Below are 288,358 nucleotides of genomic sequence, written 5' to 3'. Positions count from 1 at the left end.
ATGAGATAGAATATTCAGCTGTTACCGAGACCCGGTGCTACGGCACCGACAGGTGCCCTAACGACCGTTATCTACCGGACCGAATAGCCTGCGCTGCTCTCTGATGCTCCTAAACGGACGTTAGAGTCAACCGAAACATCGCTGCATGGGGCGCTAGTTAACACTACACTTGGCAGCAGGTAACGTTAGCCCACCGTTAGCTAGCAGTTGGATTTAACACAGTTAAAATGCTGACAGCTAAACGGTGTAAAGGTTTGTCTCTATTTCACTGTGGAGGATTCCAACACGAGACGTACGACAGTCTGCAGCTGCCGTTGTCTGAAAAACAACACATGTTGCGTTCACTTGAAATACGCCTCGCCAGTTTCGTGCTGCATTTATTTTATTGTAAAATATCCTTTCCCCATGCAGTGGTTGTTTTTGTCGTTTACTAGTGAAAAAAGGAAGAGGCTCAATATTTATATAACTTTATAGCATATATTTATTTTTATAACTATTTGACTTAAATGGTTATCAGAAATAATTTATTTAAAAAAAGACTAAAATGTTTTGACTAAAACTTGACTAAAATGGCGAGACTTTTAGTCGACTAAAACTTGACTAAGATACCTTGAGTTCTCTTTTGACTAAAACTAGACTAAAATGACGAGACTTTTAGTCCACTAAAACTTGACTAACAAAAAATTTTGGCACAAGACTAAGACTAAGACTAAATTAAAAACTTATGCATTCCACATGATACATTGCCTGGATTCTATTTACCTGCACAGCAACCAGTGAAACACAGACCGGGGACACAGAGCCTGCAGCAGGTAAGTCTATTTAATATTAATAATAATAATCATCTTTATTTTACTTTACACTTAAAAGCTTACAAAACAATTATTTCTTTACACCTAATGCTAATTTCAAATGTTTTAATAATTGTTCACTCCATCAAACACCACTGATCTTTTAAAAAAATAATATGATTTAGATGTATTTACTGCCTGTCGTATTATGACTCACAAGATCAGTGATAAGTCTCAAAATATGATATCATCATGAAAATATATATCATGTATCTGTATTAAAAGATTAACATCAATTGTATGTATTTTCCTTCAGGTGAAGGAGCAACAGACACAACCGGCCCTGCTTCAGCCTGCAGACCCCCTTTCCTCCACAACAAGTTGTGATTTCCATGAGTCCGTTAAGGGGAGAACCTATTGATCCTGCTGACTGGCCAACCCTGTCTGACACGGTCAGGACTGAATTAGTCAGTAGAGGACCATAACATACCAATCCAGATTTCACCTTTCCCAAACGACAGCATGGACGAAGGATAAATCTTATTTTCATTTATTTGGCAGGGACAGCGCAGAATGTATAAATGAGGGGCACATTAAAGCCACATGGCTAATTCAGTTGTTGTTGTTGTTGTTGTTGGAGTTTGTAAAGTTCCAAAGTTACTAAAAATACAAATGTTCTGAGACCATTATACAGTACAGGCCAAAAGTTTGGACACAACTTCTCATTCAATGTGTTTCTTTATTTTCATGACTATTTACATTGTAGATTCTCACTGAAGGCATCAAAACTATGAATGAACACATATGGAATTATGTACTTAACAAAAAAGTGTGAAATAACTGAAAACATGTCTTCAAAGTAGCCACCCCTTGCTTTTTTTGATAAAATGCAAACCCTTGGTGTTCTCTCAATGAGCTTCATGAGGTAGTCACCTGAAATGGTTTTACCTTCACAGGTGTGCTTTGTCAGTGTTAATTAGTGGAATTTGTTCCCTTATTAATAAAAAAGCAAAGGGTGGCTACTTTGAAGAATCTAAAATATAAAGACATGTTTTCAGTTATTTCACACTTTTTTGTTAAGTACATAATTCCATATGTGTTCATTCATAGTTTTGATGCCTTCAGTGAGAATCTACAATGTAAATAGTCATGAAAATAAAAAGGAAACCCATTGAATGAGAAGGTGTGTCCAAACTTTTGGCCTGTACTGTATTTCCTATAGTTCATGTATCAAATATAAATGTACAGTAAAATACATACAACATAGTGTACCTATAATGTATATCAGAATGATTACATGGAATGGATGTGGTTTAAAGTGGCCCTAGGTGGTAGGATGGGGGGGGGACAAATCTCAGTATCAGCCACATATTCAGTCAGGGCAGCCAATGGGCTAGAGCCGGCCCTGAATGCGAGACTAGCTGAACAGCAGTGTGTATTCAATAAATCAGAGGTTTCAAATGTGTAGAACAAATTGCAGTTGAGATCCCATAACTGGAACACAACTGAGTACTTGATATCTTTCTATTTCTTCATCTTTTCGATGTCTGTTTATCTCTCTCTTTCATTCATTCTGCTTCCATTCTGCTAGTGCAGCCAAAGACACGCCTTTTGCTGCCTGCAGTGATGCCCTCCAGATGTTCTTTATTTCATATCTTTGGCCACAGAAAATGGGGAGGGGCCATCATGTGACCATCATGTGTCTGACCATGCTGGTCTTTCTGGGTCGGTCAGCCTCTCTCTCCCTCTCTGCTGCTGCGGTGTACGTTCCCTGAGGGCAACAATGCTGGTCAGTGAGGTCACATGACCTGAGGCTATGGGTAAACTCAGGCAGGTCTTGGGCCCAGAGGTGCCGCCTCAGATTTGCAGTTAGTTGGTCTGAAGGGCATCTCTGACGGGCCTGGATGTGATCGGATCCGAGTAGCACTAATCCACTGGGCTGGTTGGGGCGGGTTGGGACTCTGGTGTCCCATTAAGTTTGGCCTGGAGGATCATAAGGTTACAATTTCAATTGTCTGGACTAGCCTTGGGTAATATGATTCGAAGGTTCACAGCACAGTGATACTCCTAAGACTAGCAAGGAAGAGAAGAGCTACTAGAGTCAGAGTGACAGACATAGAGAGAGATAGTTTGGGAGGGGGGTTAAGAGATGAGAGGACTCTTCAGACCTGCAAATACAGTTAAAAAGCATTCATACAAACCTCACACTTCTGGACTAATCATTGGCTAAAACATTGTGGGTTTAACAGAAATATGTCAGAGTGTATGGTAATGCGTGTGCAAGTTTTTAGGTAGTGCATTATGTTAACATGCAAAATTACAAGCTCCTGGGTCAATCTTAGCCTTTGGTCCAGTGTGTGTGGTGTTTGTATGTTTTCCCTTGTGTTTGTCTGTGGTGGAAGAAAGATTGCAATATTTCACCTTAGTAAAAGTAGCAATACCATAGTGTAAAACTACTTTGTTAAAGGTCCAATATGTAATATATCTACTGTAATAAATCAAATAATGACCCCCATCATCATCATCATTAGATATTAAGGAAACATGCTAAGTTGAAACACTATCTTTTCTAACAATGCTAATGTCAGTATTTTCTCCTTTTGAAATTTCCGTTCTGTGATGGAATTTGTGTTTATGTTTTAGCCTGTGTGTGGTTATCAACGGCCCAGTTTGACAGCCAGGCCGGGTTGCCAGATATATCTGTAAAAACATAAACCCAGCGCGCTACAGCTGTAACGTTAGAACAGCCATGGAAGCAGCAAACAAACGAACGGAATAAATGGAAAAAGATTCTACCCGACCTAAAAAACAAATGACATGTTTCTAACAGTTGGGTGACCAGAGATGTAACAAACCCCTGGTAAATTTACATATTTGAAAGATGGAGACATTTACAACGTGTAGCCTGTTCAGCGGCCGTAGCCGACAACGGTGAGTTATTTTAAGCCAAGAGAGGGGGGCTGTAAATCAGGAAGAGAGGACCTTGAGTTTACAGTGTGTTTAGCGATTGTTGCCATAATTCTAAGCCAATAAAGTGTGTTCAGTTGGGTGGAGAGAATGGCAAGGTAGTGGTATTTTTAGCGGTTCTCACTGCAATTCTAAGCTGAGGAAGTGTGTCTGTCCGTCGGGTGGAGAGGACGGCGAGGTTGTTGTGTTTTAGCGGTTCCTACTGTAATTCTGAGCTGAAAAAGTGTGTCTGTCAGTTGGGTTCAGAGCACCGCGTGAGCACGGGCTTTTATGACTTATTGATGAATCAATATAGCCAGCATCTAACGTTAGCTACTCTGCTGTGCTGTGCAGTAATGTCTGGCTATGTGAGACAAGCGTCTAGCAACATCGTTGGATGCGGCGGTCTCAGCCTGGCAACCTCCGTGAACTTCACGTCTGGGGAGGAGGGGGCGGGGGAGACAACTCTCTCCAGTATTTTGAATATGTACTGCAGTAATTATTTTAAACACTAGCTGTCAGTATTACATATTGCACCTTTAAAAGTAAAAGTCCTGCGTTGAAAATGTTACTTAAGTAGTATTATGAAGTTTTATTAGCCTAATGTACCAACATATCAAAAATAAATGTACTCAATGTAGCAAAATGGAGGTTAACTATTTTACATAATGTTGAGAAGCTTTAGAACAATGTATCATGTTTTATAAGCTTGTCATATGTTTTCTTTTTGTAGAATCATAATGTGTAAAGTAAGTTGAAACAACAGCTGTTGAATACATAAGAGCCAGCACATATGGAAAATGAATAAATAAAGGAATTACTCTATATTATTAGGACTTAAAGTAACAACCATCCTTTTATTGTTTTTGAGTTATTTTTAATTAATTTAGAAAATCACATTATGTCCAGAGTATTTTAGAAGCTCAATTTTTTGCAAACATTTTCAGCTAAGTGACAGTACTCACAATGTTTTCTCAGTTATTCTTTGGGGTATCCAGCCATATAGCTATTTATTTTGCCCTAAGTTTTACAATGTACATAGTGAGATTTGCTTCTACACCAATTCAATAAAGGGGAAAGGGGATTAACACTGTACAATAAGGTACACAAACATGTAGGTAGGTAGTCATTCCTCATTCGTTCCTCAGTAACTTACTTAATTACTTAATGATTCATTAATACAGTAACTCCCAGTCTGTTTATTAGTAACTAATTGTCAGTGCTTAAGTCCCAGTCATTCAGAAACTTCTCATTAACAACCAGTCGTTCCTCATCTGTTCCTCATCCGTTCCTTATTCGTTCCTCATCTGTTCCTGATTTGTTCCTCAGTAACTATCTACCTTTTTGTGTACCTTATTGTGAAGTGTTACCGGAATGGGTTGCTGTGTCAAATATATATTTTTTTTTACACAGCGGTATTACTCAGGATAGTCCACAGACAGCAGATGACTCTTGATGCAAAAGTCAGAGCTGGATATTCCAAAACACTGGCAAACAAAACCAGATATTAAAGATGTGAAGTGGCTCTTTTTTATATGAACTGCTCCAGTATTTCAGTGTATTACCTTTCTAAGAATGTTTTATTGGTCCAAACAACATCTGGTCATAATGGGGTCAAATTAATGATGTCTCAGAATGCATCTTTCCTGCTCGAGGACATGGGGACATTTACAGGTGAGTAATTTAGGATCAGAGGATGTTTAAGACTTTTCTTAGTTTAACAAGCATACCTTCAAGACAAATGTATACCCTGCAGGCAGCATTGCTCAAATGAAAGCTGACGTATTCAGATTAAAATATGTCCTGAGGAAATGTCCCCATTAAGTTCCAATTTTTCTCCTCTGTATGAGGGTTAAGCTCAGCATATTAATTGGGACCCACCCCAGCCCACATTATTGAATATGACACGCCAAACAAAGCCTGTCTTTATTTCTAGCAATATATAGGAAAGTAAAGGAGTGGGAGGATTAAAAAAAAACTGAATAATTAAAAGGAAATCACTGACCAGATAATTGGGCAATTAGGGTCAATTAGCCAGCACGTGGGGAAGTGTGAAAATTATAGCAGGCCCTGATCTTCAAATGAGCATTTTGACACTGTGACCTGTTTTAGCCTTCATGGGGCATCCATCCTCTCACAATACACACACACACACACACACACACACAGAGGGATAATCCGAAATACCTTTAACTCTCAGTTGTTTTTACAGATGTGTTAATTACAAAACACAGAACATTTTAAAAGTGTTTTTACTTCATTATTTTTATACTTTAGGTCTTGAATCATTTTCAAACCAACGATGCAAAGGTTACATGATCAATTCATTTGAGTAGTGACTCAATTGAGGAGGTAGAATGGGCTAGCAATAAAAGAAACACTTTGACTGTGTCTGTTCGCTGGAGAGACAAGGTCTGTAAGTGAAATATTGAACACCTTATTTTTTATGGCTGCAACATCCTATCAAATCAAAATATTATGGGTTAAAGTTGAAAAAAAGCACCAGTGCCTGACAGTTTCACACACAATCTTATTTTCTTATGGCTGCAACATCCCCAATGAAAAATATGATTTCATACACATTTCCACAAAATTAGACACATTTGGTATCTTTGGAAGCTAACATGGTAATTGACACAAATTCTATTAGGGTTATTACAAGGTGCGTTAAGTGGTGCAGTTGTCTCTTTACAAGTCAGTAAAAGCTAATTGTTCATATCAAAATAAAAGCTGTAACCATTCTAAACTAGCAATCTTGTTGAGCATCAAAATACAGGTCTAATAAAGTCTCCGTGTTATCAGGAGAGGCCGAGTAAAACAACCTGCCGTGAGAGAGCAAAGTGGCACTCGTGCTGTGCTCTGTTCCAAACATAACAGCTTTCGTATGGCTCAGAGGTTATTGAAGAGATGAACGTTTAATGCTTCAGTTCCCCACATTAACAAGCTACTTTAAATAGTCACAGACAAGCCGGTGATCCAAATGAAAGTCTGTGTCAAAGAAGACAGCGTATTAATTCCTGCTGGTGATTTTGGTCTTTTGTACATCTGATTTTTCTTTGCTTGCATGTTTATTTCTCACATGTCGACTGAACAAGCAAGCAAAGTGCTGCGTTTCCTTATCCCATTTAAAGTGAATTAATTCGGTATTCTTCTTCCGCCTTGATTAGAAGACCTGAGAAGAATGAAGTCAACCATAACTGTACATCTTGTTAGGGCACAGCCAGCATTATCTCTTCAGCAGAGATCTGAGGCAGCAGGGACATTCAGCATGACACCAGCAACGCAGAGAAGAAGATAAATGCTTCTTTCTGTGCTGAAGCCTTTTGTTCTTCTATTTACACCAGTTTATCAGGTTCCTCCTTCCTCCAAATTCAAAGGTTCGGGGATGCACAGTACATCAATTAAAGAGCTTGTTCTGTCCCCTGAGGGATGTTCAGGTCTAAATATTTGTAGAGAAGGGCGATTTGGTAAGGCAGAGAGGCCATTAGCTGGGCTAAATGGCCAAGAACAATCCCAGTGGCCATAACAGCAACCCCCAAATCACTCACAACCCCCACATACCAGGGATGGGGACTCGAGTTTGAGACTTGGACTCGAGTCGCACTTAAGTCGCACACACAGTGCCCTCAGACTTGACTTGAGATTCATCCTGAAAAGACTTCAGACTCTATTTGGACTCAAGATGCGGGACTCGTGAACAATCTTTATTTTTAGGAATCGTCTGATGAGCTGAATGTTATTCCTCTCTCTGCGTAACCTCGAACCTACCTACGAAACACGAAAATATATTACATGCTTTAGTGTTCTGAGCAGCCTGGATGGAACACAGCAAGTGATACAACACTCATTATACCCACAAGAGACTTGAGACTTGACTTGGACTAGAGCTCAGAGACTTGTGAGCATCTCTGCCACATACACACAGTCCCACAGTCCATTTCTGGCACCTCTCACCTTTATGACACCTACAAACTCAACCCTGTCTTCTGAAAAATGAAATTTCCCGTACAGCGAAACTGCATTCTCAGTTACACTTTGGGGGAAACGTTTTTTTTTTTTCCAGGGACCAGCGCACGTCATGAAAGAGTCGCTGCATCAAACAAAATTCAAAATCAAAATGAACTGAAACAAAACTACTTGGTTAGGTTTAGAAAAAGATGAAGGTTTAGGTTAAATTAAGTATGTTTGTGATGTAGTTGAAGTTACGCAGGTTACAAAGTGTTACTGTAGTATCTGGACTTCTAACGGACTTATGATTTGATCGATTTGTTTGATTTACTCTGTTGAAGGTGTGATTGATACATTAGGATAAGAGTTATTTTTAAATGACATAACTTTTGTTGCTGACTATCAATGGTCAGCAAAGAGGGAATTGGACATTTCATTTAAAATAAGGGTTTGGTTTAATTTTTAGTAATTTTAGTTAGTACGGTTTATGTTTTTACTGTGTGCTTTTTGCATTTAGGGATTTAGGAAGCACATGGGTTAGCTCGTGTTGCAAAAAGAGGGAAGCACTTGCTACAGCTCAATCTGATTCTAATTCTGGAAGTAGAGTGAAGAGAGACAATGCACACTTTTGTAATCTTGAAACCTATCATTTGAGGATAAATCTAGGAGTACTGATATCCATTTTGAATATCTACTTTTGCCGTCATTTTCACATTTCTTTGAATATTGTTTAGTGTTTTTTATTTTTCAAAGGGGGGAAATGGAATGTGATTCATGTGTGATTCATATTCATATTATTTTTGATTTTTGATTCATTCATATTATTTTTTATTCATATTCATGTGTTGTTTTGCAAAGATACTGGTTGGTGTTGTGTTTTCTTTTCTTCCAGAGCATATGGGGGATGTGCAAAGGGAGATTCAGATACTTGAATATGGACGATAAAAATGGACTGGAGAATTCTGAACAAGATGAAAGTTCAGATTCCATCGACACTACACTGAAAGCTTGACACTGCAAAGGAGCTGCAGTGGATACATTCTTGGTGTCATATTCGCTGTTTGAAGAATGATGTTTTGTTGTGGGATACATGTGGAGACCTCGGATGTTTTTATGTTATTCTTGATGCTTAGGATATTGGGGTCTAATTAGGGTTTTAGGTCCTTTCTCTGGTCCAATAGGTCGACTAGCCTGAAATTGGACATTGTTTTGATTTTATTTTGATTTCTGAGGCTGTCATGTGTATTCGATTACACCAAGACTGAATTGATGAAAAGATTTCTAATTGATCTGGAGTGCCGAGGTGGTCGCCTGGGGCAGAGGGGCCGTGAGAGAATTTTCCTGTCTAGATTGATTGATGGATATTTGGAAAGAAAGCTGCCAGACAGGTTTTTCGCTCTTACACTCCATAAAATGTTTATTTACACTTTCTAAACATTGTTTACACTCTATGGAAATTTGTGTTATTGCTAAGGTTATACTTCAAGAAACCTGATGTAATGGAAAGTGTTCTTTTGTAATAATGTTACTCTTTTTGTTTTCAAGACTTAATTAGTCTCGAAGGGGGGAAATGTAGTATCTGGACTTCTAACAGACTTTTTATAAACTTTGTCTTAAGTTTTTGGTAACAAAGAAACTCATATGAACTTTAGCCTACATACCACCAACACTTATCAAAAAAAAAAAAAAAATAACAAAAGAAAGCCAAAAAAAAAAAAGCCCCCTGGCGCCAAAAAAAAAAAAAACAAAAGAAAAAAAACCCCCCCCCCCCTCTTTTATACTAAAAAATTTCTCCCTTTTTAACCTAAAAAAAACGCACATTTTTCCAAAAAAAAGAAAAATTTGGGGGGGGGCCATTAAAAAGGGGGGTTTTTTTTTTTTTTTTTAAAAAAAAAAAATTTTTTTTTTATTTTTTTTTTTTTTTTTTTTTTTTTTTTTATATTAAAAATATATTTTTTTTTTTTTTTAACAAAAGAAAGACAGAGTGACCATTAGAGAATTGGGAAAACTGTCGCTCTCCGGGCTCTTCAGAGCTTGTAAATTGATGCTGAATTCTTTGATGTAAATAAACCTTTATAATCAAGAAACAGCGTCTCAACACAACATCACAGCATCGCTACCAAATACACCACATTACCACAAGTCTTAGTGTAAGAATGTTACATAAACAAGTCAACCTTGACTTCTGGTTTCACATGGGACACAATCTGGAAACAAAATACGTTAAAGTGATGGTTCGGAGTAATTTCACCCTAGGGGTCCTTTGCACCATGACCTCGAGCCAAACACCCCCCAGAAGCTTTTTTCAGCTGGGTCGAACATTGGGAGAGTTAGCGTAGAGTAGCGTTATCAGCTGAATAGATTAGTGCAGGCGCTAATGGATCCAAGAGTGTATCTTGTACATTACCCCACTAATAATGCCCGAAATGATACCAAACTTCTACACTAGTACAAATAGGTTATGTACTCATAAAACAATGGATTGGAAAGTTTGTAAGTACACCAGGAGTTTATTTTAAATAACACTTGCCTGCTGGCTTCTGCTCTCTGCTGATGCTGCTACCGGCAGTAAGACGAGAAAAACGTCTACAAATTACAACACCAAAAAGAGATAATCCAAAAATAGTTATTAATTTAACTTATTTTTTAAAAGTAAGTGCTGTAGTACAACTAGCAGGAGACAAGTTATAATTGAGGTAAGTTTGGAGACATTACCTTATTTAATCATTAAATTAGTAAGTATTTTTGTTGTATCTCTTTTCAGTGTTGTAATTTGTAGACGGCCCTAAGAACTCGTCTAACTGTCGGTAGCAGTAGCAGCAGAGAGCAGAAGCCAGGAGGCAAGTGTTATTTAAATAAACTTCTGGTGTACTTACAAACTTTTTTACATCATTTTATGAGTACATAACCTATTTGTACTAGTGTAGAAGTTTGGTATCATTTCGGGCATTATTAGTGGGGTCATTTACAAGATACAAACATGGATCCATTAGCGCCTGTGCTAAGCTATTCAGCTGATAACGCTAACTCGTCCAATGTTCGACACAGCTGAAAAAAGCTTCTGGGGGGGTGTTTGGCTCGAGGTCATGGTGCAAAGGACCCTAGGGTGAAATTACTCTGAACCATCACTTTAACCTCAAAACATAATTGAGAATGCAGTTTCACTGTATGGGTTCACAAACTAAACGTGTAAGTACTGCCAGGTTAACTGCTAGAATCTTTGCCTCTTGTCAAAAATATCTGAATGTGCCATTGTTGTAGTTTTCTCCTCTGGATTCTTCTTTGTACAAAGCTTTATTTGCAGTTAGATACAGATAGACCCCAGAATGACCTCCGTCATTTATTTTGTGGAGAATTTGAAGGCCAGTAATTTTCTAAATTGTTGAAACATAAAAAAAATATTTAAAACATTATTTAAAAAAAAGGGTATTTGTCGTGGCCACTGTATGGCACGCTTCAATAGGGATGAATGTGTTGACATGATTCTGAGGTCATTCGCATAACTTGGAGCCAATCCTTTCTATTTCCAGTTCAATAAGATTCTCTATTTCTTTTGACAAGTCATTTGATATATCTGCAGTCGAGTGATTTCTAACAGAGAGCCATCAGGTTCTTCCTTATACAAGGTGTGAATGAGAGAAGGGACGCGGTGATGGACACTTCTTACTTCTCATTAGCGAGCAACTCTCTGCAGCCTTAGTGTCCTGACCTGTGTTGCCTCCAGCTGCCCGGCGGCGTTCATCTAAGCCCCAGGGGCAATAAACGCACTACACTAACACACATAGCACCGTTCATTAATGGATGGATTACAATATTCAAGTATTGTTTGTCTATTTGATGCTACTCATGAAAACAGAGTATGAATAATAATAAGATAAGGTTAATAATCTAATTGAAATAATGACATAAAAAGAAAATTTCAAATTATTCTTTTATTTTGAAGGTATTTGTGCAAAAGGGTCATTTGCAAAATAGTTGCCATGGGGTGCATATATGGAGAAAAAAATACAGCAAATATAAATAAAATAAATATTCCTCAATTACGGAACATTGTGGCAGAAAATTGATTATAATTTGTCAATTTTGCCAATTATTATTTTTTGACATTTGCATAATGGCTCTTGGTTGAAAGGAGAAGAAAGAATGTTCTTGCAGTGATGTGAGTATAATTTGTTTCACTAAAATGCACTTAAACATATGTTTGATATGTTTTTTAATTATATTATATTTTCAATCACCAAAGACTGCATTTTCTTTCTGTGAAACTGCGTCAGAAAGTAAATTCTGTAAGAAGTAGGACTTGATTCAATTAATTTAAAGTCTGTGTCAATAGTATGAACCGTCTGCCATTGGTTATCATAGGTCATCAATGTCATCCAGTCAGATCAACTAAAGAGCCTTTTAGAGTGACAGGACACAGGTTGCAAAGCTGGTTAAAGTTAGTTTGAATTGTGAAGCATTGCTATGTTTTAAAATCCCTGCAGGGGAAAAGACTGGGGAACCAATTATGATAATGAGAATATTTCCTGAGGAAGGCAATGGAAATAACGAAAGAGAGGCCTTCCATAGATTTATTCTGCTTGATTTGGCTGGTTTGCTGAGGCCAATATATTCAAAAACAGCACTTAAAGCCTCAAACAGCTTTATTAATTCACAATAAGAGAGAGAGAGAGAAAGAGAGAGAGAGAAGAACACAGGATGTATAGCAATAGGAAGATGTTTCCTTGAACATGCACTTGAATCCAGTCTAATGCGCTTTTGCACAGCACAGTATGCTTGTCTGAGTTCACAAACCAATCCTCCCTCCAGGTTGGAAAACTGCACTGGCCTCCCTCAGACCCCAGGGCAAGGCATTCATATGGCAGGCGAGCTGCATATTAGACACATATGGTGCCGAAACAGATTTAAGAAATAAGCTGTCATCAAATAATCAAATCATTCATGTTTCAGAGAGCAATAATGGAGGTATATGAGCAGATATTTCCAGGACCTTTCCTAGTGGGATGCCTTTGTATGTGCTTGGTGTGCCTGTGGACAAAGGCTTGTTAGTGTCTCTTCTTCTCTTTTTTTTTAATGGTCACACACAAAAATGCAAACCAGAGATCATCAAAACATTACAGCAAACAAGCTGGATTCTGAAAATCCTGATCAATTGGCCAGTTGATAGAAATCAGATACATTTTAAAGCCAGATTAAATTCATTTCATAGATCCATTAAGCACAGCTGAGCAGAGGACTCTTTATATCCAGCAGTACAGGAGAATTTCAAAAAGTCAAAAAATTGAGAAAGATGTCAATAGCATTTTGACTCAGAAAAGGGGTTTCAGTTCCCGTTATTTTTTATTTATTTTTTAACTTGTATCTCTATCTTATTCATTCATTTAATATTTTGTCTCTATTTCAAGTCTTGTCGTTTATTGTGAAGGACTTGATGTCTGATGTAAAAAGCTGCTACATAAATAATTTTACTTTACTACAGTTGACATAAAATATCAGCAAGTCCTAAAAGTCTGGCCAATGTTTGCAAATTAGGCTATCAAGAAAATGATACTGCTTTCAAATTAAATCTATTTTTCCTTAAATACATTTACAATTGCTACAGCTACTCATAAATACTAGTTTTGTTCTGTTTTCAAACCAAAAAGAAGGCATGGACTGGATAGTACACAGTAATGAAATAGCTGAAATTGTTGGATGAATGGATGTTTTTCTTCCAGTCAAAAGTAGTAGCCAACACTTCACAAGATGACTGCTGATCAATTCCCACTGGTCCAGATAAGCACTTAAATTAATTAATTAGAGCCTTAGCTCAGTGGCTAGATGTGATGCACACTATGCAAGCACTAGAAAAGACAAGCCAGTGCTTCCTGTACCCTGTCTGCACTCATCCCATCAACGTCAACAGATCGCAGTGTCCTCACTGAGAAAACAAGCCAGCACAGAGGAAAAGGGGGAAAGAACATGCACCACGCCGTCCACCAAACCCCAGGCTCTGCTTTTTTAAACCCGAGCCTCCGCCTCTGCCCGTGCTCCGCCCGCTCGCCTGTCGCCCCCCCCTCCCCCCAACACACCCTCCACTTGCAACCCTAGGCCATGCGTCCAGGCTGTGCATGACAGCTCGCAACATCCCCTGCCACAAATGTTTTCCCAAAGCATCTATACTTCCGTGACCCTATCAGCAGATAAAACCTCCCCACAACCCCTGATGGAGTGTGCCTCTCACTTTTTTGAATGTGTCAACAATTTCTGGCTGGCTGGCCAGACACGGCGTCCTGGCTATGTCTGCCGTGTGTGTGTGTGTGTGTGTGTGTGTGTGTGTGTGTGTGTGTGTGTGTGTGTGTGTTGTGTGTGTGTGTGTGTGTTTGTGTGTGTGTGTGTGTGTGTGTGTGTGTGTGCGTGTGTGTGTGTGCCACTGTGTGGGCCACTGTGTGTATATGTGGAGCCATGTGAGTGTTTGAACTTGCTTATGTATGTTTGAATACATTTACGTCTCTGTGTTTTTCTTTCTCTACATAAAGCAGGCAAAAAAAGGGCCATGTCATTCTTCCACAACTTAATCAGGAGCTACACACAGGAGAGGGCTGCTGCAGCCTGGCCCTCCCTGATCATGTTAATGAGGTCCCCTGGCTATGCAGTCATTGAAGTATAATTGACTTGTTCGTCTCTTATCTTCCTAATAGACACTCTGACCCAGAGCACGTTTATTTCGCTATGAGAAATGTCAAGAAGGATTGGAAGTTTCCTCAGTGTGCCCATTAAAACTGAAGGCATGCCACCCTGTCTCCAGCCAGCCAGGGCTGCCATTGGCTCCCTAGCTCATTATGCAGATGCCAAACGTAAATAAATGATTTGCAGATCACTGCTGCCCCCACCATTCTCCCCCCTTCCTCTTGTCTTCTTCCCAAACTGTGGTATCCCTCCTCTCCTAGGACCAGAAAGGAGGACAGGAAAGAGGGAGGATGGGAGGGAGGGAGGGAGGAAAGGAAGACACAAAACCGTCCAGGGAGCACCATGACGATTTGTCTCTCTGGAGCAAAATAAATAATACATAGGTAGTAATTATAATAAGACATGTCCCTGACTTGAAAACCTGGCGAAGCGCATTGATGTTGTTACAGCCACGTATGTCTCCTGGCTTTCAGGAGCCATCAGAATCAAACAGGGCAGCGTGTAATGTGGAAGGACCAAGAGGCAAGCTGCGTAAGCGGGCGCCAGGCGAGGGCGAACCAGTGACTGTGGTCACACGCTTGTGGATATGAGGGGGAACATCTGTGCGTATCAGCATGTCCACCATGTCTTCTCGGGCCAGTCGCAGAGTCACAAAGAAATTGCTTTTGGTCACAAAGCACTGTTTTCTGAACGCTGTCTTCCTTAGGGAAGCCTAGTTTCTGCATGTTACATCTTCCGTATCTCCGCTCTCCCAAAATCCCTTCACCCACACTCTTAGAACTATACTTTTAAGAATAGGTTTTAAGAAGGTGCATTTTAAATGCTTACGAACTCTGCAGCTCATTTGAAGATTCTTTCTTAATTTCACAGACAAAGTTTAATTGGATGTAATAATTATAATAATAATAATCAATGATAAGGATGAGAATACTTTGTTTTACACGAAAAGTAAAAAGTAATCCAAATATTGAATACATTAACAACACCCAATTAAGTAAATTAGATCAGATTAGATTAGATAGACTTTTATTGATCCCAAATTGGGAAATTTCAGTGCTACAGCAGCAAAATATCAGACACACAGCACACATACAGAAAATTAAAGAAATAATAAATAGGATAGAATACAAGAACAAATATTCAAAAAATAAAGATAAAAAATACAAAGGAAAGAAGTATACAAGAAACGTTATAGGCCTATACAAGTTGGGAATACAAATGTGCAACTACTTAAATAACAGTTATGAAGATGTTAGTAAAACCTACGTTTGTGCAAGTTGCACTTAGTGCAGTATTGTGATTTATATGAGTCTCATCTAACACTTAGTGACACCAAAATACGCAAATAAATAAATCTTAAATCAGTCAATAAGTCATTGATTGCTGTATTTGATTGGCCTGATGTGAGAAATGATGGGCTCCTGTATGTGGGAGTAAAAGATACAGCATGTTGGTCATTTGAATGTTTTACTGAGAACTGTTTCTGAGTTAAAGGTCAGATTGTTTCTGAGTTAAAGGTCTACCAATCTAAGAAACCAGAACACAAACACTGATTTATTTATTAGTAACACATTTATTACAGCCTCTTACTAACAGCCATGTAGCCAGGTCCTTGTTTACCCATCATTTGATCATATAACCGATGTAACGTTACACATGTACCCTTGGCAAAAATGAGGGATAACCAATGTAGCATCCTAGCTAATGTTAGCTACTGTAGCATTTACATTAGCCAAGCTACATTCTTGAAATACCTGACTTTTTATAAAAACAGAGAAGGCATACTCAAGCTGTTTCTACATTACTGTACATACCGTGCTGTTTTGTTTCAATCAAAATCTTCACTTGCTAGTCAACATTAGTTTGAAGCTAGCTAACAGTTTTCCTTAACTGACATCTAACCGACACATTAGAGCATAATCCATTCATGCAGGTATTTTATATTGAAATGCTCATGCTAAAAAAACAAAACAGATATCATGATACCATCTAAATTTTGTTTTAAACCCTTCTCTACACTGCCAGAAATTAAATTATGGTGGGAAAAAAATTGCCGTTATTTATTCATTTTGTTGGCTTAAAATGTTGTCAAATTGGATCTAATAATGTTAGAATCAGCTAAATAAATACCCACTATGTGTCTTTAGTGTACAACATCTCCAGATTGCTAAAACTCTGAAGACCATACACCATGGGAAATTTCTATACCCATAAAAAAGCTTCCTTTTTTATGTTTTATTTATTCATTTATTTAGTATTTAGTATTAAGTATATTTTCCTTTTCTTTTCTTCTCCCAATATGAAGATCTCAAATGCTGTGTCAAAACATTTTCCACATGCTTTGTAATATTGATAGTATAGATGAGTATACTAAAACCAACAGTCACATTTGAAGCAATCAAGTGTAACAAATGTCAAAATCCACTTGAAAAAAAGCCTGACATGGAATGTGTCTCCTTGTGAACACTCCTCCAAATAAAAACTCCTTAAGTAATTAAACCCACACACATTCCAATTAAAGAAAATACAGAAAACCGGACCTCTGTGTCATCTGATGTAGTGTAAAAATATAGGCTACAGTAATTATCTTATCTTATATTTAGGCATACGAACCTCATAACATTTATAAGAATACAATGGGAATATTTGTGAAAGGACAAGAAGGGTCCTTCTGTCATTTCTCCTTATTTCTCCTTATTTAGCATGTATTAATGAGATGACGTTAGCTGCCTTGTGTGCCCCCTGAAAATTTTATTTTCTGATCAGCGGCACTGGCTGTGCCTTGACTTGGAGACATCATTATAGTAATTACCACAAGCTCTAATCGTTGCGGGCGAATTATTCTGCCGGGTTCATTTTTTCTCCCCCTCCGCTGCAGCTCCACAGAGGGGAAATTACATTTTTCACCGAGCATTTCTGTTGTCTGTATTGTGACAGCGGTCATGCTCCATCACATAGCCCCTCTCTCAGCTATGAGTATCCTACAATCGGAGTAATGGTGAAAAAAAACAAAATCGGAGCAGAGGAAACAGTCTATTTACTACGCAGGCCCATACCACCTTTAACTTGTGAATAGAAGAATATGTTTAGTTCAATGACTACCTATCATTTGCATTCATCACACACACATTTGTAATTACACAAATCTGGATCCAGGAATTCTAATTAATCTTTTGCAGCTTTGGTGCTGCCAAAACGTAATAATCTATTGCTCGATTCATCCTACCAAGACACATTTTTGAATCTTTTATTTGTATTTAACAATGCAAGGAATGCTTCAAGCAGTCAGACATGGTCCTTGGATGACCAGTATCAATCTGTTCTGTGACCTGTGATCCTTTTAACTCAGAGAAGGCAAATTGTATGAGGAAAAAGCCTTCAGTAACACAATCTGTAAAGTTATCACAAATCATTTTAAGTTACGTGTGTGGAAACTAAAGTCCCTTTTCTGTCATGTACTCTGACCTGCACAGAAAACGTGGGCGAAGCATCTGTGCAGCTGCAGACCTCCTGATCCTCAAAGATGTTGTGCTGAAGAGATGCACAGAAGGTTTAAAGGGGTGATAGAATGCAAAACCGATTTTACCCTGTCATAGTTGAATAACGACAGTTCGGTGGGTAAATAGGACATACATAGAAGCTCAAAATCCCATTGACACCCCTTTACTATGAAAATCTCATATTTTGAAACTGCCGCTGAAAACGGGCGAATCTCAACAAAGCTGGAAGTTGACGTCAACCTCCCAAGACCGGAACCTTTGTCACGCCCATGGGTGTATTAAGAGAACGGTCACGCCCCAACATTTACATAGGCTACACAACTGACCTGAGATTAGGTAGTCTTCTGAATCTAGGTCACGCAGATCTCTGCTATTCCATTACAAAATTCACTTCTGAAACTTTTTTATGCGAGAAATCAACCATGTAAAGCTCAAATATGGGCCGTTTTATGAAAATGGATGGCTAATTGCAAATTTTGTCCGACAGCGGCCGGTGCTGCCTGGGTTGCTACATCGCCGCCCTGCCTGTCCTCCGTCACAGACCCCGGCCTGCTGTAAGCTCGACTGACTGGCGGCCCGGTGCTCAATACAGTGTGCAAACTCAGCCTTTTCTGGGTGACTGGACTACCAAACGCCGCTGCCCTGACAGAGCTCCAGGGCCTGCAGCTCGCTGTTCTCCCTCCCCTCTTCCTGCTACCGGCCGGCCGGTGAGTGACTGAGAGCGCGGTCAGCGAGCTTGTTACGCCCGAAATCTCTTACCGCAGCCCGCAGGTTCCAGTTAATCTTATAATGGGTATGTGTGTCGAGTTATTTAAACAAACAATCGGGGAAATAAACGCCTCTTGTCCGCAAGTCTCATTGATAGAGCCGCGGTGAGCTGGAGTCCACCAATGAGAGCTAGCTAGCCTCCTCCTAACGAGACCTCTGACATTCACAAATATGCATTCAATTGAAATCCGAAATCGGACAAGTGTTAGCTAAGCTTTGTAAGACCTTGGGGAACCTGTAATATTCATGCCGTGACGAAATTCAAACTCTAAATATACTATAGTTATGCCAAAAGTGTAGCTAGCTAGCTGCGATATTTCCCCATTGTATTGAATGGGACATATAGCTAGCAGCTGCTCGTCCTACAAAGACGCCTCACGTTCATAAAAATGCCTTAAAATCAAATCGGACACAACGGTTAGCTTTATAAGACATTGGGGAATGATGTTATATAAGTGGCGTGACAAAATTCAAACCGTAAATATATTAGAGTTATGCCGGCAGCCGGCCACGGAGCCCCGGTAGTGCAGTATCCACAAAGGGTGACTTTGCCCTGGGTATGGAGCCCAGCAGGCTGCCACTTTCTCGTCAGACTGTGGGGAGCTCCTAAAGTCCGACACGTCTTACCAAATTTGCTATTAGCCATACATTTTCGTAAAACGGCCCATATTTGAGCTTTATATAGTTGATTTCTTGCATAAAAAAGTCTCAGAAGTGAATTTGGTAATGAAACATTGCAGTGTCTGAAATATGAGATTCTGTCGCGTCTCTAATGTGTGTGTATGGTGATTCACTCAACCAATCAGCGTGCGTCTCTAATGTGTGCGTATGGCAATTCGCTCAACCAATCATCTAAATATTCATACCATATTTGGAAGAAAAGCTCTTGTTATAAATAGGGCCAAAACACAGGGATGCATAAGGGCCAATAAAATATCAACCAGGCCATTTTCAGCCCAACCAATGTTACATACCCCATCACAGTAGCCATCTTCGCAGAATTTAAATGCTTTTCTTATTCTGTTCCATGTTTGCACTCGCTCGCTTACCCCATCTTCCCTTTTTCCCTTCTTCCCATCTTTCCCTGACCAGCATGTCCGAACCAATTGTTAAGCGCTTAAAGGAGAACTCCGGGCAATTTTTACGTTAATTTTGAATCGGTGGTAGCAACACGGAGCTGCTGTAGCTAATGCCCAGAGCTCCCACTTAGCTAAAACGGCAGTTTGGGGGGTATAAGATAAAGAGTGCCTTTGTGCCTCTAAACAGACACAAAATGTAATTAAAATGTCCTTACATGACAACAAGATGTGTTTAGCAACTTAGCTATTGTTTAAATTCATCTACCAGGCTGTTAGCTGCTAGCTGCTGTCTGGGATGAGTGAGTGTGTTCAGCCAGGCTTCGGTAATAATCATCACGCAGCAGTTCTGTGTGTATTTGTAGCATATATATTCATTTTGTGTGTGATCCATCTGGCGTTGGTGAGTCGGATTCTTGTCAGTGTCGATGTGGCTAGCCGGCGTGGCCGGCGTCCTTGCTTCTGCTGCAGGGTAGATGAATTTAAACAATAGCTAAGTTGCTAAATGCATCTTGTTGTCACGTAAGGGCCCTGTTCATGTTACACAGACATTTTAATTACATTTTGTGTCTGTTAAAGCCTGGTTCACACGGCAGGATAATTAGGCCGATTTTAGCTCCGATTCACCCCTTGCGACAATCTTAAGGATGCTCCGATTATCGTAAAATAATCTGATCAGATATTCCTGCCGTGTGTGGTGTGTTAAGACTGCTCTCTTCTGCTCGGAAGGACGCCGGGACCGATCCGATCTCAAATCGGGGATATCCAACATGTTGGATTTATTTGGCCCGATTTCTCCTCGTGTGTGGTGTCCCCCCCCCGGGGACAAACGAGCACGCAGCCTGTGGACTGTGGCGTGCAGTCCACCAGAGTACATGGAAACGAATATATGACCGTTTATTTAAACGGTAATTAATCTGTGTAGTACGTAACAACATTTCTATGAGAAAAAACAACAACTCACCTCCATATCTTGATGTAGCAAGTATAGTCCATGCTCGCGTTGTCTTCTTTGACCATCGCCTTTTCTTTTGATAACAAACTATCGCCACTGCATCCTCTTTGTCCGCAATGATTGTTTACTCTGAAGTCACGTTTGATCTCGAGGGATTTTGCGAGATTTCCCGTCTGACCTGGGAATGCTTGGGAGTCAAATCGGTTCGTGTGTGATGTGTTGATTTTGCCGTGTGTTACGCACCACACACTGTACGACCAAAACTGTTAGACCCCTGATTTTTTATCGCCGGAAGGATTGGAAAATCGGCTGACAATTGGAAAATCGGCTGACAATTTTAAAATCGGCCCGTGTGAACCAGGCTTAAGAAGCACAAAGGCACTCTTTATCTTATGCCCCCAAAACTGCAGTTTTAGCTAAGTGGGAGCTCTGGGCATTAGCTGCAGCAGCTCCGTTTTGCTACCACCGATTCGGCTTGTTTTTTTTGTTATCGTCAGTACTCACATTCAGCAACAAGGCAATTCAAAGTGCTTTACATGAAACATTAAAGAGCAATTAAAAACGGTCATGATGAAAATAAAACTAAAAATATAATATACAAATACAAGAATAAAAGTTGAATAAGTATTCAATTTAATAGGGAGGGGTTTTATTTTTGTTTTTGTTTAATTTCTGTCAGTGTAAAATATTCTAAATAAATAACATAATGTTCTAAGTAAGTAGGTTTGGAATTATTTTTACAACTGAAATATTTTTTTTCGTAATTACCAACCCGTTCTCATTCCGAACTCGTAAAATAAGTACGTTTGGTCAGTGTCCTTCAGCGTCTGATGCGACGAAAAAGGCACCCTTCAGCGTATTTGTGTAACGTACTGGGGAGAGCCGCAGTTGGATGAGACTTAGCGAGTGGTATGTAATGGGGAAATTGCTGGGTAAGGACAGTGGTTGGGGTGGCGGATGGGTAAAACATCGGGCTTTCACTCAGGAGACTTGGGTTTGCGCCTCGCGTGTGGTGTTTTGTTTCCCGGCTTTTGAGGCGTCCTTTCCCCGTTGTTTTTCTTTTGTTTCCCCGGTCTATGGCGTTTTGTTTCCCCGTCTCCGGCGTGTGTTTCCCGGCTTTTGATGCGTCCTTTCCCCGTTGTTTTTCTTTTGTTTCCCCCGTCTACGGCGTGTGTTTCCCGGCTTTTGAGGCGTCCTTTCCCCGTTGTTTTTCTCCTAAACCCAACCTCCGCGATTCTGCTATTGTCGCGCTTCACCCGCGGTGTGTTTCCCGGCTTTTGAGGCGTCCTTTCCCCGTTGTTTTTCTCCGAAAAAGGGACGGCAATAGTGGCGACCAAGCACGTTTACATGAGACGCTAAAGGAGACTTTTAACGTCAAATAAGAACGAGAAAGGCTCCTGACCGAACGTCCTTATATTACGAGTTGGGTGTGAGAATGTGTTGTAATTACAGAGGGAAAGTACCGGGAAAAGTACCGTTGGGTACCGGAACCGAATTTCAGGTACCGGTATCGGTAGTGGTATTGGTTCAGATGCGAAAGGTACCCAACCCTACTATGCACGAAGCTGGTTTTTGAGGCTTATGAACTTGGAGGTTGGTTTTGGGTGCAGTGCATCAAGTCCCAGAAAACGTCTTTGAAATACCTCAATAGTTCTCAAACTTTGCATGGATACTGGAGAGTCAGCACGCATGTCACCCCGAGTACAAAGCAGCATGCTCTGGCCAGATTGCAGACATTTGTAAGCACTGGGTTTCTCTCTCTCGATGATGCCCACTGCATCTGGTTCATGCCAAGCATAGATCCTCAGTACATTTTCAGGTCCTCGTGACGCCGCCTTCTCACTGGCACTTGAAATCATCTCCATGATATGCAATGCGCCCCCAGTGGACGTCGTACTACACCATTGGAAGCGAGTAGAAAAAAAATGGCGGAGAGACTAGAACAACTTATTCTGTCAGTGTCTGAATGTCCAATTCTCTATGATCTCTCATCTGAGGGCTATAGAAATATAAACAGAAAGGCTGCTGCGTGGAGAAAAGTTGCCCAGGATGTTGATATGTCAGGTCGGTTAAATGTGATAGAGCGGTATAATGTCAATAGTAGCCATAGCAGGTTTTTTCCGCACCGCACCCGTTCGCATCGGTTCGGACCCATTCGCAAGCGGTCTGCGAATCCCCAGAGGAAATTAATGACTTTCAGTCGTTTCGCAGCCGTATCTACTGTGCCAATGTGAAGGCGGCGTGAGACTTGCCCAGACACGTTCTCCTGTTGCTGTGGGCGTGTCCTGACAATTACTTTTGCCATAAGTCCTTAAACTGAGTTTTGTGAAGTCAGTATTGTAAAATACAACAAAATCAATTTTATTGTAGAAAATTGCTTACTAAAACATTCACACTTTTCATTTATCTGTAACTTAAACTGAAAGCAAAATAAAAGGAAATTAATTTATTGAAAGAAATTTTGAACATTTTAAAATAAAGTCGTATGGACAGTACCATTGAAGGACTTTTTGCAGTGCACTAAAAGCTGCACTTGTTCCCGCCCTGAAGTGTTCTCGAGTGTTAGCTTGTGTGCAACGCTTCTAAAGTGCCATTGTCGTTCCTCACTTGTTGTGCGCCATACTAACTCTCTATTTAACAGATGAACAATTAAGGGAGATGCAATTAATGCAAAATAGATTAAAGGAGAACTGGTGAAAAGAAAGGCATAAAGAAAACTCTAACAATAGTGGGATAATATTGGCTGAAAAACACATTACATGGACCTGAATATCAGCAACCACTTCACAAACACACGTACATGCACACGCACACAACACACACACAACACACACACACACACACACACACACACACACATTTATACATGTACATGTGCTCAGAAAGGGGATGAAGTGCATGCTTTTTTATCAGCAGCATAAAATATAAATTGAGAGCATGTCCCTCAGATGGTCAGGGTTAGAGTGTGTTTGTTAAACCTGACTGTAATTTTGGAGAGCGAGCTGGATAATTTGTCCACTCTGTAATTAGGTATTCAAGCCAAGGCTGAGCTGGTCAGTGTCTACATTTTCAGTTCTAATTAGCCCAAATTGAAAAATGTGTTTCTTCTTTTATACCCCATATCATCCCCTAATCTAATAGTCATTAACATTCAGAGGAGTGACAGCAAGTGACACTGATAGACCTCCTACTGTAGCTCTTCATAACACGAGCACATCAGAATTGTGCCACTGACAATCACCACTGCCAGTGAAGAGTTAAAGTGTGCTTTTTATGGACAACTTCATTCCTGAATAAAAAACGGTCCAATCTGGATCCTCTCTTACATTCTGGCTTCACATACATCTTCAGTGTATTGTACTAACAAGAACGACAGTGTGATGCCAAACTCTTAAATGATGCTTCCAAGTTTAGATTTGGAAACCTTCTGAAAAAGCTTTTTCAGGGATTTCGTTATTATACTTTTTTTATTTCTTTATTTATTGTATTGATAATACTGGAGCATTGTCAACATTGTCTGCAGTTTGTTATAAGATTGTCTATTGTGCCATGCATTGCTGTCCATTAACACCACATTCAAAAGAGAAAATACATTTAGTAGTATACTTACTGACATCCTGTCATTTTCCAGTCGAAATATGCCTCATTTGGATGTTTTAGTGAATTGGCACAGATCTTACTTTTCTTTTCTTTTTCAAAAGGTATTTTAAGATGAACACCTTTAGCTTGGAAATAAAATAAAATACAAAAAAAAAATTATTTACTTTTACCACAACAGCCGGTTTCGGAAGTACAATACAATTTCTCCATTGACAATTGGAGTATAAGCCATAAAATCGTAACCATCGATGGTAGACTTAAAACCATACGACATGACTAAGTGATTGTATATGCTCATATAGACGGCAAAAGTTCATGGGGCACCAGCCTTGTTTTGAGATAAATGTCTTTTATTCGCAATGTCTTGGATAAGTACTTCATTACCCACAATCCTGAACAATCCCACAATCCCACAGTGATGCCTCTGATTGGTGGAACTCATGTAACTGTTTGGTTAAACCAAGAGGGTAAGCGTCTGTCAACAACCCGTAGCTCATATGGCGCCATTTTGATGCTAACAAGCCATCAACTCCCGTTAGCATTCCATTGACTGCCATTCATTTTGACCTTTACATCTGAAGCGTTTAAAGACTCTATTTGTCCATTGTTTATTTCGAAAGAAACATGACACTGTATAAAAGGTTCCATTACCTTGTACCTCTCGTTATTTAAAAAGATTACCATATAGTACAGGAGAAGCTAGCAGGCAGTTTCGACTTACATTAGCTGTTTAAGTTTAATTACTAATGTTAACGAGCATGTTAGCAATAATTACCCTGTGTCTATGTTATCTCCTTACATATACCTACGCTCTCCGTCTCTGTAAGATTGGGAATGATTGAGATTTCTCTCGGCACAGCTACCAGAAGACTTCACACTTTCAGACAGGTTGCTCACGTCACATTTACGTCTTCAAGCTCAGTTGGAGGCTGCTCAGTAACGCTCAGCGCTCACCAGAAAAGTGCTTCTAATATCCTTCACTGGTCTCCGTCCAGAGACACGGGAGCTGGTGGGCCATTTTATATACTGTCTATGGGTTAAACCCTAAACCTCGCGAAAGTCCGTGAACGTCTTTGCTGCTGTACTGTGTAGGCTACTGTAACATTACTGTCTACTGTGCAATCTTTAATAAAAAGAAGAAAGAAAGCGTTTCTGCACGGTAGACTTATCAGTGCAATCATGATCTCCTTGGCTGCCATGATGGCTTTTTTCAAGGACGAGAACAAGAGTGTCCAAAGGGGTGAAAACCACTTTAAATCGGGTCACGTTATTGAATGTAGGGTGTCCGAGGGTCAGCTTGTGGGTTTTGTAAGGGCCAGCATGAGGGACAAGACCTACAAAGTTGTGCATGGTGAGTTTTGCAGGGAGGTTGGTAACATTAGTTAACATTATCCGTTCACTTTAGCTAGGCTACTGTAGCCTTCATACTGTATGAGTCATATCAATCATTACACAAGTACTACTGAAAGAACTGAAAGTGAACTGTACATTCACTATATAAAAATCACTATGTTTGGAGGAAAAAGTGTGCGAGACTGTCGTTGGATTGGAAGTTGTTCAAGAGGCTCTTTTGCGGTTGTCGTCGACTATATTATTAAGTGGTGCGTGGTGGTTTATGGGATGAGTAGTTCCTTCGCTCGGAAATGAAAATATGTACACAGTCTTGTACCTTTGACTTTTTTTTGATTTTCTGTTCGTTTTTTTTCACTCGAAATTATATGTTGTATGCTTATGAGTCACGTTGTAGCTGGTTGGCCTAAGGCATGGTCTAAAACTCTTTATGTATGGATTTTTCCAGACGTCAATGGGAGAAATGAATGGGAAACTTACTTCCAGAACCCAGGACTGTTGAGGTCTATTATGAAGAACTTTTTTTTTTTCAAGCCAACAGAAAATTAAAATGGGAGTTGTAAAAAAGCATTTGTAGCATTAAAATGTGTAACACTATGAATGTGTCATGTGTTTTACTTGTAGACTACACTATAGCCATAGTCTGCACTCTGCAGCTAGCCTTCTTGGTATAGAACAAGTGCCCCTACTGAAATGTCTAGCATCTGTGGCTTTTCTAAGTTGTAAGCCACACACAAGCTAGTAGAGGTTTTGCAATTTTGCAACTAAGCATGAGATAATAATTTTGGTCCCTTGGAAAACATTGTGCACAAATAATGACACACTAGAAGAAAAAGAGAAATATCTGTTTTGTGACTGGAAAACTTTTTTCTTCTTTTTTTTTCATTGAAGATACTGTGAAGTGGAATCATGTCATTGGAATTGTACAACTTTTGCCTTCCAGACCTTCCTCCACCGAAGCGCTGCGGAGGAGGGTCTGGCTAGTCCTGTTCGGTGTGTTCCGTGCCGTCGTCCGCCGGAGGGGCCATCGGCCTTAATTTTGGACGACCTGACTTGCTGGGTCAGAGGGCGGGCAGTCGGACTCACTCCACCAATCTGATTGGTGGAGTGCTAACCCGGAAATAACGAGCGGGATGAGTGATGAACGCCTCTCTAAATCTGATGAAAATCTTTTAAACCGACCTTTGTCGATCTGAAATGAAGATAGATTCAGCAACTGCATGGCCTATTTCTCGCTTAAATTGTTTTCAGAAACAAGTTTCAGTGAACTATTTTCGTAAAATAAGAGATCGTATTTCGAACAAGCCACCATTACTATTGGCTGGAGAAGCCAGACCCACGTGACGCGTTCGTCATTTCCTGTTTTAATTTTTTGTATTACGTCTCGTGCACGCGCAGAACCTACGCTCAAGACGGCGTCGCTTCGGTGTGTTCTGAGGCACTTTTGGACCTTGGGGAGCAGACTGATCAGTCCGACTGCCTTTTCTGCCGATGGTCAGCCGTCGGGTTGGTGTGTCAGGGGCTTTAGAGTGCATGTCGGAGAATAGTGCGGACACATGCTTCACACCGCGAGCGGGAACGCGCACCACTCGGCGGAAAAGGGAGAGAAAGAAAAAAGAGACAAGACTTCCGCTGTCCGGAGGACTAAAACCGACATTATTCAAATGTGCACATGCACACAGCTCTTTTGCCTTTTGTCAAGAATGAGTCATTTACACATATTTTTTAACATCATTTATTAATGACTAACGTAGGCTATCGGCCACTGGGAAGTTGGAACAAAGATATAAAATAAGTCCTCCAGAGGCCAGTCTCCGTTTCACCTCCTCAGCATCCATTTTCACGCTAATCGAAACGCATCACCTGACCGCTTATTTACTGGGCAACCCAGAGCGCAGAGTGCAAGCCCCGCCCGGTCCGAGCCCATGTAAAATGATAGAAATTAAGATCGAACCGTCAGGTTCGGGCAAAGATCTTCAGCTCTAAGTCCACACAGCATTCCAGGATGGGAGAAAGACGTGCTCTGGTTTATTGGCATTTATTTAAACCAATCCCAATCGTCTTGGGCGGAGCTAAGCGTAGTACAGAGCAATGCCTCAGGAAGGAACTTGTTTTGGTGGAACATGTGTACGTTCAAAAGTAGTTTTAGTCGTGCAACAGAAAACTTAGATTGGACAGATAGTCTAGCTAGCTGTCTGGATTTACCCTGCAGAGATCTGAGGAGCAGTTAACCAGAGTCCTCACAAATCCACCGGAGGTTAGAACGCCAACACAAAGGAAGCCCAAGGCAACGGATATCCGGTCTGAATGAGTGAAATCCGGCGGAATTTCCATCAGCAACGGAGCAATCCCGGAAGTGGAATGTCGTGGATATAGACTACCTGCAAACTGATCCAGTGTCAAGAAATGAAGGCTTTCACTCTTTATGGTAATAGTCTGATTTGATACTACAGAAATACTTATACTGCATGTTATCTACTGTATATAAGGTATATTTAATATCTATTTTGAATATTATTCAGCTAGAGGTGATTAATAAGCTTCTATAAGAAGCACACTATATTCTTTGTTCTGATGTTCTTTCAAGGGTTTTAACTTGCGCAAATCCACTTTAAAATTATTTTATTTGCTTTTAAATCCCTCAATGGTCTAGCCCCACTCTACATCTCTGAGCAGCTACACCCTTATACTATCAGCTGATCAACTGCGCCTGAGTGGGCCCAAAACTAAGCATAAGCTCAAAGGGGGCCGAGCCTTCGCTGTTACAGCTCCTAAACTGTGGAATGATCTGTGTCTGCCTCATTAGACCCACCTCTTCTCCTTGGCCTTTGACACCTGACACTGACATTTTGATTTTATTACAGCAGGGTACGGCTGTGACTTCTATGTGTGTGATGCCTTTCCACTCATCAGTTGTATGATTTCTATATCGGGTTCTGTGTGTAGCTGCTTTTGTCTATGTGTGTCAGGGGGAATCCAGAGGTCTAAGAACACATGCCACCCTGACCACTAACAACCCCGTGTTTTAATATCTACTTTTGTTTGCCATAGCTGCTTGAAATAAATGTCAAGATGTAACACAATATTCCCTCACTGCTGCAGAGGGCAACAGTGTGCAGAAGGTGACTCCATGCTCCAGCTATCTTTTTTTATCACACTTAAATCCAAGTCTCTGTACTCTGAATTGAAAATGTAATCCTGTCTGCCCTTTGGATGAGTCAAGGTGTTCCCAGTGAGAAGTGAAGTTGAGGTGGTTGTAGTCTATGTGCTTGACGTTCCACTTCCGGGATTGCTCCAGTGTCCGTCACCTTCTGTTTTCTTTGTGTTGGGGTTCTAACCTCCGGTGGATTTCTGAGGACTATTGTTAACTGCTCCTCAGATCTCTGCAGGGTAAATCCAGACAGCTAGCTAGACTATCTGTCCAATCGGAGTTTTCTGTTGCACGACTAAAACAACCTTTGAACGTACACATGTTCCACCAAAACAAGTTCCTTCTCGAGGCCATTTTGCAACGGCACCGGGGCTCCGTACTGCGCTTATCGCTGTCAAAGACAATTGTGATTGGTTTAAAGAAATGCCAATAAACCAGAGCACGTTTTTCTCCTATCCTGGAATGCTGTGTGGGCTAGCCATACCTTCCTCCGCAGCGCTGTGGAGGAAGGTCTGGCAATGCGAGACTAAGGTGGCTGAAATGAAACGTTTGCCTAATTGGTCAGGCCGGAAAGTACAAGGCACAGAAATGTTTGTCTGTGATGAACACAGACGAAGGGTATATCTCTTGTCCATAATCCAGTTCTTTGTCAAGCAAGTCTGTTCACATTGTGCTCGATGGTGTTTTTTGCCCCCAACTGCTCCTTCCAGGCACCTAACCCTAACCTTAACCTTAACCCTAACCCTAACCCTAACCCTAACCCTAACCATAACCAGTGCCTCCCAACGGCGCCTTCCAGGCAGCGCTGCCTGGAAGGCGCCGTTAGGGGCAAAAAACACAGATAAACTCACATTGCACACAGTAGTTGATTTCATTTTTACAGTAACATAAAAAAATTTGATTAGTTCTTAAAGTAATCTGAAGAACATTTCAGTTACTGTTGTTTTTGAAATTGCTGGATATAAGATTTCAATATTGCAAATTAAATATTAATTGAATGTATATGAAAATACAAAGACAGTTTTTGTTACAATGAGCCCTGAAGTGCACACACAAACCCACACCAACACATACTGTATTTTCTCAAGGGCTCATTTCCTCTCGTGTGCACAAAACCTATTTTCAAGACCTTCAGTTACTAATATAGACCATGAACACCGTTATTAAATCAATTAAGCTCAAATTTCTATTACAGTTTTTTCCGATTGCTAAACGACAGTGGGCACAACTGGAGTCACGTGCAAAACTCTAACTACAGTCTGCACAGCAGCAGTTCATGTGGACCAAACTCTAGTTCGTTTTTCATTGCTTGAACACAGTTTTCAAAACTCTACACACTTATCCCATGACTTTAACCACAACCTGCACAACACTGTAGATTTACAGCACTTTGTTCAGATGCTAACACACTGCTGTCAAAACTGTTAACCACACATTCAAAACAGAATAGATTCCAGTCTGGTGCCTAACAAACACTGCTGATTGCAATTTTAGCTGAAAGCCTAAGCAGGTGTCTTATTTTAGACTAGTTAGTGAACATATATGGTATTTATACAGAGAAAGCTCAGAAAGTCTTTTTTGTATACAAACACCAAATAAGAATGAAACAATTATACATGTGTATACATCTATTGAGAGAAACAGGTAAAAGAGCAAAGATACCAATATGTCCAGGGAAGATGTCTGAGGTTATATACACAGCTATAAAAAGTGAAAAACACTTTATCTTTACAATGGTAAAACTGCGTTCATACTGTTTTCAGAAAGTAATGGAGGTGAAAGCATCCAATGTGATGAAGAAAACTTGCCACATGATGCTGGAGAGAAGCAGAATTAGTCACACTATTCTTCATTACTGTTATGTACCGTTTGTGTACTGTTTTTTTTCCCAGCAATTCCATAAATTACTAGAGATACAGTTTTTCTGAATTGCTAAGACACATTTCTTGAAACCTGCTCTCCTTTTCTCTAAACTGTGAACACAAAACCCAATTTTCAAGCTACATTCACAAAACCTCTGACTCCTCTTGCAAAACCAAACATTTGACCCAAAACCATTTTAAGTTTAATTAAAATCACTCACTACCGTCAAAAACCACACAAAACCAGCAACTTAGCAACCATTACACACTACATAAATAAATGCAAAACACTGTGGGATAGCAGGAATAATTTGATTCTTGTACTCAGATTTAAACAAAAAGAAATAAAATAAAGCTTTTAAAAAAACTGCAGCAGAAAAGAGAAACAAAAGTTATGTAAAGAAAAAAATAAATAAGACATGTTTACAGCATTTATTCTGCCTCAGGATCACACCTCTCTGCTGGGTGAGGCCACAGGACTTCATACACGTCACATGCTATGTTCTCCCTTGCAAGGCAACGGGGAAAGAATCCTTTAGCATGCCGAATCCAGCCCTGGCAAGATTCCACGCTGATGTCGCCACATGCTCCAGTCATTGCTTGGATTAGGTTCTCCTGTGTGTAAGGGTTATGGTCATACACTTTCCATCTCCATGCCGAGAAAAACTCCTCGATAGGGTTTAAGAAGGGAGAGTATGGTGGAAGAAAGACATTAATAAAATGCTGCTCATTTTGAAACCAGTCGCGTATTCTCGGACCACGGTGAAAGCTCACATTGTCCCAAATGACAACATACATGGGACGCTCCGCCTGCTCGCGCTCCCTCTGCTCGAGCAGAGCACCCCGTAGACCATCCAGGAATGTTAGTAGCAGTTCGGTGTTGTATGACCCAAAAGTAACATGACTGTTGAGAACCCCATAGCTGCTGATGGCAGCACAGATGGTTACATTTCCACCACGCTGGCCAGGCAGTTCAATAATGGCACGTTGACCTATCACGTTGCGACCTCTTCTTCTCCTTTTGGCTAGATTGAATCCAGCTTCATCCATGAAAATGTATTCATGAGGCATAGCCATTGAGTCAAGCTCAAAGATTCTCTGTACACAGTGAAAACTACATTTAGTTCCATAAATGACACAGTAAGATGTATACATGTGCTGCTTCCCAAACTACACAGTACTTTCTAGTACTGAGTTTACTTACTTGGGACAGGTCTACTTGTTGTCCCCAGAGTCAGAACTAAACAGGGGGAAGCAGCGTTCAGTTTTTATGCTCCACATATTTGGAACAAACTCCCAGAAAACTGCAGGTCCGCTGCAACTCTCAGTTCTTTTAAATCTAAGCTAAAGACCTATCTTTTTGATGTTGCTTTTCTTTAATTAACTTTAATTTCTTATACGGCACTGTAATTTTTATTCTTATACTGCACTATCAATTTTATTCTTGTCTTTTAATGTTTTTAATTTGTTTATTAATGTTTTTCAATTGTTTTCAATTGTTTTTAACTGCTCTTTAATGTTTTATGTAAAGCACTTTGAATTGCCCTGTTGCTGAAATGTGCTCTACAAATAAAGCTGCCTTGCCTTGCCTTGCCTTACTTGCACATATTGACATCGTAGCTCTTTCACTCTCTCACTGTATCGCTCAAATGGTACCCGATAAACTTGTTTCATCCTTATCTTGTTGCGTTGCAGGAGACGATCAATTGTTGACAGACTCACACTATTTATTCCCTCGAAATCTACGTTGTCTTCTACAATCCGCTGCTGTATTTCATGCAGTCGAATTGCATTGTTCTGACGGACCATATCCACAATAAGTGTCTCCTGGTGTTATGAGAACATGCGTGTCTTTCCACCCTCATGAGGCCGTCTTTCAATTCTGTAAAAAGAACCCCATTTAGTTTGAAGTATACACATACACACACATTTTATTCAGTAAATGTTTTAAAAACACAGTACCATGGAAAAGTTATGTCTTATTGTCCCCTTTCTGAGACAAGTATACTTTACCTGTTTTCTTCTCTGAAGGTCCGGATTATAGAAGCCACTGAGAACCTGCTTAGGTTTGGTTGCACACGTTGCCCTGCCTCCCTCATAGTCATGCCATGCACCATGATCTATGTAAGATGTCTGAGGTTATATACACAGCTATAAAAAAAAGTGAAAAACACTAAATCTTTACCATAGTAAAACTGCGTTCTTACTGTTTTTCAGAAAGTAATGGAGGTGAAAGCAATGGAAACACCACATTCATTTGTATTTAGAGATGATGCAGACATCCAATGTGATGAAGAGAACTTGCCTCATGATGCTGGAGAGAGGCAGGATAAGTCACACTATTCGTTGGTACTGTTATGTACCTTTAGTTTTTTTTCCCCAGTAATTCCATAAATTACTAGAGACAAAATACTTTATTGAAGAAAACTGCTGATTTTCATTCCTTCTTGTTTACCATATGTAAAAATTGGTATGCTATACAATCTATATTTTTTCCTTAAATAAACTGTTGAGTAGTGTCAAGTCACTCAAATTGTTCAAACTGTAAAGATGAAAAAGTTAGTAATTTCTGTATTGGTGTTTGATGCTAGTGTTTTTACCCTCAGTGTGTTCTGAGTGACAGTGTGTGTTATCTCACTGAGGACTGTTCATAGTGTCTGGCTGCACTGAGCCTGTTTTGAGACGTGTGTTAAGAGTTGTGTTGCTGTGAATGAGTTTTGCAGGTGATGTGAACTGTTTAGCTCAGGTGACTGTTGGTAGTGCAGACTGTAGTTTGAGTTTTGCACATGTGACTCCAGTTGTGCCCACTGTTGTTTAGCAATCGGAAAAAACTGTAAATACTGTTTTCTAATTGTGTGCACTGATTGGACACGTGTTTTCAATTTTGAGTGGTAGTGTGTAAAGGATGAGAACAGTGTGTTAGTTGTGTTTAACTTCTGTAGCCTGTGTGCACCATTCTGGGTACAAGTGTATGACACTGCAAAGTTGTGTTCTGTGTTTGAGAATGTGTTTAAAGTTTTGGTAAATGGGCGATTCAGATTCGCAAATTGTGTCCTAAACAGATGAATAGTGTTTAAGATTTTGACAACAGTGTGATTGATTTGATAAAAGAGTTTTGGCAGTTGCCAGTTTAGTTTTTACAATGGGATTTAGTGTTTTAGCAATTCAGAAAAACTGTAAAATACTATACTGAAGCAAACTGCTGATTTTCATTCCTTCTTGTTTACCTTACGTAAAATTGGTATATTATACAATCTATATCTTTTCCTTAAAGAAAGTAGTGTAAAGTCACTGAAATTGTTCAAACAGTTTGTAATTTCTGTATTGGTGTTTGATGCTAGTGTTTTTACCCTCAGTGTGTTCTGAGTGACAGTATGTGTTATCTCACTGAGGACTGTTCATAGTGTCTGGCTGCACTGAGCCTGTTTTGAGACGTGTGTTAAGAGTTGTGTTGCTGTGAATGAGTTTTGCAGGTGACGTGAACTGTTTAGCTCAGGTGACTGTTGGTAGTGCAGACTGTAGTTTGAGTTTTGCACATGTGACTCCAGTTGTGCCCACTGTCGTTTAGCAATCGGAAAAAATATAGATTGTATAGCCTACCAATTTTTACATAAGGTAAACAAGAAGGAATGAAAATCAGCAGTTTTCTTCAATAAAGTATTTTGTCTCTAGTAATTCATGGAATTACTGGGGAAAAAAAACTAAAGGTACATACGTAACAATACCAAAGAATAGTGTGACTAATCCTGCCTCACTCCAGCATCATGAGGCAAGTTTTCTTCATCACATTGGATATCTGCATCATCTCTAAATAGAAATGAATGTGGTGTTTCTATTGCTTTCACCTCCATTACTTTCTGAAAAACAGTAAGAACGCAGTTTTACTATAGTAAAGATATAGTGTTTATAGCTGTGTATATAACCTCAGACATCTTACCTGGACATGTTGGTATATTTGCTCTTTTACCTGTTTCTCTCAGACGGTACAGTGTATAATTGTTTCATTCTTATTTGGTGTTTGTATACAAAAAAGACTTTCTGAGCTTTCTCTGTATAAATACCATATATGTTCACTAACTAGTCTAAAACTAGACACCTGCTTAGGCTTTCAGCTAAAATTGCAATCAGCAGTGTTTGATAGGCACCAGACTGGAATCTATTCTGTTTTGAATGTGTGGTTAACAGTTTTGACAGCAGTGTGTTAGCATTTGAACAAAGTGCTGTAAATCTACAGTGTTGTGCACATTGTGGTTAAAGTCATGGGATAAGTGTGTAGAGTTTTGAAAACTGTGTTCAAGCAATGAAAAACGAACTAGAGTTTGGTCCACATGAACTGCTGCTGTGCAGACTGTAGTTAGAGTTTTGCACATGTGACTCCAGTTGTGCCCACTGTCGTTTAGCAATCGAAAAAAACTGTAAGATGAATTGGAACAGTGTGAATGCCATATGAAGAGTGGCATAATTTGACCTGCTTGGAAAGTCACACACTTGATATTTATATGAACTTAAAAATCGAGCTGAAGGGTTTTATTTATTGTTGGAATCACTAAAAGATATTTATCTGCCATCTGCTTCAGTGAAAAAGCAGAGCACTCCAAACTTAGCTCTCAGGTGGGGTTTTAAAGTGTTCTTGAGACTTCTAACAGACATTTTGTGGTGATAGCAGAAAATTAACCCTTGGTGACCGGCGTGCTTAGACTCTCACACACTCTTTCTCTCTCTCTCTCTCTCTCACACACACACACACACACACACACACACACACACACACACCACAAACAAACAGCTGTGCGGGTGGGCCTTGTCATTAGTCCTGCTTGTTTTCCTTTTGATTGAGGTAAGTTGCATTGCGGTGCAACTCTCAGTGCACATTTGAGAGTGAAAGTGTGTGCCATGTGGATCCGTTCTCAGTGTCTACTCAGCACTGGGACTAATTTGCATTCCTTTGTGTGTGAATAAAAGACACCTATTCTGAGGACAGAGTTTACCAGCTGCCATCCAGGACTAGTCCTTATTAGAGCCCTGCTGTTCCTCTGAGAACGCCAGCACATGTTCAACACACGCTGCCGCTCACACACGGGCACACACACAATACACACACACTCAAGGACACGTGCACCCCCACAGTCATAATCTATTCATACACAAATGAAAACACGCTAACACAGATGCGCGACAAGAAACAAACACACACTTTACATAGAGACTCTCGCAGAGGGTTCCAGCAGTTATCACCAACACCAGTGGTAATATTTTGTAGTTATCAATTAAAAGGGCAAAGGCCACTGTCTCACACACGTCTGTTTTTTTAAAAACTAAATCCCATGTAATACAATGGCTTTTTGTGATTTTGTGTGTACAATCTGGTCACATAAGTAACACAGGTTTAGATCAGAATAACATGTACATCTTGCACACTGATTTTAGTTTTCACTGCCTGCACAAACCTAAACTTAAGCCCCATTCAGACTGGATTCATGTCTCTGAAAGAGGTAGGGTGACTTCAACCTACCGGTAATCTGCGCTAGTCAATGATTTTAATTCCGTTCGGAGCATGTATGTGGGTCATTTTTCACTCCCAGCCCATTCACAATTACAGCTGGAATTCCCTACTGTTTTTTAGCGAACTTGCTGCTCCTGCTGTTATTTAACTTCCGTACATAGTGACAGACCTACAATTTATCAGCTCAGTCTGAAATTTGACTTTTGTGTGAAAATTGAGAAAGTCAAACATAATTTTGCTAATCTGATACATGGAAACACGCTGACATCAACATATGGGCCTATTTGGGAACCAACATGAGGAGAGAAAAAATACAGCCATCAGGAGAGCAGGACCCCATCATAGCATATCAAATGTGCTGTAGTAATATCAGCTTGGTAGGTACTGGTATTCTGTTTTCAGCCCTGTGTTTTAGCTACATTTATTTACATTTTGACAAACTGGAACCATTAAAAGTATGTAAAATTAGCTATTAGCTGTTCCTGTTTGCAATATGCCAGTGGATGTACACCAAACACACTGGCTTAATTTGATACTGAAGAAAACTTAAAAATGTGATGACTCTCAGGCAAACTCTGATGCGTCTTTTTTCTGTGATTTATGGACATTTATTTGCAAAAATTGAAGATCGATGATATCCACAGAAAGTGCCAATCACACTGAATTATATCAATCTACATTTCATGTCTGTGTGTTCAGATTTGACTTTTTTTATGTGTGACTTAATTTAATTCATGCAGTATCTTTGCTTTACCTTAATCTCTCCCATGCTTCCCTGGGGAACAGAATGTCCATGTCTATTACAGACCATATCCTGTCATTTTAGCATAGTTAAAATGTTGTCTGGAACGATGAGTTAAATTACCATTGAACACAGTGAATATTTCATTCCTGTCCTCCCCCATAATGGTAATTCTGTCCTTTTTTTGCACCTATGACCGTCAGGTCGCAATTTCAGAAACATTCTTGTGCAACATAAAGTCTCAGGAACGTAGGAACAAAACACACCTTTGACCTTTAAACTACTGATAATATTTTGCAGACTTGAAAAGGAATATCACAATCAATATAATGGTGGTTGGAAACAACTTGTTTAGTCAACCTACTTTAGCGCCTGTTTCTCGCCACGTCGAGTATCAAAAGTGATGTCAATGATGACCACAGCTAAAAAAAACAACTCATGTTGTAATTAACGGGAATTATCCTACAGCAAATTGAGAACAAATAGAGATTTCACCCGGTGAAAGTTAAGATTATTTTGGTGTTTTTTTTTAATCCCTAAAATTGATCTGTGGATCCTTTTGGCAGAAATAGAAAAAAAGGGTTCAGTGGACCAAACAGTCAAAGCATTTCTGTAATTGTGGTCTCTAGGTGAGAGCTGTACATTTTTATGTGTCAGGAAGCAGCGCAGGAAGCCTATGATAGATATTTGCAGCATGGTGCCATATAGAAAATGATTTCAACGTCCTGAGAATAGCATGAATAGATACCCTGTCAGATGCAGCAGTGAGAGGCCAGTCAGACATCAAAGGGTGCCAGCTGTTTTCTCAAACTGGAGGGGGAGCGGGGGAGGGGGGGGTGGGGACGAATAAGGCTGAAGAGGAAGATTGAGATGACACGTCGGATTTCCAGGAGTGTCACTTTGTGTAATAGGTGAGTGGCGGGTATTCATCTGCAGAGACAGAGAGTGAGAGAGAGTGAGAGAGAGAGAGAGAGAGAATACTCCACATGGACTTCAATGAGACTTCAGTAATTACTTATTACTGCACATATGGATGAGATGGGCGATGAGAGGACTTGAGGCGTGCACGGCTCTCCCTCCATCTGAAAACCACCCCCGGGGTGACTTCAAGAACATCCTATAATACTCCAAGACAAAAGTCTCATTACAGGTAATTATGGACTGCATATATCCCAGGTAATAGCCCCATCCCCATCCCTACCCCCGCCACACCCCCATGCAATAGCCCTCAACCTCACTACTTTTATCCTCTCATTCAACAGGAGAAGCAGACTGGGAGAGGGATACAGGGATGGAGTAGGGGGAGGGGATGGGGCTATTACCTGGGAGCAGACACTGATCATGGCCGCTGACGCTTTACAGCACTTCCATTCATGTGGAGTGGCTCACTTGTGGGCAGCAATTACAGACCAAATGATCCAAACTGGGTCTTGTGATGAAGTAGCTGTACTGACTAAGTGACTAGCTGCACTATTCTTTTTTGCTTGTGTGCAGGGTAGACTACTATCCTATATGCTTTTAAACAGAATAGAGCTGCTGGGTGAGGGTATGCGCTGCGTGGACTAGGAAAAGTCTAATAAGCGATTGAGGTTTTTCTGTGACAGAAAGTTTTTTCACAGTATATGTAACACAGACTTTTTGGGAAAATTCCCTGAAAAGCATATTTAGATAAAGAAACAAGAAACCAGACAAATAGGCAGGAAAAAAAACCTGGAAAGTTAGGATTCTTAGTTAGTAAAGAGCAACATTAGTTGAAGTTGTAAGTCAAAAACCATAAGTAGTGGCATGGAAAATGGTGGTCTTGTCCAATATGGATAATACATGCGGTTGGGACTATATGTACCAAAGTAATTTGTTGAAAATGAGATAGAATGGATTTGAACTCTTGACAACATTGCACTAATATTTAAACTCCTGAACTTAATCATACCACATGATATTCATCAACAGATAGAGTTTGCCAGTTGTCATGGAATTCTTAGTCCCTTATTGCTAGACCCATACCCATAAGCTATTTATTTTTTTATTATTATTAATAAAAAAGATATAACTGTTTTATATCTATGGCCAGACCATACTCCAGCCCTAGAGTAAGAACTATCTATTCTGGGATATCGAAAAAAACTTTTTAAAACCAATATAACCGTCCTAGCGGTAAATCTGATAGCTAGAGGTAGACATCCTGTAGGCTTTACCAGCAGTATATACTGTTGACCAACTATTTAGATCTCAAATTTCTGAGCACTTTAAGGACATCTTAGTTCTCGCATTGCCAGACCTCCAGATCTCCACATTGCTGTGGAGTACGGTCTGGTACACCACAGATACATTCTAGAACATACATTCAGCCAGATGTCAGGCTTTATCCTGGAAATGTACTTCCGTTGACCTAGTCTAAGGACATCATCAACATGTTGGTGCTGATTAATAAGTTGATGTATCCTTTGATGGGGGATGATATTGTTAATATTTTTCTTAATCTATTATTAAATATTTTATTTGGTAAGCTTTGGTATGCTTGTTTTGGATTCCTCATATGTTGGTGGTTATTAAGTTACGTGAATAATTGATGGGCTTAATAGAAAAGAAGTGAAGAGTTGTAGTATACCTTGATGCTGTTTCAGAAATGTCTCCATACTAATAGTAATCAAATGCAGCAGGTAATCACTTTAGTGTTAATAACTGAAACTGGCAAACAAGCGCTGGTAATCAGCAGACTGATACAAAATGTCCTGGTATTGATATATCCCTTCAAAAGCCCATATTGGTCTGGCATGTACTGTACGTGTCCCTGCACACACGCCCTGCTCCCCTCTCACCATGAGCTCGCCAGTGTGGAGCTGGTGCAACAGGCAGGGCTGTCATTCACAGATCAGAGGCAACAATGGTGCCTTCCTCTGCCTCCTTTGAATATGTCACTGTGGGAACAGCATAATCAACCCCATGTCACCACCAGCTGCTCCATCGGGACCACATTAGAATAAACAACAGGAGAGGAGGAAGCAGAGGTATAAAGAGAGGAGACAAGTGGGTAGGAAAGAAAGCAATACACTTGTCTTGTCTGCCACCAATGGAAAGATTATATTGTTCTGGGTTTTTGGCCCAGAATCAACCCTGTGCTCCATCTGCGGCTGCTCGTGAATGAGGAGGAATAAAGCACAACCTGAGCCAGTAACTTAAGGGTGGAAATGCATGCAGAATCTCCTCTGTTCATCTGTGTTATGCATCACAGCTTTTAATAAAAGAGACCCAGCTGACCTGAACCACTGCAGGCATTCTCTTCATCTCTAAAATTCAAACAACATCCATGAACCCTTACAATCTAGTTTCAACCTCTAGTTACGACCCACCCCTGCAGCTCACTCTGGATTGCTGAAACATCCTTATCTTTGTTGACCTCATTGCTGCATTCAACATCATCTTCCACCTGACAGCTGGATCACTGGTGTTGCAATGTCATGGTTCTTGTCATATCTTACCGACAGACAACAATATGTCCAACTCAGGACCCACAGATTACGGTGTTCTGCTGTTCCACTGGTTGTACCCCATGGGTCAGTACTGGGTCCACGCCTTCCGTCCATCTATCATTTACCTCCTTTCCCTGGGCACAATCCTCTGCCACCATTTTGTCCACTTTCACTTCTACGCTGATGATACACTGGTCTACATCTCCCTCCAAACCCACCACTGCCCTTTCTCCCACCTCCCTTCACCTGCTTCCAGGACATTAGGGGCTGAATGAACATTGGCTCAAAAAAAAACACCCTCTCCAAAGTCTAAAACAAACACCACAGCCCCAAACATCACTTCGATGGATAACACCCTTTTCTCTGCTACTCACATAAAAAACATCACCTGGATTACTTTATTCCACCTCCCAACATTTCCAGGCTCTGCCCATTTCTGACTTTATCCTGCACTAGTGTTTTGGTCCATGCATTCATCACATCCCAGATTGACTACTGTAATGCTTTTCTCTCCGACCTTTCCACCAAAATACTCAACAGGCACCAAATCATCCAACGGCACTGGCTCCCTGTCTAAAACCTGATCGACTACAAGAACCTTCTCCTCACCTTAAAAGCTTTCCACAACCTAGCGCCCACCTATCTCTCTGACCTCCTCCAGTGGTACTCCGGCTCCCTGCTAAGGAGCTGGTCTTCTGACCATCCCCACCTCACGCCTCAGCACATGGGACGCTAGGGCTTTCAGCTGCACTGCTCCCAGGCTCTGGAACTCCCTGCCCCCACACATTTAGCAGGCTGACACCATAACAACATTAAAATCCCACCTCAAAACTCACCTGTTCAAAGTGGCCTACTCGCTCTTATACCCACCCTCTCTGTCCGATTCCCTTTAGCCTCACAATGTTAATGTTTTTTATCTCCTCTCTCCTACACGTCTGCTCACCCTACGTCCCTTGTTTTGTGATTGTCTGTAGTGGTGCCTTTTCATGTTTTACTGTTTTTACCTGTACGACTACTGTTTTTTTACAAATTGTAAGGCAACCTTGAGTGTCCTGAAAGTCGCCCTGAAATAAATTGCATTATAATTATTTATTTAATTATTAGGGGTCCAAGCCCAAGGCTGGAAAAAAGGGCTGTCGAACCCTGTTGTTTTCCTAAGGATTATTATTTTTTGTATTTTTATCTTCTCCGCCTAAAACTCCCTCTACAGCCTAAACCGTACATGTTGTGGGGGGGGGGGGGCATTTTCAGGACTGGTCCACAATTCCGCAAGGACCTCAGGCGCAACAATTGACCCACTTCCACCACTAGGTGGCGCTACAGAAAACTTGGCAGGTAGCATCTCCAGACCGACCTGACAAAAAGTTATCAAAAGAATTTTTATAGGATAAAAATTGTGCATATTACACACAAACAAATAGGGATGCACCGAATATTCGGCCACCGAAAATTTTCGGCCGAAAATGGCCCAAAAGGGCATTTTCGGTTTTCGGCCGAAATACTTTTATCACCGAAACAATACGGCCGAAAATGTTGTGATGACGTAAACAGAAAACGCGACCTGCACGTGTGTCAGTATCCGATCCACCTGCAAAGCGTCTCCTAAGCAAAGAGGTTGAGACGGACCACGGAGTGAAAACAATGAAAAGTACGCTCTTAGAGTCTGTCAGCACACGTTTCACTGAGATCTGTTCGGATCCTCTGCACTTCATCGCGACTGTACTTGATCCGCGTTATAAAGACCATTACTTGGATGCGGAAAGAACGGCGCACGAGAAATGATCCAGGCAGCGATGGATGCGGGGAGAACCCGCGTGGAGACGGAGGCGCCGTACGGAGCAGCGACCGAGCAGCCGGCAGGAGATCAGAGCGCAGAAGAAGACTTGTCTCTCTGCACCAGATGAGGGGCATGCACCCTCGTTGTCTGATATGTTCAGTGAAATCCTGTAAGAAAGTGCCTCAATTAATAATATTAATAATAATAATAATAATAATAATAATAATAGGTAAGCTATTCTGTTCTTAGGCTACTGTATACTGTATGTGACTATCAGATTGTAGCCATATTTCTGCTAGATATTTTTTAAATTAAACTTTAATATTAATTTATACAATTGCAATGCCTTGATTTTAGTAAAGTTAGTACACAGTCATAGCCATAAATGCAATGGTACTAATAATTGGCTTAATTTCTTTCGGTGTTTCGGTTTCGGTTTTCGGTCTTGGTTTCCTCTTTTTTCGGTTTTCGGTTTCGGCCAAGAATTTTCATTTCGGTGCATCACTACAAACAAATTTGTGTAGCTAACTATGAAAACACTAACTTTGCCATATCTCGCCCAAAATAAATGCTATCAACACGAAACTTTAGATTCTTGTTTGCCGTGACCCTCTGGAGGTACTCCACACATTCTACGAAAATTGGCCTCTAGGGGGCCCTACAAGTACAAAAAGTTTATATCTCATGAATGGCTCATCCGATTTTTACGAAATTTGGAGGGTACCATCTAGGGCCACTCCTGAGGCCACCCATACAGTGGGGTACTGATTGGTCAAAGTGGGCCCACATTTGGATTCACCACTTACATTGATGTGAGCAACTTTAAATTTGCATGAAACTTGTGATGCTTGTTTAGCATGCCGCTCTGATGCTCTCTACCCAATTTTGGCAAAGATCGGCTATTAGGGGGTGCTATAGGCTATGTTCAGACTGCATGCAAAAGTGGCCCAAATCTGATTTTTTGGGGATCAAGTGGGTCTCATTTATAAACGTGGCGTATGCACAAAACGGGGCTGAAAATGTGCGTACGCCACTTCTCACGTAAAGGTTGTGATTTATAAAAAAAAAACTTGACGGAGCATGTGCGGTCTTCCACGCAAACTCTGACCCATGTGTACGCACATTTTGGAGACAATGGGAATTGGCGATGCAGATGGTGAGGTGGTCAACTGAAGTCAGACTGCAGAAAGAAAATATAATATGTATATGTTCAAGTATTGATGTCTCACGCACATTTTTTCACTCCATATCATCCACGTTACCATGAAGATTAAATCCAGCAGTGCTATTTGCGCTTGTACTGTGTGATTCTTGTTCCATAAACACTTTGTAAAATCCAACTCAAATCTTTAATACAAATTTGTTATTAATGTTTAATCATTAAAGCATTTTGGCGAGAGTTACGCTTTAATGTCCTTATTATCAGTCCTAACTTTAATACTCTTCATAACAAAACCTGCATGAAGAAAAGTATGTTTGCCTATTAGACTTTTGTCTTCAGATTGCTATTCATCTGCTATTCGTCTGCTATTCTCTTGTGTTTGTGTTCGCTGTACCCCCTACCTCTGCACAGCCTCTGTACCTCTGGACAGTCTCTCTGCTGGTTCCCGAAGCCGCCTGGGGCTCCTTGACCGGACTCTTGCCTCGTCGGTTAGCCGCTAGCTGGCGCCCCGTTCACCAAACGCGGCGGGCGGCAAACTTAGCCGCTTCGGCGCTAACCCGATTGCTGACCTCCTCCTCATAGGCAACCTCCACCAGATGCGAAGCCGCGACCAAGACTAGACATTCCTCTCCTTCCGTCATGCTGTGGATCATTTTGGCAATCACCTCATTCATCCATCTCCACCTCCACCTCTGTGCTCCTAGCCCACGGCTAACCACTATCACGGAGCTCTCCGTCCCTCCCGCTTCGGCATCATGATCAAATATTCAACTCTGCAACTGGTCCAATTCGTCAACTACTCCATTCCATCCTGCATCCCAGTCATCAAACAGCTCGGACTTCTACGCCGTACCGTTCCATCCACAGAAGCTCTCGCCGCCAAGTTTGTTTTCTTCCACCACGGACAATCCATTCCATCCATCTGGTCACCTGCACGCTCTGTTGCACCTGTCCCACGTCATCTGAATGCTTCACCCACTGGTTCACATAGGGCTGAACGCATCATCAGGCTACACAGAAAACCGGGACCGGACTACAGTGCTTTCCCCACTTCACATACACTCAATCATACTCTCCAATCATTTGCTAATCGGCTCACTGTCCCCCTCAACTGCAATACCCCCACACCCCAACGACACACGCACCGCTAACCGGGACAACCTCAGATCTCTCCAGCGCCCCCATCCCACAACCCTCTCACCATGCCAACTTTGCCCTCCTCAACACCCGACGGTTCAACAATAAAGCCCCTGCCCTCCATGAACTAATCCTCGACAACACTCTTGACTTCCTTCTGCTCAACCGAAACCTGGCAACAACCCAACGACTTCTTCTCCCTCAACCAAGCATCCCCCCTGGGCTACAACTACATCTGCAAACCCCCGCCCCTCCCACCGGTGGGGTGGCGTCTCCGGCCATTTTCAATCAGAACTTCCGGATCACAGAACTCACCCTCCCCTCAGTATCATCGTTTGAATATCTCGCCTTCAAAACTCTTTCCTCCATGACAGTCATCCTCATTTACCGGCCACCTAAACCAAATCCCTCCTTCCTCTCTGATTTTACTGAACTCCTCACACTAGCCTCATCTCTCTCCACGTCTGCCGCTACTCGGTGACTTAAACATCCACATGGACTCCCCCACATGCAAGCTCTCATCAGAATTCAAAATTTTACTGGATAACTTCTCTCTCACCCAACATGTCACATTCCCCACCCATGAAAAAGGTCACATCCTCGACCTGGTCTGCTCCACCAACCAACCAGTGCTCGACCTCCATCCATGCCTCTTTCCCCTCTCTGATCACAAACTGATACGGTTCACCATCCCTTCTCCAACCCCACGCCCCCCCTCAGAGAAATCACCTTCCGCAACCTCAAATCTATCAATCCCCACCATCTCTCTGACCTGCTCTCCACCACTCTCCACCTGGACTCAACCCTCACCTCACCCGATGACCTCACAGACCACCTCAACTCCACCTTGTCTACCTCCCTCAACACCCTGGCCCCCCTCAAAACAAAACTCGTCACTTTTAACACCTCTTCACCCTGGTACACACCTGCACTCCGGAAAATGAAACAAACTGGCCGCCAACTTGAACGTCTGACAAAGAAATCATCCCTCACAGTCCATCATGAAGCCTATAAATCCCATCTCATCGCCTACAAAGATGCCCCTCATTGCTGCCAATCTGCCTACCTCTCCACCATCCTCAACCACCCCTGCCAAAACCCCAGAACCCTCTTCTCCACATTGAACAACCTCATCAAGCCTCCGGACCAACAGCCTCCTTACCTCTACTCGGGATCTCTGCAACTCATTCCTCCACTTTTTCACTGACAAAATCAATCTCATTTACAAATCCCTATCCCCTGTATCTGACCTTCCAGGATCTACTCCAGCACCTACCTTGGACCCTCTCCTCTCCATCCCTCCAGACCTCCCGACCCCTCCTCCACACTTCCTCCTCTCCCAGTTTAACCCAGTCACTCCTCCTGAAATCTCCAAACTCATCAGCTCTTCCAAACCCACTACCTGCTCCCTTGACCCCCTCCCTACTCCACTTCTGAAGTCCTGCCTCCCGGTCCTATGCCCCTACCTCACTAACCTCTTCAACTCCTCACTGTCCCTTGGAACTGTCCCCTCTGCTTTCAAAACTGCCGCTGTCACCCCAATCCTTAAAAAACCTGGTCTGGATCCCTCCTCTCTCAACAACTACCGCCCAATATCCAACCTCCCCTTTCTGTCTAAAACCCTGGAACGCATAGTCGCCTCACAACTACAAACCCATCTTCTTGCCAATAACCTATTCGAACCTCTCCAATCTGGTTTTCGCCCCCTACACAGCACAGAAACCGCTCTCCTCAAAGTCCTCAACGACCTCCTCACCTTTGCTGACACCGGTTCCCTCAACATCCTCATCCTCCTCGACCTGAGTGCAGCCTTCGATACTGTGAGCCATAACATCCTGCTCACCAGACTCAAAGACCTCGGTATCGACGGTACTGCACTCAGCTGGCTCCACTCCTACCTTTCCAACAGATCCCATTTCATCTCTCTCCACAACCACACTCAAGGTGTTCCCCAAGGCTCCGTACTTGGCCCCCTCCTCTTCATCATCTACATCCTCCCTCTTGGTCAGATACTCCGCCACTTCAACCTGGACTTCCACTGCTATGCTGACGACACCCAGATCTACCTCAGCACCAAATCCCCCCACAATCCTCCCCTCTCCCACATCAACTCCTGTCTGTCAGCTATTAAAACCTGGATGCAACACAACTTCCTCAAACTCAACAGCGACAAAACAGAATTCCTTCTGATCGGCTCCAAATCCACACTCAGCAAAACCAATAACCCCACTCTCACCATCGACGGCACCATTGTCCCCCCATCTCCCCAGGCCCGCAACCTTGGCGTTATCTTTGATTCCACCCTCTCCCTTGAGCCTCACATCCGTCAAGTCATTAAAACCTCCTTCTTTCACCTCCGCAACATCGCCAAAATCAGACCCTCTCTCACACCCCCGCTGCTGAAAGACTCATTCACGCCTTCATCTCCTCCCGACTGGACTACTGCAACTCACTTCCCTCCCGGCATCAGCTCTACCAACATCAACCGACTCCAACTGGTCCAGAACTCAGCCCGCCTCATTACCTGCTCCAAATCCTGGCACCACATCACTCCAGTCCTAAAACAACTCCACTGGCTTCCCATTTCCCACCGGATCACCTACAAAATCCTGGTCCTCACCTATAAAGCCCTCCACCATCTGGCCCCCTCATACCTCACTGACCTCCTCTCCCCTTACCAACCCTCACGGTCCCTCAGATCCACCTCAGCCGGTCTCCTCTCCATCCAAAAGTCCAACCTGCGCTGTTTTGGGGACAGAGCCTTCTCCAGAGCAGCTCCCAGGCTCTGGAACTCCCTCCCCCAAGAGATCCGCACCTCTGAGTCCCTCACCATCTTCCAGTCCCGCCTCAAGACCCATCTCTTCACCTCAGCCTATCCATAGTCTGCCCCCCTCCCTTTTTCATCTGTATCTTGTTTTGTTCTACTTGTTTTGTTTGCTCGTTTTGTTTTGTTATGTTTTTATAATCTACCCTGCCCTGTAAAGCGACTTTGAGTCCATGAAAAGCGCTATATAAATTCAATTTATTATTATTATTATTATTAGATTGTATCTCAGGGTGGGGGGTACCACATAAGTTGATGCTGTGATTTTGGCAAAGTGTTAACAATCACAAACATATAAATGTAAATATAAATGTAAACATATAAATACTGCAGTGAACCTGTGCATAATGCTGCATCATGGCACTGCTGGCCCTGCAGGAGGACTACGCTAATGGAAGAATCAGGAGAAAAAGAGGCTTCAGGGACCGTGAGGATGACTGGCTAATATGCCGATTTAAATTCCCTAAAACTGCGCTCTTGGATCTCTGTACTGAATTGGGTCCAGTAGAGAGGGAAATGTGCCAGAACCGTGCCATCCCGGTCCATCCCGGTCCAAATACTGGTCCTCGCCACTCTGGGTGCAACCTGCTGTTTACAGAGGGAAAAGTGTTTTATATAAATATTAGATATAATCTTCAACTTTATCACTAAGGCTTGTTTAAATATAATATATAGTTCTGTTAAATCTTATCATATATGTCTGGTATATCAAAGTTGTCCCCGAGTGCCGTAATGCCTGCTGTTTTGGAAGGTATTATTAATAAAGGTAGTCTATAGATCAGGTTTCCTTACACTGTGCGAGAACAGGATGGATTTATTATTCAATTTGCAGCAATTCCTGAACGTCTGAGAAGTTTTTTGTATTTTCCCCTCCAGTTGTCATGATTCGGCATGATTCAGCGCAAGAACAACTGCCAGGGTCACTAACATACTGATCCGCATTCATGAGGTGCTTTGCATTGACTATTTATGGTTAAAAATGGGCGTGTACAGGGCGGGATAAGAGGCTGATTCACGTACTGTATGCACACTTGTGTGTAGTCTGTGATTTATAAAGGGAACATTGCTTACGTACGCACGGTTTTATAAATCTGAATAGTTTTTGCCGTACGCCATTTTTGGCTTTTGGGTGTACGTACACTTTTAGTAAGGATCCTTTGCACAGTTTTATAAATGAGACCCCTGGTCAGACTTAGTAGTGTGAACACTCAAATCTTGCCCAGATCTGATTTTTCCAAATCAGATACAGACCACTTCCATATGTGGTCCTGATGCTACGTTTACACGTGGCTGGCTATTTTCATAAACGGACATTTCAACCTCTCCGTTTTCAAAAATAACATCGCGCACAGCTGTCAGTTTTCAGAAAAGTGTTCGTTTACACGTACCCGTAGTATATATGCCGTCAATGCGGCCAATCTGCAGCCAATTTTTTTTCAATGCAGCCGCAGTGTGAACAACCAAGGAGGATTTGATACGACTTTTACATCAATCTACATCGACATCTGTCACAATTATGCGCCGGCGGGAGTTAGCCCTAAACACAGACAGTAACATTAAAAACTGACAGAAAGTTTTGAATAAACTGCGTCACTGTGAAGCTATTCACAACACAGTCCCACCACTCCTGGCTTCGTCTCTGCATCCACACACACCTCTGGAGTGAATTTGCAGCCATAACCCTGAAAAAGGCCAAAAAAGCCAATGTTGGCTGTCTTTCTCTTCATTCTTCTCCTCCTCAGCACCTGCTCATTAATGTTACGGCTGCCATTAAACAAACATTTTGAAATAAAAGTGAAAATGCTGACTTCCTCCATAACCTCCCTAACTTTAGTGCTACAGCGTCATTGTTATTGTTCTTTTGCGCATGCGGGTCAGTTCAAAACCGCAAACAGTTCCCCCTGGAATCTGATATAGGCCACATTTTAAAAGGTCATGTAAACAGCCAAACAAAAGGTCAGATCTGAGCAAAAAAATCCGAATTAAGCATTAAGACTTGTGGTGTGAACGTAGCCATAGTCAACTAAACCAGTTTTGGCCCTTTTACTCAATCAATGTTAATGGGATATTTGCAATGGCAATGTACCTTGCAGCTCACACCTCTCGATATTTAGTGACGTTTGCCTCCCAACCGTCCCGCTTTGGGTCCCGCTTTGGGTCCCGCTTTGGGTCCCGCTTTGGGTCCCGCTTTGGGTCCCGCTTTCGCACGATCCCCGGGTCGTTGGGTGCGACTGGCACCGGGAGGCTTGGACCCGTCATAACTGCTTGCAGTTCTAGTTATTATTATTATTATCTATGGCACCTTATTTCACAGCAGGATTTTCCCTTACACAACTTCTCTCATATGTTTTTTTCATGCACATAATTGTGTGCAAACAGTTTGGTTAATACAGTGGCAAAAATGTACCAGCATCTCCTTGGATTGAATATAATGGGGAAGGCAAGAGAAAGATGGATGGAAACAAAAGTAGTCGAAGCACCATGTCCACAAGAGCTGCCATTGTTCTTTATTATGAATGATTTCAGGCAGGGGAAATGTTTTACAACAACGGAGTGTCCTTGGAAAACTCAGACAGAATATGAATGGAGGTTTTGTCATCATCTTTGACAAAGGACCAGTACTACCTGTACAGAGGAGGCTATGCTTCCAATTTATCCGAGGTCAAACACAGACCGGCCAAAATGTAACATTTTGAGGCAATCATGACTCCAAAAAGCCCCCCCACCCCCAGCTCCAAAAGTAAAAATGTGCTGAAATCACCTTGAATAAATATTGAGGGAGTGAAATTTCCTGCCACCATTTGCCATATGCAGTAAATTACATTAAATATAGGTTGTGTAATGCATATACCTCTCCTTATTCATCCTGTTTTAAGTTTCCTTTCACTAGCCAGGATCTCTTCTCATCTCCAGTACCTGTGAATTATACAAGATGATGCGTTCGCCATTGATTTTATGAGTCCAATGTAGTCGCTAGTAATCCCATTATAACATGTCTGTTAGTACAATAGCCAGATATGGCTTGAATAAGAGAAACCTTTCTTTGCCTCAAAGGTAGGCTGTCTTCCAAATTACTTCTTCAGAAGTTAAAAGGCCCGCTGCCTAATCAGTCTATTATACCAGGCTAATAGATGACCAGTAATTGCAACTAATAACGTATTACTCATCTACACAAATATTCTAATGGCTTGTATTTAGAAGCCATTTTTTTTCAATGGACATAGTAAGATGGAGGGGGGTCCTATTCACAAGCCAGACAGTCAGCAACACAAAGAAATACTCCCACAAAGGAAGCTGAGAAAGCAACCTGTAGCATGTTTTTTTCTTCTCTTGGCTGGATTAATATCTAACCTCATTCATGGGGATGTGGAACCTCTGCTTCGTCTTCATCTCCAGAGCTAGTCTAGCAGCAGGGCTTTGTTTGGTACCGCGGGCCCCTTTTAAGAGAGAGATGGTGCAGGGAATTATAGATAATGTCCTCTATCCTCTCCCCCTGCTAGCCTGCTAGGCCTCAGACACAGAGCTCAGTGGGGACCAGAGAGGTGGACACACTGTACATGATTCGGGCTACAGCAGCCATTGTAGTCCCGACAGGGCTCACAGGTGGAAATGCATTCAGTCACAGCCAGGCGGTAACAAATTACCCACGAGACAAAATAATGAAGCCTAGCATGCAGAACATGGTGCTCATATTTGTTTTGTTACAGTACCTGTTGTGATGGGAAAATGTAAAATACAAAATTGAGATAACAATAAATTTGTATACACATGCTGAGCATCAGCAGTGTTGGGAAAGTGAATTTTTTAAATTAAATGTCATTACATATTACAAACGTACTTATGGAAAAATGATTTACATTAATAATTACTTTGCTTTCGTTACTCAGGCCAGGTGATTTGGTTTCTCAAGCTGTCAGTCTACGTTTTGGAGTTATTTACAGATCGTCGACAGCTAGCTCAACGTTATAGCCCCATGAAGTGACTGCACGTAGTTCTCCAGAAATTCATGGTGAAGTCACAGGGCTCATACAGCCTCAAACTCTAAACCTGTGGGCTGGTCTGAGTCAGAAAGTCCAGGGCCATTTTTCATTTGCAGTCCCACCATGGTCTCCTCATTGTAGCCACCCCTAACATCCTGTCTGTGTGCCAAGCTGACACATGCCAGACCACCCTGTCAACTGAAGAGGCTGACACCCAAACTGTCGGAGTAACAAGACATTAGTGGGATTAGTAATGTAAACTACTGGATTTTAATTTTAATCCTTTACACTCGTAACTAAATAAAACAATCACATTACTGCACAGAGATGGCAAAAGTACTCACTTCCCGTACTTAAGTAGAAGTACAGATACTTGTGTTAAAAAATACTCTGGTAAAAGTAGAAGTACTGATTTAACTTCTTTACTTAAGTAAAAGTAACAAAGTACAGGCTTTGAACATAACTTAAAGTATAAAAGTAAAAGTAGCCTTGCGAATGACAACCACTTTTATGCAAAGCTACCTGGACACACACGTTACTAGAGTGCAAGATGAGAAACTTCAGTGGACATAAAAAACAGGCTCTTTATATGCCATTGTCTACATTTTAAATGGATGTCTGCCAAACATCACATATATGATTATTGTGACAGAGACTGGGACTCCAGCTTAATAAGATTCTGACTGAGTAGCAAGATATGGATTCAATTGTGATTCTGTGAGAATTCACAGATCCAGTTTCTCTTTTTTAATCGTCCCCTTAACATTTAAAGGAATCTACATGTATGTGTGCTCAAATATAGAAAGAAAATAAAGGATACAATATGAATTACTAAACAGATTAATTAAGAAGTTCCCCATACTTTTAGAGTTACACAGCACATTGGCCAGGAGTCATACTTGACGCCTCCTAGCCTATCTTAAACATCTCTCTCAGATAAGGCCAGGGATGATTGGGAATGTCTTGCTGCTTGTCTGCCTAATCTCTGGGATCTCTGTTTTCTTCATTTTCAATCATGTCGCCGTCCATACTACTAGTGCTAACGTTACCACCATCAAGCTGCAATTATTTGCCGCAAATGAATGCAGAATGCGTCAATCTGTCGAGTCGTCTTATAGTGGTGCGTTACATGCAACGTAGCCTACAGTATATTCCCATCCAATTAGATTGAATTCGGTATTGATCACGTGAAAAATAATAACGGTAACTCCAGTGAAATTATTTGAAACTTGTTAGTGAGGACTAGATTAGGACCGTATTTAAAGCTGATGCTGGTTTCCAACTTCCGGCCCCAGGTGTGTCTGTAAACACGGACAGAGACAACTTCTCTTTTTGATGCTTTACAAGCAACGTGAAACCTAGCTAACAGGTGAAGAACACAAACAACTAAATCACTAGCTAACCTACTGTAACTGTGAAGAACTACAGACTAATAATACAACAACAGGCTTAAATGAACTGACAACATAAGTTATACGACTTACAGTTCTCAAGGACGCACACACACCATCTCAACTGATTGTCCTCCGGACAGCAGTCTCTCTCTCTTTTTTTCTCACTTTCTTCTGTGTGGCGCACGCGCCCGCTCGCGGTGTGAGGCGCGTGTCCGCGCTATTCTCCGACATTACGACCTCTTGTACAAAACTAAAGTAACGAGCCCATTTTTAAAATGTAAGGAGTAGAAAGTACAGATATTCGTGTTAAAATGTAAGGAGTAAAAGTAAAAAGTCGCCACAAAAAAAATAGTAAAGTAAAGTAGAAATATCCGAAAAATCTACTTAAGTACAGTAACGAAGTATTTGTACTTCGTTACTTCCCATCTCTGTTACTGCAACGCCTAGTTCACACTACACGACTGGTCAGATCGCCGTGCTATTCACACAACACAACTTGCTGTCTTGCATGTGGAGTCTCAAAGTCGTGGTAGTCATGCTACATGACTGACTGCTGACAGGGGGTCGCACACTTCAACTTCCTCTTATAACCAGGAGGTTGAGTATTTTTCGTCTTCAAACTACTTTTTGTTACGAAAACACATGCGAGAAGTGACACGGGAAATGGCGTAATACCACCACACACACAGCCACAGGATTTTTGTTCAAGCATTTTGCGAAACCTTTCTTGTTTCCACGTGTCTTAACTATTTATAGCCTTTTTTCTCTAGGTGCAACGACAACTTTGGTCAGTATTGCAAATGTAACACGTACAGTAAAGTGCCTATTGTTTTAGGCGACCCCTCCCAAGGTTTTCTCTCAATCTGTGTCTTGCACTCTCATTGGCTGTAGCTTGCTGACAGACTCCCTGACAGGTCAAAATATTTGGCTTGCTAGATATCTGGGATGCGTTTGCGATGCATCGGCGAGCCTCTTGGCCTCACAAATAGCGCTCTAGTGGCAATTTGCGACCACCGAGCCAAAGCCGATTTGCCTTTTGTCGGAGATCTCCAAAAACTGTTGGTGAGTGGAAAATCCGGTTTTAAGTTGTGGAGTGTGAACTAGGCACAAATATTACTAAGCAGTGCGTTAAACTGCTATATTGAGCATCAGTTCCTTTTTTATTAAAAGTTGCATGTTTAACAAATATGTCATGGTCTTGGACTGAATCTACATTTGGGAGGAAGCATCACTAACAAATATGTTTATTGACTGCAGTGCATTGAGGATTGAATGGGCAAAGTACAATAGCGGTAGTTAAAGGGGCAGGACACACAAAAACCCACTGGGAGTATACAGCCCCTGCTGATCAATGACCTCATCCAGAGTCAGTTTCTTTTTCAAAGGCGGCGAGACCAAAGAGCAGTGAAGCCTTTTCAGCCCTGCAGATAACAAACCAACACCAGACACCCAATAAAGAGACTTCCACTTCATTTAAAAGCAATTAATATTCTTGGCCGGCTGGCGTGATCCCTTTGGTGTGGCAGGTCTGTACACGCCCCCTGCACTGTAATGGAGTTGACTGGTTAACTTTGAGTCTGTGGCCACAGTGTTGGCTGCCTGGGTGAGAGCACTGATGCACAGTGGGACACAGTGTTTAGATCAGAGTGAATGGACTTGTCTCACAGCCCACTGCACCCCAAAAGAGCCTCCTCTTCACCATCTCTTTCTCTATACGTGTCTCGCTCTTACCATCTCTCTCTGTGCCTTACCCGTCCTCTTTCTCTCTTCCACGTTCTCTCAGAGTCTCTCTTGGCTTTTGTTTCTTTTTTTCCTCCTATTCTTTCTTGTTTTAGGTCTCTTCAGTCTGTATGAATTGGCTTTCAAAAGGAGCAAGGGTTTAAATAGTTAGCCTTTGTAATGTTTGGTAATGATTGTCCCCTGAGGATGTGAAAGAGAAAAGGGAAAATATATTTTGTTCCTTTAGGCACACACACCCTTGCCCACAACACAAGGTTATTATAGTCAAATAGTTAGGTGATGGAGTTCACATATTTTAAATTTAATTGAAGTACTGTGTGCTATACATTTACTTTCATTGTATTTGAATATAGGGCAGAAATACAACAATACAATTCATGACAGCCTTGTGGACCATTGGATGTTTCATATCAATAATTCTGACTTATTGTCTGACAAGTGTCTTCAATTTGACCTTTCCCTCCAAGCTGTTGCTTGAAAGAAAACCTGGACCTCTCCCAGTTGAGTAGCCGAGAATACACAGTCTAGATTGACATGGCAATGACACCATGAGTGAAAGACACAACACAGTATAGACAGACACTGAAAAGAAAATGAGAATAAACTAAAATCAATTCACTGTATTTGAAAAGACAGAAGCAGTGTGTTAATCCATGCTGGACTTGGGCACAGTGGTGCTTTGAGCTAAATGCTAATGGCTGCATGCTAACATGCTCACAATGACAAGGCTTACATTCTGATGTTAAGCAGGTATAATGTTTACCATGTTCACCATCTTGTTGTTTAGCCTGTTGGACAAATTGACATTGTGATTTAATGATGAGGGGGACGTGGAAGTCTGTAGTTGTCAAGACATTTTACTAAAAGTCTAAAACGTCAACCTCATGGTGGTGCCAGAGAAACGGTCAGGGGATCATCAAAGTCAAATTCATCCTCTGGGGTTCATGAATGTCTAAAATCCCATGGCAATAAAGCAAACCGTCAATATATTTCAGTCTGGACCAAAGTGCTGGACCAACCAACTGACCTGCCTTCCTATGAGCCTAATCTCTAGCATGGCTAAATAGGAGATTCAAGGTGGAAACCTATGGAGTCTCAGGGATAACTAGTAAATGTAAGATAGCAGTAGTGACCTATACCGCTTGCTGTAATGGAGAACTTCATAAAATGTAAAACAATAGCTGAGGGTTTTGTTGCTGTTGCTCGCCTGCTGTGTGTATATTTAGAAGAATGTTAAGTTAACCCATCACTACATTTATGCATAAAGTGATCAGGTTGCACCATTGAAACAATTTAAAGAATTGAATGAATGTCTTAGCTAGAAATATATCTTAGTCAAATATAAAAAATTGGTCCTGAGTGATCACAAGTAAACAGCTCTAGGAACGTGGGTTCACACAGTAGTAGTAGTAAAATGTGTTTCCAAATGCATCTTGACTTCCCTGCTCTATATGCAAATAAACAAGTACATCATTTCTGTTTACATATAGGCTGGTTGTGTGTGTGTGTGTGTGTGTGTTTTTTTTGTGTGTTGTTGTGTGTGTGTGTGTGTGTGTGTGTGTGTGTGTGTGTGTGTGTGTGTGTGTGTGTGTGTGTGTGTAAAATCCACTTCTTACTCTCACATAAATCATACATTAGAAACGTGCGATGACTAATGAAAAAGCACTGCCTACAGTCATTTAAAAACTATCTTTCTAGTAATCTATTGGCTATCCTGGCTGTTAATGACCTACATGTAAAAAGCGTAAATTGCTGTGTGTTACAGGTACACTAATGGCCAATGGGCCTCAATCATCTTGCAACAATGCCACAAAGAATTTGCAAGCAAGCAGGAATGCAGAGACACTAATCACTGCCTCCGCAGCACCACGATTCTACTGACGTTGGACAGTTTTTCAGTGGCTGCACAATCAGTGGCAAAATGCAAATTAATGTAAATAAATAGCCAAATATGTAATCAATATAACACTAGCCTGTGATGCAAAAAGAAATGTGCTAGCTGCTAGGCTATGTTCCATAGCAACCGCCTCAGCAGCCAACCCAGAAGAGATCATTTTTTTGTTAATATTGTTTTTTTATTAATAAAAATATATTTAAATTGTAACGTGACTTTTTTTTTTATTGCCATACTTGATGTTTTATAAAAGCAATAGCTCTCTTCAGTCCATGGTATGTTGTGATTACATCACAGTTAAGTGATACGGAACAACGCAGCAGCAAATCTTCTTGGGGATTCTGGAGAAAGCTTTGGCTACAGAGAGTCCAGCAAGTTGGATGGTAATGACCAGTGCATTAGCAGTCGCCCGGTTGTTTAGTAGGCTGAGGGTAATGAGGAAATCAATGAACCACATTCAACACATCTTTAGCCACAGACACAACTAAAAGAGCTTTTTTTAGCAGTACAGCTCATTCATTCTCAGTACTGGTAACATCTTCCTAACAGTCCCGTACCAAACACATGACATGGAATAACTCAAGTCCAAATGCATTGGCTGAGTCACACCTTAACAATGTCAACAAGGATGGTAAGTTCATCAGTTAACTGTTACTCCCTTTTGACTGGCGTAAGCAGCCTGTCAATAGTAGCTTGTAGCAGCCTGCAGGCTTCAATTAAATCCAACTTTTAACCCGCCAGTCAGTCGATGAGACCTAGACCTGCTACTTTTACTGCCTCACACTTTCCCTCACTCTGCTCCACATCCATACAGTATACTAAAGAATTTCTATGTAATGTTACAGCTCGTCCTGACAAATTTACACATTGCCGTAGTGACTGAGAAGCTCTGCAGACTTTGAATTAAATAATTTTTAATACAAGGATGTAATTCTATGTGTAATTATGTTTCCATTCATAAGAGGTAAATAATGTGCTTAATATCTGTCCGCCAAAAGACAGTTAGCTTAGCCAGAGACGTTTTAGAACTGAGACGCCCCAACTCAGAGTAATTTCCTGTATCTGTTTCCCGTGGCTTTCACTACTGCCACAGCGGCCTGGGTGTATTGATTCCAATAGGAGAATTGAATGTAAACACAGATTACGACTGATTCTTTCGCCCCATAGTCACCAAAGTAAATATTGGACCCATTTTCACAAACCAAATAGCTCCCGAACATTCTGACACTAAAATGGCATTTTTCAGACACATCAGGAGAAATTTTACTTAGTTTGAGACCTGTTTCTGACTCAGCAACAAACTCTCACGAGATCTGGCAACACAGATTAGCTATCAGCAACTAACGTTCACAAACGGCGTAATAAAACTAATTTTCGTAGTGCTAAATATGGCTTTTTCAGATGTGTAAATATCTAATATCTTATGTAATGCAAATAGAAGTTTTCATCCATCCACATGATGTTCACTACACATTCAAACGAGCCCACGCCCATTTAGGAGACAGGAAGTGTGTACTGTTTCTATTTTTAGTTATAAAACAGCTTTGGCTAAGCTTATTTTAATTTAGCTAACCGTCTCTTAGTTTACCTTAACTTAGCTTAGCTTAGTTTAGCTTAGCTTAGCTTAGTTTAGTTTAGTGTGAAGATTAGAAGCAGGGGAAACAGCTAGCCTGGAGAGTGGTATCAATCTTATCATGGCCATGAAATGATGTGTTGTGTGTTGTTTGTGGTTTCCATCATCTTAATGTGGGTTTGTGCTTGTTGTTTGCTCATGTTTGTTGATGTATTTATTTGTTTTTTTTAATTTTTTGCCGTCATTTCACATGGTCAACAATAGAATGAGACAGACGCATTGGTGGACTGAGAGTGGAATGACATGAGATAAAGGTCTTAATTTGGTCATACTCAGGCCATCATTCAAGTTAAGCACATGCTTCTTCTGAATGTGAATTTGGTTTATTGTTTTTGTGCTTTTGTGAGCGCTGTGTTTTTTTGGTGTGTCTGCCAGCAGGCAAGGCACCACTTCATATCCACTTTGTCAGATGTCCATCATTGCCAAGAGGTCCACATGTGTACCTCAGATGGATTCTTCACTGAGATACTGAATGTACCAATCCTGTCTGATATAGCCATAATACTAGTGTATTTATTTTCTACAATCTGTCTGTTAATGTGTGGGCTTAAATGTAACTTAGACATGAATAGACTCCAGAGCTCATAGAACTGACTGCTTGATGTGAGGGACCAAAACAATAGGGGTTATAGTTTTCAGAAACCTGCACAAATGAAAATTCATCCTCATTATTCATGACATCAAACAGGGCTGGGGCCCGAAGCGAGCTCATTTGCAGCTGAATGTGGGAGGCAGTGGAGACAGTGGCCTGTTTAGCATGTGTTTGTGTTGCAGAGATGGTGGAGGGATGGAGGAGGAGAGGGTACCAGTGAGCCACAACTGGTGTGCCACAGTCTCAACCTTCTACCTGCTCCCATCACAACTGACAGGCTGGGCCACAACCAGGGACTAATAGTCTTGCTGTTACTGCAGTCGAGGCCATGGACTCGGCCTCACTACCTTACTGTCTGCTTGTCAATCTGAGCCTGAGTTGTCAGCTGGTTTTCTTGCTGTCATTCATTGTGTGAACTCTACTCCAGCATAGTATAAGAAAAATAGGATTCAAGATTAGTAATGCTGTCGCCAAACTCCTGTCCTACCTATGTTATGTAGCCTAACTTAAAAATAATAAAACCAGACATGTTTTGTCCCTTTTTAGGTGGCAGGAGTGAAAATCAGTCAACATTTGTTCTGTCCTGGTTTTAAAGTGATAACAGTTGGAGAACACTTAGATACCAAAAATGATGTAATATGTACATTCAATTATTTCAAATGGCTTGAAAAATAGTGCATATAGCTGCAGTAAATGGGAGGAAAAATCTCCACCCAGACCCTTGGTTGGCTGAATTCCTGTACATGGTGTTCCATTGGTATAATGCTGGGTTGTGTCCTCCTTAATTTGTCCCTAAAATAAAGCCAGCTCCTTTCACCTTTACGCTACAGGCAGTGAAGTGCAGATGTCCAGCTGTCCATCTTTCCGATTACAACTTGTGTCATTCCCTACCTCCCTGTAAAACTCCCTACAGTTGTGTGTATTCATGTCAACATGCATTAGGGTGTCTTTTTATGGTCCTCCATGCTTTTTGTACTTGTTTGTGTGTGTCTCTGCAGCGCTGTGAAACCAGCTGTGCGTGTTCACTCTACCTGGTTTACCTGCTCCAGGAGAGCAGGCTGCCAGCAGCAGCCCCGTCACTTCAAATCCACTCTGTCAATCCCCCATCACTGCCAGGAGGTCTGCATGTTGGACACTGGGTGTACAGCTGGGTCATTTTAAGTTGAAGGTGGTGCACATGGGTTTGTGTGCATGTGTACTCGTGGAGCCATTTGTTCCATCTCTTTCAAGTTCTCTCTGACCAGATGTGCGTGTTGACTCTACCTGTGTTCATCTCCTGGTCTACCTGCTCCAGGAGAGCAGGCTGCCAGCAGCGGAGCAGTCACTCCACATCAGCTCTTTCAAACCGAAAACAGGCTGAGAAACTGAGACAAGCATTCGCTGCCTCCCTGTCAAAGACACGTTCTTATTTTATCAACTGCGCTTCAACTGAAATTTTCAGCTGTGTAGCAAATCTTGTGCTGCATGCTGAGAAAAGAATGTTTTCTCCTGTACAGGTTAGTCAACACATGACTTGGACTGTGGCCTTGAAATAACACTATGTTTTCTAGTTCTTTCTTCTCTCCTCTTTGTCTGTGCTCCATTGTGAGAAAAACAGGTGCTCAGTAGACTGAAAAAGCATTATAGTACTGAACAAGGACTAATCAATCTATTTCCTTGCTGATGGCAGATATTGTATACTCTAACCAGTGGCTCAGTCCTGGTCCTTAATGGAGCTTTTAGATTTCTGTCCTGCCATGTATTTACAAGCATTCATCTAGTGTCTCGGCTCAAATAACAGACTTGACGGCTCTTGCTGCTTAAAACCACAACTCTAAAAGTTACACAATCTTTATCATATCAAATCCAATTTCTGATTCTACTTATGTTTGGCATGTATTCTACTTTAGCCATAAACTAAGATTTACACTCTCTCTAAAGACCCAATCACAATGTTTGTTTACAATCACAATTTAAAGCTATAGTGCATAGTTTCTGTCGCCCTCATGAGGAATTCTAAGTAATGACAACACCTGTTGCATCCACATGACGCAAGCCTTCCATAAAAACGCACCACCCCCACCCCTCCTCCACGCAGTTGCCTGTAGCCACAGAGGACACGGAGGATTAAAAAAACATGATGGACTTTTCAGAAGAGTAAAGAGAAAGTTGCCGGACGCCACAATCTTCTGAACATATCATACTGAGAAATCCAGAGAGAGTTGTGTGGAGCTGATAGTCTTCATTAGCTTTGTAGCAACTCATTTGGCAATGGATGAATGTAACAGACGTTTATTAATATAAAAACGTTACGCATTAAAGCTTTAAAGGCGCTGAGCAAACGGGGTGAAGAACAACTAGATATACTCTCATTTCATTCATCTGAAATGCATGTTTGATGTTTTCATATGTCAAAACTTTCACTAACATTAGTTTGGAGACCTAATTTGGACCACAGACTGAAGAAAATGACACCACGCAAAACTAGCAGTCAGTCCAACCGGCGGTGAGATGTTGCTGTTCATAATGCTAGATTTGGTTTATCGAAGACGCCATCAAAGCAACACAGTACAGAAAGAAAGTACAGCAGAAACAGTAAGATATGTCAGACCACTGTATAGCTTTAAACGTTACAGTCACGGTTAAAAAATAAAGAAGTTTGTCCATTTCACATAGGCTATTTCCGCAATTCAAATCAATGCCACTTGTCAACCCAAAAGTGGTTGTTGTGTTAGCTCAACGTCACGGTTTTCATTGTCATTGGCAGCTACTTCCCACACGGAGTGGAATGCACATGCACAAGGGATTCACAGTGTGCACTGTTTGGAAGAGAAGAGCCAGTGTATGTGCACATGCATGTAATCACACAATCTGCAATAGTAGAACAGCTGGTTCCCGGACATTTTGAAAAGGATTTTTGTGAGAGGAATTTTCATCACAGCCGAACAGAATATCTGCTCTAAGCACGTTTCCTGTCCTGATTGATCGAAAAATGTGTTATTTCTAATGAAACAGTGGAACTTGTATTAATAATAATAATAATGATAATAATGATACCCTCAGCAACCACAGTTATCGCTATTATTATTTCATGTATATTGTATCCTATTATTTCAGGTATATTCTGTATGTGTGCTGTGTGTCTGATATTTTGCACTGGAATTTCCCATTTTTTGGGATCAATAAAAATCTATCTATCTATATATCTATCTATCTATCAAGCACAACTGTAATCTTATGATAACTTTAAATACATGTTTTTTAAACTAAAACACAAATTATTATTCCAAGCAGAGTATTGTTATTATAATATGATCAATTGCCCTTGTTAAAAAAATCTTAAAATTACATCTACTCCTTCTCTCTCACTGAAAAATCTAGAATCCTATAAATATGCAAATAATTCTCATTTCAAAAGTTTAACTCCTAGACGCAAGGTGTCTCCTACTTCACTAAAAGGGATTTCTCGGTGAATGTGCATTGGAGGTCACACTTGAGTAAGTTGCATATAGGACGATGATTGGCTCCAAACTACTTGTGATGTCACAAAAATAATTTCTTATTCAACTGAGATTTAAGGTGAGCTCCGAGAATTTTCCCTTTATGAAAACAGTCCTCTACAGTCAAACTCTTCACATACATCATACTGCACAGTGAAGCTCAAACGTCCAAGTCAAGTAACAATAAGCAAACACATGTATGACTAGAGGAGCACTTTAAGTTCAGTGTTAATCCATTTTTTTAACTGCCTCAAATTTGCTGCAGGAGAATTTGTTTGCGTCACAGCACACACTTATGTACTGAATAGTCCTGTAATGATGATTTTGGCATACATTCATTCATCGTAACATTTGATACCCTTATATTTAAAGTGTTGGTTCATCCAAATTACTAATATTAAAAACGTACTATTATTAAAAACATATTCTTTCACTCAGCTCTTGTTTCGGCTGTATTTGCCCAGGGTTTAAGATACCTGTTTGTCAATGATGCTTGCAACATTAAAATGACAAATAAAAGTCAGATCAGTAGCCATCAATCAATTGAAATCAGTAGCAGTGTGTGTTTTCAGTAACTCTGTGATCCCTCTGTTATTTCTCTGTGAACAGCTTTTATCAGTTTAGAGTTCAGTAGTTCAAAATTGGTTACAAGGCAACAAGGACAGTGATTCTGTAATGACATGCTGCTGCTGCTGCTGCTGCTGAATTTATTTTTAGGCATGTTGTCATTTCTATGAGGGCCAAAGACAAAATGATATTTACTTTCATTGTATTGGAGTGAGAGCAGACATCTCAGCAACCAGTATTTCAAAACCTGGACGGATAAAAGCTCCACATGACTAGATGCTATTAGTTGTATGGGGAAAATGTGTTTTTCTGTACTTTGGGTGACCTGATCCTTTAATGTGGCTACAATTAAACTGGTTTTGGTTTAATTGAGAGACTGACCATCTGACAGTCTTCCTGAAGCTCTGCACATTCGGCATAAAGACCTTAAACAAACTTAAGATCACATGAAATTGTGTGTGTGAGAGTGTGTGCACTGGTCAATCGGTCTGTGTGTGTTGAGTGGGAAGAGAGAAGGAAAGTTATTGTATCTGTCAAATGATGAGTTGCCTGTGATTTGAAGAAGAAATTTGAGCTGCCTTGACTATTCTACTAGAAGTAAGTCAGCCTTAAGATTTCTCAGCTCCATGTCTTTGCTGCTGGTAGTGACAGAGAACTAAAGGACTCTTTTCAGTGGAAACAACAACACAATGACTCCAAATGTTCTCTATTTTTAATCATTTCTGCCAGAATCTTAATTTAGCATTTTAGCATTCGTGTAAGCATGGCATATTAACATTTTGTCACAGTCGGGTGAAAACCTGTGTTAAAAAAGTTGTTATTCAGGAAATGAAAAAAAGGTAATAAATTTGACAAAAGAATATTTAGCTATTTAACTTAGACAAAGTCAGACAAAATCGCCTCATCACTGTTAAAATATGTGTAAAACCCACAGAAAGACGCAGAGGTGACTAATAGCATTGATTTATGAAAAATAAATAAAAAGAGGAACTATGGAGATACGAGGATCAGCCTATTAGAAGTAAGGGTGTTCATGTGAAGTGCCAGTATAGTACCGCTGAGTACTGGCCCATTTCAGGCACTGGTCAAATCCATGTCTTAAATGGATTTAGTCTCAGGAACCATACAGATGTTTATCACACCGTGTACGGGAGATGTGTCTGGCTCCATTGGGTGTAATGTGTCAGTCATCAGTGCTCCCAGTGTCAAGGAGAAGATCCCAGTGTCAATGGCCACGCACAGTATGAAGGTTTTCTGCCTCATGAGCCATTCTCAACCAGGCTCCGGGTCTGGCCATGGCTCTCATTGTGAAAAGGCCATGGTTCAATTCAAGTGTGTATTGCTGTGTAGCACTGTGACACGCTGACTCTTCAGCAGCTTGACCCAAAAGAACGGCAATCCTGTTGGCTGCCATTGCAGAGAGTCACTCTAAGACTTTATGGAATGGAGACATTTCTAATACACTGGTATCCACACACACACACACACACACACACACACACAGATGCCTGGGGGTTTATAGCTGCAATACTAACTTTGTTTAACCTCATTTTGATCACATCAGAAGCTGCTGAATAGAGGCTAAATGATTTCACACCACAACAGTCAGTGGGAGAGAAAAAGAAAAGATAAAGGTACTTCCTCTGATTTCTGCATCTCATTTGAATTCACAAATGAGAATTTCCATATTCATTTCTTTTTCTTTTTTTCTTTTGTCTCCAGTCTCATTCAACCATTTAAACCAGCTAAATGTGGTATTAATACTGAGATTACAAACAGTATCTAAGATACCAGCTGTCAGTTGTTGTTTTTTTTTTACCATCAACTATATTTGTTGAATAATTCGACAAGAGATTTTCTTCAGAACCTCACTTCCGCAAGACTCCTCTGAACACTTTCAGTTGAACTGATTCTGAAACATTTCCTTTTCAGCTCTACAGTGTTCAGCCTTTACAGTGAATGCAGTGAATAGCATATTTAGTAGCAAAAAATCTCAAGTGAAATATCCGCTGTCTTTATCATGTCTTATATTTTGTTTGGTCAGTCAAGGCAAGCGGCTGAAAAGGATTCCTGTGATCAAGGATACCCACATCAGGCTTTAGAAGAGACTAAATCGTAGCCTGGAAACAAGTCGGCCTCGGTGTGGTGGTTGAAGTCTGGTTTTGGATCAAATTCTAGGCTGGGAGTCAAACTCTCTCAATCAAACTCTTTTTTCCCCAATGTTCCCACTAATGAACGGCACTAATTGATTGAAAACGCTGGTGGGAGGGGATGAGTGAGCAGGGTGTTATAGTGTGAGAGAGTGAAAGGGGGTTTGAACACAAACAGAGCCTGGACTCAGTCCAGACTGATGTGGGGGCCCACGGCACAGAGCCCTGAGTATGGGATATAATACAGGGTACAGTGAACACAGGGGAGCAGACACATAAAGGGACAGACAGCTCCGAGCCTCTGTAGCCGGCCGCTGCCCTGCTGAGAGTCAAAACACTTTGGAGTTAATTACAATCATTCCTGTGGGTTGAATCGTGGTGTGCATTTGTGGTCCATCATAATGAGAATACATGTTTAGTACACATCCTGGGGAAAGATTGGATGTGCATCACACTGGCCCTTTCTTCTTCTTTTTTTTCCTAAACTGACAATATGCAAAGGAATAAATCTGAGCCACCAAGAAAATAAATGCATCACTTTACATTCAACTGCAAAGAACTTTGTCTTTTTTTAGAGAATTTCTTCCCACCAAGCAAACACCGAAATGGGAAGATTGAGTTCCCTGTGGTAAAATCTTATTTGATCGCATTTATCTGCAACCTCATTCCTTCAAACACTATCCATGCAAAAAGGAGGCAGCAGCTTTTATTTTACCACCTTAAAACTTGGTGCCTTAATAATTCAGAAATCATCCAGATCAGGGACTTTATGGTCAACATGGGACAGGGTGACTGTTACTCAAGTTCTGGATTTAACTACAACATTTTGCTAATCATTAGCTAACTCATTCTTTTAACAGTAGCTACCATTCTGTTTACCAGTAACTAATCATTAGTGCTTGAATCAGTCAATCAGTAACTACTCATTAACTAACCATTCATTCCTCATTAGTTCCTCATTAGTTCCTCAGTAACTACCTACATGTTTGTTTACCTTATTGTAAAGTGTTACCCAATTTGCTAATATTTAAGCTTTTTTTAACATTTTATTGCATGATGTTTAAACTTTTAACATTTTTTACATTGCAGTATTGTTACTTTTGTTTAGCCTATAAAAGCATCTGAATACTTTCTTCTCTGGGTAAAAATATTACTATTATTATTATTATTAGTAGTAGTAGTAGTAGTAGTAGTAGTAGTAGTAGTAGTAGTAGTAGTATTGGAAGAAGAAAAATAACAATATTTAAATATGTGTAAAACCCACAGAAAGACGCAGAGGTGACTAATAGCATTGATTTATGAAAAATAAATAAAAAGAGGAACTATGGAGATACGAGGATCAGCCTATTAGAAGTAAGGGTGTTCATGTGAAGTGCCAGTATAGTACCGCTGAGTACTGGCCCATTTCAGGCACTGGTTTAATGACAGACTTGAAACAATGTGAACTCATTCTTTAAAGCTGTTTTATTTAAATCCATGTCTTAAATGGATTTAGTCTCAGGAACCATACAGATGTTTATCACACCGTGTACGGGAGATGTGTCTGGCTCCATTGGGTGTAATGTGTCAGTCATCAGTGCTCCCAGTGTCAAGGAGAAGATCCCAGTGTCAATGGCCACGCACAGTATGAAGGTTTTCTGCCTCATGAGCCATTCTCAACCAGGCTCCGGGTCTGGCCATGGCTCTCATTGTGAAAAGGCCATGGTTCAATTCAAGTGTGTATTGCTGTGTAGCACTGTGACACGCTGACTCTTCAGCAGCTTGACCCAAAAGAACGGCAATCCTGTTAACAGAGTACTTTTACATTGCGGTATTGTTAGTTTTGTTTATCCTATACAAGCATCTGAATACTTTCTTCTCTGGGTAAAAATATTATTATTGCTATTAGTAGTAGTAGTAGTAGTAGTAGTAGTAGTTAGTAGTAGTAGTAGTAGTAGTATTGGAAGAAGAAAAAGAACAACAACAACAACAACAAATAGAAAAAAAGACGAACAAGAAACAGGAGATGAAGAAGAAGAAAAAGAAAAAGAATAGTAAGTGCATTAAGAAACGTTTTCCTTGATTGCAACAGACGGAATTGAAAAAGAACAAGAAAATGAAGATGAAGAAGAAAAAGAAAAAGAAAAACAACAACAACAACCAGAAGAAGAGACAGTGTTTCTAGCGTTGCTGTGCATTAATGAGAGCAGCAGGCCCGACGGAGTGCAGCTACTAGTCCGCTCCATCTGCACAATGAGCGTCTCGCGTTGTGTTCGAGTGCAGTCTGTGTCACACCAAACTTCATGAATATTAGAGCAGGACATCGTGGAGTAGTCCACGGGCAGCGCTGATCACCCGGGGATTTTGAACATGTCACGGAGACAAAAAGAGAAATCCTTAAACAACTTTTTCTTGATATTTAAATTAAATTTATTCAAAAACCAACGACGTAATGGACACAGGAGTAAACATTGTGCTCATAGACAATATCACTTATAAACAAACGTATACAACACTTCTCCACTGAAATGTGAAACATCATACTTTACACTTCTTTACATAGGCTATAACTGCAATCAATACAATTTTCTTTCTCTAGAAATAGTTCCTTAAATAAACTGGGCTCTGCTGCTACTGGCTGCTTTTCTAACAACAGCGGGCCTCGGCAAGAAAGTGCAAATGTAAGTACAGCGTGTTACTCAGTGAGGCGCAGGGAATCCGAGCTCTTTAATGGAGTAATGACAATAAGTTGGATTGTAATAAATCATTATGCATCTGTTTTGTTGAAATTAAATGCCCATTGTTGTTTTTAAAGTGCAACTGATAGTTAAGAAGGGAACGTGAGAATGAGGCATTTTTTTTCACAATAAAAATTAAACAAAATAGAAAAGAATCATATTATTTTGCAGGTCATAATTTCCCAGAATGCGTCCATATCCAGTGTGATGGAATGTAGTGCATGCTCTTTTTTTATTTTTATATTTTTTTATTATGCCTTTAGGTAAATAAACCCATAGATCCTTTCTCAGCGGGAGACATTACAAAAGACAGCCGTTACCTTTTTTTACACTGCAAAAAAATATATCTAACTTAAGTCATTTAGTCTCATATTCAGCCCTAACTGTTTATTTTCTTAAAGCGACTGAAACTGTCTGGAAGTGATGTTGGATCATTGCTATTGTTTTGTGTGCAGATGCTGTGGTGGTTCTGTAGAATTGTCAGTGTTTTGAGACGCAGTAGATAAAGGAAGATTTGCCATTTCCAAAAAAAAAAAAGAAATGCCATGTAAATGCCAAAAGGTGCCATGTAGTTCAGACGCCATTGGGTCAATGTCTAAAATGTAAAGATTCAAGCTTCAGTAGAAGACTAAATGAAAATGATGTTTTCTTGTGTACATAAATTAAAGTCAACGAGCAGTCTCTCTCTTGGGCATGAAAACTTCTCAGTCATTATTTTTGCTCGACTCTTGGTCGCTCTGGTCGTCGGTGAAGCACACGTCCACATCACTGTCATTGTCGCTCTTTTGCTCTGCGTCCTCGAACACGCCGCCCGGTTTGTCCTCCAATTTCTTGACGGTCTGCCCTGGGTGTCTGGACTTGACGTGCCTCTCAAGGTCCCGCCTCCGCACCAGCACCTTGCCACAAAAGTCGCACCTGTAGGGCGTGTTTCCCTCCGCGTGGAGCCGGATGTGTTTGTTCAGGTTGCTGGGGTCTCCAAACGGCCTGAAGCACACTTTGCACTTGAGCGGCTTGTAACCTGTGTGAGTCCTCATGTGGATTTTCAGGCCGTATTTCCTTGAGTACAGCTTGCCGCAATATAGACACAGGTGTCCCTTTTTCGGTTTGCCAGACCCGGTATTGCTGGCGCTCCCGGTGGGCATCGAGTCTAGCCTCGTCCGGTTCTTCTCCGCGGCGATTTCAGACAGCTGTTGCGTGTGCATGGCGATCTCCCGGTCGATGTTGGTGATGGCGCCCAGGTCATGGTTCAGTGAGGGCGCGCCAAAGTAGGACATGGACTCCGGGTATTTGAGGAGGTTGCTGAAGTGGAATTTTAGCGGATAGTAAGGCGAGCTGTACAGGAGCTCCCCGTTGTAGAGAGTGAGGGGCATGAGTGGGATGTTACAGTCTCCACCATATGTTTTGACGCCGTCGAAGTGAGGGAGAGAGAACCTCTCAAATTGGAGTCCAGGAGGCATCTGGGGGTAACGGGACGGGGACAGGCTGGAGTGCATCCGACTCTCTACGTGCTTAAAAGCTGAGTTCTCCTCTATGTGAGGCAGCAGCGGGAAGCCTCGGATAGCGTTTGTGCATGGCACCATTGGAGATGCGGAGTCCATAATTGCAGGTGTGCACTTGGGAGGGGGGTTCCCTGCTCCATTTAGAGTCTCGCCTACATTACGCATAGGTTTCATGTTTCCGATGAGTTTGCTGAATCCCAGGCCGCTCAGCTTCCCATTTGCGTCCTCTCTGGAGGCGTCCGCGCCCGGGACTTTGGAGACGCCGGTCGGTTTGAAGGCAGAGCGCACACCCGGGTGGAAGCCCATGCTGCTCAGCACTGAGGATGTGGCGCCGAGGCCGAGGATGTGTCCTTGGTTTCTGGCAGAGGTAACGCTCATGTCGAGGGCCCTGTCCTGCTCCTCTGAGCTGCTTTTCTTTGACAGTCCCACTTTGTGTAAAAACGGCGAGGAGGACAGTCCCCGCCTGCCAGAGTCTGACATGGAGGATATACTGTGGCCGCTCCTCGGAGAGGTGGAAGTGTTGGGGATGTCTCCAGACTTTGGTGACCTGCTGAAGGTCTCCGTGCCTCTGGCTTGCTCACTGTTCACAAACCCCCGCCCATTGCTCAGGGCGCAGTGGAAGTGGACGTGGGCCTTGAGTGTATTCGGGTATTTGAATATTCTCCAGCAGTACCAGCAGATGTAACGCTCCTCACCTGTAGAGACAACAGCAAACATGGCATTAATTATCAGATGGATGCGGATCATTAAGTCCCCTAACACAGCGTGAAGCCAGATGTAATACTAATGACATGGCAATTTACAATATATTCCCGTGCGTAATATGCCAGGTCTGTGCATAAAATGAAAATAACAGGTTTGGCAACCTGTAGAAAAAATACCTGTGAGCGCCTACACAGACAAGTGATCCCCCCTCTTCCCCCAATACCACCACAACCATACACAACACGCGCACACAAATTGATGGGTGTGATGCAATAAAAAACGCATACATTTGACATCAAAATCAAGAGATTGCCATATTTAAACATTGTAATATTGTATCAATGTTACTTTGAAACTCACTGCACATCACCTTCAATTTAAATGTAAGGATAATGGGTGTGATCCGGTTTCTACGATCTGGTGCCAAATGGTAATAGACACAGAAGGCCATTTTAATGACCCCCAGTCGAGCACTCAGAGGTTAATATAGATGTAATGATTTTGTAATCCTCATACGGGTCATTGTTTATGATCGCCATCAAAAGAGCAAACGCCCTGCCCAATCTGGCGCTCAGAAACCGATGCATTGAATGCGGGACTTTCCCTCTATGTGCGCTTTCCCGTGGAAGTGACAGCAGCTGTTGCTTGAAATCGCAAGTCTCCAGAAACAATGGCGGCGGCCCATCTGTTGACGCCTAATAATGGGAGAGAGCGTATGTCCAGGAGCGCACACGGTGTTGGGCCGGAGAATCAGGGCAATATACACCCCATATAAAAGTTAGCATTCATTAAGCCACAATACCTTGACGCACCCACCTAATTTACCGTGAAGCACTTGTTTTTGAATTTATTTGCTTTTGAATACATGAATATTAATGACGCTCTGACATTTGTTAACCTCTGTCTCGCAACTGAATCACCAGCCTCTTCTTTTTCCATGGTCGCCGAGACACGTTAATTTATGCTTTTAATTGCTTTTTATTATTAATTCGCTTCAAGCACCGTAATTACTTTATCACAATTATCTTTTGACTTGACGCAAATTTGATATAATTCGAAGCTTCGTCGTTTTGCTTTCACATTTATTCAATCAGTTAAGAGGCCCTTACAGGTCCAAATAAAATGTATTAAGCATGTGAATTGAATTCCCTGCAAAGTGTCTGCTGTAAATAATCTTTTTTCCCCAACGGATTAGTTCCTGCTGAGATGGTGTTTTGCCCAGATTAGGAATTAATCCACAAGCCCACTACTAGCCCAAACAAGCCGATTAAAAGTCCAAACAGGCTGATGACAAAACTGATCCAAACAAGAAACATCAGATATTCTGAAAGGAAATATTATCTGTGGTAATTAAAGCTAAGATTGGGATCTAGTGCCTCATTAATTGTGCTGTGTATTTCATGTCCTGTGATGCCTAATATTCTTGAAATCGGATTTATTTCTGCTAGTCAATATTGAATTGTTAGTGGCCCACATCAAATTAATAAAGGCTACACTTTCATTCGGGGAAATATCGATTCAATCATTGCTGCTGTAGGCCTGAAGTAAAACTTCCATCCTATTATTTAACCGAATTTCACTTCTTCTTTTTTTTTAAAGAAGTGATAGTTGAATTTGTTTTCATTTATTGAAACGTGTGGTATTTTTCGGGATAAATAAGTTAATAAATGACAAAAATAAATAAATATCCAGGCTGCCTGAGGAAAAAAAACAACATCCAATTGATTTCCATCTCTGAGCGATAAAGGAGGGACATGATGGGTATTGGAAGCCATTTAAGTGTGCCGAGATGGAGCCCTCAGCATGTCGATGTTGTGCCAGTGTCAAGATGAGCGCAGGCCCACACTTTATTGCATGTCACCAGAATTAAAAGTAAACATATTATGTATATGCAATAAAAACATCTAAAAAACAAGGTGGTATTTGGAATTATTATTATTATTATTATTATTATTATTATTAGCATGAATAGGCTACATCTCATAGATCTCATAAAATCCTCAGTGCTCCATATCTGTTCACAGCCAGACATAACCTTATAATTCAGAGCTCGTGTAGTCATATTTTTTTTTCTATAATTCCCATCTTTTTATTTCCAGACAATGGGCCCACTGGATCAACACTAGCGGTCGGATTTACCTTTCTCGTCGTGTGTGGGAGTGGCCGTGGTGGGGATGTCGTACCACTGAGCCAGAGCGTTGGAGTACCAGACACTGAGCTCCTCTCCTGAAGGGATTTCTCTCAGCACGCGGTAGAAAATCTTCAAACAGAAGAAGGGAAGAGGAAGCAGAGAGACTGAAGTCAAGTGTCCAACTGGGAGAAGAAATCTGACACTGCGGCTAAAAGTGAGATGTGATGAAAATTCACCTGTCCGCCAGGTAAGTCCGACACAGCCTCCAGGTTTTGTTCCTGACTGTTTCTGGCTGATCGGATGAATCCGATCCAGTCTGGCACGGGACAGGCCGACTCATCCACGAACTCTCCCCGTACCAAGCGGATCTAAGACAGCAAACAAACAAAGCAAATAGTGAGCATGAGTTTGACTATACAGTATGATAATGATGGGGAATATGAACACCAAGGCCCCCTCGCAGACAAACAAAGAGATTGAAATTAAAAGGAATACAGCAGACTGCAGCTGTTAAAAACTCATTTGGCCTCTTTTTTTTTCAAAAGCGCCACTTTTGCCGTTTTCTTTCCAAACCTTTTTTATTAACCCCCCTGGTTGTTTCTTTTTTTATTATTCATTTCATTCGTTTATTCGTATTTAATTAAACTATTTTTCTCACCAATAGAGTGAGAAAAATGTGTGCTATTCTACCTGGAGGTGCAGCGGCCACGCATGACCAAAGCGCGCTTAATGCGTCTTTATCCGCTCTGCTGAGAATTCACTAAAGAAAATGGCACTCGGGCCTAATTGAGTTGATATGGGAAACGAATTTGAGGAGTGTCAAAGCGTTTCTAAACTGTTCAAGGACATTAAAGATCGAAGCGTGACATTTGACACAGAGATTGCACCTGATGATCGCCGGCAGCCCGGGGCCAAGCATTTAGACGCATCAATCACAACCGCTGACAGCGGCAACAATAACGGGCTGCGGAGGTAGATAACTGTTTCAGTCTTTACTCCTCTGGATTTCATCACTGCTGTTTATCACACCAATCCCCTTCCAATAACATGGATGCAGTTCGTTTCATTTGATCTTGTATCAGTGTTATTATTCAAATGATTTCCCGTAGCCCCGGGCTGCGGCCCCGGCCTCTGTGGCATCTTTCTGTGGCCGGATTACATTAAAATTAAACGGCTCATCGGGAGAACAGGCCAGCCATGCGGGGAAATGTGAGGCGGCTCAGGGCATGAAATCCCACACAGCAGAGCCGGGTCGCCCATTAGGCCGGTTAAGTAGAAGCACAGACTGACAAGTCGGCCGACTAATGGAGCTCAATTATTTCCAACTTGACAGGCCAAACCAATTAATAACCGATGGCCCGATGGAGTTTGACAGTGCAGCTTTAAAATCCAAATCAGTCCGTTCGTTTTTAATATGTAGCTACAAGCCTATATTGAGTGTTTAGATTTATTATGGGGTTATTTCTCGAAGTCGGTTGCGTAAATTATGCTCACAAAACAAAACAAAAACAAAGTAAAGTATAATTGTTTGAAAAAAGTTTTTGATGCCATTTTGGAATGACTACATTGGTAAAAAAAAAAAAAAAATATATATATATATATATATATATATATATATATATATATATATATATATATATATATATATATATATATATAGCAATGCAACTTTTAATTAAATATTTCAAAATTAGACGCATTTCTTGGGCTGCTGGCCTGGTCAAAAACATGAAATGAAAACTTAAAGATAAACATATTTTGAAAAATGTTTTCTTACCTTCTTCTTGGGTCCAACTTCCTTACGGTCCGACGCGTATTTCCCAAGTTTGAAAATGCCCGGTACCGGTCCTATCCGGAGCCCGGCCGGGATGCTGCAGTCCGCAAACACACTGACGGTGGTCGACGCCCGGGTGGCTTGCATGGCGTGGGCTGAGATCAGAACCATGAAGGCTGATGGAGACCGAGTGGGAGAGTGCAGGGAAGGAGGAAGAGTAGGAGGAAGAGAGGATGAGGACCGGCTGATATCCGCCCTCAAAGTGACGCGGTGGCGTTATGCTCTCCGGCTTTTCTAGTGACGGTGCACACCCTCCACCCCTCCCCGACCTCTCCAGCTCAGGATGCAAGTGAGTGCGGGGGCGGGCAAAGAGGTGATGCTGCTATAATGTAGTTTAAAGTATAAGGTATTTAAGGGAGGGGAGCGGTCCTGAGTTTGCAGCAGAAACGAGTGCCGACATGATTAGAGACTTTCCCTCACCCCGCCGCATAATGAATTGCTCCAAACTGGTCAAGAGACACAAAGGGCCAGGCGACCTTCCCATCCCCAAAATCCAATTTGTCAAGGCCAGAGAAAAGAGGGAGCAGAATCAAAGGTCCAGAGCGACCATTAATCCTCAGCATGTGGCTTTGTCCTCCAGACAGTTCCGATATTTTAACTGACAAATCCACTGTATAATTTGTCCATAAATCCTCACCCTTTTCCATTCTTTCCTTTCAAGCCAGTTTTTGGAAATCAGCGGCTACTTTAAATCTACTTGGCTGGCATTCTTTGGGTTTTATATACTTCAAAGCGCTTTATTCTCCCTCCTCCTTTGTGTCCTTAGTTTAACAAAAGAGCAGGAAAGTTTAGAGGACTTGTTAACTTCTATTGACTCTCGGCGTGTGCCGGGTTGAGATCAGGCAGGTACTGAAAGGAACCAGCAGCAGGAAGAGAGAGAAAAAACAGAGAATAACCATCAGCATCTTCCCAACACACCACACACACACACACACACACACACACACACACACACACACACACACACACACACACACACACACACACACATACACACACACACTTGTGGTTTTCCTGTCTTGTCTTATTCAACACGTACATTGTGCTGTATCGATGTGCAAGTGCGAGCAATTTTTTCACAAATTATTGAACGACATTATTTTGAAAAAATATTATATATATTATACTTTTTTTTTTAAAGCTGCTCCTCTATAAATCAATGACAAAAATGGAACAATACAAAAGCTTTACAGGAATAATATGCGAATATAGAATTACTACAGTATTTCAATATTGTTTGACATTTTAAAACCATGATCCATGCCAAAGTTACCATATGAATAAGATATACATTATTGTGATTAAATGATTGATTTTGTTTGACTAATTGACTTGAGGTTCTTGATTGATTGATTGATTGATTGATTGGTTGATTAGTTGATTAGTTGATTGATTGATTTTACAATATAAAAAATCTTAATCTAAAAATCATGGGCAAAGAAAAGCAGTCAGAAAAAGCAAAAAAGACTACCTGAAAAATGTAATTTATTTTTGTATAGTTTATGTAATTGACAGTAGATGGATTTTCTCAGAAGGATGACTGAATCACTGTACAGCGCAGATAAGACAACAGTCAAGTGCAACTTTCGACTCAGAACTTTGATGGATTTATGGCACTATATATCAGCCCAACTGTAACTCCATTCACATTACCATGGACATATTATCATACTGTAAATACATCAGACAACATGACTAATGGCAAAAGACTCCAAACGCCTTGAACGTGTGATTGACCTGCTGATTTGACCATTCAGTGGTATGAATGGTATACAGAGGGACTGTGATGGGAGACGTGCAGGGAGTAGCATGTGTCTCTGTGCAGCAGGTTGTTGAAGTAGTCGGAGCCTTCTGATGGCTGTGGCGATGAGTCTGAGCAGAAGAAGAGGTACCTGCGGGGGGATGCATTCAGACCGTGAACATGTTGACCTATGACCTGTGGACATAGCTTATCCTTTGCCTAAAATCCCCATGATAAAATCCCTCAAATAATATAAAATGATCAAATGTCCAGAAGTGGTAGGTGTTACGCCTCCCAGCAGTATTTAATATATTGTCTAAAGAAAGAATCAAATAAAGAATAAACAATAAAACACATTGCACAATTCAATTTAAATCAGTGCATTGCATTCATTCATTAAAAAAATGCTCTAAATAAATAATAGACATTAATCTCTCTCTCTCTCTCTCTCTCTCTCTCTCTCTCTCTCTCTCTCTCTCTCTCTCTCTTCCACAGGCAGTCAAAGAGCCTGAACGACACGCGAACAATCTCCTCAATGGGCGAAATGTTTGCGCCTGGCTGTGCGGAGGGCTTATTTATTAACGCCTTGCCATTTGCGGCTGGTTCCCATCCACCCCGGCGCAGCTTTAAAATCCCCAGCACTTCTCCACAGTGAAATGAATTATTCTCCGGGGGCGTAGAGAAGACGTTTCCTTTCTGTTTTGCGGAGAAGTCGCTGGGGTGAATCCCCGCGCCACTGAGCGGTCCAATGGCTCGGTGTCAGAGTGAAAACAGGGTTGGAAGCAAATGGCTTGACCGGCGCTATTGTTCCTCCTCTTTTAAAAAAGAAAAAAAAGAAAAAAGGGAAAAGACCCATTAATGACATGCTCGGATCTTTATTCTGGGACAATATTGCGGAGTCAATCAACAACATTCCGCTAGTGCGCTTCTTCTCTTCAATGCACTCCGCGTCTTTTTCAATAAACGTAAATAACAAGCTGAGAAGAATCGGAGTCGGGAGAGGGGGGAGACGTTTTTATGGGCGGCTCTGCCCGGCTCTTGCCAGCCTTTTTCGGATTTTAACTGTCTAAACGGTGGGGCTCTGATTTAACTGGTTGGCCATTAATGAGCCATGAATATAGAGGAACAACCTGTCTGCAAAGCTACGCGGTAAATACAGAGAGCAATGCCCCACCAGGGATCTCCATTCATGCTCCCTGACTATACTTGAGGGGAGCCAAGGGTTCACCACCACCTCTCCCGGACTGGTTTCAATGGCCCACCATTTAAGACCCCTCTGAGCTAGGAAGAAAACACATTTTTTACGTCGACCCATAAACTTTGTTTGGGTCTATTCAGAAGAGCCCAATCATTGTCCCACTTAGCAATGTGGCCTATTTCTCACCGATTCCCACGTCTTGGAAACGACTGTTTGTCTAAATCCATTTATTTCTCCACATGTAAGCCCACACCTTCGACACCTCACACATTCATTTGGTCACACTTGTTTTAATTGAAAGAAAGAAAGAAAGAAGAAAAGGAAGAAAGAAAGAAAACTTAAATCCTCATGCTTTTGGTTTTCTGGACAGGTCTGTCCATGCAGCAAAAGAATCAGAACTTCTTATTATTCCTTTCAGATCTTTGGACAGGCCTGTTTATCTTACTCCTCGCCTTTTTCTTGTCTTTATTTAGAAGCACAACAGGTCATATTAAATGTGTTTAACTCTCTGAGAAACCTGGGGAAAGAAGCAAGCTGCACCCAGGGCAGACCAGCTGCCTTGCTGCGGGTGGGACATTAGCGACGCGTTTGAATAGTAATTATGCTTGTATGGGACTCCCACCAGATGACATGATTGGGATTTTAACCCAGACTAATATTCAAAATCGCATTAGAGAGGAGCCGAATAAACGGCACCTGATTCAACGCTGTTCATGCGTGATTTCTTTCAGAATGACTTCTCTCTTTCTCCCCCAGAAGTGGGCTGCACCATTTCGGTATTCAAAGTCTCTACAAAGTTTTTTTGCGCCGGGCTTTTTCAGGCCACATTTCCCTGACTTAAACTCACTTTGTCTCGCATGAGGAGACGCGGATAAAAGCGTGTGAAGTCGCGTGAATTGATATGTTTCGGTGTACCTTATAAATTCATACCTTTTCTCACTCGGTTGATTCAGAAAGAAAGTGTCAGTCAGGCCGATTCTCTCTGCTGTCCAACGCATTTAGCAGGAGATCTATTTGAGCAGATCATTCCTAGGCAAATGTATGCAGGCAGGGCTGGCCATGAATAGAGCAGCGTGTCAGCCGACCCTAATTGGGATTTAGCCACCCAAAGCATATGCACAAAGTGACAGAAAACCGCAGCTTTCAAAGAAAGTCACAACTTTTGCCCTTCTTGGTGAATATAAGGAGCTGTTTCCCTCGGCCCAGAGTTAAACAGCGTTTTTCTCATATGGAGGTTAGTGACCCAATTGGCTATGCGGTGTGTTTCTGCAAACTAAAAGAGTGAGCAAAACAACTCTAATGGCAAAGAGCATGTTTAAAGACACGTAACCTTGACTGGCCTATATGTTTGAATGAAGCCAGATATTTTATCCGAAGTCATGGTTATTATGTGAACAAATAGCCTACCGGAATCATTTTGCATTTTTCCCTTTTCGCGGGGAAAATGTATAATTTCCAAACAGTTTTGTAGATAGTTGTTTGTGGTTTTGCAATAATAATAATAATAATAATAATAATAATAATAATAATAATATAAAAATAACAAGAATTCAAATTATTTTTAAATAAAATTGTGTTATGTTTGCTAATTTGAAAATGTTTAGCGAAGGCTTTTTGACAAACTGTGTTTCAGAAAGAAGGGTTAGACTGTATGAAATGTGGCAAATTTACCTTTTATTAATTTATTCAGGCCTATTTAAATGGTAAAACTACACTCGTCTGGTCCAATGCGTCAATTTTTCTGTGAAGACGAAGCACCATGGAGAGCTCCGCATTCCACACACACACACACACACACACACACACACACACACACACACACACACACACACACACACACACACACACACACACACACACTCATCTCTTAATAAATTCCATCCCGTCATATTGATGAAATGTGCATATATATACAGTATAGGCCTACACTGATCCTACATCGTTCGGGTTGGATGCACATTAATAATTCGCTGTAACAAAATGTAATCTATAATGATATGATATGATATGATATGGCTCCTCATTATATCTCCGATTGACAGTTCTAGGTTCGAACTAATTGTGTCCTGCGTGTTCGGGTGGGATCAGCTTGTGGAAATGATGTCCGAGAGAAATATTGATTATTTCAACATGAAGTCTCTGCATGATCATCGTAAAAATGATTTATTAAGCAATGATATACAGTTTGATGCTGATAAGAGCAGCGCATTGGCTTTATCAATGCTTAAAGTAGGCTCATTTCGTGTTTTGTCTTCATTTAATCTTGCTTGTTTTATTATTATTATTATTATTATTACTATTATTATTATTATTATATTGCTACTTAAATCACAAGTCTGATTGTACAACATTTTTATTTGCGCAATTTATTTGGAAATACTAAAACTAATTTGCTGTATTGTATTCCAAGTTCGGAGAACATTAGAGTTTTAATCCAACATTTGAAGCAATACACATTTGGCAATTAATATTTAAATGTGTGCATTTTGATCATTTATCTTCATAAGCAAAAGCAAAAATATTTAAGGGTTCCAATAATGTAGAATTTATTGTAAAATTTCCACTGTAAAATCAAATTAGGTTTTTGATCTTCAGTTGACTTTAATCAGATGTGTTTCATAATAATACTAATAATAATAATGGCACAGTAATGTTATTGCTGCTATAATAACAGCAGCCCTGTTCCTATCTTTTGTTTGAGCTTCTCTCAGAGGATCAGTGTGTTGCATGTCTCTGCTCTAAGCCCCTGAGCAGGACACTGAGTGTGTTTGGCATCTGCTGGCCACATCCAATCGCTCCCAATCAGCAGCAGGAGGAAAAGGTGTGGATGTGGATGGAATGAGGACAGGAAACGGCTGTGTGCCATCACTCTGCTGCAGGATAGAATCTGACTGACGGATTCCTTAGCCCTCCAGAAAGTGTCAGGGCGACCGCCTTGACCCTCAGGTGAGTTTGCCTTTCTCTCTGTTTTACTGTTCCCTCACTACTTCATTTCCCTTTTTCTCCCTCTTTATCCTCACAAGCCAAAGCTATCAAAATAAGCTACATCGCTCTCTCTCCCAGTTGTGCAAGAGATGAGCTTTTACCAGCATTTCATGAAAGTAGTATTAATAACATTGTGTAAACACTGAAAAAGACATCAAATTATAAAGAAAGACAAGGTAATTGAATGCTTATAGCTTTATTTGCAGCAAGTAGAAAAAAAGGGAGGGAGTGTAAGGCAAACAAACGTTTAGAGACCATGTTGAGTGTTATATTTAAACCCTGTGTGGCAAAGGGTCATTCATGGTCTTCTTGTCCAGGGCAAAGGGCAAAGGTCAGTGCCCAGACATGGGCTTTGGTCAGTGCAAAGCTCAGGGGGGTGTGGAGCTTTAAGGCCAAGGGGAGGTCACTTGGGAATTCATGCTGCTCATTCCTCGTCAGAGTCGTCGGCTGCACCGGTGATGGTGTAGGTTTGTTCTTGGTGGTCCATCTCCAGCACGTCATCCTCATTTTTAACAGTTCTGCAGGGGAGGAAAGAAAATGCAGAGGGCTGAAGTAACCACATGAAGCTTGTTGGACCTCCAAATAGCTGTAGGCTGGCCTTATATGTAACCCTAAGCAGGTTAAGACACTTTAAGTCTGATTTTATTTATGCAAATGTTGAAAAGAAAAAGAAAGATGATACCTGATGGTACCTTTACCTAATGAGCACCGTCCTCCTCTCCGTCAGCTCCACAGCCTGCTCTGCGTAGGGGTCATTGTTGCCGTCATATCCATCGGATCCATATCGCATCCCGGCAACACTGCTGTCACCCATTCCACCAATGCCTGACAGTGCAACACCTACATCACCTCCACCCACACCCTCAGTTCCTCTACCCCCTCCGATTCCACCACCCATTCCAGCAGGACCCATACCACGATCTTTACGTCCATCCCCATTTATGCCTCCACCAATTCCTTCCCCTGTGCCTCCACCAACACCGCTATTTCCTCTACTGAAACCATTGCCAGCGGTGCCCATGCCACCTGAACCTGCAGTACCACCACCTGGACCCAATCCAACACCACCCATGCTGCTGTCAACTTTGCCTCCGGTGCCGAACCCCAAATTCCCCCCAACACCCACACCTCCAGCCCCAGTGCCCACACCTCCAGCTCCAGAGCCCAATCCCCCAAGACCATTACCAGCACTAGCACCAATGCTTCCAGCTCCCAATCCGCCAGCACCAGTGCCAACACCACTCATTCCTCCGGCACCCACTCCTCCACTGCCTCCACCAGTACCCACACCCACTGCGCCAGCTCCTACACCCCCAGCTCCCAATCCATGACCACCGCCCATGTCTGCCCCACCTGCCCTACCAGCAGGACCTCCACCCATTCTTCCACCCATTCCCCCAGCACCACTGCCTGGACCTGTGCCTATGCCTCCTGCACCCATGCCCCCACCCATTCCCACTCCACTCCCCGTGCCTCCAACACCTCCACCACTACCTCCCATCATCCCGCCACCCATGCCACCACCACCCATGCTGCCTCCACTGAAGCTCATCCCAGCACCAATGGCGCTCACACTACAGCTGGTGAGAGACAGGGTTTGCATCATGCCAGAGAGCCGCAGGTCCTCTCCTTCGATGAGTTTTCTGTAACAAAAAAAACAACAAATATTTTAAGAGGGCACAATTTACATGCATTTAAATATATATTTCATATATGGCACAAAATCAATTTAAGTTAATTTTTCTTCACCTGTATGTTGTAATTTCAATCTCCAGAGCCATCTTGACATTCAGGAGGTCCTGGTACTCACGCAGGTGCAGTGCAATTTTCTCCTTGTAGGATTTCAGCTCAAACTGCAGGGCCTCAATCCGAGCCTATTAGGTCAACAGAGCCGTACAATTACTTTATGAATGAATTATTGTGGTGGCTTTTAGTTTGCATGCATGAGAGTAGGCGTATATGTGTGCACAGGTCTGCACCCCGGGACTACATGAGCCTTTCTTTACCTGAAGGTCTTCCAGTTCCTTCTTGTGATTTTCTTGTGTCTCTCGGATCCGGGCCTCAAGAGCTTCATTCTTGCTCCTCATGGCATCCAATTCACGGTCTTTGCCTTGGATCTGGTATAGATCGATAGAGATATTTTCATATGATTATTAGTCATTATAGACATTCAATATCAATTGTCAATCCAGCCTCATTTATTCATTCTTTTGATACTCACATCCTTTTTGGCACCGGCTATTTCATTTCTAATGCTTCGAACCTTATCCACATGCCTTGACGTCTTACTGGTCAACCCTTCAAACTTGTTTTTATACCACGAATCCATCTCCTAAAAATAAGGGGTGAAAAAAATCAAATGATGATACATGTAATGTAAAACAAAGAATTTGAATTCAAAGCGGATGTGTGATTATTTGACCTGGAGATTTTTGGCTGCGATGTCGTCATACTGGGTTTGGATTTGTTTCAAAGCAGCTGCCAGGTCAGGGAGGGTGAACGCACTCTGAGCTGACGCATGAGCCGAGTAGATCTGTTTCATGAGCTCGTCAATTTCCTGGAAAAAATAAAAAATAAATCTTTAGTCATCTTAAAAATGGAAAGACCAAACTAAATATGTGATTCTTATGTGAAGAGGTTATCCACCTGCTGATGGACCCGTTTTAGGAATTCAATTTCAACTTCCAGCTGCTCCAGCTTCTTCTCCAAGGCAATGCGCGAGGAGGTGGCTTTGTCAACATCCTGAGGAACGAACACACACACACACACACACACACACACACACACACACACACACACACACACACACACACACACAATGATTATCACATGGGTTTGGGACTGTAAATTAATCTGATGAGGACAGAGATATTGGATAATTAAATGCTACCTACTGGACGGAAGGTTTCAATGTCTAACTCAGCTTTCCTCCTCAGCTCCACTGCCTCCTCATATTTGATTTTGATTGCCTCCAGTTGGGCAGCTGTGGACTCCTTAGCCGCCAAGGAAATGTCCTACAACCAAGAAAACATGTCATTTAGCTGACGCTTTTACTCAAAGCGACTGCCAATTGCTATATATGTCAGAGGTAACACGCCTCTGGAGCAACTACGGGTTAAGTGTCTTGCTCAGGGACAATTTTGCATTTTATATCTTAACTTAATTCATTTGTGTGTGTGTGTGTGTGTGTGTGTGTGTGTGTGTGTGTGTGTCAGCAAATGTACAATCAAGCCATCTCATCTGTGCATAAAACATAGCTGAAGACAGCTGTACTCCCTGACACCCTTAACACGCTGAGGCACCTCTCCATTTGCCTGGCAGAAATAAGCCTGTTACCAGGTAAGGAACCTTGAAAACACCAAGTTGACGTCTTGTATCGTTGCCTGGATAGATCCTCTACAACCCAGTGAGGTGTAAACCTCGCCGGAAGCAAAGAATTCAGGCTTTCTGCTTTATTGAGCTTCTGAAATGTAAAAGAAAGAAACAGAGGAAGTGTGCGGCTTTGTAGAATTCTTTCTCACCCGCTGAACTCTCATCTGGTCAGCGATCTTTTTCAGCTCCCTCAGCTGTTCCTCATACAGGAGACGCAGACCGGATGGATTCTCAAAGCGGTTCTGGTAGGCCTCGATCTCTGTTTCCAATAGCTTGTTCTGCTGCTCAAGTGATCGAACCTGTAAGCATAAGAAAACCTCCTTTGTGACTTCAAGTACGTTTGAACCAGAAAGCACAATATGTTTCCTGTCTCTGTGCTTGCAGAGTGACAGTAATATGCTCCCATTTTGCACCGAAAGGCATTTTTCCTTAAAAATAATGTAGATTTTTCAGCACTGAGGGAAGAAGTATGGGGTTAGTTTGAAGGTTGTTTTACCTTGTCAATGTATACAGCCAGTCTGTCATTGAGGACGATCATCTCCTGTCTCTCTGTTGTGCGGGTGTTGAGAAATTCATGGTTTTCAGCTGCAGCCACATCCAGATCTATAGGAGGTTCTCCACTTGGCCCAACACAGACCAAGGCTCCTGCACTCACGCTGAAAAGTTACACAAAGATATCAAATTTGAAGAAGGAGTCGGTATCATGAGGAGATGTGAATGTTTCCTGTACTAAAAAGTACTCTAAATGGCTTGTATAACAGCTTGAGAAAGAAGAACGTACTTTTACATAAAGAACATTGTTTTTAAGATTATCTTTTGGGCATTTTAGGCCTTTAATTATATAGGACAGCTGAAGACATGAAAGGGGGAATGACCTGCAGCAAAATGACCACTGCGTCGAGGAGTAAACCTCTATATATGGGCGCACGCTCTACCAGGTGAGCTACCCAGGCGCCCAAGTACATCTTTTTTAACAATGACCAGTGGGGGAAGAAGAATTCAGATTATTTAAGTAAAAGTGAAAGTACTCATACCACTGTAAAAATACTCTGTTACAGTAAAAGTCCTGCATTGAAAATGGTAGAAGTAAAAGTATGGAAGTATCATCAGGAAAATGTACTTAGTATTAGTATTAAGAGTAAAAGAACTCAATGCAGAAAAATCCTCACATTTTAGAAACGATCCAAACAGTTCTGTCAATCAACTAAGTGTTTAATCTTCTAATCAGTCCAGCTACTTGTAGGCCGTTATATTGTTGAGTAGTTTATTGTATAACAAAACATTGTACATACAACAAAAATCTTAATTTGTAACGTAGCCTAAGTAGTAACTAAAGCTATCAGATGAATGTAGTGGAGTAAAAGTTAAATATTTCCCTTAAATGTAGTGGAGAAGTAGAAAGTGACATGAAAAGAAAAGACTCAAGTAGTTAAAATGTGTACTTAAGTACAGTACTTGAGTGAATGTACTTACATTCCACCACTAACAATGATGTATAAGAGGCTAATCTAACTGTATAGTCATAAACATCTGTCCATGTGTAGGCCCTGTACTGTAACTGACACAGCTTACCCTGCTCCAACCATGCGAGTCCTGCGTGCAGCTGAGACGTTCCTTCGTCCCACTGACTCCACACGCATGCCGCTGGCCCCGGCTCTGCAGGAGTAGCCGGCGGAGGCATGACGGGCGTCTCTCCTGGTGGGGGATGGACTGGACACCCTGACCTGGTAGGACGAGCTGCTGCTGTCCTCAAAGTGACGGCGGTAGGACGAGATCCTCTCTGGGCTGCGACTCATGGTGGCGGCAGCGACGGTGTTTCCTCTGGTCCTCTGAAGGGAGATGACAGAAATACTCAAGCAGGGCTTGTCTGTGGTTAACTGCACTTCAGGGCTGTTCCACCTTGTTTGCACTCCCCGATTGTCTCAGGTTTTATACGGCCCATTGCCGGCCATACCCCAGCTCTGTCAAAGACAGCCCAGTTCATGAGCCAACACCTGTGGAATCTCGAACCTCTGCACCAACTCAGGCCTGACCTGCTGCTCAGATATCTGTCAGCAGATCGTAAGGAGCAGAGCTTGGCTGGGATGGTGGCTGAGGGCGTCAACCAATTAGTCTTTCTGAAAATCACAGAATGGGATCATGTCAGACTCCCGTTTATCAGAACCACAGTGGGGTTTGCCAGTATTACCCACCTCAATGTCCAAGTGTCCAATACGGCACTTGGCAGCAGACAGGCAAGCAGGCCTAGTCCGGTAGCATCTAGAAGGTGCAGCACTGATGCGATCTGCTCTGATGGGATGAGGGACTTTAATTGAATGCTGAGCAGAAGCTGGAGGGTGACCTGATGAGGCCGCGGCTGCAGGGGAACAAAGAGCCCCCGCGAGATTTGACATACATTAGTGGGCTACTTATTTGTCTGATGTTTTCAACATATTAAAACCATGGCAATCACAAAAAAAGAGAATTAAATTAACTGCTTCTGAGGGAAATAAGGAGGCAGAAGAAGAAAAAAAGGGGGGTGGGGGAGTAGTCTGGAGTTCACGGTTGACATGGCACAGTGATATGAGGGGAGAAAACAGTGCTCATATCTGTTCAGGGCAAACACCTACAGGGTCACTTGGTCCTTAAAATTTACTGTAAACATTAACTAACTAGCAACATTAACCCTTGTAGAAAACCTATCAATCAGGTTTCTCACACACACACACACACACACACACACACACACACACACACACACACACACACACACACAAAATTGTAACCTGTCCAAAAGCCAGATGCTATTGGTTTTCAGCACAATGAAAACGTACAAACCAAGTTATAACATTTTTTAAATTTATTGTACTAAACATGTCTTGATGGATTAAGCAAGCATCTATTCCTTTCCACTGACCTCAGATCTAGCAGCAGCTTGGGACTTTTGGGAAGAGGTGGAATCTGTCATGTCATGTGAACAATCAATCTCCACTAACCAGCTCTTTTCATGTTGCAACTAAATAACATCACTCATCATTGTGGTATTTTCCATCACAGTATTTACGAAGCCTGGCTTCAAATGCTAACACAACCCCAACTCCCACATTCAATTATTCATTCAGCTAGCCACCTAAGCTAATGCTTTCTTTCAGAGTAATGTATTACATTTTGTGTTTTCCTAATTGAACAGGCCAAATGATAGGGTGTAGTGAGCCTCACAGGCCTGCTTGGACAGTTAAATATAAACATGAACAAACATTTAGTTTTTCCTGTCATGCTTGTAGAAGACTGTTTAACATAAAGAGAAATAGCATTAACACTTCTGAGCCAGATTATTTAGTCATGCATCTGGAAAGTCACTCAGAGGTCAGTTTCCTATTCAGTGTCAATGATTTGGTATCAACAAGCTGCTTCTAAGTTCCGTGAGGCACTTGGATAATTTAGAAAACTTATCTTATTACCTATCAGGATAATAGAATTTCTGTGTCCTGCTTGGAGTTTCATCCTAAACTGTAAAAGGGCAAGTTAAAAGGGAACAAGGTCCATGGTCGTGGTCGAAATTCTGTAGCAGAGGCATTTTTCTCAGTTAAAAACAAACACATTCATTATCGTGGATGACGAAGGAATCTGTTAATGTTCCCTGGAGGGTGGGTGGCAAATTCATACTGAGACACAGTGGATATTAGACATGGCCCTTCAATACCATATATCATCTTAGTCCTAGTGGCTGTCACCTCAGCAAGCCACTCTATGCCTATTTATATCACAAATTATTCAAATAAATGTCTTCTCATGTCGTTTGTAATAAACCTGACCGACATTGTTGATCAATTGTACAAAAGAAATAAAAATAAAAAATGACAAAACACAAAACAACTAAATATCACTGTTAATCAAAACTATAATTTAATTTATTGAATGATGGTAGCAACAACTGCAGATGCATCTGTGGCTTCATTTTAACTCACAATCATACAAAGTTAAGTAGTCATTTGTGTAGTCTGGAACAAAAAAAAGCCTATTTCTTTTCTGTTTTGTTATCACTGGATCATTTCATTCATTTTTCACCCAGTCTTGCCATCCACCTGGGTAATGCTTAACACTGAAATGGAGAAAAAAAGGAAGTAAGTGATTGAAATGTTGCATAAACAGGTACGTAAAAAACTAAAGAGCATTTGTTTTTTGTGGTTTTTAAATTGCCTTTATGCTAGCTTGAGAATAACAGGGAAAGGGGGATAGAGAGAGCGGATGACACGGAGCAAAGGGCTGCGGGTCAGATGTGAACCTGTACCTGAACCACCCAAGGACTCAGCCCACATGGGGTACACACTCTACCAGGTGAGATACAGGTCACCCCAACACTGTCTTTGACTGGGTTTGACTTTACTGTATAGTAATATGCTGGATTTAATGATTTCATTGACTATGTTTACATGCACATAATATTCCGGTTTTTGCCCTTATTCCTATAAAGACGATATTCGACTAAGCTGTTTACATGGCTAATGAAAGTGAATCCACTAATATTTCTGTTTACATGTAGCCGGGCAAAATAGGATTTTTTCAAAGTCTACCAGCGTTGGAGGACTTGTTGGACCGTGTGAACACAGCGTCTCTCTTTCATTCCTTCAACCAGCTTCTCGAAAAGGTCGGCGTAGCGATGTGTGCGCATATCCAAAAACCTGTTGATATCCAAGTCTTTGATAATGTTTAAAAGTAGCTGTGTTTCTCCTTCTTATTGGTTCTGCAGCCTTGCAAACTGTTGGCTGGTTGGTTTGTTTACAGCAACCATAGCAACGCACAGAGCTGACCATAAGCCTGCGGTGAAAACCCCAATTGAGACGCATATTCCAATCCATTGTCCAAAGAATGCCTCTAAAACCTGAATAATACCAGAATATCCCACGTCTTAATCAGAAAATGCTATATTCGGATTAATGCCTTATCTGGAATATCCAACCGGAGTATGCTGTTTACATGACCTGTATCAAATTCGGAATATTGTTATATTCAGAATAATAGTGGACTATTGGAGTGCATGTAAACGTACTGAATGTTAGCCTTTTGAGCCAAGTAGCTGCAAAAGCCAATTAGCGCTCAGGGGATAAATAGTAACCAATCTTTGGTTAGTCAGGTGTTCTACCTGGAAGCACAGACAGTTTTTGACCCCCACACAACTAAAGGCCACATACAGCCAGCCAGACACAAACACAGTCACCATTTGTGTGAGAAACCATTAAGCTGTACTGGAAATAAATGGAACTACTGGTTTTGGCTGACAACTTGGACTGTAATTGATCAAATAAAGTAAAAAGTGTGTCAACTATTCAACCCATGGTACAGGGGCTTAACGCTTAGGCCGGTTACACATTGCACGCGTCTCGCGAGCGTGGCGTTTCTGTTGCGTCTCAGCTGCGTGGATTTTTCTGTGTCCTACACACCAGAAGCGTGTCTGACGCGGCGCTGCTCCTGCTGCTAGGTACAGGGAGGGCTGATCTCGGGACATAGCGCCGACAGATTCAAACTGATAAATGGGTAAGTGGGCTGTCTGAACAACTTAGTGTAGCTGTAAAGAGCCTATATAGCCTATCTGATGTTGGACCGTCACTCAGAACACACCCTACGTTGTTATCGTAGCCTATCCTACCCTTTATATATAGACTACTGATTTGATTAAAGCAAGACAACGTCGGCAGTATTGACTGCAAAATATGTTACAGAATATTTCGTTCTGTATGACAGGTGCAATATTTGAAAATCTTTTCTCTGAAATTTTGTATTACATTTATATCTACATTGATGTCAAAACCTAGACTTTCAAACATCAATATGTCATCATTTAATATGTATTTGTGTCTAAATGACATATTTCCCTATTCTATTTTGCCTGGAAACGCTTCCAACACGCTCGCGTCTTGCGTGAAAAATAGGCGCCGGTTCTATTTCTAGCAGGGACGCGTCTCACGCCGGCAGTGTGTAAGCTCTAACCTGTTACCATGGGAGCCGAAATATAAACGGACACGCCACGCAGCTGACACGCTCGCGCAACGCTTCCAGTGTGTAACTGGCCTTAGACTTAGCCTCTACGGTAGCTTTTTTCTACTTTTCAGCCAGATACTGGAGATGTGGTATATGCAGCAGCTCTCAAAAGAGCACTGCATGATGGGTTAGCATTATGCAACAACAGGTCAAAAATCTCAAGTTGGTTAAACTTAATACTGTCTTGTGATGAATTATAACAGTCGCATATAAAACTCAGCCATAAAAATGTACTGGTACTCTAGCCTTTGCCAAGACTTGAAAAAAATGTTTTAACAAGAAACGATAGCAAGACATTTTGTTCAACATTTGATATATATTACTACAATAGTTCAATAATTGAACAATGCAATGATTTTGAAAGAGGAAACATGTCTCACTCTTTGTATCCCAGCGAGGCAGCAGTGTTGAGTGCGTCCTTGCTCCTGATCCCTTTCAGACAGGTGAACACAATGTTATCTGTCTGCTGGGGCATTTTACCACCATACTGTTCATTGAACTCTTCCGGACCCAGCTGGAGGGCAGTGTTCACCTGTCCCACTGCAAAGTCAAAGAAGCACAGATAGGTCAAGTGTGTAGCACTTTAAATCTAGATCAAACTAGACTTTGGTGGTTTCTGGGTTGTAACTGTTGTAAGCCGTGTACCTATTCACTTATCAGGATTATTATTACATATATTATATTATTTATTTTAAAGAAATGTTAACCATGAAAAAAGGTGGGACGCTTGTCCTCATACAATTTACCAAGTTGTTTGCAGGTGTCATCCATGTTGAAATATTTTTAATTTGACTGGGAATGTACTATTAAAGCAGTTTGTTCCATATCAAAAAAGCCTGCAATTATTTAATTGAGGCAGAGCAGCAACAGACCCTGGGTTATTTAATGTATAGTGCCTAAATATTATGTGTGACAGACTTGATATGATTCAGAACATTCTCAAATGTATTAATGACGCGCTGAAAACTTAAACTGTTGGGACACACACATTTATTGTATATAGGTCTAACAAGTGCGTCTGACGTTACATTCGTGCCTAACACTGACTTGTGTATTTTGACTTGTGTATATTGAAGAACACTCACGAGGAACGTTAATTGAGCCGGGGATGACGCCGTACTCCCGGAGTTCCCAGGGCTCTCGGACATCTAGAAGTACGACCTTCCGGCCAGCCAGGAGCTGCTTCAGCTGCTCATAATTCACATCCGTGCTCGGTGGCGCGGAGCTGAAGCCGCGGTGCAGCAACTCTGTAGCTGGAAGCAACACAGACAGCACGCCACATATCAACTATTTCACAACACGATAGTATGTCGCGAGCTTACCAGCTGACATTCCCATGGGCAGTAGAAGTACACATTAATGCGACGCTAAATGTAAGTGAAGCTCACTTTTGCGACCGTGGTGAGTGTTGACAAGGCTGGACACAGAGCTTCGTGCTCCCGGAACGGAAGACCCAGACAGGACGGTAGTGTTCCAGAACAGCCGCGGAACAACCCCTGCAAATCCCCAACACCCCCTTCTGAGAGCCATATTATATTAGTGACCCGGTTACCGACACTCTCTTAGCGCTTTGTCAACATAAACCCGTAATGGCGCAATTATACTGCGTACGACAACTATTCTCAGCCCAAGGAAAGATCCCTTCCTTGGCTGGAACCATAGACTGTTAATAGTAGGCTATACACAGCCTATGGGTTAGGGTTAGAACTGGAACGCACGACGACCCCGCCGAGTACGGATGTATTAAAAGTGACCTGCGCGTGCGCAAAAGTACGGATCCCCTAAAGGACCAAAAACCTTTCAGTTCTTATCAAACGCAAATACATCATTAACATAGTACTAAAACATCTTCTGCCTTTCCCCCCTTTGGAGGTAAAAATGTTTACTCCCCCCAACTAAATAATAATAATGATTATTATTATTAATTTTGTTGTTGTTATTATTATCATCATAACTATTATAATAAACTTTACTAAGAACACAAAAAGGTCCATAGCGCACTAAAATAAAATAAAAAAGACAAGTATACGCAATAAAGGGCTGGGCCTTTGGAAAGTTAGTTTGGGTCGGCAGATATGGAGCTAGGCTAACAGGCTACCAGTCAAGACAGGAGAGAGGATGCGGAGTTGAAGGTATTTGTTGTAGACTGAGCAGAAGACATGCTACGCCGTGCTAGGACCATGGCTAGGACGCTTTGAGTTGAGTGTGTGTTGATGTGTTCTGGTCAGTTAGGCACAACAGAGGGAAACTCCGATGCATCGGCGCTCTGAACCATCAGCTGCGCATGCGGGTGCCGTCTGTGATGATCATGATCGTCAGCGCTCGTTAGGTCCGCTCATAGACTGTTAATATACAGGTTCATTTCTTAATCTGGTAATGTGCTCTCTACTGTTAGATGCCAGAGTTTTCAGTCAATACAAAACACACTGGCCTCTCAAAGAATTTACCATATGAACCGAAGAGCAAGAGACGCTTCCTCATATTTTTTTTTCTTGACTCGTTTTGGGTTAAATTTACCGAGAGCACGTTGTCAAATTATCTCGGAGCGGTAGACTAATCAACCATCCGGACGTGACCCGTCATCAGACCTGGGTAACGTTACCGAGACAGCTAATGGCCCGTGTGTGTTTAGATGAGAGTGACACAGAGGGGAAGGGAAGGAGGAATAGCCACGCAAATGTTCTTACTTGAAACGCCGCTTTGCTTAGTCGACAAGTGCATCATTAAAACTATACTGCTCCGCTGTGAAAAAGATACTGGCAGCCGACACTCGGATCTCCGTGCTCAAATCAGCCGACACTACAAATCTAGTGCACTAGACTACTACCGGTTTTCAAAATAAGGTGTTAATACATATAAAAACAAGATTAATAGATTATATTCACCAGAAGTAAATATATGTAACCTGTGTCCCTTACAATACAAATAAAATTTCACTGAATTGTGAAAGGAATTTATTGTTGGATTTTACAAGAATATAACATTAATAATAATAATAATAATAATAATTTTACTGTATAAATATGGAGATTTTTCAAAGTAAAATCCCATACCTCTACCGTTAATGACTAAAAATATGAAACTGGAAGTGCTATAAAAAGACGTTGCTCCATAATTCCAAACATAATTCAAACATTTTTACTGTAGGCCTATAATTTAGGAGATGTTACCAAGTAAAATCCCATACCTAAATGACTAAAAATATGAAACTGGAGGTGCTATAAAAAGACACAGGCATATACACCAGAATACTTGCATGTTGGGATGACAGTTATCCTTTGTTCATCACAGTCTCTAAGAAAAGTTGCTTTTTGCAATTATCTGCAGCACGCTACTCTCATATGTCCTTGTATCTCTACTTTCCCTTGCTCATTTCCTGGCATCTGCCCTCTGGCAGCTGACAGGTTCATATTAAGTAAAACATATCATTTTGAGATAAGATAAGACAAGCAACCAATCCAAATAAAAAATGTAAAACTATGACAACTGCAATGAAACATTTGGTTAAATTACGTTAAAGCTTGTTAAAGGCCTGCATTTAAAAATTATATTAAACAATATTGGACAGCATGAAGCTCTGTCTTTTCAATTAAAAGTGGTTATATATTGACCTTTTACAGATTCAGTGTGACAGCTGTTGCCGGCGGTTTCATGCTCAGTGCCTACAGATGGATACAGCACAGCTTGATGCTGCGAATACAGGTGATTGGGATTGCTGTTTGTGTAGAAAATAATGCCACATATACAGTATGTGCTGTGTCTTTGTTTTACACTAGTGGTCCTCTATGTCAGCTAACAGTGCTGTAAATACAGTGTACGTGAAAAAGGGAATGTGTTCCTTTGGTGTAAAGTATCCAAGGTAGGCCTACATGGAGTAAGCAGTTTAAAATAAAGTGCTGTTGACTTTGTAAGTGTAAATATCAAAGTTATCAAAAACTTAACTGGCCCTGACTCATTTAATCAGCCGCCTTAAAGAACTTGGTTACCTAAAATAATTGGTCTTCCAGGTGAAGTGCTTCACATTGAGAAGCCTCCAAAAATGTTTTCCCGTTGAGTCACAATTTATGTAACACCTTCCTGCTTCGGTGGCTCTGTCTGTTCCTTAAAGGTCCCATGGCATGAAAATTTCACTTTATGAGGTTTTTTAACATTAATATGAGTTCCCCCAGCCTGCCCATGGTCCCCCAGTGGCTAGAAATGGTGATAGGTGTAAACCGAGCCCTGGGTATCCTGCTCTGCCTTTGAGAAAATGAAAGCTCAGATGGGCCAATCAGGAATCTTCTCCTTATGAGGTCATAAGGAGCAAGGTTACCTCCCCTTTCTCTGCTTTGCCCGCCCAGAGAATTTGGCCCACCCATCAGAGAGAGACATCATGGCTTTCAAAGGAGCAAAGTGGCAGTTGGTCAAGGCCCCCCCCACCCTCCACCTTGCCCACCCCCTCTCTCCTCCTCAATAACTACAGACACAGAAATGGCACATCCTAAGGAAAGCTCATTGTGGGACTGGCTCTAGTGGCTGTAATTCTGCACCAAGGCTGAATTTGGGAAAAAAGACTTCAGATACAGTATTAGGGGACCACTAAGGTCTATATAAAAGAGACTTCAGATACAGTATTAGGGGACCACTAAGGTCTATATAAAAGAGACTTCAGATACAGTATTAGGGGACCACTAAGGTCTATATAAAAGAGACTTCAGATACAATATTAGGAGACCACTAAGGTCTATATAAAAGAGACTTCAGATACAGTATTAGGGGACCACTAAGGTCTATATAAAAGAGATTTCAGATACAGTATTAGGGGACCACTAAGGCCTATATAAAAGAGACTTCAGATACAGTATTAGGGGACCACTAAGGTCTATATAAAAGAGACTTCAGATACAGTATTAGGGGACCACTAAGGCCTGTATAAAAGAGACTTCAGATACAGTATTAGGGGACCACTAAGGTCTATATAAAAGAGACTTCAGATACAGTATTAGGGGACCACTAAGGCCTGTATAAAAGAGACTTCAGATACAGTATTAGGGGACCACTAAGGTCTATATAAAAGAGACTTCAGATACAGTATTAGGGGACCACTAAGGTCTATATAAAAGAGACTTCAGATACAGTATTAGGGGACCACTAAGGTCTATATAAAAGCATTCAAAGAGCACCATGTCATGGGACCTTTAAACATGTCACAGTGCTGTTGCTCTGTTGTTTAAGTTCTGAATATCATGACTTTTGTATAGCTGTCATTAGCCTACTATTAAAATGATTCAGATTCATTGTTCTTATGAAGTTCTAACAGTAGTATTTTAATGTAATTTTTCTAATGTATATTTGTATTGTACCATAACTACTAACCCAGGGTAAATAACCATTACACTGGAATACAGCATAAATCAAGTGGTTTTCCTGTGGTGCTGGCAATGTTAAAGGAAGCTATAGAAGGAAAGAAATGTGTAAGAGTGGGGATATGTATACTACAAAGAAAGTATGTACTATTACAAGATCAGTTTATGAGTGAAAAGTGCTACCTCCAATCTACCATGTTGGTGGCAGTGGTGAATAAACACTGTCATTTAAACATTACACGTAATAAAGATTCTCAATATAGGCCTGGTATAACAACAACAGTGCCAATGCCAAGCTCCACAACTTTGTACACTCAGCTAATGGCCCTGGTAACTAGAAGAACTCTAACCCTAGACCAGAGGGAGAGGCGGCCATTCCTTATTTCCCACACCCCTGCTTCTGGCGCACTTGCTCGGACCACACAAGCAATGTCTTTTTACAAAAACTCAAGTTTCAGAAATACTATCAAATGTATGGTATAAATGTGGGACTTTTACTTTAAGAAATCTCCACATTCACACAGTAAAAATGATTGATTTTTAGTAAGGGTGTAGTCAAAGCTGTCCTGTACTCAAATATATCAGTCATTGTCTGGATTTACGGAGCAAAGTCTTTTTATAGCACCTCTAGTTTCAGGAATGTAGCTACAGTATTTCACTGTTGAAATGTGTGAATGTACTTTCAAAAATCTCCAAATTTGTACAGTAAAAATGTTTGATTTTCATTAAGGGTGTAGTCAAAGCTGTCGTGTACTCAAATATATCAGTAATTGTCTGGAAATATGGAGCAAAGTCTTTTTATAGCACCTCCAGTTTCATATTTTTAGTCATTTAACGGTAGAGGTATGGGATTTTACTTTGAAAAATCTCCATATTTATACAGTAAAATTGTTTGATTTTCATTATGGGTGTAGTCAGAGATTACTGTACTCAAATATATCAATCATTGTCTGGAATTATGGAGCAACGTTGTTTCATTGCACCTACAATTTCAGATTTGAAGTCATTTTACAGTAAAAATGTTGGACTTTACTTGGAAAAATTCATACAGTTAAATTGTTAGATTTTAATTATTGGTGTTTTTAGTGATGTCAACTGAAATATTTTAGTCATTGCCTGGATTTATGGAGCAAAATAGTTTTTTAGCCCAGATTTGAAGTAATTTTACGGTATAAATGTGGGACAATTACTTTGTAAAATAGCGTAAATAAACGTAGCTAAAACTAGATATTCATGATGCATTCATTGTCGTGGGAAAGACGGACAATTGACAATCACACGTCCCACATCTGACCCTTGATTTATCAAGAGTTCTCATAACATAATCATAGACTGTTTAAAATAATAGCTCATATAAAACAATACATTAATGCTACTAGCTTTACTGACCACTAAACAAATGACCCTGCTATTAGGCCTATATCTGTTTGTAGTCAAAGGTATTATAAACTACAGCATCTAAATTATTGCTGACAATAAAGGATTGGATTTGATGATGTGTGTTTATGATACCACTAATTTCACATTAAATTAACAGAAAAACTTGAGGCAACACCACATACAATAATTAAGTAGTCAATCATACTGGGACATGGTAGGACTATGTGATATTTTCACCAACATTCCAGATGTTTGGACTCTGTCATGGCTGTGACCAACCCGATATTTGTAGTTCAACGTTGGAAAAGCTATTGAATGCCTTAGAACCTATGACGCTCTGCCATATGAGATTTACCATTGTACATGAATGCAGCATTAGGCCAACTGAGCTGCCGTAGTGCGTCACATATTGACTAGGTTTGCTAGTTGATGCTACCGAAAACCTAAACACATTTAGAAAGTCAAAGTAAAAAACGAACACTTATTGAGAGAAGCGTGCTGTTGTTGTCGGTACTGTTTACTTTTCTTTGACATGCCTTAATATCTCAATGCATTGTTGGATAAAACACAACTGTTAATGTTTTATTTATTCTGACAAGCTAATGTAGCTAGCCTGTTTGCTAGCTTGGAAGAGTTGACATCTCACTGTTGGCTTCGGGTTAGCTAGCTAACACAGTCAACATAGGAGCAAAAATAAAGAGGTGAGTTCATACGGCTTTTCGCCAGATCTAACTGGAATAGTTAATTCATTCTTTTAAATTTCGTTGACACGAAACGCTCACCTACATTGGACGGTTGGGGCTAATTGAGGCTTCTTAACCGTGTTATTTTCACATTACTGGGTAGTTATCCTTAATATAGCTAGTATCCTAATAACGTTTGTTCTTGGTGACATACCGTTACTATGCAATCCTTAACTATTTCTACAGTTACACACGTTCTGTTGTTTTGGCTCAGTACTCAGTACGATACAATGTTTTAAAAATAGTAATGTGACTGGGGATAGGTTACTTTAAGCTTTTAGAATGGATGAGGGTGCCCCCATGTATCAGAATCAACTTTATTGGCCAGGTGTGCTTATGCATACAAGGAATTTGACTCCGGGTTACAGTAGCTTATATAGGGTAAACGGTAGGAACGGTTTCACACATGAAAATCTTAAACCTACGAGCTACCATGGACATATAAGGTCAAAACAGTGGAATATTCTTGACAGGCAGAGTCACCTGACCTCAATCCACTTGAGCAATTCACATGCTAAAGACAAGACTTAGGTTGTAAAGCTCCCCAGGAGAGCAAGAAATGAACATGGCTGCAGTACAGACTAGGAATATACTAAGTATTGGCAGAGGTCTGTAGGATGTAGACCTAAGATAGTCATTAGTTGCATAGGATTTGCACCTAGATTTAAAAAAAATACCACTTTATTTTTTACCTTTACTTATCCAGGTAATTTTTGTATGAGTTCATCTGTTGCAAATGTAAATACCCTCAGAATAGCACTTTAGGATGGCTCACAGTCATTGATTAACTGTGTTAGAGTACAAAGTTAATAACAAGTTACTGTACAGATACTTATGGCTGTATATACACACACACTACAGACTGAATGTAGCGTATAATGATCGCATGAGACTGCTTCTACAACAACCAAGACGGTGTAGTGCTAGTCAAAGGTTTGTTAGCGTTGGTGTGCCTACCTGCTCTGCCTTAAGAAGAAAGCTTATTTATCGATAAATGTGTAGAAGGTCTGTCTCAGAAAACAGAATTATACAAGCTTTAGCCCACAATGATTTTAGCTCTGTCAGGTACGGAAAGTATTCAGACCCCTTTTAAAATTTTTCACTCTTTGTTTCATTGCAGCCATTTGCTAAAATCAAAAAAGTTAATTTTATTTCTCATTAATGTACACTCAGCACCCCATCTTGGCAAAAAGTAAAAAGAAATTTCTGCAAAATTTATTAAAAAAAAAGAAAAACTGAAAAATCACATGGTCATAAGTATTCAGACCCTTTGCTCAGTATTGAGTAGAAGCACCCTTTTGAGCTAGTACAGCCATGAGTCTTCTTGGGAATGATGCAATAAGTTTTTCCACACCTGGATTTGGGGATCCTCTGCCATTCTTCCTTGCAGATCCTCTCCAGTTCAGTCAGGTTGGATGGTGAACATTGGTGGACAGCCAGTTTCAGGTCTCTCCAGAGATGCTCAATTGGGTTTAGGTCAGGGCTCTGGCTGGGCCAGTCAAGAATGGTCAGAGTTGTTCCGAAGCCACTCCTTTGTTATTTTAGCTGTGTGCTTAGGGTCATTGTCTTGTTTGAAGGTGAACCTTCGGCCCAGTCTGAGGTCCTGAGCACTCTGGATGAGGTTTTCTTCCAGGATATCTCTGTACTTGGCCGCATTCATCCTTCCTTCAATTGCAACCAGTCGTCCTGTCCCTGCAGTTGAAAAACACCCCCATAGCATGATGCTGCCACCACCATGTTTCACTGTTGGGATTGTATTGGGCAGGTGATGAGTAGTGCCTGGCTTTCTCCACACATACCACTTAGAATTAACACCAAAAAGTTTAATCTTGGTCTCGTCAGACCAGAGAATCTTATTTCTCATAGTCTGGCAGTCCTTCGTGCATTTTTTGGCAAACTCTATGCGGGCTTTCATAGGTCTTGCACTGAGGAGAGGCTTCCGTCGGGCCATAAAGCCCCGACTGGTGGAGGGCTGCAGTGATAGTTGACTTTGTGGAACTTTCTCCCATCTCCCTACTGCATCGCTGGAGCTCAGCCACAGTGATCTTTGGGTTCTTCTTTACCTCTCTCACCAAGGCTCTTCTCCCACGATTGCTCAGTTTGACTGGACGGCCAGGTCTAGGAAGAGTTCTGGTCGTCCCAAACTTCCTCCATTTAAGGATTATGGAGGCCACTGTGCTCTTAGGAACATTGAGTGCTGCAGAAATTCTTTTGTAACCTCAGCCAGATCTGTGCCTTGCCACAATTCTGTCTCTGAGCTCCTTGGGCAGTTCCTTCGACCTCATGATTCTCATTTGCTCTGACATGCACTGTGAGCTGTAAGGTCTTATATAGACAGGTGTGTGCCTTTCCTAATCAAGTCCAATCAGTTTAATTAAACACAGCAGGACTCCAATGAAGGAGTAGAACCATCTCAAGGAGGATCCAAAGAAATGGACAGCATGTGAGTTAAATATGAGTGTCACAGCAAAGGGTCTGAATACTTATGACCATGTGATATTTCAGTTTTTCTTTTTTAATAACTATGCAAAAAATTCTACATTTCTGTTTTTTTCTGTCAAGATGGGGTGCTGAGTGTACATTAAGGAGAAATAAAATGAACTTTTTTGATTTTAGCAAATGGCTGCAATGAAACAAAGAGTGAAAAATTTAAAGGGATCTGAATACTTTCCGTACCCACTGTATGCATCTAGACTGTGGAGACATTGGTGCTCCTGTTTGTATATTACAGGTGAAGGTTGTTGACCTTTTATTAATTTATATAAATTGTACTGTATATTTCTTCCATTTGTGTCCTGAATACATTTATTATTATTATTATTGTTATTATGGACTGCACTGTAGCTGGTTTTCAAAGTATTGTGTGCTCTAATAAATAAAATGGTCATGGCAGTTATTGACTAGTGCAAGCTTTTGATACATTCAAGTACCTTTGTTGAAAGACAGTTATGTTGAGGTGGTTTAATTCTGTATAGTAACACCTATGTGTGTCCTCAATCTTTCCATCCAGAGCTCCAGATGCGGCTAAAGGACCCCTTCTCTTTAAAAGCCGCCGAAATGACTAAGCGGACTAATAAACCCAGGAAACCTCGAGATGAGGAGTCATCAGATGAAGTCAGTGGTAAGTCTCTGAAGCACTACAGGGCACCACACTGTTAAAGTCCGGGCTGTGAGTTTTGAGTCTAGCACAGTGGATAGTGAACGGGATTAACTCTTTAAGATATGAAAAGCAGGGTACGTATTTATGAAAAACCATAGTTCTTTCTGTAAAAATGTTCACGTACAGTACATTCATCCACTGCCCTTGACTGTTGACTCGATTCAAACGCCACATTGGTTTCAACTAAACAGTGATCTTTTTAAAATTGTTGTCTTTTTTTGTTGATAATATTTTAAATTATAAATTTGTCCAACTAGACCAGGACAACACAGCTATATGTTAATGAAAATCTGTGAGTGTGACCCAAGTGGAATATCTATAATGGAGAATTTATTTTTCAGTGGATAGTTATTTTTCAGTGGGGTTGTCCCACGTTATGTAATAAACATCAGGTGTGTGCACATTGTCTTCCTTTTGAAACATATTCACTCAGAGTCCTAAATTGGTCCCTAGAAGCGATTGGCAGGTCAGTTTGTCATTACAGCATATTTTGTATTTAACCAGGGTTGACTTGTCAGCATGTGAGTAAGGCAGTGGACCTGAGCTCAGTGAAGAAATCAGTGCTCTCCAGCGTGTGGTTGGTGTGCTCTGAGTGCCTAAAGGAGAGGACCATGATCAATGGAGAGCCGGCAGCATCCCATGACATCCTGGTGTGCTTAAAGTGTGGCTTTCAGGTAAGAATTGTTTTAATTGTCTCTTTCTTTAAGGGCCGCAGGTCAGAGTTGAACCTGCGGCCGCTACATCGAGGAGTAAACCTCTATATATGGGCGCCCTCTCTACCAGGTGAGCTAACCAGGGGCCCATTTGTTTTAATTGTCTTTTAAATGTGCAGCACAATACATAGCACACATTGGGACTCAGCTATATACTGGATATTACCAATATACTTTTTGAATATACACAATGTCAGTACACAGAAGGACATTATCATTATTAACCTAGAGTGCCAATATCATCATGGGCATTTTGATTCTTGTATGTGTGTTTACTAGTACTGCTCTGTCAGCCACCAAAATATTTAGTATGAATATTTAGTGGCTCTCACATGACAAGTGAATTATTGCACCAGAAATTACTAAGAGGCAAGCACACATGTAGATTTAAACCTACAATTTCTACATTGAAATAATGACAGATAAATCTTGATGTCCATTGTTTTTGCCAACAGCACATAAATACTGATAACTCTGAAATTTAAAACAATAATTGACACATAAAACTATTTTTCTAATTAGACAGATACCTTTTTAAAAATTCAAGCGATGCATGCATACATATGCACATACTGTGTGCATTGTATATTGCCAAAAGGCTTACAAAATTATATTATTTTTTATCTTTATAGCTCTAGCTCTACCACATGGCTTTACTGAAGTGGAAAGCCATGGTCTTTAAATATAGGCATGTGCACTGTGAATGTATGTTGTGCTTGTTAGCAAAGATTTCTAACTAAAATATTTAAAATTACCTATATTACAGGGCTGTAACCGGTCAGGGATCCAGCATGCTGTCAAGCACCACCAAGCTTTCCATCCAGAGTCTCACTGCATCACCATCAGCTTGAGCACCTGGAAGGCCTGGTAGGAAACCTCAAACTGCAATCATTGTAAACTGTAATGAATAGCCAAGATTGCACACATTGCCAATTTGTGTCAACTTGCACTGACACATGACAAGATGCCGTCAGTGTGTGGGCTTACATAGATTTACAGTGCAGTTTCTGTTTTCAGACCTATATTTAATTTTACATTATTTCACTCCATTATTTTTGTTTTGATTGTGTGTATGAATGGTTTTCTACTTCAGCCAAGTAATTCCGTTCTTAAATAATGGTTCATTTCAGCAAGAGTTTCTTAAGGGTTTTTAAATTCCACAGTAACGTAAGGTTTCTTGTGTCTGTCTATGACCCTGTCTCATTATAACAGGTGTTTTGAATGTAATGAGGAGCTTTCCACTCACTGCAACAAGAAGGCTTTGGCTCAGACCCTGGACTTTTTACAAAAGCACTCTGTCAAGGCAACATCAGGTAAGGTGTTCATCCTGGAGACTTGGCACCGTACTAAAGCTTTTATTAGACATGTGCGTCCTAACTGCAATTTCAGCAAGGCTGAAGTCAATTCATTTGGAGTTTTGTACAAACATTCTTATAATTTAGCAACCTTTTCAGTTGAAGAAGAAAATGATTGGCCTTGAACACAGACAACCTATAGTGGTTCTCAGCAAAAAGAGTTCAAGAAAACAATCCTATATTAATGGTTTATTAATTATTAATGGCTTATGTGTAAAAATCTGCACTGGTGAAATAAGGTTTCACATGCTTAACATCTTAGTGTCCGACTCCGCAGTACACCAATGCACCAGAAGCTAACCGCATAATAACACCATGACTGTTTACCAGACGATGAATTTGCTTACCTGAGGCCTGTACTATGAAGCAAGATTTGGCATTAACGAGGTAACTTTAGGTTCAACCCAGGGTTATGTGTATCACGACGGTGGATCACTTGTTACCTGGTTCAATCGCCGTGGTAATTTATGCTGAACACCTAACCTGGTCGGGAGGAGGTTATGTTGGAGATTAGAGATCAACCGGTGTAAAAGCACCGCCTACTGACCAATCATTACTTGATTGATAACGGCGTCACCGTTCTTAGAAGAACCGGGAGAGAGAGAGAGAGAGAGAGAGAGAGAGAGGTGCGCTCAGAAAAGTTAAAACATTTAGAGACGCCAACCTCGTTAACATTCCCTGATGGGTATTTTTATGAAAGATATAGATTTTCAGAGGAGGGAATTACGTATAGGTTATTTGTCGGCTTCTTGAGTTGTGTGTTGCCAATGTACATCTATTTGGGGGAATGCTGTTCTACAGCATTCCAACTATTGTTATTCGGTTCTTTATTTTTAGTGGGAATGCTGTTCAACAGCATTCCAACTATTGTTATTCGGTTCTTTATTTTTAGTGGGAATGCTGTTCAACAGCATTCCAACTATTGTTATTCGGTTCTTTATATACTTCTTCTTCTTCTATTTCTTATTATTATTCCGTACGTTTTTTGGCTCTCCGTAACTTCTGCATACTTTCAGCTATTTAAACCGTTCAACTTTTCAAATGTTTAACCTCTTTCAGCTAATGATGGGACTTCTTCAACTTTTTTTCTACTATTTATACTTTTTAAAATTTTAAGCTTTTTAACACTTTTTTTTAACATTGAAGTTAATGAGAGCAGCCTTCAACTCCTTAAAATCTTCTTCCGCTGCCAAAATTTACAGCTCCTTCATACTTTCACCTACAGACGCCAAACAAACTTTAAAATGTTCACAAAATATTCAGCTATCCGGCTTGTGCTTTTCAGTTTGATATCTTTTACAGTTTTTGTGAAAAAGCTGTTTAAGTTTAGTGATCATTTCAGGAAATTTTATCGATTAAACAGAGTGTGAATGTGGCTGCTTAGAGTGGATGACATCATAGCTAGAGCACAGATACGCCTTTTACTTTTGGCTGGTTGAGCTTCCAAATGACAAGATGTTCATATCTTTCTTCATTGGCTCCAATGTTACAACTCCTGGATATTTCCCAGCGAAACACTGAACGAACCACTTTTTGAAATCGCTGATATGACCACATTTTTACGTTTATCCATATAAATTTTATACCGATACGTTCACAAAGGCCTTGTGGTGCTCAGGATGACGTCACTTGACTGATAGCAGTTATCGTTTTGCCACTGTGAGGCTTTGTTTGAGAGCTCGCTCTCAGGGACTCTGAATAGCTGCAGCACAGCACAGCTGACAGATTCAGCAGGTGTTGCTCATCAACTTGATTACAGACATCAAAGCAGGTTTATAAACATATCCACTGGCCATTCGTTACCATGACAACACTTTCACAGACACACCCAGATACTACAGGCAGTAATATGAACAGTAGTCTATACAGATACTACAGGCAGTAATATGAACAGTAGTCTATACAGATACTACAGGCAGTAATATGAACAGTAGTCTATACAGATACTACAGGCAGTAATATGAACAGTAGTCTAGATCTGTTGCCTTCCACTTCTGTCTGTCTGTCTTCTCTGTTCTATTCTCTTGTTCTGGTCTGTGTGTCTGTCTGTCTGTCTGTCTGTCTGTCCTGGTCTCTGTTCTCTGTCCTGGTCTCTGTCTGTCTGTCTGTCCTCTGCTCTCTTTCTGTCCTCTTTTGTCTTTCCTCTTTCTGTCCTCTTTCTTCTTTCTGTCCTCTTTCCTCTTTCTGTCCTCTCACTCTCTTTCCTCTTTCTGTCCTCTTTCCTCTTTCTGTCCTCTCACTCTCTTTCCTCTTTCTGTCCTCTTTCCTCTTTCTTCTTTCCTCTTTCTGTCCTCTCGCTCTCTGTTCTCTTTCCTCTTTCTGTCCTCTTTCTGTTCTCTTTCTTCTTTCCACTTTCTATCGTCTCGCTCTCTGTTCTCTTTCATCTCTGTCCTCTGTCCTCTTTCCTCTTTCTGTCCTCTTTCCTCTTTCTGTCCTCTTTCTGTTCTCTTTCTTCTTTCCTCTTTCCACTTTCTTCTTTCCTCTTTCTGTCCTCTTGCTCTCTGTTCTCTTTCCTCTTTCTGTCCTCTCGCTCTCTTTCCTCTGTCGTCTTTCTGTCCTCTTCTTTCCTCTTTCTGTCCTCTTTCTTCTTTCTTTCCTCTTTCTTCTTTCCTCTTTCTGTCCTCTCGCTCTCTGTTCTCTTTCCTCTTTCTTTCCTCTTTCTGTCCTCTTTCCTCTTTCTGTCCTCTTTCTTCTTTCTGTCCTCTCGCTCTCTTTCCTCTTTCTGTCCTCTTTCTTTCCTCTTTCTGTCCTCTTGCTCTCTGTTCTCTTTCCTCTTTCTGTCTTCTCGCTCTCTTTCTGTCCTGTCCTCTTTCTGTCCTCTTTCCTCTTTCTGTCCTCTGTTCTCTTTCCTCTTTCTTCTTTCCTCTTTCTGTCCTCTTTCTTCTTTCCTCTTTCTGTCAGTAAGAGCTGTGTTTCAACTATTCTTCAGCTTCAGCTAAAGACCTCACAATGTTCTACATATTTTGTCATTTTTCAACTTTTATAGCCAACAATTCAGTTTAGCGTCAACTTTGAACTTTTTAACGATTTCCACTTTTTCAACTATTCTCACTATTTCAACTTCTTCTTACGGATTTGAGCTATTCATCCAGTTAGCTTTAGCAATTCAGCTATTCAGCATTCCCACGCATTTTCTGCAGGAAATGCATTTTCTAGTTAGTGGGAATGCTGTTCAACAGCATTCCAACTATTGTTATTCGGTTCTTTATATACTTCTTCGTCTTCTACTTATTCTTATTCCGTACGTTTTTTGGCTCTCCGTAACTTCTGCATACTTTCACCTATTTAAACCATTCAACTTTTCAAATGTTCAGCTCTTTCAGCTAATGATGGGACTTCTTCAAATATTTTTCTACTTTTTCTACTTTTTAAAATATTCAGCTTTTTAACACTTTTTTAACATTAAAGTCAATGAGAGCAAGCTTCAAATCCTTCAAATCCTCTTCTGCTTCAAACTGTATCTCCTCCTACATTCTTTCACCTACAGACGCCAAACAAACTTTAAAATGTTCACAAAATATTCAGCTATCCGGGGTCTACTTTTCAGTTTGATATCTTTTACAGTTTTTGTAAAAAAGCTGTTTAAGTTTAGTGATCATTTCAGGAAATTTTATCGATTAAACAGAGTGTGTATTGCGCTGCTTAGAGTGACTGATAGCAGCTATCGTTTTGGCTGTCTGAGCCTTCATTTGAGAGCTTGCTCTCAGTGTCTGAATTGTTGCGCTACAGGAGACATATTAAGACCAGGTGCGAGAGATCTCATCACAGACATCAAAGGGATGTTTATAAACATAGGCCCAGGCACTTAGTAACCATGACAACCCTTTCACAGACAGTCCACTTTAATACTGTAGTATTCAACTAACTATGAACATAAGTCTATAGCCTTTGCGTTCCACTTCTGTCTGTCTGTCTGTCTCCTTATCTGTCTGTCTCCCTCCCTCCCTCTGTCTGTATCCCTCCTTCCTGTCTCCCTCCCTCTCTTTCTCTATGCCTCACTCCCTCCTTCTTTCTCTTTTCTGTCTTCCTTCCTCCTCTGTTCCCCTCCTTCCTTCCTTCTGTCTTCCTCCTTAGTCTCTCCCTCCCTCCCCCTTTCTCTGTCTCTCCCTCCCTCCCTCTCTCTCTCTCTCTCTCTCTCTCTCACACCTCCCTCTCTCCCTTCCTCCTTCTGTCTCTTCCTTCAGGGTCATTTGTGATTTCATCCATGTATATAGCCCGTTTATTTTCAGACAATATATCCACCTCTCAGCTCTTTAGGCTCATGCTTGTTTGTTCTACGCAATGGATATGGCTGATAATAATACAAAGTATTTAAACTTTCAGCCTTCTTAGTCAATTTTAGTCAAAGTTGCTCTCGTTCTATCTATGTTTCTATCTTTCCTCTCTTTTTCCTCTCCTCTCTTTCTTCTCTCTCTCCTCTCTTTATTCTCTTTCTCTCCTCTCTCTTCTCTCATCTCCTATCTTCTCTCATGGTCTTCTTTCTTCTCTATTTCTCTCCTTGCCTCTTTCCTCTCTTTCTTCTATTTCACATCTCATCTCAGCTAGATTGATGCTTTTTCGTTCTATGCAATGTTTCTTCTTTCAGCCTTTTCAGGCAATCCATTTCAATTTTCATCTTTGACAGTATTACAGCTTTTCTAACAAGTTCTTCACGTATGTAGGTAATGCAGTTTAGCTTCCAACTCTGAAAATTTGCCAGTTGTTTCAGCAGTTCAGTGCAATGCATTTGAGCTTTAAGATTTTTCATACAATTTGTTTCATATTTCTGCATATGTGAGTCATTATCAGTTAGAAAATCTAATCAGACCTCACAATGTTCTACATATTTTGTCATATTCAACCTTTAAAGCCAACAGTTCACTTTAGCATAAGCTTTTAACTTTTTAATGAAATTCATACTTATTAAAACGATTTCCGCTTTTTCAACTATTCTCACTACTTCAACTTCTTCTTACGTATTTAAGCTATTCAACCAATTTAGCTTTAGCAATTCAGCTGTTCTGACAAGGTACAATGGCGGACTTAAATGCAAGACTCTGAGAGGTATCACAAGTAACAGTCTTTATTGGTCCCAAAACAAAGAGCAGGCAGAGGTACAAAAAACGGCAGGCAAAAATCGTAGTCGAGGATACAGGCAAGAGGTCTAGAAACACAGGAAAACTAACACTAGGGAATAACGCTGGAGAGAGTGACATGAAGACAACTACAATCTGGCACTGGGAAGTGGGACTGGTGAGTATTTATGAATGGTGACTGGGGAAGCTGAAAACAAAAACAGGTGAAACTCATTAGGGGCGGGGACGGTAATCAAACAGGCGGGAAAAGCAAACAGGAGAAAGACAAGTGACCTAGGATAAGAGCGACTGTTAATGTCACAATAAAACAGGAAGTGCAATGGAACAAACACACAACAAAAGCAGAAACATGACATGTTCAGCATTCCCACGCATTTTCTGCAGGAAATGCATTTTCTAGTTCCCTCTTCCGTACGTTTTTTGGCTCTCTGTAACTTCTGCATACTTTCACCTATTTAAACCATTCAACTTTTCAAATGTTCAGCTCTTTCAGCTAATGATGGGACTTCTTCAACTTTTTTTCTACTATTTATACTTTTTAAAATGTTAAGCTTTTTAACACTTTTTTTTTTTTACATTGAAGTCAATGAGAGCATGCTTCAAATCCTCTTCTGCTTCAAAATGTATCTCCTCCTACATTCTTCTACCTACAGACGTGATTCAAACTTTAAACTGTTCACAAAATATTCAGCTATCCGGGGTCTACTTTTCAGTTTGATATCTTTTACAGTTTTTGTGAAAAAGCTGTTTAAGTTTAGTGATCTTTTCAGGATTTTTCTGCGTTTCTAATGAGTGTGTATGGGGCAGCTTAGAGTGGATGATGTCACAGCTACAGCACAGAGCCTTAAAAAAAATATCTTTGTCCCTTCAGCTTAAATTGCTCTCACGCCCACAATTTTTACTTGTCATACACAATTTATACATCAAAACGTAGGTATTTTTGTCTAGTTTCAGACATTGTGCTCAGTTTTGTGATATGCCTTTTATTTTTGGCTGGTTGAGCTTCCAAACGACAAGAGTAACACAACTCCCTCCATTCACTCTCCTGTATAACTTTCTTTGCATTTCCCAGCGAAACGCACAGCGAACCACTTTTTTAAATCGCTGATATGCCCACATTTTTATGTTTATCCATATCAATTTTATACCGATACATTCACAAAGGCCTTGTGGTGCTCAGGATCACGTCATTTGACTGATAGCAGTTATAGTTTTGCCAGTCCGAGGCTTTGTTTGAGAGCTTGCTCTCAGTGTCTGAATTGCTGCGGTGTGCTACAGGAGACATATTAAGATCAGGTGCGATCGTTAACAGATCAAAGAGATGTTTATAAACATTGCCCAGGCCCTTAGTAACCATGACAACCCTTTCACAGACAGTCTACTTGATTACTCCAGGCTTGCTGTAGGAGTCAACTAACTAGACTAACTATGATCATCAGTCTATATCATTTGCGTTCCACTTCTGTCTGTCTGTCTGTCTGTCTGTCTCCTTATCTGTCTGTGTCTCCCTCCCTCCCTCTGTCTGTATCCCTCCCTCCTGTCTCACTCTCTTTCTCTATGCCTCCTCCCTCCTTTCTCTTTTCCCTGTCTTCCTCATTCCTCTGTTCCCCTCCTTCCTTCCTTCAGTCTTCCTCGTTCCTTCTCTCCCTCCCTCTGTCTCTCCCTCCCGCCATCCTTCTCAATCTCTCTCTCCTTCCATCACTCCTTCTCTGTCTGTCTCTCTCTCTCCCTCCCTTCCTCTCTCTCACTCCCTCTCTCCCTTCAGGGTCATTTGTGATTTGTGATTCCATCCATGTATATAGCCCGTTTCATTTCAGCCAATATATCCACCTCTCAGCTCTTTAGGGTCATGATTGTTTGTTCTATTAATGGATTTTTTTTTTTTTTTTTAGTCACAGTTGCTCACTTTCTCAATTTTTTTTTTTTTTCTTTTTTTTTCTCTCTTTCCTTCTTTTTTTTTTTTTTTTTTTTTTCTCTTTTCTTTTTTTTCTCCTCTCTCTTCTTTTCTCTTTTTCTTTTTTTTTTTTTCTTTTTTTTTTCTCCTCTTTCTTTTTTTTTTTTTTTTTCCCCCCCTTCTTTTCACCTAATATATTTCACATCTCATCTCAGCTAGATTGATGCTTTTTCGTTCTATGCAGTGTATATGTCTCATAATAATACAAAGTATTTCTTCTTTCAGCCTTTTTCAGACAATTCATTTCAACTTTCATCTTTAACAGTATTACAGTTCAGCTTCCAGCTTTTCTAACAAGCTCTTCACTTATTTAGGTAATGCAGTTTAGCTTCCAACTCTGAAAATGTTTCAGCAGTTCAGTGCAATGCATTTGAGCTTTAAGATGTTTCATACAATTTGTTTCATATTTCTGCATTTGTGAGTCATAATCAGTTAGAAAATCTACTCAGACCTCACAATGTTCTACATCTTTAGTCATTTTCAACTTTTAAAGCCAACGGGATGACTTCCGGTTATGACGTGCAGCTGATAAGTCGCACGAGTTGGGCTCGCAGCTAAATACTTACAAAAATCCTCAGAAAGACCACCAGAACTCGTATACAAGTATTAAAAAATCACTTAAAAGTTTTGCGAGACGAGATGCCACCAAAAACCATCAAATCTGGACACCATTCGAAGCCGTCTGTGCAGATGGAGGAGGAAAACACGGCGCTAGCAAGCAAAAAGCTAACCGAGGCACAGGTCGAATTTAATGCGGCTACAAACGATGACATCCTCAGCGCAATCCGGTCTCTGAAAGCTGACTTTACAAAACATTCTGCTGACACGCTCGATGCAATAAATGGCATTAAAACAGACTTACTGTCACAGTCGCAAAGAATAGGAGAGGCAGAAGAGAGAATCGCACAAACGGAAGATGTCTCAGCCCTTCAACACAAAGTTAAAAAACTTGAAGAAACAACTGACTTTCTACGGAACAAAGTGCAAGATCTGGAGGACCGCGGAAGGCGTTCTAACCTGAGATTAGTAGGCCTGCCCGAGAAATCAGAAGGATCTAACATGTGCGCTTTCATTGAAGGCCTGCTCTCCAAGGTTCTGAACGACACGTTCAGTTCAACACCAGTCATCGAAAGAGCGCATCGGGTTGGACAAGTTAACCCAAATTGCCCGACAACTTCAAGAGCGATCGTGATGAAGTTCTTGAACTACCAGGATAAGGAGAAAGCTTTGAGAGCAGCTAGGAAAATGAAGGAATTACGATATGAAGGACAACGGATCAGCTTGTTCCCGGATCTATCAGCTGAAACGCGTCAGCGCCAGCGGCAGTTTGATGGAGTGAAGGCTCAACTTAGAGGCATGGAAATCCGCTACGGTATGCTCTACCCAGCGCACCTGATAGTTACGCACTCTGACCAACGCCACATTTTTTAATCGGTCTCGGAGGCAGAGGACTTCATTCGGTCATTGCGTAGGCCTACCACAGCTTAAACGCTGTAGAAAAGAGGGGACTTGTTAACAGGACTCAATTCCTGTGTTTATTAAACAAAGGTAAAGTTTTGAGTTTTCCTAATTTATTTGACAACATGATCCATAGTAGCACATTGTCCACTTCATTAGGCCTATATGTTTGTGAGTAGCCTACTTAAGTTTAAAAATAACTGGACATGTGTCAAACTTAGGTTTTGCCTATGTTCTATTAGGGTTGAAATTATATTTGAATAATGTTAGTGGTCCATTTTTGTTCAGTATCTGGTTGTGAGCCCTGAGTGGTGAATAATGATAGAGAGCTTGCAAAATGTTGCTCCATGTTATATGGATCAAACGTGTTTCATAACTGCAGTTGGTGATTGGGGGGTATTCTCATGCTTTCCGTTTGGGGGAATGCATGGTGGGTGGGGGTGGAAATGGGAGGTTGTTAAGGAATCACTTCCCCCTTTTTTTTCTCCTTTTTTATTTTTATTTTTTTACGGTTTTCTTGGACACAGCAATGTCTACATGGTAGCACAAGATAGTAAATGATCAATAAGTCAGAGATAAATATCTGTAGCTGGAATATAAGGGGACTAAATAGTTTGGTAAAACTTAAACAAGTATTGGGTCGACTGAAACAAATGGGATCAAGTATAATTTTTCTACAGGAAACCCATTTAATAAAAGAAGATACTAGCAGGGTCACGAAGAGATGGCCGGGTCAGGTTTTTGATGCCTCCTTCACCTCTCGAGCTAGAGGAGTCATGATCCTCATACACAAATCTGTTCCATTTCAGTTAAAAAAGCAACATACAGATCCGTTAGGAAGGTACATAGTTCTTAATGGTACGATCTTGACAACACAAATTAATCTAATAAGTATATACGCTCCTAATATAGACAACCCTTCCTTTTACCAGAACTTCTTTCTTACAATATCATCATATTCCGGACATTATGTGATTTGGAGGAGATTTTAATTGTGTATTAAACCCAGTGCACGATCGCTCTTCAGGAATAGATAATACCCATCAAAAGTCTAAAAAAATTATCATTAAGTATATAACTGATCTGAATTTAATAGAGATTTGGAGGTATCTTAACCCAAGCAAAAAAGAATATTCATGCTTTTCAAGCACACACAAAACATATTCTAGAATAGATTATTTTTTAATCTCTAATAGCCTAGTTTCAAAAGTAGGTAAATGCTGGTATGATGGTATACTACTATCTGATCATGCCCCTATTACGTTTACACTCCAAATGGACAATCTTGTATTTTCCCCTCCCAGATTTCGATTTCAAGCAAGATGGCTTATGGACCCTGACTTTGTTAAATTTCTGGATAACAAAATAGACCTATATTTTCTGTTTAATACAAATCAGACAAGCGCTTCAGTTAAATGGGAGGCCTTCAAAGCCTATATTAGGGGGGAGATATTAAGTTATACAAGATATAGATCCAAAACATATCAGACACAATTAAAAAATCTGGAAAAACAAATCAAGATATTAGAGCAACATCTCTTTAGCAACAATGACCCTGTAAAGCAAAAATAAGTTATTGTACTAAAAGCCCAATATAATGAATTAATCAGTAGTAAGATAGCTAAGAACTTAATGTGGCTAAAACAATCCTATTACGATCAGGGAGAAAAACCAGGGAAGTTGCTTGCATGGAGAATTAAAAAAATAGAAACGGATAGAGCCATCAATTCATTAGCTCTAGAAAATGGGGTCAATATTGTAGACCCATTGGAAATAAATAATACTTTTAAATTATATTTTGAAAATCTGTACGAATCTGAATTCACCAACGATCTAGAAAAGCAAGACAACTTTCTTGATAAACTTAAGTTTCCTGAAGTATCGGAGGGGACAAGAAGTGAACTTGAGAGGAATTTAAGCTTAAAAGAGCTTTCAGAGGCATTATTACAGAGCATACATAGGGAAAAGCCCCTGGGCCTGATGGCCTCCCAACGGAAATTTAGAAAACGTTTGCAGGGAAACTTTTACCACACTTGCTTGAAATGTTCAATGAAGCATTTGAAAAAGGAATATTACCTTCATCATTGAGATCGGCACTAATTACCCTCATATTAAAACCAGGCAAACCCGCCAATGAAAAATCATCTTATAGGCCCATATCTTTAATGTCATGCGATACAAAAATTCTCTGTAAGGTCCTAGCTAAGAGAATTGAAGGATTTATACCGAACCTTATTATGAATGATCAAAATGGGTTTGTGCTAGGAAGACAAGCCCTCCATAACATACGTAGAGTCCTAAATATATTATATAAAAAACAAAATGCCAAGGACCATGCAGTCCTATCCTTGGACGCAGAAAAAGCCTTTGACAGGATTGAATGGGGATACCTTTTTGAGGTTCTTAAGAGATTTGGCCTGGGCGATGGGTATATTAAATGGATTAGGCTACTTTATAATGATCCACTGGCAGAATTAATAACAAATAACCAAATATCAAAACCCTTTCATTTAAGTAGAGGTACACGACAAGGATGTCCATTGTCCCCTCTGCTATTTCTATTCGCAGTAGAACCTCTTGCAATGGCAATCCGGAGTAGTCCTGAAATCAAGGGCATAACAATAGGTGAGAGGGAACATCGCTTATCTTTGTTTGCAGATGATATTGTGGCGTTTATTACAAATCTAGACCCTTCTATTCAAGCACTCAATAATATATTAACTGTATTTGGAGAGTTTTCAGGTTACAAAGTTAATTAAAGCTGCAAGCAGCGATGACGGGCCCTCGCTTCTTGCCCCGGGGGGTACTGGCAAATGCAACATCACATGTAGACCACACATTCTAAGTTTCATGTAAATCGCAAAACTTTTGCCAAGATAGAACCGTTCATGTTTCCACACCCACCTACAGGAAGTTGTTCCTCCATAATTGTGTTAGCTATCAAAATTCTTTTGATAACTTTTAGTCACGAGGGTCAACCGAGTTATATCCAAGTTTTCGTGCAGATTGGACTCATGGCCCAGGAGGAGTTAGACAAAGTATGTTTCCCATATATCGCGATGTGAATAATTAATAAAAAAAATTCTAACAGCGCCATCTAATGGCCGATGCACTATAAATTTGGCTTGGATGCTCAAACCCCTATACGGAACAACTTTGTCATATTTGGTGTCAATCGGGAATAAATCTTGTTAAGATACGCAACTTCCTGTTTCGACAGCCCCCTACAGGAAGTTGGTCCTCTGTAACTTGCGCATTGTGTTAGCTATCAAAATTCTTTTGATAACTTTTTGTCAGGAGGGTCCACCGAGTCTACATGCACATTTTTGTGCAGATGGGACTCATGCTCTAGGAGGAGTTAAAAACAGTAGGTTTCGCTCAAAGCAAATTAGCTAATTAATTAAAAAAAATTAAAACAGCGCCATCTAAAGGCCAATTGACGACATATTTGGCAAACAGCCTCATTGGCACATGAGGAACAACTTTCTTAAGTTTTGTGTCCATTGGAATAGCTGTTGGCAAGATATAACCATTCCTTTTTCCACTCCCACCTACAGGAAGTTGGTCCTCCATAACTTGCGCATTGTTTTAGCTATCAATATTCTTTTGATAACTCTTTGTCACGAGGGTCCTCCGAGTGTATATGCAAGTTTTCGTGCCGATCGGACTCACGTCCCAGGAGTAGTTAGACAAAGTAGGCTTCCCATATGTCAATATTTTGATGATTAAATAAAAAATATTAAAACAGCGCCATCTAATGGCCGATTGCAGCCAACTTTGGCACAGTTGCTAAACAGGCCAGGAGGAACATCCTTGTCAAGTTTCGGGGCAATCGGAATAATTGTTGTCAAGATAACACAACTTCCTGTTTAGACAGTAAGTTGCTATAACTTCCGCATTTTTTCAACTATCAAAATTCTCTGGATAACTTTTCATTATGAGGGTCAACAGATACTTCCTGCAAAGATTCAAGAAGATTGAAGTCACGACCTAGGACGAGTTGAAAAACGAGAATGAAAAACACCTGAAAAATGCATAATTAAAAATGGCCGCCTCCCGGATGGGTGGAGCTAATGAATGTAAATGGGAAATATGTCTGCAATGATTAGGGCAATATGGGTATTAAATCTGGTGAAGATCAGAGCAACTTTGTCCAAGTTAAGGCCTTCTACGCATTAGGGGGCGCTATGGAGCCCGCTTACAGGTATGGGCCAAATCGCTGTACAGTCTCGCAAAGCCCCCAGGTGTTTATGTGGGCGCCAATTTTTGTGAGTTTTCGTATTGAGGCTGTCAAAAATGTGCCCAAGGGCTAAAACCAATCAGGGTCACATAGGCCATGCCCACTTTGACCAGTCCGTACCTTACTATAGGGGTGGCCTCATGAGTGGCCCTAGATGGTACCCATCAAATTTTGTAAAAATCGGATGAGCAGTTCATGAGATATAAACTTTATGTACTTGTAGTGCCCCCTAGTGGCCAATGTTCGTAAAATGTGTGGGGCACCTCCAGAGGGTCATGGCAAACAAGAATCTTAAGTTTTGCGTTAATAGCAATTATTTTGGTTGAGATATGGCAAAGTTGGTGTTTTCATACTTAGCTACACACATTTGTTTGTACGTAATATGTGCAATTTTTATCCTATAAAAATTCTTTGGATACCTTTTTGTCAGGTCCGTTTAGAGATGCTACCTGCCAAGTTTCATGCAGATCGGTCGCACGGTCTAGGAGGAGTTCGGCAAAGTAGGTTTTCAATAAATCGGCATTTTTCACGCATAAAAGTGTAGGCGGAAATGGGCGTGGCCTATATCAGGAGATTCAGCTGGATCCAGGGAATGCGAAGATATATGGTTTTTGAATGTGCGATGTACGGCTTGGGAGTTATAGGGCCAAACGCGTGTTTTTCTGCAATAGCGCCTAGTGGTGCATATGAGTAATTATTTTGAATCTTTGCAATTTTCACCAGTTGTGACATGTTTGCAAATTGTTGTGAGTTTTCGTGCATGCTAACCCCCTCAAAAATGCGACGATGGACTCGGAAAAATAATCTGACGAAAAACAATAGGTTCCTTCGCACTTTCAGTGCAAGGCACCGTTGGGGCCTTGCACTTTCGTGCTCGGGCCCTAATAATAATAAAAGTGCCTTGCTATTATTGAATGGGGATGAAAGGAGAAACTGCCTGACTTCCAGGCAATTCGCCAGCTCCCCTGAAGGTTTTACATATTTAGGAATTAAGATAACCCCAAATATAAAAGAAATTATTCCAATTAATTACGACCCATTAATAAAGAAAGTTATAGACTCACTTGAGAGATGGAATGCATTGCCAATTTCTACTATAGGACGTATAAATATTTTAAAAATGTCAATTCTACCAAAATTTGTATACCTTTTCCAATCAATTCCACTTCCTCTTCCAGCTACCTTCTTTGCTATACTCAAGAAAACATTCACAAGATTTATATGGAACAACAAACGTCCTCGATTACGTCTGTCCTTACTCTATCTACCATACGAACGGGGAGGGCTTAAAGTACCAAATATAAAACTTTACTATTGGGCAGCTCAACTTTGTTCTGCTATGTACTACTTCATAGATACAGACACTCCAGCGTGGATAAATATAGAAAAAAACGGAATAACAATTCCATTACAGATGTATCTTTACTCATCTTCAATTAAAATGCTCAAAAAAGCGACGCATAATCCTTTCCTTAGGAATACAATTTCTGTATGGTATGAAGCCCGTACGTTTTTAGATGAAGAAATTACATTGTCAGGTTTGTCACCTATTTGGGGTAATACAAATTTTGTGCCGGGGAGAAGTGATCAGGGGTTTAAAAACTGGATGTATAAGGGAATAAGACAAGTAAAAGATTTATACGAGGAAGGTATAATGTTGTCTTTCCAGAAACTGATGAGAAAATATGATATCCCTCAGAAACATTTTTTTAAATATTTACAAATAACAAGTTTTATACACTCTAAAATACAAAATTATTTAGAACCCCCTTTGTCAATTATAGAAAATCACACTTTAAATCATTTAAAGGATAAAGGCAATCTGTCGTTCTTTTATAATATACTTTTAGAGGGATCAAAAGAGAGTTCGTTGTCCTATTTAACAGCATGGAAGAATGATCTTCAGGAAGACATTTCTAAAGAAGAATGGATGGAATCTTGTTTATTTGCCCAAAATCACAGCATCAATACTAGGTGTAAATTGCTGCATTATAAATGGCTTATGCGGACCTACATTACCCCAGTCAAACTACATAAATTTAATCCAAATATTCCAGATAACTGTTTAAAATGCAAACAAGAAATTGGTACCCTTTATCATTGTATATGGGAGTGTAATGAGATTCAAGGATTTTGGAAGGAGATTATTTTTATGATTGGTAAATTGGTTGAAGAAAATGTCCCTCTTGCACCTAAATTGTGTTTGTTTCATTTATACCCAGTAAATCTTGAGGTGAATGCAAGAAAGCGCAAACTAATTGATTTTAGTTTGCTTCAGGCCAAGCGTGCTATTGCTTTAAAATGGAAAGAGACCCAAGGACCCACCCCTAGTCAGTGGTTTAAAGAAATGACCAGCAACCTTGCCTTGGAAAAACTGACTTATGTTGTTAAAGGGAAACTAAAAGACTTTTACAAAATTTGGACTCCCTTTTTGCACTACTGTAACCAAATTGATCAGACAACATCGGATGACTGAAATAGCAAATTAAACTACACAATGTATGGCTGTGAATTGTGATATCAAAATGTATAATTTACTTATTTTATGGTTTAGTTTTGTTCTGGATGTTCTCTAATGTTTTTATTTATTTTTTATTATTTTATTTTTTGTCTATTTGTTTATATTATTATTATATATTTCTTTTTTGATGTTCAAACAAAAGCCAATAAACATTTTATTGAAAAAAAAAAACTTTTAAAGCCAACTGTTCAGTTTTGTGTCAGCTTTTAACTTTTTAATGACATTCATACTTATTAAAACGATTTCCACTTTTTCTACTATTCTCACTTCAACTTTTTTTAAGCTATTTACCAAGTTTAGCTTTAGCAATTCAGCTATTCAGCATTCCCACGCATTTTCTGCAGGAAATGCATTTTCTAGTTATATTTTGTATTTGCTCTCACGATCGCTTCCCACTGCCAGGGTTGCAACTGAAATAAAAGGCTAAAGCAACAACAGTTTATGGAAAGCACAAGTGTAATTATGGTCAGATCTTGTGCCTGACTGATGGAGAAGTTTGCTCTTCTTATGTAAAATATGCGGCTGTTGTGCAAACACCGCCTCATTTATGTGAACGCGCCCGTCGCTGGATTGGGAAACCCTGATGGTTGACTGAAGTAGTTGTTAACCACCGTCGTGACACAGCTTATGCAGGACTGTGGTTGTTAGGTTAGGTGAAGGTAACTGAAATAAATCCAGGGCATGTTGATCCTGCTTCGTAGTACAGGCCTCTGGTCACCTACTGTAGGTTCAAATGTGTTCTTGTCAGTGATTTAGTTAGTTATTTATGTTTTATTTCTGTGTCATGCCAAACATTTTGGCCCATCCCACATGGGATTACAAGACACCACAAATTTACTTATTTAACAAACATCTTCTACAACTACCTAACAGGAATTGACTGCAGTACACCTACTACCCCTGGTGGCAGTGGTCACCTGAATCCCTGGCTTTAACCTGTACCCTACATGTGCGTTATTAGGCAATACTGCAGTGTGACGGGTGAGACCACTCTGTGTTACAGGCATTATTTATTATGGGTGCTGCTTCTCTTTTGATTTACTAAGCCACTTAGGGCTTGAAGAGCCATTTTTCATGCTTTATGATTTTTATCAGTGTTTTAAGCCCCCAACGTCTCCATAACCATTGCCTAATCCTAGTGCCTTCCAGGCAGCGCTGCCGGCAATGGTTATGGTTAGGGTTAAGGTTAGGGTTAGGTGCCTTGAAGTCAACGGTCGCAGCGCTGCCTGGAAGGAGACGTTGGGGGCTTAAAACACCATTGAGCCTTTATGATGGTCATCAAATTTATCTTTCACACTGAAGAGCAGTCTGTTACTAAAAAGTCAAAAGAAACACATTACATATATATTGCATATTACTTGATTTTGACGATTTTCCCAGTAAAATCGTGAAGAATTTGAGTTTGATGAGAGTTGTGTCGCAGCAGGTTGCTTTCACACTGATATTTGACAGCCTGACTGCCTAATTTCAGTCTAATGTCCTCTCACCTCACTCAAGCCACCTGAGCCCTCCTTGCCCAGTCAGTCAACCAAATAGATATTATCCCCCACTCCCTTTCCTTACTTACACATTCATACACCTTCTGTTCCTGCCTCCCCCTACCTCTCCTACTTTGTGCTGGCACGCTGAGAGGCCTCTTAACAGGCTGTAGCTGATCAGGGTGGTGGACATCACCACTTTCGGTCTCACTGACCGCCTCAGCTTAGCCCGGTGGCCAGAGGCCAGCCATCCAGGCCTAGTCAGGCTGGTTCCCCATCAGTCTCTCAGCCACAGCTTCAGAGTTGCAGGATTGATGCTGCAGCAATCCCCCCCCCCACCCCCTCCACCCTCACCCTTCACATCGCATGACTGCACACATTAACGGAATTAGGCGCTTGAGCGATGCTTCCCGGCTGGGTTCCCTGAAGAACAAGAGCAGCTGCGTGGGGTTCAGCCACTGCTCTGTTGTTCTTTGTCTTTCCATCCCTATCTGTTTCTGTCCCTTGCTTCCTCTGTCAAGCCGCTGGATGTCTCACCACCTCTGGGCCTGTGTGCTGCACTAGTGGGAGCCAGGGTCCTCAACAAGTCAGAGCGACTGGATCCTTACAGCTGGAGCACGCTAACTCTCAGTAGACACACACAGATACACATTCGCAGAATGTTGAAAATAATTTTTAACTCAAGCAAATACATTATTTTCTTTCGATCTGTATTGTATATATTATATGGTAGTTGGCCACAAATGGTGTTATGTTTTAGTAAAAAGAAGAATTATTGGAATTCTCATGGCACAATGTATTCTTTGCAACAGAGCACAAGCTCTCCCTGTAAAGGAATCTGAATAACTTTTATTTGCCGAGGACATTACAGACCTGATGAATTTGTGGTTTGTTGGTGATATTGAATTTCGGTATGAAGGCCATGTTTTCAGAAGAAGCTGCTATTGTACTGTTTTTCCTATATAGTCCCCAAGCACAAAAGAGCCCCAGCAAGGATTTTTTTTTTTTTCAGAATCTATAATAATTTTGTACAACAGCAACTAAGGGTAGAAAGAAAGTTGATTAACTGTGCTCTCTCACCATCAAGGCTTTCAGCTCTAGTACAAGAGTCCTAGTAAAAAGCGAATTGACCTCAGGGACCTAGACTCATGCTTGTCACACGGCTGGGGAGTCTTTGTGGAGCTAATTAAAATGTTGAATCTGAAAAGGCATTAGAGGTGCTTCTCATTGGAATCTGTAGATTCTGTCTTATTTTATGGTAGTGATTGTTATCAATTGCTATATTACTACATCATTTATTATATTGCAATACTGTGTATTTTCATTTTTTTTTTGCAACTTAAAATATCTGTAAAAAAAATATTTAGCTTGATGCTATACTGTAGGTCTATTTTAAAAGTTGATTATCTTTGTTGTCACAATATTCAGAATTTATAGAAACACTATAATTGATTTCAAAGGGCCTGGTCCATCTTTCAAATACATTTGTGTGATATAGATAATAAAGCAAAATTTGTGTGTGGTAGAGCTGGGCCCTTCTACAATGTGTAAGCTTTAAATATCTTTAGATAAATATTTATGCGTTTTCCCCAAAATGGCTTTGCAAAAGGATTTGCTTTTTTCAAATCCCAACAAGACTACGTCAAAACCTAGTATATGGCTGGACCGTGTATAGTCAAAATGCTTAATTGTGGCCAAATTGTTACAGGGATAGTCAGCGGTGTTGTCTGTAACGTGAATATAGATATTAAATGTAATCTGTGGTAATACTGACCGAAAAATCGTATTTTCACCGCCATTGCGGTATGAACATGTGCAAAGAACACATCACAAAAGACTGAAATGCCTGAAACGTGATGAATAAGGAAAACCATTGTATTAAGGGATGGGTTTCGAAACCCAGTATTAAATGGGCCCCGGGGCTAAAAACTGTAGTATTTATCATCCTGCTGCAGCCTTTCCCCTGCTCGGGGCTGAGCTCCTCTAAACATACACACATACAAACATACACACACACGGAACAAAGTCAGCGGACAGCAGATCAGAGAGGCTGCGGTGGAGACAACTCCTCATTACTTACCTTGGCTGAAGTAGATGATAGTGATAGTGTTGTATGATTACTGCACCTTTATTCACCTGGCTTCCTGCCTCTGGTTGTTGTATTTTCAAAAGCGTAGTCCCCAGTTTTCTGTCAATTTAGCTCAACCGAGTCAGTAGCCAGGAAGATGCTTGTCCCCTGGTGGTGCTTTCATGGAGGTAATCAAGGGTGATCCTGTCTTTATTCCCACCACCGCACATGAAAGTAGGCCAGATAGTGAGTAGCAAAAGGTGTGTGTGTGTGTGTATGTGTGTGTGTGTGTGTGTGTGTGTGTGTGTGTGTGTGTGTGTGTGTGTGTGTGTGTGTGTGTGTGTGTGTGTGTGTGTGGGTGTGTGTGTGTGGGGGGGGGGAACATGGTACTATGGGGCACTGGGTTCTCTTGGCCTCAGATGGCAATGAAACAGGCTTTTTGTGCCCTGCAGTCACAACAAATTAGTGAATTAATAAGACATTTGGTGTTGCCTGGCCTTCCTCTTGACTGCCTGCTCTGCATGAGGGGAGCTGGCCTTGAAAATCCACACTGCTGCACTGTGAGTGAACATGGAGTCATGAAGCCCACTGGCCATACAATTTGACGGCCTCTCAGCACAACTTTGGACCAGATTAGGAAGGCTATGAAAAAGCCACTCAAATAAGCCTTTTTGTGAAAAAATATACTGTTACAGGTTTTTGTTTTTTTGTTTTATTATATGAACAAAGTGGCTGTGAGACAAAAAACTGGCATTGAGTTAGATCCTGTTCACTTGTAAATTTAAGAAAACAGCAAATTTTGGTGTAAAACAATTGAAAAGAATGCTTTTTGTTTATGGCATTGTTTTATGAGCTTGAATTTTCTTCTTAGGCCTGGTGTTGGCCTTGCTTCAGCGCCACAAAATGTCAAAACAATGCAGACACATGCATGACAGAACATAATGCTTTTTGAAAGATTTCAGTTAAGCTTGTGTGTTTTTTTTCTTCTTTTGCAAGTACCCTAGCACTGTTCTCTGTAAAAGTACAAGGCCCATGTTTCTTTGTGTATCTCTTGTGTGAAAAAGAGCAGGGAGTGCAGGAGGTGTTAGTGAATATGCATGCATGTGGACAATCCTGAGCACCGTGATGCTTTCCTCCACCCTGGGGAAAGGCTCCACAGTGTCACTGCTGCCCATACTCGGTGGCTGAGCAAGGAGGGCCAGGTGGTGGTGCCGAGTGCAGCACAGTCAAGCGTGGACGCAGCGCATGCTGACATTTGCCTTCTCTGACTGCTGCGGGGAGAGGAAAAATCTGCTTTTCCATATGCTTGTGCTCGTTGCAACCCTTCCCTCCACCTACTGCCCCCCCCCATCCCACTGCCTCATTCTGCTCCCCTCTCCCCAGTCTCAACCAGATGGCTCCCTGAACATTGTTTACCTTGGATGACGGTCCCAGATGCAGAGTGTGTCCATCGGCATCCCCATTCCGCCCAGTTAGTTTTCTCATTCCTCTGCTCCCTCTTAGCCAAAGTGCCAGTCGCAGCTCTTACACTCAAGTTGCATTCAGTCTGTTGATTTTGTGGATCCTCTTACAAACACAACAAGTAGGCACATACATCTGCAAACTCTTTCTCTCAATTGCTTTCTCTTTTGCTCAGTTCACATTTTGTAAACACATCTCTTCACACCTTCTTTGTCTCACACCAAATCCAGAAATACACTGTTTGTTTTCCTGATCAGGTCTGCAGTCTTACCCCATCTCCACTTGTTTTCCATGCATTGTGTGTGTTGACATATGGGAGCTCCCTTATGGCTGCATATTGAAGTTGGAAATAGGCCTCCAGATGTTGCCAGCACGGAAGGCCAGATGCATTTCGCACTGCTGGGTGGAGCACCACAAAAGCCGTCCCAACAAGCTGAACCTTCTCAGTCCCCAAACTACAAGACAAGCCTAAAAATGCTCTCTTCACTGTTGACCATTTTTCAGTTAGGCCTAAAGCACGGAAATTTAACGCAGTTGGTGCAGTCAAGAAAAATATATTAATGCAGCAGACCTGAAAGAGACTGTACTGTATGTGTGTGTATTCAAGTATCTGTTTTTTTCTTCGCAAATCTGTTTAACTTGTGTTAACAACTCTGTTTAAGTTGTCCTTTCACCCACATGAGTGGAATTTAATTGAGTCTAAAATGCAAGTTGCCAGGCCACGAGTGAAAAGCCTACGGTTCACATTCCAGCAACTGTGTCTAGGGCACTGCCGCTTATGTCCTGGCCTTGAAGAGGAAAAGCTTGCAAGGTAGCAGCCAGCAGTGGAGTTACCACCACTGTAGGGTGAATGGCTTTTTCAATAAATGTGTTGTGCACAAGGAGTGGTTCTGTGAATTGAATGTTCAAGGGCAAGGCCGCTGTATGTTGAAGAGAAGAGTGGTGAGAGTAAAGGTGCAGGTTATTTTGATGATTATGATGGTTTATGGTTCAATTGAATTTCCTTTGTTTGAACATAAACAGGTTCAAGCCATTGACCTCGCTGCTAGCCTGCTCTCTTGACTGGCTTATATGGAAGAAGTGCTCAATGTGCACATTATTTTTAAAGGGAAAACTCACATTTCCAACCTTATCTCTATCGATCTGGGTTAGGAATATGGTGTAAAAAAGTATGCATTTTTTCTGTGTTTCTGGGGCTCATCCAGCCGCACCTGCAAAATCTACTGAACTACAGAGTGCTACTTTAGCTTTGGTACATGTAGCTGCGCAGCGCAGTGCCATTCACAAACTTCCTTGTTCTATTCTCTTGTATAGACCCTTTGCACATGACGTCACACTCTACTCCCGCGAATTATGAACGCCATGACGGACGGCGGAAGAGCTATTCTGTAGACGGACGGCAAGTCAAACGAGAACGTGTTTGCTGCTTATATACTGTGTATGGTTCGCTGTTCTTGTTCTCACGAGTCACATACACAATCTGCAGAGTAATCCTCACCAACACAAGCATGTGTATGTATTGCCTTTCTGTTTTAAATGACTGATAAATAATAATAATAATAATACTTCCTCACCCAGCTAGCTGCCGTGCTAACCAGCTGTTCCTGCTAACAGGTCCCACATAACTATCATCGGTTATTCACTGACCTACATATCCCAAAAAGTAAGCCGTTCCCTTGATCATTTAACTTAACACGCATACAAAAATATTGGTTAAATTAAAGATGACATGGCACGGAAACTAGCTCCAAAAAGGCCAAACAACTGAATTAAATGCGGGTCTGCGGAGCTCCTACCCCGGTTAGCCGACCAGCTAGCTGTCGAAATATCCACCGATCAACAGCGAATAGAATCACAGATAAGACGATGGCTAGATGTTACATTATGTGTGGTTAATACTGATCATAGACACTCCGTGATTTACTGCATGGATTAGCGTGTGATGAATTATTTCCCAGAGCTGGGATGCGTTCAGGCATCCATTAGAGAGTTGCATCGGCTCAGCCAGTGAACAACGGTACGTGCCTGTAGCTAGCTTGCCCTGCTAGCTGATAGCCGTTAGCTGCTAGCTGCCGTCCTGTGAGTGTATTCAGACAGGCTTCTGTGATAATCATCCCAATAACAATCCACGGTGGTGTGGCTATGTCCTCCAGAGTACAGGTCGTGTCACGTATTGAAGTGTATTCCCCCTAAAAAAAAAAAACAGTAGTGCGGTAGTAGCTGCTAGTTGTAGCAAGAAAAGGTAAACAGTAGTGTGCCGATCGGAGCCTAGTGTGTGAAGAGTGAAGAGCAGATTTGTTTACAAGGGAAGAAGCTTGGAGTAACGTAACTATGGAGAATATAGCAGATATACAACACACAGAAGAGCCTTTTGAGTTATATGGTCGTCCTTATTTATTCGAATCCGAGTATACAGACGAAGAACTAGCCTCAAGAGTTGGAAAGAACGAGACAGACAGAGGGGCAACAGGCAGATGAACTTGCTGCTCCAAGCGCAAGCTAAAGCTAGCCTTCAGTAACTGGAAGGCATAGCCACACCACCACCGCTCCATGGATTGTTATTGGGATGATTATCACAGAAGCCTGGCTGACTACACTCACTGGACGGCAGCTAACGGCTAACGGCTAGCGGGGCAAGCTAGATACCGGCAGGATCGAGACAGGGACCAGGGTAGGTGAATTTAAACAATGTCTGAAGAAGCCATGAAGAAGAAGATAGTATAATTATTATTATTACATTTTATTTAGTGTTATTTATTTGAAACTAATGAAACTTTCCGCTCGTCTACTACACTATTTAGCTTGTGCTTCCGGTGATTCTGCCGTCCGTCATGGCGTCGTCACGTGGTCGTGGTCACGTGTTTGCAAGGGGTCTATTGCAAACTAGCTACTTTTCCATTAGTGAAAATATGAGTGCAGAGAATGTTATGAACAAGGTTATTACAGTGTACGTTTTTACAGTGTTTTGGCTGATTCAAAGAGAAGAGAAGGGTACGCAGTTATTAGGGTTCCTCATTCAATACACTCATGGCTTGGCCCGACCGTAGCGCTCTTTTTTAACATTCAAACCGTATGGGAAATTAAACCGGTTTACCAGATCAACTGGTACACCGCCCAGCACTGCGTGTCAATACACTGTCTCTGATCATCATGCTGTCCTCTTTACTATCCCCACCTCTCTCCCTAGGCAACGTACTACACGTACAATTACATTTCGAAACATCAAATCAGTGTGCACCCCAGTCCTAACAATTGTGTTAGCCACCCACTTGACCACCAAAACAGCACTGACCACAGTGGACGCCATGGCAGCCCACTACAACACTGCTCTGTCTCTGAGCCCAGACTTTCTCGCCCCCCTTAAAACCTGTATTTTCTCCTTCACCCATTACCTGTTCGCTCCATGAAAGCCTCTGGTCGCCGACTGGAAAGACTTTATCAAAGAACTGACCTCACTGTCCACCTGGAGGCCTACAAAGAACATGTGAACTCCTACAAAAAAGCTCTTTCTAAAGCCAAGACAAATGATTGCATCACCCTCATTTGCACCAGCAAAACTACCCCAGAATGCTGTTTTCCACTATTAACCGCCTGCTATGCCCCATTGACACCCACCATCATCTGGTTGAACCTGATTGTTGCACCAAGTTCCTGGATTTCTTTCAGGCCGAAGTGGATCTTATCTATCAGCAACTCCTGGTGTGTGCCCCATCCACTTCTAATTCCAATCAACCACAGGACATTGCTCCCTCCCCTGCTCATCTGCCTCAGCGCTGCCTCTACTCCTTCACGCCTTTGGACAACCATCTAGTGACCAAGCTGATCACAAAAGCAAAGGCTTCCACCTGCTCCCTGGATCCAATGCCTACAGCCCTGGTCAAAGCATGTCTGCCTGTCCTGTGTCCCATCATGGTGGATGTCATCAACTGCTCCTTGGAATCTGACCTACTACCCACCTACTTTAAAACTGCCTCAGTTACCCCTATACTCAAGAAGCTAGCATCGGATCCAGAGGATGCAAACAACTATCGGCCAATCTCCAACCTTCCATTCCTTGAAAGGCGCTATATAAATGAAAGTTATTATTATTAGGGGTCCAAGCCCGAGGGGGCAAGGGAACCGCGTGTCGTGGAACCAGCGGAGCGTGGAACCCTATTGTTTTTCTAAGGATTTTTTTTCTTCTTCTTCTTCTTCTTCTTCTTCTTCTTCTTCTCCGTGTAAAACTCCGACTGCAACCTAAACCGTACATGGTGGGGGGTTGCCCTTTTCAGGACTGGTCCAAAACCCCGCAAGGACCTCAGGCGCAAACATTCACCCATTTCCACCACCAGGTGGCGCTATAGCAGACAAAAACGCGTTTGGTCCTATAACTCCCACATCGTACACCCGATATTCAAAAACCATACATCCACGCGTTCCCTGGATCCAACTGAATCACGTGATATAGGCCACGCCCATTTCCGCCCAGACTTTTATGTGTGAAAAATCGTGATTTATCAAAAACCTACTTTTTCGAACTCCTCCTAGACCGTGCGACTGATCTGCACAAAACTTGGACCGTAACATCTCCAGACTGACCTGACTAAAAGTTATGGAAAGAATTTTTATACGATAAAAATTGCGCATATAACGCACAAACAAATTTGTGTAGCTAACTATGAAAACACCAACTTTGGCATATCTCAGCCAAAATAAATGCTACCAACCCCAAACTTTAGATTATTCTTTGGCATGCCCCTCTGGAGAGGTCCCCATGCGTTTTACCAAAATTGGTCACTCAGGGGTGCTCACAATTTCAAAAAGTTTAAATCATACGAGGCGCGCATCCGATTTATACGAAATTTGATGGGTACCATCTGTGGCCAATTCTGAGGCCAACCCTAGAATGGAGTACCGAGGGGTCAAAGTGGGCGTGGCCTATGGGACCCAATGTGACCAAACTCTAGATTCACCACTTACACTAATGTGAACAACTTTAAATTTACAGGGTAGATGGACAATGGGCCGTGGATCAAACCTACCAAAAATTAAACATGTGGACCACTAGGTGGCGCTATAATGGTTTTTTGTCATTAACACCCACAATACACATCACACATTAGAAATTCTTACATCCACGTGTTCCTTGAATGATGCTGAATTGCCTGATATAGGCCAAGCCCATTTCCGCGCAAACGTTTTTTCGCAGTGTCGCGCAACGTGCAAAACCAACTTTTTCGAACTCGTCCTAGGCTGTGCGACCGATCTGCACGAAACCTGGTAGTTAGCATCTCCAGATGGACCTGACAAAAATTTATGGAAATCATTTTGCTATGTTAAAGTATGCCAATTTGACAACCAAACAAATTGTCCCAGCTAGCTACCACACACGTATCATATCATATCTCTGTTAAAGTTAAAGTTATCACCAAATGACTTGAGATCCTTGTTCAATATTCCACTACGATGCTCCGTACCAAATTTGGCGAAGATCGGCCTTTAGGGGGCGCTATAAGCAACGTTTATTTGTTTTCCCGCCAATTTTCTCAATGCATTTCAATGGGAAATTTGCAATTGCAATATCTCTGCCACAGTAAAAGCAATCAACACGAAATTTGTGGTGCTCATTCGGCATGGCGTTCCGAGACTCCGTACCAAATTTGGCGTAGATCGGCCATTAGGGGGCGCTATAATAAAATAAAAGTGTTTTGCCCTGTTAATCAACGTTAATGGAATATTTGCAATGGGAATGTATCAAAGACCTTGCAGGTCACACTTCTCAATATTTACTGATGTTTACCTCCTACCGTTATGTTTTGGTTTTCGCTTTCGCGTGCTCCCCTGGTTTTATATATATTAAAACAAACTTCTTAACAAACCTGACAAAGTTTCTACAACCTTCACAGTGGACAAATATTACTCTTTTCTCCCACTTTTTCAATCCAAAATCGAAACCATTCATACACCCTAATACCGTGCAATAAAACATTGCAGTTGGTGCTAAGTGGAGAGTCTGTCAAAGTGTGATTGGTTACGTCGGTGGCATTGATTCTTAATTTCCCACGAAGTTGATCGTGGTCCCGGGTCAGTTAAACTTCTCATCTCCAATCCTATCTGTATTTGTGAGGAAGCTGGCTGTCCTGAGTTGAAAGCCTACTTTAGGGCTTCATTATCGAGTTAATAGCCGCGTGTGCTCATATCGGCTGCTGTCGATTTCCTAAGGTTCTGAAATGCAAACAACTTTTGACTACTTTATTTTTTTTAAACGTTGTGCGCCTGTTAGCACCCTCGGAGGAAAACATCAATTGGCGCCTATGACACCATTTACAACAACCTGACCACCTCCCCTGCTCTTTCAACAACCACACCTGCCGGTACCTCCACCCTCTAAGTCACTCTCTCATTTCTCTCTGCTGTCCCCTGTGGTCAGGGGGGTTAAGAAGTTTGTTTATTGTAGAGAATTGTTAAAGCTACTCTGTATATGCATGGAGAGGCACTGTTAACCACTACATTTGCAACGGCAGAGTACCCCAGACCTCGGGCATCAAAGCTCTCGATATTCACCAACGTTTCCCCCCCCTATGTAATGCTTCGGGTCCCGCATTGGCACAGCTTTGCGGGTCATCGGGGGCGATTTGCGCGGCTTCCCTGGTGCGTCACGTACGACTGGAATCGGAGGCGAATGGCATCGGAGGCGAATGGCATCGGAGGCGAATGGCACCGGAGGCGAATGGCATCGGAGGCTTGGGCCCCGTCATAACTGCTTGCAGTTCTAGTTATTATTATTATTATTATTATTACTACAGTAATAACTTTCATTTAGCAAAAAAAAAACTTAATGGTTTTTTATTAAATTCCTTCAAAGTCTTCAATACATATAAGTCTGGACAGACATGAATGTAAACTGCAACTTGACTGGTTGGTGGAGGCATACAACCACAAGGCAGTATTTCTAGTTTGTCATGTGATGTGGCCAGTAGAGCAGTTACTGTTCCACTGTTGGTGTATTCAAAGATGCTCCAACATCTGAGATTTTAGAGACAGTTCCTGAAAGAAATTTTATTTGCAATATAAAGAATCTTTCGTGAAATGTCAAAAAAACTTTTAAAGTTAATTTCCATCTTCTCTGGAAGGTAGAAACTCAATCTAAAACTTTATGACACACATCGAAAACATTTTTTTTTTATTCAATGGGCTTAAACATCATGAGCATTTACCAGAACCATAAGATAAAAAAGAAAAATGGTACTGCTCACAATATTGCTTAAAATAATCATAAGAGTACTTACACAATTTTGAATTCTTATTAAAAGATAGTTAATTCTTACCAATTCCTACCAAGGTAATATCAATCAAATATTAAAGGGGTGATAGAAGGCAAAACCGATTTTACCTTGTCATAGTTGAATAACGACAGTTCGGTGGGTAAATAGGACATACATAGAAGCTCAAAATCCCATTGACACCCCTTTACTATGAAAATCTCATATTTTGAAACTGCCGCTGAAAACGGGCGAATCTCAACAAAGCTAGAAGCTTACGTAACCATCCCAAGACCTGTACCTTTGTCACGCCCATGGGTGTATTAAGAGAACGGTCACGCCCCAACATTTACATAGGCTACACAACTGACCTGAGATCAGGTAGTCTTCTGAATCTAGGTCGCGCAGATCTTTGCTATTCCATTACAAAATTCACTTCTGAGTTTTTTTTATGCGAGAAATCAACTATGTAGAGGTCAAATGTGGGCCGTTTCACGAAAATTGATGTCTAATTGCAAATTTTGTCTGACTGTGTGTCGGAGTTCAGCGGCCGGTGCTGCCTGGGTTGCTGCCTCGCCGCCCGGCCTGCCTTCCTTCACACACCCCGGCCTGCTGTGAGCTCGATTGAGCTCCGTCACGGCTGGCAGCCCGCGGCACTCCATACCCGCGCAAAGTCACCGTTTTGTGGGTTAATGGACTACCAAACGCTGCTGCCTGGACAGAGCTCCAGGGCCTGCAGCTCCCCTCTTCCTGCTAAATGGCCGGTGTGTGTGAGTGAGAGCGCGGTCAACGAGCTTGTTACGCCAGCAATCTCTTACCACAGGTTCTAGTTAATCTTATAATGTGTGTAATTATAATATGTTGAGTTATTTAAACAAACGATCGGTGAAATAAATGCCTCTTGTCTGTGAGTCTCATTGATAGAGCCTGGATGGAGCTCTATCAATTAGAGCTAGCTGGTCTCCTCTTAGAATTCCTCTGAAATTCACAAAAATTTATAAAATTGAAATCGGACACCATTGTTAGCTTTGTAAGACCTTGGGATAGCTGTGATATAAGTGCCGTGACGAAATTCAGCGCTTATTTCTACGTCCCATGTTTTCTGATATAAAACAAAAATTGAAAACAGGTCAATTTGACCAGAAGTCAACACAAGGGTTAAGGGTTCCGGACGTCACACTTGTTTTCTCATTAATGCCTGTATAGATGTATGAATATTATTGAACCCCCGTTGTTTTTCTACTCACTCACCAGATTAACGCCAGTTAAATTAGAAGTGATAATATTTAATATCTTTTGGAAATTGAACTTAATGCCTTAATTGAAAAACAAAAAAAAAAAAATTCAGTCTTTGAGAACACCAATTTTCTTTGTGAATGAATAATGTATCGTAAATAAATAAATGTTCTTCCTTAAAATAGAGGGGGCATTAGTCAGTACACTCCTATGTTAAATTCCCATAGAGGCAGGCAGATGTTTATTTTTAAAGGCCAGTTATTTCATGGATCCAGGATACTATGCATCCTGATAAAGTTCCCTTGGCCTTTGGAATTCAAATAGCCCCACATCATCACATACCCTTCACCATACCTACAGATTGGCATGGGGTACTTTCCATAAAATTATCTCTCAATGCAAATCAAACCGGCTATTAGGCTAACTGAAATAAAACCAACGTGTGTATGTGACAATGTGTAGTCAACGTGGATTTGTTTAAATGAAAAATAAATTTTCTCCTTAACATCCGCTGACGCTCCCGTAGCTCCGAACGGGCTCATCCCTTATATATATGTCAATGGCTCATCCCTCCCCCCGCGCGTTTGCCATAGAGATACACAAACAACATGGCAGCGACTGGGACTAACATTAATTATTTTATTTTTAATTATTAACCAGTCGTTTCATTACTTACTTATCCGTAATCTCCGCCGAAATGACCGGCCGCTCGCGGTGCACTGTCCCCGGCTGAGAGTCACCTATTCTCGGTAACTGAACCACCAGCTACAGCTGACCTGAAGGAGCTCCATGCGGGGCACCAGAGGCCGTGTTGAGGAATTCTTTTGCGGCTCAACACATCTACTAAATGCTGCTGATACAACCGAGCTGTGACGGAGGTCAGTAGCGGCTTAAACAACTTGCAATCGCCGCTGTGTAGCACGGAGCTCCGCTTCGACGTTTGTTTTTATCGCTACGAAGGAGCTTGCTACAGGTATGCTACATTCAAGAGACCATGGGAGGTTAACGTACGTTACTCAGCAACAGGTGAAAATAGGGGCAAGGCTGCGCAATAACGTTAAAATGATTTGAACTTTTAGCGAGGAACGAGAAGTGAATTACCACCTGTATGTGTGAAAACAGCTTTATCTCACTCATCCGTTTTGTTGTTGAATATATAGCCCCCAAAAAAAAAACCAATTTATATTTCCACAAAATTGGCATGAATAATCATAATGGTACATGCCCCATGTGTGTGTATGAGTCAAAACAAAATAAAACTTGTTTTGAACAATTTCTTTGTCATCTGCAGATTGATTTTAAGTAGAGGGAGAAAAAAATCGATTTAAATCTTAAATCGGATTTTTTTTGAAAAAATCGGGGATTTTATTTTTAGGCCATATCGCCCAGCCCTACTAGTTACCCACTAAACTGTCATTATTCAACTATGACAAGGTAAAATCAGTTTTGCATTCTATCACCCCTTTAAGGTCAATATCCAAAAGATGATTTTTTTATTCCTCTTTTTAGTCAACTTTAGCATGGGTTCCTATACTCATGAGCAGCACTGTGAGTTAATGTATGTTGTGCCAAAGAGATCAGAAGCACCATGTATTACTATGTATTACTATACTGAGCTTGTCATTCATCATAGAGCCCAAGATATCCTGCATGAAGCCAACTGGCTGGGATTTTCTAGATATGACAAACTTTTCTAATATCATATTGAGTGAACAGCTCTATGCCTCAATAAGCACCTTCTAACTTCTATTCATTGCCTTACTCATCTCCCTCCCTTAACTAACAAATCCATTAGCACCACCTCCATTTCTTCATTCGCTCTGAATGTAATGTTACAGCCATTCTTTCCCCAACTGCAACTACCAATTCAACATAGAAAGCAGTGAAAAATCTAATTTTCATTTATTGAAGACTATAATATTACAATAGTCTTTAAATTAGTGTTACCTTTAAATTATCCATATTTTGTCCAGCTTGCATGATAGACATGCTTCAACTCATGACATTTGTAGTAGTGTTTTAGCGGATGCCATTACACTGAATTGCATATTTTGTTCTACATTGTATATTAATCACTGGTTGTTTTTTCTGACTTAATTATACTTTAAGTCAGTGGTTCCCAACCTTTTTTCCTTGGTGCCCCCCCTACTCATGTCTAAGAAAAGCTGAGCCCCCTCCCCCCCCGAAACCGAAGTTGAGGTAACTCTCAAGATAGAGCCTTACTTTCTTTTTTGATACAGTGGAGTTATCAGCACTCTTACGTTTCTCCGCCATGTTTTATTCATAAAATAGTGATGCCGTGGCGGCAGGAAAAACGAGGATACAACAAAAGATATAGTTTTCATACAGACTTTTGTATACATTATATATTATAGTGTATTATCATAATTTGTTTAACATGTCAAATATATTTTTTTTACCTCAACCTCAAACCAGATAAAGACTTGCGCCCCCCCTGTGATCTTTGCCATCCCCCCTGGGGTTGCCCGGTAAGGCATGGATACCCGACCCGAGGCTGACGGGTCCCGACGGGCTGGACCGGGTTCGGACAGATATTTAGAAATTATGGCTCGGTCACATCAGCGCGATAAGGCATTTGTTGTAAATGGTGCTGCGGCTCCTTTTAAGAGAGCTCAGTGTGTGTGTGTGTGTGTGTGTGTGTGTGTGTGTGTGTGTGTGTGTGTGTGTGTGTGAGGTAAGTGGGCAGAAGAGAGATAGCCTAGAGAAAGAGGAAGCATGCGTGTTGTAGATAATGCAACCGGAGCAGAGTTAGTGGTTATTCATGTTATAACGTGGGCCCTGGAGGTAATGAGTCTCTCCTGGTTTTCTGATCACGGTCGGAAACGAAGCGATCAGGAGAGGTTAACACATTGAACATTTTAACAGCTGATTAACGTGCGCTTGTTGCCCCGTGTGCGCTGATGCGCTCATCTGTTGACATTTCCGAATGCCTTCCTACAGTTGCTTAATAAAAGCTTTCCACAAACGTAGCCTACATGTGTCATTAGTATGAGGCAAAACAAATGAGATTTTAACTGTGTCGGGCTCGAGCCGGGTTCGGACACGGCTCTGTTGGACACGGGCCGGCCTCGGACAGAAAAATTCGGCCCAATCCGGACTCTAGTGCCCGGACCCCAGGTTGGGAACCACTGCTTTAAGTGTTCTGTGTGAATGTGTAAGTTGTTAGAGGAGAACAGGAGTCTCTATCAACAGATCAGTGGCAAAAAACCTAATGCCTTGCTTAGAGCTAATGTAAATTTTTGTCTCTCCTGACCATTATGGCACTTGGGTAACAATGCAAAGTTTAGAAAAACGTAGAAATATCCATTATGTGATCACTAGTTACAAAGAGTATGGCAGCAAAGGGTCGCTTTGCTCCTTTGAAACTTGCTGACAGGTAATGGTTTTGACAGAATACACATTCCATTTAACTCAACACATTTTGTGCATGAGGGCTTGAACCCTCTTCTACTTTAATCTCCATTTTCAGGATTCCTTACGAGTAAGCAAATCAGTAACTACTAACGTGTCAGTAACACTGTTATTGGTATTGTGTCATCATGGTGTTGGCTTTTTTGCTAGCTGCTGGCACACCATTAGTTCGCACAGCTACACTACCTACTCTAGGCTGTCCCCCAGCAGACTATCTGTATGTCACCGTTAGATTCTGACCATCTGTGTCTGATTTACTGTTAAATGTTAGTTTTCATTGGTGATCAGGAGTAACAGCTGGCTCTGGAGAGCCATCTCTCTAACCCCAGCCCCCACCCCTTCCTCACTAACCAGTGGAAACTTCTACAGCTGTCATCTGCTTTCCCAAATGACCCAGCTTTCCTTCCAGCTGCCATCCCAGCACCCTGCTCCCAGCCCTAGTCTCGCTTCAAGGCTAAGCCCAATTTTTTTTCTGTATCCTGCCACAATCTCAATCTAAGGGAGGCCGACTTCTACCCTCAATTCCAACCAAATTACCAACTCAGCCACCATCTCAGCTCTATCTTGAAGCTTGGCTGCCAATTCTTAATACAAAAAAGACAACAACCTTAAAGTAAAAGCAAAATCAGGGTTTAGAAACTGAATCTTTTGTCAATTTCAAAGACCACCCACACACAATATCCCCCGTTATGTATCTGTAATTTCCAGGCTTGTATTTCTATTGAATAATTTTACAAATATACATTATTGCATCACTGACCTGTTTTGTTTTTTTCTGTGTTCCAGGAGCATCACCCAAGATCATCAAGCTGCAAGAGGAACCATCAGATTACACTGACTCGCCTAAGGGCAAGAGCCCAGCCATCAACAGCACCTTGGTCCCTGTCAAAGGCATAAATAACCTTGGTAACACCTGCTTCTTCAATGCTGTTATGCAGGTTGGTATAACTATGAGTTGGTTCAAACATGAACATTTTCTGTGCGTGTGTGTGTCTATACTGTTAGGGCATTTTATTGTGCATTATGAAATATGGTGCAGTTATATTACAATATTTAGTCAAAATAAATACTGAAGGAAATCGCACAAGTAGGTGTGATGCACACTGTTATAATACATCTGAAGCATGAATACATTTCTTAAAGGTGGATTCCCAGGTTTTCTCTGGTCGTGTCATGGTGACTTCAAACCAACATGCCTCTTCAACAATGAAGCAGGGTTTTTTCCGCCATTTTGTTCATCACCCTCAGGGCCTTCCTCGTTGATTGAAATTTGAGTGAGCGCGCTTTACATGGTTTTCCCTCCCTCTGCCTCCCCTCTCCCTGTCTATTTGTATTGTCTTCTTGAAAATTGCAATCTTTTTGGTGAAAACACATAGTTGTCAAAGGGTGAGCTGTGTCTGCATTCACAATGCCAGCTCCATTGTGTGTTTTCCATAGCAACTGTCTTCATTGCCAGGATGTGACAAGGAAAAGGGAAGGAAAAGATGTTTCTCTAACATGAAGGGGCAGTGACTGCTTCAGACTATCTCCTCACCAAGGACCTTCTCGTCATTTCAAACTCACAGATCATAGATAGATTTGAAAGCCTCTAACATTTCACAAGGGTATTTTACTGTAATGGACGACATTGGATTGCTACAAGCTTAGTATCAATACAGTTTAATATCTTCGAAGGATTATAACTTTTTGTTCACTTTTCTTGTCGACAAAATTGTTGTTTGGTCTTTTAATTTGATGAATCGTAAAACCACTGTATATGATCGATTTGATGATCCAATGATTTTATGAATAATGCTAATACATAATACATGCAACATTTGTTGATCTTATGAACAATACCTTTACCCATTGCCATTCAATGCATAGATGGATTGAAAATTGTTAATGAAATGTTAGTAAAACAGTCTTAAAATGATTCTTTTCTCTCCACAGAACCTGTCTCAGACACACATGCTCATCGACCTCATCCAGGAAGTGAAGGACAAAGGCTACAAACTGAGGATCAGCCCCACTATCGATACCAGTGTGGTACAGTCTGCTGTCCATCTCTTCTACTTCTTAAGCTATAGCGGGGTTTACCTGGGATTTAGGTGCAAATTAACTCATACGCTCAATTTCACATTTTGGTGACGTCAGGCAATTATTTGCACGAAGCTTAGTGGTTATCTGTTGCAGCAAGGGAGCGATCACTAAATCTCCATAACTTGGAGGAGTGACTTGTCGCTAAAATGACAATTGCTGGACCACCTTAAAGGTCATCCCACCTTAAGTTAGTTAGCCTCTGCTAAAGTTGTTGCTAGCTTCGTGGCTGCTAAGCCCCTTCACTTTAACCAGCAGGTAGCAAGTAAGACCGGGAACATGGCTTGGGTCTTGAGGAGTTGTAGCATTTATTCACCGGCAGATAAACTGTACACAGACTGCACTGCTACGTTCACAGCTATAACGTTACCTACATGGACACTCATTCCTCTCTTTTTGCCTCTCTCTCTCCATGTGTGGGCTGCAGCTGCTGCCCTGTGCACAACATGCAGTGTGTGTGTGTGGGGGGTGGGATTTGACACTGTTTGTGCCACTGTGTACGCGAACCATCATGCGGCACTCGTGCAGAAGACGATTGTCTTTACATTCATAAGCTTAGGCGGTGCGCCTACACTGTGTAATGGCAGGAAAAACCCTGTGTTGTCTCCTCCAAACTAAACAATAGATTGAACAAATCAAAAATGACTTTGCTTTTGAAATGATCATCCTAATGCTGCAGACTAGTTCAACGTTGTTCCCCGTTTGCATTCATTAGATCAGTCACAGCTGACTCTGATAATACATAGTTTTAATTAATTAATTGAAAATGGATCCTATGTAAAGTAAATGTTTTGGTATTTTGGCAACTTTCGGTCTAATTTTAAAACGTGTTTTATGAAGTAAATTTGAAACTTCTTTATGAGCATTTGTGAAAATTTTTATTTTGTTGTTATTGTAGTTTTGACTTTTTTAAATATCATCCTAATTAATAGAAGTAAATAATTAAAACTAAAGTAATTCTGAGTTTTCCAAAACTGTTATTATATAACTTGTATTGGCACATTAAGTTAAAGCTGTATTTGGTCTCTTCATATTCCAGAGTCCATTGACAGTAACGCTGCCCAGTCCAGAGCCCCTGACTGCGGCCATGTTTCTCTTCCTCCAGAGCATGAAAGAACCAGGGAAAGGACCGGTCAATCCCAAGATCCTCTTTAACCAGCTCTGCCAGAAGTAAGACGCTACTCCTCATATCAATTACCATAAAATCCCCCATGATGATACACTAGCTTCAGACTCAATTGATATATTTTATCTCAGGGTCAGTGAAGTTGTTAAACTGTACCATAATTGTTAGTTTTGCAGTTCTCCATCATCACAATAGCAGTTTACAACACAGGAGCCACAGATTTCACCTGCTGTCATCCCCTCACTGCTGTTGTGACCACTTTAACCAGCCAGACCCAGGTAGCACCTGGTTCCAGCTGAATGCCTTTCACGCACTCAAAGCTCAACCTACACAAAACATAATACAGGCACTGTACCTTATTAAGTGTGTAGCAGCAGCTACGGATGTGTCACTCTTTCTGCCACTTGCCACACTGCTGTGCCACCTGTGTCACATTTGATCCAGAGCGAGGTCTAACAGGCTGTGTCACAGGCAGAAACAGCCCTACATTTATGAACCAAACAGTTTTATTCTCTTTTATAAACAGTGTGAATTTTCAGTTGGCTGGGTTCTTGTTTGAGCATGGTATACTGCTGGTTGGGTCCACCCCGTGTGTGTGTGTGTGTGTGTGTGTGTATTTGAGTAAGGGGGGGGCACTGTTTAGTGGTGCAGGTGGGTGACCAGGGCATTTGACATGGGATGACTGCTTACGTCTCTGGTGCGGCTTTGACAGTTATTCTGGTACCTAGCTTTCATCAAAAAGTGTGTGTGTGTGTGTGTGTGTGTGTGTGTGTTGCCCCCCTCACCTGGTTTCACCTCAGGCAATTGTGCATTCAGACAGCAAGCGTTGCACACACCTTTATGCATTCATATGCGTCTAATTTTAAGTAGGGCTTATCTATTCCAGTGACATGCATTTAAATAGATATATATATATAAATTTTTGCCTCAGCACCCATTACCCATACAGTATAGTACACTTATACCACTGGTAAACTTTTATCAAGGCCAGTATGTTGTTTTATATATCCATAAAGTGAATGCAAATATGCAGCCCAAATATCCACACACACTGTTGTCAAATACAAAAGGGTAGCAAACAACAAGAATTGTGGGGAAGTTAGATATTTTAAAAGAAAAACAATGGTACAGCCCTCTTTAAAACTTTTAAGCATTTTCGGATTAAATCCATTGTTGCATAGGTATAGAGCTGAATCCATTAGTCGATTAAGAAAAAAAATCAATCTGCAACAATTTTGATTTAAAAAGAAAAAAACGTGAAAGAACCAAGATTTGCTCAAGTTGAGCACTTAAACTCATTTTCTTTATTTTAATCTCTACATCTTCACAGGAGCTGCAAGGTATCCAGGTATACTGTATATGGGGGGGGTGATCTAATTCTTTTAGCAACTTTTACCAAAAATTCAAAAGTGGTCAGAAGTCTTTGTTCTGAGTGACCTTGTTCATTTCTTGAAAAGAGCCCCTGATTCCAAGCAATGGCACCGAGTGAGCAGATGGGTTAGGGTTACGGTTAACCAGCAGGTAACAAACAGTTGCGCACATAAAAAGTCTGAGTCAGATAAAAAAACTTTGAATGTGAAAATAGCAAGAAGTTACAGAACACAGTGTGTGGAATTTCTTGGTTCTCCTGCATACTTTCTGGTTTGCATAGAATATTTTCGAATGGGCTATATGTAAAAATACCAGTTATTTTATTATATTTTTGATGGAGCCGCGGGGTGTTGCACAGGCCGGACAGGAAGTGTAAGGGCTAAAGCATCTAGTCAGCTTTCAAAATAAAAACCCTGTGGAGACTCCTGATCGTATATCACATTGCATCACTATTTTAACAACTAAAACAGCCACAAATCTTTATTCCATGATGTTCATAACTGGACAAAATGCAATAAACCATTTAACTATGTAGAATACTTACTTTTATGGTAGAAGCACAAAAATCCACAACAAAATCTCTGAGTTGGGCAAGCAAGACACTCCTGGGGTCCGTTTCAGGAAGGAGGTTTAACAAACTCTGAGTCTAACCCTGGTGTCTGAGTTGATTTACCCTGAGATGGGAAACTCTGAGTTTTCAGTTCCAGAACAGCTGATGTGAGTTGGTTCAATCAACTCAGAGTATGTTCGCACGCGTGCACCACCACAAGAAAAAGGCAGTATGAATGGAGCCATGATTCTACGATTCACCGTGGTAACAACCACAAACGGGTCGGCGGAAATACTCATGTGCACAAACAGCGAGTTTGAACCTAATATACAGTCTATGGTTTGAACATGCATTTCGTTAAAAAAGCAAGACAGCGGTTGCTGCTGCAAGAGAGATAGAATTGGTGTGGGAGAAAATTGCTGCTCGAGTCAATGCGTAAGCATTAACAGTGTATTAATTTCATATTTAATCACAGTTAACTTATAATATTACTGGTGAAAACTGGAATTGTATTACACCTATAATTTCATTTGGGTGCAATCCCGCGCCGAAAAAGTAAGCTACTACTCTATCCCATTCTGAGGCTGCAGCACCTTGATCATTAACAGAACTATAATTTGTAATAATTTATTTCTTTTTAATGGCTCTTACTGGTTTGTGTCCAGGGAACACTACAAAAACGTTTAAAAAGAGCGAGTCACACTTTTCTGATGGCTCTGCATACAGTGGCTTTACTATTACAGTATGATCCGTATACACACCAATAAAGAAAACTGCGTTTGCAAAAAACGAAATGCGACACAAAGAATCTGCTTGGATGTTAAAGCCTGTCCACGATGGCTGATGTTAGTGATATAAGTACGGATAAGGTATCTACATATCTGATGGACCTGTCCACGATGGCTGATGTTAGTGATATGAGGACGGATAAGGTATCTTAATGGACTGTGAAAAAAATACCTCTCAAATCGGTTATGTGGAAATGAAAATACATCTACAGTCGGGACTCAGTCATCTCCTGACGTAAACTCTCTGTGAAGTAATACAGCTTTTTCAACGACGGGATCGTCGGCAAAATTTATAATCTGACTAACAATACGTTTTTTTATTCATGCAGATAACAAACTGCATTAAAATGTGCCTGATACAAACTGAATGAATGAATGAGGAAATGAGTGAGAAGAAACTTGAGTTTCTCTCAGTCTGAATGAGAGAAACTCAAGGTTTTTTTCTCAGTTTCTTGAAGAAAACCTGCTCCCAACCAGGTTAGGTTCACAGACTCAGTTACCATAGTAACTGATTCTGAGGTTAAGTTACCTCTCTTTCTGAAACGGAAAACCCAGTTTCCCTCATCTCAGGGTTAACAAACTCAGAGTTTTCACTAAACCTCCTTTCTGAAACGGACCCCTGGTGTGGTATTGTGCATGGCGGATGACAGAACAAATCCACAACACAACCGGAGTGCGCCACATATGCGCCTAGTGGAATCCCCTGGTAATACACTCCTCCACATAGCAACTCATTTCCATTCAGTCAGGTCTAAAGCTTTGAGCTGAAAGGACAGAGTCAATAACTGCTCCTGTTTACAGAGCTATTTTTCTCCATTTTAGTGACCTTTGTGATGGCTACACTCTGTGAACGCTGCAAGCTTTTGTCACTCCAAGAGGTTTGTGTGTGCACTTGGCCTGTGGGGGCAGAGAGTGCTTTTCCATTTCTCTTTCACTGTCTTTCTCAGTATGTTGATGTTGACAGGTGGGTTAATAAGGATTTCTGGCTCCAATGGGGGCCAGTTTGAGTGTTTATGTGCAACACTGGAGCTCTATTCAGCCTATTTATTCCGCTATTTCCAATAGTTTGTATTAGGGCTGAACGATTTAGGGAAAAATTCTAATTGCAATTTTTCTGCCAGATATTCGATTACGATTCAATTTCAAATCAAGATTTCCATTTGAAAACAATGAATTGTTCAGCCCTAGTTTGTATGTGTGTTTCTGCACGTGTGTGCACATACATTTGACCTCAACCAACTGAGTACTCCACAGCCTGCCTCTTCCTCCTGCCAGCGAAAGGGGTCTGGTCTGGGCATGGACCAGTTCCAAGCTATGTGGTTTGGATGGTCAGCACCACACACTCTATCTGTTGCCAGAGAGGGTCCCAGCTTGTACACAGGCTTTTTTCTTTTACTACCAAGCATCATTGTTGTCAAGACTAACATTGGATTAAAGAATCAAATATGTATTTACATCCTCAGGGGCACCTGGAGTCTGAGGTCAGGGACAGAGGTTTTTATACAGCCTTTGTTATTGTGAATATAATCCAATCTCTATGTATATCTAATGCATAAGCTGGACAAAAAGGCCGTACAGAGGCATTCATCTACACCTGTTTATTTCAGGGACTGATTCAATTTTCACAGCCACTGGACACTTGAAAACATGAAAATGGTGCTGGCTCTCTGCTCTATCCATGTGCTGTGTACATACCCACATCTTTCAAATGTTGTTTATCAGCTTTTATGGGAAGCCTTACATCCCTGATAGAAATAGCAGAGGACAACAATATATTTCATCTAGTGCTCTGGCTGGAATCCAGGACACACACACATATCTACGTGGCCATAAATGCAGTAAACACTCAGAGGCAGGGCTGGCATGCTGATGTACTCAAAAGGAAGACCGCTTTCATATTGAACAAAAGAGGCAGATATTCATAGTTGCTTCAAAAACTAATATAAATATTGGTTTGTGCATATACACTCACCTTAAAGATTATTAGGAACACCTGTAAGATTTCTCGTTAATGCAATTATCTAATCAACCAATCGCATTGCAGCTGCTTCAATGCAATTAGGGTGTGGTCCAGGTCTAGACAATCTCCTGAAGTCCAAACTGAATGTCAGAATGGGAACAAAAGGTGATCTAAGCAACTTTGAGTGTGGCATGGTTGTTGGTGCCGGACGGGCTGGTTTGAGTATTTCCCAATCTGCTCAGTTACTGGGATTTTCACGCACAACCATTTCTAGGGTTTACAATGAATGGTCTGAAAAAGTAAAAACATCAAGGATGCTGCAGTTCTGGGGGGCCAAAATGCCTTGTTGATGCTAGAGGTCAGAGGAGAATGGGCCGACTGATTCCAGCTGATAGAAGATCAACTTTGACTCAAATAACCACTCATTACAACCGAGGTATGCAGCAAAGCATTTGTGAAGCCACAACATGCACAACCTTGAGGCGGATGGGCTACACCAGCAGAAGACCTCCACTAAAAATAGGAAAATGAGGCTACAATTTGCACGAGCTCACCAAAATTGGACAGTTGAAGACTGGAAAAATGTTGTCTGGTCTGATGAGTCTCGATTTCTGTTGAGACGTTCAGATGGTAGAGTCAGAATTTGGCGTAAACAGAATGAGAACATGGATCCGTCATGCCTTGTTACCACTGGGCAGCCTGCTGGTGGTGGTCTTATGGTGTGGGGAATGTTTTCTTGGCACACTTTAGGCCCCTTAGTACCAATTGGGCATCTTTTAAATGCCACAGCCTACCTGAGCATTGTTTCTGACCATGTCCATCCCTTTATGACCACCATGGACCCATCCTCTGATGGCTACTTCCAGCAGGATGATGTACCATGTCACAAAGCTCGAATCATTTCAAATTGGTTTCTTGAACATGACAATGAGTTCACTGTACTAAAATGGCCCCCACAGTCACCAGATCTCAACCCAATAGAACATCTTTGGGGTGTGGTGGAACGGGAGCTTCGTGCCCTGGATGTGCATCCCACAAATCTCCATCAACTGCAAGATGCTATCCTCTCAATATGGGCCAACATTTCTAAAGAATGCTTCCAGCACCTTGTTGAATCAATGCCACCAAGAATTAAGGCAGTTCTGAAGGAGAAAGGGGGTCAAACACGGTATTAGTAGGGTGTTCCTAATAATGCTTTAGCCGAGAAGCGCAGTCAAGGGATTCTAACTTTACAATCTGATGATTAGAATCCATTCACTTTGGTCTACCTTGTATATTTTTAGGAAACCTGAAAATAAGGATATGGACAGTCTTTATATCCAATATAGGCAAAAAATAGTACCTGTGCAAATGAGCACAAGTTGATAAATACATTGTTTGTTACAGGGAGCCACAAGGGCAAAGGTGGCAAATACTTATCCTTAAAATCGTGTAAGTTGCAGCAAATGACACAAATATTGCACTACAGTAGAACCAAAAATGCTTATTACATGGCTCCCCTAAAAAATAGAATAAAAATAACATGATAATCTGTTGTTTAGCTAATATGTTATGGTGATATGATAAGATGTTGTATGGTCTACATACTACGCCATATCATTATGCTTTATTTAGCTTTAGTGAGGCAAGTAGAAAATAACAAATGTTTGAAATACCTTTCTAAGGGACCAGAGGTCAATAGATACCAAACATGTTGATTAAAAAAAAAATTATTTGAAGGTATCTATATTCCAGAGTGGGCTTTAATTTGATATTGTGATTGGCTTACAGGCATTCAAATATACCAATATCTCATGATATCGTATGCATAAATATGCCTTTGCATTTTTAATCATTTTATATCTGTCACCTAGCAGCATATTCAGCCATGTAATGTAAACCTTTTTTCTCAATCTTAAAACCTGTATTTAAACAATGTGGTTGCCTGTTTTGTTGTTGGTAAATATACAATCACGAAATTAAATAACGAAATGTACAATGCATGGCACCAAACAAAGTCAGATATGTGTATGGCTTTTTTGTTCTCTATATTTGTACAATACACATTTTTTTATTAACATATTGTAAATCATTTTTGTATGCCTATGTGTGAGGATATGATGGATGAATTTATTATATGAACTGTGTGTGGGTGCATTGTGTTGCTCATTCAGTGCGTGTGTGTTTGTGGGTGGAGCTTGTGTGGCCTTGTGTCTGGTACTAACTCATCCGGCTATTAATTGTGTTAGCACCGCAGCTGTTTGCATTGGCCAGATTGAGAGCAGTGCTACAGGGCCCTTCTGCTTTTCTCCACTGGGATGAGCTTCCAGACCTCCTCATTCCCACTGATCCCCACCAACCTTTTCATTTTTTTTCTCTATACTTCTCTGCGTCCGTCTCTCACTCTTTTTCTGTCTCTCACTCTTTTTCTGTCTCAGTCCTTCTCAATTTTGCTTTATATTCCTCTCTGTGTCTCTCTCTTGGGAGATTGACAGACTAGTTAGCCGAACAAGAGGGAAACATTCCTTTGCATGCTGTTCATTTTTTGGGCTGGCGAATAAATTGCATATGTGCAATCTACCATCCTCACCCCTACAGCCCCCATATGTCTGCACAAAAGGGCAGAAGAGACAGAGATTGTGTCTGTATATGTTGGAGGGGAGACGACTTTAGGCTTCTCCAGACCTCATGGTTATGACCTGTGTTGAGGGCAGGTGGTTGGCTATCTCTCCCCCAACTACAGACATCCATTCTTGGGCCACATGTCAGTGTGTCTCAGAGGGATGATTCATTTAAAGTGAATTCTTTCAATAATGGACAGCATTAATGAAAACAATGGCTACAAAACACTGCAGCCAGAAAGCACAAATGGCTGTGAATATTATTACTGTGTATATTAATAAATATTTATCAAAATGGTGCTGGCTATCTGTCAAAGAATTGGTGGCCAAGATTCCCATTTTAAAAAAACGTCGTCAAACCACAATACACAAAAGAGATCTCTTTGACAGGAGATTTGTTAATACTACACCATAAAGAACTGACGGCTACTGGTGTAATCCATAAAGTACCAGTGAAGGACCACCAGTACTATTAATGGAGTTAACCCGCCACCCCAACTCCACATTGTCTGAACATTCTCAACATTTGACTGATGGCTTCTGAACCAGTGATGTGGCGTCTTAGAGTGTGTTGTGCCCGTCGGACCAACCTGTCCTGTGGTTATGTGGCTGGTTCGACCCAACAGGTGGCAGTGGCTCTAGCCTTGGCTGCCCATCTGTCCCTGGCATCTGTCCCCACATCTGCTTCACTGCGGACGGCAAGGGGACGGACCCAAGGAGAGCCTCCCCTCTAACCGCTCTGGCATTAATGTCCAGGACGGATATCCACCAACTAAATGGCAATTACATGTTCAGCTGTGGTTTGACTACTGATTATCATTATTTGCTCTCTGCAGAGCACTTTTTCCTTGAAATGGACCTCTGTATTCTACCGAGATAACCCGATGGAAGAAAGACTGTGTAAATTGGCTATTCATTTTAGAACCTTGTCTTTGAACCTTTTGTGACTTCCTGCCAGCATAAATTATGATTGAAAGTCTGTGGAATTATTTTTAATTATGGAATTACAGAAAAAAAAAATGCATGAGGATCTAATATATCATTCCTGGTTAAACACAGGTTAAAAACAAATCTATGAAATAATTGATTGAAATAATTTGAACTTTTTGCTGGGAGGGGGAGTCATGGTGTGCTTAATTATGACACCTTCATGCTTATCAAGATGTGCATTGTTAAAAAGTTTTTTGTTGAGAAAGGCATTGTGGGGGTTTTCTCCTATTGGCGTGTCTGAAGACAGACAACAAAGATAATGACTAAGTAGGAAAAGGGGCATTAAACAAGAGGTGTCTTATTTTATTTGAGATGTACCTAATTTCTCACATTTATTAACTGTTTAGCAGGAAACAAATGGTCCTCCTGGAAAGTAAATTAAAGCTAGTGTCATCTTTACAGTTACAAGGCTTTTTTAGGTGCAACTTAAAGCAGAGGCTAGTTTAATTTGCCAGCTGGGGTGCAGCATGTAGATTGCATATTATACATTGACTCAGCTTTTACCAGAATATAACAAACTGTTAAGCCTTTCCTTGTAAGGTATTGAACATGTTTGTTTAAATGTAACTACCTGGGTCTGTCAGAAGTGATACAAATGTCTCTATGGTAAATACTGTATGTAACACAAAGCTGTAATGGGATCAGGTTAGATTACTGTCACATATCAAAACACTGAAACTAAAATGTAATAGGTTGAAAGTAACTTTTGAAAGTGTAAATTTAGATTTTTAAAACTGAAAAATAGGATTCAAATATGTTATGTTAAGATTTGAATGTCTAAAACAATTCACTCTTACAATGTTAGCAGTGTACTGCTTTCAGTGTTACAAATCTGTGTCTTCAAAGGTTTAAAAATCTAAGATGATTGGCTTAAATTCATTATTGGAAGCCATATGACTTTTTTTCAGTTTCAGATCATTTCACCTGTTAAAATGCCATCAGAAATGCAAAAATGCAAAGCTGAAAGAGCAGGTTTGAATCTCTGAAAAGAGAAAAAAGTGAGTTAAATCTCTGATAGGACTGTTGAATGTCTGCAAAGCAAGTTTTTAAACTTTTGAAGACACAGATTTGTAACACTGAAAACATTATACTGCCACAGTGAGTATACCCAAATTGTCAAAATTAGAAGGTGATCTGCAAAACATGATTAGACAGAAACAAAGTATTGTTTCCCAGATTTACAAATTGTTGAACAGCTTCCAGGCAGATAAATGGAGTGCCCTTCAAAGCAATTTGGAGAGAGACCTGGGGGTGACATTAGATACAGATGTTTGGGGTTCTACACAATCTGAGTGGTCTAAGATTAATCTTTCACTCTTTTCAATGGACACTTAATCAACCATGACTTTGTTATACCGCTGCTCAGCTCTGTAACACCTCTGTTGTACTAGTGATTGCTTTATTACCTCCACCACGCAGGTTATGTTTTCGGTTCGGTTTGTTGGTTTATTTGTCTCTCAGCAGGATTACAGAAAAACTGCTGGCCCGATTTTCAGGAAACTTGGTAGAGGCATGGGCCAAGGAAAAACCCATTACATTTTGCAGCGGATCCAAATCACAGGGCGGGCACACAAATAATTCTAAACTTTTGTTTGCGTCTGGGAAAATTCACACTGTATTAACATTGTGAGATAGAGCATGCCTTGGCGGAGGTCCGCACTATTTTTCTTGACTTTCATCAATGTTTTTATTTTGTTTTTTTCCCAGGGCTCCACGCTTCAAGGGCTACCAACAGCAAGACAGCCAGGAGCTTCTGCACTACCTGCTGGACTCCATACGAGTAGAGGAAACTAAAGTGAGCTTACTTATTTATACATACACCTGTAATGGCTGTAAAAAGCTTAAACCCACATGGTTTTTCAAAGTCTAGAATATATTTGGTGGGGATCTTTTGTCATGTTTTTTAAAGTTTTAATTTTCGTTTGGTATAGGAAAATTTACTAAAAGTGAAGACACCACATAGTTAGTCGGTTTATAACAAAACTCGAGGCAATCCGGTGTTTTAAAACACTTTCATTTTTTAGCCACTCTAATGCTAAGTGAACATGCAAAACTAAAATGGTTTACATAGTAAACATTATACCTGCTAAACATCACCATGTTAGCACTGTAACTGAAAAGCATGTTGACATTAGCATTTAGCTCAAAGCACTGCTGTCCTTAAGTGCAGCCTCACAGAGCCGTTAGCATGGCTGTAGAATTTGTTTTCTTCTTGATTCGGCAAATTGTATTTTTGTTTAAAATTTTGCTATTTTCCAATTTAAAAAAAAAATTGGATTGCTGTAATTGTGTTCATGCTAATATCCAAAATGAGTTGATAGTAGCACCATAAACAGATATGTCAAACAGAGGTGCCCGGATAGCTCAGTTGGTAGAGCAGGCGCCCATATATAAAGGTTTACTCCTCGATGTAGCGGGCCACGGGTTCGACTCCGACCTGCGTCCCTTTGCTGCATGTCATTCCCCCTCTCTCTCCACTTTCATTTCTTAAGTTTTTCTGTCGAATAAAGGCCTAAAAATGCCCAAAAAATAATCTAGAAAAAGAAATGTCAAACACACATGGAATTCTGTTTGTTTTTGAAAGCCATCCTTGACTAGCGTGTAAGACATTCAGCTGTGTGTTTGTGGGTGGCTGTGTTCTCTCACATATCCCAATATCTTGGCTCTAGACAGTTTTGTGTTTAAACCTTATGGTGCCATGTTTTTGGCAAGTACAGAGAACCTCTTCCCCCCAGGCCTTCACGGGGCAATTAGGAGACCCTACAGCAGCCCTTTGCAGGGCCCCTGTGGCCCCACCAGTGGTTATGTGAACCAAGGAGGAGAAGTTAGCGGGTGTGTTTAGTGGTCAGGCCCAGACCCAGGAGGGGCCGCAGGCTGAGCTCCCCTATTCCCATTTAAAGTTGTGAACACTGACAGTTGTGCCACTTAGGGGACTTGCAAGTGGCACACCCGGCATCATTGTGTGATCTTGGGAAACCCACAGCTGCTAAATGAGCTCCACGGCCGTCCTATTGTGCTTGTCACCCACAGCCCCCTCCTACACACACACACACACACACACACACACACACACACACACACACACACACACACACACACACACACACACACACACACACACACACTCTCATCAGCCCATCTCCCAATCCAATCAAGGAGGTAAAGAGGGAGGGGGTTCAGCCTCATCTATTCATTCAATCAGAAACTAATTTATACGGCCAAGCACAAGTGGCATTTTAGCCTACATTGTTGAATTATTTTTAAAATGAACGCAAACATTAAACTAGTTACTAACTTTTCTAATAAATATGAAATGTTATAGAAGGTTTCTTAATGTAGCGTGTCCAAAGACTAGACAAACATGACACAAATATTTTTCCTTAAACTGACAGCGAATAATCTATACCTGAGTCAGCCAGTATAAACCCATTCATTTTGAATAGGCATATTTGAGTAATTCATATATACCGTTTAAATATTATGCACACACTGTCCTGCGTGTTTGCCTCTGATTTTTGCAGTGGGTGTCGCCAACCTTTTAGAGGCCCTAAGTGTTTGTGTTGATTGGCCATTAGTATCAGAGATCTAAATATGCTAATTTGGCCCCAGTCAATTATCACCAATTAGCTGAGATGGTAGGTATTACTCTCTCGGGGCATGGACTGTCCTTCTTCGCCCTGTCTTTGTTTTAGTTTCCACCCCTGCACCCTTGTACCAGCAACCCTCTCTACCCCCTCTAACCCACTCCCTCGGCCCATCCTGTGTGGGACAGTGCACGCTGTTACTTTATGGAGGGAGGGAGGGTGGGGGTTACTGGTAATTAATTAGTAGGAGAGCCTCAGCCTGGTTTGACTGCTGACTGAGGGGTGAACGCTGGCCGGGCTGGGATTAACAGGACTTTTTGACCTAAATAGCCATTCTAGTGCGTGGGTCCCGGGACAATGGGGGCTGACTGGTCTCGACCACAGACATAGACCATGGCCAATTATCTATTGATTGGTGCTTTACTGTGGCTGTGCCTCTTCACAGCTCTGTCGCCAACACACGCACTGACCATGTCACCTTCAATGAGTGGGCCCTGTGAAGAACGTATAGACACACACAAACACTGTTCATTAAGAGATTTACATGGTAACGTTTTTAGACATGCACAATAATTATTTTACACTAATGATGCTTATAATAGGTATACCTGTCAAACTGAGCTATAGGCTAGACTTTGATATTTCACTAATGGATGTAATAGAGGGAATTCAAGAAAAATATCCCAGAGTGAGGGGAGTTTTATTTTAATTCATGTATTTGTTTTGCATCTAGGAATATCACTTTAAGTGACCATTTTTATATTATTTTGTTTTTGTTGTGTCCAGAGAGTGAAAGCGGGAATTCTGAAGGCTTTCAACAATCCCACAGAAAAGACAGCGGATGAGGAGACCAAACGTCAAGTCAAAGGTTCATATACTCGCTGTAGTGGATAGATGGCCAAGATCAATGGTCCCATCTTGTGGCAGTAAATGGAAATACAGCTCAGTTACTAATCAGGCAAAGGGTGGTTTGATGGAAGACAGAGCTAGTCTATGTTCGATACAGTGGGTACGGAAAGTATTCAGACCCCTTTAAATCTTTCACTCTTTGTTTCATTGCAGCCATTTGCTAAAATCAAAAAAGTTCATTTTATTTCTCATTAATGTACACTCAGCACCCCATCTTGACAGAAAGAAATTTATTAAAAAAGAAAAACTGAAATATCACATGGTCATAAGTATTCAGACCCTTTGCTGCGACACTCATATTTAACTCACATGCTGTCCATTTCTTTGGATCCTCCTTGAGATGGTTCTACTCCTTCATTGGAGTCCTGCTGTGTTTAATTAAACTGATTGGACTTGATTAGGAAAGGCACACACCTGTCTATATAAGACCTTGCTCACAGCTCACAGTGCATGTCAGAGCAAATAGAATCATGAGGTCGAGGGGAACTGCCCAAGGAGCTCAGAGACAGAATTGTGGCAAGGCACAGATCTGGCCAAGGTTACAAAAGAATTTCTGCAGGACTCAATGTTCCTAAGAGCACAGTGGCCTCCATAATCCTTAAATGGAGGAAGTTTGGGACGACCAGAACTCTTCCTAGACCTGGCCGTCCAGCCAAACTGAGCAATCGTGGGAGAAGAGCCTTGGTGAGAGAGGTAAAGAAGAACCCAAAGATCACTGTGGCTGAGCTCCAGCGATGCAGTAGGGAGATGGGAGAAAGTTCCACAAAGTCAACTATCACTGCAGCCCTCCACCAGTCGGGGCTTTATGGCCCGACGGAAGCCTCTCCTCAGTGCAAGACCTATGAAAGCCTGCATAGAGTTTGCCAAAAAACGCACGAAGGACTGCCAGACTATGAGAAATAAGATTCTCTGGTCTGACGTGACCAAGATTAAACTTTTTGGTGTTAATTCTAAGTGGTATGTGTGGAGAAAGCCAGGCACTACTCATCACCTGCCCAATACAATCCCAACAGTGAAACATGGTGGTGGCAGCATCATGCTATGGGGGTGTTTTTCAGCTGCAGGGACAGGACGACTGGTTGCAATTGAAGGAAGGATGAATGCGGCCAAGTACAGAGATATCCTGGAAGAAAACCTCATCCAGAGTGCTCAGGACCTCAGACTGGGCCGAAGGTTCACCTTCCAACAAGACAATGACCCTAAGCACACAGCTAAAATAACAGAGTGGCTTCGGAACAACTCTGACCATTCTTGACTGGCCCAGCCAGAGCCCTGACCTAAACCCAATTGAGCATCTCTGGAGAGACCTGAAACTGGCTGTCCACCAACGTTCACCATCCAACCTGACTGAACTGGAGAGGATCTGCAAGGAAGAATGGCAGAGGATCCCCAAATCCAGGTGTGAAAAACTTGTTGCATCATTCCCAAGAAGACTCATGGCTATACTAGCTCAAAAGGGTGCTTCTACTCAATACTGAGCAAAGGGTCTGAATACTTATGACCATATGATATTTCAGTTTTTCTTTTTTAATAAATTTGCAAAGATTTCTACATTTCTGGGGGGGGGGGTTCTGTCAAGATGGGGTCATTTTTTAGCAAATGGCTGCAATGAAACAAAGTGAAAAATTTAAAGGGGTCTGAATACTTTCCGTACCCACTGTAAACCTTAACTGTCACATTTGTATTCATATTATCAATAAAACCCAGTTGTATACCTGGCCTTTATGTCACTGTTAACACTGAAACGTTAGACAATTAATGTCATCTTAATTTCAAAAAGTAAGCCTACATATGCATTTTTAGTCCAAGACAGGTTAACACAACTAGTTCTCAGCCTTAATTGGAGGTATAATAGTGACCTGGGGTCTCGTTTATAAAACTGTGCGTAGGATCTTTACTATAAGTGTACGTACGGCCAAAAGCCCAAAATGGCGTACGCCAAAAAAAACTTATAATTTATAAAACCGTGTGTACGCACACCTGTAAGCAATGTTCCTTTTATAAATCAGAGATTACCTACAAGCGTGCGTACGTGGATCAGCCTCTTATCCCTCTCTGTACACGCCCATTTTTAACCATAAATAGTCAATGCAAAGCACCTCGTGAATGCTGATCAGTATATGAATGACACTGGCATTAAATTATAATTTCGGCCTGTTCTTGCACAGTGTATGGAACCCTGATCTATAGACTACATACAAAAAACCACTTAGCTGTCTGACATTTCCCTCTGAAAACAGCCGGTTTCCCCCAGAGTGGCGAGGACCTGTATTTAGACCGGGATGGCACGGTTCCGGCACGTTGACCTCTCTACTGGACCCAATTCAGTACATAGATCCAAGAGCTCAGCTTTAGAAAATCTAAATCGGCATATTAGCCAGTCATCGTCATGGTCCCTAAAGTCTCTTTTTCTCCCGATTCTTCCATTAGCGTAGTCCTCCTGCAGGGCCAGCAGTGCCATCATGCAGCATTACGCACAGGTTCACCGCAGTATTTATATGTTTACAACAATTTGTGATTGTTAACACCTTGCCAAAATCACAGCATCAACTAGTGGTATCCGTCACCCCGAGATACAATTTGAAGATGAAATAAAGTTTAATAGGCAAACACACTTTTCTTCATGCAGGTTTTGTTACGAACAGTATCAAACTTCGGACTGATAACGAGGACATTAAGGGTAACGATTGCGCGAGAGCTTAACGGCTGTATTTTCAGACTTTGACATTTGATGATATATGCACAGTTTTGAAGATAGATATTTAGTTATTTACACTGTTTTCTGCAGCTATCCAATGGTAGGGTATTTGATGCTATCCTGTATTCCATGCAGTCGGGCCATCTCCTCCTCCTGCGCTTCTGTAGCGGACAATGTGACGGCGAGACAGCGCCAATTAAATATTAAGAACAAATTTTTATATAAGATTTGAGTTGGAGGTGTTTATGGAACAAGTATCACTCAGTACAAGCGCAAATAACACTGCTGGATTTCATCTTCATGGTAATGTGGATGATATGGAGTGAAAGAATGTGCGTGAGGCATCAAAAAATATAAAATATTACGAGTAATCTTATTCCCATTTACTCTCTGCAGTCTGACTTCAGTTCACCACATCACAATCTGTGTCGCCAATTCCTATTTTGTCTCCAAAATGTGCGTACGCATCGGTCAGAGTTTGCGTGGAGGACCGCACATTCTCCCGTCAAGTTTGTTTTTTAGAAATCACAACCTTTGCGTGGGAAGTGGCGTACGCACATTTTCAGCCCCGTTTTGTGCATACGCCACGTTTATAAATGAGACCCCAGAATGGTTAAGTGGATTGAATTGACAGACTATTCATTACATTGTTCAATTGAAAACTATGTTTATCTTTCCCACTAGCATATGGAAAGGAAGGTGTGAAGATGAACTTCGTTGACCGCATTTTTGTAGGCGAGCTGACCAACACAATTATGTGTGAAGAGTGTGAGCATGTAAGTGTTATAAGAATAGTCTGTGTGAGCCAATCAGGTTCAGGCAGGCATAGCTCAATGGAACACTTAGGAAGGGCAGGGTCACACTATATTCATGCAACCTTATCTTCAGAGCTTTTGAATGCAGTAAATGTGTAACCCAGTTACTACCTAATGCTTTGATGTGAAAGCTTCCCCACCTTTTTCATATTTCGTTTTATTTCACTACTGCTTTAAAATATTGCTGCAGGAAGGACGATTGATTGCCAGACGATTTCCAGCAAGACTGGCATTTTCAAATCATGAATTGACAGATATTTGTCACTGACCTGAAGTGAAGCTAACCAACATTAAGTTGCCGTTTCTCTTCTAGCTGTTACATTCAGGGAACATTTCTGACTTCAATACCCACAACCAAAGGATGTACCGAAAAATAAATCGGAGGAATTCTGAAGTCAACAGAAAAAGCAAAACTGCAGCAGGCATTTTCAATGAAGTGGGAGCTCAGAGTTGTTAACAAAGCAATAGCCACTATGAAAACTAATTAACATCCTTGAAGGTAGAGAGCACCAGGTGACAACTAGCTGATTGGCCATTATAATGAATGTATATACTGCCGACACTGACCTGTGATTTCTCTTTTAGATCTCCACAGTGAAGGAGGCTTTCATAGACATATCTTTACCCATCATAGAGGAGAGGGTGAGCTGCTACAATTGTTCATAAGAAAATAAATGCAAATAACATTTAAGAATGATGAGTATTACTATCATAGAGTATACCTAACCTAATAAGTAAGAAAAACAAAGTGCCACAGTTATTTGACCGATGGAAAGATATGCAAGGCTTTGCTCGTTAATTGTTTTTTGCAGAACAAGTTCTGCCACATACTGTTTATGGTTCCACTTGGATGATGCTTTATTTATTGTACTCAGATATCAAAGCCATCCAACCCTGGTAAGCTGGGTAAGGGCAACCGGGAGCAAGACACCCACGTGACTCACAATGAGCAGGTTCTTTACGCAGCGCACTCGGTCAACAGAAACACTAAGAAGCTGAGCGGACAGGTACTGTTTATATTCATGCTTCTCAGTGAAATTATTATTCATTTGTTGTTTTTCTGTATCATGCTGCATGTTTTTTTTCTCTCCAATGTCTGCAGTCTGATGTAGATAGATATGCACACATATTTTTGCAATGTGCAAAGCATGGGCCAACATTATATTCATTTCATGATGGGTAAGCTAATAACTGATGTTTTTCTGATGTGTAATTATCACTACATATTTATCAAATTTGGTACTTCCCCTCTAAAGTATTTCACATCCATGTCACACCCTATTTCCACGTTGACTCTGCTTACAGATAGAGCCACAACGCTTGCACAATATTTGGCATCTGGCACATCAGGCTAAACAATGCAGGATATTTCCGATGATGTACAGGGTGGAAAAAAAGAAAAGATTGTTTACTGCAACAAGTCACCAAGCTGTCTTGCTATATCTTTGTGTTACTGTATATGGGGCCAGAGAGATACGTTTTCTTATTTCAGTGTCAGTTTCCAGTTATCCTTACAAAAGTAGTATATCTGCTGTAGCACGTGCCTATGCTGACAATGCTTTAATTCACATTTGAGTTGTGCAAAAAATTATGTTGGCAGATGGCCAGAGCAAGTGAATCAAGATCCTTTTTAACCCTGACACAAACATGTCAAGTTTCCATGAGTCTGCATCTCTGAAAGCGGCTGATGTATCTGTTGTTCTTTTCCCCCAGAAGCAGCAGAGCAGGAGGTCTTCGAGCTCTGTGGAGGAGAAGGGAGCAGGCTGCAGCGCGGAGCGGCCAGAGGAGGAGGGGGTAGATGGTGGATCAGCCCGTGGTGTCTCTGTCTGCAAGATGGCTGCTGCTGGCAGCCTATCAGACGGCAGTGAGAGAGACTCAGGTGCTCAGGACAGCAGTAATGACGCCGACAGTGAGGCCTCTGAAAGTGAGTGGGCCCCACGCACCTCCCCCTCCAGCCACAGCCACGGGCACATGTCCACCCCATCGTCCACCCTCACTCCATCCCCTGCGCCCATCTCTGCCTCCTCCCCCTCGGCATCGTCCTCCAAGAGGCAAGGTGGCGCCGTAGAGCAGCTAGTTACTGCAGTGTCTAAAGTTAACCTTGGGTTTACTTCTGGGGACTGCCCTCCTTCGACACACTGTTCTCCAGAGGAGCAGGGAGAAACGCAGTCCCGAGATAACCTCCACCATCAACACCACCAGGGGGCCTTCCAGGCGCTGTCCCACAGTTACACACCCACTTCCAAGGAGTGCTCCATCCAGTCCTGCCTCCACCAGTTCACCTCTGTAGAACTGCTGATGGGCAACAACAAGCTACTGTGCGAGAGCTGCACTGAACGCAGACATAAACAGCTGCTCAAGAGCAGCTCAGCCGGTAAGAAAAAACATCTGCAAACGATAAAGGGCTTTTTAGGAGCTTTGAGAATGAGCAACAGTCTGCAAGTTGCCTACCTGCAAATGATTGACATAAATATTTTCAGAATTATTGCCAGAATATTGTACACCTGATCATTACATCAGAGGTTGTCCATAGGAACCCTTTAATTGTATTTTCCCCATTGGGGATCAATAAAGAGTATAAATTATAAATTATTATTTAAAGTGACACTCCACAGACAGAATTAATCTTTAGAATATTGAATTCTCATCCCCTGTAGGCTTGATTGTTGGCTGTAAAAAGTTTGGAGTTTCCTCCTATATTGAGCTTAAGTTCTTGTCATTTGAAATAGATTCCAACAATTCCAGATTTTGCTCTGGAAAAAAGTATCAAAACAGCCATAGAAACTTCTTAATCCACTCCTGTGGCATAGTTTACTTCTCATATTTCTGCCATAATACAACTGACCGTGTTGAGATCATCAGTAGCACGGTGTGTTTGCACACGCCAGAGAAAGTGCAAATTCTTACTAGTGTCAAAATAAAAGGCTAAAATCTCACTTTTTTTTCATTTTCTCCATGGCTTCAGATGTTCCTGTAATCCTGTAATGAACACTTGCTATTTTCAGTGTGTTTTTTTTAATCACTCAAATCTTTTTTCCAGAGATTCATGACTGATTTAGTTTAAATAAAATGGTATGGATGTTTTAACTGTTAAACCTGACATTTATTATTATTATTATTATTTGTGTTTTGTGTTATTGGCATAGACAAGAAGGTGGAGAAGATTTACACCAGTGCTAGGAAGCAAATGCTGATATCCTTGCTGCCTCCTGTCATCACATTGCATCTGAAACGCTTCCATCAGGTGAGAAGCCACACACTGCCTTTTCTTGCCATCCATTTAATCATGCAGATGGTTCAATAGTGTATTGGATGCAGTAGTGTGTGTCTTTTACATATCCTAAACAGTGACGTTGTGGGGCTTTTGTTGTGGTCTACAGGCCGTTAAAGTGCCGCTGTTCTGTTTTTGTATTTCAAGGCAGGGATGAACTTACGAAAAGTGAACCGCCATGTTGACTTTCCCCTGATCTTGGATCTGGCTCCATTCTGCTCGGCATCCTGCAAGGTATTAAACTTCTAATCCAAAATTTAAAAATTATCAGTGTACTTTGTCAAACTTGTGATAAAAGATGTTTAACCTCTTAGCATAAAGGGCTGGGGGTGGAGGACAGGGGATGTTCAGAGGTAGATAAAAAAGTCAACAGTATATGCCAAATAGAAGTGGTGTTGATTATTTAAAAGCTGCAAACCTAAAGAATTATTTGAGATGCAGCTCAGCACTGCGTGTCAAGTTTTTCTACTTATAAATAATAAATCATTATTTAAAATAAATTGTGAACGTGTATAGGGTCTTAAAACATGATGCAAATGTATGATGGCCTTTCTTATGCTCAATTATGTCTCATAAGTTGCAGCAATTTCTGGGTTGATACCATTTGTTACACATATTTGCTAAATTAAAAACATTTACCACTGGGGAATTGATAAAAATGGTCAGAAATCCCTCCAAAACACCACACTAAGACACCAAGACCTTGAGGAAAACCATAGAAAAATAAATGCCGTGTTTTGGTATCAAAAACTTCAGCGATTGAATGGGGAGCACTTCTTATCTGGAAACTGCTTTAGAAACCCCCTTATTTTCAATATACAGGCGTAGGTCATTTTATACAGTGAGGTCAAATTTAAAAAAAAATGGTCTTACTACAGTAAAATGGCTACTATGGGGACTAACATCACACATAAATACATTTGGGCTTACTGAATCCATAAGAGTCTCAGTGTTCCAGTCATAACGCAATCCCAAGACTGTTTAGGGACCCTGGTGGGCAGAAGTATTCAAATATACCATTTTAATATAGGAGAAAATAACAAATGTTTATTGCATGAGAAAGATGCATGTCTGTAAAGGAGAGACCCGTGGGTATTAATATTACCCATTTTCATTCAGATATCTTGAGGTGAGATGATAAGGGCCTACTTTGAAAATGTCCATGCCAGTTTTTCCCTCGCTAAATTGAGCCTTACGTTGGAGCGTTATTTAGCCCCCGTTTCCGACAAGCTATGGTTGGTAGGTATAGTTTCTTAGATCGTCTAGTTTCATATGATACCAATATCTTCACTGCAGCTGAAGTCGAGCCCGCTACAGCCCCTCAGCAGTGGGTACTACTGACAGTATGTCGGATCGTTAAGAGGTTGAAATGAAAGTAAATGACTTTTCGAACTCTTTCTCGTTTTTACTAGAACCTGGCAGCTGGTGAGCGTGTCCTCTACAACCTGTATGGGATTGTCGAACATAGTGGCTCAATGCGGGGGGGCCACTACACTGCATATGTAAAAGTGCGTGCTCCCCAGAGGAAAAAAGAACAGCACCACAGGAACCTGTCAGGTCAGGTTTTGGCTCTCTTGAGCTCCTTAAAGACCTTTTATCTTTTTTCTGTGTTGTGTGTTTGTGTGCTGTTCACGAAAGTGAAGAATAAATAATTAAAGCTGCGAGCAGCGATGGACGGGCCCTCGCGCCTCTGCGCGCGTCGGTGAAAGGGGCGTGGCTTGAACATAGGGGGCGGGCCAAATCATCACCAATTAAGAAGGACGTCTCTGCTGAGTTCAATGATACCTCACACAAGGGTATACCTTAAATGGTTCAAATGTTATGAAAGGGGGCGTGGCTTAAGCATAGGGGGCGGGCCAAACCATCACCAATGAAGAAGGAAGTCTCTGCTGAGTTCAATGACACCTCACACAAGACTCTACCTTGACGGTTCAAATGTTATGAAAGGGGGCGTGGCCTGAGTAAGTGGGCCTGGTTAAAGTATAGGGGGCGGCTCAGTATCACATGTAGACCACACATTATAAGTTCCATGTAAATCGGATGATGTTTGTCATATAAGGTGCATTTCCTGTTGCCAGCTGGGGGCGCTATGACCAAAAGTCAATTTTGCCCTGTAGGTGTCCTCAGGCCTGGACCCTTGTAAATCTTGAGAATTTCGGGCAGATACGACAACGTACACTCAAGTTACAACAACTTCTTTGTTCATCGCTAAACACTCAAAATGGCCGCCACGCCACGCCCACACCGTCTGAAGAAAGTTTTTCTTTTAATAACTTTTCATCGTTAAGGTGTTGGGATGATACAGACCAAGTTTGAAGTCCATCGGATGACATCTCTAGGAGGAGTTCGTTAAAGTATAGAACCTTGACTTTTAGGCCTACTTCCTGTTGCCACTAGGGGGCGCTATGACTTTAAGTAAATATCGCCTTTTATTTGTCCTCAGGGTTGGACTCTTATGAATCCTGAAAAGTTTCGAGGTAATCGGACAATGTACACTCGAGTTACACCCACTTCCTGTTTCGCGGGAAACGCAATAAAGTCGCCCACGAACCACGCCCTATGAAGAAAAGTTTTTCTTTTAACAACTTTTCATCTTTAATATCTTAAGATGGCACAGACCGAGTTTGAAGTTGATCGGATGAAATCTCTAGGAGGAGTTCTTTAAAGTACGACATGTGGAAAAGGCCAAAATCGCACTAATTTCGAACTTTCAATTCAAAATGGCGGACTTCCTGTTGGGTTTAGGGTATGGCTCTAATGAAGTTTTTTGTACATCTTGACATGATACATAGGTGTACCAAGTTTCGTGAGTCTACGTTAAACGCACTGCAGGGGCTCAATTGTTTTAACTTTCTAGGGGGCGCTAGCGAGCCATTTTTGTGCGCCTAAGCCCGAAACCCTTAAAATACAAACTTTTTCACCAGACATGATGCGACCGCCAAATTTAGTGAGTTTTTGAATATGTTAAGCCCCTCAAAAAGGCAATTCATTTGACGAAATAATAATTCCTTCAGTTTCAATAGGGCCTTCGCCGGCGCTCGGGCCCTAATAAAAGGTACGCCACCTCTTGGACTCACGCATTTGCGCACATGCGCAACTTCGCCATTTCCTTTTGTAGTTCGCTGCAGACATGAGTACAGCTGCTCGTATAGTTGCACGTTACTTGTATAGCATTCTGTTGTGTTGCCGTGTGCGTTGTTGAAAACTTAAGTGCACAATTTTATGTTGCATGTATCTTTGTTTGTGTAATTAACATGAAAGTATTTTTCTTTATTATAGTTCAGGATTGCATGCTTATGTCTACTGTAATGCTAGGAACTTACTGCAAATATATCATTCAGAAACAATAGTTAATACTTTGATTCATGGATGTATGTTAGTACAGTGTTGTACATTAGTTAATTACAATCCTGCTGAGGATTAGTTCAGCTGCTGCACTCGCAATGTTGTTGCTGGTTTAATTGTTGAAGCGCATTGCACTGTGCCATTCGCGCCGCTGGTCTGTCACATGACTATTGTACCTGTATGTTGCTGTTAGGTTCATTTGTGGTCTTAGAGCACCATCTAGTGGTCAATAGATGTAACTGCGTAATAACCTGTATTGTTTACTACATTGGATTGTGTAAATTTGCTAATTAATAAAAAAAAATGAAAACAGCGCCATCTAAAGGCCGATTGTCACCATATTTGGCACACAGCCTCATTAGCACATGAGGAACAACTGCTCTAAGTTTTGTGTCCATTGGAATAGCCGTTGGCAAGATACAACCGTTCCTGTTTTCACACCCACCTACAGGAAGTTGGTCCTCCGTAACTTGTGCATTGTGTTAGCTATCAATATTCTTTTGATACATTTTTTCAAGTTTTCCTGCCGATCGGACTCACATCCCAGGAGTAGTTAGACAAAGTAGGCTTCCCATATGTCAATATTTTGCTGATTAATAAAAAAAAATTAAAACAGCGCCATCTAATGGCCGATTGCCGCCAACGTTGGCACAGATGCTAAACCGGACATGAGGAACAACCTTACCAAGTTTCGGGGCAATCGGAATAATTGTTACCACAATAAAGCAACTTCCTGTTTAGACAGGAAGTTCCTATAACTTGCGCATTTTTTCAACTATCAAAATTCTCTGGATAACTTTTCGTCATGAGGGTCAAGAGATACTACCTGCAAAGATTCAAGAAGATTGAAATCCGGCCCTAGGACAAGTTCGAAAGAATGTAAAACACCTGAAAAATGCATAATAAAAATGGCGCCGCCTTCCGGTTGGGCGTCTTGCGAAGGTAAATGGGAAATATTTCTGCAATGATAAGAGCAATATGGGTATTAAGTCTGGTGAAGATTGGAGCAACTATGTCCAAGTTAAGGCCTTCCAGGCATTAGGGGGCGCTATGGAGCCCGCTTACAGGTATGGCCCAAATCGCTGTACGGTCTCGCAAAGCTCCCAGGTGTTTATGTGGGTGCCAATTCTTGTGAGTTTTCGTATATATTGAGGCCGTCATAAATGTGCCCAAGGGCTAAAACCAATTAGGGGGCGCTATAGAGCAACCGTACCACTCGCAATCCTAAATGTGTATTCAGATGAAAGAGTTTAATATTCTGCACATGGCTGCAAAAGTTTGAGAGTTTTCGTGCATCCTAAAGTCCTCAAACATGTGTTCGTAAAATGAATATTTTTTCACGAATACCAATATTTCAAAAGTTTTAGAATTTTGTAATTTTTTCTAAAAATAGCACGATAGAGTTCAAGATGAGACCTATGTTCCCTAAAAAGTTGGTATATTAACTTATTACTTTTGTCGTAATTAAGGCGCACGTTAATTACTACAATACTTTGCAATTTTCACCAGTTGTGACATATTATTAAATTTGTGTGAGTTTTGGTGCATTTTAAGCCCCTCAAAAACGCAACAGAGGACTCGGAAAAATAATAATAATTAAAGCTGCAAGCAGCGATGACGGGCCCTCGCTTCTTGCATCGGGGGGTACTGGCAGACGCAACATCACATGTAGACCACACATTCTAAGTTTCATGTAAATCGGAATAACTTTTGCCAAGATACAACCTGTGGAAAACTCCCTGCTGGACTGAGACAACGCCACCTCTTGGACTCACGCATTTGCGCACATGCGCAACTTCGCCATTTCCTTTTGTAGTTCGCTGCAAACATGAGTACAGCTGCTCCTAAAGTTGCACGTTACTTGTATAGCATTCTGTTGTGTTGCCGTGTGCGTTATTGAGAATGTCAGTGCACAATTTTATGTCCATGCTGGTGTTGCATGTATCTTTGTTTGTGTAATTAACATGACAGTATTTTTCTTTATTATAGTTCAGGATTGCATGCTTATGTCTACTGTAATGCTAGGAACTTACTGCAAATATCGTGCAGATTTGACTCACGGCCCAGGAGGAGTTAGACAAAGTATATCTCGTATATATCGCAATGTGAATAATTAAAAAATTTGAAATGTGGAATGTAACAGTATAAAGTAATGGTAATATGAAATGTAAAAAAGTAAATAGAGAATAAAAAGGAATTAAAAGTTAGTTTAAAAAAAAAAATATGTAAATGTGAGTCTTTAGCTGAAGCTGAAGAACAGTTGAAAAAGGAAATTGGTTCAATAAGTTAAAGAAAGAAGAGGGGAGGGAGGAGGGAGGAGGAGAGAGAGAAAAAGAGAAAGAGACAGGGAGAGAGGGAGGGGAGGGAGGAGAGAGAGAAAAAAAGAGAGAGAGAGGAGAGAGGATGGAGGGAGAAGGAGGGAGAGAGAGGACAGGAGAGGGGGGAAGAGGAGAGAGAGGGGAGGAAGGATATAATTTATCTTGATTAAATATTGTATATATATAGTATTAATTTGTTGGGTGTGTTAAATTTATACATATTATTGTAAGTAAGTATGATTTATTGTTGTACTATCAGCCTAGGACACAACCACTGTGGCACACCATAATTAAGTAAAGTACGAACAATTTAATAAAAAATGTTATACAGGACAAATAGTAATTGTTATAAAAATTTATACCAAACAAAATAAAATATCACAACGGAATTTTTGAACAAAAATACATGATGTATAAATTGTGTATGACAAGATATTGTAGAGACATTTAACAAACTAAGATTTAAGCTTCACCCTCTACTGTGATGTCATCCACTCTAGCAACCTAATACACACCCGTTTAACGATAAATTCATGAAATAATCACTAAACTAAACAATTCACAAAACTGTAAAAATACAAAACACTGAGCACACGAATACGAATATTTTGTGAATTTTAATTTTAATCACTTGTAGTAAGATGTAGGAGGAGATACATGTGAACAGAAGAGATTTCAAGTTGTTGAAGGCTGCTCTCATTCACCAATGTTAAAAAAGTGTAAAAAGCTTAAAATTTGAAAAAGTATAAATAGTAGAAAAAAGTGAAGAAGCCCATCATACTGAAAAGTGAATTGAAGAATTTTAAATAGGTGAGTATGCAGAAGTTACAGAGAGCCAAAACGACGAGGAATAAGCAGAAGCAGAAAAATAAAGAAAATGGCAACAATAGTTGGAATGCTGTAGAACAGCATTCCCACTAATAAAAGAAATTCTAACAGCGCCATCTAATGGCCGATTCACTCTAAATTTGGCATGGATGCTCAAGCCCCTATGCGGAACAACTGTGTCATTTTGGGTGGCAATCGGAATAAGTCTTGGTAAGATACGCAACTTCCTGTTTCGACAGCCACCTTCAGGAAGTTTGTCCTCTGTAACTTGCGCATTGTGTTAGCTATCAAAATTCTTTTGATAACTTTTTGTCAGGAGGGTCCTCAGAGTCTACGCGTAATTGTTTGTGCAGATGGGACTCGCGCTCTACGAGGAGTTAAAAAAAGTAGGTTTCGCATAAAGCGAATTTGCTTTTAAAACACCGCCATCTAATGGCCAATTGCCGCCAACTTTGGCACAGATGCTAAACCGGGCATGAAGAACAACCGTACCAAGTTTCGGGGCAATCCGAATAATTGTTACCACGATAAAGCAACTTCCTGTTTAGACAGGAAGTTCCTATAACTTGCGCATTTTTTCAACTATCAAAATTCTCTGGATAACTTTTCGTCATGAGGGTCAAGAGATACTACCTGCAAAGATTCAAGAAGATTGAAATCACGCGCCTAGGACAAGTTCGAAAGAATGTAAAACACCTGAAAAATGCATAATTAAAATGGCGCCTTCGGGGTGCGGAGCTAATGAAGGTAAATGGGAAATATGTCTGCAATGATGAGAGCAATATGGGTATTAAGTCTGGTGAAGATCGGAGCAACTATGTCCAAGTTAAGGCCTTCCAGGCATTAGGGGGCGCTATGGAGCCCGCTTACAGGTATGGCCCAAATCGCTGTACGCTCTCGCAAAGCTCCCAGGTGTTTATGTGGGTGCCAATTTTTGTGAGTTTTCGTATATATTGAGGCCGTCATAAATGTGCCCAGGTGCTAAAACCAATTAATTCAATTCAATTCAATTCAATTTTATTTATAGTATCAAATCATAACATAAGTTATCTCGAGACACTTTACAGATAGAGTAGGTCTAGACCACACTCTATAATTTACAAAGCCCCAACAATTCCAACAATTCCAGTAATTCCCTCAAGAGCAAGCAGTGCGACAGTGGCGAGGAAAAACTCCCTCTTGGGAAGAAACCTCGGACAGACCCGGGCTCTTGGTGGCGGCGTGTCTGACGAGCCGTTGGGGTGTGATGAACAGTGTGGCGATAGTAGTCACATTAATAATGGAACAGTGACTGGATGTAGCGGGAAGCTGCAGGGTTCCGCAGGACGCAGCATGACATTGCAGGGCATCGCTGAGCTCAGCAGGGAGTGCAGCAGGACCACGCGACAGCTGCAACCAGGGTCTTGGTGCCAACGTTCTCCAAGGAAATACGCTGGGGAAAAAGATAAGGACTCGGGGGAGTAAACTCCCGCAGAAGCTAGGATTAGTAACAAGCATTTCTGGGACGGGCTGCACACAAATAGTAATAGTAATAGTAACAGTAATAGAAACAGTAATAGAAAGGGAGAGAGAGAGCAGCTCAGTGTGTCAAAGGAAGGAAGTCCCCGGCAGTCTAGGACTATAACAGCGTAACTATAACAGGTAACTAAGAGAGACAGGTCATAAGGAGAGGTAGCTTTTTGGGCTTAGAACTCTCCCCTCGCGGATCTGGCTTGGCTGGCCTGCCTCCCTCTACTTTGTTATGTATTATTAATCTAACAATTATGAAGAGAAGCAGTTGGGCCAGTTAGGTGAACACTGCAACTCCTCACTCCCTAACTATAAGCTTTATCAAATAGGAGAGTTTTAAGTTCATTCTTGAATGAGGTGACAGTTTCTGCCCCCGAACCCAGATCGGAGCTGGTTCCATAGGAGAGGAGCCTGATAACTGAAGGCTCTAGCTCCCATTCTACTTTTAGAGACTCTAGGTACCACCAGTAACTCTGCATTCTGGGGACGCGCAGTGTTCTAGTGGGACAATAGGGTATTAGGAGCTCTTCTAGATATGATGGTGCTAGACCATTTAGAGCTTTGTAGGTCAAGAGAAGGACTTTAAACTCAATCCTGGATTCAACAGGAAGCCAATGCAGAGAAGCTAATACAGGAGAAATATGATCTCTTTTCTTAGTTCTTGTGAGAACACGCGCGCAGCATTCTGGATCAGCTGGAGAGTCTTAAGAGACTTATTTGAGCAACCTGACAGTAAGGGAATTACAATAGTCCAGCCTGGAAGTAACAAATGCATGGACTAGTTTTTCAGCGTCGTTTTGAGACAGGATATTCCTAATTTTGGCAATGTTACGAAGATGAAAAAAGGCTGTTCTTGAGGTTTGTTTTAGATTGGCATTAAAGGATATATCCTGATCAAAGATAACTCCTAAATTTCTAACAGTGGTGCTGGGGCGCCAGGGCAACACCATCCAGAGTAGCTATATCTCTAGATAATGAAGTTCGGAGGTGTTTAGGGCCCAGCACAATAACTTCAGTTTTGTTAGGGTTTAACATCAGAAAATTATAGGTCATCCAGGATTTTATATCCTTAATGCACTCTTGAAATTTTGCTAGCTGACTTGTTTTCGTCTGGTTTGATTGACAAGTATAATTGGGTGTCATCCGCTAACAGTGAAAGTTAATTGAGTGTTTTCTAATAATATTGCCTAGAGGAAGCATATATAAGGAGAATAGAATTGGTCCAAGCACTGAGCCTTGAGGAACCCCATGGCTAACTTTAGCGTGCTTGGAGGATTTATCATTAACATTCACAAATTGAGATCGATCAGAGAAATAGGACCTAAACCAACTCAGAGCAATTCCTTTAATGCCAACCAAGTGTTCCAATCTCTGTAACAGGATTGAATGGTCAATTGTGTCAAATGCAGCACTAAGATCTAGTAAAACAAGAATGGAGACAAGACCTTTGTCTGCAGCAGTTAAAAGGTCGTTAGTAATTTTCACCAGTGCCGTCTCTGTGCTATGATTCTTTCTAAATCCTGATTGAAAGTCATCAAATAAACTGTTGCTATGTAGAAAATTGCATAACTGATTAGCAACCACCTTCTCAAGGATCTTGGATAGAAAAAGGAAGGTTAGATATAGGTCTATAGTTTGCTAAGACCTCAGGATCCAGGGTGGGTTTTTTTCAGAAGGGGTTTTATCACAGCTACTTTAAATGACTGTGGTACATAACCTGTTAATAGAGACATATTGATCATATCTAGTAATGAGTTGTTAACCACAGGTAGTACTTCTTTGAGTAGTCTCCGTTGGGATGGGGTCCAAGAGACAGGTAGATGGCTTAGCTGAGGATATCTTTAACATTAATTGTTGAAGATCTATAGGATAAAAGCAGTCTAAGTATATGTCGAGACTAGTCTTTATTTCTAACGACTCTGCGTTTAAAGGTGAACCGTTAGAAGTTGAGTGTAAAAGGTGATGAATTTTATCTCTAATTGTTGTAATTTTATCATTGAAGAAGCTCATGAAGTCATCACTACTCAGAGCTAGAGGAATAGATGGCTCAGTAGAGCTGTGGCTATCTGTCAGCCTGGCGACAGTGCTGAAAAGAAACCTTGGGTTGTTCTTGTTTTCTTCTATTAGTGATGAGTAATAGTCTGATCTGGCCTTTCTTAGGGCCTTCCTATAGGTTTTGAGACTTTCTTGCCAATCCAAACGAGATTCTTCCACCTTGGTGGAACGCCACTTATTCGAGGGTTTTCGCGGATTTGTTTTAATTCGCGAGTTTGGGAGTTATACCAAGGTGCTAGTTTCCTTTGCTTCATCATCTTCTTTTTCAGGGGCCGACGGGAGTCTAAGGTTAGTTCCGTAGGCATGTCGTAATACCGTCTACAAATGCATCAATTTGAGAGGGACTGAGGTTAACATACAGGTCCTCTGTTATGTTAAGGCATGACATAGAGTCGAATGCTGTTGGAATATCTTCTTTAAATTTAGCTATAGCACTGTCAGATAAGCATCTGGTGTAGGAGCTTTTATCTAATTTAATATAATCAGGTAGTAAGAATTGAAAGTGATTAAAGAATGATCTGATAATAACGAATTCTGCCGAAAATATTATTAAATCCTCAATTTCAATACCATATGCCAGCACAAGGTCAGGGTGTGGTTAAAACAGTGCGTGTCGCGTCGTGCACACTCTGACTGAAACCGATTGAATCCAGTAATGAGTTGAAAGCAGTACTAAGGCTGTCATTGTCAACGTCCACATGGATATTAAAATCACCTACAAGAAGTACTTGGTCTGATTTAAGGACTAAACATGATAAAAACTCTGAGAATTCAGATAAAAATTCAGAATACGGACCTGGAGCCCTGTAAATAACAACGAATATAATTGACTTTCAAATGAGTTATAATGTAATTTAGGTTTAGGAGTAATTAGCAGGCTTGCATCAAAGATGGCTGCAACTCCCCCTCCTCGGCCTGAGCCTCTAGGAATTTGAGTATTAATATGGCTGGGAGGAGTGGCTTCATTTAGACTAACATAGTCTTCATGGCCCAGCCAGGTTTCAGTAAGACAAAATAAATCAATTTTATTGTCTGATATCAACTCGTTTACCAGTACTGCTTTAGAAGACAGAGATCTAATATTTAATAGTCCACATCTAATTTTCCTATTTTGTTCTATTGCAGTAGTTTTAATTCCAATTAGGTTGTTAAGTATAGCGCATCTTTTGTTTACCTTTGATTTAACCGATCTGAGCCGGGGGACAGACACCGTGCTTATTAGACCATGAGTGGGCGACTGCTCCAACGGAAGCACAGAGGGGTACGTAGCACTGCACCTCTGATTACTAATATCAAACTTGGGTTGTCATGGTTTATGTCTGATAAACTCGTTCAGATTTTTTGATATGAGAGCGGCACCGTCCCAGGTGGGATGAATGCCGTCTCTCTCAATCAGACCAGGCTTTCCCCAGAACGCCCTCCAGTTATTCACATAGCCCACATCATTAGCTGGGCACCACCCCGACAACCAGCGGTGGAAGGATGACGTACGGCTGTACATTTCATCATTGGTCAGGTTTGGCAGGGGTCCAGAGAAAACTACTGAGTCCGACATTGTCTTTGCGTATGCACAAAGTGACTCAACATTCATTTTAGTGATCTCCGATTCCGACCATTACCCCACACGTGAAGTATGATCTTACTGTATTTACGGTTCTTTTTGCCAGCAGTTTTAGATGGGTTTCTATATCGCCCGCTCCAGCCCGGGGGCACATATGACCGTAGGTAGGCCTTACTGCCGCCCGGGGCGCTGGCTTCACATATCGCAGTATAGAGCTCCCAATAACCAGAACTGGCTTCTTAGCGGGTGTATCGCTGAGTAGGAGAACCTGTTAGAGAGGCGAAGACGCTCCGGTTTAGAGCGACCGTCATCATGTGCACTCCCTGGTCTAGATCTAACGCTACGCTTCCCTCGGACAGTCACCCACTCGCCCGGCTGCTCGGGGTCTGCCGGGGACAGCTAGCAGAAGCTACAGAAGCTACAGTATGTTGGCCCGCATTAACTACATGGTGCTGGCTACGCTACGGAAGCATACGATTCTGATTCCATGGTGCGGAGCCGTGACTCAAATTCACTAAGCCTTGCCCTGCCAAAACAGCGAATATACTACATTTATTACATGTATCGTTATCACACAAGGAGGCAGAGGAATGGCTAAACATTTGACACACAGAGCAAGAGAGAGCAGGAGAGGGAGAGGAATTAGCCATTGCTAATGGCTAAGCTAAAGTAGCTAACAGTGTTTTAACAATTGTAAATTCAGCGAGTCAGTCGCTGTAAGTGAAGCTAAGTATAAGTGCTTGAGTAAAACAATTGTAATTCAAATGCAATCCAGGCAAATAGCTGCTAATTTAAACAGTGAAGCAGAGTTCAGTAAGTTTTTGCCGGAGCAGCAAACTAGCGTTTGTAACACGGGAACACCGGAAGTGACACAATACGCTCACCTTACACGTCGGCACGTCGTCTCCACAGCCTACAATTAGGGGGCGCTATAGAGCAACCGTACCACTCCCAAGCCTAAATGTGTATTCAGATGAAAGCGTTTAATATTCTGCACATGGCTGCAAAAGTTTGAGAGTTTTCGTGCATCCTAAAGTCCTCAAACATGTGTTCGTAAAATAATATTTTTTTCACGAAAACCAATATTTCAGAAATTCTGGAATTTTGTAATTTTTTCTAAAAATAGCACGATGGAGTTCAAGATGAGACCTATGTTCCCTAAAAAGTTGGTATATTAACTTATTACTTTTGTCGGAATTAAGGCGCACGTTAGGGGGCGCTGTGGAGCCCTCTGGCAACGCCCGAGCCCAATTACTACAGTAGTTTGCAATTTTCACCAGTTGTGACATGTTATCAAATTTTTGTGAGTTTTTGTGCATGCTAAGCCCCTCAAAAACGCGACGGAGGAGTCGGAAAAATAATAATAATTAAAGCTGCAGGCAGCGATGACGGGCCCTCGCTTCTTGCATCGGGGGGTACTGGCAGACGCAACATCGCGTGTAGTCCACACCTTGTAAGTTTCATGTAAATCGGAATAACTTTTGCCAAGATGCAACCTGTGGAAAACTCCCTGCTGGACTGAGACAACGTCACCTGTTGGACTCACGCATTTGCGCACATGCGCAACTTAGCCATTTCCTTTTGTAGTTCGCTGCAGACATGAGTACAGTTGCTCCTATAGTTGCACGTTACTTGTATAGCATTCTGTTGTGTTGCCGTGTGCGTTATTGAAAACGTAAGTGCACAATTTCATGTTGCATGTATCTTTGTTTGTGTAATTAACATGAAAGTATTTTTCTTTATTATAGTTCAGGATGCATGCTTATGTCTACTGTAATGCTGGGAACTTACTGCAAATATATTATTCAGAAACAATAGTTAATACTTTGATTCATGGATGTATGTTAGTACAGTGTGGTACATTAGTTAATTACAATCCTGCTGATGATTAGTTCAGCTGCTGCACGCGCGATGTTGTTGCTGGTTTAATTGTTGAAGCGCATTGCACTGTGCCATTCGCGCCGCTGGTCTGTCACATGACTATTGTACCTGTATGTTGCTGTTATGTTCATTTGTGGTCTTAGAGCACCATCTAGTGGTCAATAGATGTAACTGCGTAATAACCTGTATTGTTTACTACATGGCATCGTGTAAATTTGCTAATTAATAAAAAAAATGAAAACAGCGCCATCTAAAGGCCGATTGTCACCATATTTGGCACACAGCCTCATTAGCACATGAGGAACAACTGCTCTAAGTTTTGCATCCATTGGAATAGCCGTTGGCAAGATACAACCGTTCCTGTTTCCACACCCACCTACAGGAAGTTGGTCCTCCGTAACTTGTGCATTGTGTTAACTATCAATATTCTTTTGATAACTTTTTTTCATGAGGGTCCTCCGTGTCTACTTGCAACGTTTCAGGCCGATCGGACTCCACGTCCCAGGAGTAGTTAGACAAAGTAGGCTTCCCATATGTCAATATTTTGCTGATTAATAAAAAAATTAAAAAAACAGCGCCATCTAATGGCCGATTGCCGCCAACTTTGGCACAGATGCTAAACCGGACATGAGGAACAACCTTACCAAGTTTCGGGGCAATCCGAATAATTGTTACCACGATAAAGCAACTTCCTGTTTAGACAGGAAGTTCCTATAACTTGCGCATTTTTTCAACTATCAAAATTCTCTGGATAACTTTTCGTCATGAGGGTCAAGAGATACTACCTGCAAAGATTCAAGAAGATTGAAATCACGGCCTAGGACAAGTTCGAAAGAATGTAAAACACCTGAAAAATGCATAATTAAAAATGGCCGCCTTCCGGTTGGGCGGAGCTAATGAAGGTAAATGGGAAATATGTCTGCAATGATGAGAGCAATATGGGTATTAAGTCTGGTGAAGATCGGAGCAACTATGTCCATGTTAAGGCCTTCCAGGCATTAGGGGGCGCTATGGAGCCCGCTTACAGGTATGGCCCAAATCGCTGTACGCTCTCGCAAAGCTCCCAGGTGTTTATGTGGGTGCCAATTTTTGTGAGTTTTCGTATATATTGAGGCCGTCATAAATGTGCCCAGGTGCTAAAACCAATTAGGGGGCGCTATAGAGCAACCGTACCACTCCCAAGCCTAAATGTGTATTCAGATGAAAGCGTTTAATATTCTGCACATGGCTGCAAAAGTTTGAGAGTTTTCGTGCATCCTAAAGTCCTCAAACATGTGTTCGTAAAATAATATTTTTTTCACGAAAACCAATATTTCAGAAATTCTGGAATTTTGTAATTTTTTCTAAAAATAGCACGATGGAGTTCAAGATGAGACCTATGTTCCCTAAAAAGTTGGTATATTAACTTATTACTTTTGTCAGAATTAAGGCGCACGTTAGGGGGCGCTATGGAGCCCTCTGGCAACGCCCGAGCCCAATTACTACAGTAGTTTGCAATTTTCACCAGTTGTGACATGTTATCAAATTTTTGTGAGTTTTCGTGCATGCTAAGCCCCTCAAAAACGCGACGGAGGAGTCGGAAAAATAATAATAATTAAAGCTGCAGGCAGCGATGACGGGCCCTCGCTTCTTGCATCGGGGGGTACTGGCAGACGCAACATCGCGTGTAGTCCACACCTTGTAAGTTTCATGTAAATCGGAATAACTTTTGCCAAGATGCAACCTGTGGAAAACTCCCTGCTGGACTGAGACAACGTCACCTGTTGGACTCACGCATTTGCGCACATGCGCAACTTAGCCATTTCCTTTTGTAGTTTGATGCAGACATGAGTACAGTTGCTCCTATAGTTGCACGTTACTTGTATAGCATTCTGTTGTGTTGCCGTGTGCGTTATTGAAAACGTAAGTGCACAATTTCATGTTGCATGTATCTTTGTTTGTGTAATTAACATGAAAGTATTTTTCTTTATTATAGTTCAGGATGCATGCTTATGTCTACTGTAATGCTGGGAACTTACTGCAAATATATCATTCAGAAACAATAGTTAATACTTTGATTCATGGATGTATGTTAGTACAGTGTGGTACATTAGTTAATTACAATCCTGCTGATGATTAGTTCAGCTGCTGCACGCGATGTTGTTGCTGGTTTAATTGTTGAAGCGCATTGCACTGTGCCATTTCGCCCGCTGGTCTGTCACATGACTATTGTACCTGTATGTTGCTGTTATGTTCATTTGTGGTCTTAGAGCACCATCTAGTGGTCAATAGATGTAACTGCGTAATAACCTGTATTGTTTACTACATGGCATCGGTATAAATTTGCTAATTAATTTAAAAAAAATGAAAACAGCGCCATCTAAAGGCCGATTGTCACCATATTTGGCACACAGCCTCATTAGCACATGAGGAACAACTGCTCTAAGTTTTGCATCCATTGGAATAGCCGTTGGCAAGATACAACCGTTCCTGTTTCCACACCCACCTACAGAAAGTTGGTCCTCCGTAACTTGTGCATTGTGTTAGCTATCAATATTCTTTTGATAACTTTTTTCATGAGGGTCCTCCGTGTCTACTTGCAAGTTTTCGCTGCCGATCCGACTCGTCCCAGGAGTAGTTAGACAAGTAGCTAGCCGTCTTCAATATGTATATTTTGCTGATTAATAAAAAATTAAAAAACAAGCGCCATCTAATGGCCGATTCGCCGAATTTGGCACAGATGCTAAACCGGACATGAGGAACAACCTTACCAAGTTTCGGGCGAATCCGAATAATTGTTACCACGATAAAGCAACTTCCTGTTTAGACAGGAAGTTCCTATAACTGGATTTTTTCAACTATCAAAATTCTCTGGATAACTTTTCGTCATGAGGGTCAAGAGATACTACCTGCAAAGATTCAAGAAGATTGAAATCACGGCCTAGGACAAGTTCGAAAGAATGTAAAACACCTGAAAAATGCATAATTAAAAATGGCCGCCTTCCGGTTGGGCGGAGCTAATGAAGGTAAATGGGAAATATGTCTGCAATGATGAGAGCAATATGCAATAATTATGCATCCTAAAGTCCTCAAACATGTGTTCGTAAAATAATATTTTCTTCACGAAAACCAATATTTCAGAAATTCTGGAATTTTGTAATTTTTTCTAAAAATAGCACGATGGAGTTCAAGATGAGACCTATGTTCCCTAAAAAGTTGGTATATTAACTTATTACTTTTGTCAGAATTAAGGCGCACGTTAGGGGGCGCTATGGAGCCCCCTGGCAACGCCCGAGCCCAATTACTACAATACTTTCCAATTTTCACCAGTTGTGACATATTATCAAATTTTTGTGAGTTTTCGTGCATGCTAAGCCCCTCAAAAACGCGACGGAGGACTCGGAAAAATAATAATAATAATAATCTGACAAAAACAATAGGTTCCTTCGCACTTTCGTGCTCGGACCCTAATAATCTGACGAAAAACAATAGGTTCCTTCGCACTTTCAGTGCAAGGCACCGTTGGGGCCTTGCACTTTCGTGCTCGGGCCCTAATTAAAGCTGCAAGCAGCGATGACGGGCCCTCGCTTCTTGCCCCGGGGGGTACTGGCAAATGCAACATCACATGTAGACCACACATTCTAAGTTTCATGTAAATCGGAATAACTTTTGCCAAGATACAACCGTTCATGTTTCGAAACCCACCTACAGGAAGTTGTTCCTCCATAACTTGCGCATCATGTTAGCTATCAAAATTCTTTTAGTCACGAGGGTCCACCGAGTCTATATCCAAGTTTTCGTGCAGATTGGACTCACGGCCTAGGAGGAGTTAGACCAAGTATGTTTTCCCGTGTCATGTTTGGTGTCAATCGGAATAAATCTTGGTAAGGTATGCAACTTCCTGTTTCGACAGCCCCCTACAGGAAGTTGGTCCTCTGTAACTTGCGCATTGTGTTAGCTATCACAACTATTTTGATAACTTTTAGTCACGATAGTCCACAGAGTCCATATCCAAGTTTTCGTGCAGATTAGACTCACGGCCCAGGAGGAGTTAGACAAATTAGGTTTCCCATATATCGTGATGTGGCTAATTACAAAAAAAATTCTAACAGCGCCATCTAATGGCCGATTCACTATAACTTTGGCATGGATGCTCATGCCCCTATGCGGAACATCTGTGTCATGTTTAGTGTCAATTGGAATAAATCTTGGTAAGATACGCAACTTCCTGTTTCAACAGCCCCCTACAGGAAGTTGGTGCTCTGTAACTTGCGCCTTGTGTTAGCTATCAAAAATCTTTTGATAACTTTTTGTCACGTGGGTCCACTGAGTCTATGTGTAAATTTTTTGTGCAGATGGGACTCATGCTCTAGGAGGAGTTAAAAAAAGTAGGTTTCACATAAAGCAAATTTGCTAAATTAATTAAAAAAATGACAACAGCGCCATCTAAAGACCGATTATCACCATATTTGGCACACAGCCTCAGTAGCACATGAGGAACAACTGCACTAAGTTTTGTGTCCATTGGAATAGCCGTTGACAAGATACAACCGTTTCTGTTTCCACACACACCTACAGGAAGTTGGTCCTCCTTAACCTGTGCACTGTGTTAGCTATCAATATTCTTTTGATAAGTTTTTTTCATGAAGGTCCTCCGTGTCTACTTGCAAGTTTTCGTGCTGATCAGACTCACGTCCCAGGAGTAGTTAGACAAAGTAGGCTTCCCATATATCAATATTTCGCTGATTAATAAAAAGAAATTAAAACAGCGCCATCTAATGGCCGATTGCCACTAACTTTGGCACAGATGCTAAACCGGCCATGAGGAACAACCTTGTCAAGTTTCGGGGCAATGCAAATAATTGTTGCCACTGTTTAGACAGGAAGTTGCTATAAATTGCGCATTTTTTCAACTATCAAAATTCTCTGGATAACTTTTCGTCATGAGGGTCAACAGATACTACCTGCAAAGATTCAAGAAGATTGAAATCACGGCCTAGGATGAGTTCGAAAGAATGTAAAACACCTGAAAAATGCATAATTAAAACTGGCAGCCTTCCGGTTGGGCGGAGCTAATGAAGGTAAATGGGAAATATGTCCACAATTATTAGAGCAATATGTGTATTAAATCTGGTGATGATCGGAGCAACTATGTCCATGTTAAGGCCTTCTACGCCTTAGGGGGCGCTATGGAGCCCGCTTAGAGGTATGGCCCAAATCGCTGTACAGTCATGCAAAGCTCCCAGGAGTTTATGTGTGCGCCAGTTTTTGTGAGTTTTCGTATATATTGAGGCCGTCATAAATGTGCCCAAGGGCTAAAACCAATTAGGGGGCGCTATAGAGCAACCGTACCACTCCCAAGCCTAAATGTGAATTCAGATGAAAGAGTTTAATATTCTGCACATGGCTGCAAAAGTTTGAGAGTTTTCGGTTAAAGTCGTACAAACAATTGTTATAAAAATTAGAATTTTGTAATTTTTTCTAAAAATAGCACCATAGACTTCAAGATGAGATCTATGTTCCCTCAAAAGTTGGTATATTAACTTATTACTTTTGTCTAATTTAAGGCACACGTTAGGGGGCGCTATGGAGCCCCCTGGCAACGCCCAAGCCCAATCACTACAGTACTTTGCAATTTTCACCAGTTGTGACATGTGTGCAAATTTTTGTGAGTTTTTGTGCATACTAACCCCCTCAAAAATGCAACAAAGGAATCGGAAAAATAATTAAAGCTGCAAGCAGCGATGACGGGCCCTCGCTTCTTGCCCCGGGGGGTACTGGCAAATGCAACATCACATGTAGACCACACATCCTAAGTTTCATGTAAATCGGAATAACTTTTGCCAAGATAGAACCATGTTTCGACACCGACCTACAGGAAGTTGTTCCTCCATAACTTGCACATTGTTGTAGCTATCAAAATTCTTTTGATAACTTTTAGTCAGGAGGGTCCACCCTGTCTATATCCAAGTTTTCGTGCAGATTGGACTCACGGCCCAGGAGGAGTTAGACAAAGTATGTTTCCCATATATCGCAATGTGAATAATTAATAAAAGAAATTCTAACAGCGCCATCTAATGGCCCATTCACTCTAAATTTGGCATGGATGCTCAAGCCCCTATGCGGAACAACTGTGTCATTTTGGGTGGCAATCGGAATAAGTCTTGGTAAGATACGCAACTTCCTGTTTCGACAGCCACCTTCAGGAAGTTGGTCCTCTGTAACTTGCGCATTGTGTTAGCTATCAAAATTCTTTTGATAACTTTTTGTCAGGAGGGTCCACAGAGTCTACGCGTAAATTTTTGTGCAGATGGGACTCACGCTCTACGAGGAGTTAATAAAAGGAGGTTTCGCATAAAGCGAATTTGCTAATTAATAAAAAAAATGAAAACAGTGCCATCTAAAGGCCGATTGACACCATATTTGGCACACAGCCTCATTGGCATATGAGGAACAACTGTCTTAAGTTTTGTGTCCATCGGAATAGCCGTGTGCAAGATACAACCGTTCTTGTTTCGACACCCACCTACAGGAAGTTGGTCCTCTGTAACTTGCGCATTGACTTAGCTATCAATATTCTTTTGATAACTTTTTGTCACGAGGGTCCTCCGAGTCTATATGCAAGTTTTCGTGCCGATCGGACTCACGCCCCAGGAGTAGTTAGACAGAGTATTTTTCCCATATATCAATATTTTGCTGACTAATTTAAAAAAATCGCAACAGCGCCATCTAATGGCAGATTGCCGCCAGGTTTGGCACAGATGCTAATCTGGCCATGAGGAACAACCTTGTCAAGTTTTGCGGTAACCCGAATAATTGTTGCCACGATAAGGCAACTTCCTGTTTAGACAGAGCTAATGAAGGTAAATGGGAAATATGACTGCAATGATTAGAGCAATATGTGTATTAAGTCTGGTGAAGATCGGAGCAACTATGTCCAAGTTAAGGCCTTCCACGCATTAGGGGGCGCTATGGAGCCCGCTTACAGGTATGGCCCAAATCGCTGTACAGTCATGCAAAGCTCCCAGGTCTTTATGTGAGTGCTAATTTTTGTGAGTTTTCGTATATAATGAGGGCGTCATAAATGTGCCCAGGTACTAAAACCAATTAGGGGGCGCTATAGAGCAACCGTACCACTCCCAAGCCTAAATGTGTATGCAGATGAAAGAGTTTAATATTCTGCACATGGTTGCAAAAGTTTGAGAGTTTGAGAGTTTTCGTGCATCCTAAAGTCCTCAAACATGTGTTTGTAAAATGATTTTTTTTTCACGAAAACCAATATTTCAGAAATTTTAGAATTTTTGTAATTTTTTCTAAAAATAGCACGATGGAGTTCAAGATGAGACCTATGTTCTCTCAAAAGTTGGTATATTAACTTATTACTTTTGTTGGAATTAAGGCGCACGTTAGGGGGCGCTATGGAGCCCCCTGGCAACGCCCAAGCCCAATTACTACAGTACTTTGCAATTTTCACCAGTTGTGACATGTTATCAAATTTTTGTGAGTTTTGGTGCATGCTAAGCCCCTCAAAAACGCAACGGAGGACTCGGAAAAATAATAATAATTAAAGCTGCGAGCAGCGATGGACGGGCCCTCGCGCCTCTGTGCGCGTCGGGGTTACCGGCGGACTCCGCTCCTTGCGACCGTGCATTTGCGCGGCACTCAGACGCTGCAAATTGTCACCAATGAAAAGGGAACTCCCCGCCGAGTTCAACGATACCTCACACAAGACTCTACGTCATACGGTTGATTAGCTGTGAAAAGGGGCGTGGCTAATGCATAGGGGGCTGGTCAAACCATCACCAATAAAGAAGGAACTCTCTGCTGAGTTCAATGACACCTCACACAAGCCTCTACCTTAGATGGGTCAGCATTTATTAAAAAGGGCGTGGCTTCAACATAGGGGGCGGGCCAAACCATCACCAATAAAGAAGGAACTCTCTGCTGAGTTCAATGACACCTCACACAAGACTCTACGTCATACGATTCATTAGCTGTGAAAGGGTGCGTGGCTAAAGCATAGGGGGCGGGTCCAACCATCACCAATTAAAAATGAAGCCTCTGCTGAGTTCAATGATACCTCACACAAGTGTTTACATCAATCGGGCCATTAGTAATAAAAGGGGGCGTGGCTTGAACATAGGGGGCGGACCAAACCATCACCAATGAAGAAGGAAGTCTCTGCTGAGTTCAATGATACCTCACACAAGGGTATACCTTAAACGGTTCAAATGTTATGAAAGGGGGCGTGGCTTATGCATAGGGGGCGGGCCAAACCATCACCAATAAAGAAGGAACTCTCTGCTGAGTTCAATGACACCTCACACAAGACTCTACCTTAAACGGTTCAAATGTTATGAAAGGGGTGTGGCCTGAGTAAGTGGGCGTGGCCATATTATAGGGGGCGGCTCAGTATCACACGTAGACCACACCTTCTGAGTTTCATGCAAATCGGATGATGTTTGTCATATAAGGCAGATTTCCTGTTGCCAGCGGGGGGCGCTATGACCAAAAGTCAATTTTGGCCTGTAGGTGTCCTCAGGCCTGGACCCTTGTCCATCGTGAGAAATATAACATTTGAACCGTTTAAGGTAGAGTCTTGTGTGAGGTGTCATTGAACTCAGCAGAGACTTCGTTTTTAATTGGTCATGGTTTGACCCGCCCCCTATGCTTAAGCCCCGCCCTCTTTCATAAAATTTGAACTTTTTAAGGTATACCCTTGTGTGAGGTATCAATGAACTCAGCAGAGACTTCCTCTTCATGTGGTGTTTGTGCGCCCCCCCTATGTTTGCGCCACGCCCCCTTTAATAAATGCTGACCCATCTAAGGTAGAGTCTTGTGTGAGGTATCATTGAACTCAGCAGAGACTTCCTTCTTCATTGGTGATGGTTTGTCCCGCCCCCTATGCATTAGCCACGCCCCTTTTCACAGCTAATGAACCGTATGACGTAGAGTCTTGTGTGAGGTATCGTTGAACTCGGCGAGGAGTTCCCTTTTCATTGGTGACAATTTGCGGCGTCGCAAGGAGCAGCGTCAGCTGGTAACCCCGACGCGCGCCGAGGCGCGAGGGCCCGTCCATCGCTGCTCGCAGCTTTAATTAGGGCCCGAGCGCCGACTGTCGGTGAAGGCCCTATTGAAACTGAAGGAATTATTTTTCTTTCTTTCTTTCTTTTTCCTGTCAAATGAATTGGCTTTTTGAGGGCCTTAACATATTCAAAAACTCACCAAATTTGGCGGTCGCATCAAGTCTGTTGAAAATTTACGTATTTTAAGGGTTTCGGGAATAGGCGCACAAAAATAGCTTGCTAGTTATTAAAAGAATAACTTTTCGTCAGACGGTGTGGGCGTGGCGTGGTGGACATTTTGAGTGTTTAGCGATGAACAAAGAAGTTGTTGTAACTTGAGTGTACGATGTCGTATCTTCCCGATGCCCCCTATAATATGACCACGCCCAATTACTCAGGCCACGCCCCCTTTCATAACATTTGAACCGTTTAAGGTAGTGTCTCGTGTGAGGTGTCATTGAACTCAGCAGAGACTTCGTTTTTGATTGGTCATGGTTTGACCCGCCCCCTATGCTTAAGCCCCGCCCCCTTTCATACAATTTGAACTTTTTAAGGTATACCCTTGTGTGAGGTATCATTGAACTCAGCAGAGACTTATTTCTTCATTGGTGATGGTTTGGCCCGTCCCTATGTTTAGGCCACGCCCCCTTTTATAACTAATGACCCGTTTAATATAGAGTCTTGTGTGAAGTATCATTGAACTTAGCAGAGACATCCTTCTTCATTGGTTATTGTTTGGCCCGCCCCCTATGTTCAAGCCACGCCCCCTTTCATACATGCTGACCCATTTAAGGTAGAGTCTTATGTGAGGTATCATTGAACTCACCACAGACTTCCTTTTTAATTGGTGATGGTTTGACCCGCCCCCTATGCTTTAGCCACGCCCATTTTCACAGCTAATGAACCGTGTGACGTAGAGTCTTGTGTGAAGGTATCGTTGAACTCTGCGGGGAGTTCCCTTTTCATTGGTGACGGTTTGAGGCGTCTGAGCGCCGCGCGAATGCACGGTCGCAAGGAGCGGCGTCCTCCGGTAACCCCAACGCGCACCGAGGCGCGAGGGCCCGTCCATCGCTGCTCGCAGCTTTAATTAGGGCCCGAGCGCCGACAGCGGCGGCCCTATTGAAACTGAAGGAATTATTAGGGCCCGAGCGCCGACAGCGGCGAAGGCCCTATTGAAACTGAAGGAATTATTATTCTTCTATTATTATTATTTTCCCGTCAAATGAATTGGCTTTTTGAGGGGCTTAACATATTCAAAAACTCACCAAATTTGGCGGTTGCATCAAGTCTGGTGAAAATTTACGTATTTTAAGGGTTTCGGGACTAGGCGCACAAAAATGGCTTGCTAGCGCCCCCTAGAAAGTTAAGAAAATTAAGCCCCTGCAATGCGTTTAACGTAGACTCACGAAACTTGGTACACATATGTAACATGTCAAGATGTACAAAAAACTTCATTAGAGCCATACCCTAAACCCAACAGGAAGTCCGCCATTTTGATTTCAAAGTTCGAAATTAGTGTGATTTTGGCCATTTCCACATGTCGTACTTTAACGAACTCCTCCTAGAGATTTCATCCGATCAACTTCAAACTCGGTCTGTGCCATCTTAAGATGTTAAAGATGAAAAGTTGTTAAAAGAAAAACTTTTCGTCATAGGGCGTGGCCGTGGCGGGGCGGCCATTTTGTGTGTTTAGCGATGAACAAAGAAGTTGTTGTAACTTGAGTGTACGCCTACAGGCCAAAATTGACTTTTGGTCGTAGCGCCCCCCGCTGGCATCAGGAAATCTGCCTTATATGACAAACATCATCCGATTTGCATGAAACTCAGAATGTGTGGTCTACATGTGATACTGAGCCGGCCCCTATAATATGACCACGCCCACTTACTCAGGCCACGCCCCTTTAAAAAACACCACACCCTCACGCCCCTTTCATACATGCTGACCCATTTAAGGTAGAGTCTTGTGTGAGGTATCATTCATCTCAGCAGAGGCTTCATTTTTAATTGGTGATGGTTGGACCCGCCACCTATGCTTTAGCCACGCCCCCTTTCACAGCTAATGAACCGTATGACGTAGAGTCTTGTGTGAGGTATCGTTGAACTCGGCGGGGAGTTCCCTTTTCATTGGTGACGGTTTGCGCCGTCTGAGTGCCGCGCAAATGCACGGTCGCAAGGAGCGCCGTCCGCCGGTAACCCCGAGGCGCGCCGAGGCGCGAGGGCCCGTCCATCGCTGCTCGCAGCTTTAATTAGGGCCCGAACGCCGACAGCGGCGAAGGCCCTATTGAAACTGAAGGAATTATTATTCTTCTATTATTATTATTTTCCCGTCAAATGAATTTGCTTTTTGAGGGGCTTAATATATTCAAAAACTCACCAAATTTGGCGGTCGCATCAAGTCTGGTGAAAATTTACGTATTTTAAGGGTTTCGGGAATAGGCGCACAAAAATGGCTCGCTAGCGCCCCCTAGAAAGTTAAGAAAATTGAGCCCCTGCAGTGCGTTTAACGTAGACTCACGAAACTTGGTACACATATGTAACATATCAAGATGTACAAGAAACGTCATTACAGCCATACCCTAAACCCAACAGGAAGTCCGCCATTTTGATCTCAAAGTTCGAAATTAGTGCGATTTTGGCCATTTCCACATGTCGTACTTTAACGAACTCCTCCTAGAGATTTCATCCGATCAACTTCAAACTCGGTCTGTGCCATCTTAAGATGTTAAAGATGAAAAGTTGTTAAAAGAAAAACTTTTCGTCATAGGGCGTGCGCGCGGGCGGCCATTTTGTCGCGTTTACCGAACAGGAAGTGGGTGTAACTTCGAGTGTACGTTGTCCGATTACCTTGAAACTTTTCAGGATTCATAAGAGTCCAACCCTGAGGACAAATAAAGGCCGATATTTACTTAAAGTCATAGCGCCCCTAGTGGCAACAGGAAGTAGGCCTCAAAAGTCAAGGTGCTATACTTTTAACGAACTCCTCCTAGAGATTTCATCCGATGGACTTCAAACTTGGTCTGTACCATCCCAACACCTTAACAATGAAAAGTTAAAAGAAAAACTTTCCTTCGCCAGACGGTGTGGGCGGCGTGGCGGCCATTTTGAGTGTTTAGCGATGAACAAAGAAGTTGTTGTAACTTAAGTGTACATTGTCGTGTTCGCCCGGAATTTCTCCACGATGGACAAGGGTCCAGGCCTGAGGACACCTACAGGCCAAAATTGACTTTTGGTCATAGCGCCCCTGGCTACAGGAAATGCGCCTTATATGACAAACATCATCCGATTTACATGAAACTTAGAATGTGTGGTCTACATGTGATAGCCCTTTTATAATATACCCACCTAAACCGTCACACCCCTTTAAAATTGAATCAGAGTAAAGTTCGTGTGAGGTGTCATTGAACTCAGCATAGACTTCTTTCTTCATTGGTGATGGTTTGACCCCCCCGCGCAAATGTACGGTCGCAAGGAGCGGAGTCCGCCGGTAACACCGACGCGCGCCAAAGCGCGAGGGCCCGTCCATCACTGCTCGCAGCTTTAATTTATAAAATATTTTTTTTATATATTATATATAATATATATATATATATATAAAAATATTGTCCCGCCCCCTATGCATTAGCCACGCCCCTTTTCACAGCTAATGAACCGTATGACGTAGAGTCTTGTGTGAGGTATCGTTGAACTCGGCGGGGAGTTCCCTTTTCATTGGTGACAATTTGCAGTGTCTGAGTGCCGCGCAAATGTACGGTCGCAAGGAGCGGAGTCCGCCGGTAACACCGACGCGCGCCGAACCGCGAGGGCCCGTCCATCACTGCTCGCAGCTTTAATTTATAAAATATTTTTTTTATATATTATATATAATATATATAAAAAAGTATTTGAAGAAAAAATGACATAGTAAAGTGACAGTTGTGTGAGTAATAGCAGCAGTTAACAAGTCTATGTCAACAGTTTAGACCAGACTAATATATGGTATGATTATGTTGCGTTTGTCTTAATATAATATAATATAATGCAAGAGTCAATGTAACATATTAACATAATGGGAAGAAGAACTGGAAGGCCAGAAGTGTAGAATGTGAATAGGAATGGCACCAGAGGTGCACCAGTGTTGCTAATCAGAACTTCAGAGGCATAACCATCCACTCCGACATAGTGATGCCGACCAGTGAGGTAGTCTATACTCCACAATGCAGTGTCGGGGTGCAGTTGAATCCCTAGAAGCTTATCCCTTAACTGGACTGGAGTACCGAACAAGAGATGGAGCATGCACAGTTGGCACGCTTGCTATGGGTACAGTCCGTCCCAAATTATGGGCTCCACACATACGTCAACATAGGGGTCTGTGCGGACCCTCTCAAACACGAGGGTGCGGAAACAGTCCCTCAATCTTCTCCTTGTAGCTGTTCTTGGCCTCTCAGTTTTCTCTTTAAATTCTTTTGACAGCCTTCGCATTGAAGGCCCTCTTCTTTTTGTTGAGAAGGCTTTTCATCTAATTGTTAATCCAGGGTTTGTTATTGGGGAAGCAGTGAACCTTTTTGGATGGGACAGTGGTGTCCTCAGAGAAATGGAGTCCGTTATGCAATGAGAGAGACCCTCAATAGCATCCCCATAGTCCTCCAGGAGCAGTTCCCAATCTGGACATGGAAACACTCTGGAGGGTTTCCTCAGTGTCCTCGGACCAGACCTTCACAGTCGTTGTTTCATCCATCTTGTTGGCGAGGGACTTTACCTTCCCCGTAATGATCGATGGAAAGAAAAGGTTTAATTGTTCTTTCCTTCTCTAACTTCTCTCTGACTTTCACACCCATTCTCCTGCCACGGCAATAGTGCCTCCATATCTCCTCCGGTAAATACACTGAAGGAACTCCATGGCGGTATTCCAGGAGCTCGTTGCGGGTCTATGTAACCATGGTACTCCAAACTTATGCAAATTAATAGTTTTGTACTATGCAAACCCCACTGTATAAAGTGCTCGAGATACATGCTCAGAAAGTACGAGTACAGCCAGTGCAGTATCTTAGCCAAATCACTCTGTTTGTATTTACCTAATTTAGTAATGAAGTGCACAGATTTGCATCATTATAGTTTTATTATAATATCAAGATAAGGGACGAACATTTATATAAGCTTATTAGCCTATTAGCTATTTAGGAAATCTAAATGACTTCTAAATGAATTTTACAAACGCTAAACTAGTTTATGGACAGGAAGTCACATGTCGCTTCCCACATGGCTGTTTGTATTTTATAACAAACATGTTGAGAGACAAATCTGGACGCTCATGACTGACACCTTTGAAACACACGCAATCATACTTGTCTATAGACCAATGTTACAACCCGTCTAGGGTAAAAGGGGCGCTTCTCCACATATCTGTACACTGAACAAGATTGTTTACCCACACTGGCCTTTAGTCAGACTTAAAAAAATAACAGAAGACCACTACCAAAGAGTTAGTGCCTTTTTTTTTTAAATGTATCTTTAATGACGTCACGGCCACAAGACAAATACAAAACCACATAGCAGCTTATTTCTGTGTCTGTGTGTGTGTGTGTGTGTGTGTGTGTGTGTGTGTGTGTGTGTGTGTGTGTGTGTGTGTGTGTGTGTGTGTGTGTGTGTGTGTGTGTGTGTGTGTGTGTGTGTGTGTGTTCAGGTGCCAGGGATGCCGGCAGCAGCTTCCAGGGCCAGTGGGTGTACATCAGTGATACCACTGTTCAGATGGTACCAGAGTCAAGGGTACTCAACTCTCAGGCATACCTGCTCTTCTACGAGGAGCTGCTGTAATGTGTCTAGCAGACATATTTTTTTCTCTAGATCTCCGTTTTGCTTCCTATTGTTTTTGATACATGCCTGTACTACTCCTCATGCTCTATCTGTTACTAAGTGGGGGGAAGAAAAGGGAAAGACTTCCCTGTACGCTCACTTTTCTTACTAGAGGAATAACTATCGTTTGCATACAAATTCTCAAATAAAATTGGCACCTCTGAATATCTTAGATATAAAAGATGAACATCAGATGTTAAAGTTATTATTTTCTGATAATTCATGTTTTAAAAATCCTACCCTTTAAGAAGAGTTCGGGAGAAAATAGTGTAACTGAACCTGAGCTGTTTTAAGTTTAATGTCTGTCACGATGACATGCCTGAGGTATCTGCATGAAGGAGTTTTCTACAGTAACTACAGGAAGTAAGCAGAGTTATTGCATGCTAAACTGCGCTCAGCACTGACAAGTTGATGTCAAGTGTGTATGTATGTACACATACACACATGTATGAGTGAGTGAATGAGTGAGTGACAGGAGAATGTAGATTTTAGGTGCTATGTGTATCATTTTCACATCGTAAAAGCATTACCACAATAAAATGAGTTAGTATTATAGTCAGTGTAATTAACGTAAACCCTCATGAAGATTGGCTCCTCTGTCTGCATTCTACACAGAATATTTTTCATTGTGTGGCACTGGCTCAGATTTGTTCCGATGTGTGCTTGATTGTTTCTGGCAATGGCAGATTATAGATGGTAAGAAATGCCAAGAGAAAAATGAATTCAGACATGTTTGTTCTTTTCAGTAAAGAGATTGATGCATGAGGACAAGTAGCAATATCATTCGTGACAGAGTTTATGGGAAATATGGGCGTTCATTTGAGAAACTCAAGCACTAATAATACAGCAGTGCACCAATGGTGTTAAATAGTGGCTGGTAATTGCCTCAGCCTTTGCCCTCTTTATTTATGTTACTGATGATAACCAAGCTATCTCAGCTAATTGTAGTTTACATTGACATAGTGGTTTAAATTGTTACACATAGCACCTTTAAAGAACAGCACAACAGTTATGTTACAGCCTCCTTTGAACATATTTTTATTTTATTTTTTACATCAGAATGTAAAAATGTAAGACTATCAGTGAATTACATTTGCCAAAGACAAGTTTTGCAACTGCAAGTCAGAGCAGAAAATCCCAACCAAACACACGAGGAGTTTACTTACAGTTTCTTTAACATTTGTTCTTTCAAGGCCGTCAGTATGGTTCTCGAGTGTTGTTGCACAAACAAACCTACTCGATGTTTATCAGACTAACAAAGCACCATGTCTGCCTTTTGTTGTATTTCAGCTCTACTGCAACTGTGTAGGCGCACTCACAAACCCATTAAGATGTTCAACAAAAAGTCAGCGCTGTGAATATCCCTTATACGATCAGTAAGGTTGACCAAAACAGTACTATAACAAAGAAGCAAACTCGAGGCTTTAAGCCGGACTAGAAGAAAACCGTCTTTGCTGTAATGTGCATGGGTTAATGTTCCAATGAATGTATTGCCTATTCTTGAAATGTCTGTCAAATGAGCTGTTCATCTTTTTCTATGAAAATATTTTAGATGAAAACATTGTTCTTGGTTGTTGGGCCATTTGCCACAACAGTAGAAGGGAAAGGGTTGGACAAGTGCATCAGAATCTAGAGGTTGATTATTTTTATTTTCAAACGAGGACAAATTCAGTGCTTATGCTTCAGGTTTAGGAAACCGGTGCATGGTGAAATGAAAAAAAAACATATGCATAGTCAAATGCAAAGAGGGATATTTGTGACAGACCGTATTTATGTACAGTAGAAGTTACTGTAAGGAAAAATAATGAGTATATGTAATTGTACATACTAGAAACAACACAAAATCATGGTGCTTAAGGCGTGCAGGGTTTAATGTTCAAGACGGCTTTTTGTTTCCAGAAAATCATTTAATTTCATTTATAAAAAAAAGAGAAAACATTGAAATGAGTATACCTACAAACTGTATCAAAATAAAACTAATTTATGAACTGAATATTCTACAAGGCTCATCTTTCTCTCGATGCGTTAGCCTTGTGCAACAGCACGAGGGGGGGGAAGGGTTTTTACTGTTTCTGCTTTGGACTTGATGTCGTCCTGTTGTTACTCTCAGCGAGATGTTGTCCAGCATCGCTGTGGGCTGTCGCTGTGGATCCAAGGATGCCACACTCAACCCATCTTCACCGGTGATCGGCCCTGACGGGAGCAAAGCAGCACTGCTTCAGAACATGTCGCGAGCTGGTGAAGAGGAGGTGGGTGTGGAATCAGGAAAAGGGCAACGTCCAAAAACATCGCTTTGCACGTCCTCTTGTTCCCACACGCTGTGACACCCGAGTCATGCTGCTGGAACATTAAAACAGGTTGTCAAGCCGCCACCAACAAAAACGGCAAATCTTTTCTGAAATGCATTTGTCTATTTTTAAAGCGGGAGGCGGGGGGGGGGGGCTTTTGGCTCGGGGACATGCTGCTGAAGCATTAGATGTGATTTAATCTCACTTAATGAAAGACACCCTCCCCCTGTGTGAGGCAGATGTAAGAAACTAACGCTGGAATGCTCATTACTGTCTTCCTATCTACCAGCAGTGGAGGTTACATGTTCCTGTTGTCACCATGCACGCCATTGTCACTGTGTCACCTAGGTTAATACCACACGTATCCTGCGTTAATCCATAACCCAGTCAACACATTTTCTCATGAAAGCATCTACACACGCCTCAGGCTTTGCTCCTCACAGTGCATATACATCACTTTTATTAACACTGACATAGCACTGAACAACACCTGCACATAACCCTTTCTTTCCTAAAACAGGATGTGTTAAATATATTTCAGACATGTTTTAGGAAAATGGGGACCCAGTAAGAGCTACAGAGCGACCGGACATCAGTACTGTATTTGTATTTCATTGTTGGCTTTTTTTTACTGTGATAATCATTGCTATTGAAATTGATCCAGGCAACCAATGCCTGCTTAGCGTATGCTGCCCTCTACTGATATAGACATGTTGTAGGAAATACCAGCACATAAGTTAAATGGCTGGATTACCAGAAACCGTCCTGTGGGCCCCACGAAGACCCCAATAAGGAATAAGGGTCTGCAGCTCATTTTGGCCCCAGTGGGTTCATCTTAATTCCAGTTAAATGCTTGGCTTTAATGCACGTCCACGGTTTTGGTGTGCACCAAAGAGTAACATCCACCTGCTCAATGTGGGTTCCACCCCAACCTGTACTTGGTCACCATGTATGATCTGCTCTTCTATTTATACCCATTTCAAACAATGTATTATGAAGTCCTGTATGAGATTTTAGAATTGTAGCATCTACCATCTCCAACTGTTTGTTGTTCAAGTCTTCTGTCCAGTCCTTGTTTTTGTTTTTACCAAAATAAGAACTTTTAATACACCTCCAGATGCACTATTGAAACAGGCAGTATATGTAAAATATACAGTATGCAACACATAACTCTTGCATCATGGTGTAATGTCAAAACAGACAAATTAAACTGACAACATTAAGACACTTTTTCACTCAGTGCCTGAAATACACAAACACACCCAGATCCTATACATGCACTAATGGAGGGAGGACAGCAGTTGGGGGGTTCGGTGCCTTGCTCAACTTGGCAGTGCCAAAAAGGGGAACTGGCATCTCTCCAGCCACCAGTCCCCACTCCGTACTCAGTCCACACAGGGACTTGAACTGGCGACAATGACCTACAGCCACACCTTAAAACTCATTTTGAATGTCATTCCCTCGGTGTCGTCTTCAGGCAGGAAGCAGTGATGGATGTTTTTGCTGCCAACTGAAGAAGCAGCTGAATCCACTCATCAGACTTCTTTAAAGGTCCCATGACATGCTGCTTTTATATAGACCTTAGTGGTCCCCTGATACTGTATCTGAAGTCTCTTTTATATAGATCTTAGTGGTCCCCTAATACTGTATCTGAAGTCTCTTTTATAAAGACCTTAGTGGTCCCCTAATACTGTATCTGAAGTCTCTTTTATATAGACCTTAGTGGTCCCCTAATACTGTATCTGAAGTCTCTTTTATATAGACCTTAGTGGTCCCCTAATACTGTATCTGAAGTCTCTTTTTATAGGACCTTAGTGGTCCCCTAATACTGTATCTGAAGTCTCTTTTATATGGGCCTTAGTGGTCCCCTAATACTGTATCTGAAGTCTCTTTTATATAGACCTTAGTGGTCCCCTAATACTGTATCTGAAGTCTCTTTTATATAGACCTTAGTGGTCCCCTAATACTGTATCTGAAGTCTCTTTTATATGGACCTTAGTGGTCCCCTAATACTGTATCTTAAGTCTCTTGTCTTTTATATAGGCCTTAGTGGTCCCCTAATACTGTATCTGAAGTCTCCCGAAATTCAGCCTTGGTGCACAGCCACTAGAGCCAGTCCCACAATGAGCTTTCCTTAGTATGTGCCATTTCTGTGTCTAGCTTTAAATGCTGTTGAGGAGGAGAGAAGGGGGGGCAAGGTGGAGGGTGGGGGTGGGGCCTTGGCCAACTGCCACTTTTCTTGTTTGAAAGCCATGATGTCTCTCTCTCATGGGTGGGCCAAATTCACTGGGCAAGGTTGGAGTGAACAAAGCTAGGGAGGAGGGCTGTATATATAGCCTCTAAGTGGGTGATTGATTGCATCTGAACGGGGCTGTTCCTTCCCATGCAAGGCTGTTTGATTTTACGGTCCCTGTCTCAGGTGTGATCAGGTGGCCTCTCTTTAGGGACTTTTAACACAACAGTGGTACTGAGAATAAATGCGTGTCAAATATTACTCACTGAAACTGAGGAGGGATGGCCTCTGGTGAGATAAGCAGCCTTCTGGCTTCAAACCAAAATTGCAAAAAGTGTTGAGATCTTGGAAAATTCCATTCCATGATAAACACAGAGGTTGCCATGCTTTTATTCTATGGTTTATGCTTACATACACTACTGTAACTCTGTATGGGGAAGTACTCAACCCACTAAACTTGTCCCTGTTTTTTGTCGTCAGAAAAGGGCATTCAAATCATTCTTCTCAACTTCTGTTTTTAAGATCAGGCATCCTCACAGTTTATCAAGTCAATCAACTACACATTGCTTTATTTGTATACAGATCTTTAAACAAGATACATCCTTCATTCTAGAATGAACTCTTTGTTTTACTGTTACCAAAAATGTAATATGACATCATTAAGCTCTTTTTTAATCATGTTGTAGACAAGATGGGATTACAGTACACATTTAGAGGCCAAATGCTGAATGCTGTTTGGCACTGCAACCTACTGCAAAGTCCTGTTGCAAGAGACCAACACTAAAATAGTTTATTATATTTGTCAGCAATCAGATGATGACTAATAAATAAGAATCTGGTGCCAATGTCTCGCTTCCTCTACATCTTGTAGAACTTTGACAAAGGTGCTCTTTAAGTAGTAGCTTAGTAGTAGCCTCAGTGGTAATACATATAATACTTGACGTATGTCAGTGTGATGAAACTAATCACAAAAAAATTGTTTTTTTGTCATAACAGTTTTGACAATATCGGCCTACCATTGTTACAGTGTAGATCACTTAAAAAGTATAACTCTGAGCTCTAATGGTAATGGACAAGAATGCCGGCTGAATACTCATGTGGGTCTGTGTGTTTGTAAAAAGGCCCAAATCTACAGTTTAGTTTTAATAGATCATATTAAGGAGGTATAAGCAGACAGGCATGCAATTTTTTCTTTTAAGATAATTTTTTGGGCATTTTAGCCTTTAATAGACAGGACAGCTGTAGACAGGAAAGGGGGGATAAAGAGGGGGAAGACATGCAGAAAATGGCCACAGGTCAGACTCGAACCCTGAGCTGCTGCGTCGAGGACTGATCCTCTGCACATGGGCGCCTGTTCTACCAGGTGAGCTACCCAGGTGCCCAGACATGCAACTGATATTGACCACATCATGTTTAGATGATAGATAATTACATCGATCATCTGAGTGACTGTCATACACGTTTTAAATTATTCAGTATTGTGCTCATTATCATTAACCTCATTAGCATCTGAATGGATCTATGCTGCCTTTACGTGCTGCTCCTAAGCTCCTATACTTCAGAAGGAAGAAGCGATAGTGAAGAGTAAAACTCGGTTAGCTACATAATTCCCTCAAACAAGACTAGCTACAATAATGGGCGAATGCACTAAACCAATGATGACACCAGCTGACACGTTTTAGGGGGAAAGCTATGCAAATTGATTATGTCCGATCCCCCCCACTCCGGACATAAACAGGAGGCTGCGTTAAAGTGCTCATATTATGCTCATTTTCAGGTTCATAATTGTATTTAGAGGTTATATCAGAATAGGTTTGCATGGTTTAACTTTAAAAAAAACACCATATTTTTGTTGTACTGCACATTGCTGCAGCTCCTCTTTTCACCCTGTGTGTTGAGCTCTCTGTTTTAGCTACAGAGAGAAACATCTCACTTCTGTACCATCTTTGTTGGGAGTCGCACATGCTCAGTAGCTAGGTAAGGACTACTAGCCAGTCAGAAGCAGAGTATGAGGGCGTGCCCTGACAGTCCCTAGGTAAGGACTACTAGCCAGTCAGAAGCAGAGTATGAGGGCGTGCCCTGACAGTACCCTAGGTAAGGACTACTAGCCAGTCAGAAGCAGAGTATGAGGGCGTGCCCTGACAGTACCTAGTACATCCTTCCTTTTTTCCTTTCTAAAATAGGTAGGCCTATTGTACATTGTTGTTATAGTGTCTATTTACATATACTACTTTTATTGTGTCTATTCTGTATTTATGTTGTATAGGCCTAGGCTTGACTGTTAGCAGTAGGCTTTGGTTTATTGTTTATTCTCTTTTTGATGTGTTTATTGTATGCACCAAATACACCAAGGCAAATCCCTTGCAACAACTGTAACGTTAAACTTTGGCAATACATCTGATTATGAATTGATTAATAACGTAATCACATTAAACATATAGGCCTATTGATTGATTGATTGATTAATTAATGTGCTGACTATTTGTAGGTTTAATAACTTTGTTAAATAAATTTGTTTTGCTCTAACTCGTGCATGCAACATCGAGGATTAACTCTGCATTTATTTTCCTAACATGCTACAAGTGACATTTCAACAGAGATCCACGTATGACCAAAAATTGAGTGGCTTAAAAGGAGAAGAAAAAAAAAAGTCACAGTCCCAAAAATGAACACATCGATCGGTGGTCTAGGTGTTTTAGACTCAAAGGCACTCACGTACAGAGTCGGAGACTAGATGCTAGAGAACCTCTTGCCCTTTCCATTTTAGGAACGTGCAACTATACACCCCCCATCTGCTTTAAGAGGCAGGCAGCGTCACAAAATAATAACCAAATAAACGCCTCGGCTGAGTGGTGATATTACCGAGCGCCTGTGAAGGCAGCAGCAGCGCCTCGTTTCACACTTCCTTTCCGAGTAGTTGGTGCAGCCATTTTGATTTGGAGCCGCAGCGCTGAGGAGAAACTGTCTGGAAAAGGTGGGGATTATGTTACTCCAAGCACGACGCTGATATTTCCTTCACACGTTCCCGCCAGCGTGGAATTTAATTTAAATGCAACGGCATATTTGTTCACCCGGTTAGAACATGGTGCTACGATCTTTTAGCTTTAATTAATTTTTTAGCTTAGCTCACGTTAGCTCGGGTGGGCTCCCTTAACGTTAGCTCACAGTCGCATGACCACAGGCAGCTTTAGATGCTGGGATTTCTCCGGCTCCAAATGTATTCCAGAATCATGCGTCAGTAATGACATAGTAAGTTCCCGTTTATTAGCTACATAGCGTTTGTTTCCATCATTAGCTAACTGGGGAAATGGTTTCCAGCTAACGGGAGTCTCTAAATACAGCTAGCCGGGTCAGCTAACGTTAGATGTAACGTAACGTTAGCACATAAATCGAAGCTAAAGCTCGTTCATTTCTGGCCATTAACGTTAGAGGAGACTCGGGTGTAATGTTATAGCGCATAAACTGCAGCAGCTCTCTCCGTGTTAGCAAAAGAGATGCTGATGGTGAAAATCTAAATCTTGCCGGCCTGGATATTCCAGGTGTGAATCCAGAGGAGAGCGATGTGGGACCAGGGAGGACAGCCCTGGCCGCAGTGGCCTCTGAGCCAGCAGCAGTGGATGCAGTCTTTCCAGCACCAGCAAGATCCAGGTCAGTGAGTGATGCACATGCACCATGAACGCATTTTTTCATCAAATGAAATGTGCCTCTGCAGGGCATCTTTGCACATCTTCCCACTGCTCAAGCAGCCTTGATTCACTAGTTTCACTAGTATCTGTAAGAGCTTCTCTTTGGGTGTATTTTCTGGGTGCGTGCAGGTCAAGTAGACTGGGCTGCTCTGGCACAAGCATGGATAGCCCAGAAGGAGTCGACAGGACCAGAGCAGCAGAACATTCAGCCTAATGGCCAGGGCATCCCAGGCCTTGAGCCAGTTGGACAGGGCAACCACGGCGCCTTCCAGGGTGACCCAGCATTCGGCAGAATGTGGCAGCCAGGTACAATTCTAACCCTTTAAATCTTAGGAAGTTTCTCTATTTTATTGTTATTTTTCTCCACTGTTCTCTTTGTTTTTTTCTGGTACTGGAAATGGTTCACTACAGACTTAGTCTTATTTATTAGACTGAAGACAATTATTGTGATTTATGACATGATATGTGATCTCTCATGTGTATTTGTGCTGGATACTAGGGCTGCACAATATATCTATTTTATTTTTATTTTTTTAGATTATTTTTTTGGGGCATTTTCAGCCTTTGTTTTGACAGGACAGCTGAAGACATGAAAGGGGAGAGAGAGTGGGGAATGACATGCAGCAAAGGGCCGCAGGTCGGAGTTGAACCCGGGCCCGCTGCTTCGAGGACTAAAATCTATATATGGCCGCCCGCTCTACCAACTGAGCTATACGGGTGCCCATATATCGTTTTTTTATCGTCAATATCAACTGGCGCAATAATCCCCTCGCGAAAAGGCTGCGACATAACGTAACCGACACTCACAGAGATTCTTTATGCTAATTGAAAGAAAAAAACAGTAGAAAACAGTTTTTAGCTACTGTAACTATTATTCTTTTTTTAGTGGTTCCTTTTACATCCAATTCAATGTTCAACTTGTTCAATACAATGTTGGAAACGATTTTCTTTCATTTGTTTTAAATTCAACAAGCAATTTTGTTTCAGAATACTGAAAGCGGCAGAAATGCAGAGCTGAGTACACTTTAATATCTGTTTATTTATCACAAGTAATACTGTTACAGCATATTTTCCTCAAATCGTTCAGCCCTACTGGATACCAACCAAATCCCTCTTGAGTAGACACTGAGAAGAAAAAAAACATAAGGTGTACACATTGCTTCACATCAATGATGTTGTTATTAACAGAATGGGGAATGCATGGCCAGCCCCCTCCTCCTCCACCCCCTCCTCCTCCTCCACCCCCTGACCAGCCCTGGATCCCCCCAGGGTCCGGACCGATGGATGTGGTGAACCCCAGCGAGGACAGCAACAGCCAGGACAGCGTGGAGTTCAACTCTGAAGCCCACCACGGGGTTTACCCCCAGAACAGCCATGGGTATGGGGCACAGCCCGACAGCTACGCCATGGCCCCCATGGCCATGAACCAGTTTGATTATCAGGTATGCAGATGCTACAGTAGAAACTGTTGAACCGTTTGGGTTTTAGTGTGACAACCAAGTAACACAAGAAGGAACAATCCATAGAAACTGTGCCGGGTCCCAGCATCTAGAGCTATCAGCTATCTTTCTTGATGAGGTGCAGAGGAAAGTGTTGGCTTTTTGAGGATCCAGCATGGTTTGTTTATTATTTATTAGCATTTTTTCTTCTTCTTTTCTTTAATAAAAGAAAAAAAAAACCAAACAAACATTCTAACCCAGTCAGGAGTGATGGATGAATGTCAGCTAACTTAATCTGGGGAAAGGCAACAACAACCCCACACACAGTTAACAGAGGACCTTCTGTACTTTGAACTCTCTTTTTAATTTTCAGTTTGTGCTGTCTCTCCACAGCATGGAGCTGCCTCATCCTTTGCCCCCACACCCGCAAGCTTCCACTCCCCATACTGGCAGGGTCCTCCTCAGAGCAGACGAGATACCAGACCACCCGGCTTCAGAGAGCGGCCCAGATCCCCTATCCAGCTCCCTGTCAAACAGGAGGCCCCAGCCCTGCTAGGTGAGTGTATTTGTTCACCTCAAAGCAGGTGACTTCTCTTTATTTTATTATTATTTATGCAACATAAAATAATGCTCCTAATCTTATGACAGAGTATGAAAATTGACTCGCACCTAGGCATGCCAGACTAGACGTACATTACTGTTTATTAAGTTCTGTTTAGATTATTTTGCCATTATGTATTAGTTGTCATCCCTTACCTGTTTGCACTATCGTATGTGAAAGTCGTAACCGACGGTAACATTACCACACCCTTTTATCTCTGAAGTGATAGTACTTATAACATTAGAGTCACTCGGTAGAAAATAAATTGGCAAATATTCTCATATTAGATTACAAAAGCGGTTTGTGCAGTCTTAACAACATGGCAGTATTTGGATAACTTACTTTGACCTGGTATTTCACCTTCAGATGCAGTAAAAAGGCGCACACTACCTGCATGGATCCGGGAGGGGCTCGAAAAGATGGACAGAGAAAAGCAGAAGAAGCTGGAGCGAGAACGAATGGAGAAGGAGCGTGCAAAAATGGCCAAAGATGATGGCAAAGAGCACGAGGCCGACGAGGGAGGTGATGGGCCACGTATGCCCCGCAAGAGTAAATTTGTAAGCAACTCAGTTTTTGTTCTTGACAGTAATTGTTACCTTTTTTTAAGTGTGTGTGTGTGTGTGTGTGTGTGTGTGTGTGTGTGTGTGTGTGTGTGTGTGTGTGTGTGTGTGTGTGTGTGTGTGTGTGTGTGTGTGTGTGTGTGTGTGTGTGTGTGTGTGTGTGTGTGTGTCTGTGTGTGTTGTATGATGAAAGAACATCCAGGGGCATGAACCGTTTTTTCCGGTACTATAATCAGGACTGTAGCAGCGATTGCCTTCACAAATGATGCACACTTTGGCGCTTGTTTAATAAACATAAATATGCTTCTGTATGCATCAGGACAGTGATGATGAGGAGAATGACGACAACGAAGAAAAGGCCTCTATCAAGAAAGAATTTTCTGGTCGGAGCCCATCGCCTCCTGCAGAGGACAGTGAACCTGAAATGACGGAGGAGGAAAAGGAGTTCCAGCTGGTCAGTTTGACCATTCAGATCTTTTCTGCATGGAGACGGAGATGGTTAATTGAAAATAATGAAATTCATATGTACCCTCTTTAGATGATCATCACAAAAACCCTACTGACAGAGATCCTTCTCGAGGTCACCAATGAAGAGATCCTGCATGTGGCCAAAGAGACTCACCGGAGAGCCACTCGAGGTCTGCTCTTGTCTTTTCCAGTTCATACATCATCTATGCTTGTCCCCAAGACATTGTGTTTAAATCTGAAGAGAATCTCTTATGTGTGCATAATAATCTCTTTAAATGAAACTCAATGATGCCCTGTAAGCTAGGGTGATTGAGCGGCAAACATGGGAGTATATCTGATATGCATATATTCAACCATTCTCTGCTAATGCATCAGGAGGAGAGAGAGCAGAGCAGTGCTTTTTACAAACAGTATTTGAAAACGTGTTCTTCTGGTACGTGGTATTGAAGGTCCTGCTGAAAGACAGTACGATATGAGTGAATAAAGTATCAGCATTGAATCTGACCAGCTTCCACCTGTAGATAACAAGTGACTTCCTCCATTCAAGTGACATGTGCATTAGTACAGATTGGTTCTTTCCCTCCCGTCCGACTGTTTGACTTGGATTGTGTGGCAGAATTTTGTTTAACCCTCTCTCTTTTCTCCATTTTTTTTGTTTTTTTGTTTTGTTATTTCTTTTCTCTTGTTACCAATGGCAGCTCTTGTGAATAGTGCTTTACCTGTGACCCCCCCCCCCTTCTCTAGCGACTCTCTTGCCTTTGAGAAAATGTGTTTTAACATGTTGTTCCTGTTGTTGATGTGAATCAAAGCTCCTGCAAAACAGCTGGCACAGTCAAGTGCACTGGCTTCTCTGACTGGTCTCAGTGAGTATCCCTTTTTCTGTCACTGGGGGGGAGGGAAGGAAATTACTTTTTTTAAATTAATGGCAGGGTATAGGAACATGGGAAAAGCTGTTAGTACACGCCTGTACACCCAAATACACTTTCCAATATTAGGGGAATCGCAGTGATGGATTTGGCTTTAGTTTTGCACTTGGATGATAGAAGCATGCTCTTGAATACAAAAGTATGTCTAGTTTTTCTTTGAGGGATTATATGTATTAGTTTGTTTTTAAAGGGGTTCTCAGTGTGAAATCTAAAGTTGTACAGGATTAGGTGCCTTTCGCTGGGACTTTGGGTTGGGATTGGGGGCTTTCAAAAGTGAGACCTGATTGTGAGAACATATCTCATCGTCCTTACCAACACTCAACAACCCGGGGGTTCTGTTGTGGCAGGTGGGCTTGGTGACTATGGTTCAGATGAGAGTGAGGACGAGGATGAGCGCAGTGTGCGAGGGTCTGAATCCTCCGACACCGATGATGAGGAGTTGCGCCACCGCATCCGAGAGAAGCAGGACGCCTTCCGCCGCAAAGAGCGGGAGACGCAGCAGCTGCAAGACAAACAAGCACAGGAGGCTCTGCTTGCACGTGGTAAGACACGATGTTAGACAAGGAACAAAATAAAAAAGAACTTTTCCCCCCAACTTTTTGCATATTTTACAACTTTTACGTTACGCATATGAATTGGCTTTTTCTGTTTCCATTAAAGTTGGAGTAGTAATCCAACAACAAAGGAAGATGTTGATACTTGTCTGGAATATATATATTTAAATCCGTGCAAATGCTCACAGTGACCAGGAGTTAAATGATCAAAGTTAGTGCTGACTTGATCTCATCTTGAACATCACTCAAGATTACAACCATAAGTGTGAAAGTTGGGAAGTCATTTCAACTACAGTCGATACCAAGTTTGATACCTAGCCTAGAGTACCGATCCGATAGCAGTGCGTTTAAAATACATATATACACACATCACATTTTTTTTCTTTTTAACAGATGTATATTACTATCCCTGTATTGATGTGATATTATTGCTATTGTCATTGTATGGCCTGGCTCAGGTTAAACCCTTTATAAAACATGAACAAATACATGCAGAGAATGAATGTAGTATGTATTGCCAGTTCATATGCCATTATTGGCGTGTGTTATCAAGATGCATATTCGCTTTTTAGCATGTTTATCAACGCCGTTTGGTCTCCATTGACTTACATTACCTTGCGATTGCGTGTCTTTATTTTTAATTCATTCTTATTTAAATTTACGCCATAGCGAGTAGTATGAAAGGGCGAAAATCTGCGTAGGGAGGTTGGTCGGGGGGGGGGGTGGATGGGTCAAAGACAGGACTTTCACCCAGGAGACCGGGGATCGGGTCACGTTTCCTAAACCCAACCGTCGCTTTCTTCTTTTCCTAAACCCAACCCCGTTATTGTTTTCCTAAACCCAACCCCGTTATTGTTTTCCTAAACCCAACCGTCCGAAAAGCGTTTATGCACACACGCCACTTGGAAAGTGGCGTGTGTGCATAAACGTGAAGTCATGATGTCACGTTGTTCCTTGTGTATTTTTTTTTAATGAGTCTTTTGTTTGTTTCTACAGAAGAGATGGTGAAGGAGAGATTGATCAGAGAAAAGGGGGATTATGATGAGGGCCAGCCAGAGAATCCACACAAACAGGAAGTAAATGAGAGGGAGGCGGAGCCCTTGGTAGAGAGGCGTAGGTCCCGTAGTGAGAAGGAGGGTAGCGAGAGCAAGCACTCGGGCAGAGGGAAGGAGCGATCCGGGCGAGGCGGCAGCCATTCCCCGGCCAACGGGCACAGCAGCAGCTCCCGCTCCACCTCCAGCCACAGCAGCCGTCGTTCTTCCTCCTCCTCGTCTTCTTCTTCCTCTGCATCGTCCCGCAGTTCATCGCGATCCTCCTCCCCACGGAGAAAGAGGAGGCGTAGCCGCTCGTCCTCCCACAAGGCCCGCAGGCGCAGCCGCAGCCACAGCTCCCACAGGCATCGCAGTGAGAAGGGCAGGGACAGGAGGCGCAGCAGCGCTGAGAGGTCAGGCCGCCACAGGAAAGATCGCAGTGATTCCAGGGAGCGCAGGAGCCGCAGGAGTAGATCCAGATCCAGAGAGCGAGACCGGGCCAGAGCCAGGGCCAGAGACAGCCGCAGTCGCAGCAGAGAGAGGGAAAAGGAGAAAGAAAGGGATAAGGAGAGGAAAAGGAGCCGGGATGGCAGAGACAGCAGTCATAGTCGTAGTAGCAAAAACAAGCCGAAGGCTTCCAGCAAAGACAGAGAGAGAAGGAGGGAAAGGAGTCATAGCCATGAGAAAGACAAGAAAAAGAAGGATAAGGATAGGGAGAAAGAGTCAGATAAAAAGAAGGAAAAGCCAAAGGCCAAAGAGAAGGAGAAAGAAAAAGGAAGCTCTGTAGTTACAGAGGAGAATGGCAAATCGAAGAAAAGGAGAGAGAGTGACTCATGCACGGACTCCCAGAGTGACAAGCACTCCCGGCAGGATAGCAAAGCCAGCAAGAGGGGCTCCGCCAAAGCTAGCAAGAAGCGCTCCGATTCTGACTCAAGTAGATCCCCTAGCCCTGAAGTTAGCAAGGAAAAGAAATCTAAAAAATCCAAACGTAGTCGCTCAAGATCGACGGAAAAATCTCACAAGTCTGGTAAGAAGGCAAGCCGCAAACACAAGTCTAAGTCGCGATCAAGGTAGTATTCGTTTTTTCTCATTTTTCCCTACTGTATGTTTTTCATTGTATGTCTCATTGTGATTTCTCTGGAGTCCTTTTTTAATCAACGTATTTGCAATAGCTTTAAAAAGGCAAATTGTTTACTGTATGTTATGAAAATGTACTGTCAGATGCAGTCACTTCTGCCTAACTGTAAAGTCAAGTCTGCTGCAATAAAGGGTTTTAATGATTCATGTCTTATCTATCAAATGCAAATTTACCATTTCTGAATTTCTAACAAGTCACATGAAGTCTCAACAATCCCCGCTGTTGTCTTAGTAGAGTCTCTTTGGTAGCACAAGGGGAGGGGGGGGCTGCAGAACATTAGTTTTTATGGAGATTATAAACAGTTTTGTACTCTGGGAGTACAGTATGTATGGTGGGGGGCAGGGGGATTTGTGCATGTTTGTATATTGTAGTCTGCGTGGGTAAGTGTGATTGGTGCAGTATTAATGTCATGTCCACGCCTCTCTTTCAGGTCAACATCCCCCTCCCGTCGTAGCAGACGCTGAGGAGCACAGTTAACCTCCTGATCTGTGCACTTTACCATTTTTTTTAAATTCCATGAGTTGAGCAGGCTTGTCTCATTATAGAGGCAGTTGTGTAGGTGAACCCCCCCCCCCCATACATCTTTCATCTTTGTAAATATGTTGTTATTTTTAAAAGTGTGACTGAAGAACAAGATTTTTTGAATGGTAGGAGTTTTCACTTGTATCATTATGCAAAGCTTAATAAGACTCTGTGGACACTAAAAACTCAAGTTGTATCATTTTAAACCGTAACAGGATTAACTTTTTCTCCAAACATTATTGTAAATGTCCAATAAAACTGTTTGTTCCTTGTCTTGCCTCGCTGTCTCTTTTCTTATAATGCTACATTTAACAGCAAACTTTCTTTTCAAATTTTTCAACACGAGGATTAATGTTACATTTGTAAATCAACATGGTTATGAGATCAAAACACTTAAAAGGGCCAGAAAATGTCATCCCATTCACATCAGCGCAGCTGAAGGTTTTTGTTCTAAAATAAGCTGCTTTAAGCTAATGTCATTTCTCATTCGAAGATAAGGTACATTTTTAGAAAGAAAGATGTCATTACGACGAACTCTCAAAGGATGTTTATGAACCTTGGATGGCATAGTTCACCATACAGCATGGATAACGTTACTTCTGAAACTTAAATAAGCGTGGATAGCCTGTAGCTAGTTCGTACCTGGGGAGGGGGGGAAGACCCGCTGTTTTAATGTGCTGGGTAATATAATTTTTCCCGCCGTGCGCTACATTAAACTCAAACCTTACAAAAAGCGTGGAGGTTGTCGATATGACTAGGTAAGATTGCTGCGCCCAACACTTGAAATTTACAGCGATTTCTTTGCGTGAATTTTTTATCTAAATTATGTCACATAACCGAACCCTAACATTGTCAATGTTAATGTAGTCATCAGGCCTTTATTACACAATAATATGCTATATACAACATTTCCTCCAATTGTTAGCTACTTGTTTACCGTTGGTACTTTGCAACAAGTGTCGGGACAGTAGGTACTAAAGTGTGCGATGTTTCTCCCCGAGCAGAATAGACAGGCGCACTGTTTCAAGTACAATCAACCAATTCATAGCGATTCATGGTAGTGAATCAGCAACGGAGATGCATTGAGTCTACTCGTTTAACGTTACAGTAACTAGCTGCAAAACTGTTGTGACAGCATGTACGCGAATAAGTTTGGTCGCTTCACGTTAGGGCTGTACAGCCGGAAGACGGCCGCGGTGCCGTGCGGGGCTCCGGAGCTGGACTGCGGTGTGTAAACAGCGGACACTGTGGCTGCAGAGGAGCGCCTGTCTGAACACCCAGCAAAATACCGTGCCCTGTCACGTCAGGTAAAGTCTCGCATTGACACACCTCTCTTCATAGCACAATACAGTCACAGCTTCCACTTAGTTGACGTTAACTTGCCTTAAAATGTCACGCTCGCTCGCACCCGTGGGATGAGAAGTGTGCATGGAACCCACTCGTCTGAATGTCCTTGTGGCTGCTTTTCTATCCACTCTGTGTCTTTCTACCTGCCACACTTAATACTTTTGGGGGAAATGTGTAACAGTAACGTTACAAAGCGTGAGTTAAAGGATCAAATGTTGACCTGTTGAAATCGTTATGAATGGGTTCAAGTTGCCCAATCAAATAAAGGTCACTTAAACGGAGCGTTTACTTGTCTAATGTATAAAGCATGTTCTGTTTTTACTAGTAGTAGTTTATACAGTGGTTTCCAAAGTTTTCCTTGGTAAATACCCCTAAACTGACACAAATTAGACCATGGACATTTAATAAGAATTTTTCCCAGGGTCCAACACCTGATTGTATTTTTGCTTTTAGATGTTTTATTACAGAAAGTGTATCAAACCCATGGACAAAATAGTCATACATCTTGCCCTTGTGTTCATAATGTATGGAATGATAGTGGAAATAAATCATTCCCTTTTGTGCTGGGGGCCCTCAGCAGATCAGACTGGTTGTACTGGGCAGCTTCCTGTGAATGTTATCAGTGACTACGTTTACAAGCTGTCAATTTTCGGGTTCTGGTCGGGTTAAGGTCACTATTCGGGTTTCTGAAACATTCGGAATAACCCGTTTACATGAGCGAGCAGAGAGAGTTACTCCTACATGGAATTTGTAATCAATTGGCAATATCCCGACGTAAACGGCGACGCACGGTTAGCGTCTGGACGTAGCCTACGGACAACCTTAAGACGCAATAACTTTTCGGTCACCTTCTTATAAATCTCACTATCTCGGTACTTTCTGCCATCAACAAAAGACATTATATTCATGGTTTTCAACACACTAATAAAGACATTGGTTTCCTCCTCGCTCCATAAGTGTGGTGCTGTGTCTCGCCATGTTTACCTCTACTTCTTGTTTACTTCCGGTATACTGCGCGCAGGTTTTCTGCATTGACATATATATATAACTATATTATTATAGTATATAATTATTATTGTACATATATGTTTTCTGGCGCATACAAGAAGTTCCTCTACTCAAAAGACCGAGACTCCTAGCGAATAGAACATGCGCAGAACACAAATCAATGTTCCTTTTGATGGGGATATGCCGATACGCGTTTACATGACCAACATCTCGGGTTAGAAAAGGGGTAACCCAGGTAGCATATTCGGGTTTTTAAAAACCGGAATATGAGCATATTCGGGTTTTTGCCGGTGTTTACATGGCCGTGCGCGACCGGGTTATTGCTAATATTAAGGTAAACATGGCGAGACACAGCACCACACTTATGGAGCGAGGAGGAAACCAATGTCTTTATTAGTGTGGTGAAAACCATGAATATAATGTCTTTTGTTGATGGCAGAAAGTACCGAGATAGTGAGATTTATAAGAAGGTGACCGAAAAGTTATTGCGTCTTAAGGTTGTCCGTAGGCTACGTCCAGACGCTAACCGTGCGTCGCCGTTTACGTCGGGATATTGCCAATTGATTAAAATTCCATGTAGGAGTAACTCTCTCTGCTCGCTCATGTAAACGGGTTATTCCGAATGTTTCAGAAACCCGAATAATGACCTGAAACCCGACCAGAACCCGAAAATTGACAGCTTGTAAACGTAGTCAGTGTGTCCCTGCAAAAGAGAAGCTTTCCTGAGTAAATAAAGGCTAAAGAAGGATTACAACCAACAGTTGTTTTCAGTATTGGTTAACCTGTCAATTACTTTTCTGATTAATCAATTGTTATAAACAATGTCGGAAAATTGTAAAGTATGCCCATCACAAACCGTTTCGTAAAGCCCAAGGTGGCTTCAGATGGTTTGTGATATCCAAGAGAATACCCAAAAATATTTAATATTCAGTGATATATAAGAGAAAAAAATTCTCACATTTGAGAAGCTAAAACCACAAAAGTTTCAAAAAATGAATGACTAAATAGATAATTAGAATTGCTGTCTATTGTTACTTTTTTCTTCTCCCAATGGACTAATCGACTAATAATTTCAGCACCAATTGTAATATTCTGAAGCATCATATTAGATAGTAGGACGGCAACTAATGATTATTTTCATGGTCGATTAATCTGTTGATTATTTTCTGGATTAATTGTTTGGTCCATAAAATGTCAGAAAATGGTGAAAAATGTGGATCAGTGTTTCCCAAAGCCCAAGGTGACGTCCTCAAATGTCTTGTTTTGTCCACAACTCAAAGATCTTCAGTTTACTGTCCCAGAGGAGAGAAGACACTAGAACAATATTCACATTTAACAAGCTGAAATCAGAGAATTTTTAATTGAAAAATGACTGAAACTGATTAATCGAATATCCAAATAGTTTGCGATTCATTCAAAGCTGCTGTAGGTAAGATTGTGAAGAGCCAGGACTTTTCCAACAAATTTGAACATCGACAACTTCTCAGTCCCTCCCCCCTTTCTGCTGCAGCCCAAACCGTCTCCTAAGCCCCGCCCACACAAGGGAGTTTGACAGAACTGCCGGCATGTCAGACAGACAACATGTTCAATAACTAAACACCAACACAATGTTAACTTTACTCACCAACAGTAAAACGATGCTAACTAGCAGGCTACCGTTAGCCATTTCAGCATCATATCAGACCGACCACTGTGCTAACGTTATTATCATCCTCACCAACGTAGCTTTGTGGACTTTTGACTACTAATAACCAAGTGAAAGATAAATCATTCATGGTTATTATGTTACCTGTTGAGAGGAAATGTGGCTACATCTGCATCATTCTTCAGATCTTTAAAATCCTGCAGCCACGCCACCTCTGAAAAGCCACTCCATTATTCACAGAGTTTTGGGAAACCTTTCTGCAGCTCGTGGGCGGGGAGGGGGGAGGGGAGAACGCTATATATGCGTGTACGTGCCTGAGCAGTGATTGACAGGCAGATAGACCCCCCTGTGGCCCTGATTGGAGAAAATCGACCGGGAGCGGTGGAATTTTGCCAATGGCACTACAGGCTGTAGGAGGTGCCAGAGGAGCTGTCTTTTTTTTTTTTTTTTTTTTACATAATTCATGTAGTTCTACTGGAACATAGGGTCAGTTTCAGCAAATATGACAGAAAGTTAGTTTTATAAGACTTACCTACTGCATCTTTAATAGTTGAAAATAGGGCTGGGCAATACTGTATATCAATATTATATTGATATCGTGATATGAGGCTAGATATCGTTATAACGTAAATAGCTCAAGTGTTGTCTTTTCCTGGTTTTAAAGGCTGCATTACAGTAAAGTGATGTCTTTTTGTGTTCCCAGACTGTTCTAGCTCTTCTATTATTTTTTACCTTTTATCCACTTAGTCATTATATCTACGTTACTGAAGATTATTTATCTTAAATGTCATTGTGAAGATATTTTGTTAAAGCACCAAATGTCAACCCTATAATATTGCCACAATATCGAGGTATTAGGACAAGAATATTGCGATATCTGATTTTTCTCCATATTGCCCAGCCCTAGTTGAAAACTAATTGATTCATCTTTGCAGCTCTATTAGATAGGGACTTTTGAATCCATGGTCCCGAGAAATGTTTCCATGGTTGTATGTGTTATTGGCTGTTGTGTGTCCCCTGTATTAGGTGTTGTGTTTAGGCCTGTGCACTGTTGATGTCGTCCTGTCTATTTTACCATGCACAGTGCTCGGTCAGCCTCCCAAACCACAGTGGACCCCGAAGAGGTGAGGAGGTTCCAGTCTCTGGCCAGCAAGTGGTGGGACGAACAGGGAGAATTCGCAGCTCTCCATGCCATGAATGACCTGAGGGTGCCTTTCATACGGTGTGTGTTTGTACTTAATATGCATGTCAATAGTCACCCCTAAGTCACTGTCAACGTGGGATGGATAGGCAGAGGCGTCAAGCAATTGTGTCAAAACATAACCTGGAGGAGATCCAGCCTTGTGGTATTTGAGAGCAAAAACAACACATCAGGGATCAGAGATACATTGAAGTGGCATGAATTGAAACTGACAGGATTCCTCCACACATCAGCACATTTTCAGCAGCGTTTTCCACTGCCCCAACGCTACATCAGTAGCCTACATGTTTTGTGGCTGCGTCTGTTTTGATTGATAAGATCTGCTGCAGGGGCCCCGCGAGATAATCACGACATTACCCATCCAGCCAAGAGCCCGCTGCTGCTCGGCCCTTCCCCCCTCGTGGTCCTGGTGGTGGTAGTAGTGGTGGTGATGATGTGTGTTTATGGTGACAGCATGACAGATCGAGTGCCAGTGTATGTCTGAGTGTGGCTGATTTGCCTGATGTGAGTGTGCCCTAAGGGTGTGTCTAAATGAGACGCAGCAGCAGCAGCAGCACCACTGTTGCTGTTCACCCTCTGAGACTCCGGCAGTTTTACACTGATTCAGTCAATCCTGACTTTGGAAAACTTTCAATTTATTGAATATGCTGCATTACTATGAGCCTTGAGTTCAACTTTACACTACAGTAAATTAGGGCTGTGCAATTAATCAAATTTTTATTGCGATTTCGGCTCCTAACAATGACAAAAACAATGTAATCGAGAAAAACGATTATTTCGCAAATTACATTTTGCAGGTAAACTCTTACTTTGTGTTTTGTTCTAAAGGGGAAAAGTATGAAGTAAAATTAATTAAATTAAGTTCAAGGTGTTTTCACTGTTGATTTGTTTCACTGTTTTTTTTTAGTTAAATAAATGCAACATCTTTCCAAAAGTCAATATTGACCAAAATAATTGTGATTATGATTTTTTTTTTTTTTATAATCAAGCAGCCCTACAGTAAATCCTACATTCATAAAAAGAAAATTTGTCTTTCAACTTCACTGGTTTACTTTTTGTGGGCGGCTGTGGCTCAGTGGTAGAGCGGTTGCCTACCAATCGGAAGGTTGGTGGTTCGATCCTTGGCCCTGCAGTCCCATGTCGAAGTGTCCCTGGGCAAGACACTGAACCCCGAGTTGCCCCCGATGCTGTTTGAATGATTATCTGATGAGCAGGTGGCACCTTGTATGGCAGCCTCGGCCACAGTGTATGAATGTGTGTGAATGGTGAATGGTTCCTGTACAATGTTAAAGCGCTTTGAGTAGTCATTCAGACTAGAAAAGCGCTATATAAGAACAGTCCATTTTTTCTGTTCCGTATTGACCACAAAGTTTGTGTTTTTATTCACCACACCAAACCTTAAATATTTCAATCACTTATCATCTGAAATACAGCAAGTTCCAGTAATCCTGGAACATATATAATATTAAACCACAATTGACTCTATTGCAACAGACAGACATTTTGACAGTAATCATGAGGGGGGGAGATGCCAGAATAAGGAAAAATGCATTCAAACACTTTGCATTGATTCTAGGGCTGCACAATTAATCGCAATGTTATCAAAATCGTAGTATGGACTGGTGCAATAATTGCAGGGTCCAAATTGCAGGGGGGGGGCGCAATATTTGTTAATGGTAAAATATGTGTCAAACCATTCTAAAATAAAGTATTGTGGTGCTGCAGATAAGTCCCGGCCTACAAATGCTATCCTACAGACTACAGATAAAATCTTTGTTTGGTACAGAGCCTCACAAAAATCACACTATAATCATTTTAATTTCTTTCAATGTTAATAATTTTCAATGAAAGTGAGAATAATAATACAAAAACAATCGCAACGTCAGTGAAAATAATCGCAATTAGATATTTTCCTCATATCGTGCAGCCCTAATTGATTCTGTACGCTTAGTAATAAGCCTTTAGTGTTTTGCACTTTGTATTTAACGGACCGCATTTTCTGTTTAAAGGTAAGAATTTAGCAAGTCAGTTTGGCTTTTTTTGCCATAATAGTTTAGCACATTGAAACTGTTGTGAAAACTACCATCCATACTTGCAGCAATCTTGAAATCATGCCATTAGAAATTTGGTTTTGATTTGTATACGATTTCAAATGAAAGAGAATGACATGTCAATTTAAAAACCTCTATTTTATAACTACACTTTCACAGTAATTTGACATGTCAGTATTAATTTTTCATTGCAAGCATAATAGTTCTCATGTGGAGATGGCTTGACATTCCACTCAAACTGTGGCTAGCTAGCTTTTGTTTGCGTCTTTCTGTGCTGTGGTGGGGTTGGGAGCTAGTTAGGTGGATGTCTGCCAACACCTAATCCTCTCTCCTTCACTGTTTGCACGGATGCTCCTAAAGCTCCAGCAGAGCTATAATGAGGACGACATATACCCAGATCTCGGCCTGTTCTGCATGTTTAATGCCTGAGGCAGACAGTCGGCAGACAGTGCGCGAGGGAAGGTAGGAAGGAAGGAACAGAGGAGCGAGCTTGGGATGAATTTGTAGCCAGAGGATATTTTTGGTTGTTAGCTGGCAGACACTGTAGCCCACGGTGAAATGGAAGATTTTTGTGACAGTGGATGGTGTAAGCAAAAATGAAGAGATTCTCATGGTCTCCAACCTTCCATACGCCTACCTCTCTATGCTTAGCAGCATTAGGCTGTGGATGTTTAAGAATACACACACCTTCCCTCATGATGGATGTATGTTGGGGAGTAAGAGGAGGATATGTGTCCTTTTTATTTAATTTTTTTTTTTTATTACTTCATTGTAGTGCTTTTCATATCCAGTCACATGTTGTTAAATATTTTTTCCTGTTGCACTTCAATTTTTTACAGTTTTATATTATTTAATAGCACAAAAAAGAAAACAAAACAAACAAACAATATATATATATATATATATATATATAAAAAACAACGTTAATATGTATGTGAGTGTGTGTACGTGCGTGTGTGCGTGCGTGCGTTCTTGTGTGCATGTGTATGCGCTTGTATGTATGTATATGTATATATATATATATGTATGTATGTATGTATGTATGTGCGTGCGTGCGTGTGGATGCACCACAAACCTATATCAAGCTATTGAAATACTTTGTTATTTTATCGAGTATGTCTTTGGGATATATTTTCTTCCACTTTTCTAAGCTATTGCTAGCTATGAAAGTGAGCTTTTCCATTTCTAATACTTGTTCTATTGTGTTACACCATAGATATAATTCTGGTGCTTTTGATTGTTTCCATATCCTTGTCAGTTGTTTCAGTGCAGTAAGACGTAGCATATTAAAAATATTTCGATCCTTCGCTTTTATCTTAGATTGTATGTTAATACCTAAACAATTTTCTAATGTCAGGGATTCTTTAATATCAATAATTTCTTTCATGGCCTTCTCTACCGCTTCCCAAAAGCTCTTTATTACCGGAAAGAATATATGCGTATGATTTGCTTTACTTTCCCCGCATTCTCTCCAGCAACCAGCTCCTGCTGCTGGAGACATTTTTCCCATGATATGAGGTGTAATAAAAAATCTCTGACTTATTTTCCAAGCAAATTCTCTCCAATGTTTTTACTGAGTTATTTTAAAATAATCTTTTAAGGAGTCTCTCCAAGCCTTGCCTGAAATATTTATGGATAATTCTTTTTCCCATTTTTCTTTTGCATTACTCTCCACGTTTGTTAGTTTTTTTTTTTATAAACATCTGAAAGTTTTCCTGTGCCTTTATTTCTATTTTCTGCCAAATATTGTAGTAGTTCATTTCCCATTTTCTGTTCTGAATGTTGTTTAATGTAACTCCTTACCTGTAAATATTTAAAGAAGTGTTTTTGCTCCAAACCATATCTAGAAACCAGGGCTTCATATGTGTCCATTATATTTTTAATAAAAAATTGAGTATGAAATGAGTCCCTTACTAGCCCACCCTTGTAAGATCCTATCTGTTCTATTAAGTATAAAATCTGGGTCATGAATCATTTCTCTAAGTTGAACATTTTCACTTTGTATTTTTAATCGTTTGCACAGTTGTCTCCAATTCATTATAGTATTCTCAATACAAAATACTTGTGGCTGTTGTTTTTGTGTCTTTTTTCTTAAAAAAGGCAATGTTCCAATTAACCCTGCTGTTAACTCTCTCTCTGTTTATCCATTTTACCTCTGTATTGCATTTCATCCACTTCATTATTGTTAAAGTTTGTGTTGCATAGTAATAATTTTATATATGTGGGGCCCCTACCCCTCCTCCCTCTTTCTGTTGAGTTAATAATTTAAATTTGACTCTGTGTTTTCTATTATTCCAAATAAAATTTGAAATCATTTTATTCCATGTATTAAAGTACGTTTCTGGTAGTCTAAGTGGTAATGCTTGAAATAGGAAAATAATTGTTGGGAGTTCCATCATTTTGACTGTCTCCACTCTACTATATATCCCGTCTGGTATTAGTTTCCACCTGTTTAAATCCTGTCTTATCTTTCTTTCCAAAGTACAATAGTTGTTTTTATATAGTTCATCCAAATTTGTGCCTTTTAATTGAAATTTAACCCACTTCTGGTTTACCTGTTCAGGGATAATCTGCTGAATGTGCACAGAGTGCGTCACCCTGGAAAACCTCTCCGAGGACTCAGAATACTGGATGTCGGCTGTGGAGGAGGCCTGCTCACGGAGGTAAGTGGGTGCACGTGTCTTTTGTGAGAAAGATGCAGATCCAGTGCAAACAAGGACATGCAGACAAAAATAGCTTTGCCCCTATCCCTCCTCTGTCCATTCCCAATAGTTTCAGTTGCTACCTTTCACGTCACATTGAGTTCTTATCCCTCCAGATAGCGGTCTGTTTCAGTGTAAGATTCTGCTCTCAGTGCGTTATAGTGCCAGTCCTTTCACATACATACCAGTGCTCAAAAAAACATTTAAACGTCAGCCTAATTCTGCTGCCCTTTTGATTTGACTGGTCTCAGTGTGGTGGAGCGGACAGTCGGTCATTTAAACTTATTTATCTGTTTGTTAGTGCTGAAAGCTCGGCAGCCAGGACAGGGCTTCTGTCTCTGCCTTTATTTGATCTGAGGACATACAAGACAAAATCAGGTCCTGTACTTGTATGGCTCTGTCACACAGGCTGTCATGTTTAGACACAGATACACACAAAAACAGTGTGTCTGTTAAGATTGCAACTGTGGTTGCGTCTCTGGGTGTCTTGTCACTACACCCCTTTCCCATCAGAAGGGATCAGCTGTGGGAGGGCGGAGATCGGCCCCTGGGCAATTGCAGCTTGCCACACAGGCCTGTGTGTTCATTTTTGTCCAGAAGAGGGCATTGTTGTTCACATTCAATCAACCACTTGTGATGCTTCTTACCTGGTCTAAAATGCTGTTAACAGTTTTTTACAACACACATTTCTCTATACAGAGCTCACTCTTTCTGAGCACTTCACACACTCTGTACAGCAGCAGTCATTGTGGACTAAACTGTGGATCGCTTTTCATTGCTTTGACACAAAACGCATTCAGTGTCCACATCATTTACATTTCATGCATTGGTTTTCACTCAAACTCAACCACCACCAAGACTGTGTATTTAAAGTCCATTTTGCACATTTACATACTATTTAAAAAGCAACTTAACAGACATGCAAAAAAATTGTTTACCTGGTGTATTGCAAGAAAAAACATAAGGTGTGATGTGGATAGGAAGACAGGGTAAACTAGCACTGTTTTATATCTATCTCTGTATGTACCCTGTATGTATAGAGTGTGTGTGTATGTATTTGTGTGTGTGTGTATATATATATATATATATATATATATATATATATATATATATATATATATATATATATATATATATATATACACAGTACAGGCCAAAAGTTTGGACACACCTTCTCATTCAATGCGTTTCCTTTTTATTTTCATGACTATTTACATTGTACATTCTCACTGAAGGCATCAAAACTATGAATGAACACATATGGAATTATGTACTTAACAAAAAAGTGTGAAATAACTGAAAACATGTCTTATATTTTAGATTCTTCAAAGTAGCCACCCTTTGCTTTTTTATTAATAAGGGAACAAATTCCACTAATTAACCCTGACAAAGCACACCTGTGAAGGTAAAACCATTTCAGGTGACTACCTCATGAAGCTCATTGAGAGAATGCCAAGAGTGTGCAAAGCAGTAATCAGAGCAAAGGGTGGCTACTTTGAAGAATCTAAAATATAAGACATGTTTTCAGTTATTTCACTCTTTTTTGTTAAGTACATAATTCCATATGTGTTCATTCATAGTTTTGATGCCTTCAGTGAGAATCTACAATGTAAATAGTCATGAAAATAAAGAAACACATTGAATGAGAAGGTGTGTGTGTGTGTGTGTGTGTATATGTGTATATATATATATGTGTGTGTGTATGTGTATGTATATATATATATATGTGTATGTATGTGTGTATGTATATATATGTGTATGTATGTATATATATATATATATATATATATATATATATATATATATATATATATATGTATATGTATATATATATATGTAAATATATATATGTATATATGTGTGTATGTGTGTTGCATTACTGGAATGACTTAAGTTGAGAAAAGACCCTACTGGACCCTACTGATTATAAATGAAAACAAAGACAACCATAATCCATATTGTAATGCTACCAGGTGTTAGTGTTTGTTAGATCATTGTGTAAGGAGTGACCGAGTGTTACTGTTGGTAGACAAATGTTGTCAGTTTTCTGGTACATAACTTGATCCGGAGATGTGTATGATAAGTGCATGAGTGCATTTTGGACATTAGCTGCTATGCTGAGCTCCATGTTGGTAATGAGAACTGCGTCAAGAGTTTTGGAACATTTAACTCGACATAGAGAAATGTGTGCAACCTACTGTAAAAACAAAACAAAAAAAACTGCTAAAATAATTCTGGTGCATAAAAACTGTAAAATGGTGTGATAAGTTATTATTAATTATTTTTGTACAAACTGTTCTGATTTGGCGCTGATTTGCCGTTCTAGGTTACATACAGTTAATGTAATGACTGTAAAAAAAGAAGAAAAAAAAAAAAGATGACATTGCTTAGGCCTAGTAAAATGTTGAATTAGGAGACTGACTAGCAGCAACATCCTCTTTATCACAGACCGTAACATGGTTTATGGGAAATGTAGTCTGAGGAACAGTAGCACTATCCACTGTTCCTGCTGTTTGTCCTCATCAATTGTCTTGTATTGTTATTTTACACTATGTGATGGAGCTAAAGACACTTTTCTATAATGTGGAATATAGTTTATAACCTAATGTTGCTCTACTGTAGCCTGGATACCAGCCGAACTTAGCCCCGCCCATAACATTCGAGGTCGGGAAGTTCGGTCTGGACTTGCCATAGGGACTTGCTCCGTTGAGGAGCAATTATTGCCCGAACAGGATCTGTTCGGACCAATCAGATTGTCGGACAGATGATCAACAGTAACAGCATCAGTCACGTCACCAAAGAACGCTTGGGTTGAATTTGTTTACAACAGGTGGCTGCCGCTGGAGAACTGAGATGTGTAGATTCCACCTGTTATAGACGATATCGACAGCGCATTCATTTTTAAATCCTCATCGGAGGAGCCTCAACAACTGCCCGAAAGCACGGTAGCGTTATATGGTGGAGCGAGATAGAGAGAGAGTGAAGAGAGGGAGCGCCCAGCGGCCTTAGAACAAAGCACGGTAGAGAGACATAGAGAGAGACTGAAGAGAGAGAGAGCGCCCAGCGGCGCTACAACAAAGACGTGAATCAGAGAAATAAAACGTGTTTAAACCGATTCATCTCAAGAAATGCAACTGTAGCAAGCATGTCACTATCACTAACAGGGCTCTCAAGTTTTGAACAGAGTTCAGAGTGAGATTTTGGCGGCAAGGGTTTGGGTGGGGACGGAGGTCTGATCTGATAAATGACACATTTGTACAAATATTTTTTTTTTATTTAATTCAGCATTTCTTTGTGTGTGTGTGTGTGTGTGTGTGTGTGTGTGTGTGTGCAATAATGAATACTATGCATTGTCTGGATAAAATATAATGAAAGAGCCTAGGCCAAAGGTTTTCACAATGGGGGCCGGGAGGTTGTGCAGTTAAAAATAAAAGGAAAGAAAAAACAAAAAATATTCCAAATTATTATGGGTATTGTTATAAAAGTATTATGGGTAGGCCTATTATAAAATGGGTATCTTTATAAAAATGTAAAACTGTCAGAGTAGTCCAGCAGCCGATTCAACATGTAGCTATAATAATAATAATAATAATAATAATAATAATAATAGGCGCAAAAGCTACCCAGTGTTTCCTCTATGTTGATTTCTGCCGCCACAGTATCAGAAATAGGGCAGACGCACAACAGGGTTTCCACTATGTACATGTAGTAGCCTATATAAAGTCATAATTACACGACTCTACAGAGCAGTGTGCTCTACTGAACTCAAGCCAAATGCCATCCTCTCTCTCTCACCTCAACTGGAACAGTGACAGGACGTCATCACTCGCGAAGTCATGGCAACCAAATAAACAACAGGGCGAGTACTACTTGTCACTCAATCTTAGGCAAAGTCACAAACAGCGACGAAAGCTGCAAATTAAAATCCACACTCACTCAGCTGGTGCGTGGCGGCAGGGTAATTTCTCTGCGTGAGAAATACAAGGTGTGGCGTGTGAGCGTGTGAACGGGTTGAAATGCGTGTGTCTCACGCCCTGTGCGAGAGACTTGAGAGGTATGCACTAATGTTATCCACATTTATATTTACACTCAACAAATGATATATCCAGCTTCAAAAAAGTCTAAGGCCGGTTACACACTGGAAGCGTTGCGCGAGCGTGTCAGCTGCGTGGCGTGTCCGTTTATATTTCGGCTCCCATGGTAACAGGTTAGAGCTTACACACTGCCGGCGTGAGACGCGCGGCTCGAGACGCGCCCGAGACGCGTGCCTGCTAGAAATAGAACTGACGCCTATTTTTCAGGCAAAATAGAATAGGAAAATATGTTTATATGTAATTTAGACACAAATACATATTAATAAATGACATCTCGATGTTTGAAAGTCTAGGTTTTGACATCAATGTAGATATAAATTTAATACAAAATTTCAGAGAAAAGATTTTCAAATATTGCACCTGTCATACAGAACGAAATATTCTGTAACATATTTTGCAGTCAATACTGCCGACGTTGTCTTGCTTTAATCAAATCAGTAGGCTATATATAAATGGTAGGATAGGCTACGATAACAACGTAGGGTGTGTTCTGAGTGACGGTCCAACATCAGATAGGCTATATAGGCTCTTTACAGCTACACTAAGTTGTTCAGACAGCCCACTTACCCATTTATCAGTTTGAATCTGTCGGCGCTATGTCCCGAGATCAGCCCTCCCTGTACCTAGCAGCAGGAGCAGCGCCGCGTCAGACACGCTTCTGGTGTGTAGGACACAGAAAAATCCACGCAGCTGAGACGCAACAGAAACGCCACGCTCGCGAGACGCGTGCAGTGTGTAACCGGCGTAAAAGTCGGAAGTTAGAACGAATGCATTGTGCAAAGAGTGGTTGCTATGGAGACGATACACAGTGTTGAGTTCAGTTGCTCTGATTGGTTGTAGGTCTATCCAATGAATGCAGAGGCATTTCCAGGGTTCGGTTGGAACACGCCCCATAATCACAGCCCAATGGAGTGGTTTCAGACTCCCATTCTTACAAGAATCTGAGTAGGACCACGTCAGGCTAGCTCTACTGTAGTATGGGATTGCTTTAAGAAATTGACATACAGTACATCTCGTTTTGACTTTTCTCTTTCCCCTCTCTCCTCCTTGTCCCTCACAAGCCCCTAGGCCGCCTGGGAGCTAATGTGTTGGGTATAGATCCAGTAGGCGACAGCATCGGTACAGCCCAGCTGCACTCATCCATTGACCCGGACCTTTGTGAGTGTGTGTGCTACCGGGCCAGCACTCTGGAGGAGCTCGCAGCAGAAGAGGATGAAGCAGAGGAGGAGCAGGGGGCGGGCCAGTTTGATGCGGTCATAGCCTCTGAGGTGGTGGAACATCTAGCCGACCTGGAAACCTTCGCCTTCTGCTGCAACCAAGTGCTGAAGGTGTGTGCCGGGACAGAGTGTGTGTTAGCTCATGTCACATATTTCATGTCTCCATGTGTTCATCTGAGCGTGTGCTAATGTGCATAATACGATGATTGTTATGTTTGTTGTGTTTGCATCTGCTGTGTTTCACTGGGAATAGGGTTAGCATGTGTGTTCGTGTGTCTGGGTTGCGTTGAACCTTGATGAGCTTTAGTGAAAGCTGTACATCAATACTGAGACCAGATGATCGTAATCTCCCAGGACAGTGGGCCGGAGGGAAAAAAGACAGCTAATCTGCACCAGGGTTGCAAAGGGTCCAGAAATTTCAAAGCTCAGGAAGTTTGAAAAGTGTGCACAATTAAAATTTCAAATCTGTAACTTTTAATAATAATCCCATCCTATGTGCAGCCCACACTACTGCCAACTCTACTGCAGTGTGTGAGCCAAGGGACTACATGCTCTCAGGCACGTTGGGATTATATTACTGGAGTGAATATATTTTATATTTCTTATGATATTTCAGTAAACCCTGAAGCAAAGTACACACTTTATAACATGTTTACACCTTCTGCTAGTTTTTGCTAGCTGTTACCGTGTGGGATGTAGCTTGATTGAGCATGACAATTGAGGAGTTTTAATTAATCTATTGACATTCATTCTTTAGTTTAAACATTTCTTTTATAATTTCACTTTAAACCCTTTGTTTGCACACAGTTGCCCACATTGTCAGCTACTAAGCACCTTTACCCATTAGTTAATTTGCTAGCTAGCTAACTCACCACATGCCACATTTCGCACTGTATGCATTTGGCAAAATGATGGATTATGTCTGTTTATGGTATGGGGTTTGCTTCTCCCTGTATGTGACATGAAAGATATAGCCTGAGCAAATAAACCCTTTGTTTTCATTTTATTCCTGTTAATTCCCATGCAAAGTTTCCCCCTTGACTATTCCTGGAATGTTGCTACCCTAGACTGGACTTTCTCTCTCTCTGGTGCAAATCTCTCACTTCTGCTCTTTTACTAAGAAAATCCTTAAACTATGTCTTGCTTCCGGGCATCTATTGCGGGAATGCTTTAGCATGACTTCCTGTATTGTTTGCATTCATTTCACTGCACTCCCACGCTTTTGTCTCTCCCTGTCCACTCTCCTTCTTCCTCCCCTCCTGGAGAAATGGTTCATCTTGACCTAGGTTAAACCTTGAGGTTTGGCCCTGCTCCTTCCTGGTCTCTTACACTGGACTGTCCATCTAATCCATTCTATAAATACCCTTATGACTCAAGTAGCACCTCGCGTGTGTTAGGGCTGCACAATAAATCCTTTTTTTTATCGTCATCTCGATATCAACTTCAGCAATAAACACATTGCGAAAGACACTCAGGGATGTTTTGAGTTAGTTGAAGCAGTTTTTATTTTACTATGTCTCTTATCTCTTTACATAAATATTTTTTTCTACTACTGTGGGCTAACAGTTAACATATAAAATGATCAGACATTCAAAAAATGCCCTCTGTAAATAGACAGTATTACATGGCTATGCTGCTGCCTGCTGGTAGGGGCAGTACATTACAACTTGACCCACTTTCACTTAAAGTGATGGTTCGGAGTAATTTCACCCTAGGGTCCTTTGCACCATGATCTCGAGCCAAACACCCCCCCAGAAGCTTTTTTCACCTGGGTCGAACATTGGGAGCGGTAGCGTAGCGTAGCGTTATCAGCTGAATAGCTTAACGCAGAGGCTAATGGATCCGAAGTGTCTCTTAACATTACCCCACTAATAATGCCCGAAATGATACCAAACGTCTACAGTAGTACAAATAGGTTATGCACTCATAAAACGATGGATTGTAAAATTTGTAAGTACACCAGAAGGTTATGTAAATAACACTTGCCTGCTGGCTTCTGCTCTCTGCTGCTGCTGCTGCTGTTACTACCGGGCAGTAAGAGTGCTTAGGGACATCTACAAATTACTACACCGAAAAGAGATGCAACAAAAATATTTATTAATTTAATGATTAAATAAGGTAATGTCTCCAAACTTATCTCAATTATTACTTGTCTCCTGCTAGTTATACTACAGCACTTACTTTAAAAAATAAGTTAAATTAAAAAATATTTTTGTTGCATCTCTTTTCGGTGTTGTAATTTGTAGATGTCCCTAAGCACTCGTCTTACAGCAGCAACAACAGCAGCAGAGAGCAGAAGCCAGCAGGCAAGTGTTATTTACATAACCTTCTGGTGTACTTACAAACTTTACAATCCATCGTTTTATGAGAACATAACTATATATACTAGTGTAGACCTTTGGTATCATTGCGGCATTATTAGTGGGGTAATGTTAAGAGCACACCGGTCCATTAGCCTCTAGCGTAATATTCAGCGATAAGCCTACTCTACGTAACTCTCCCAATGGTTAACTGGCACAACTGAAAAGCTTTTGGGGGGTGTTTGGCTCGAGGTCATGGTGCAAAGGACCCTAGGGTGAAATTACTCCGAACCATCACTTTAACTACGGCGCCGTAAGTCTAGACTCAATCACATCTCCGTGATCTGCGTAACGACAGTACAGTGGGACGTTTGCCTTCAACAGAGCAACAGTAATAACCTAATACACCATCATTACTGAGATTAAACTACATTCTGCGTTATATTTGCACTGAATAACATATTCAATAAACAGAAACAGAACTCTTGCAGCGCACATGAACAGATGCACAATATAAGCTCACCCATAAAATAGCACCCTGGTGAATTAGCCTACTGTTGCTAACGTACATTCATAAATCCTGCATAACATCGTCCCGTACACACGGGACATCAGACTTACTTATTGATGCACGCACACAGTAGTAGGGTTGGGTATCGTTTGGATTTTTACGATTCCGATGCCGAACCGGTACTTTAAAAACGATTCCGATTCCTAAACCGATTCTTGAAAAACTGAAATAGTGTAATATGTTTACTAGCGATCACGTGCAGTGAATGGTTAATATGCTTTCACGTCCGTTTTGGTGAGCCCAGAGGGAAGATATGGCATTTTAAAAGTAGCCTACATCTACGGTAGCTAGCTAACGGTAGACTACAGAGAAAGTGTGATATTTTTACGTCCGTTTCGGAGCGACGGAGGGAAAATATTTCACTCGACACATTAAGTGGAACCGAAATAAGGAACCGAAATTTGCGTTCTAATCCGGTCCGATTCCTACCGGTTGCGTGGGAACCCAACCCTACACAGTAGCGTCGACAAACTTAGTCCAGTGAGGGGAGAAAGGAAAGTGTGATAGTGTTCCACGTTAACGCTTTTTCTCTCTCGCTCGAGACCGCTGTGCCCAAGCCGGGGCGCAGAGCATGACCTTACCGCATGCTGATACGTTACAGTCTATGTACGTTACTAGTCCAGGTAGAGCGAGCGGCTACTGACAGGGAGAGAGAAAGAGAGAGAATGTATCACTACAGCCAATCAAGTCTGCTCAAAGCGATGGTCTTTTTCACAAGAGGTTGCACAAAAGTAGCTTCAACTTAAGGGGCCCTATCTCGCACCCGGCACAGCACAGCGCAAAGCCCGACGCAAGTGTCTTTGTTTGTCAATTTCCCGTCCAGCGCCCGCGACTAGGATTAGCGTGTGTCTGACAGGGTGGGGTGCGTGGCATCACGACGGACGATGATATTGTCCATCGGCACAACCCTAAGCAGAACGGAGTACATTCTAATATCTGTTAGTTAGTAATATCGTTATCGCAATATTCAACAACGCCATCGCATATTTTCCTCATACCGTGCAGCCCTAACTTGTGTACTTCAGGGATGTGATGTCATTGTGAAATAGGCTTTGTGAAGCAATATTACCAGTAGAAACTGTCAATCTTTAATACTTTATAAACTAAAACTGTTCCTTTTCTGTATGCGCAGCTAGGCGGCTCACTCTTCATCACTACTATAAATAAAACCAACCTGTCATACGCGTTGGGTATTGTTGTGGCCGAGCAGCTGCTGCACATCGTTCCCAGCGGGACGCACGACTGGGATAAGTTCATCAGCCCTGTAGAGCTGGAGCGCCTCCTGGAGTCCAGTAAGTCCCTCTCATTTCCACATCACACAGAATGAAGTATTTCCCCTGTAAATGATAAACAGCAGATTATCAAATGTTAATAATTCAGCACAAGTGCTCTGTAGGAATAAATATAAATCCTGTAAAAGCCTCCTTCAGTATCAGCAAGTGGTTTAAACCACACAATCTGTTCAGCAGATACAAATTCAACATGGAAAGCAATTTATATTTTTGGAATACCTTTACTTTATGTCGTTCAGTGGTTCTGGGGAGATTCCAAATTACGCCGATGTCTTTTATTAACTGCAGGGGTAATAAAAGTGTATGCTCCACACAGTACAAACACTTGTCACTGATTGGCTCATTCCGAGCGGCAGCAATTTTGGGTTAAATCGAGAATAAATGTATTACGGAGATCACCAGATGGGGATTTCATCATTTTAGGAGCTGATATAATTTTCTGTTCCCAGCTAAATGGGAGTTGAATAAAGCAACATTTCACTGTCTAAACAGGATAAATTAAGGGTCATTATTTTTCCTTATGGACAGTGCGTTGAAATGGTTCTCCTTTATACACATTCATTTCTTTTTTTTTTTAGAAACTTCAGAGGCTGATATTCAGTGTCGTAACCAGCCACTATAGTCAGCTGCACTAGCATGCCATGTCTATTATAGATATATAAAAACAAAGTGTCTTTTTGTGTTGCTGTGATGCCCTCTCTTCTTTGGCCTCTATCGCCCCCCCCATACATTGTATCTCAGATGGTTTCTCGGTGCAGTCTGTCCAAGGAATGCTGTACAACCCGGTATCAGGAGCCTGGAGCTGGACTGACAGCACTGCCATCAACTACGCCCTCCACGCTGTCAAAGTGAGAGACGATCCCCACACAGAGCAGGCTGGGGGGAGCAGCACCCACCCAGAGGACCACCACACTACAGCCACACACGGCTGAGCCAGACCACTGCAGAACGAGTCCGAAAATGAAAAGAAAATGCATTCAGATGAGCTGTAGTTGCAGAGTCACACTCTGAATGAGATTGCATTAAGCTTTTGGTTTTCTGTCAGTGTTTGCTTCACTGTGAACCAGTTCTAGAAACAGTTTAAGAAACGTGGGTTTGACGAGCTGTACAAGGCAGCTGTGCAGCTTCTAATTGTCTCACTCAGCAGAGCTAAAGCCAAACAGAGTTTATGTTCACACAGTCATCATTTTCAGTATATGAAATTTAAATATAATATAAATATAAATTTGAATCATATTTATGTGGAATATTTTGTGATTTGCCATATGTATTAAAATAATGTAATTTCCTCTGTTATATTTCTGAGGTGTGAAAGTACAGTAACAGTGAAACATCAGATTTATTTGGTTGTGGCTGCTAACAATAGATATGATTTCATGGTTCGTGGTTGTGGCTGCCCACTGGAAAACATCTTTAGATGCTAGCGCCTTTCCAAGACGTGTCCACACACGGGGATGGGACAGTCCCATCCTCTTAAGATTATAATGGGACTCATGTGGAAGGATTATATAATACAAATCAAGCCTGTGGCGGAGAATTAGTTATGCTTGCTTGCATGATGTTCTTAGAGAGACCAATAACCAGGCCGTAAGTGCTTGCAAAGATGTTTTTCTCTGATGCAGAAGCTAACAAAACACACTTTGTGGGTTGATGATAATTTTCAGATACTTCTGTTATTTCACATTTTAGAAGTTATCAAATGTGTATAAGGTTGACAATAATAACCACTGTGTTGATTGTCTAAAATTATAATAATATATAATAATAAAAAATTAAATGGGAAAACCTTTAGAACTGCCACACAGTAGTGTCTGCAGTGGATTTTTTCCCACAGTGGTTCAGCTGTCTACAATAACAAATCCCTCCTGCTCTAATGCGCGCTCCCTAAAGCCGCGGGAGAGCGCACCTAACTGGCTGTAGCCATGGCTGCAGTGAGGACTTTAAAGTACAATCACCTAAATCACATAGATCAAATCCACATCGTCACTTCATCCTGTTCTTTTTAAACACACCAGCTGTTATCGACCAGGACCGAGTGTTACCGGTTGACCGGAGGATTTGATTTGATTTACTGGCATCAGTGTGCCACCGATAGTGCTGTAAGCTAGGACTTTCTTAGTCTTTTCTTGAAGTTGTCCACATCTACCTTTCGGCATGCTCCACAAACCGATTCAAAGAACAGCCGGGGGATTTATCCGTCAAGATGAATGTCTTCTTACACTTCCGAAGTTGTTCCAGAGTGAGTAGACTTTTCATTCTGCCTATATTATCATGTGTTATTTCACATTTTTGTTCATTATTATTATATTCAGAATTATTAACTCTAGCTAGGTGATCTGTGTCCTGCGTTTAACGAATATTATTAGTTTATTACTAGAAGGCTTTGAAGGTTGCTATAGTTTGTAATTGAGCATGCAGTAGGCTATTCGAATTACATTCAAATACTGGCGAGCTACGTGGAAGTACTCTCAGCAGTCAGAATTAACGATTTCTAAGATGACATTGAACACGCACTCACTGACAAGAGACCATCAGCCCCCGGGTCTCGGTCATAGTAACACCCATAAATGTAGATTTAAACATGAACACTAAATGAACCACATAACACTAAAACGCATGACATAAGCACACCCAACATATTACAGACCATCAATGAAACCCACTTCAACTAGGACAGGAACAGTCCAGAACATTTCCCATGAGAAGTAGTCCTATAAGGCGTCCTGCCGGCCGTTACAATATAGGCCTACTTTACGAATGGATGCTTTGAACCTATGTGTATAGTAAGTTTTGGGGGGAAGGTAAACAAATAAACTACTATCTCCAGCAGGTATCTCTCCAGTACACGCTTTCATTTCTTGCATGATATCAAAAGGACTTGTCGTTTAGTGTTATCCGCCAATAAACCGAGTGTCATGGTGAGCCATTGGTTTCACTGGGATGCAGGCGGCAGGGCGGGGTGACTCCTCCACTGGAGCAGACAAAAGGCCAGCTGCGTCAAGGTAGCAGAGTTTGGCACAATAACACCGGATATTGACCGAGTTCACCGTGAAAATAAAAGTATGATATTAAACATTTTTGTTCAAACAGCAAGCCCCTTGATTGATTGGTTATTACTAGTGATGTATTTAGATGGGGGGAAATTCCAACTCGAGGTCCACTAACTACCTCTTTCCAGAACTTTGATCAGAGCTTCTCTTTCGTTCATTCCCATCAAACTACTATTTCTATGGTCAATAATAAGCTTTTATGTTTAAATATACCATTATGTTTGTAGAGACCAAGGGTATTTAACCAAAGTTGTGTGAAAGATATACAGAAAGATGGAGCAATGTAATAAGTTGATAGGCTATAAAATGTAGAATGCATATGATTTAACGTATTTTGGAAAAAGCAAACTAATATAGCACTGAACAAGGTTGTTTAAACAGCATTTCTCAGCTCAAGCCAACAACCAGTTTGAACATTATTAACATTCCGAGCTGAAACAATTAGTCACTCAGTTCATCAACCGGAAATAAATCAGCAACTATTTTAATAATCAAATAATCGTGAGTTATTTTCCAAGCCAAACTGCTAAAGATTTTCTGGTTCTAGCTTTTTCTAAATGAGGATGCTCTTTTTTTTTCCTTCTTTTTCTCATATGATACTAAACTGAATATTTTTAGGGTTAGGACTGCTGGTCAGACAAAACGATGAATCTGGAAAATAATTAACAAATGACTGAATAGTTAGTTGCAGTCATATTTAATAATTTATATAACACCACTGTATGTTCAGCTATTGAAAGAAAGGGCTATATATGCCGGATGAGTGGGAGTCCCGACAGTTCCAGTGAAAGACCATGCAGCCTGTGCTATAGCAGTTTTTCAGCAATAGATTTAAAATCCGTTTTTTTTTTTTTTATTATTTACAAAAAATGTCATTGAAGCAGTGTGAAATGTCAATACTATTAGTGTTGTTGACAGAACGTCGTATAAGCCTACAATTCATCAAAAACCATACAACCCGTCCAGCCCCAACGGTGACATTTTCTTTTGAAATGTGTGAGCGGAAGTCTAGCTGTTTAATTTCTGCTTAGCTTGACAGCGCTCTGTAAAACCTGCAAAGGGAACGACTGAGGGGTGCAGAGCATCATCCAGCTGGGGAGGGCGAGCCGAGATGTTTACACCTTCTGATTTTCTGGAGAAACGTTAGCCACACCGCCGCCATGCCGTAGACAACCCGCCGGCTGTTTAGATGAAGCCTAACGGGGACTACAGCAGGAAGGGAGCGGGGCGGCTGTAACCGAGGGAGAGAGGATGTACTGGGCTGCTGGCTTCGCCTCTTCCCGGCCGTGCGTGGTTGAACTCGGGCGGAATCACAGCCTGCCCCTCGGGCTGTGCGGCTCCGAGCAGCAGCAGTCTTTGTATGGCTATATCATCGCCTTCCCTTTACAGGACTACGGGGGCATTATGTCGGCTCTGGGATCGGACTCCTGGTGGAAGAAGACTCTGTACATCACCGGGGGGGCCCTGCTGGCTGCTGCAGCCTACCTACTGCATGAACTGCTCGCCATCAGGTAGGAACCACACAGCATGCCTCATCACTTCTTTTATTATTTAGCCGTCAGAGCTGCGGGTCTAATTGTTAATCCCAGCTGCTGACAGTGACTGATCCGTGTCATCGGAATGGCCCGGGATAAAACCACGAATGGACATGGGAGTCCTTTCGTTTGATATCATCTCTGTGCAGATCTCCCGGTGGTTGCTGAGGTTTCAGCACCCTGTGTTCCTCTTTCCAAGGACACAACACTAGATGGAGAGAAGGAAATAAATAAATAAAAAACGAGTCACGTTTTCTCTCTTGTGCCAGCTCCGTCGGCACCTGAGCGTGTAGAAACGGAGCGCTCCTCGGGCGCTGCGGAGTCAGAGCGACCTTTAATGTACTCTGCCGTGAGATACACATCTGTCGCTTTGTAATATTTAAAGAAAACACATTTACAGCTAGGCCTTTACCTTGTAATGATGGCGGATGAGCGAGATATGATTAATACCCGCAATGGAAAAGTGATTATCTCAGGACTATTGTTAGTGCAGGGAATGCGTGCCTGTCAATGAGGGGATTATTTTTGGCCAGTGCCGGGGAGTAAGTACATCCTGTAACAGTGGCCTGGTAGTGTGCTTTCGCTCCCCTCCCTCCCCCGTGATAATCTGGGTAACCTTGTATTTCTTGCAGAAACGCTGCTAAATCACGTGCATGCTGCTGAGGCTGCCGGCATCATCTGTGCATGCCATTTGATGTGTTGTTGGCACTGGCGGCAGCTGCGTGTCTCCTCCATGAGAGACCCTTAATGGCTCTTCAAGGAGATTTCAGCACCACATTTAAACTGACAGACGCATTAAAATGATAGGATGCCTAGAACAGATGAGGCAAAGTGGACGATGAAAGTTGGAATGGTTTCAGCCCCATGTGAATGTGGACAGCGACTTTCAAGACCTAGATCGGTTTCAGCACCACAGGACAGTGGACAGAGACACGACAATCCCACTTCTACAGTTCATAGATTGTGCATACTGTATAAATACACTGCACACTAAGTTGCCAGTTTATTAGGTACACATGGCTAAAACTAATGCAGTCTAATACAACAGTCCTGCAGTAAATCACTGTTTTAGACAGGTGACTATTTTTGAGGCTGGCAGTTTGGGCTGCTGTTGAACCGTATTGCATTATACATAGAGGCATTTCTATTATTCAGCCTACCCTCATTGATATTCATCGGTTCGACAAAATAGTTGAAACACCTGACAGTAGGCTAATTCAACAGCACCACAAGCTACGTCTACCAAAGTGTTCAAAGAAGGTAAAGTCTAAAGCTTAATGTGCCGAAAAAATACTTTAATAGTGCAAAATAAGGCACACAACGTTTCGGCCCACAATTTGGCCTTCCTCAGGTGTGTTTGATCGCAGTGACCCATAACCCTTATCTGTTGTCATCACATGGTCAGAGGTCATGTGATATGCCAAAAAATAAACATACATTGGAATACTATTCAGACATAGATGTACATGCTGATACTATCCAGATTGGGCAATTAAAGGAGAAATCCGGCCGATTGTTACCTGAATCTTGATCGCTTGATGTCACCGAGTACTGCCGATAGGAAAAAAAACGACCAAAATCTGTGCTAGCAAACTGGAGCTGCTGCAGCTAATGGTCAAAGCTCCCAGTTAGCTAAAATGCCAGTTGTGGGGGCATGTTCTAAAGAGTACCTTTGTGCCTCTTAACAGACACTAAATGCAATAAAAATTTCTGTGCAACATGAACAGGGCCCTTACGTGACAACAAGATGCATTTTCAACTCAGACATTGTGAAGAAACCGTTTAAATTCAAAGTTGGTACTATCACCTAAGTTTAGGTATTTGTATTTTCTCATTCTGTTGCCACAATTCGGAAAGGCACAAACGCAAACCGTTTCTTTTCCACAGTAGACCAACACACATTATTCTTACTTCTTTGCATCGATTTGGCCTGAAATGACAACTGACAACAAGTTTGATGCAACAACACGATAGCTCACAGAGATTGTGGCAAAATCTGGTTAGTTTAACTAAAAGAGTAAACACTGAGCTTCATAACAGTAGGGTTAAAGGGGAAGTCAATTTGTGCTTTGATGGATTTACTCTCATTTTCATCTTTAAATGGAGGCCTTTTACACAGGTCAACATGGTATTAGAGCTTACCTAATCATGTTACAACCCAAAGAAGTGTTTTAGAGAAGTGGTGATTTACCTTTATGGTCATTTTAGAGGCTGTAGTTTTGGGTGTTGTTGAATCGTATTGTGTTATTCTGAGAGGATTGTAGTGTTTTTTTTCCAAGCCATTTAAATCCCTGAGGGTGGACAAAATATACGCAACAGTTTTAACAAAAACTGTATTAGAAAGCATCATTTTTAGCTATATATATTAAAAAGGCAAGTAGTTTTATTATTAAACTGGCAAGTAATTGTAGTATTCATGAAATAATGTAAAAAGTGGAGTATGGAGTACAGGTTTATTAAATTATTCAGACTTGAAGAACTTTGGCCAGTGATAAGATAAACAGACCGGGCAGGCTCTGTCTGTTGGCCTGCAAAATGATGCTAAGGCCAGTTTGTAAAGTCTCCTTTTACCCCTTCCTGTTTGCGGCATAAATAACTTATGGTGAGACACAGGGAGCCATAGCTTTGACATTTTAGATTAAAGGTGGTTTTCTCTGTTTGCTGCTTAAGTGGCATACAAAGCTTTGGCAGGTCATGTTTAAATGTCATGGAAATGGTAATAAATGCATAAAGTTTTCATGTTGTGATCAGGAAAACATCGTTATTTGAATTTCTTTTTGTTTGTTTGTTTTGTATATGTCCTACTATAGGTCCCCCTTGATGGTAATTCTGACAAAGAAATGGTAAATACGTCAAAAAGGATATGGAAAGACACATTCAAGATCAGTGTTGTTGTTTCAACTGATTTCTGGGGGATTCTATGGGGATTATTAGCCTGACTCCGCCCTCCTATGTACTTCCGCTCAATTTTCATTTTCCTTCAGTACGTTGTCTGGGTTCACGGTATATTCTTGGGTTTTCTCTGGCCAATCTTTACCGGTCCAATCAGCGAACAGAGGAAGTGGCTGAGAACGATGACATCGTGGCTAAGGCTAACACTAGCGATGCTAAGGCTAACGCTAGCGATGCTAAGCCGACGTCACGACCAAACGTTAGTGATTGGTTCTGGCAGATCCAGAGTGGCTCTGGGCAGATCCAATAGTTTTAAACTTCAACAGAGTACCCGCCTTCTAAGAAGTTAACACTTGTCTATGGAGAGTGGCCAGACTCTCTGTACAAATGAAATGGACCGGAGTCTGGTAGGACCAGGCTAATGGACCAGAGTCTGGTAGGACCAGACTAGTGTACCAGAGTCTGGTAGGACCAGGCTAAGGGATTATAGGATAGGAAAAATAAGCAAAAATAAGCCTTGGCTTCAGCCTATTCCCTTTTCGGTTACCTACGGTGGCAAATTGTGGTGAATAATTGTTTCTTTCATGTATGTTAACCAAAATAAAATTATTCATTATCATCATTTCAAATAATTAAAACTTTTTTTTGTATTTCAAACAAGATAATGTCATTTTAGATTTGATAATAATACAGGAATACACTGACAACTCTTAACATACGTGCAGATAGGTTTCAGGGAGACAGATCCACAGCAGTCCAGGGAAAATTCGACAGAGAAAAGAACATCACTTGTTTGTGTTCAGACATGAGACATGAGAAAGTGTCCTTAGAACTGGAGCAGTTTGTAACCAGTGGAGTGATAGAGGTACTTATACTGTAGACCAGTTATACAATGTGGAAGGTATGTTGAGTTTTGAAGACTTTAGAGCTAGCTTTGAGGTCCCTAGGACATCCTTCTTCCTTTATCTTGGCTTAAGATCAGCCCTAAAATGTTATGGAGTACCATGGGGAAACAGTCTCGAGACCCCCCCAATCATTAAATGGCTTGTTGATTCTCCTGTGAGAGGATTAGTGTCCAGGATTTATGCTTAACTGATGCAGGTATCCGTAGAAGGACTCCCAATAGTAAAGAAATGGGAGTGAGAGCTGAGCCCGGAGGGGAATGTAATTAATTGGGAGACAGTTTGGGTCAACATTTCCCACTGTTCTAAGAACCCAAATCACCAGCAGATCCACTTCAACATATGCCATAGGACATATTGGACTCCTCAGAAGAGATACGTCTCTAAAGCCATTCCTACTCCTTATTGCACTTTCTGCCACCCTGAACAAACTGGAACTTTTCTACACATGGTCTGGGAGTGTGAACAGGTGCAGGAGTTTTGGAATAAAACATCAATAATATCTGATGTGACAGGATGTCGAATTCCTACTGACCCGATTGTTTTGTTACTTAATGATGACTCTAAATTACACCTGCTTGGGAGACAGAGGAAGAGCTGGCTAGCCGGATCAACCGCAACAAGAAAATTATAGCTCAACGCTGGCTCCCCCCCACTCGCTTTGTATTAAACAGTGGTTGGTGTATTTTCTGGACATAGTTGTGCTTGAGCTCTGTACAGCAAGGATTAACAAAGCCAAGTCATCGACTATAGACCTATGGAGAAACGCAGCAGCACAGGTATCAGTCCTAATGACCTCAGCATCACAGGAATTACAGGAGCGTGACTAAGGTGTGTGTTCAAGTGTGTTTGTCTGTTCTGAATGTTTAAAATGAAAAAATAATAAAAAATTGATCTAAAAAAAAAAATAACTGGAGCAGTGTGATGACTCATTCAGTCAATAATTTATATTCTAAAGGATGCTCTTAATACCATCCAGCTCAGTGATTATAGAGATACAGAAGATCAGTATCAACAGTATTTTCCACATATACTCAATTCGGATTCTAAATAGTGATAGACCGGTCGGTCAGCCGATTACAGTTTTTTTCGATTGCTAAACGACAGTGGGCACAACTGGAGTCACATGTGCAAAACTCTAACTACAGTCTGCACAGCAGCAGTTCATGTGGACCAAACTCTAGTTCGTTTTTCATTGCTTGAACACAGTTTTCAAAACTCTACACACTTATCCCATGACTTTAACCACAATGTGCACAACACTGTAGATTTACAGCACTTTGTTCAAATGCTAACACACTGCTGTCAACACTGTTAACCACACATTCAAAACAGAATAGATTCCAGTCTGGTGCCTATCAAACACTGCTGATTGCAATTTTAGCTGAAAGCCTAAGCAGGTGTCTAGTTTTAGACTAGTTAGTGAACATATATGGTATTTATACAGAGAAAGCTCAGAAAGTCTTTTTTGTATACAAACACCAAATAAGAATGAAACAATTATACACTGTACTGTTTGAGAGAAACGGGTAAAAGAGCAAATATACCAACATGTCCAGGTAAGATGTCTGAGGTTATATACACAGCTATAAAAAAAAGTGAAAAACACTTTATCTTTACTATAGTAAAACTGCGTTCTTACTGTTTTTCAGAAAGTAATGGAGGTGAAAGCAATAGAAACACCACATTCATTTCTATTTAGAGATGATGCAGATATCCAATGTGATGAAGAGAACTTGCCACATGATGCTGGAGAGAGGCAGGATTAGTCACAATATTCATGGGTACTGTTAAGTATGTACCTTTAGTTTTTTTCCCCAGTAATTCCATGAATTACTAGAGACAAAATACTTTATTGAAGAAAACTGCTGATTTTCATTCCTTCTTGTTTACCTTATGTAAAAATTGGTAGGCTATACAATCTATATTTTTTCCTTAAATAAACTGTTGAATAGTGTCAAGTCACTGAAATTGTTCAAACTGTAAAGATGAAAAAGTTAGTAATTTCTGTATTGGTGTTTGATGCTAGTGTTTTTACCCTCAGTGTGTTCTGAGTGACAGTGTGTGTTATCTCACTGAGGACTGTTCATAGTGTCTGGCTGCACTGAGCCTGTTTTGAGACGTGTGCTAAGAGTTGTGTTGCTGTGAATGAGTTTTGCAGGTGACGTGAACTGTTTAGCTCAGGTGACTGTTGGTAGTGCAGACTGTAGTTAGAGTTTTGCACGTGACTCCAGTTGTGCCCACTGTCGTTTAGCAATCGGAAAAAACTGTAATGCCATTTTGAGATAATCAGCATCGGCCGATGCCTGCACTCACCAGGTCAATATTTCCCTTCTACTGGTCCCCAGCTCCCATTTCTTCTCCCCATGAGTAAAACAATCATGAGTTTGTCATTTGGGATGGTGGTGGGACGGTAAGCAAGTGTAACTGTGAAGAATTCTAGGTGCCGTCCACACGGCAACAGAACATTTGGAAAACGTCGCTTTTCCGTTGCGTTTTCAAACCTATGCTGGAAGTTATAGCCTACAACCAAACAGAGGTAATGCAGACAAGTAAATGTTCATTCAGCGAGTTTGTGTTTCATTTGTTATTATTATTGTTGTAATTCATCAGGTGCAAAAAAACAACATGAAATGGTCATTAGTCAATATATATCGGCCGCCCTGCTGTCTAAATATCGGCCATTGAAAAAATCCAGTCGACCACTATGTCTAAGAAAGCTTTTCTCATTTTAAAATGCCCTACAAACAGTTCTCGTTAATACAAGACCTTTGGTTAATACCTGGGGACATATTGGTTACATAAACATAAAGAAGTAAACATCATTTACACAACACAATGAGGGAAGTTGCAATATTGACTGAAATCATAAAACCTGTATTTGACTGAGCATTGCAGATTAACAGAACGGATATGTCTTCATGGAGTTCCACCAGGACAACAAAATGTAGGTCTGCACAAAACTATTGTTTGGAAGTTAATGAAGTGAAGCCACGCAGTCTCTAAAAATAAAAAAATGTGTGTTGGTGGGTGGTTGAGAGTGTTTAAAAAAGCAGAGCTCAGGGACACCGGGACTTACTGCAGTATCACCATACTATAATAAACTCCAGGTGCGTGACCCTTTCCTCCCAGGAAGGTTTGTTAGAGCCTGATACCGAACAGCAAGTCCTGCTAGCCGCTGAGTTCTGTTTGGTATTTATCTGCCCTAGCAAACGGGTAGTAACACCAGTTGTTCTCAGCCAGACTTGTGACAATTGTTATTATTTTTATCACATTATTTTTATCACATTTTTACCATTGCTGTCCTTTAAGTTTGTATCAGTTCTCTCTTTACTATTGTTCCTACACATCATCAACAGGGTTAAGGATATCAAAGCTTATATTCCTCCCTGAAGAATCAGCTGTTTGCTGCTGTATCTTAAACAGAGTGGGGAAATCCATTATAGCATTGAACAAGCTTGGGAGTTAAAGTGCTCATATTATGCTTTTTGGCGTTTCCCCTTTCCTTTATTGCGTTATATATCTTTTTTGTGAATGTAATAGGCTTCCAAAATGAAAAAGCCCAAAGTCCCCCCCAAAGGGACTTACCATCTCCAACAGAAAACACTGTTCACAAACTGCTCCAAACAGCTCTATTGTAGTCCAGCCTTTACTTCAGAGACAAACGTGGTCACTTTGGAACACACGTTATAATGCTCGCCTAGCTGCTAGCATGGCACGCCCTCATACTCTGCTTCTGACTGGCTAGTAGTCCTTATCTAGGTACTGTCAGGGCACGCCCTCATACTCTGCTTCTGACTGGCTAGTAGTCCTTACCTAGGTACTGTCAGGGCACGCCCTCATACTCTGCTTCTGACTGGCTAGTAGTCCTTACCTAGGTACTGTCAGGGCATGCCCTCATACTCTGCTTCTGACTGGCTAGTAGTCCTTACCTAGGTACTGTCAGGGCATGCCCTCATACTCTGCTTCTGACTGGCTAGTAGTCTTTACCTAGGTACTGTCAGGGCACGCCCTCATACTCTGCTTCTGACTGGCTAGTAGTCCTTACCTGGGTACTGTCAGGGCACTCCCTCATACTCTGCTTCTGACTGGCTAGTAGTCCTTACCTAGGTACTGTCAGGACACGCCCACATTTCTGCTTCTGACTGGCTAGTAGTCCTTACCTAGCTACTGAGCATGTGCGACTGCCAACAAAGATGGAACAGAAGTGAGATGTTTCTCTCTGTAGCTAAAACAGAGAGCTCAACACACAGGGTGAAAAGAGGAGCTGCAGCAATGTGCAGTACAACAAAAATATGGTGTTTTCTGAAAATTAAACCATGTAAACCTATTCTGATATAACCTCTAAATACAATTATGAACCTGAAAATGAACAGAATATGAGCACTTTAAGTGCTTTTGCCTTCTGCTTATTGTCAATCAAATAATTCCTCAAAAGAAAAAAATATTTTCACAGTAAGGTCGTTTTATTTAAGGTGGGTTTGGGGACAGCAGATAAAATAAAGTTGTCAATTTTTTCAATCTGAGCTGGGAACATTTGACTTAAATAGATCAGTCCAAGCAACACTGTTTATGTACTAAAGATAATGTTTTCTTCATCTGTGTAGGAAGGAGCAGGAGTTGGACTCTAAAGACGCCATCATCCTGCATCAGTTCTCCAGGCCAAAGAACGGCGTGCCCAGCCTCTCACCCTTCTGCCTCAAAATCGAGACATACCTGCGCATGGTGGACCTGCCCTACCAGGTGATACTCTGCACACCGTCTCAGAGTTTATTACACACGGAGTACTCTCGCATTGCCAGACCTTCCTCCACGGCGCTGCGGAGGAGGCTCTGGCTAGTCCACACAGCATTCCAGGATAGGAGAAAAACGTGCTCTGGTTTATTGGCATTTCTTTAAACCAATCACAATCGTCTTGGGCTCCAGACTCAATGATGGTCCATCCATCCATCCATCCATCCATCCATGGATGGATGGATGGATGTGTACGTTCAAAAGTAGTTTTAGTCGTGCAACAGAAAACTCCGATTGGACAGATAGTCTAGCTAGCTGTCTGGATTTACCCTGCAGAGATCTGAGGAGCAGTTAACCATAGTCCTCACAAATCCACCGGAGGTTAGAACGCCAACACAAAGACAGAGGAAGGTAACGGACGTCCGGCTGAAAAAAAAGGGAAGACTGGTGGAATATAGACTACACACAGAGGTACAGGAGAGGAGTCTGATGTGCTCCTTACTGTGGTGTTTCTGCACCACACTTCCCAGAGATCACCAGCCAGTCATATAGCATTCAGTGTATTCTTTCTGTTCTTGAAGCTTGTGTTTCTGTAGCTGGTAGTCTGTAATGTCGCCTCCTCAGCCTTGACTGCTCATGCTTACCCAGTTCTTCCAATGTTTATACAAAGCAAAACTGCTGTGGCTTCCAGAAATGTAATACACATTTCTGTGTTTGGTGTTTTACCAAAATGCATATCCCATGAAGATGTCGTCATGCTCTTAATGACAGTTGGGCTAATTCATAGCCCAACTTAATAATTCGTAATATGTTCGTTGACTATTTGTCCCTAAACTATTTGGCTTTCGACTGCCTGGAAAGAAGCCATTTCTACTTGTGATCTTTCATCACTGGTTGCATTGGGTTTTACTTCTCAAACGGATTTATCTGAATACTTTTTAGTGGCCTGAACAGAAATGATTGAGTAATCCACTAGAGTAAGCAAAATTACAACAAATAAACACATAATTCTGTGTAGCAAAATTGTTTTCTGTTGCTTTACTATCTTGTCAAAAGGATTCCAGTGATTGTGTATTGCTCTTTCACAAAGTTGGATGACTTTGGTTTAAATATCTGTGCAGCAAAGACCAAGCTTTCTTAACTTTAAGTTCTGCGTATGGGTTAAGCTCCATAAACAATGGATCCTAAAATTCCCATAACACAACTCAATAGCATCTAACATTAGAGCCTTCCTGTCTTTTAAACTCTGAACCTCCAGAGTCAGAGAAGGTATAACACAACTGTTGTCATGGGTTGAGTAGTATTCCTCATGATCAGTAAATTGGACTCAGTTTAAAATCATTGGCGTGACCTTTAAAAGGATCCCAAATCACAGGTTGGGAACCACTGCAATACACCATTGTAAAAGTCAGTAACAGGAAAACATTGCATAACAAATTGTCCTGTCAGTCTACAAAAACATGCTCCGTTTGCCTAGAAACTGTATGTAGAATTCTACTAGTTCTCAAATGAAGGTGTTTCCCTCTGCAGAACTACTTTGATGGGAAGCTGTCGCCGCAGGGGAAGATGCCCTGGATCGAGTACAACCACGAGCAGGCTTCAGGGTCAGAGTTCATCGTAGACTTCCTGGAAGAGAAGCTGGGTGTCAACCTCAACAATAACCTCACGCCGCAGGAAAGAGCCGTGTCCAGAGCGGTCACCAAAATGGTCGAGGAACACCTGTACTGGTAGGGGACTCCTACGTGTACAGAGTATGGAGTGTTGGACTAGTTAAATGTAAATGGACTGTTTTTATATAGCGCTTTTCTAGTCTTAACGACTACTCAAAGCGCTTTAACATAGTACAGGAACCACTCACCATTCACAGCATCGGGAGCAAGTCAGGGTTCAGTGTCTTGCCCAAGGACACTTCGGCATGGAACTGCAGGGATCGAACCACCAACCTTCCGATTGGCAGGCGACGTCTCTACCACTTAGCCACAGCCGCCCCTAGTTACAGCTAGGTCTTTAGAAACCAGTTAGAAACTATGATTCCACCTGCTGCAACCTTGTTTCAGTCTCCAGCGAATTTAATGGAGAAGTCTTGTTATGTAACTTTTAGCTGATTTTAGAGAATAGTGACTTTTCCCAAATTTGATGTACTTGAAAAGTACTTATTTGCTGACTCGAATATATACATTTATATGTACAGTATTGTTACAGCCTCCATTTAAAGAATCAAACCAAGGCTCAAAAGGGATTGGAGGATGCAACCTATAAACAAGGATGCCAGACACAAGGTTAACAATTAACCAACAAGCTTTATTAAATAATGCAAAAATATTCCCAAAAGTACCACACAAAGAGAAACCAAAAGGGACTGGAGACCCCGGCCAAAAAGAACAAAAGATGGGAAGACGCTGGACCAACCTACTTAAAAAAGGGTAAACTAATCCTAGAACAAACAAAAGAGACGAATAACTTAACTACCGGTAATCTGAACAAAAGAAACTAAAATAACAAAACTCCAGCACCTAAGTGTATATGGAGGTTGGGAAACACAAACCTCCTTGTGGAGGAGAAAAGGTAGTGTGCTGCTGGTGTGCTCTCCATGTACCTCTGTCCATTCACTCTCTGCCTTCTTATCACCTCCCCCCACACACACACACACTCTACCTGAGCACTGATTACGCTCAGGTGTGCAACAGGCAGAGGGAGGAGGGCAGAACGAGGGACAGACAGAGAGAGAGAGAGAGAGAGAGAGAAAAAACAAGACACATCAGAGGCACATGTAACAAGTATATATTTATATTTAAATACATATTTTAACAGCTAAGCTCAATGTTTAGTCTCTCATTGGATTGGATTTACCCTGCAGAGATCTGAGGAGCAGTTAACCATAGTCCTCAGAAATCCACCAGCGTTAAAAATGCCAACACAAAGGAAGTGGATGGTTTGGGATATCAGGCTGAAATGAGGGACATCACCGGAGCAATCCCGGAAGTGGAACGTCATCCATATAGACCACTCAATATTACGATGTCATTGAAAAACAACAATGTCAGATTGATTTTAACAGCTAAAAAAATATATTTTGGGATCTTTTAACTTTTAAGCATTATTTATGCAGCCTTTCAGCCCAGGCTGACTCTATCTTCACCATCAGTACAGTGTTTTCAGCCCCCCTAACTGTGGTGAGTCACTCCAGTACCTCTGGGTGAGTAACATGCTGCTAGGAAATCGTTCACCACTCCTGACACGGCCACAAGGGCTCCGAGTGTTTTCCATTACCTACAAGCTCCATCCATATTTCACTATACACGCACACACACACACACACACACACACACACACACACACACACACACACACACACACACACACACACACACACACATCATCTGAGCCAGCTCTCGGTGTCTGGGGAAGGAACTGGGGTTAATTTCCTTCATTCTGACACATTTGTATGCATCAATTTATGGTGAAAACATCTTTATTTATCTCAAGGAAGACACTAAACTCTCACTAAACACTAAAAACACAATTCAAAATATAAATTATAATGGAATATAATGCTTATTAGGGGACTTTCGCATTGGGCCCACTTCGTTTGATTAATATGAACACGGCTTGAAGGTCATTTTTTTCCCCCAAAGAGCAAGTTTTGCTGTAAAATTTAAAAATGACTGACATGAGTGACTTACATGAGGTAACTTCTGTACAATGATACTTGTAGCTAATTTGTACAATAAAACAATTGTGTTATGAATATAAAACATTATGAAGTTTAATGTTTTCTATTTAGAAATACATTCTCTATAAATGAATAAATGCAGTGATGTTGAATATACATTAGTGGTGTGACGGACCACCCCTACGGTTCGGCACGCATGCAAACCGCAGATTAAGTGCAAAGCTTAAGCATCATAGTAGTAAATACCGTTTCACTGCCGCTGTTACGTGAACAGCAGCTTGTTCATATTGGAGTGATAATGAGGATGTGACATGTGTAACCTTACTGTTTAATGTGTTTAGAAATGAAGAATTGGATAAAATACCAATGTGAGATTGCACCTTTTGTGTGTTTTTTCTCCAAAGCTATAGAGGTCATGCATATATAACCCACATCCTCCCTCTCTGTTTCACCTCCTTACTCTCCTTTCTCTGCTCCTCCACCCACACCGTGCCATGTTTAGACTCACATATTGACCTATTGATTGAATTATTTATGTCAGGGAAGGGCAATGTGTTGTCTTGGTTGCTCTTTAAAGGGCTACAGAGCAGCTGGCCAGCAGCAGCAACTGATGGGTAGTTCATACACTCACTGTTTCCCACGAGCCCCTTCTGATCGATGCTGCTATGAAAATAAGATAACAGGAAGCTGAAGAACTAGCAGCTGGGGCAACTGTGCTTTATGCTTTATTATGCTTTCATTTGTTAGAGATAAAAGTCAACAAAGACCACTGTTGCAAGAAGTTTTCAGATCCTTTCTCAAGTAAAAGTACTAATACCATACTGTAAAATACTTACGTTACAGTAAAAGTCCTGCATTGAAAATATCACTTAAGTAAAAGTATGTAAGTATCATCAGGAAAAGGTACTCAAAGTATTAAAAGTAAAAGTATTCAATGCAGAAAAATATTTTTTATAAACTACATGTGTTTTGTGTGCAGTAATCTTAATGTGTAAAGTAACTAGTAACTAAAGCTGTCAGATGGATGTAGTGGAGTAAAAAGTCCATTATTTCTCTCTGAAATGAGTCGAAGTAGAAAGTGGCATTAAAAGAAAAGACTCAAGTGAAGTACATGTAGCTCAAATGTGTACTTAAGTACAGTACTTGAGTAATTGTACTTAGTTACATTCCACCACTGACAAAGACAACTAGCCTTTCAAAGAGTGTGTTATATTTTCAACAATTCTCAATTCCCTACACTAATCTAAGGTGTTAACAATGTTAACAATGGATCAAATTACTTTGTGTAATGGGAATGGGTCACTAGTGACACATACACAGAGAATGATCACCTGGCTGCAGTTGCACTCAGCTCTACGCAGCCTTTTAGTCTCTCTCTAGCCCCCTGTATTGGTTTTATGACCCATAAACGCCGCTCTCTCATCATCCCTGTTTCCAGCAGCAGCAGCAGCTGTTTTCAGTGAAAAAGCTTTGATAAATGCATTGTACAATGACCGGCCCAGCACCAAACGGCAGACAGACAACATTAGCAACTTTAGCTGGTGAACATAATGGAGAATTTAGACTCCAAATGAATGCTAATGTTGCTTTGTTTCTGCTGGATGTGTAAATACACAAATGTATAAGGGGATATTATATCAGATATTTGTTTCAGCTTGTTCCACTGCCCTAGTGGCTAAACCAATCAATAAAAGCAATTTTAAAATATAAAATACAACCAATTTGTTTCTCCAACATTTGTGTTGGTCACAACCATAAGTGGGAAAAACCTTGCAGAAAGGACAAAAAACAGACTATGTCGTCATGCATCGCCTGTGTACTGTATGCCCTTAAATTGATTTGATATTCTAATCTGCTAAACAGGGTTTTTCCAAATCTTGAAACAAAGGACAGTATATCCCCTTGGGACAACAGATAATGTAACAGGAAGTAATATATGGCTTCTGGATAGTCACTACTCCCAGACCTGATGTAGGTCAGATGCTTTAATTTAATTCCCATTGAGCGACTGGTCATCTACAGTGATCCAGAACACTGCAGGCTGGAGACAGAGGCTCCTTTACAGCTTTAGCACAGCTCAGACAGCATAATTATGGAATGAGGCTTCCAGGCTTTCAGATGAGCTGTGGGAGAGCCTAAGTCTTTATTTCCAACAAGGTGGTGTGAGATAGTGCATGTGGATAATGATAAATTAGCTTAATCTTGTTAGAGCGTACATGCACAAGCACCTTGGCTGGAGCAGAGTCAACAATTACTGTACCAAATAGCAGGGCCAGTTACTCTTATTATTATATTTAGTAATAAGATAAATGCAGGTAAAACCACTGTCTTGTATTGGTTTCCTTTATTACATTTATAATGGTCACAAAGGAGGGTATGCAGATAAATAGAGGCAGAGTTAGAGAGGGATTTTGAGGCTTTGAGTTGGGTTAGTTTGCACACATAGACAGAATCTGTCTGTCTACTGCTGTGAGACAAATCTCTACTTGATGTCACGACGGCTCATGTAGCTACTCAGGTTTCCTTCTTTCTTTTTTAACACAAGCAAGACGGAATCTAAATGACTCGACAAAGAGGCCAAGCATTGCAGCAATAAGTCGGTGTTTTTGTCCAAGAGATTTTCAATCCAAATCTGTAATGGAATGTCTGGGGCGTGTGCACAGTCACCTTTTCTTCTCTAACCTATTTCTGGATGAAAGGCATCGACAGTCTCCAAGCATTTCCTCCGTTTGACAGTTTGACTGGCTGAATATATGATGTTGTCTCCCGGCAGCGAGTTGAGAACAGAATAGCTGATAAATGGGCAGTGGGATGGAAGTGGGTGGCGCACTTTTATTGATTAGGACAAGGTTAATTGTCAATAGACATAAAGTTTTGTTGGTAACAGGACACAGGGGCCAAACCTCTGATTAGAAAGCCTTATTGTTGACACCTCTGTGTACCCTACATGTTTGATTCATGACGGGCTCAGTCACTTCCTTTTTGTTCAACTAGAATTGCTTATAAGGAATTGTGTGCTAGCATGAAAGATTGCTGACTGAAATTATAGATTCTCATCGTAAGGGCTGGGTATCACCAATGATTTCCTGAATGGATTCGATTTCGATTCACCATGTCCCGATTCAATATCAATTAGGTTAGGGAAATGTCAGTTATACCAATGTAGCTTGGATATAAAAGAGATTCTCAGAGAACTTATGCTGTAAACTGTACAAGCAAGAAGCAACCTGCAAATATTTTGTATAATGCACCGGGTTAATGTTTACATTAAGAACTGACCCCCAAACAGTGTGTGGTGGGTTATACATCCATGGTGAAAAGGCATATATTAAAAGATTAATTTGGGGATTTTATTAATCGATATCTGATCACTCAAACAAAGATTGATTTTAATTGGAGAATTCATTATTTTAACCCAGCCCCACTCATCATATGTTCTTAAAAAGTCAAGACTAAGCACACAGAATCTGGAACAAGGTAAACTATTGGGCATTAGCCCCCACCACAGTGGGACTCCAGTCTTTCATGACATGAATATTGAGGAACTGTGTTTTCTGCTGTTAAAATGTTGCCCCAAGCTGGTTCACATCTGTGTAGATGAAATGTTACTGTATGATAGCTGTAAGATCCAGATGATTGGTGAGGCTGTTAGAAGGTGGAACATCTTTGGTAGTAGGCATTTCCTTGAGCGGCATGATCCTGATACTGGTGAGATTGTGTGTACAGCATGCTGAGTGTGATAACCTTTTGTCAGTTTGGAAATAGACCAAACGTTCACTACCCTGCTGCTGTGTGAATGTTTTGATGGCTGAATCAAATTGATTCTATCTCACCAGAAATGTGAATGTTGTTTAATAGGGAAGTTGCAGTTACATCTAGAGCTGCAAACATACATTGATTAATCGATTAATCGATCAAAATTCTCAGATTAATCGACAATGAAAATAATCCTTAGTTGCAGCCCAGTTACATCTTAGAACCTCTTCCTTCTTAAGGAGACTCTACTCCTGACAAACTGCAAGTGTTACTGCGACTCATTCTGGGTTTAAAGATCTGTGATATAAGTAGTTTGGAGCCAGACCATTCCTGCTCTGACACAATCAGGTAACCAATGTAGCGTGTGTGTGTGTGTGTGTGTGTGTGGGTGGTGTGTGTTCTTACAGGACAATAGCCTACTGTCAGTGGGTGGACAACCTGGAGGAAACTCAGAAGCTTCTTGCGATGAGCGGTCCCCTGAGTGACACGCTGAAGTGGCTGCTGAGCCACCTGAACGGCAGCATGGTGCGCAGGGAGATGTATGGCCATGGCATCGGACGCTTCTCTAAGGAGGAGGTCTACGCTCTGATGGAGAAGGACATGAGGACGCTGGCCACACTGTTGGGTAGGAAACGGGCTGTGTGTGTGTGTGTGTGTGTGTGTGTGTTTTTGTGTGTGTCTGTGTGTGTGTGTGTGTGTGTATATGTGCATCAGCATTCCCAATGCTTCGTCTCCAAACCTTTGCCATTAAAATGTACTCCATTAGGAGCCACTTATTATTGTTATGTTATACAATCTGATAACAGAATTACCAGATTTTTGATTTGGGATAATAGAATTACATGCATTTATTACTACAGTAATAGTAGGATGAGTTCTGTTCTGTTTATAAAAGCACTTTATAGTCTTAAATGTATTCAAATACTCAGTTTGGTGGATAAGTGTTGATAAATTTGGCAACTTTTCCAAAACAGTTGCTATGTTTTCCCAGGAAATCAGAAGTAAAAACTAGTGACAGCCAAAAGAAAACAATGAGTCAGGCACAGGAAGTATTGTCATGTTGATGACAATGACATCTGTATCAATCTAATTTGTTACAGCATTGCTAGGCGATAATGACAAAAGTGAAAATTGTTGGGTGGCTCTGGCAGTCTAATGTGGCCTAATGAAGCTATAGACACAAATTATTTCAGAATACATACAGTAAAAAAGTGTGAAATAACTGAAAACATGTCTTATATTTTAGATTCTTCAAAGTAGCCACCCTTTGCTTTTTTTATTAAGGGGAAAAATTCCACTAATTAACCCTGACAAAGCACACCTGTGAAGGTAAAACCATTTCAGGTGACTACCTCATGAAGCTCATTGAGAGAACACCAAGGGTTTGCAGCACTATCAAAAAAGCAAAGGGTGGCTACTTTGAAGAATCTGAAATATAAGACATGTTTTCAGTTATTTCACACTTTTTTGTTAAGTACATAATTCCATATGTGTTCATTCATAGTTGTGATGCCTTCAGTGAGAATCTACAATGTAAATAGTCATGAAAATAAAGAAACACATTGAATGAGAAGGTATGTCCAAACTTTTGGCTTGTACTGTATGCACAGTGACATGTCCTAGGATAAAAATGCATGTTTAATAATATCAATAAATAATTAACATACATGTCCTGGAATTAAGTAGCCTGTAAATGTATTTTATTTCCTTACACATATCTGTCATTGCCTCTGTGTTTGTTCTTAGCGAGGTAGTAGAGATGAAACAGGGAAAGTTCGGACGGCTTCCGGTGAGCAACATGCTGGAATAGTCTAGTTTTTCCACGCTCCCACCCTATTCATCTTTAACTTTCTCTATAGTTCAGCCAAAGCGCTACAACTAGCCATTGGTATCTAACTATATTCGGCAGCACTTCGCCACGTCGAAAGGATGTCCAACAGGTCGAAGAAAGAGGAGCAAAAGAAGGATGACTCGCCGTCGAGCACCGTGGTATCTTTGCAAACGGCTATGCTAGCCGAGCACAAGACTTCGCTCCTGGCTGAATTACTGTACTGGATGAGCAACGACTGCACCTCACTACCCGTCTGGGTACATTTGGAAAGGGCAGGTTCACACCTTCCACTGCAGTCGGTCCTCTGCTCTCAACTCCCTCTGCCTTTAACATCTGTGGGCGCATGCCCGATTGTATCCCTCTCGCTCAAGATCTGGAGTCAAGTTAGGAAAAACTTTGGCTTACAGGGCCTTTCCGTCTTGACCCCACTGCTTAAAAACCATGTCTTTACACCTTCAAGTTCAGACCTGGCATTTAGGGCCTGGCACAGTAATGGTGCTGTCAGTGTCAAAGACCTATACAATGGCATATTTGTGTCCTTCACAGAGCTCTCTTCCCTTTATGGTTTGCCAAAGTCACACCTCTTTTGCTTTTTCCAGATTAGGGACTTTGTCAAGAACACACTCCCCCACTTTCCAAACCGCCCCCCCGAAACCCTGACTGATTCCCTTCTGGCGATAGACCCGAACTGAAAGAAATGCATTTCTGTTTTGTACGATTCATTATGCTCAGCCTCCGCGAACCCTCGTACTTTGACAAAAGCTGCATGGGAGAGCGATCTGAACATGACTATTACGGACCAACAATGGGACCTTGCTCTGGCTATGGTTCTCCATATGTGCTCAACAATGCAAGGTCCTTCATAAAGTCCACTACACAAATGCAAAATTGTCTAAAATATACTCCACTGTCTGGGACGCCTGTAACAGGTGTAACCAGTCTCCTGCCAACCATACTCATATGTTCTGGTCTTGCCCTAAATTAAAAACTTTTTGGATGAGCATTTTTGACACCATGAGCAGAGCTTATGATGACATTATCCCCCCTGACCCTTTGTCAGCCATTTTTGTCATTTCCTCTGACGCTGACCTCCCTTGTTGCACTGAGGCGGGCCCTGGCGTTAACATGATAATCCTGATCCTGCTCAACTGGAGGCTCTCCCGCCCCCCTACACTTGACCGTTGGAATAAAGAGGCTTGACAATTTGAAGCTTGAGAAGCTTACTGGGGATTTCCACTGAATGCAGAACTTCTGCGGACCGGCTCTGCTGCGTGTCGGCTCCGTGCTCCGCCGTCTGTCAATACCCACCAGGTCTGGATTTCTTGCGGAACGGCTGCGGCCATGACTGACAGCTGTAGTCACGAGGACCCACGAGATCTCGCAAATTCACGTAGAATAGAACCACAAAACCAACAACAGTTAGTTTCCATCCAGAGGAGTAGAGGGGCTCTGTGCTGTGTTTTCAAGGTGTAGTGCAGGGAAATATGATCCGCCGTGAGCACGCTGTATTTTATTTTGAAAATGAACTGGATGTTTTATTTTGTTTCTGTGCTCGTCTTCCTGTCCTGCACTATCTGCCCTGTGCTGAATTGCTGCGGAGCTCTCCGGCGTCCGGCAAAAATAGAAGCTCTGTGTATCTGCTCCGGAGGGCTGCGGACCGCCAGAGCTGGGACGGAGTTGGAACCCAGCCGTTCTGCAGTCAGTGGAAATACACCCACTGACTTTAGTGGAAACTTATTGACTCCGTCGCCGTTCCAGAGCAGATCCGCAGACGTTCCGCAGCCGGTGGAAATTGGGGGTTACGCCGCCTTCCCACTGGCAGTTGAAATCAGCTCCGATACAGTGAGACCCCCAACGTTGGTCATCCAAAAAATTGAACTCTTGCGAAAGGCTACGGACGGCTCCTATACGACAATTCCAGCGGAAGTTAGCGTTACTATGGTACTGATAAACAAAGTTAGCTAGCAACAGAAATTATTGACATTATAGCATTATACCGCTATATCACATTTAACCGACGTGACATATTAAAGGTATAGTGGAGGATTTTCCCGAATTTTAGAAAAGATCCGCCCTCTCCACTTTTTGAAAAAATGCACATGCGCAACACTCTACCTGCTCCCGAGAGGGAACGCCTATTAAACGTGTGCACGAGAGTGCACTGTTTACAAGTTGCTGTCGGCATGGCTCATACAAGCTACTTTCAGAAAGAAGATTTGCACTTTTTCACAAATTGAGATGTTTACCATGTCTGCGCGGTGCGTGACTTGTGCCAGGGCTAGCATCGCTAATCATAGCTTACATCAACTTTCACTAGCAGTGATTTTAAATGGATTTCTCCAAATAGCACGCCAAACTTTACCTGTGGAGTAGAAACTTGGCGACTGAGGCATCAGTGGAGAGCCCAACCTGTGCTTTTAGCGCACGCCAGCGTGTGAAACTCCCAAAAACACTCCGGTCTTGTTTCTTTCTTCAGAGGCCTTTCTCTTCTTGTCATACCTTTCGTAGACACTCGTAGCTCACCACACATATACACCTGAAAGTATTCATGCGCAGAAAGCGAAAACTACCCTAGGGACGAGCACGTACGACGGCCTTACGTAAACATAGCGCCAGAATGATTGACAACTAGGAGGACCAATAGTCTTGATGATCCACCCGGAAAAAGAAAATCCTCCACAATACCTTTAACGTCCTGGGCAACTTTTCTCCATGCAGCAGCCTTTCTGTTTCTATCTGTATAAGAGAGGTCAGAGAGAATCGTACATTCAGAGACTTATCAGTCGTTCTAGTTTCTCTGCCATTTTTGTGAGTCGCTTCCGAAGCTTTTCAACGGTGTAGTACGACGTCCACTGGGGGCGTATTGCGTATTACGGAGCTGATTTCAAGTGCCAGTGGGAAGGCGCCGTTAGATCTTGAAAGGCTCTATGCTGACATTCCTCTATGCTGACATTCCTAGAGACATGGAACCCTTTCGTTGACTCCCTAAGCTTATCTCCTGACTTGGAGGACTGGGCTCCTTCTAGACTGCTCCACTCGACGTCAGCTTTTTTTTTACCTTTTGGATGTTGTATGTCCTTACTGGTGTGTATTTGTCTTAGGGATGCACCTTCCTGTATTCTGATACACTTTTATGCACCAATTTACAGTGGAAATACCTTTATTAAGCCTATATGAAGAAGAAAAACACAGATGACATTTCAAAATATATCAAATGTATAATGGAAAGTATGTTGTTACGTGCCATTGTGCATTTTTAAGTGGGTATATGGAAATCCTGGAGCTTTCTTAGTGGGTATACAGCGTATACCTGCTTATCACATAGATACACCACTGAAGTACATCCGCAGCCTCTAAAATAGTTAAATGTAAGAACTTAATGTTGAATTCACATGCTCTTTTCACATCGTAGGAAAGCACATCGCTATCGCCGGATGAGTGACATATTTGTTAGGCAATTTTTCTCTAACCAGTGTATGATGAAGGCATGTTGGGTGGGAGAAATTAGAAAGCTAATGTTAGCTAACGAGCAGCAGCCGGCCGTTCGGCTCCTCCGCTCCCACTGTAGAGAGAACAGCTGACAGCCGGAGAGAGACACAGTGTTTGGTCAACACCAGTTTTAGCTGTGACTGTCCTTCCTTTGCCGTACCTGAGTTTGCTGCATTTTGGCTGCTGTCTGTGGATTCCTTCATGCGCGGCTCGTATTCTTTCGGATGTTTCATGCGCAGGTGTTTTGGCAGCGCCGATATTGTGTGTTGTTTGGGGTCCTTGCCGCCGCAGGACAGGTCGGCATTGCAGCTTGGGTGTGTGGCTCGGCTTGGGTCGCCTTCATTTGGCTGGGGGTGCTGCCGGGCGGCGCTTTTTCTACTCGCAAGTTCCATTTTCACTTTCTCACAGCCTACTGCATTGAACAGTCCACCTACTTCCCGTAATCAACGGCGGCGTCATTACGTCGACCAGCGTAGCGTGCGTAGTGCAAGCGTAGGGTTCAGTTCGATGGAAAAAAATTCTAAGGTTGGGCAGAAACCCAACCCCGTCAAAAAGCCTAATATTCAGCCGAACCCGAATCCTGGATTCGGTGCATCCCTAATTTGTCTGTGTACATGGGTCTGTGTTGTTTGTCCCTGTCTGATTTGGACCTGATCTGGATTGGTTTGCAGGTGGGTAAGGGACTTGAGGGGAATTGACATACTGTCTCAACTATGCTTCATTCACCATGGCCTCCGCTGTATGTCATTTATTGTGAAATTCAAATAACTTTTTATTTTGGAAAAAAAAAGAAACAGTTCAGTAGTAGAAAAAGTTCTGGATGTCAGCCACAGGGATACAATATCTGTGTGCAGATGGGAACAAAGAGTCTGATGCTGGAATGAAAAGGGATTTGCATCGATCTGTTTGTGCCATTTCAACTAACGACCACTTGTTGTAAAACGGAAAGTTATTCCCAGAGTGAGAGCATCAGTACACTCAGCTTCTCTTTTAATGCTTTCCAGACTCAAGTACCAGAAGTGTGAATATAAAATGTGTTGTTGCTGCTCAAAGTGCAGGTCTTTCCGCTTCAAAATGAAATCAGTTTATTTTAAGAGTTTTCTCTGAAGCAAAGGAGAAGAGCCTTTTTATTTTATTTTATTTTATTTAACCTTTATTTATCCGGGTAAGTCGATTGAGAACGAATTCTCATTTGCAACAACGACCTGTCACATTGACACAGTTCCACATTCATACCTGGAAGCTGCTCAATACAACCACAGTCTGATCTGCTGGCCACTGAGAGCTCCACTGGATCGGTTGGGGTTGAGGGCCTTGCTCAAGGGCACCTCAGTGGTGGTGATGAGGGAGGCTGATCTTTCACTTTCCCCACCCAGATTTAATCCTGGGGATTGAACCAACGACCTCCCGGTCACAAGCTTCCCAATCACTTCTTTAACCAAATGCCCAAATGCACTTGATTTAGCATAAGTCATATCTAAGGCCAGTAGGCCACAGATACTTAATAATATCAACTATTTGTACTTGGCCTTACTGTAGTATTTTCTGTTTCATTAACATTGCTTACACATTTTTAGCAGCTCAAATCATTTGAAAAATATTTAAATTATGTTATAGTATATATTAAAATCCACATATGTGTGTTTAGGAGGTAAGTAAACTACCAATAATCAATAGTTTGACTGCACTGTACACCTCTCCAACTAACCTAAGCGTGTGGAGGTCCTCTACTTTAAAATCAGTGGAATGAAAGGGTAGGCTACTTGAGTTCATCTGAGAGGGCTTTGGTAGCCTACTTCCCACATAAAACATTGGGAACAATTAATACAGGTTTTTATCGCCAATTAACCACCTTTATCTTGTTTATTTCCATATTATTTCAAATTTAAAACAATACTTTAAAAGAGTAAAAAAAAAAAATCTCTGCATCAAAACTTCAAATTGCTGTTTATTCTCTGTCCTGTAGGAGATAAGAAGTACTTCATGGGCTCTAAGATGTCGACATTAGATGCTACAGTGTTTGGGCATTTAGCCCAGGCTATGTGGACTCTGCCCGGGTCACGGCTGGAGCAACTCATCAAAGGTCAGTGGATCTGTGAAGTACTCAAACATAAGTGGAACAGTATATTATACATATGAACTGAATTAATGAATTAATAGATACTGTCTCTTCAGTTTGAGCTTTCTTATTACCCTGTTTTGCAGTATTTAAACATAATTAACATCATCATTTACAGTTTTCCTTGCTGCTTTGTCATAGATGTATTTGTCTGTTCCAGCCACTAGATGGCAGTGATATTCTACTTCAATGCAGTGCTGCTGACACAGGCTTCGATTGTTGCTTTCAAATCTTGCACAGAGTGGGGAACACTTGGGTCTCTTGTCTTTAAGAGATCAGAATCAGAGCTTGTAATGTCACTGATTAAGGTTCTCTGTTGTTGTTTTGAGACATCATTTATGATGAGAGGGCTCATATTGAAAAGATAACACAAAATATGCCTCATAAAGTAGCCTAGATCGTGGCCGGGTCTGCTCAGTGGGTAGAGCAGGCGCACATATACTGAGAGGTTTATGCCTTGACGCAGAAGTCCAGGATTCGAATCCGACCTGTGATGATTTCCTGCATGTCTTCCCCCCCTCTCTCTCACCTGGCTGTCCTGTCAATTAAAGGCAGAAAAGCCCCAAAAAATCATCTTTAATAAATAAATAAAGTATCCTAGATGTATTGTCTTCCTCTGTGGTCCCTCCTGCTGGTTTGAACTTGTACCTGTAGAAGCTTGTGCATGTGAACCTGCTGTGTCTGATGTCTCTACAGGAGAGTTGATCAACCTGGCCATGTTCTGCGAGCGGATGCGAAGGAGGTTCTGGCCCGAGTGGTTTGTGGATGTGGAGGATCTTTATTATGATGGAGACAGTGAGAGCAGCGGCGGCGGCTCACCTACAGGCTTTGGCATCTTCTCCAGGACTGACACACTGGACGACAGTGACGCCAGCAGCCACTCGGCCGGACACACGCACACACACTCCCCCGACTCTGACCACTCGCTCTTTGACTCGGACGTGGGCACGGGATCTGAAAATGACATTCAGCTGAAGGAGGAGTTAATTCCCAACCTGGAGGTCTGACCTGAGAATGGTCATGATTGGCAGACAGATTGAGACTGACAGGAGACAAGAACTGTGTCCGTTAGCTTGAAAAAAAAAAAAGGGGGAGTCTGGATAGGTTTCCAGACAGCAGCTCTCACAGCTGAAAGAATATTCCAGCTCCTCCACCTCTAATACCCAAAATGATAAACCCTGCTGATGGACCGACTGGGTATTAATATGCAGAGCATACAAACTGAACCTCATAATACACATACTACTGTATGGTTCACCCCTCCTGTAACACCAGAACTGTCGCAGTGGCAGTTTCTCTTTGCCTTATTTGTCTCGTCCTCAGATGCAGAAGCTGGTTTGAAAGGTTAACACAAAGGAAACATCTCATCTCCTGAAAAGTGCAGCAGCAACAGAATAGTGGTCTAGACAAGGCAGGTGGCACTTCACTTGCTATGAAACGATGCAACTAATCACCACTCTGCCATGTGTCTTAACGCACAAACCCATTGGAACAGGTGGAGATTGATCATGTGGCTGAAAGGAACAGCTGCTGTGTCTCGGCTGTAAAGCATTTGTGTGCTGGAAAAGAAACACAGATGACATTTAGTGCTAGTCCATGCTCTAGATTGATGCTTTATGCTACTGTATGCGAAAAGAACCTGTATCAAAACATAGGGCTGGGTACCAAAACCAATACCAACTTTTTAGGCACAGACCGAATTGCCTCCTTAGGATTGAGTAACGTCATTCAATACCATATTCCAATACCTAAGTAGCAAATCTTATCAGCGTCAGTGAGCCATTATGCTTCTACCAACATGCTACTTGCGATTGGCTGTCTAACGTTACACATCGTAAAAGGTGAAGCTGAAAAATAAATACAAATATTTGTGCCGTAATGTTGTAATTTCTTTATGTTGAAATGGATTTTATAAAATTGGTATCGAAAAAAGTAACATTGAGGAACCGGTATTGAAGTCACGGTAATGGTATCGGTACCTGAATCAAAAGTGTTTTGAACGACACCCAGCCCAAATCAACATCAAAACATGATGTATGTCTCCATCAGGCCACAACCCTAGATGCAATCCTATGTATAGTCCTATGGAATAGAGGCCAGAACGTAAAGAGGAGCAGATTTGTGCCTGTTTAATTTGCTGGTTATTATCCTTATTTCTCTCCATGTAGAAATGATTTGCTTTGTTATTGGGGTCGTTGGAGCTTTCGATCATTGATTTCCACATCTCTTCAGCTCTGTAATTCGTATATTTGACCACTAGATGTCAGCCTGATGCCTCCTTTATTCTGTAACATCCACCATGAGGACCTGCAGTCCATTTAACACAGCAAATCATTTCTCCTTCAGTCCTAATCTTTAATATTGCGGTTCCCATTCATAGGTAACCTGTCAGTCTGTGTGCAGGTGTAATGTGCGTACGTATGCGTACTTACACACTGTAACTGAGCGCAGCAACAAATCAGCCTTAGTTCCTTAAGACTAGAGAAATGGGTGAAAATAGTCGGCAACAGTTTTTGTTGTGATATAATTTATTATCTGTGCCACTTTATTTTTCTTTCTATAGGATCTTATGTGTCAAATATATATTTTGTTAAACTTTGTTTTCTTATTGCTCTCAAAGAGAGATGTTATTTTGCACTAGTGGAAATTTATTTTCACCTTATTTCAATGGGAGCAGTCTGCTGTGGAGGTAGAGAACAGTGTAGGCCAAAGGAAAGGGAAACATAAATGTGTATATCAGTAGTACAGGCAGGACGTTGAGTGTCCTGATAATGATTGTGCTGCAGGGGACTGTGCTGCTTACTGTATGTCGTGTATGTGAATCTTACTGGGCGTGAATGTCATCAATGAAGCAGTTGATGAGGTCTTTGCAGACAGTCAGAATACCAAATAAACAGAACTGAACATCACTAGTTTAAAAACCTTTGGTATGTCTTGTCTTTCACGTCAAGCTTGGTAGAAGTGCTCGTAATGGCAATATGATTGCTGTATAAAGATTGTGGTGCATATAGAGTAGATGTGACTTAAGTTTAAGGGTCAATACACTCAAATTACAAAAAACATTCTCATCAAAATCTCATGGTATTGAGCCATTCAGATAGTTTGGGTTTTATTTCTCCAGGTTTTGAGATATGTGTCTGTAAGATTTTGCGAATCCTGTCACTTTGGATTTCTTACATCCAATGAAAACTGTAATATCACGAAAGAATCCAGTTCAAGCAAATGATGACTAACACATAAATCATTGTGATTCCTTTCAACACTCGCAGCGTAATCCTAAACCACCCTGTAAAATTGACGTTCTGTTTATTCGAGGTAATGTTACCGTAACGTAGTTTACAAGCCTTATCTTCATCCAGGATTTTTCCAACTATGTTGTCAAACCCAAAATGCTTTTCCCCCTCATTCAAATGGTTGTTTGAATTTGGAATAAAAAGTGACTTGGTTTGTGGATACCTGTGGACTTTTACTTAAAACTGCTATAGTCAGTATTTGTATATTAACTAAGGATCAAATGACAACGTGTAATGTGAAAGGGGCCGTCACTTGTAATGATGAACCCACAGAGAATTATCACCTTACTCCGCAGATTCCCTAAGCTCTACAGAGCGTTTTAGCATCTTACTCCTTGTTTATGTGTTTTCCATAGACTGTAAAAATAATGGACATGTGCATCAAAAAAAAAGTTTTTAAAACCCACTGTACGCTACCTGCTCTGCACCAAACAACAGATGAAGTTAGTGACTAGTTGATGACCATGAGCATTTAGCTGCATAAGAGGGATATATTTCCCTCAGGAGTTGGTGGAGAGCACAAAGTAGAGGGAATATTGGACTTGCATTCATCAGGTGGCCAGAAACACGACTCTGAGTGAATGCTAATGTTGCTCCGTGTCTGCTAGATGTAACTGCTTGCTAACAAGTTTGCCATGCCAACTTCCAGCCCAACACTATCTGCATGGCTACATATCACTTATGTTTTTTTTGCAGTTTGGGTGAAGTGACCCTTTAAATGAGAAGCCTGGATAGATGCAATAGATGAGTTAGTGACAGAAGGCCAGAGTTTGATCCAGATACTTGGACTCCAGAGACAACCCTCTTCCATCATGTCGCCCTGTGGTTCGCATCCCGACCCGCCCTGGCCTGGATTGTTCGCTTTTCAGTCGCCTCATCCAGTCTGGGCATCATGTAGAATTGGACTGCTTCAAACAAGCCATATTAAAACTAAATGTCTTGTTAATTAGAACCATGTCATAGCATTACTGCTGGGGTAATGTAAATATTGTATGTGTGACACAGTCTACCATACTGTATGTAGAGCTGACTTACTGATCAAACTACCTATGGATGTGCAGTCATAAACTGGAGCGACTACATGATTTCAATAAAGAATAGCTGTGACAATTTTAAACATGCCTCTATGTGTTGAATTTGCATCGTTATTATGTGTCTTGGGTTAATAAAAGGGTGTTGGTGTCATGATGCTGCTTTCTTGAGCTCTGCACTGTAGTTTAGTAATCATAATAGCCACCAGATTGTGTTATATTGTCATAGCTCTGACTGTATTTTATGTGTGTGTGGTTGTGTGTTTTCAATCAGACAAACAAGTCGCAATCATTCAGGTGCAGAGGGGGGCTGATTAAGAGTCTGCCAGCTGCTGGAGACGAGACAAGGACGAGAGAGGAGCAGGAACTGGAAGAGGAAAAGGTACAAGAAAACAATGAAGGGGGATAGGAGGAAGTTGAGCCAGGGCAAAGAGGCACAACAACACGTGGAAGTAACCAGGAGCAAGAGGAGAAGGATGGACAACGAGGAGTAGAGGAGCAGGTGGTGGAGAGGAGAGAAGGGGTGAAGAGGCCAGCACTGAGGAATGAAGGAATAGATGGAAGTCACTGGGGAGGAAGAAAGAGGAAAGAAACATAAGGAGTTTTTGGAGGGGAGAGATGGAAGGTTTAGTTTAAGAGAAGGAGGTGGCAGAAGGGAAGGAAAAGGAAAGAAGTGGATGGGGAGGAGAAAAAGCAGACATTAAAAGTAGGAGTAGGAATCAGAGGAGAGGAGGATGCGGCTGGGCTAGGGGCCCGGGGAGGAGAAGCGAGGGCCACGGATCAGGAACCAGGCTCCCGGGGGACGGAGCAGGTGCAGGCTGCGAGCGAGGCCTTTGGGCCTGAAGGGGCTGCCAGAGCTTAAAACAATCTGCACTGCTCCTTTTTTAATTTGGCTCTCTGAACAGCCCACCCTCCACACTGACTGTCTCTCCCTCTCTCTATGCTTAACAGATCAGCGATCCACAAAGAGGGGTAAACACACACAGAGCAAAATTAAAATCTGAACTCCCCTGGCACGGCAAAACAAATTAGAGCAAACAAATTACAGAGAGTCAACACACAAACAGTGGAGCATCTGTGGCTCTCTGGACTACTGGAGCCGGTGGCTACCTCCCACACCACCATCACCGCCACCTATAGTACATGTTCACAATAAACTCTGTGTCAATCCTACACACTCTTAGCATATTCTCTTCAAATCACTGTGACTGTCTGTGCTAAAACAGTCCTCTGGATGGATTTTTTTGCATGTTTAAAATCACCTTCAGAAGGTTTATTAATAGGCTTGATGGTTGGTGGATGTATGCTTATGAGCATCTGTGTCATACAAAAATACATGTACAGTAGTGCAGTCTTGAATATCAATTATGCCTAAAGTGGGTTCTATTCTGTTCTGATTTTTTATTGTAACACACCTGCTTTCTCTGTTGTCTTGTAGTGGTGTCATTCATCTGTTCTAAAGCTATTGTTCAGTGGGGCTTTGAGCTAATTGCTAAAATGCAAACATGTTGACAGTGAAAATGCTAACATGCTGATTATAGCAGGTATACTGTTTACCATCTTCACCTCTTGAAATTTTGACCTGATGAATGGGTTGGATGTAATGTCAAGGAGATCACCGAAGTGATTACAATTTCACCTGTGTTGGGCATAAATGGCTCTACCAAATTGCATGGCAATCAATCCAAAAGTTGTCAAGATATTTCAGTCTGAACAAAAGTAGTGGACCTACCGACCAACTGACAGGCCGACATCCCTAGAGGCATGTATATCATGTACATCACTGAGGAACATCAAGATTTGGCTCTAGTGCCATTTAAATCAAACAGCAAGGGCCTCGATCCTTTCAGAGACCATACAGTGGGGAAAAATAAGCATGTCTAATGGTTTGATGAGCTATGCGGCTGAACGTTTAGACAATGAATTGGGTGTTTGCAATAGAGAGAAGTGTGCAGATGTTTTGGTCTTCATCCTTTACTGTTTTTTGCTTCCAGGACCTTCTTATTTTGCAGTTAGCTGTAGTTTTGTTAAAGTAGAGCTCATACAGGGAAAATCAGTTGTTGAAGACGCACTAATACCAATTTGTTCACAAAGTTTAGTTGCAGATGACAAGTAGCCTAACATGCAGCTTGTATTCTATATGTTCCCAGCCATTCTTGGGCCACATTCAAAAGGCATTGTGGGAAATGTTGGGACTTGTTACAACTTGGATCTTATTTTTGTAGGTATGCATTTTCATTATTTATGTTAACATTGTACTCATCAAAATAAATTGCTAAGATCTGGGATCACAGTGACATCCAGAAACACAAGCATAGGTCGATCAGACAGGTTGCCTTCAACTAATTAATTACTTTATATTGGTGTGAGTGAGACTAAAAGTCAGTGCATTAAAAATGTCTCTAGTATCTAAACCCTCACTGCACAACAACAACAACAACAACAACAACAACAACAGCAAGCACAGTAGGTCAAAGTTGACCAGATAGTCAGTCTGTAAACTGTGATGGTTGTTTACAGGCTGTTTGGGTGATACTTGCAGCTTTCATTTTCTCTAGCAAAATAAGTTTGTCTAACCTTGGGGTTTGACTGACTACTCGTGTTCTTACCCTGTCAAAAACTTCATTGTGGCAATGTTGCTGCATTCCCAGATCTCAACAATTAATGCTATCATAGCCGATATAAATGATGGCCAAACCTATAAAAATAAGGTCCAACTTGCAATGAAGTGAAATTATCCGTTAAGTGTTAGTGGAGCAACTCAAAATGTAAATTACAACATAACACATGCATTGCACTGTACAAGACAACTACATAGTTTAATCCCCATCATGTAACATTTTGCAATTAAGAAAAAATGGATGAAAAAAAATTATATAATTAGTATCTTAGAATCAGTATAAATTCAATACATTTTGTGTTTTACATGTATTTAATCTGTAACTGTGTGTGTGGTTGTGTGTGTGTGTGTGTGTGTGTGTGTGTGTGTGTGTGTGTGTGTGTGTGTGTGTGTGTGTGTGTGTGTGTGTGTGTGTGTGTGTGTTCATGAGTGAGCTCAGTTGGTCTTGGCTGGCCCTCTCCCTTGGCCCCGTGGCCCCTCTGGCCCTCTGGCAGTGTCTGTGGCCTGTCCATCTGCCTCCTACTGTCTGGGTCTGGTGGGACAGGGGCCATGGAAGACCCCCCACACCACTCTCAAACCTCCCCCTCACCGAACACCCTCACCAGCCCCCAGGCCAGCTGCTCATGCCCCAGAATGTGCACAGTGCTGCCAGGTGGGCCCCAGGACACACAGTTGGACCCCTTCACATACACACATGTACATGGAGGAGCACACAAACACACACGGAGGAGCACAAAAACACACATGCAATCACAATACCAACACATATGCTCAGTAAGCTTCTTTACAAATGGAAGCCATACAACACACATGGTTACACAGGTCCACATGAAAACAATTCCTCACACACACACACACACACACACACACACACACACACACACACACACACACACACACACACACACACACACACACACACACACACACACACACACATTGTGCATGTGTGCCAACCCTTTAACATACAGCCTTTGCAGGCTCAGGTGTTTCCCAGAGCACCCTATAATGGTCTGGGTTCACATGGGTGGTACACCAACAGGTGGTGCTGTTTTCTTTACTAATTACAGCTTTATTTATTCATTGGCATGTTGAAGCTTTTCAGATGACGTTGGCCTGGCCTGCTCTTTCACAGGATAAAAGTCAATGTGTGTGTGTGTGTGTGTGTGTGTGTGTGTGTGTGTGTGTGTGTGTGTGTGTGTGTGTGTGTGTGTGTGTGTGTGTGTGTGTATGTGTGTGTGTGTGTGTGTCTGTGTGTCTGTTTTCCAGGAGGCTTTATTCTCTCCCATGGGACACAAGCCATCACCTGCCTTTTAGTACTCATAATTTACCTTCCAGTATTTTAGGTGTGTAGTAGTTTGCTTTACTGAAACAAAATTAATCATGTTAGATGATATTGTGTCATATAACTGTCTGACAGAACCCTGTGTTGTGTACAATAATACTGTATCTTCCTGTTCTGAGGTCAAATACAAATACAGAATTCCACAGGGATCAGTACTTGGATCACTTTTGTTCTTTTGTGCACATGCTGCCACTTGGTCACATCTTCACAAAATTGCAATATACATTTAATGGCTATGTCGATGATACACAAATCTATATTCTTGTAACAACCAATGACCCATCCCAGCTTGAGAAAGCAGGGAACTGGTTGTCGGAAGTTTGTCACTGGATGTGTAACAGCTTCCCACATTTGATTGTTCAGAAAACAGAATGAATGATTTAATGAATGTTGCCATAAATCTTAATGGCTGCATATTGTGTCAGAGCCTTACAGTCAATAATTTGAGAATAGTCTTTGATCTCTCTCTTAATTTTGATTCACATATCAAGAATGTCACAAAATCTTCCTTGTTGTATTCACATAGTATAGCCAAGATGCATTCCAATGTACTTTTATAACATCCAGAGTTGATCACTGCAATGAGCTTTTCTCTGGCCTACCCATGATAGCAATAAGATGTCTTTGTTTGGTCCAATATGCAGCTGCTGTAGTTCTTACAAAATTGAGGAACTCTGACACCTGTCTGGCAACTAATACAAGCCAGAGTCAACTTCTAAATATTCCCTCTGTCTCAATAATAGAGTAATAAACTCCCACAAATCAGATGATACCCATCTTATTTTACGGTCCCTTATAGTTTCACTGGCTGGCTGCTGGGTAAACATCCAACTGATTTCTGCTTTGAGTTACTGGATGTGGCTTACGTTACAAAGCAGAAGTTGAGTAAGCCTTTGTTATTAAGGAGAGAGTTTAGGGTAAATGATGAAAATGATCTTGTAGATAAGTGTTATTATATGTTAGTCTACTGTCAAGTTTTGTTTTGTTTATGGGGGGAAGGAATGTCACGACACAATCTTTCTATTGGCTGTTGTGCGTGCTGCCGGGTAGTAGGTGGGTGTGGCTTACCTGCTGGCAACAGCTGGGGAGTTTACAAAGCGGAAGTTGAGGACAGACTGTTCAGTTTTTGGAAGAGAGACATGTGCTTCTGAGTGTCAAGATGGAGAATCCCCCATCAAGTTGTGTTAACGTTATTGTCCGCGTCTTAAATGTCTACAAATGAACTGTCACAGAGTACCGATGCCGACCAGCGCCGGGACACAGAGAGAGGGCTGGTCGGGTGACAGAGAGGAACAGCACCGAGCCAAAAAGACTTCAGGTAGGCCCATTCAATTTACCTGTAGCCTGGCAGCCGAGTGTTCAGCTCTGAAGATTCATATGCACGGGCGGCCAAAACTCTGGAAGCCCCTAGACAAGTAATAATAGTATCAAGTTTTGTCCCAGGGTTGTGGTTATGCCGTGACAGCTTAAAAAACCTTGAATTAAAACAAAGAAAAACAAACTCAAAATATCACAAAAATAGATTTTACCCTTGGTTGGGGTGGAAAAGTTAGTGTATCAAAAGCAACAAAATGAGACAAAGTGTAATGGAAAAGAAAATTGCAAATAAATCATACATACAAAGAATGTGACTTAAAGTGGACATATTATGCTTTTCTGTAGTTTCTGACCTATCTAAACATTGTCGCATGTAGCTACATGCTAACGGTAGTAAAATGTCATCTTGGCTGCCAGTGTTGTTAAATTCTATTCAATTCTGGGGCCCATTACTCCTGAAACATTACCGGTTATTTAGTATTTTGGTTAAAATGTCTTTATCTGTGATGTTTGACTGTAGAAAGTGCTGCTATATTCTAGTGTCCACTGCTAACTATAGTAGCTACATGCTAAGGGACCTAATATGTAAGTTTTGCTGCCAATTAGTTAAATTCTCCCCAATTTCGGGTTGCTTTACTGCTGAAACATGTCAGATTCAGCAGTGTTTGGTTCAGAAGCCTTTATCTGTGATTTTTGACGGTAGAAAGTACTGTTTCATTCCATTCAAATTAGTTAGCCTAGTGGGAAATATTAAGTAGCTGCATGCTAACGCGACATAGCTGTAATTTTGGTGGGCAATGCTGGTAATTTCTCCCCAATTTCGGGTCACACTACTGCTGGGATATGTCCGGTTGTGTAGTATTTGGTTTAAAAGCCTTGATTGTGGATTTTCACAAGTCCTGTTATATACTCTAATCCGTTGCAGTAGCTCCAACTGATACTAGTGAAATGCAGAGCCAGTTCCAGGAAACACTCTGGCCAATCAGAGCAGACTGGGCTTTTCGGGAGGGGGGCTTAAAGAGACAGGCGCTCCTACAGAGCGTCTCATACAGAGGGTGAATACAGGTGCAGCAGCCATGGGCAGTATTTTTTCTTTCTTTTTTTTTTTTTAACATTAAAGCATGTAAACATGTTCTATTACAAACACAAAATACAAATATTATCTTGAAAAAGCAATGTAATAGTTGCCCTTTAAAGTTACAACCTTGAAGATCTCTGTGGAGCTGGGTTCCTGGCCACCTGAAGAATGTCCAATATTCAGTCTCCTGAAATATTAGCTCTGCTTTTGGTCCCCACTAACTACAATGGAAAATGTCTCTTTAACTGTTCCACTATATTCATCAAACTGTATCTGTCTGCTGTAAATGCTAAAAAAGGATAAGAATAGAATAAAGTCAGCTGTCAACCTGCTGTGGCTGAAAAGACCCTATGAAAACCAAAACAGTGCAGTTGCAGGCTCGAAAGTCAAAACAATAAGTTGAATATTGCTATAAAGCTCTGTAGAACTGAGGAAAACTGCAGAGTTGTAATTAAGTAATACTTCTCTGTGGGTTCATCGCTGAGTGACCTCTGTCACATACAAATGTTAATAAAATAAATCATTATAGCAGCTTTAACTTTTTTAATTTCTTCACCTCAATCCTGTTGATTAACATTCTGACCTGTATATGTATATGTGTGTATTTGTACATGCGAGGTCTTAAAGTTATGTGTTTTATGTAAAATGTGGAGAGAAGTATACTATCGTGGATGTGGTAACTTCAGTTCTACTTCACGTTCTCTGATTTTTGGCGATCCATAAACTGTCCAACAATTAAAACTTTTCCTTGTCAAGTTCCCTTCCCTTTTCAAGATGCTGTGAGACAGAGTGAGTCAGTGAGTCTCTTGATACTGTGATGTGTTGTAGCAGAGAGAGAGAGAGAGAGAGAGAGAGAGAGACACCGCCATGGATCAGACCCTATCATAGCTTCCCTTCTGTCGACCCATTATCTTTCTCCCTCATGCTCCTCTTCCCTTTTCTCCCCTTTCCCTCCCATCGCCTTCCTCTGGATGTTATCTCCAGCCGCTTATGCCCTAATACCCCAATTGTTGTAATGTAAAAACAATAATTAGCAATCCCAAGCGAGACTGAGGGGCGAATTTAACTGCTTTCTTCTGATGTGTTTTCCCCCCTTTTTTCTCTTTATCTCACCCTCCTTTTTTCATGAGAGCAAAACGAAGTGGTGGTGGGGGGGTTCAGGGAGGTATTGGCAAAGCCTCTTTAAACTCTCTGGTATTATGGAGGATTATTTTGTGCCGAGATCCTGGCTTGTGTGTCGGTTTTTCCCCCTCCTTTTCTCTTCCTGGTTGTGGCAGACACGCTAGGTAAACAGTTTGTGTCACACTTGATTGCGTTTGAGAAATTAAAAAACATGAATGACAATAGGCCAGCGCTGGGGATGAGGACTGGGGGGACACTGACACCATAAGACCCTGGCTCTTTGGGGACCCCTGGTACGCCGTATGACAGAGCGGCCCTCGCAGCCACAACAATACAAGACCTCGTCCTTCAGAGAACACTGCTCGCTCCCAGTCTCTGAGTCTATCAGCACTGGGCCATCTGGGCCTTCTCTCTCTTCTTCCTGCTACTCTTCCTCGTCTTCCTCCATGACTCCTTTTGGAGCGGCGGTGTGTTTTAATCTGGCTCAATTATTCAAGTGTTTACAAGCACAAACACTCTGCCAGGTTGGCGGTGTGTTTGTGTGTGAGAGTGTTTTCTAGACATAGTCCTCTTGTGATTCACATACAGTCTGTGTATACACACATAGACAGTTCAACATCTGCGTGTGTCACTGAAATCAGAAGTTATAATAAAGCCAGCCATTTACAGTATACACTGAATAAAGCTCAACTGAGGGAAATGTTGCTTCTCAGCTTCTCTCTGTGTTGACGTATAGATCAGTAGTGCTGTTATAACGCACAACTTATGTGTTGAGGATTGATGCAGTGTAGTTAGGATCCATCCCTATAGAGGGCAGTGTTATACTACAAAATAAAACTGGTCTAAACATGTTTTCAAAGACAACATCGAGCACTGGAACTACAGAAAGGTGTGACTCTGCAGTGCTCAATATTGACAACCTGTAAATATTTCTCCAGAGTTGTTTGTTGCTAATGACTTCAGCTCTAAAGAGCACCAATCACAAGCAGTTCATTAAAGGTGATTGAAAGTTAAAGAGGTTATTTGTGTTTTGCTTTTCTCTTTTGCACATTTAAGTTGTAAACTCTTTTTGTAAAATGTCAAGTGTTGTACAAATGTGGTTATAGACAAATTAAGTTATGTGTCCAATTCTAAATCAAACTAAACACAAAAAATACTGTAGCTTTAAAGCTAAAACTACTGCCAAAGTCAAACCTAAAGTGTAATGTAAATGTCATATTAAATTAGAGCTGTGAATACCTATCTTAGCTACTGTAAAACAAAGCAAAAACTAAAATCTAGTTAGATTTAAACTTTCAACTCTTAAAGTTTAACTTAAAATGTAACCTCAAGCTAACTCTAAAGCTAAAAAATAGCTTACAGCTAAAAAGAAAGCTATACACTTCAAGGTAAAGCTTACAGTAATATACATCTTGATCTTAAATTAAAGCAGAAACATGTATGTAAACCTGAGCTTAAGCTTAAAATGAAGTGAAAGTAATGCAAAAGTTAGTAAACTTAACTTCCAGCTTTAGGCAGAAGGCAAAAACCTGGTCACCTGGAATTTTGTGAAATGAGCGCTCTGCCTTGTGCTTTGCATGTGAAAGCTGAGAGAGAATTACTGTCTGTCTCTACCACACAAAAGGATTGAGTGAGCTCAGACTTGATACAAAAAAGCAGCCCTGTGACACTGAAATGCTGCCATGGTATGCAGAAGTGTCAGGGTAGAGAACACAAACTCCAAGGACACGCATATTCATGCTACACTGCGGAAAACATGACCTAATCTTCATTATTACAGAAAGTTATTTCAGTTGCCTAACCTAACACTGGACTGAAATTGTCACCTAGCCTGTTTAATTGTAAAACACATCACAGTATCATGAAATCATTCATATAGTATTTGAAATCTTCACATTATTCATTGGCGTATCTGTGTAATCTGCATTTCAGAGTTCAATCTACATTTCACAACAAAAACTGTGATTACTGTTGCAGGAGGCTGTAGTATTTCAAACTAGTTTGTGTCGGCCACAGAGACCTATGCCCCGTTTCATTTCCTTCAGTCTTTACTTTGTGTAAAAGCATTTACTTGTGGCTGGCCAGAGCCACAGAGACTAGCTTAAAGCCAAACACGGGCACTAACCCATTTATCACCGTGGGCGTTTGTGTTACAATCAATCATGTTTAATTCAATAGGCCTCACTTTGCTAAATCAAATCTGGAGTTTAGGATACGAGTTTGTGTTTACTCTAGCAGCACTTTTTTTACGATTATTTGCATTTGACAATTTAGCAGGAGTAAACTTGAGACAGGATCCACCCAAACTGTCACACATCGCGCCTCTGTCGAGGGACCAACCTACACCGGCCTGCCTGCAGCATGCAGGCCTCCCCTAATACATAATCTGTTGATACACTGTCACCGCAAGGAGCACAGCCAACCCCACGGAGACACCACCGAAATTCATTAATCTAATTAAATATGTCGTATTGCCCAAATGAGACGCTGGTATGGCTTTGCTGCAGGATAAGTGCAAAGTAAAGCTGGGTCCCACAAGAGTAGCATACAGCCCGACGTGCGCTAACGCTACTGCGCTTCATTACACTCTTAATTACCTATTGTTTCTAACTAGTTGGTGGCGTTTTAATGAGAATCTACAGGCAGTTAAATGTAATCTAAATTTTCTAATCTACTGGTCCATTACCAAGGAGTCAAAATGTTATTGGTTTTGTGAGTAATCAGACTTTTAAATGGTGCTGATATCACTCCCGGAGGGCAAGGAGTGGGTTTCGACTGTGTAATTGAATTCTGTTTTTTTTTTTCTTCTTTTTCAGGGAGCTGAGAGGAAGATTTTTTTGTTGCGGCTGGTCGCTTGGGTCGAGGAGCATGTCTTCGGTTCCGGTTGGATCACAAGGTTTTTTCCGCTCATGGGTCACCATGGCGACCCCTTCAAGAAAATGTGTGCGTGTGTCTGCAGAATGTGTGTACATGTGTTTATGTGGGATGTGAATATTTGTGTGAGCGTGCATTGTTGTGTGTGTTTCTGTGTGTTTGTGCCCCAGTCAGCCTCAGTGCTCTGCTGTGCTGTCACCTGCAGCCAGATAAGCCAAAGGATTTATCACCCAGTGAATTGCCTTTGAGTGGTGGATAAAATGGCTCCAATACATTCTCATATGAAAACGCTGCGAGGTTAATGAGAGCCAAATTCACAGAGGGCTAAATCTATTAGGTTTTCATGGATGGAATCAATCAACATGCACCACACTGGCTGATTTGTCATATTGAAGCATTGCCCGTTTGAATTCCAAAACACAATCCTCCTCACGGAATGATTCACTTTGATTTTGATTGCCTCTTCATCAAGAAGATGACAGCTATGAACTAATTTTCTTTTCTATCATGTTACACACTTATTAGCTCCGGCTGTCCTTGGCAGATGACTGATTCTCTCCTTTTATAGAGCTACAGTTGGATTTTCCTCAGGTCTGTTCAAACAGTCACTATGTTCCTGTATTCTTTTTTTTAAATCAAATTATTTAGTTTTCAGGATTTTCATTTGCATAAAGGATTATCCCTTGACTAATTCAATGTGCTTGTGCATGTGCATTGCAGATGGATTTTCCTGATACTGAGTGTTGTTGCTTATAGTGGTTATACCTTTACATCCCAATTGTAGACTGTGGAGTTAAAGGAACAGTTCAACATTTTTGGTAAATTTGGTCATTTGCTTGGTTGCTGACAGTAAATGTAAATATGAAGCTAGTCTCGCATTGCCAGACCTTCCTCCACAGCGATGCAGAGGAGGGTCTGGCTAGTCCACACAGCATTCTGGGATGGGAGAAAAACGTGCTCTGGTTTATTGGCATTTCTTTAAACCAATCACAATCATCTTGGGCAGGTCGAACATGTGTACGTTCAAAAGTTGTTTTAGTCGTCCAACAGAAAACTCAGATTGGACAGATAGTCTAGCTAGCTGTCTGGATTTACCCTGCAGAGATCTGAGGAGCAGTTAACCATAGTCCTCACAAATCCACCAGAGGTTAGAATGCTCCGTCACTCTCCCCACTCTCCCCACACGCACACACACTACTTACCGGCTTTGCTATTCACTTAAAGATATACACTAGAACGACGCAGACACGCCAGTGCACAAGTAGAAATCCTCACACCAGTGTAGGCCACCTACGTATAGGCTGTGTAAAAATGACACATTGTGGTGTTGTTTTTTTGGGAGGGTGTTATTTCTTGGCCGGGTGCAGTAACTTCTCGAAGTCTCAGACAGTTGTCTCACAGTGACGATAAAACTGCAGCTACGAGGGGGGCTATGTGAGTGGTAGCGATCTTCTCATCTAACTCTGGGCAAGAAAGCAAATAAGCGGATTTCTCAAAATGTCGAAGCATTCCTTTAACAGAAAGCCTAACAGAGAAATTGAGAGTCCAGTATCTGACTAACTCAAAAGAAACATCCTGTTTGGTGGCCAAAATTGTACTGACGCTTTTGTGTCTGGTGAGCCAAAAGGTTCATGTGCTGATACCAGAGTTGATAAAGGATTTCCAGCAGCTCAAGTCTCCACTGGATTTTCAGATCTTTCTTCAATAGCTCTTTTCAGAAGGCACCGTGTACAGTATGAGGGAGCTGGCATCACTTTATTCTCTCTGTGTTGATGCTGTGATGCTCCACCGGAAGGAAATGTCTAATCATTGCGGAGGAAATAAAAAACAGAAAGACACATTTGTCTTGGGCAGCTTGTACCTTTCTCTCAGCGCAGTGATGGATGACAACCTTGGTGATGAGTGTGTGTGTTTGTCTATCGCAGCGCTGCAAAGTGACCAGGGACAGGCGCCAACAGAAAAAGGCCCTGTACCCCAACTAATGAGCAGCATTATTCAAATAGAGTCTTTGTTGTCAGTGCACTGCGCTGTAGTCTGCATCGCCTGATGCACCACTTCCTCATTTTGATGCTCTATCAGTTTATCGCCTATTGAAATGCATGTGGGAAATAAGGCACCTTGAAACTGTTGGTAGTTCAGATTTCACTTACTCTACTGTATGCACATCATCCTGCAGGTGACCATACTGTATGATAGTGATCATCTAATTAACATTCTCATCTTCTATAAAAAAAAATACAAATAAAGGAGTCATTTTTTTGCACTGTAGCCCCAGAGGATTCAGATGAAAGCTGTTTCACTGGAGGATTACCCTCCGTGCTGCCAATACATGGTGTCACACAGGATCAGACAGTAGGTGGGCACTGTGCACAAAAAAGACTGCAAACACAATGTCAACAAATAGAGATATATCACCCAGTTTGTCTATCACACTGTGGAGTCACATGAAAAAAGAAAAAAACAACAACGAGGAGAGGAGCTTTCAAGGCCTACACCAGCTGACAGGAGGAGCGGCGGTGAATAAGGGAAGGGGAGATAGGAGTCAAAAGAGAAAAATCAGCCTTTCTACAAAGAAGGACGGGAGGAAAAAAAAAGGCAGGGTGTTGGAGGAAGCTCCTCCGACCGAGCCCATCTCCGGCTGTCACAAATCATTTCTGCTCGGGAAGTGAGGGGAGGCGAAATGTCAAAATATTTGAATAAATTCCACAGAAGCCTGTTGAGAGTGGGGCGGTGCAGTGAGAGGGGTATTGTTGGCGCAAATGGGGTGGAGAGGGGATGAGAGGGTTGGGGAATAAAAAGGTTGGGGGGGGGGAGGGGCAGTAGCGAAGGGGGGGTTTGCATGTGAAATAGCCTTCACAAGCCTGAAGAGGAACACAAGCTAAATGGAAATCAAAGGTTTGGCCACTGCAGTGATATTTTTGCTCATTTTAAACAACTTCCTCCCTTGGTTTAGATTACTCATAATGACACTGACAATAGCAGCAATGCAGATACGCTTTGCACTCTTACGGCTTCTGTCTACTGTATACAGCACGGTTCCTGATTATTATTTTTTTTTTTTACACCACTAGAGTCACCTTGCTTTCACCTTACATACCAATCTGTACATATGTTACCTGCCTATATTTTTCACACCAACTGCATATGGTAATGTTAAGCTGCAATATGTTGTTTTCACATGCTGTGGCATTGATTTCAAAAATGTTTTTACTTTACTTCATCTTTTCCATTTAGTTTTGATTGAATATATTTTCTATATTTGGTATATGTTCATGTCATATGAACACTGTACTGCTGTATCTTTACCTTATTTCTTTGCACATCCTAAAACTGCAGTAATCCATACTGATTGCTCTCAAATTTTCATCCACATATTTCTAATTAAAACCTCTTTTTATTGGCATTGTTAGGAGTTGTTAATTTTATTAGGACAATGCACATTAATCAACATTTCTGTAAATGCACCAGTGTTAGCCAGACAGCTAACTGTAGTCCTGGTTACCTAGCATGCATGTCTTTATAGACATAATTCCCATACATCAGATTGTTACTTGAAGCACCGCTTCTGCCCAACACTGTTCATTAACCCTGATATAAGATAACCCTGATTCATTAGGGTTAACTCAGGCTAAGGGAGTAACAATTATAATAGAAAGGCTAAGGTTACAAATTGGGAATGGAGTTTGAATGAAAGACATTGACATTAGTCATTAATTATGTTTATACAGTTATGAATGCTTCATGTTACTTTACTAACTTTTGCATTTCATAAAGCTGGCACAATTGATTTACCATTGCAGATCACATCTCGTACATCGTTTGAGTCTTCTCTCAGGTCTGACCTCCATCAGAATCTCTGACATCTGACTCCATTTCCAAAATCTGACAATGCCATTTAGCAGAACGGTTTGAATATATCTGACTGATTGCAAAACTTCTCCGGCTTTTTTGTCCTAATGACAGAATCTGCAAATATAATTACTGCTGCAAGAAAACCCAGCCAGAGATAGCGGAGAGAAGCTGTCATCTGCCATTGTTTTCCACTCGGTGTCCTCCAACTGAACTTCACCGACCGACAGTTTAATTGGTTTCAGGGAATCGGGTGTGAAGAGGAGTCATGACCCTGATCTTTCTCCCTGATAAATGATTTTTTTTTCTTTACCAACTAAACATGCAAATATGCAAACTGGTGTGTGTATGTGTGTTAGAGAGTTGAGAGGGAGGTAAACAGATACAGATTGTCTCATTTTATTGTGTGTTTAGTGGCTGATTAGAGGCCTAATTAAATCCAGTGTTAGCGAGTTCAGAGGCAAACAGAGGAGACACTGACCCTGCGACTTCTAATGCACCCCGGGGATCATCTGAACAAAGAGAGGAGATGCACACAGGCTGATAGAGTACATGCATTTTGAGACTTTGAACAAACAAGCATCATCATACCTTTATCATCAGAACTCTTCACCTTGCATGATAAATATTAATAGGAAGGCAAGGGGAAATTAAGCAAAACTAAATATTACCTCATGATGATGTTGGCTTCAGTTCAGGCCTGCAAGGTAAAAAGCACAGCAACACAAACACTAAATATATAAGCATTCGTAAAAATGTCACAATCTTGTCTTAGACTAACTGCTCACGGTGCAAGCTAAGGTCTAAAAGTCACTGGATGTTCAATTAGTCCTTCTAAAACTCTGCAGAAATGTGTGACAAAACATTTTGGGTTCAGCTAAACTTTCTGCTGTCAGGAGCCATCAACGGCTCATCACATTATTAACATATGTCCTTCTGTTGTGTGGATGTAACAGATGTTCATTTCAGAGCAACACTGTATTATGGGAATATTGAGATTCTTGAAGTTTGTGCCATAATAGTCGACTCTATGCTGCATGTAAAACAGCACTGTCACTAAAGACTTAAGCCTTTTTCACATATGAACTCTGGACAATGTCTGAAGTATCAGGTCCCGACATAGTCACACCAGGATTTTTTGTGTCAGATGCATTCTTACTTAAGGCTCGGATATACTCCGGAAGGGACACACATGAAAACGTTTATCATTATTTTAATACATTGCTTATTCAGTCTTACAGTTTTACATTTGCACTCAACCCTGTCTCCTTTTACTGAATGATTAACAGCAAAGTAAATCTTCACGTGAGAACAACTGCACCACCAACTCCCACTCCACTCTCTGACAACTCTCTGTTGTCAATCATATGCAACCCTCTCAGTCACAGGTACTTCACACTTTAACTGCCCATACAGGTTTTGCACTGCTGACATGCCTAAATGCATAAAACATGTTGGACTCTCAGATATATTTAAATGTATGTGAATAATAAATACCCTGCCATCTTGAAGTCATGTTTATAATGGCACTGACCACAGACCTGTCTGAGGTAAATTATGCTGTACTATAACTTATGACGATCCGTTTATAAATCACAAGCACTACAACTCCTTAGTGTAGGCAAAGTCCCACAGTGCATAAACTAGGACAATACACATGATGCATTGCTACGTGTTTTTTGTCCATTAAAATAGAAGGTTAGCTACAGTACAAGGCTGCCTACCACTGCCTCAATCTAAACCAAGATGGGCAGGCATGCCTCGATATTCCCAGAGCCTCATGAGACTTTTCCCTATGTGGCCTGACCGTGCTGCAGCTGGGAGAAAAGCATACTGTTCTATACAAGCAATAACCAGCTCCTCAGCCTCTATGCAAAAAGGAAGGAGAGCAGCAGATTTGTTATTTAACTGGCTTTTCGACAGCTGGGGCATAGCAGAGGGACAGAACGTGTGCGAGTGCATGGATGTGTGCGTGAGTGACACGGAAAGAAAAAGAAAAAGTGTGCGTGTGTCTCTGTGTGTGTGCATACACATGTAGCTGTGTGTGCGCTTACGCGTGTGTCCATCCCCATTTGCATTTGTGGGAGCTTGGCCATGTGCATATGTATGTGTGGCACAGTGGACCAGAACAGAGCTCTGACAGTAGCAGGGCTGCTGCTCGCTGATGCCTGCCTGGAGGAGCCGACAGCGGCCCGGCCTGTCAATCACCGAGCATGCCCACTGCCCCTCATTCGCATCATCCTATCTTGTTAACTCTAAATCTGGCTGGGCACTGTTTATACACTCTGTGTGTCTTTGTATGTGTTTGTGTGTGTGTGTGTGGGGGGGTGCATCCTTTTCTCTGATGTGTTTCTGTGTTGTGGTCTTAGCTGCATGGGTCTGTTTCAGACAGAGATCAATCAAGACAAAGAATGATGAAAAACTGGTACAGGGATTGCTTGAAGAGTTCATCCTTTTTTTGTAGAAACGTCCAAGCAGTGGATTTAATGCATTGATGCCAAAGTGTAACTTATTATTCAACATATTTTAGAATCATAAAGTCTTACAATCAAAGCACCTTGCAAGTCATAGTCATGCCTCCTATCAAAAAAAGACACTGATTTAGTCACACTGGGGTGTATTTTCTTTTTTTTTTTTATCTCTAAAGCGGCCCACAGTCTCTATGATAGGCCAAGTATTGTTTCCATTGGGAGAAAAAGAGCAAGAGCTCTTGTAGTCAAAGGTAATTATCTCCTCCTGTCACCCACAATGGATGCCAGCTAATGAGAGCTGAACTCATGATTGGTTGCCCGCGGGTCTGTGGAGATGATCGGCTCTTTTGGTTTTGACAATAGAGCCTCGTAGCACTGCAGAGACAGAGTGACCGGACAAGTCATTCATCTAAGCAAATGCCAGCCAAAATGTGACCACCACTGTACACACACAAACACACAAACACACACACAACAAACACACACACAAACACACACAAACACACACACACACACACACACACACACACACACACACACACACACACACACACACACACACACACACACACACACACACACACACACACACACACACACACACAAGATCCATTAGGCTCTTAATTATCAGCCCCATACCCCCTGTGGGTGTGTGTGTGTGTGTGTGTGTGTGTGTGTGTGTGTGTGTGTGTGTTCTTGTTTAACTATATTCGTTGGGTCCAAAAACCGGGAATACAGTATACTTGTGGGGTCCCGACAGCTTTGTGGGGCCAAAATGCTGGACCCCACAACTTTAAAGGGCTGTTTGAGGGTTAAGACTTGGTTTTAGGATTAGGGCTAGAATTAGGTTATGGTTATGGTTAGGGTAAGGGTTAAGGTTAGGCATTTAGTTGTGATGGTTAAGGTTAGGGTAAGGGGCTAGGGAATGCATTATGTCAATGATGGGTCCCCACAAAGATAGTGCCATGCACTACACTCACCTAAAGGATTATTAGGAACACCATACTAATACCGTGTTTGACCCTATCCTATCAACATTTCTAAAGAATGCTTCCAGCACCTTGTTGAATCAATGACACAAAGAATGAAGGCAGTTCTGAAGGCGAAAGGGATCCCCCACACCATTACACCCCCACCACCACCAGCCTGCACAGTGGTATAAGGCATGACGGATCCATGTTCTCATTCTGTTTACGCCAAATTCTGACTCTACCATCTGAATGTCTCAACAGAAATTGAGACTCATCAGACCAGGCAACATTTTTACAGTCTTTAACTGACCAATTTTGGTGAGCTCGTGCAAATTGTAGCCTCATTTTCCTATTTTTAGTGGAGATGAGTGGTCCCCGGTGGGGTCTTCTGCTGGTGTAGCCCATCCACCTCAAGGTTGTGCGTGTTGTGGCTTCACAAATGCTTTGCTGCATACCTCGGTTGTAACGAGTGGTTATTTGAGTCAAAGTTGATTTTCTATCAGCTGGAATCAGTAAGCCCATTCTTCTCTGACCTCTAGCATCAACAAGGCATTTTCGCCCCCCAGGACTGCAGCATCCTGGATGTTTTTCCTTTTTCAGACCATTCATTGTAAACCCTAGAAATGGTTGTGTGTTAAAATCCCAGTAACTGAGCAGATTGTGAAATACTCAGACCAGGATGTCTGGCACCAACAACCATGCCACACTCAAAGTTGCTTAGATCACCTTTCTTTCTCGTTCTGACATTCAGTTTGGACTTCAGGAGATTGTCTAGACCAGGACCACACCCCTAAACGCACTGAAGCAGTTGCCATGTGATTGGTTGATTAGATAATTTCATTAATGTCAAATTAAACAGGTGTTCCTAATAATCCTTTAGGTCATTGTATGTGTGTGTGTGTGTGTGTGTGTGTGTGTGTGTGTGTGTGTGTAAGAATCTGTGAATTTGAGATTGTGTCTATTGTGTGCATTTATTTTGGAATACTTTCACTAGAGCTAATAGTAGAAATAAAAAAAGAAAGAAAGAAACTACATGGGCTGAGCATTCAGTACTCAAGTCATAGTACAGAATAATGTAATGTTTTAAAACTGTATCATACCAGCATTACTGGTGTAAATGTCCACACATTTTCAATTGTAAACTTAGCAGAACTCTTCACACTCTGATGTGGTCTGTTAATTACTGCCTTGAGGCCTGAAATAAAACCCAATTTAATCTTGTTCTCATTTTATTTTGAATAATCCCAATAGAAATAAGTGTGGTTGGACACAAACAATGATTTTACTGTGTACTGTACAGTACCAGACTATAAAATGTACAATGGCATAAATGTGAATTTGAAAGACTTGTCGAATTATATACCTCTAAAATAAAATGACCTTGCCAGATGTTATTTGTAATTATTACAGAGGACTAGCCACATTTTCACCTTGGTATTAAAAAAGGTAATTTAATAATTTCCATCTAATCAAAAAAAAAAAACATTCCTCTTACAGTATTTCTATTACAAATTCACTGACAGAGACCTAAAACAGCCAATCCCACTTTAATGAAATACGGGTCAACCCCCCCCCCCCCCACCCTTTTTCTTAGTTTAAAAGTTCTCCCAGTTCCTTAGCATATGACATACATTGGTCTCAGCTGATTTGTTAATAGTTTTTAAGAGGACACTCTTGAACTTTTAGCTATTTAGTTTTGCATACAGGTCTAAAGTATAATTTTCCACTATCTTGTTTTAAAAAAACAATACAAAGTTGTTGGTCTTCTATGTACTCGAATCACAGTAGACACGGTTACGTGCGCTAATGGGGATGGAGGGAAGAGGCTGCAGAGGAGAGGCTTTTAGCACATGGAAAACTTTCACTTAGACTGCTAGCTACAAAACAAACTTTATTATCTGAGAAAATGGTAATTGTTTACAACCATTAATATGAATTCACCACTAGAAATACCATTACAGCATGCATATTCAGATTAGCATTATTTATTGATTTAACTAAACTATCTGCATTTTATATTTGTTAATAATAAAAGTGGAATCATGAAAGCAAGCAAAAACATTTAAAGGTCCTATGGCATGAAAATTTTGAAAATGAATGAAAAACTTTATGAGTTTTTTTTTAACATTAATATGCGTTCCCCCAGCCTGCCTATGGTCCCCCATTCGCTAGAAATGGTGATAGGTGTAAACCGAGCCCTGGGTATCCTGCTCTGCCTTTGAGAAAATGAAAGCTTGGATGGGCCGATCTGGAATCTGCTCCTTATGAGGTCATAAGGAGCAAGGTTACCTCCCAGTTGGTCAAGGCCACACCCCCACCCTCCACCTTGCCCCCCTCTCTCCTCCTCAATAGCATTTAAAGCTACAGACAGAAATGGCACATCCTAAGGAAAGCTCATTGTGGGACTGGCTCTAGTGGCTGTAATTCTGCACCAAGGCTGAATTTCGGGAAAGAGACTTTAGATACAGTATTAGGGGACCACTAAGGTCTATATAAAAGAGACTTCAGATACAGTATTAGGGGACCACTAAGGCCTATATAAAAGAGACTTCAGATACAGTATTAGGGGACCACTAAGGCCCTATATAAAGAGACTTCAGATACAGTATTAGGGGACCACTAAGGCTCTATATAAAAGAGACTTCAGATACAGTATTAGGGGACCACTAAGGTCTATATAAAAGATACTTCAGATACAGTATTAGGGGACCACTAAGGCCTATATAAAAGAGACTTCAGATACAGTATTAGGGGACCACTAAGGCCTATATAAAAGAGACTTCAGATACAGTATTAGGGGACCACTAAGGCCTGTATAAAAGAGACTTCAGATACAGTATTAGGGGACCACTAAGGCCTATATAAAAAGAGACTTCAGATACAGTATACGGGGACCACTAAGGCCTATATAAAAGAGACTTCAGATACAGTATTAGGGGACCACTAAGGCCTATATAAAGGAGACTTCAGATACAGTATTAGGGGACCACTAAGGCCTATATAAAAAGAGACTTCAGATACAGTATTAGGGGACCACTAAGGCCTATATAAAAGAGACTTCAGATACAGTATTAGGGGACCACTAAGGCCTATATAAAAGAGACTTCAGATACAGTATTAGGGGACCACTAAGGTCTATATATAAAAGAGACTTCAGATACAGTATTAGGGGACCACTAAGGTCTATATAAAAGAGACTTCAGATACAGTATTATGGGACCATTAAGGCCTATATAAAAGAGACTTCAGATACAGTATTAGGGGACCACTAAGGTCTATATAAAAGATACTTCAGATACAGTATTAGGGGACCACTAAGGCCTATATAAAAGAGACTTCAGATACAGTATTAGGGGACCACTAAGGCCTATATAAAAGAGACTTCAGATACAGTATTAGGGGACCACTAAGGCCTGTATAAAAGAGACTTCAGATACAGTATTATGGGGACCACTAAGGCCTATATAAAAGAGACTTCAGATACAGTATTAGGGGACCACTAAGGCCTATATAAAAGAGACTTCAGATACAGTATTAGGGGACCACTAAGGCCTATATAAAAGAGACTTCAGATACAGTATTAGGGGACCACTAAGGTCTATATAAAAGATACTTCAGATACAGTATTAGGGGACCACTAAGGCCTATATAAAAGAGACTTCAGATACAGTATTAGGGGACCACTAAGGCCTATATAAAAGAGACTTCAGATACAGTATTAGGGGACCACTAAGGCCTGTATAAAAGAGACTTCAGATACAGTATTAGGGGACCACTAAGGCCTATATAAAAGAGACTTCAGATACAGTATTAGGGGACCACTAAGGCCTATATAAAAGAGACTTCAGATACAGTATTAGGGGACCACTAAGGCCTATATAAAAGCATCCAAAAAGCAGCATGTCATGGGACCTTTAATGACCCATTTGGCAAGTAAGAAATGTTTTCCAATACTTGCAACACAATTACAATAAGATATACTGTATGTGAATATGTTTGAAGAGAAATCCAGCCGCTAATGGTCCTTCCCAATTCCTGTACACGAGTATTCTCTCATGGTGTCTCAAGCTGGCTGAGTTTAAGATTCATGAATGCCAAGATCTGTGTACTTTGTGAAACATCCATATGACAAAGGATGTTACTTTTACAATCCCAGGAAAACACAATTCTTCTTAAGCCACCACTAACTCCGCACAAATTGCTTTAACCTTTGCAGGACACCGCTGTGGCTTTGGCTCTTTGTATTTATGGGTATTGGAGTGTTTCCAAAACAGTAAAGGCATTGCCATCTCTTCCCTGCAGCGCCTGCGCCTTTATCAGCTCAAACAGCTGTTGTGAGACTTTCTAGGATCTGTTACGAAATACACCAGCAGCTGTTGTGCGAGGCTTCCTTACTTTTTGGCCAGCGCAAATAACTGCAGGGCCATATTTGGTAAAAGTTGTGAACGGAATGTGATGTCTGATGTAATCGCTTGAGGTCAGCATGATATGTGATGTGGTACCAAGTATTGTGATTGGTTGAGACATGACGCAGTCCTTTTCTTCAATGTATAAAAGCAGCAGGCAAAAGCCTAGAAAGCCTTCAATTATTTTTGCAGATGTACCTCAGATCTTTTGTTTGAATGAAAAGATCTGTTTCCAGGAATCTTTTTCAAATCAAATCTCGACATCAGCAAAGAGACAACACTGGCTGTATCTCATGTCCCTCATTTGTAAGCTCCTCGTTCCTCGGCTGAACCGAAAGTTTTTCCGTCCCTCTTCCATGAAGGCCGTCTCAAAGCCAAACAGCTGACAAATTCATGTGATGCATCAGAGGAATCAGAGGAAAGGACGATCCCTAAAACTTATTAGCTTGTTTCCTCTCTCCTCCCATGATTTCCTTGCGTCTCTCCTGTGCTTCCTCGGTGGACGGATCAAGACGTGAGGAAGTGAAGCAAGTGGAGGAGCCGGGGATGCAATTTAGGCAAAGTGAGAAGGACCCACTGTTTTTTTTCTTGAGAGATTATAGATTTTGCTTCATGATCTCTTCTTTTGCTGGCTCCAACTGAAATGTAAAAATGTGCCAAAGCTACCACCAAGAATAACCTCAAAGACCTGCACTGAGATAAATTCTGCAACCAGGGTGTTTGTCTATCAACTCAGAATGGATTTAGGTAAACTTGAAGCTTTGCTTGAAACTACACTTGCTTGACAGACAGCTGTTTGTATACTTGTAACATACTGTGACGTCCGTGTCTGCTGTGGGTGGAGGGTTTTGATGGGGATGAGGGAAGAGGCTGCAGAGGAGAGGCTTTTAGCAAATGGAAACTTTCACTTACACTGCTAGCTACAAAACAAACTATTATCTGAGAAAATGGTAATTGTTTACACCCATTAAAATGAATGCACCACTAGAAATACCATTACAGCATGCATATTCAGATTATAATTATTTATTGATTTAAATAAACTATCTGCATTTAAAGATATTGGTTAACAGAGATTTTTGGAAGTCCAATTCGAGTCTCAAGTCTTTGAGGGGTTAGTTCAAGTCAAGTCTCAAGTCTTTTGCAACGAGTCCAAGTCAAGTCTCAAGTCTCTGGCCATCTGATCTGTCCCTAACACTGTATTGTTAAAGGTTATGAATTCAAAGCATGTCCTGTAGCTACCATCCATACAGTACAGTATCAAAATCAGTTGTAGGAGAACTTTATGGGGTCTACTTTACACATTCCTCTAGCCCTCGGACCTGGTGAAATATTAACCTAAGTCTGTCACATCATATGGATAAAACTATAAAGATAAAATGTGCCTGTTTCCAGCATTAGCACAACACTTTGTGATGGTTAGCTTGTTACATGTGACAATATATGCTAAATGTAACGTCTCTTTCATTAAAAAAAATGTCTAATGTCGAAGTGGAAATAAAGAGAATAGTGGCAGCGCCACACCAGTTACAGAACAACATGCCTCCAAATTACGCACAATAAGCAGTTTGAACTCACTGATGTAATGTCATTTATTTTCTAAGTGTTATTAGGCTTAATGAAACTGAGTCCAGCTTGAGGGAGACGTGACTAAGAGGAGGAGAGGTTAGGCGTCTCCACGGCAGGTGAAATAATGAAATAGTAAATAGGACTACAGTAACAGAGATATATGCAAAATTAAGACAGTCAAGACCGCCCAGTGTTTGGTAGACCGGGTACACCTTGTTCACTTAATAGCCTACAAATCATCCACGGGATCAATTACGCATCACATGAGTTTGCCCCCCCGACACAGCGTTTGTTCCTGGGGAGATGGATCCGTGCGTCCCGCCTCCTGTGCACCATGGGTGTCTGAGCCTCAGCAACTACTAACTATACAGATACAATGTGCCTGTTCCCAGCATTAGCACAACACTTTGCGATGGTTAGCTGGTTACCTGTGACGATACGACATACGTTTCCCCAATGTATATGCACCAATAAAAGAAAATAGAAATATGTACATGAATGAATTTATATTTAAAAAGCAATAATTGCATGAAAACAGGTTGTTGACGAGTCTCCAAGCTCGAGTCCGAGTCAAGTCTGAAGTCTTTGGGTCGAGTCTCAAGTCAAGTCTGAAGTCAGCCGTTTGTGCGACTTAAGTGCGACTCGAGTCCTCTGTTGGTTAATAATAAAAGTGGAATCATGAAAGCAAGCAAAAACATATGGACTCAGATTATGTCATTTGCAATCTACAGATTTTCATGTGATTGTAAAAAAGTGGAGGCCTTTATTTTGGAGACTGGGCTTTGACAATATTTTGATGAGAAATCCAACAAAGCCCTAATACCAGGTTGTGGTAATGTAGAAATTTGTTTTCTTGACAACCTTAATTTGTCCAAAAGTGACATTCAGATGGTTGTTTAATATGAACACCTGAAATGCTTTCACTTTCAAGGCACTGTCTAGGTCTGGCATTTTCTCGCTTCAGCTCACTAACCCTGTGGTTTGCTTTGCGGCGCTTCATAATGTGGCAAGGTGCGGTGGCTCCACAGGAGTAACCACCACCAGAATCTAACTATCCAACAACTCCACCTGGAGACTTTCACCCCAAGATATACTTTACTTCTACCTTAATACCCAGTTATACAAAGGCTGCACAGGTTTGTTAACTGAATTCGCAAGACAGAGACGTGGTTCCAAAAAGAAATTTATTGAAAATTAAAAATTGTTAAAGCCTGGATGTGCCTGAGAAGAGGGTGGTTAAAAATATAGGTGAATCAATTTAGGATAATCAAATTTAAGTAGAAAATAAAGAAATGTTTATTACAATGTTGACAATTAAAAAAAGGTAAACAATTACACTCCAAGTTAATTAAAATTACCAAATGAAAAGGGGAAGTGGGTAGAGGCCAGCTGTGGATAGGCAATCTAACTCAGGGGTGTATCAACTTACCCACCACATTTGCTCACTGCAATCGATAAGTCACTGCAAACCGGTTCACTGCAAATCGCGTCACTGCAAATCGTGTCCCAGTGCCATTATCACTACAAACTGTGCAGAGACCCACACTAGCGTGCCTAGCCTCCACCACAAGCTGGCTACTAGCTCCACTGAAAAGGAAACAAAGTAAAATATATAAAAACAACAGTTGGTCATAAATAAAATAAAAGCAGACCAAACTGGGAGAGCGCCGCCTGGTGGCCCTTTAACAAAGACATACTAATTGAGTCAAAATACTAAAAAAAACTAAACCAAAGCAAAACAGCAGCTGACAACCTATAAGTCAGAAAACATTTACACATTAAAAACAGGTTCACTAGTAATGCAATAACTTTTACTTTCAGTAGCCATTATAATTTGCTGCTGGTAATTCCTACTTTACACCATGTGCTCAGTAGGCCAAGAAAAATGTGTCTTAAAAGCATAACCCAGGGTTTCAATCTACTCACCTACCTAAATGGTCACAGAGAGGGTCCCATGTGGTGGCAACTGACAGGCAGAGAACACCCATAGACAGTATATAGAGAACACCAGAGGCAGCCATTCTTCTTCTTCTGGCTTTCCGGCAGACTAGAAGCCTTCTGGCAAATTGCTGCCTCTCACAGGACAGTTTAAGTAACATTGGAAAGTATTGTCCCATTCCGTGGAGTGGTCTTGTAGCAGAGATATAATCCATGACGGCTTCCACTATCTATATCTATATCTATAAATTGATATTCAGGGGGATTTAGTAAGGATCTCAATGTCATGTTCTGTATTCCCATGTGATATAGCGCGGTGAACAACTGTTCGCTTTCATTTTTGTATTGAAGACAGTCCAAACATACATGTTGAACAGTTTGATTCTGTTCGCAAGTTTAGCAATAAATTAGCAATAAAACTGTCCGGATGTTGATACTTTGTTGTACGGAAGTTATGCGGCTTTAATGCCATATACTGTCTATGTTTAATGCTCCTACGTAGCTCCTTCTTATTACACATCCATGCTTAGCTTTCACCAGACGTCTTAAAATCCTTCAATTCAGTCACTTATCTTGAACAAGACTGTCAAAATGTATGTTTTATAGTTTCTCTTTGGTCCTTCTCTTAATATTTTGATAATTATGTGACATTCCGCTAGTTAGTGCGGCAAAATTGCGGTTCTGCATATGTAATCGCGTTTATTTTCAGCAGACGACACGACCTTTGCCAAATGCATTTTGTTGTTTTAGTAAACACAACGTATCAAAATCTCCATAGCATACAAAATGTCGGTATTCACAGCATTATCTTCCAGATTATATGGTTCGTGAATGCATTGTCCGACTGTACTGGAAGGCATCACGAGGTAAACTGCAGCAGGAATGTGGTTTGGTGGTTGAAATGTACCGTTAAAGGGAAGAAGAGGATTGATCCTCATGAATGGATGTATCGATCTACGTTTACCGTAAATTGAAATTATGTCTCGTCCTCTTTGATTGCTCGATTTCGCAAAGCTAGCTACGGAAGCTAAAAGTTGTGTTTTGACAGCTCAGCTTGGCTGTAGGCTAGCTAGCGTTAGCTAGCTAGTTAAGTAACACTAGCTTATTTTTTTTAGGAACACAAACAACAAGGTGGAGGGGGGTAGCTAGCTCAACTCTGGCTAATGTCACTTCCCTAATAGTCATTTTTTTGTTTTTATTGAACTATGGTCTTCAGAAAGCAACAGTTTCTCCGTGGTAGTTTATGTTAATGTGACGTTAACGTTAATGGGGGTAACGTTTTATGAAATTCCTAGTCAGTAACCTTAAGCCAATGTTTTTGGACAATCTAACGTTAACGTTAGTTAGCTAGCTGCTACCTACATTTGCAAAATTAGCTAGCTAATTGTCCTCGTCACACAGAGAAAGCCAGAGAAGGGACAGACTTAATGCTAAACAGCAGCCTTATACTTAGTACGATTTTACCGTATGTGTAACTGTACCATTAACTATTGTTTTAACGTTATTTCAATGGTCATTAAAGCATTCATGCTAAAGTTTAACCAGTACAACAGTAACATTAGCTACATTAACAACTTTGATTTACTTTTATTCGTGTGTTGGCCCAGTATTTACAGTTTTTCTCAATCGCTTTGGCACAATCGTCGAATGACTATGAAACTTCGTCAAACTATATGACTAGCTATTAATATAAACATTAGGTCAGTTGTTGACATGACTATAGTCATTTATCATTTCTTTGGCACTAAATGCATTGAGTAACCCTTGCAGGTGAAAATAGTTTGCATTTATTTGCTATAGAATCATAATATTCTCAAATGCAGTTATACACATTACATGTTCATTATATAGCTAAATCCCTACATGCAAAATAAAGCAACCAACAATCCCAATAAACTGTCACACAATAGGTATGTGGTTTTGTTGTAAACGTTTTCAGATGAATAGACTTAGGGAACACTACCATTGTTTACAATTTACGCTAGAGGAACCAAACGCAAACGGGTGTCAGGTGAGTGCCATGGCTGGCATCAATATTACTCAGCTACCTAAATATACAATGTTAGCAACTGGACAATATTACAGAATGGGTAACTATCACCCTGTCAGAGTAGACTGTCATTTGACAAGATGTCTGCATTTTGACTGTCTTGGTCCAAGCAATGATAAAGGAACATTTTGTTTTGATGACAATGATTTATTTATCGATAGATTTATTTACATTTGAAACAATTATTACAGTTATTTTTGATTGAGTAATCTCCTTTTGCAGGTCACATAGAGTGATGTGTTGAAGGTACCACGTGGTGTGAGGATTGTACTTAGAGTTTTGACAATTGTAAGTTTTTTTTAGTAAATGTGCCAAATCGATTGAGAAAAACTGTAAAAGACCTGCCAACCCATTTGGGATTGATCACAGTGGTTCCAGTACTGTTTTGAATATTGCTGATGGCCCTGTTCTTTTGTTTACATCTGGACCACAGGTTGTCCCTTAAGGCCTTGCACATTTGCATTGCTTGTTGCAGCCTACGGCTGTGTAACGTTACCTGTTTGACTTATACTGGGAATAACTGGTCAACAAATTTAAATTAAGTTTAAATGCATTTTAACCAGTTTCAGCTGATTTCCCAGATGTGGTATATTATTTGGGAAAGCTTCCATTCATGTTCAGCTACTAATTTAGGTAGCACACATTCCTTCCCTTTAATCTATTATGACAAAAGAAAGAATTTTGTTGAGTTGTACTCCTTGACCTGCTGACTTGTGCTTGTCTCTGCCTAACATACAGGTCATGCATGCAGCCGGGCCTCTAGCCTGCGCTTTGTGCACCCCCAGCCCTTGAGCCACTGTCCTTCCAGTAGGTGGAGGCTCTTCCTCCTTCTAGCCTCCGTTCTCTCCACTGCCCCCGTCAGCCCCAGAGTTCCTTATGTTAACCCTCTTGAGCATGTTTTACTATATCTGTCTGCGGCGACGCTCCAGGAGTGGGACTCGAGGCGAGGCTCTGACCAGCCGGCGGGCTGTGGAGTCCGGCCAGCGGGCCGTGATGCCGGTCACTGTGGAGGTGGAGCAGTATGCCAAGGAGGTCCTGGACTTCAGCTCCCACTATGGCAGTGAGAATAGCATGTCCTACACCATGTGGAACCTGGCTGGGGTACCCAACGTCTTCCCCAGCTCAGGGGACTTCACTCAGACGGCTGTATTTAGAGCTTACGGGACATGGTGGGAACAATGTGCCAGTGCTCCGCCACCTTTCCGCCGCACCCCTAAAGGCTTCCATAGCCGGGATTATATCGAACTGGGCTTTGAGGAGCCTGTCTACCCTACAGCAGTAGATGTACTTGAGACTTATTACCCTGGAGCCATCGTCCAGATTCTGGCCTGCTCTCACAACCCCTTCTCCCAGAACCCACCTACTGATGTCAGGTAAGGACAACCATCTGTCCAAAATACCACCACTAGACATTCTCAGTGATCCAATTAGTTCAAGGTTCATTTTTTGTCATTCTACAACACAGGGTTGCACAACAAAATGCAAGTTTTAGTCCTTTTTATTTCAAGCTAAAAACAAAAGTTTTTTTTTTTTATGGTGGAGTACAGAGGATTAGTTTAGAAGTCTTACAGCTGGAGGAAAAAAGCTGCTCTGAAGTTTGTAGTTGATTAACACTACTAAGAAAATCATGCAATACCAGCAGTTGTGTGCAACTTTGAAGTAGAAGCCAGTCTTCTAGTTTTTGGAATGAATCCTGCTCTTACAAATTAATAGCTGACATTTGTATTCTTTATCAAATTGTCTTTCCTTTATTATTTTCCTTTGTTTGTAAAACACGTTGCTGTATTGTTATGGAAAAGTCCTCTATAATGTGTATGGTTTCTTAGGAATATTGTTTAAATTCCAAAAGCATCCAAGCAGAACCACACTGAAGTTTCTGCTATTCCACAGTGAAACCATAAGGCACAAATGTAAGCCTGAAGTTTTAGTGATTATAGTCTAAAGAGAAAACTGTAAGCAGGGTAGTATTTGACTCTGTTTTTCCAATCAGACATTGGAAAGCCAAAGCATATTAAAGCTGATATCTGTAAGGTGAACATTCTGTGTCACATGAGAACGTGGTATTTGATTGATAAGCAGACTGATTTTTAGCTTCTGATGACCCTGTGAGTTGCTGTGGGAAAAGTGGAACCGACCTCATCAAATCTGTATTAGCTATGAACCAGAAGGGAAGTTCAGAAGTAATTCAACGTTTATTACTCTGGCAGAGACGCACTCTCTAACAAGCCCAGAGGTGCATACAGTATTCATGCACAACACTGAAATGACAAATCCCAAGATATCCCAATTTGTAGTTTGTGGAATTGTGCCACATCTTTGTATTCCACAGAGAATAAGGTTTACAGTTAGTGACTAAGATATAGTATTTTTTTAGGGCACAGCTGCCAAGTTGCCAAGTAAAAATGATTTATATTTGAATATGTTTTTGGATATGTAATAAATGAATTTTCAGCAATCTCTTTTTTTATATCATAAATCATGACGTATTCATTAGACAATCATATAATTATAATGAACTCCAGTTCCTTGTGTGATTTGGAAAAATATAGATTACATATCATTTTTTTAAACATTAGGCTTGTTTGTCTTGCAACCGTAACACTAAGTAGGAAAACAATGTCATCATCCTACATAGAAATTATTTTTCAAATGTGATTAGCTGGTCTGGTGTCCGTGGAGAGAGCCTTAAGAGTAGTTTAATTTTGTATTAATCTAGAACAATCGGCATGCTTTAAAAGAGAAGAAAATCAAATCACAAAGATAAAACACAATCACATACAAATCAATCCGATTCCATCATAGAACATAAAAAGGATGAGTTGGAGAAGGAGCAGGCCGAAACCTAAAAGTCCTGCCACTACTTTACAATATCATATTATTACAGAAAAAAACAAATAGCAATGCATATACATACAACAATTCATATGAAGTCATACAATAACTTACCAAGTATTGTTTTCTTGAATCTATTTTTGAACTGTATAATATTATGCCTGTGTTTAATTTCATTGTTTAGACCATTCAACAATGCCAAAAGAGCATGGATTTGTAACCAGTGTCAAAATGAAGATATTGGGACCTTTACCAGTTGTCAGAAATGTAAAACTCCAACAGTCTATTAGAATCCTACTTTATAATCCTGCTGTAATCATGGTATAACTCCTATTCTCTGTAAGCAGTGTGGTCAGCAGAAGGGAGCTACAATAGTTCATTACTGCCCATCCATCATCCTTTACGAGTCAGTGGTTTTTTTCCGCAGAGTTCATTATACATTGGATTCAGTGCATGAGGCTCACAGAGCAAGCTTAGAAACACTAAGCAAACAGCCAACGATGTGAGACAAAAGTCAAGGAATGCCATCCTAATGGATTATGTGTTGTTATGAGCCATATTAAGCATCACAATGCCACTGTTGAGTGGAAATAAAAGACTGCACAGATCCAGTGGATGGTGTGCACAATACTACAGGTAGACTGGAGCCCAGAAATCAACAGTGTTATAGTCCCATTTTTAGGTTAAAAGAAATACCCTCCTGTTGTGGCTTTACACAGCTCTTTCTTTTGTCCAGGTGGGAGGTGCTGTGGTCAGGGGAGCCGACCAAGGTGCTGACACCCCAGGCGCGTCAGTTTTCCCCTAACATCAAGCATATCAACTTCCCCACCAACCTGCTGCGCCTGGAGGTCAACAGCTCTCTGCTGGACTACTATACCGAGCTGGACGCTGTTATTCTGCGTGGGGTAAAAGAAAGGCCCATGTTGGCGCTCTACAAGATGCCTCTCATTGACATCAATGACCTTAGTGACAGCGAGGATGAGCTGTCCGATGTGGGATGTTCATTCAGACAAGGAGACAGCAAGCACCAGAGGACAGGCAATGGCTACTTTGACAAACTGCCCTATGAGGTGATTACAGATGTGTACACTGAATCATTCAGGCCTGAGTGAAGGAGTAGATACACACCAGGACCACACAATTCAAGTTTTGCTTGCTACTCAAAAATGATTCTGTAACTCCTGTCCGGGATTAGAGGTTGGTTGAATAGTCTGTATAGTGAGGCCAAAACATTTCTATCGGCACCTGGTCATAGCTATAGTATAGATCATAAACCCCGCCCCCTCCATGTTAGTGGACGCCAAACAAAAAAATCAAAGTACACCAATTTTTTTCCAAAGAAGGTTTCCGTCATTTTAGGTAGTTCTTATCACGCTGATGTTTGTTCAAGTGTTACTTTTTCGGATAAGTTGTGGTTATCTGATGCTATAAAAACAGGGTGAAACGTCATGATTGACAGCTGTGATTGACTCACGATTGGTCGGTCAGGTGTATGGGTGGGATTTGGATATCACAGCTCCACCGCCCGATCACTACTGCGCATACTCTAGCTCTAAATTTACAAGGTGGTGGCACACATATCTGGGACATTTTGGCTTCACTTTTGTACAGTGGGAGGAAGGAACTTTTTTTTACAGTCTATGGTCGGGACATTGGGATAAGGATATGTTGAACCAATAAATATTTGGTTAAGCTGTCCCTCCAGTAATTACTTTGAGAAGTATGGAGGTCGCACCCCTCTACGAGTGTTTTCTTGTAAGTTATGTTTACATTTGGCGTTACTCACCACAACTCACTGTGTCTCCTTCAGCTCTAAGAGACATGTCGAGTGCTTTTCCTTCCTCATAAATCATTTGCAAAGCCGGTGTTTTAAGTTCTGCGTTTTTTACATTCATGTTTACCAGAGGGCAGTCTTCATTGCCTTTGTTGGTGCATTGTAGCCTTTCTTGGCACATCACTGCCACTAGTATCAGTGGAATAGTGAGAAACCATAAGCTCCTGCTTGTGTATTGCATAACGTGCGTCCTTGTGCATGGGACAAATGGGGAACCCACTCATAAAAACACTGCTCCACAGCGCCACTAAAGGTAAAAAGCTCTGCCGGCTACCTTTTAAGCCAGTAAATCTTAAGTGTGACAGTGCTTTTTGCATTTAAGCATGAAATGGCAATGCACATTTCAGATTTACAGATGTAGTAAACTACACAACCTTCAGTCAGAGGTTTTCACATTTCTAGTTATTATTATTATTATTATTATTATTATTATTATTATGGTGCACTGTAGGCTTGAAACTAACAATTGTTTTGTAATAATCATTTAATCTGTTGACTATTTTTGCAATATTTCAATCTATGTAAAGTCATTAAGCAGCAGCCAAACGTAGATCTGTATAAATTGACTGCTGATGATGATCATAACTTATAATACACCCAGAGGCCGTTAGCTGCAGCTAAAACACAGACACATGAACAGTGTGGCTTGGACCCATTCTGACACTTGATCTCGTATGCACTCACGGACACAAAGTCATTTTCATGACATGCAGACGTATCACGTTGTCTTAAGCGAGCTTCAAAATACCGGCACTGCTCTTGATATTCATTCTCTTATCTCCTCTCCAAACCGCTGCCATTAACAGCAGTCTTCACAACCGCCATGTGTTTGTTTCAGAAACACAATATAGCTATTATCTGTCAGCTGATACCCGCTTGAACACTGTGTATTGTTAATTCACTGCAACACACACTTACACGAGCACAGTCATTCTTTCTCTTTGAGAGGAACACGAACACAGTGCAAAACAAGCCGGCTCACCTCTCCACTGATCCTGCTATCAGTGCTTTGTGTCCCAGATAAACACTATTCAGATCTGCCTGACAGAGGGGACGCAATTAACATTCTCTAGACTACTCTGTTATTCTACGTTCTCTACTAGGTTCTACTGAATCGTTTGGGAAATTTGGTTTCGAATCCGATCATGGGTTCCAAATTTAACACGCGCAAGTTTTGGTTTCCGTAGTGGCCGCATTACTTCCAGGCACTTGTTGTGTTGTAGCCATGGAGCACAGTAAGCGGCGCTCTAAAGTGTGGCTTTATTTTGCATTGAAAAAGCCAGATGAAACTGTAAATCACCATTGAATCTAAATAAAATGTTCCTCTTGTCTGTGAAATAACCACGTGACCCGTTGCAACTCCACCCTCAAAGAATTGGAATCGAGAACCGATAGGAACCGGAATTGAAAGGAAGAGTCGGAATAGGAATCAGAATTGTTAAAATCAAAACGATGCCCATCCCTAATCCAACCTACAGTAACAGCATTATGTTTTGTCTGTCTTTCCCCCTCCCCCTTATCCTCTCTCCTATTCTACCCCTTCTTCCCATCTTCTGTCCATAGCTTATCCAGCTGATATTGAGCCACCTGACCCTGCCAGACCTCTGCCGTCTGGCCCAGAGCTGTAAGCTGCTGCACCAGCACTGCTGCGACCCGCTGCAGTACACCCAGCTGAGTCTGCAGCCCTACTGGGCCCGGCTGAGTGACGCCTCCTTGGGACACCTGCAGAGCCGCTGCACCCTCCTCCAGAGGATCAACCTTTCCTGGACGGGAAACCGCGGAGCGCTCACCCTGACCGGCTTCAGCAGGTCAGACTGTCAGCGGAAAAACAGAGAGATGACTTTGGGAAACTAGCAAATTCTCACAAGCATTTTTTTTGGGGGGGGCCCATGAGACATGCTAAGACATGCTAAGACAAAGAAAATTGATTGAAACTTTTTTCTGTAATCCATGACAAAAAGAAAATAAGAGATCATGAAAAAGGATGTTAGCATTATTGTCTAAAATACAGACAGGTGGAGTAGTAGGTTGCTGATGAAATTATTAGGGCTGGGTATCGTCAATGATTTTCCGATTCGATTCCGATTCACAAGGTCCCGAATCGATTTTATTCCCGATTCAATATCAATTAGGTTAGGTAGGGCTGCACGATTATGGCCAAAATGATAATCACGATTATTTTGATCAATATTGAGATCACGATTAACTATCACGATTATTTGTTGATTTTAGCCAAAACAAAATTTTATTGTCACATAATTATATAATTATAACTGCTTTTACATCCATATTGTGCTACATTCCTACTAATACATCCATATTGTGCTACATTCCTACTAATACATCCATATTGTGCTACATTCCTCCTTTATTGAAGGATACTGTGAAGGAGTATGCAATTTCAGCTGTTGTGCGACCGCTTTCCACACATGCATGTTTGCCGTGAAAGATACAGGCAACGCAATTTTCTGTTCACGTTAACGATGCATGTGGTGCCTGGTATCTACCAGACGAAATAGCTACGCGGATTTCTGTGGCTCGTTACACTGCCACTTGCATGTCTGCGTTGCGCTCTGATGCTCTGAAACCCACGTTAGAGGCAACATAAACATCGCTGAATGTCACGCTAGTAAACACTAGTAACACGTTACACAGCAGGTAGCGATAGCCTACCGTTAGCCACAGTAGTGACTGGATTAAACACGGCTAAAATGCTGACTGCTAAACCGTGTAGTGTATCTGTATTTCACTGTAGGATTCCAACAGCGGGACGTCCAACAGTCTGCTGCTAAAGCTATGAGATAAAAGACACAAACTAGCACTGGTCACTGCTACAACACAGACGGGACAAAACGTTGCGTTTACTGGTAAACTGGTAAACATTGTGACCGGCTTATGATGACCGACTGCTACCTGTTGTGGAATTTTCCTCACGTTACTCTGTCCTCTGTGACTGTCTACATCTAGAAACTAAGCTACGCGGTGCAGGCAGGGAACAGCTCTGATTGGCTCATGGAGACATGTGATCAGACAGTGGTTTATGGAGCGCTAGATTGGCTTTGCAAAAACTGTTCTATGAACGGAATGACGCATTTTAAATATCGCTCGATCACGCAAATTTGATCGTGGGAAGGCAAAATCGTGATCGTGATTAAAATTCGATTAATTGTGCAGCCCTAAGGTTAGGAGCATTTCAGTTACAATGCCAATTTAGCTTAGATATGAAAGATATTCTACAATTGTACAAGGTTCCCTCTAACCTGGTGCATTCTTAAAATTATCAATGTTTACATTAAGAATTGACCCCAAAGCAGTTACATTAATGTACTTTTTATTTAACATGAACACACAATGAAGTGCAGCTCTACAGACTCCTTTTTTCCCTCGCCAAAATTGAGTTATTTAACCCCCTTCCTGACAAGCTAGCATGACATATGTTTCATATGATACAGACAAAGATCGATTCTTGGATTTTCTGAATCGATTTTGGATCATTCAAATGAAAATCGATTTAAATTGGAAAATCTATTTTTTAAACCCACCCTTAGAATATATACAGTGGGGCAAAAACGTATTTAGTCAGCCGACAATTGTGCAAGTTCTCCCACTTAAAAAGATGAGAGAGGCCTGTAATTTTCATCATAGGTAAACTTCAACTATGAGAGACAAAATGAGAAAAAAAAAAAAAATCCAGAAAATCACATTGTAGGATTTTTTATTTATTTATTTGCAAATTATGGTGGAAAATAAGTATTTGGTCAATAACAAAAGTTCATCTCAATTATTTGTTATATACCCTTTGTTGGCAATGACAGAGGTCAAACGTTTTCTGTAAGTCTTCACAAGGTTTTCACACACTGTTGCTGGTATTTTGGCCCATTCCTCCATGCAGATCTCCTCTAGAGCAGTGATGTTTTGGGGCTGTCGCTGGGCAACACGGACTTTCAACTCCCTCCAAAGATTTTCTATGGGGTTGAGATCTGGAGACTGGCTAGGCCACTCCAGGACCTTGAAATGCTTCTTACGAAGCTACTCCTTCGTTGCCCGGGCGGTGTGTTTGGGATCATTGTCA

At 41.3% G+C, this 288,358-nt stretch overlaps 8 protein-coding genes across 17 annotated transcripts in view; 5 read left to right on the top strand and 3 right to left on the bottom strand.

Moving 5' to 3' along the window:
• Nucleotides 1–67,045: 67,045 nt before the first annotated feature.
• Nucleotides 67,046–73,787, bottom strand: prdm13 (PR domain containing 13). The gene is made up of 4 exons (XM_039804674.1): nucleotides 73,490–73,787; nucleotides 71,949–72,080; nucleotides 71,721–71,841; nucleotides 67,046–69,571 (listed from the first exon to the last, which is right to left on the bottom strand). Exons 1-4 carry the CDS (start codon nucleotides 73,655–73,657, stop codon nucleotides 68,082–68,084), a joined length of 1,911 nt encoding a protein of 636 aa, XP_039660608.1. The 5' UTR covers nucleotides 73,658–73,787; the 3' UTR covers nucleotides 67,046–68,081.
• A 5,863-nt stretch (nucleotides 73,788–79,650) lies between these two features.
• On the bottom strand, nucleotides 79,651–85,165 carry zgc:172323 (uncharacterized protein LOC564165 homolog). 3 transcript variants are annotated; one of them, XM_039806662.1, is made up of 12 exons: nucleotides 85,035–85,165; nucleotides 84,415–84,671; nucleotides 83,339–83,498; nucleotides 82,992–83,141; nucleotides 82,365–82,484; nucleotides 82,117–82,212; nucleotides 81,893–82,027; nucleotides 81,692–81,802; nucleotides 81,477–81,587; nucleotides 81,220–81,344; nucleotides 80,169–81,113; nucleotides 79,651–79,988 (listed from the first exon to the last, which is right to left on the bottom strand). In XM_039806662.1, exons 2-12 carry the CDS (start codon nucleotides 84,636–84,638, stop codon nucleotides 79,895–79,897), a joined length of 2,271 nt encoding a protein of 756 aa, XP_039662596.1. In that variant the 5' UTR covers nucleotides 84,639–84,671; nucleotides 85,035–85,165; the 3' UTR covers nucleotides 79,651–79,894. The 3 variants fall into 3 exon arrangements, with proteins under 3 accessions (XP_039662596.1, XP_039662597.1, XP_039662598.1); XM_039806663.1 differs by lacking the exon at nucleotides 85,035–85,165 and having other exon boundaries at nucleotides 80,153–81,113; nucleotides 84,415–84,989; XM_039806664.1 differs by lacking the exon at nucleotides 85,035–85,165 and having other exon boundaries at nucleotides 80,163–81,113; nucleotides 84,415–84,989.
• Nucleotides 85,166–85,666: 501 nt separating this feature from the next.
• Nucleotides 85,667–90,631, bottom strand: tstd3 (thiosulfate sulfurtransferase like domain containing 3). The gene is made up of 4 exons (XM_039806665.1): nucleotides 90,249–90,631; nucleotides 89,946–90,113; nucleotides 89,241–89,400; nucleotides 85,667–86,923 (listed from the first exon to the last, which is right to left on the bottom strand). The coding sequence occupies exons 1-4, from the start codon at nucleotides 90,388–90,390 to the stop codon at nucleotides 86,875–86,877; spliced, it is 519 nt and encodes a 172-aa protein (XP_039662599.1). The 5' UTR covers nucleotides 90,391–90,631; the 3' UTR covers nucleotides 85,667–86,874.
• Nucleotides 90,632–95,964: 5,333 nt separating this feature from the next.
• usp45 (ubiquitin specific peptidase 45) lies at nucleotides 95,965–186,824 on the top strand. 4 transcript variants are annotated; one of them, XM_039805969.1, is made up of 18 exons: nucleotides 95,965–96,095; nucleotides 99,339–99,449; nucleotides 99,993–100,162; nucleotides 100,968–101,068; nucleotides 101,414–101,514; nucleotides 134,507–134,658; nucleotides 135,653–135,748; nucleotides 136,839–136,969; nucleotides 146,892–146,979; nucleotides 149,555–149,636; nucleotides 153,060–153,151; nucleotides 153,776–153,832; nucleotides 154,066–154,197; nucleotides 154,904–155,564; nucleotides 156,337–156,434; nucleotides 156,609–156,695; nucleotides 157,874–158,018; nucleotides 184,662–186,824. In XM_039805969.1, exons 2-18 carry the CDS (start codon nucleotides 99,347–99,349, stop codon nucleotides 184,790–184,792), a joined length of 2,427 nt encoding a protein of 808 aa, XP_039661903.1. In that variant the 5' UTR covers nucleotides 95,965–96,095; nucleotides 99,339–99,346; the 3' UTR covers nucleotides 184,793–186,824. The 4 variants fall into 4 exon arrangements, with proteins under 4 accessions (XP_039661903.1, XP_039661904.1, XP_039661901.1 ...); XM_039805970.1 differs by having other exon boundaries at nucleotides 95,965–96,286; nucleotides 154,907–155,564; XM_039805967.1 differs by having other exon boundaries at nucleotides 95,965–96,286.
• A 5,377-nt stretch (nucleotides 186,825–192,201) lies between these two features.
• Nucleotides 192,202–200,549, top strand: pnisr (PNN-interacting serine/arginine-rich protein). Its single transcript, XM_039805966.1, has 12 exons — nucleotides 192,202–192,326; nucleotides 192,892–193,000; nucleotides 193,168–193,344; nucleotides 194,227–194,480; nucleotides 194,871–195,033; nucleotides 195,445–195,635; nucleotides 195,958–196,092; nucleotides 196,177–196,276; nucleotides 196,916–196,969; nucleotides 197,380–197,574; nucleotides 198,583–199,687; nucleotides 200,186–200,549. The coding sequence occupies exons 2-12, from the start codon at nucleotides 192,913–192,915 to the stop codon at nucleotides 200,217–200,219; spliced, it is 2,496 nt and encodes an 831-aa protein (XP_039661900.1). The 5' UTR covers nucleotides 192,202–192,326; nucleotides 192,892–192,912; the 3' UTR covers nucleotides 200,220–200,549.
• Nucleotides 200,550–201,274: 725 nt separating this feature from the next.
• coq3 (coenzyme Q3 methyltransferase) lies at nucleotides 201,275–220,993 on the top strand. Its single transcript, XM_039805964.1, is given in 7 exon segments — nucleotides 201,275–201,490; nucleotides 201,492–201,584; nucleotides 205,362–205,499; nucleotides 210,093–210,192; nucleotides 215,387–215,653; nucleotides 219,546–219,705; nucleotides 220,447–220,993. Coding segments are annotated over 7 exon segments (1,026 nt in total). The 5' UTR covers nucleotides 201,275–201,413; the 3' UTR covers nucleotides 220,638–220,993.
• Nucleotides 220,994–221,129: 136 nt separating this feature from the next.
• Nucleotides 221,130–252,096, top strand: faxcb (failed axon connections homolog, metaxin like GST domain containing b). Of its 3 annotated transcripts, none has more exons than XM_039805963.1 (7): nucleotides 221,130–221,944; nucleotides 224,145–224,266; nucleotides 232,692–232,827; nucleotides 234,349–234,545; nucleotides 240,655–240,872; nucleotides 247,534–247,650; nucleotides 248,383–252,096. In XM_039805963.1, the coding sequence occupies exons 1-7, from the start codon at nucleotides 221,909–221,911 to the stop codon at nucleotides 248,691–248,693; spliced, it is 1,137 nt and encodes a 378-aa protein (XP_039661897.1). In that variant the 5' UTR covers nucleotides 221,130–221,908; the 3' UTR covers nucleotides 248,694–252,096. The 3 variants fall into 3 exon arrangements, with proteins under 3 accessions (XP_039661897.1, XP_039661895.1, XP_039661896.1); XM_039805961.1 differs by having other exon boundaries at nucleotides 223,787–224,266; nucleotides 248,383–248,693; XM_039805962.1 differs by lacking the exon at nucleotides 221,130–221,944 and having other exon boundaries at nucleotides 224,007–224,266.
• Nucleotides 252,097–278,333: 26,237 nt separating this feature from the next.
• fbxl4 (F-box and leucine-rich repeat protein 4) overlaps nucleotides 278,334–288,358 on the top strand; it is a 21,787-nt gene continuing 11,762 nt past the window's right edge. The window contains exons 1-4 of one of the 3 annotated variants that reach the window (XM_039806798.1): nucleotides 278,334–278,436; nucleotides 280,359–280,993; nucleotides 283,189–283,522; nucleotides 285,850–286,094. In XM_039806798.1, coding sequence (XP_039662732.1) covers nucleotides 280,497–280,993; nucleotides 283,189–283,522; nucleotides 285,850–286,094 — 1,076 coding nt within the window. In that variant the 5' untranslated portion in view covers nucleotides 278,334–278,436; nucleotides 280,359–280,496. Of the gene's footprint in view, nucleotides 278,536–278,835; nucleotides 279,582–280,358; nucleotides 280,994–283,188; nucleotides 283,523–285,849; nucleotides 286,095–288,358 lie in introns of those variants that run through there. The other 2 variants (XM_039806795.1, XM_039806799.1) reach the window with 2 other exon arrangements.

The sequence above is a fragment of the Perca fluviatilis genome, chromosome 7 (assembly GCF_010015445.1).
Source record: "Perca fluviatilis chromosome 7, GENO_Pfluv_1.0, whole genome shotgun sequence".
Taxonomy (NCBI): Eukaryota; Metazoa; Chordata; class Actinopteri; order Perciformes; family Percidae; genus Perca; species Perca fluviatilis.
Note: the sequence above shows the minus strand (reverse complement) of the source record. Positions and strands in the feature narration are given on the sequence as shown.

Coding starts and splice junctions, on each gene's coding strand:
- faxcb (XM_039805962.1), top strand. CDS start 224,007: ATGTACTGGGCTGCTGGCTTCGCCTCTTCCCGGCCGTGCGTGGTTGAA. Junction 224,267..232,691: donor CATGAACTGCTCGCCATCAG/GTAGGAACCACA, acceptor TCATCTGTGTAG/GAAGGAGCAGGAGTTGGACT. Junction 240,873..247,533: donor GACGCTGGCCACACTGTTGG/GTAGGAAACGGG, acceptor TCTGTCCTGTAG/GAGATAAGAAGTACTTCATG.
- pnisr (XM_039805966.1), top strand. CDS start 192,913: ATGTGGGACCAGGGAGGACAGCCCTGGCCGCAGTGGCCTCTGAGCCAG. Junction 195,636..195,957: donor TGCCCCGCAAGAGTAAATTT/GTAAGCAACTCA, acceptor TGTATGCATCAG/GACAGTGATGATGAGGAGAA. Junction 197,575..198,582: donor GGAGGCTCTGCTTGCACGTG/GTAAGACACGAT, acceptor TTGTTTCTACAG/AAGAGATGGTGAAGGAGAGA.
- zgc:172323 (XM_039806662.1), bottom strand. CDS start 84,638: ATGAGTCGCAGCCCAGAGAGGATCTCGTCCTACCGCCGTCACTTTGAG. Junction 83,499..84,414: donor ACTCGCATGGTTGGAGCAGG/GTAAGCTGTGTC, acceptor GTAACTTTTCAG/CGTGAGTGCAGGAGCCTTGG. Junction 81,345..81,476: donor AGGAACTGGAAGACCTTCAG/GTAAAGAAAGGC, acceptor TTGACCTAATAG/GCTCGGATTGAGGCCCTGCA.
- prdm13 (XM_039804674.1), bottom strand. CDS start 73,657: ATGGTTCTGATCTCAGCCCACGCCATGCAAGCCACCCGGGCGTCGACC. Junction 72,081..73,489: donor AAGTTGGACCCAAGAAGAAG/GTAAGAAAACAT, acceptor TTGCTGTCTTAG/ATCCGCTTGGTACGGGGAGA. Junction 71,842..71,948: donor CGGACTTACCTGGCGGACAG/GTGAATTTTCAT, acceptor TTCTGTTTGAAG/ATTTTCTACCGCGTGCTGAG.
- usp45 (XM_039805969.1), top strand. CDS start 99,347: ATGCGGCTAAAGGACCCCTTCTCTTTAAAAGCCGCCGAAATGACTAAG. Junction 153,833..154,065: donor TACCCATCATAGAGGAGAGG/GTGAGCTGCTAC, acceptor TATTGTACTCAG/ATATCAAAGCCATCCAACCC. Junction 156,435..156,608: donor ATCTGAAACGCTTCCATCAG/GTGAGAAGCCAC, acceptor TTGTATTTCAAG/GCAGGGATGAACTTACGAAA.
- tstd3 (XM_039806665.1), bottom strand. CDS start 90,390: ATGGCTCTCAGAAGGGGGTGTTGGGGATTTGCAGGGGTTGTTCCGCGG. Junction 89,401..89,945: donor CGGCTCAATTAACGTTCCTC/GTGAGTGTTCTT, acceptor TTGACTTTGCAG/TGGGACAGGTGAACACTGCC. Junction 86,924..89,240: donor GCCTCGCTGGGATACAAAGA/GTGAGACATGTT, acceptor TCTCCATTTCAG/TGTTAAGCATTACCCAGGTG.